The sequence below is a fragment of the Tamandua tetradactyla genome, chromosome 17 (assembly GCF_023851605.1).
Source record: "Tamandua tetradactyla isolate mTamTet1 chromosome 17, mTamTet1.pri, whole genome shotgun sequence".
Taxonomy (NCBI): Eukaryota; Metazoa; Chordata; class Mammalia; order Pilosa; family Myrmecophagidae; genus Tamandua; species Tamandua tetradactyla.
This window is the reverse complement of record NC_135343.1, coordinates 44,394,061-44,637,853: the sequence shown is the minus strand read 5'-3', so window position 1 is coordinate 44,637,853 and position 243,793 is coordinate 44,394,061. Positions and strand designations below refer to the sequence as shown.

The 243,793-nt window shown below is 44.5% G+C and overlaps 8 protein-coding genes, 1 long non-coding RNA gene and 4 pseudogenes across 19 annotated transcripts; 6 read left to right on the top strand and 7 right to left on the bottom strand.

Moving 5' to 3' along the window:
- Positions 1–2,983: 2,983 nt before the first annotated feature.
- LOC143660985 (uncharacterized) lies at positions 2,984–41,366 on the bottom strand. Of its 4 annotated transcripts, none has more exons than XM_077134513.1 (6): positions 41,214–41,366; positions 25,802–25,886; positions 17,008–17,110; positions 14,499–14,639; positions 4,155–4,250; positions 2,984–3,665 (listed from the first exon to the last, which is right to left on the bottom strand). In XM_077134513.1, the coding sequence occupies exons 3-6, from the start codon at positions 17,044–17,046 to the stop codon at positions 3,615–3,617; spliced, it is 327 nt and encodes a 108-aa protein (XP_076990628.1). In that variant the 5' UTR covers positions 17,047–17,110; positions 25,802–25,886; positions 41,214–41,366; the 3' UTR covers positions 2,984–3,614. The 4 variants fall into 4 exon arrangements, 3 of the variants coding, with proteins under 3 accessions (XP_076990628.1, XP_076990627.1, XP_076990629.1); XM_077134512.1 differs by having other exon boundaries at positions 14,499–14,590; XM_077134514.1 differs by lacking the exon at positions 17,008–17,110.
- Positions 41,367–41,758: 392 nt separating this feature from the next.
- Positions 41,759–102,827, top strand: PAIP2B (poly(A) binding protein interacting protein 2B). 2 transcript variants are annotated; one of them, XM_077134511.1, is made up of 4 exons: positions 41,759–41,994; positions 67,713–67,861; positions 96,050–96,226; positions 97,189–102,827. In XM_077134511.1, the coding sequence occupies exons 2-4, from the start codon at positions 67,724–67,726 to the stop codon at positions 97,243–97,245; spliced, it is 372 nt and encodes a 123-aa protein (XP_076990626.1). In that variant the 5' UTR covers positions 41,759–41,994; positions 67,713–67,723; the 3' UTR covers positions 97,246–102,827. The 2 variants fall into 2 exon arrangements, with proteins under 2 accessions (XP_076990626.1, XP_076990625.1); XM_077134510.1 differs by lacking the exon at positions 41,759–41,994 and adding an exon at positions 42,403–42,589.
- Positions 83,123–86,101, top strand: LOC143661598 (mitochondrial intermembrane space import and assembly protein 40 pseudogene; annotated as a pseudogene).
- A 3,149-nt stretch (positions 102,828–105,976) lies between the features above and the next one.
- Positions 105,977–115,606, bottom strand: NAGK (N-acetylglucosamine kinase). 5 transcript variants are annotated; one of them, XM_077134508.1, is made up of 10 exons: positions 115,586–115,606; positions 112,895–112,979; positions 112,642–112,740; positions 111,731–111,872; positions 110,924–111,034; positions 110,027–110,139; positions 108,510–108,597; positions 107,504–107,601; positions 106,930–107,008; positions 105,977–106,287 (listed from the first exon to the last, which is right to left on the bottom strand). In XM_077134508.1, exons 2-10 carry the CDS (start codon positions 112,931–112,933, stop codon positions 106,097–106,099), a joined length of 960 nt encoding a protein of 319 aa, XP_076990623.1. In that variant the 5' UTR covers positions 112,934–112,979; positions 115,586–115,606; the 3' UTR covers positions 105,977–106,096. The 5 variants fall into 5 exon arrangements, with proteins under 5 accessions (XP_076990623.1, XP_076990621.1, XP_076990620.1 ...); XM_077134506.1 differs by lacking the exon at positions 115,586–115,606 and adding an exon at positions 115,088–115,214; XM_077134505.1 differs by lacking the exon at positions 115,586–115,606 and adding an exon at positions 114,804–115,059.
- LOC143660983 (uncharacterized) lies at positions 114,952–116,664 on the top strand. The gene is made up of 2 exons (XM_077134509.1): positions 114,952–115,414; positions 115,622–116,664. Exons 1-2 carry the CDS (start codon positions 115,051–115,053, stop codon positions 115,777–115,779), a joined length of 522 nt encoding a protein of 173 aa, XP_076990624.1. The 5' UTR covers positions 114,952–115,050; the 3' UTR covers positions 115,780–116,664.
- Positions 116,665–135,626: 18,962 nt separating this feature from the next.
- LOC143661149 (protein FAM151B-like) lies at positions 135,627–136,280 on the bottom strand (annotated as a pseudogene).
- A 17,613-nt stretch (positions 136,281–153,893) lies between these two features.
- LOC143661148 (aldo-keto reductase family 1 member B1 pseudogene) lies at positions 153,894–156,151 on the bottom strand (annotated as a pseudogene).
- TEX261 (testis expressed 261) lies at positions 156,079–164,266 on the top strand. 2 transcript variants are annotated; one of them, XM_077134502.1, is made up of 6 exons: positions 156,079–156,219; positions 157,282–157,361; positions 158,498–158,651; positions 160,627–160,694; positions 161,291–161,393; positions 161,528–164,266. In XM_077134502.1, exons 1-6 carry the CDS (start codon positions 156,150–156,152, stop codon positions 161,641–161,643), a joined length of 591 nt encoding a protein of 196 aa, XP_076990617.1. In that variant the 5' UTR covers positions 156,079–156,149; the 3' UTR covers positions 161,644–164,266. The 2 variants fall into 2 exon arrangements, with proteins under 2 accessions (XP_076990617.1, XP_076990618.1); XM_077134503.1 differs by lacking the exon at positions 156,079–156,219 and adding an exon at positions 156,290–156,893.
- Positions 164,267–164,776: 510 nt separating this feature from the next.
- On the bottom strand, positions 164,777–170,531 carry ANKRD53 (ankyrin repeat domain 53). The gene is made up of 7 exons (XM_077134735.1): positions 170,520–170,531; positions 169,867–170,261; positions 169,534–169,660; positions 168,980–169,179; positions 167,775–167,939; positions 167,195–167,315; positions 164,777–165,486 (listed from the first exon to the last, which is right to left on the bottom strand). The coding sequence occupies exons 1-7, from the start codon at positions 170,529–170,531 to the stop codon at positions 164,818–164,820; spliced, it is 1,689 nt and encodes a 562-aa protein (XP_076990850.1). The 3' UTR covers positions 164,777–164,817.
- A 14-nt stretch (positions 170,532–170,545) lies between these two features.
- LOC143660979 (uncharacterized) lies at positions 170,546–172,611 on the top strand. Its single transcript, XR_013164361.1, has 2 exons — positions 170,546–170,764; positions 171,260–172,611. It is a non-coding gene; the product is annotated as an uncharacterized LOC143660979 (long non-coding RNA).
- A 3,703-nt stretch (positions 172,612–176,314) lies between these two features.
- On the bottom strand, positions 176,315–202,858 carry ATP6V1B1 (ATPase H+ transporting V1 subunit B1). 2 transcript variants are annotated; one of them, XM_077134499.1, is made up of 14 exons: positions 202,640–202,858; positions 198,044–198,099; positions 183,387–183,485; positions 183,101–183,194; positions 182,471–182,548; positions 181,273–181,412; positions 180,236–180,337; positions 179,574–179,671; positions 178,496–178,619; positions 178,099–178,249; positions 177,813–177,895; positions 176,921–177,025; positions 176,592–176,721; positions 176,315–176,494 (listed from the first exon to the last, which is right to left on the bottom strand). In XM_077134499.1, exons 1-14 carry the CDS (start codon positions 202,755–202,757, stop codon positions 176,331–176,333), a joined length of 1,542 nt encoding a protein of 513 aa, XP_076990614.1. In that variant the 5' UTR covers positions 202,758–202,858; the 3' UTR covers positions 176,315–176,330. The 2 variants fall into 2 exon arrangements, with proteins under 2 accessions (XP_076990614.1, XP_076990615.1); XM_077134500.1 differs by lacking the exon at positions 202,640–202,858 and adding an exon at positions 202,042–202,153.
- Positions 187,566–188,294, top strand: LOC143660978 (serine/threonine/tyrosine-interacting protein pseudogene; annotated as a pseudogene).
- A 2,245-nt stretch (positions 202,859–205,103) lies between the features above and the next one.
- VAX2 (ventral anterior homeobox 2) lies at positions 205,104–228,610 on the bottom strand. Its single transcript, XM_077135100.1, has 3 exons — positions 228,367–228,610; positions 214,354–214,541; positions 205,104–205,538 (listed from the first exon to the last, which is right to left on the bottom strand). Exons 1-3 carry the CDS (start codon positions 228,608–228,610, stop codon positions 205,104–205,106), a joined length of 867 nt encoding a protein of 288 aa, XP_076991215.1.
- Between the last annotated feature and the right edge of the window lie 15,183 nt (positions 228,611–243,793).

The window sequence follows — 243,793 nt, the reverse complement described above, 5'->3', positions numbered from 1 at the left end:
AATAAGTGCTAGGGGTAGGCTTTGAGGTCAGAAAAATTTCAATTTAAGTTCAGTTCTGCCATTTACTAGCTGAATGACCTTGGTTGAATTACCAAACCTCACTGAGCTTCAGTTTCACCATCTAGGAAAATGAGTGTGGCAAGCATCTCTCAAATATGGTCCTCAATACTCCTGCCATTCTGTCCTTATGTAAAGCTCTTGCCTAGAATGTGGGCTGGGCCTAGTGACTTCTTCCCAACAAAGAGAATACCGCAAAAGTGATGGGATGACGTTATTGTGAAAGGATACAAGTGACTCAGGCAGTGGGGACAGCCAAAGCAATAGGCCAAGCCTCCAATCTTGGGGTTTGTTTATATGAAATTTAACCCCACAACGGATAGGTCAAGCCTACTTAAAATGAGACCTAAGAGTCACCCCCAAGAGAACCTCTTCTGTTGCTCAGATGTGGCCTCTCTCTACAGCCAATACAACAAGCAAACTCACCACCCTCCCCCTGTCTATGTGGGACATGACTCCCAGGGGTGTGGACCTTCCTGGCAATGTGGGACAGAGATCCTAGAATGAGCTGAGACTCAGCATCAAGGGATTGAGAAAATCTTCTCAACCAAAAGGGGGAAGAGTGAAATGAGACAAAATAAAGTGTCAATGGCTGAGAGATTTCAAACAGAGTTGAGAGGTTATCCTGGAGGTTATTCTTATGCATTATATAGATATCACCTCTTTAGTTAAGGTATACTGGAGGGAACTCCCTGAAACTGTAGAGCTGTGTTCCAGTAGCCATGTTTCTTAAAGATGATTGTATAATGATATAGGTTTTGCAATGTGGCTGTGTGATTGTGAAAACCTTGTGTATGATGCTCCTTTGATCTATGATATGGACAGATGAGTAAAACATATGGATTAAAAATAAATAAATAATAGGGAGAACAAATGTTAAAATAAATTTAGAAGATTGAAATGCTGGTGATCAGTGAAGGGGAGGGGTAAGGGGTATGGTATGTATGGATTTTTTTTTCTGTTTCCTTTTTATTGCTTTTTCTGAATTGATGCAGATGTTCTAAGAAATGATCATGATGATGAATATACAACTATGTGATGATAGTGTGAGCTATTTATTATATAACAAGAACAGAATGATCATATGATAAAAATGTTTGTTTTTGCATGTCATTATGTATCAGAAATAAAAAATAAATAATTAAAAAAGATACAAGTGACTGTGGCTTCTATCTCACTGGATTTTCTCCATCGCCTTCCTGTCAACACACATTGATGAAGCAAATTGCCATGTTAGAGAGGACCACGTAGCAAGGAACTGAGCGTGGCCTCCACAGGAATCCTGCCAACACCCATGTGAGTGAATTTAGTTGGAATCAGATCCTTCCCCATTCGAGGCTGGAGATGACAACATCCCCAAATGCTACACCTTGTTTGCAGCCTATGAGAGACTCTGAAGCAGACGATCCACCTAAGCCAGCCCAGATTCCCAACCCACAGAAACTGTGAGAAAGTAAATGTTGCTTAAAGCCACTAAATTTGGGGGAAAATTTGTTACACAGCAATAAGTAACTAATACATTGGGATAACATGTTCCTTGGAGAATTATTGCAGGGATCAGAACGTATATGAGAATTAGAATAATGATGATGATGACAACAGGAGATCCTAGACAAGTTTAAAGTAAGATTCAGTGCAGAAGATATTTTTAGTGCTTGAGCACATGAGGAATAGAAAAGAGATGAAGGGCTAGGGAGCAAAATACTGCATTCCTCGCTCAAGCCCATACTATGCCTGACTCTGAAAGAAAGAGGGTTTGCAGGCAAAAACTAAAGTGGCAGCTTTGTGCAACTCATGGCACAAGAAATGTTGCTTGGGGAACCTAGTGACAAAGTTGACCAAACTAATGGGGAAAGGTTCAGTCTCTCTATTCTGCTTAGATCATAGCATAGCTACAATTACAAAATGAGAACTGAAGGAACAGTGTAGTTGTTCAACTCAAGGGTTTCCACCTTGGGAATATGGACAGCAGCACCCTCAGCGGGGAGGAAGAGTTCTCATGGGGTCACCCGCTGCTGTGGAGGCGACAAGGCCTGCCCACTTTTGCCCAGATTAGAGCTCAGCTGGAGCTTTGCATGTGGTTGTTGAACTATAAGAAAGAGTTCACGGGAAGGAGCATAAGCACACTTGATTCTGGGCAGTTTCTGGGTCATAGATATCTCAAAGCATGTGCAGAGTTTCAACAGGCAAAGAAGGGTAAATAGACATTCTAACTGAGGGAACAGCACAAGCAAAGATTCAGAGCTGTGAATGTACCTCATCTGCAAGTGGTCTTGTATGGCCTGAGAAAGGAGTACAAACCAGTTGGCACACTTCCTGTTCAGATTCTGATTTAGTCCCCAGAGCTAAAATTCTCAATTTTTTTGGTCTCAGTTGCCCTTTACACTCTTAAAAAATATTGACAACCTCAAAGAACTTTTGTTTAAGTGGATAATCTTTTGACTGTTTACTGTATTAGAAATTAAAAGTGATAAAATTTTAAATATTGTTATTTAAAATAACAATAATAAACCCATTGCATGTTAACATAAATAACATATTTTTAGGAAAAATAACTGTGTTTTCCAAAGCACAATGAAAAGAAGCGAAAGGAGTGGACTTCTTTTACAGTTTTTTTTTTTTTTAAATCTCTTTTATGTCTGGCTTAATAGGAGACAGCTGGATTTTCATATTTATTTCTGTATCAATCTTTTTTTTTAGAACAACTGGCACTCTCATTTATTGCTGGTAGAAATATAAAATGGCACAACCACTCTGGAAAACAGTTTGACAGTTTCTTTTTTTTTTTTAATTAAAAAAATTGTTTTAAACATAGCATAGAAACACGAATATTCTTACCATGTGATCATTCCATTCTTGGTATATAATCAATAACTCACAATATCATCACATAGTTGTATATTCATCACTATGATCATTCCTTAGAACATTTGCATCAATTCAGAAAAAGAAATAAAAAGAAAACAGAAAAAACTCATACATATCATACCCATTACCCCTCCTTCTCATTGATTGCTAGTATTTCCATCTACCCAATATATTTCAGTCTTTGTTTCCCCTATTTTTTTTCTATACCCCTTATCACTCCCTTTCATTGATCACCAGCATTTCAACCTACTAAATTTATTTTAACATTTGTTCTCCCTATTATTTATTTATAATCCATATGTTATACTCATCCATAGATGAGGTAGATAAAAGGAGCATCAGACACAAGGGTTTCACAATCACATAGTCACATTGTGAAAGCTCTATCATTATACACCTGCCTTCAAGAAACATGGCTGCTGGAACACACTCTACAGTTTCAGGCACTTCCCACCAGCCTCTCCATTATACCTTAACTAAAAAGGTGATATCTATGTAATGCGTAAGAATAACCTCCAGGATAACCTCTCGACTCTGTCTGGAATCTCTCAGCCATTGACTCTTTATTTTGTCTTCTTTCTTTCTTCCCTGTTTTGGTCAAGAAGGTTTTCTCAATCTCTTGGTGCTGAGTCCCAGCTCATTCTAGGATTTCTGTCCCACGTTGCCAGGAAGGTCCACACCCCTGGGAGTCATGTCCCACGTAGACAGGGGGAGGGCAGTGACTTTGCTTGTTGTGTTGCCTGAGAGAGAGAGGCCACATCTGAGCAACAAAAGAGGTTCTCTGGGGGTGACTCTTAGGACTAATTTTAAGTAGGCTTAGCCTATCCTTTATGCGGATAAGTTTCATATGAGCAAACCCCAAGATTGAGGGCTTGGCCTATTGCCTTGGTTGTCCCCACTGCTTGTGAGAATATCAGGAATTCTCCACATGGGGAAGGTGAATGTTCCCCCTTTCTCGCCATTCCCCCAAGGGGACTTATCTGCATCAATCTTTTGCCATCCAATTACAATTGGAAATTACAAGAGAAATCAGTAAATATCTTGAGGCAAATGAAAACGAAAACACAACATATCAAAACTTATGGGATGCAGCAAAGGGAGTGCAAAGAGGGAAATTTATTGCCCTAAATGCCTATATCAAAAAAGAAGAAAGGGCAAAAATCCAATTGCCTCTAGAAAGCTGAATTATATGCTAGTGAGAGAATTGGAGTGAAAAAGGCAAATCATACCTTAGTAATATTATGAAAATCTTGAAGCTCCAGACCCCTTGAAAGAGTTTTGGGGACTCCCACGTGTTGCTGAGCCACACTGTGAGAATCGCTGCCCTAGAGTAAGAGACAGTGAAGAGAAAAAGCCAGAAATTACAAATGTAGCAATGATCATGATACTAGTAGTGATAATATCAACAGCTTACATCTATTGGGTGCTTACTACGCACTATTCTAAGCCCTCACAAAAACCTAGAAGTGGTTGCAATTACACTTTACAGATGAGGAAACTGAGGACAAAGAATTTGTGATGGTTAATTTCATGTGTCAACTTGGCTAGGTAATGGTGTCTACGTATTTGTCCTAATGAGCAGTGGCCTGATTGTTGTGAGTGTATTTCATAGATGGATTTAAGTCATTAGTTGATTGCATCTATGGCTAATTCCAACTACAATCAACAAGGAAGGCTGCCTTCAGGAAGGAGAGGAGTCTCCTCAGTCAAACAGCTAGAGGCCTGAAGGTGAGAACTGAGGATTTCAGCAGTCAGAAAGAAGAATTTCTATCTCTACTTTGGCCAGCCAGCTTCTCTTACAGAATTCAACCTCGCCTTCATTGAGCTTCCAGTTTGTGGCTTGCCCAAAATCTGGACTCACCAATCCCCTCTAGTGTATGAGCCAATTCCCAAAATAGATAAAGCTTCTGTCAGTTCTGTTTCTTTAGAGAACCCCAACCCATACAGAAGTTAAATTACTTGCCCAAGTTTACACAGCTAATAAGTGGTGGTGAAGCTTGAATACAAACCCAGGCAGCTTGACTTAAAAGCTGGTACCCTAACCACTGTACTCTCCTGCCTCTCTAACAGACAAAGGCCTGCAGTATAACAGACAAAGGCCTGCAGTCATCCCACTCCCCCACCCCTGCTCCCTCCTCTTCCTGCCATTTTAGATTTCAATGCTCTTTTCTCTTTCTCTGCCTGGGTAGGGAACCTCATGTTTCTTTTTCACTCTGCAGTAAATCTTTGTCCATTGCCCTGTTGTTCATTATTTTCCCCACTCCACAGAAATTGCTCTCTGTAAAGGCACCAATGACCTTATAATTACCAGCTTCAATGGCCACTTTTCAGTCCTCATTCTCCTTGCTCTTCGAGATATGTGATATTATTAACCTTTTTTTAAAATTAAAATTCTCTCCTCTCTTTGTTATTTTGACACCAGATGCTTCTGATTCTTTTACCACCTTTTCCAGAAAATTCCTTACAGGGTCATCTTTCTTGGCCTGTTCCTTAAACATCATCCTTCCGAGCATTTGTCCTAGACCCTTTTTTCTTCTCACTCTTTATTTTTCTCCAACTGCCATACCACTCACTCCCACAGCTCTAATTGCTAAATATATACTGTAGACAGCAAAAATATTACTTACAGCCCAGCCCTCTGTCATGGATGTCCTCAGGCACCTCAAATTCCACACATCCAAATCCTAATCCATCATCTCTCCCTTCAACGGGCTCTTTCTTCTGACGGCCCTGATGTGGGGAGTCACACCACCATCCTCCTGGAGCCAGGGAGTCATTCCAGACTTCTCCCTCACCCCTAGGATCTGTCTCATGGTTCTACAGAGTCTACCTCCGAAACAGTTCTGAAACCCATCTCCTCTCCATCTGCACTGCTCCCACCCTAGCTCAGGCCCATCTCGTCTCCCGCTCGGATTATTACACTGGCCTCATGAATACTTCACTTTCTTCTCTTTTGGACCACTGACAGCTCATCTGCAGCAGCCAGAGCTGTCACTTCACACAACTCCAGGGACTATCATCGCATCGTATTTTTTTGCGTGTATGACAAATAACATATATACTAAAAAGCAAATAGACTGCAAAGCATAATGCAATTATTAGTTATGGAATAGATTTCAGAATTTGGTATGGGTTCCAGTTCCATGATTTTAGGGTTTTCCTTCTACCTCCTCCAGGGCACTGGAGAGTAAAAGAAATATCAATATAATGATTCGGTAGACATACTCATTTGTTAAATCCCATCTTCTCTGTCATAACTCCATCTTCTCATTTGATCTTTCTCCAATCTTTACGGGTATTTGGGTTATGTCCATTCTAAATTTTGTTGTTGGAAATTCTAACAATTTCTTGTTGGAAAGGGCTGTCAATAGTATGGAATAGTCGGATGGGACTAGTTGATGTTCTGGAGAGGCCTGCCTCTCTGGGTTTTAGGACTTATATGGCTTAGGAACACTTCTGGAGGTTGTAGGTTTCTGGAAAGTAATTATAGTGCATGGAATCTTTGTAGAATTTCAGATAAAGCCCCAGGTGTTCTTTAGGGTTGGCAGGAATGGTTTTGGTTGGGGTTTGGCAAACCATGATAAATAGCAATATCTAGCTGAAGCTTGTGTGAGAATAGCCTCCAGAGTAGCCTCTCAGATTCTGTTTGAACTCTTTCAGCCATGGATACATTATTTGTTACAATTCCTTTATATTTTATTTTATATTAATGCTTCCTCCCCAAATTGTGCAGTATGGAGGCATGGTACCACATTACTGGCAAAATATGCTTTCTAAATCCCATGTCTGCCTAAGATACCCCATAGCCGAAATCCACTTCAGTGACCACCCCCCGCCCCACCCCATTGCTCCAGGATAAAGCTTAAACTCCTACACAAAGTGTTCCTGTTATTACAGCGATGTAAAAAACTACTCTAAAGTTAGGGGCATTGGGCAGGCTATGGTGGCTCAGAAGGCAGAGTTCTCACCTACCATGCCAGAGACCTGCGTTCGATTCCTCGTGCCTGCCCATGCAAAGTAAACAAATAAATAAAATAAAAATGAAGTTAAGTGCATAAAAACACCATTTTTTTTAACTCATGGATTCTATGGGTCAGAAACTTGGAAAGGGCACAGGAGGGATGATTTGTCTCTGCTCCTTGATGTCTAGAGTCTTAACTGAGACGTCTCAAAAGATGGTGAGTAGAATCATCCAAAGTCTCTTTTGCTCACATATCTGATGCCTGGTCTAACAGGAGAACATCCAGATTGCTGACCAGAGCACCTACACATACCCTCTGTGCTTGGTGGCGTTAGGGTAGAAAGATTTCTTACATGGCATTTCAGAGTTTTGAGCATAGATGTTCCAGCTAACAAGGTGAAACTATACCATCTTTTCTGATAGTTTCTGAATTCATGCGGTGTTAGTTCCACCACAGTATATTGGTTATAAGTGGATTTGTCCGGATTCAAGGGAAGGAACAGATTTCACCTCTGAATTGAAGATATCAGTTCACTATAGATAAGCACGTGTGATGGGAGATATTGTTGTGGCCATATATAAAAATACAATCTGGCACGTGAACCATACCAAGCCCTGCCTACAAGGGCAGCCTCACCACCTTGCCACACCTTCCCTGGCCTGGGTGCTCAGTGGCACCAAGTTCTTACCGCTCCCGTCTGCACATGATATCTACCTGCACACCCATGCACCTCCGTTTAGAGTAAGCTCAGGGTCACTTACTGAAGGCAAACTTAGGCAATTACAAATTGATTAAAAAGAAAGAATCCTTTAAGATTAAAGTTTTCAAATACTGTATGGTCTCACTGATACGAATTAACATTAATGAATGAAGTTGGACAATTTCATATAAGAACAGAGACCATCAGGAGATAGAAAAAGGGTAGATGTTGCGTAATAGGAGCTGAAGGGATACAGATTGTGCAACAGGACTGATTGTAAAAATTCAGAAATGGATAGCACAACAGTACTTAACTGTAATACAATAATGTTAGAACACTGAATGAAGCTGAATGTGAGAATGATAGATGGAGGAAGGCTGGGGTCACACATGAAACCAGAAGGACAGCTAAACGATAAAGACTGAGATGGTATAATCTCGGAAAGCCTAGAGTGTACAATGATAGTGACTAAATGTACAAATTAAAAAATATTTTTGCATGAGGAAGAAAAAAGGAATGCCAACATTGCAGGGTGTTGAAAATAGATGGTCATTCATATTGTAAAACTTTAACTTACGTGTGAGACTAATGCAAAAGAAGCATTTTCTAGTATAACTTATATGGACAGTTTAATTGAATGCCACAAGTACATGGAACCTTGAGTAGGGCATGAGATTATGTAGCTTTGTCCAGAGTCATGCCCCGATAAATCCCAGAGTGATTTAAACAGTGAATTAAAAAGTATATGCACCCCCTAAGATCAGGAACAAGACAAGAATGTCCATTATCACCACTGTTATTCGACATTGTGTTGGAAGTTCTAGCCAGAGCAATTAGACAAGAAAAAGAAATACAAGGCATCAAAATTGGAAAGGAAGAAGTAAAACCCTCACTATTTGCAGATGATATGATACTATATGTCGAAAACCAAAAAAAATCCACAGCAAAACTACTAGAGCTAATAAATGAGTACAGCAAAGTGGCAGGTTACAAGATCAACACTCAAAAATCTGTAGTGTTTCTATACACTAGTAAGGAACAATCTGAAGGGGGAATTAAGAAACAAATTCCATTTACAATTGCAACCAAAAGAGTAAAATATTTAGGAATAAATTTAACTAAAGAGACAAAAGACCTGTACAAAGAAAACTACAAGAAATTGTTAAAAGAAATCACAGAAGACCTAAATAGATGGAAGGGCATACCGTGTTCATTGACTGGAAGACTAAATATAGTTAAGATGTCAATTATACCTAAACTGATTTACAGATTCAATGCAATACCAATCAAAATCCCAACAACTTACTTTTCAGAAATAGAAAATCCAATAACCAAATTTATCTGGAAGGGCAGAGTGCCCCGATAAAAGTATCCTGAGGGAAAAAAAAGAAGTTGGAGGTTTCACGCTACCTGATTTTAAGGCATTTTGTGAAGCTACAGTGGTCAAAACAGCATGGTACTGGCATAAAAATAGATATATTGACCAATGGAATCAAATAGAGTGTTCAGATATACACCCTCTATTCTATGGACAATAGATCTTTGATAAGGCAGTCAAGCCAACTCACTTGGGACAGAACAGTCTCTTCAGTAAATGGTGCCTAGAGACCTGGATATCCATATGTGAAAGAATGAAAGAGGACCCATATCTCACACCCTACACAAAAGTTAACTCAAAATGGATCAAAGACCTAAACATTAGGTCTAAGACCATAAAACTGTTAGAAGAAAATATAGGGAAATATCTTATAAATCTTATACTTGGAGGTGGTTTTATAGACCTTACACCCAAAGCAAGAGCACTGAAGAAAGAAAGAAAGAAATGGGAACTCCTCAAAATTAAACACTCTTGCGCATCAAAGAACTTCATCAAGAAAGTAAAAAGACAGTCTACACAATGGGAGACAATATTTGGAAACGACATATCAGATAAAGGTCTAGTATCCAGAATTTATAAAGAGATTGTTCAACTCAACAACAAAGGACAGCCAACCCAATTACAAAATGGGAAAAAGACTTGAACAGACACTTCTCAGAAGAGAAAATACAAATGGCCAAAAGGCACATGAAGAGATGCTCAACTTCCCTGGCCATTAGAGAAATGCAAATCAAAACCACAATGAGCTATCATCTCCCACCCACCAGAATGGCCATTATCAATAAAACAGAAAATGACAAGTGCTGGAGAGGATGTAGAGAAAGAGGCACACTTATCCACTGTTGGTAGAAATGTCCAATGGTGCAACCGCTGTGGAAAGCAGTTTGGCGGTTCCTCAAAAAGCTGAATATAGAATTGTCATATGACCCGGCAATACCATTGCTAGGTATCTACTCAAAGGACATAAAGACAAGGACATAAATGGACATTTGCACACTAATGTTTATAGCAGCATTATTTACAATTGCAAAGGGATGGAAACAGCCAAAATATCCATCAACAGATGAGTGGCTAAACAAACTATGGTATATGTATATACAATAGAATATTATGCAGCTTAAGAAGAATAAAGTTATGAAGTATGTAACAACATGGATGGACCTTGAGGACATTATGCTGAGTGAGATTAGCCAAAAACAAAAGGACAAATACTATATGGTCTCACTGATATGAACTGACATTAGTAAATAAACTTGGAATATTTCGTTGGTAACAGAGACCCTCAGGAGATAGAAATAGGGTAAGATACTGGGTAATTGGAGCTGAAGGGATACAGATTGTGCAACAGGACTGAATATAAAAACTCAGAAATGGACAGCACAGTACTACCTAACTGTAATCCAATTATGTTAAAACACTGAATGAAGCTGAACGTGAGAATGATAGAGGGAGGAAGGCTGGGGACATAAATGAAATCAGAAAGAAAGATAGACAATAAAGATTGAGATGGTGTAATCTAGGAATGCCTAGAGTGTATAATGATAATGACTAAATGTACAAATTTGTAAATGTTTTTGCATGAGGAAGAACAAAGGAATGTCATTACTGCAGGGTGCTGAAAATAGATGGTAATTAATATTTTAAAATCTCAACTTATGTGTGAGACTAAAGCAAAAAATGTTTATTTGGTACAAAATTTATATTTTGACTAGTGCATTTCCTAATATAACTTATGTAGAAAGCTTGACTGAACACCATAAGTACTTAGAACCTTGGTAGGACATGAGATTTTGTTGGTTTGTTCAGACTGATGCCCCAATGAATCCCAGAGTGATTTGATCAATGACTGGAAAAGTATTTGCAAAGTCCCCTTCAGGGAATGGTGAGAACAGGGAGAAATTCAACCTCCCCAAGTTGAATTCTTGATATTCTCACAAGCAGTGTGGACAACCAAAGGTATAGGCGAGCCCCCAGTCTTGGGGTTTGTTCATATGAAACTTAACCCCACAAAGGATAGGTCAAGCCTACTTAAAATTAGGCCTAAGAGTCACCTTTCATTGCTCAGATGTGGCCTCTCTCTCCAGCCAACACAACAAGCAAACTCACACCCTCCCCCTGTCTATGTGGGACATGACTCCCAGGGGTGTGGACCTTCCTGGCAACGTGGGACAGAAATCCTAGAATGAGCTGAGATTCAGCATCAAAGGATTGAGAAAAACCCTAGAATGAGCTGAGATTCAGCATCAAGGGATTGAGAAAACCTTCTCGACCAAAAGGAGGAAGAGTGAAATCAGACAAAGTGTCAATGGCTGAGAGATTCTAAACAGAGTCAAGAGGTTATCCTGGAGGTTATTCTTACCCATTAAGTAGATATTACCTTGTTATTCAAGATGTAATTGAGAGGCAGGAGGGAACTGCCTGAAAATGTAGAGCTGTGTTCAAGTAGCCATGTTTCTTCATGATGATTGAATAATGATATAGCATTCACAATGTGACTGTGTGATTGTGAAAACCTTGTGTCTGATGCTCCTTTTATCTATCTTGTCAACAGACAAGAAGAACATATGGAATAAAAATAAATAATAGGAGGAAAAATGTCAAAATAAATTTAGTTTGAAATGCTAGTGATCAATGAAAGGGAGGGGTAAGGGGTATGGTATGTATAAATTTTTTTTCTGTTTTCTTTTTCTGAATAGATGCAAATGTTCCAAGAAATTATTATGATGATGACTATGCAACTATGTGATGATATTGTGAATTTCTGATTATATATGTAGAATGGAATGATCAAAATAGGAATGTTTGCATTTGCTTTGTGTTTTTTTTTGAGTGTATTTAAAGAAATAAAATAAAATAAATTAAAAAAAACTGAGAGATAATTAAAAAACTGGCTTTAACCGTTCTTTAGCTACATTTCTGAAATGACAAAAGAATAAAATGAAAGATCATTCAAACAGTATAGAATCTGAAATAGGCACAAGTATAAACTGGAATTAATGTTTGATATTTAGGTGATTTTTTAAATCAGAGAGGGAAAAGAGATGTAACTCAAGTACCTGTAGAAGTCAGCTTCTTCTAGTCAATACTGGAAGAGCGGACGCTTTTCAAACATCCTTCTTGTTTTCCTGAGCTGTGCCTTCTGCATGTGTCCTTCCCACTCTACCCTTGCCTTCTCCCTCCCACGTTACTTTTGGTCTGGGGCTCCTGAACATGTCCCTTCCACAGATCCTGCTCCTTCAGTGTCCATGCACCTCCCAGACAAGGCTGCCCAAGTACATTAGGCTCTACTAAAAGACCAGGAAAATTAAAGGAAATTGCAATGGAGGAGGGGAGAACGTAAAAGCTGAGTGTAAAATATGTTTGTTTGTTTCTTACTGAAAGCACCTATGGTGTTCACTCAACCAGACAGTTAACATGCATTGATTGCATGTTACCCATCAAGCATAGTCCTAAGTGTTGGGGATAGAATGATGTAGCAGATAATGTTGTGGTCCCAATTGTACCCCCTTGGCCATACCAGTAACGTGCACATCATCCAACTTCAACTTACCAGTGCCTACATCTCTTTGCGTGTTGACTTTCTTCTACAGCCAAAACATGATCAAATGGGTCCACCAGACCAGAAGAACAGAATAATTAACATATTCTATAAACAGCCCTCATTCAGTGATGACAGGGGTTGGAGTATAGGTACCTTAGCAATCTTGCCTTCAGGATGTATTTTTTTGACACCCAGCATTCCCTTACAGGACTCAGCTCCAGTCACCCACAGTGGTAACTTGCATGCTCATGCCTCTTTTATTGGCTGCCTTCTCATCCCTATCTCACTTCTCCACACTCCTACCAGTGTTTCCTGGGATCATAGCCCATGTAAACAATTGCACTTAAATTCTTGTCTCATGAGTGAAGTTTGGTAATGAGGTTGAACTTAATTTTAAGGGAATAGATAGAAGTGAAGGCGGTTCACTAGTGGGTCTATAAGTAATGTTACCTGTATTAGTTAGGGTTCTCTAGAGAAACAGAATCAACAGGCAACACTCGCAAATATAAAATTTATAAAAATTTCTCAAGTGACTGTGGGAACGCAGAATCCAAAATCCGCAGGGCAGGTTGTGAAGTTGATGATTCTGATGGAGGATCTGGACGAACTCCACAGGAGAGGCTCACCAGCCAAAGCAGGAAGAGAGCCTGTCTCTTCTGAATCCTCCTTAAAAGGCTTCTGGTGATTAGATTAAACATCACTCATTGCAGAAGACACTCCCTTTTGCTGATTACAAATGGAATCAGCTGTGGATGCACCTGACATGATCATGATTTAATTCTATGAAATGTCCTCATTGCAACACATAGGCCAGCACTTGCCCAACCAGACAAACAGGTACGGCCAAGTTGACACATGAACCTGACCATGACGTTACCATATTGAAGGTTAACATGATTGAAAGGGACTCATGTGTAGACTCACGTGTCCCACTGTTTAACACAATAAATATAAATAAGTTCTTGCATAAACTACTGCAAACATATGAATCTTATAAAAAAATGCATAATTTGGGGGTTAGGAGGGAAATGCTATTGTAGGCCATGGGCTATGTATAACAAGAAAACATCAACGTGCAGCAGCAATACCAGGGGTACATAATGGAGGAAGGGACAAGAGTTAGGAGGAGTTTTGGATTTTCTATTTGGTGAGGGTGTGTTTATTGGCTATCTTTTTCTTGGGAACAATGAAATTATCTAAAATTGAGAGTCTTGATGGACTATTGACTTTGGACATTATACATGAGGCCCAGTAGATGGAGGTGGCTGAATGATGCACTGACTGAGAAATAGATTGGCGAACGATGCTGTAAACATAAGATCAAATATGGTGCTGCTACAAAAAGGAACGAAGTTGTGAGGCAAGCAACAATGCAAATGAACCTGTGGGACATTTGGTAAGGCAAAATAAGCCAGAAATAAAAGAGCAAATATTGTATGATCTCATTTAGAAAATACTTATAAGAAAACTGGGGCTTAGATTGTAAGCTCTTATAGCAGTCACATTTAGTCTGTAGAGGCAATTGTTATTTCTGGATTTGTAGGGGCTGTCTTATATATATATATAACCTGGTATTTAGAGATAAGAATGAAGCCAATCAGGTCAGGATTAAGGTAATTCAGAACACAGGGGTAAGGAAGACATTGCCTGTATTTTAGAACTTCACCTACTCTTTGAGACCAAAGGAAGAAAGTTTTATTATGTCCAAAACCTAAATTTTCTGTAGCACATAATCTAAAACAACCTGTCTGGACAGATCATTTAAACAACCCAAACACAGGGAGCCCAAAATAACAATGAGAGCCTTTAATTCTGTATAGCGAAATGTAATGTCTGGATACATCCCAGAGTTAAGCAGATAATCGAAAAGTATTGGCAAAGTCTCTTGAGGGATGGGAGAAACATTATGGAACTTGTATTAGTTAAGGTTCTCTAGAGAAACAGAATCAACAGGGAACACTCACAAATATAAAATTTATAAAAGTTTCTCACGGGAACACAGAGTCCAAAATCCTCAGGGCAGGCTATGAAGCTGACGATTCCAATGGAGGGTCTGTACGAACTCCACAGGAGAGGCTCTCTGGCTGAAGCAGAAAGAGAGCCTGTCTCTTCTGAATCCTCCTTAAAATGCTTCTGGTTAAAAAAATTAAAAAGAAAAAAAAAGTATTAAAAAAATAAAGTTAAAAAAAAAGTCTCCAATGATTAGATTAAGCATCACTCATTGCAGAACTCCCCTTGGCTGAGGAGTCAGCTGTGGATAGAGCTGACATGATAATTATTTAATTCTATGAAATGTCCTCATTGCAACAAAAAGGCCAGCACTTGCCCAACCAGACAAACAGGTACCACCACTTGGCCAAATTGACACATGAACCTGACCATGACAGAACTATTAAACTTTACCACCAGGGAACACATGATATTGTCTCAAACATTAGGGACACGCAAATCAATAGGCCAAGCCCTTGATCTTGAGGCTTGCTCTTGTGAAGCTTATGTATGTAGTGGAGAAGCTTAGCCTGCCTATAAGTATGCCTAAGAGTCATCTCTGGAGGTGACTCTTACAAGGTGACTCAACAAAAGCAACACTTTTATTGCTCAGATAATGACCTCTCTCTCTCTCTAAGCCCAACTCTGCAAGTGAAACCATTGCCCCCCTCCCCCCATGTGGGACATGACATCCAGGGATGAAAGTCTCCCTGGAGGCATGGGAGATGACTTCAGAGATGAGTCTGGCCCTGACACTGTGGGGTCAACAATGCCATCATGCCCGAAAGGGGGGAAAGAAGTGTAACAAATAAGGTATCAGTGGCTAAGAGAGTTCAAATAGAGTCGAGAGGCTGTACTGGAGGTCACTCTTACACATGCTTCAGTTAGACATTGCTACCTATTTTAACTCACCAAAACCCAACCAAAACCATTCTGCCAATCCTAAAGAATTCCTAGGGCAATATATAAGATTCTACAAAGGTTCCATGCACTAGGATAATTTTCCAGAAATCTACAACCTCCAGATGAGTCCCTGGACCAGATAAATCCTGAAATGCAGAGGGGCCAGCCTCCCCAGAACATCAGCTAGTTCCATCTGCCATCCCATATTATCAACAGCCCCTTCCAATATGAAAAAAGTTGAAGTGGGCATAGTCCAATCAAAGGTGGAGTTACACAGAGAAAGTTGGGTTTAATAAATGAGTATGAGTGCTGAATCATGCTGATATTTCTTTTAGCCTCCAGTGCCTTAGAGTATCTAGAAATAAAAACCTAAAGTTGTGGAATTGTAATCCATACCAAATTCTGAAATCTGTTCTACAACTAATTGTTGCGATGTACTCTGAAATTTATTGCTTTTATGCATATATGTTATTTAAAGAGAAGGAGGAGTATAACAGAAAAGATAGAACTTAACAAATGAGTATGACTGCAGAATCATTATATTGATATTTCTGTTGGTCTCCAGTATCTTGGAGCAGCTAGAAGAAAAAACAAAAAAATTGTGAAACAGTAACCCATACCAAACTTTAAAATCTGCTCTGTAGCTACTTGTTAAAATGGAAATTTATTTCTTTTTTCCATGTATTTTATATTTCACGATTTAAAAAACTTAAAAAAAAATCTTGTCTCAGGTCTGCTTCTGGGAAAATTAAACTAAGATATGGGGTTAGAATTTTTTTTTTAAGTTCTGACTTCTTGAAAAAATAGACAATAAATATATAAACAAATGATTATATGGCTTTAGGATATTAGAAATGCTATGAAGAAAAATAAAGCAGAGCAAGGGATAGAGAGGGTGATTGGTGCGCATAAGGGGAAGGGACACAATTAGATAGAGGGATCAAGAAAAGTGCTTCACAGGAGGTGATTTTGAGAGAGGCTTAAATGAAGTGAGGGACTAAGCCTATAAAATGTCTAGTGGAAGAATATTCTTGGCAAAATACTGAAGCAAGAATGAGCTCCACCTGTTAGAAGAATAGCATGAATCTGACTGGGAGATCCTTTTCTATTCTCCATCTATATTCCCTTGATTATATTATCTTCCATTTATATAACTTCAACTCCTATAGTTGTATCTCCAGCTGGACCTCTTTCCTGGAATCCATAGCCATAAAACTATCTATGTGATATCTTCATTTGAGTATCTGACAGACATCTCAAACTTAGATCCAAAACCAAAGTCCATCTTTCCTCAGGTTTTCTCCTCCCATTGAGATGTCTTCTCCTCCCCCAATAGTAAATGGGCAACTTCATTCTTCCAGTCTCCCAGGCCAAAATGATTGAATTTATCTTTGTCTTCTCTCATTCACTTCTCACATCCAATCTAGCATCAAATTCTGTCAGTTCTAGGCAGGCAACAGTGCCTCAGCAAGCAGAATTCTTGCCTGCCATGTTGGAGACCCGGGTTCGATTCCTGGTGCCTGCCCATGCATAAACAAAGAAATAAATAAAATTAAAAAATTCTGTTGTTCTGTCTTAAAAATATATTTAGACTCCAATGACCTCTTACCATTTCCACTGTCACCACCTCGGTCCCAGCCACCATCATCTCTTGCCTTACTGGTCTCCAGGCACCCCTCTTGCGTCAATTGCAGTTGATTCTTACCTAGAAGCTAAAGAAATCCTTTGAAGACGAAGTCAAATCATCTCACTCAAGATAAAAGCTAAAGGGGCGGGCCACGGTGGCTCAGCGGGCAAAGTGCTTGCCTGCTATGCCGGAGGACCTCGGTTCGATTCCCGGCCCCAGCCCATGTAACAAAAACGGAGAAACAGAATACAAGAAAATGTTTAAAAATGTTTCCCTTTCTTCCTTCTGTCCTTCCTTCCTTCTCTCTGTCTTTCCTTTAAAAAAAAAAAAAAAAAGATAAAAGCTAAAGTTCTTACAATGACCTACAAGACACTACCCTATATATTTTTCCACTTACCGTTCTGACCTCACTGCCTCTATGCTCCCTCTTGCTCATTTCATTTCAGCTATGTGGACCTTTTTTTTTTCACTTTTCTTCAAAAAATGTCAGCTACACTCCCAACTCAGGACCTCCCCCATTTAGCCATGGAGCTGGCTCTATCCCTCCTTTAGATCTTCCCTCAAATGTCACTTTCACAGTGATATTTTCCCTGTCCAGGGCCACTGCATATAGATGGGCACTTGACCAAGGGGACAAATGGGGACTGAAATCCAGCCTCACAACATGACACACAGTAGGCACTCAATAAATGTTTGTTGAATAAATGAATGAATGAACAAAAGAATGAACAGACACACATGACTCCTAATGCCATATAAACCTTTAAGGAGGGAAAAGCATTTCTTAATTGCCTTATCTGGAGAACTCCCATGCCAGTGTCACTGCCTCCCATTATTATGTACAGCCCTGTTAGTTCCTTTTTCCTTTCCTTGGTTTACTGATCCTGCCTATTCTAGCCTGCTGAGAAAAAGAAGCCAGGTGGCCTTTTATGGCCTTTCCTCAATTGCACAAAGACTTGGCTGAGGCCCTAGAGATTTCCATAATGCTCTTTATAACTGGATTACATTCTTAGCTCAACAATATCTTCCTCCGTTTCTATGAGGGAGCAGAAAAGGGGGATGTGTCATCCCTCCTAAGAAACAGAGATTATTCAAAATCATGCTAATGGGGCCATTGTTTAGCCATTTGGAAAAATAAAATTACTTGGGTCCCCCACCTCAATACCTAAATTAAATGGATATATTCCAGAAGGATTCTTTTCACAAAGAATGGTAAAAATTAAACTGACACTAAAATATAGTGAATATAGATTTAGCTGAAAGAGACATTTCTAAGCAAGAAGAAAAAGGCATAAATTATAAAGAAGAACAGATAACATTACCCTATTAAAAAGTTAAAACAACAACAACTTAAAAACTTCTAAACAGGTGTTTAGGAATAAATACAGATGGGGCGAACTTCAAAGAAAAACAATTATTAACACAAAATTCTATATAATTGTTACCTGTTGTGTGGGTGGAAGGGTGACCTACCAATATTTTATTATAAATTACCCTGTGGAATGAATAATACAAAAATTTTAAGCTGTATTTGCAAGAGTGTTAGCCCCAGTATTTTGATATAGGAAATGACCCAAAAAGTCATTAATAGGTTAAATAAATACATTCTAATGACTAAGTCCTACACATATATTTAAAGAATATGCCTATATCTGTTGATATGGTAGATAAAAGGAGCATCAGACACAAGGTTGAAAAGATTTTTTTCAAGTGAAAAAAGATTAGAGAACATCAAGGGCATAATGGTCCCGTGTGTGTGTGTGTGTGTGTGTGTGTGTGTGTGTGTGTGTGTGTGTGTGTGTTTAATCAAAAAGAGAGGTATGTGGAAAGAAGTATTAACATTGGTTATCTCTGGATGGTTAAATTTCTGGAGACGTGTGCAGTCCTTTGCATATTTTTCTGGGTCACTGGATGTTTATTAATATAAACTCATTTTTTTTAATTCAAAAAAGTTAAAATATTTTCATTAATTAAAAATAATTAAATATTTTCCCTTCCTGTATACCCAGGATTTCTGTACAGCCCTAGAATTGTGACACTCCCTTCCCTTTTCTCACTCTCTACCTCTAACTCATGCTGCTCCCCTCCCCCCCACATAGCCTTTGAACCCTCAAGTTCTTTCTTGTTTCTTCTAAATTGCTCTGCTTAGGATTCCATAGTTTTCTGCCTCATAAATGGAGCCATTCAGAAATCCTGGTCCAGTTGGCTGGACCCCTTGCGTACTGCCCAACCTTTGCATCAGTAAGAATAGTTGGGTAAAAGAAACAGACTATTCTAAAAAATAAAGAATAGCAGTGAAGGGAGTCTAACCTTACTAGATGTTAAAATATATAATAAAGCAATGATAATCAAGATAATATAATATCCTTTCATATACTGGACCATGAAGAAGGGAACAGATGAGAAAGGCCATACTTTATTGTATGTTGAAATTTAGTACATGACAAAAAGATACTGCTAAAATAACTGAATAAGGGCTACATAACAAGTATCATTGTTGTAAGTGGTTTGTAGCCCCAAATAACTTTCAGATGGATGAAAGAGTTACATTTAAGAATGTAATAAACTTAAAATAAAACAGAATTTAGTATCAGATTCTGGAAGAAAATTCTTCTAAGCATTGATGCAATAGAATAAATCACAAGTTAGTAAATCAACTCTATGAAAATTTAAACTTTTTACTCAATCTGAAAGATATTACTTAATTTCTATACTTGAGATATATGTGTGGCAATATGACTTATAAGGAGTTAATATATAGCCAACTCATACAATTGATATCACTCAATATCTCTGTAGATAAATATTTGAAGACCATAGAACAAAAGATAGATGAAAATATTTTTATGATCACAGAATAGGGAGGTTTCCCCAAGGTGTGGTAGTTAGGTTCAGGTGTCAACTTGGCCAGGTGAAGGTGCCTAGTTCTGTTGCTGTGGACATGAGCCAATGGCATATGAACCTCATCTGTTGCTGATTACATCTGCAGTCGGCTAGGAGATGTGCCTGCTGTAATGAATGATGTTTGATTTAATTGGCAGGTGCTTAAATGAAAAAGCTCAACCTAGCACAGTCCAAGCAGCTCAGCGTACCTCATCTCAGCATTTGCAGCTCAACCCAGGCCTTTGGAGATGCAGAAAGGAATCACCCTGGGGAAAGTTGTTGGAACCCAGAGGCCTGGAGAGAAGGCCAGCAGAGATCGTCCTGTGCCTTCCCATGTAAGAAAGAACCTCAGTTCAAAGTTAGCTGTCTTTCCTCTGAAGAACTATACATTTTTAACTAAATAAATCCCCTTTTATTAAAAGCAAATCTATCTCTCGTGTGTTGCATTCTGGCAGCAAGCAAACTAGAACACAAGGAGTACATGAAACCCAGAATACATAAAGGAAAATGCAAATAGATTTGACTACCTAAAAATTTTGAAATAGGGTGGGCCATGGTAGCTCAGTAGGCAGGGTACTCGCCTGCCATGCTGGAGACCCAGGTTCGATTCCCAGTGCCCGCCCATGAAAAAAAAAAAATTGAAATAGCAGAAGACGCCATGGATAGAGTTAAAAGACAAGGGGGAAGAAGTTATTATTATCATTTATTTATGTTTTTGCATAGGCAGTCACAAGGAATTGAACCCAGTCTCCGGCATGGCAGACAAGAACTCTGACACTGAGCCACCAGTGCCTGCCCAAGAAATTATTTTTAACTGACATCTCAAAGAATTAATATCCATGATACATAAAGAGCTCTTCAATAGGAAATCATAAAGGAGAAAATGAACAAGAATACAAAGACAATTCTCAGAAAAAAATGCAGATGGATTATAAACAAACATATATAACTCTTAACTTCACTAACAATTAAGTACCTGCAAATTTAAGTAAGATATTATTGTTTGACTATCAAATGAGCAAAAATTGTAAAGGTTAAAAATATCTAATATTATTGTATTCATTAGGGTAAAGCATAAGGCCCAACTGTTTACTATAGCTAGTCCCCAAAGATGGTTCCTAACAAAAAACTTCCTCCCTCCCTCTATGCACCTTCTGCTCCTCACTTCCAGAGGTGAAACTTATCTCCCTTCCTATTGAATTGGGCTGGCCCTGTGACTGCTTTTACCAATAGACTGGGGTGGGTATGATGTTCTGAAGCTTCTGAACTCAGGCCTAAGAAGACTAGTAACTTCTGTTGGTTGTTTTCTTGGAATACTTCTTAAAACCCAGCTTCTGTGCTGCAAGGAAGCTTGGAAAGAGAGCATGTAGGAAAGGCTAGGAAGTTTGGCTCCTTAGGGCAAAGGGGGAGGTGGAAACTGTGGAGACCCAGAGTTTACTCTGTGCTTATTTTTTATCCTCCCCATCCCCATAAAGTCTGAAACTCTTTTGTTCCTCTTGTATTTCCAGATTTTTCTACTCACTGCGTGTCCCTCGAGGCCACATGCCATATCCACCAGTGAGACCCCAGTGCCAAGCTCAACAGCTGGTATGGAAAAGATGGTCAGTGGCTGGATGTTGAATGGATGGATAAATGGATGAAGCAGCATCACTTAGGTCTGAGCCCTTGGAGATTCATTGATCGTGTCTGTTCTTATCTCCTTCCAACACTTCCTGTCTAACTTTCCTCCCCACCATACAGGTGAGATTAATACATATGTCATTTGTTATGGTACAAGATACAAATAGAAAAATGATGTGTGTGTGTGTGTGTGTGTGACAGTGTGCAGCTGTCCCGACTGCTTCCCCAGGCCCTGAAGTCCTGTCTCTCCCCAAGGCTTTCTAGCCGGGGAACAGAAGCTGTTCTCTCTCTTGCCAGCTTGCTGTGCTGACAGCTCTAATTGCTAAATGAACAGGCTATTTCCAGCAGGGGGAGAGGTTCTCAGAAAAGTGTTTGGGTTCCCGCAGCCCTGGGAAAGGAGCACAATATTGTGCAATCAGAAACTACCACCTCAGCAGGAGATCAGTATTGGATTTTCCATTACAAGAGAAGTAAATTTGGAACCTGAAGGTATTTTTGGAATTTTGGTTCCCAAAGTAGATTGGACCTTCTGATCATTGGGAATGTGGGTGAACTTTTCTTTCACTATTAAATCTCCAGTAGAAAAATAACGGCTTGCAAATGATAAATTGGGAGTGGGGCGGGGTGGGTTTTATGGGCTATGCAAATATTTTCACAATGTGGATCTTAAAAATCCATCAGCAAATATTTGATGGGTATTGTTTTAGCTTGTAAGCTGCTGGAATACAATATACCAGAAACAGAATGACTTTTAAAAGGGTGGAAGTTGTAGGTTTACAGTTCTAAGGCTGTGAAGATATCCCAACTAAGGCATCCAGGGAAAGATAGCTTGATTCAAGAAAGGTCAATGGGTCCGGAACACCTCTGTCAGCTGGAAAGGCACATGGCGACTTCTGCTAGCTTTCTCCCCTAGCTTCTTGTTTCATGAAGCCCCCCTAGGGGCATTTTCCTTGTTCATCTCCAAAGGTCTCTAACTGTGTGGGCTCTTAAGCTTTTTCCAAAATGGTTTCCTCTTAAAGGGCTCAAGTAAGCAGCCCCACCTTGACTGGATGGAGACACATCTCCATTGAAACCATACAATCAAAAGTTACCACCAACATGGGAATGTCAAATGGTGCAACCACTGTGGAAGGCAGTTTGGCGGTTCCTCAAAAAGCTGAATATAGAATTGCCATACGACCCAGAAATACCATTGCTGGGTATCTACTCAAAGGACTTAAGGGCAAAGACACAAACGGACATTTGCACACCAATGTTTATAGCAGCGTTATTTACAATTGCAAAGAGATGGAAACAGCCAAAATGTCCATCAACAGACGAGTGGCTAAACAAACTGTGGTATATACATACGATGGAATATTATGCAGCTTTAAGACAGGATAAACTTATGAAGCATGTAATAACATGGATGGACCTAGAGAACATTATGCTGAGTGAGTCTAGCCAAAAACTAAAGGACAAATACTGTATGGTCCCACTGATGTGAACCGACATTCAAGAATAAACTTGGAATATGTCATTGGTAACAGAGTCCAGCAGGAGTTAGAAACAGGGTAAGATAATGGGTAATTGGAGCTGAAGGGATATAGACTGTGCAACAGGATTAGATACAAAAACTTAAAAATGGACAGCACAATAATACCTAATTGTAAAGTAATCATGTTAAAACACTGAATGAAGCTGCATCTGAGCTATAGGTTTTTTTTTACTATTATTATTACTTTTATTTTTTTTCTCTATATTAACATTCTATATCTTTTTCTGTTGTGTTGCTAGTTTTTCTAAACCGATGCAAATGTACTAAGAAACGATGATCATGCATCTATGTGATGATGTTAAGAATTACTGATTGCATATGTAGAATGGTATGATTTCTAAATGTTGGGTTAATTTCTTTTTTTCCGTTAATTAATAAAAAAAAAAAAGTTACCACCAACAATTGGGTGGGTCACATCTCCATGGAAACAATCAGAAAGATCCCACCCAGCAATATTGAATGAGGATTAAAAGACATGGCTTTTCTGGTGCACATAATAACTTCAAACCGGCACAGTTATGGACATGTTAGTTGGAAAAATCAGGAATTCTAAAATACAACCCTTAAAGAAATGGCAACTGGTAATACATCAGGCAAGTCACAAAGACATAACTAACACTGCTAGACAAAATATGATGAGGATCACATGATGGGTACAAACATTCCGAAAAAGAAATCATTACCATCACACTTAAAATAGATGAATCTGCAAAAAAATTTTTATATTATTATAGTAAGGGGAGACCTACGAAACTGCTGGAGAAATTTGGAGACTATTGTCAGCCAACTCTAATCTCAGATTTGTTCTTTAAAATCTCATTATGTTCAAGACCTTTAGTCAATTTTTTCTGACTGTTCAAGACCTTTAGTCAATTTTTTCTGGCAAAAAAATAATATTTTTTTGCCCAGTCTTGATTTATCACTAGTCAAATCATTTATCACATAGTTATATTTTAGTTTCTGATTGATCTATTGATAAATTCTAATGGTTTTTGCTACAATAGACCTCCTTCTCAGAGTAGGTAGAGAAGGGCCAGATGAAAACACATGGGTGCCTGGCCACCTAATGACTGGATGCTCCAGTTAATTCAAATGCATAAAGCAGTATGTGGAGAAGGACTACAGATGGTCACATATGTGTGTACTCAACTCCGCAAAACAAAAGAAATATTTGGGGAAGAGAAAAGAAAACAGTATTGCTAAGGTTGAGGTGGGAAGGCAGAGACAGGGGGCTATAACCCAGAAGACCACTTCATCCCAGCTGTTTGTGGGGGCAGTGTGTCCAGAGCCAGCTGCTAACAGTCCTTTGCTGCCCACACCATCAGAGGTCTTTGGCCTCTCCAGGCGAATGACAATGATCTGAGCATCTCCTGCAGGACTCATGTCTGCCATCCACCAGCATGGCATGGACCGCTGGAGCTTCAGCTCATCTGCCACTCCAATGCCAGAGATTCCAGATAATACACCACTTACAAGGAGCCTGAGTGGCTGCCTGTCCGTGACCCCCCTCTCTATTACAGCCCAATAGCTGCACTTCCTCTTCTAGTCTGAAGCTGAAGCTTTTTTTTAATAAACCATAACACCAGATCCCCAGAGAGAATCCCGTGACCTTTTTAAAGTAAAAAGCTCCTACCAGGACTACCAAGGTCCCAACACAGCTTACCCATCAATCTTGGTGGGGAGTTGGGGGTATTGACTATCATTAGTGGTTCATTCACTTCTTTCCTGTCCTAACAGCATCACTAATTGACCCATCCAGGAGGTGAGGCAATTTATTAGATCCCTGGAACTTGTTCTCTAATCCAGAGGCTGTAGGCTTTGTTTATATCTACTCTGACCTTGTCTTTCTCAAAGCCGGGTTTGCTTGTTATAGTCTCTAGACTCTTAGCTTATAGCAAAGTTATGGTGGTAAGTGCATCCCAAAGGATGGCAGGTCTTGTCACCTCAACTCTGTGCCCATTTCTCATGGAAACTGACCCCAGTAGAGATAAAATGTCATCCCAGGGAATGAGAATTCCAGCTTTAGGGCACTGTTTCCTGAAGGCCTGGCATCTGAGGCTAGGGCACACATTCCCTCACAGCTTGTAGCAGCTATCACATACAGGGAAGTTCTGTTCCCACCAGGCAGTCTGCTTCTTTTCAATGTTCCTTAAAGCTAAGGAGGTATGAAAAAAGTTGATGCTCCATCACCATCTTCCTGACCAGTTATAGTCCTGAATATGGCTTATAAAGCACAAAATCAGAAATGATATCCTGTACATTACTACTGTTACATGAGACTTCTACACCAGTCAAGGAATTCCTAGGAAGCCTGAGGAATCAATGCATCCTCTCCAGTTCCCAGTGCTTCCTTGGATGTTTCTGTTCAGCCTCCTAACCTAACATGGACACTTTCCATATTAGCCCTATTTTCCTCCCTCCCCCATAGCCAATCTGTTTATCAGTGAGATCAGCTTCCTCCACAGATAACTCGGCCATCTAACTTCTGACCTACCCCCCGACCCCTGCAGTTCACCTCTCAGGTCCAAAGGGCACCTTCTTGTCCACTTGAAAACTGCCCACCACACGCAGTGATGACCAAATGGAGCATCTCATCCACAGGCTCAACGAGAGCTTATCATGAGATCAAGGTGCCTTTGCAGGGCTCCACATCAATGCAGGGTTTGTATTCAATAATTTGCCCCCTTTCTCTACTCAGAGCATCCCCACCACATTCCCTCATCTTGTACCACAGACCTGGAGTTCCACGCGTTCCATAGCAATGATGTTTGACCCCTCTCTTGTCCATTTGACCTTGATCCTTCGAACCCACCAGACCAGCCTGTGGATGGTGAGAGAACAATAGAGACACAGATTGCTCATTTCAATTCTGTTCCTTTCCTAGGAATTACACAGCATTCTCCGGATTTTACTCACAACATGATCTCATACCAATCCATCTCCTCCCAGTTCTTGACTCTTGATTTGCCAATATTTAAGACTCTGTTCTCAACCACTGGACTCATTACATGAACTTGGTTTACAGGGCTTAATTCACCCATGTCTAACTGCAAAGGGAACAGAATACAGCAATTTACTTGAGTCTACAAAAAATGGGAAAGACCCATTTGATTGTTATTCCCCTCTGCCACCAAGATTCATCCCAATGTCCTGGTTCCCTCTGTTACCTCTTGTCCTTGGGAAGAAATTCTATTCCTTCACCCCTACTCCCTTATCTCACATGGCCTCTATAAGCAGGTTTCTACTCTCTGCCTTGCCCCTAAGATTAATTCTCTGGCATATAACATGTACCTTTGCCTCTGATTCTGGCTGTGCCTTTTGGCTTCAGGCCACATAGATATAAGAAAGAGGTGCTGTGCCCACATGTCATGACTGGAACCCACCAAAGCCAGCTAAATCCTTGGCTGCTCCTCTCTTGACATGAGGAGTTTAGCCACCCAGAATCCCAGGGCTTGCAGCTACAGGACGAATACCAAAACTGTGTCCAAGAAAGGGTGCCAAGGCTGACATAACGTGACCAAACCTAGTCATCATGCAAGGAAGCAGAGGCAAGTAACAGGATCCTAAAGCAGAGTTAGGGAGCTGGGAAACGTGGAAGTGAGAATCAGCTGCAAACAGAGAGAACACTGCAAACAGACTTTCCATAAACAGGATCCCATGTTCATACCTTGGGGTTTTCTTATTAAACACATTTAATCAGAGTGATATGTACACATGGTTTCCAAAATTAATTTGTTTGCCTGCCATGCTGGAGACCCGGGTTCGATTCCTTGTCCATGCACTTCTCAAAAAACCAAACAAACAAAAATTCAACAAATGGTGCTGTAATAATGGAATACTCACATGGAAAAATAATGAAATGTGACCCCACAATACAGTGTACAAAAAAAAAAATCCATTGGTTTGACAAGGCTTACAACAAAAATCATCAGTCATCCTTGATTTCTCAAGCAACTTTTTCAACTTTTTAGCTATTGTTTTTAATATGTATCTTACTATATTAATATGCTTACATATTTAGTCCTTGATCTTTAATTTTTTATTTATTATTATTATTAGTTTCAGTTTTAGACCATCTAGTTAGTTTATCTACATCTTCTGCTGTGAAATATGGGGAATTTGCTCCTTATGCCACTCACCAAATACTTTCCCTCTCTCTATCCTCCTAATGTAGTTACATCTCATATATTTTTGAAATCAACATTCAGTGTTAACGTTATTACAACTATGTAAAAATATTGTCATAGAGGCAGCAGAGTACAGAGATTAAGAGTAAGGACTCTGGAGATAGGCAACCTGGATATGAATTCTACCTCCACCCCTAGCCCTAGGTGTTGGCCAGGTAATGACCCCCCAAAATGTCCATGTCCTGATCCCCAGAACCTGTGAATGTGTTACCATACATAGTAAAAGTGACTTCGCAGGTGTGGTTAAGGATTTTAAGATGGGAAGATTATCCTGGATTTATGGGTGAATGCAATGAAATCACAAAAATCTTTCTAAGAAGAAGGCAGAATGCTCATCATCAGAGAGAGGAGGTGTGAGGATAGAAGAGAGGATGGAGGGAGAGAGGATGGTACCCTGCTGACTTTGAACATGGAAAAAGTGCCCTGAGCCAGGGAATGTAGGAGGTTCTAGAAGATGGAAAAGGCAAGGAAATGGATTTGCTCTAGAGTCTCCAGAAGGAACACAGGTCTGCCAGCACCTTGTTTTTAGCCCAGTGAAACTTATTTCGGATTTCTAACCTCCAAAACTATATGATAATAAATTTGTGTTGTTTTAAGCAATTAAATGTGTGGTAGCTTGTTACAGCAGCAACAGGAAACCAATACATTGTGTAGCCTTCAACAAGGCACTTTAACTGTGTCAAAGATTAGTTATCTGTAAAATGTGGATAGTAACAGAACCTACATTATGAGTTGTTGTAAGGATTAAATGAGTTAATAAATGGATGATACAATGCCTAACACATAATAAGTGCTTTATATACCTTTGCTATCATTGTTCATAACTAAGCCATAAATAGAGTATGATTTTATACCTTTACTTTTGTCTTTTCCTGGAGCTAACCATTCCCTCTTAGTCTTCTGCATATAGTCACTAACTCATTCCCAGCTATAAAATTGCTTATTGATATGTCCATACATGTAAGATGACCTATCAGTTCCATTTTTTTTTTTTTCCAGGAAACATCACTCCTGGAGCCCTGAATTTTTCTGCTTCTCTGCAGGCAGTTTGCTTCCCAGTAGTGCTGCGCAACTATTGGCCCTTCACTGTCATTCTGGGAATCCCTTCATTCTTCTCTTCTGTTTGGTCTCCTGCTTTCCTTGGTTCTGAGAATTCCTCTTTCTCCATTTACTTCCTAATTTTGATGGTGCATATCCTCCAGTAGAGATAAAGTTATTGATACCTTGCATAAATGAAAATGTCTTTACTCCACCTCCATAACTAATTGATATTGTACTTAGGTACAGATTTCTAGGTTGGAAATAATTTTCCCTCTGAATTTTGAAGGCATTACTGCAAAGCCTTCTGTCTGGTTTTCTCTTTTGATTCCTGATTTTTTGTATGTGATCTATTTCTCTATAGAAAATATTAAGATCTTCTCTTAAACCCTACTGCTTGTAAAATGCTTTGACTTGAATTCCAGCTTGTAATAAGAGTTTGACTCCAGTTTTTATATGTGACTGCTTACAGCTTTCAATCCCACTCTTCCCTTTAGCCCTCTTGCTCCACCTCTGGGCAAGCCAATAAGAAATCCAGGTGCTCCCTCCTTTGAAGCTGATAGAAAGTTTAAACCGTGAACGTCCTGGCCCGCATTGCAAATCCCAGCCCCACCCACAGCATCAATAAAAGTCAAAGTCAATCACCCCTCCTACCTCTCTGAAGCCATTTTCAGACCTGTTTGGGTACGCGTGCCCTGCCGTCTCCAGAAAGTCTTATATATGCATATTAAATCTTTTCATTCCTTATGGTGCATGCATGGTATCTGCAGTGACATTTGAACCAATTTGGGTGGAGACCCATTTCCCTTCTGCAGTGTGACCACAACAGTTCTACCAATGAATGATCTGGGGTAAATTATGACATTTCTTCCTGCCTCCAGTTTCTTTATAAAATGGAGATAATAACAGTACCTCTTTCGTGCTATTGTTCTGAAGATTAAATGGGTTAACACCCCTCAAGTGTTAAGAGAAGTGCCTGGCACATAGAAAAATTTTAATGTGTTAGTTATTTGTGTGGGTCCTCTTCATTAAAAATTTGGAGCATTCAGATAATTTTAATTAAGGAACTCAGGTTATATGAGTCATGAGAGTTTGTTCTGGTATCATTTAATTCATATCAGCTCCTCTTTTGTGAACTACTCTCTTCTAAAACATTTCTCATCCTTTGTCTCCTGTTTTCCAACCAATATTCTTTATTAATTTGCTTTATGGGACATTTCCTAAGCTTTATCGTCCAGCTCTTTTGTGGCCTTTATATCCATTCTTCCCTGTATATTTAATGGTAGAATCTTGGTTTTATTGTTTTTGTTTCTTCCAAGTAAAAGTTCTCATATATTTATTAGTGAACCAACTAGTTTATGCAGAAGCATAAAAACAAAGGGGGGGGGGGAACAGCAGTTCTCTTCCCAATAAAATATGTCCAACTGTTCAGAAAGGGTGACTTTTTCAATTTGATATGGCACAATGCCAGTGACCTTGATATGGCACAAATATGTGTGCCATCACATGTGCAATTCCTTATTGACCCAGATAATTTCTTCTCTAATGTCTCCTCTTGGAGTTGCACCTCATTTTATTACCAGTTTTCATTCAAATCTATTGGGCAATGAGATGATTCTGTTGTCTTTGTTTCTTGGCTGGGAATCACTTGATTCTATAAGTCTCATGTGAAGACATGGTGAGGCTGGGAGTTAAATGCACATAACATGATGGCAAAAGAAGCTGGCATGAGAGGAATCCTTGTTTTTCAACTAGCCATATAGTCATCCAGAATAAATAATTTCCCAGTCTCCCCTGCAGCTAGATATGTCTATATGACTAAATCCTGGAGAGTTGCATATAAATAGAAATGGCAAATGAAACACTTCCTCTAAGTTTTTTATGGGGAATAGACACACCGTTTTTCATTTCTGTTCCTGTCTGCTAGCTAGAATAAATGTGGAAAGCCCTGCATTTCTTATTTCCAGGCTTCTTACATGTAAGAAAAAAAAATACAATTTTTAAATCTGGGGAGGTTTTCTATTTAACATTTTTTTATTGTTATAACATATATACAACATAACATTTCCCATTTTAACCAATTTTATTAATTAAAAAAATATTACAAGAAAGAAACACAAACATTCTTAATATATACTCATTCCATTCCACATATATAATCAGTAATCACAATATCATCACATAGTTGCACATTCATCATCATGGTCATTTCTTAGAATATTTGCATCAATTCGGAAAAAGAAATTAGAAGACAACAGAAAGATAAAATGAAAACAGAAAAATATATATATACATACCATACCCTTTACCCTCCCTTTCATTGATCACTAGCATTTCAAACTAAATTTATTTTGACATTTGTTCCCCCTATTATTTATTTTTATTCCATATGTTCTACTCATCTGTTAACAAGGTAGATAAAAGGAGCATCAGACAAAAGGTTTTCACAATCACACAGTCACATTGTGACAGCTATATTGTTATTCAATCATCATCAAGAAACATGGCTACTGGAGCACAGCTCTACATTTTCAGGCAGTTCCCTCCAGCCTCTCCATTACATCTTGAATAACAAGGTGATTTCTACTTAATGCATAAGAATAACCTCCAGGACAACCTCTTGACTCTGGAATCTCTCAGCCATTGACACTTTGTCTCATTTCGCTCTTCCAGAAGGTTTTCTCAATCTCTTGATGCTGGGTCTCAGCTCATTCTGGAGTTTTTCTCAATCCGTTGATGCTGAGTCTCAGTTCATTCTAGGATTTCTGTCCCATGTTACCAGGAAGGTCCACACCACTGGGAGCCATGTCCCACATAGACAGGGGGAGGGTGGTGAGTTTGCTTGTGTTGGCTGGAGAGAGAGGCCACATCTGAGCAATGAAAGAGGTTCTCTTGAGGGGTGGCTCTTAGGCCTAATTTTAAGTAGGCTTGACCTATCCTTTGTGGGGTTAAGTTTCATATGAACAAACCCCAAGACTGGGGGCTCAGCCTATACCTTTGGTTGTCCACACTGCTTGTGAGAATATCAAGAATTCAACTTGGGGAGGCTGAATTTTCCCCCGTTCTCACCATTCCCCGAAGGGAACTTGGCAAATACTTTTCCACTCACTGATTAAATCACTCTGGGATTCATTGGGGCATCAGTCTGGACAAACCAACAAAATCTCATGTCCTACCAAGGTTCTAAGTACTTATGGTGTTCAGTCAAGCTATCTACATAAGTTATATTAGGAAATGCACAAGTCAAAATATAAATTTTGTACCAAATAAACATTTTTTGCTTTAGTCTCACACATAAGTTGAGATTTTAAAATATTAATTACCATCTATTTTCAGCACCCTGCAGTAATGACATTCCTTTGATCTTCCTCATGCAGAAACATTTTTAAATTTGCACATTTAGTCACTATCATTATATACTCTAGGCATTCCTAGATTATACCATCTCAATCTTTAACATCTATGTTTCTTTCTGATTTCATTTATGCCCCTGGCCCTCCTCCCTCCATCATTCTCAGGTTCAGCTTCATTCAGTGTTTTAACATAATTGTATTACAATTAGGTAGTATTGTGCTGTCCATTTCTGAGTTTTTATATCCAGTCCTGTTGCACAATCTGTATCCCTTCAGCTCCAATTACCCAATATCTTACCCTATTTCTCTCTCCTGAGGGTCTCTGTTACCAACGAAATATTCCAAGTTTATTCACTAATGTCAGTTCATATCAGTGAGACCATATAGTATTTGTCCTTTTGTTTTTGGCTAATCTCACTCAGCATAATGTCCTCAAGATCCATCCATGTTGTTACATACTTCATAACTTTATTCTTCTTAAACTGCATAATATTCCATCATATGTATATACCACAGTTTGTTTAGCCATTCGTCTAGGTTTATGGATTTTTTGGCTGTTTCCATCTCTTTGCAATTGTAAATAATGCTGCTACAAACATTAGTCTGCAAATAGCCGTTTGGGTCCTTGCCCTTATGTCCTTTGAGTAGATACCTAGCAATGGTATTGCTGGGTCATATGGCAATTCTATATTCAGCTTTTTGAGGAACCGCCAAACTGCCTTCCACAGCGGTTGCACCATTTGACATTCCCACCAACAGTGGATAAGTGTGCCTCTTTCTCCACATCCTCTCCAGCACTTGTCATTTTCTGTTTTATTGGTAATGGCCATTCTGGTGGGTGTGAGATGATAGCTCATTGCGGTTTTGATTTGCATTTCTCTAATGGCCAGGGAAGTTGAGCATCTCTTCATGTGCCCTTTGGCCATTTGTATTTTCTCTTCAGAGAAGTGTCTGTTCAAGTCTTTTTCCCATTTTGTAATTGGATTGGCTGTCTTTTTGTTGTTGAGTTGAACAATCTCTTTATAAATTCTGGTACTAGACCTTTATCTGATATGTCGTTTCCAAATATTGTCTCCCATTGTGTAGTCTGCCTTTTTACTTTCTTGATGAAGCTCTTTGATGCACAAAAGTGTTTAATTTTGAGGAGTTCCCATTTCTTTCTTTCTTTCTTCAGTGCTCTTGCTTTGGGTGTAAGGTCTATAAAACCACCTCCAAGTATAAGATTTATAAGATATTTCCTTACATTTTCTTCTAACAGTTTTATGGTCTTAGACCTAATGTTTAGGTCTTTGATCCATTTTGAGTTAACTTTTGTGTAGGGTGTGAGATATGGGTCCTCATTCATTCTTTCACATATGGATATCCAGATCTCTAGGCACCATTTACTGAAGAGACTATTCTGTCCCAGGTGAGTTGGCTTGACTGCCTTGTCAAAGATCAATTGTCGGACTTCCAGAGAAGATGGCGGCTTAGTAAGACGCACGGGTCTTAGTTCCTCCTCCAGAACAGCAACTAAAGAAACAGAAACAATATGAAACAGCTCCCGGAGCCACGACAGAGACCAAAAAGACAGCGTACCCCATTCTGGAACGGCTGAACGGGCAGGGAGAATCCACTGCGGTGTGATACCCGAGGGGCGTGCGTTTTCCCGGCCGGGGCGGCTGGCGACTGGGGTCCCCTCCACGCACGTGGCTCCCCGGTCTGACTGGGAACGTTGGATAGCGGGGCCCTCCCGCCACACTTGGCGTCTCGGGCCTGCTGGGCAATTTGGACTGGCACTCCCCCAAGCCGCGGCTGCCGGCGACGCCCCCTCCACGCGCGGTTTCCCGGCCCGACTGCGAGATTCGGATTGGCAAGTTAAAGGAGCCACGGCATCTTTTACTGGTGGGACCCGCAGGCAGACGAGCGCCACGAGCGCCACCTACTGGGCAGGAAAAGGAAAACAGAGCCCAGAGATTTCACAGAAAAAGCTTTCAACCAGCTGGGTCCCATACCCAGGGAAATCTGATCAAATGCCCAGACACCAGCAGAAAATAATGGATGACGCTCGGAAAATTGAAGATATGGCTCAGTCAAAGGAACAAACCAATAGTTCAAATGAGATACAGGAGCTGAGACAACTAATGCTGAATATACGAACAGAAATGGAAAAACTCTTCAAAAACCAAATCAATAAATTGAGGGAGGACATGAAGAAGACATGGGCTGAACAAAAAGAAGGAATAGAAAATCTGAAAAAACAAATCACAGAACTTATGGGAGTGAAGGACAAAGAAGAAAAAATGGAAAAAACAATGGATACCTACAATGGTAGATCTAAAGAGACAGAAGCTACAATTAGTGAACTGGAGGATGGAACATCTGAATTCCAAAAAGAAACAGAAAGTATAGGGAAAAGAATGGAAAAACTTGAGCAGGGGATCAGGGAACTGAATGACAATATGAAGCGCACAAATATACGTGTTGTGGGTGTCCCAGAAGGAGAAGAGAAGGGAAAAGGAGGAGAAAAACTAATGGAAGAAATTATCACTGAAAATTTCCCAACTCTTATGAAAGACCTAAATTTGCTGATCCAAGAAGTGCAGCACACCCCAAAGAGAATAGACCCAAATAGGCGTTCTCCAAGACACTTACTAGTTAGAATGTCAGAGGTCAAAGAGAAAGAGAGGATCTTGAAAGCAGCAAGAGAAAAACAATCTGTCACATACAAGGGAAACCCAATAAGACTATGTGTAGATTTCTCAGCAGAAACCATGGAAGCTAGAAGACAGTGGGATGATATATTTAAATTACTAAAAGAGAAAAACTGCCAACCAAGACTCCTATATCCAGCAAAATTGTCCTTCAAAAATGAAGGAGAAATTAAAACATTTATAGACAAAAAGTCACTGAGAGAATTTGTGACCAAGAGACCAGCTCTGCAAGAAATACTAAAGGGAGCACTAGAGTCAGATACGAAAAGACAGAAGAGAGAGGTATGGAGTAAAGTGTAGAAAGAAGGAAAATCAGATATGATATATATAATACAAAAGCCAAAATGGTAGAGGAAAATATTATCCAAACAGTAATAATACTAAAAGTTAATGGACTGAATTTCCCAATCAAAAGACATAGAATGGCAGAATGGATTACGACCCAGCAATACCACTGCTAGGTATCTACTCAAGGGACTTAAGGGCAAAGACACAGATGGACATTTGCACACCAGTGTTTATAGCAGCATTATCTACAATTGCAAAGAGATGGAAACAGCCAAAATGTTCATCAACAGACGAGTGGCTAAACAAACTGTGGCGTATACCTACGATGGAATATTATGCAGCTTTAAGACAGACTAAACTTATGAAGCATGTAATAACATGGATGGACCTAGAGAACATTATGCTGAGTGAGTCTAGCCCAAAACTAAAGGACAAATACTGTAAGGTCCCACTGATGTGAACCGACATTTGAGAATCAGCTTGGAATATATCATTGGTAACAGAGACCAGCAGGAGTTAGAAACAGGGTAAGATAATGGGTAATTGGAGCTGAAGGGATACAGACTGTGCAACAGGACTAGATACAAAAACTCAAAAATGGACAGCATAATAATACCTAAGTGTAATGTAACTATGTTGGAACACTGAATGAAGCTGCACCTGAAATATAGTTTTTTGTTTGTTTGTTTGTTTGTTTGTATCTTTTGTTTTTGTTTTTTTCTTTTTCCTTTTTTTATATATATATATTTTTTATTAGTATTATTATTTTAATTCTCTTCTCTATATTAACATTCTATATCTTTTTCTGCTGTTTTGCTAGTTCTTTTCCTAAATCGATGCAAATGTACTAAGAAATGATGATCATACATCTATGTGATGATACTAAGAATTACTGAGTGCATGTGTAGAATGGAATGATTTCTAAATGTTGTGTTAATTTCTTTTCTTTTTTTTGATTAATAAAAAAAAAATTAAAAAAAAAAAGATCAATTGTCCACAGATGAGAGGATCTATATCTGAACACTCTATTTGATTCCATTGGTCAATATATCTATCTTTATACCAATACCATGCTGTTTTGATCACTGTAGCTTCATAAAATGCCTTAAAGTCAGATAGCGTGAGACCTCTGACTTCATTTTTTTTTTCCTGAGGATACTTTTAGCTATTCAGGGCACTCTGCCCTTCCAGATAAATTTGGTTATTGGCTTTTCTATTTCTGAAAAGTAAGTTCTTGGGATTTTAACTGGTATTGCATTGAATCTGTAAATCAATTTAGGTAGAATTGACATCTTAACTACAGTTAGTCTTCCAATCCATGAACATGGTATGCCCTTCCATCTATTTAGGTCTTCTGTGATTTCTTTTAACAATTTCTTGTAGTTTTCTTTGTATAGGTCTTTGGTCTGTTTAGTTAAATTTATTCCTAAATATTTTACTCTTTTGGTTGCAATTATAAATGGAAATTGTTTCTTGATTTCCTGCTCAGATTGTTCATTACTAGCGTATAGAAACACTACAGATTTCTGAGTGTTGATTTTGTAACCTGCCACTTTGCTGTACTCATTTATTAGCTGTAGTAGTTTTGCTGTGGATTTTTTTTGGTTTTCGACATATAGTATCATATCATCTGCAAACAGTGAGGGTTTTACTTCTTCCTTTCCAATTTTGATGCCTTGAATTTCTTTTTCTTGTCTAATTGCTCTGGCTAGAACTTCCAACAGAATGAATAACAGTGGTGATAGTGGACATCCTTATCTCATTCCTGATCTCAGGGGAAGTTTTCAGTTTTTCCCCATTGAGGATGATATTAGCTGTGGGTTTTTCATATATTCCCTTTATCATTTTAAGGAAGTGCCCTTCTACTCCTATCCTTTGAAGTGTTTTCAACAGGAAAGGGTGTTTAATTTTGTCAAATGCCTTCTCTGCATAAATTGAGATGATCATGTGGTTTTTCTGCTTTGATTTGTTGATATGGTGTATTACACAAGAAAATCAATTGTTTCTTATGTTGAACCATCCTCGCATACCTGGGATGAATCCTACTTGGTCATGATATATAATTCTTTTAATGTGTTGCTGGATTCAATTTGCTAGAATTTTGTTGAGGATTTTTGCATCTATATTCATTAGAGAGATTGGTCTGTAGTTTTCTTTTTTTGTAATATCTTTGTCTGGTTTTGGTATGAGGGTGATGTTGGCTTCATAGAATGAATTAGGTAGCTTTCCCTCCACTTCAATTTTTTTTGAAGAGTTTGAGCAGGATTGGTACTAATTCTTTCTGGAAAGTTTGGTAGAATTCACATGTGAAGCCATCTGGTCCTCGACTTTTCTTTTTTGGGAGCTTCTTAATGACTGATTCAATTTCTTTACTTGTGATTGGTTTGTTGAGGTCGTCTATTTCTTCTCGAGTCAAAGTTGGTTGTTCAAACCTTTCTAGGAAGTTGTCCATTTCATCTACATTGTTGTATTTATTAGCACAAAATTGTTCATAGTATCCTGTCATTACTTCCTTTATTTCTGTGGGGTCAGGGTTATGTATCCTCCTCCATTTCTGATCTTATTTACTTGCATCCTCTCTCTTCTTCTTTTTGTCAATCTTGCTAAGGGTCCATCAATCTTACTGATTTTCTCATAAAACCAGCTTCTGGTTTTATTGATTTTCTCAATTATCTTCATGCTCTCAATTTCATATATTTCTGCTCTAATCTTTGTTATTTCTTTCCTTTTGCTTGCTTTGGGGTTAGTTTGCTATTCTTTCTCTAGTTCTTCCAAGTGGACAGTTAGTTCCTCGATTTTTGCCCTTTCTTCTTTTTTGATATAGGCATTTAGGGCAATGAATTTCCCTCTTAGCACTGGCTTTGCTGTATCCCATAAGTTTTGATATGTTGTGTTTTCATTTTCATTTGCCTCAAGATATTTACTGAGTTCTCTTGTAATTTCTTCCTTGACCCACTGGTTGTTTAAGAGTGTATTGTTGAGCCTCCACATAATTGTGCATTTTCTGGCACTCTGCCTATTATTGATTTCCAACTTCATTTCTTTATGATCTGAGAAAGTATTTTATATGACTTCAATCTTTTTAAATTTATTGAGACTTGCTTTGTGATCCAGCATATGGTCTACCTTTGAGAATGATCCATGAGTGCTTGAGAAAAAGGAGTATCTATTGTGATTTTAATTTTATGTCAGTCATCAAATTATCAAATTATGATGATGGGCATTTTTTTCATGCAACCATTTGCATACATCTTTGAAGAAATGGCTATTCAGCTCCCTTCACTCACTCATAAATTGAATTGTTTGTCTTTTTGTTGTTGGGGTGTAAATATCTTTATAAATTCTGGATATTAAGCCCTTATCAAGTATATGATTTCCAAATGTTTTCCCATTCTGTAGATTGTCTTTTCACTTCTTGATAATGTGTTTTGATGCACAAAAGTTTTTAATTTTGGTAAGGCCCAATTTACCTATTTTTTTCTTTTGTTGCTCATGCTTTTGGTGTAAAGTCTAAGAATCCATTACCTAATACAAGATCCTGAAAATATTCCCCTTTGTTTTCTTCTAGGAGTTTTATAGGTTCTTATATTTAGGTCCTTGATCCATTTTAAGTTAATTTTTATATATGGTGTGAGGTAGGGGTCCACTTTCATTCATTTGCATGTGGATATCCAGTTTTCTCAGCATCATTTGCTGAAAAGACTACTCTATTCCCATAGTGGACTTGGCAGCCTTGTCAAAAATCAATTGGCCATAGAGGTGAAGGCTTTTTTCTGAACTCCCAGTTCAATTCCATCAGTCTATATATCTGTCCTTATGCCAGTACCACATTGTTTTGAACTTTGTAATAAGTTTTGAAATCAGGAAGTGTGACTATTCCAACTTCGTTCTTTTTCAAGATGGTTTTGGTTATTTGGGATCCCCTGCACTTCCATATGAAGTGATGATTGGTTTTCTATTTCAGTGAGAATTGTTTACTTTTAATTTCTAAGAACTTTTTATTTTTCTCTGAATATTTATTTTTTAAAAGTAGCATCTTGTTCTTATTTCATGATACACAGGGCATCAGGTACAACTCTCATAGAGCTGCTCTGTAACCAACCTAAAGATAATTCAAAGTAAGCCTGGAAATAATCAAACTTACTCCAAGAAACTTAATTAAGAAAAACAAAATTGAATACTACTTAAAGGAGTACAATAAAATCCATCAACCAAGAAGATAAAATAAAAAATTACCAGGCATACAAAGAAGGAAAATATGTCCCATAATCAGGAGAAAAATAAATCAAAAGAAACAAATCAAGAAATACTAGAGATGATGTAGTTAGCAACAAGGATATTAAACATATTATAAACATGTTTACATTTTTAAAAAAGTGGAAGAAAACATTACCAGGATGAGGAGAGAAAAGGAAGATTTGAAAAAGACCCAAATATGACTTCTAGAGATGAAATATACAATATCTGAAATGAGAAATACACTGGATGGGATTAACTGCAGAAAAAAAAATATCAGTGAACTTAAAGACAGTGCAAAAGAAACTATCCAAAAGTAAGCACCAAGAGACAAAATAATGAGAAAAAAGTGGCATCAGGGAGCCATGGAGCAATATCTAAAATACTTTAAATTGGAATGCCAGAAGGAGGAAGAGGAACAAAAACTCTTGAAGAATAATAGCTGAAATTTTTCCAAATATAATGACTCAGGAATTGCAATAAACCCTGAAGATAAACCTAAAGTATAAACTTAGAGATAATCACATCAAGGCACACCATCATCAAATAGCTAATATGAGGTGAAAAAAATTTAAGTAGGTATAGAAAGAAGATACATTACATAGACATTTAAAAAGATAAGAATTACTGCAGACTTCTTATCCTAAATTGTAGAATCCAGAAGACAATGAAGGAGGATTGTGGATGTCTGTTGGCAGAATGCAGACTGGACTGGAGTTCAGAGGGAGCCAGGAGACATGAGGCAGTGGTGAAGTTACAAGGGATGGTGTCAGTGGGAGGGAGGGAAACAAGAGGAGCCCACCAACCCTTTCCTACATCCCATTGCTAGTGTGTGATAAATCCTCAACCCAAAGAGGATTTCTGATTGTGCAAGGACACTACGTGAACCTGAAGACCTCACTTTTCAAAGCTATGAGATCACTTAAGCCCCTCTCTCACCATATACCTGAAGTCCACCTTGAAGAAAGAAGCAGTAGAAGGTGAGGAGAGGCTATCTTGAAGAAAGATTTTCCAAAAGAGGTAAACATTTATCTTAGATACCAGTTAAATTACCTAATAAGATGAAGCTTCAAACCTGAGTTGGCAATACTAAATGGTAAACATTTAATATTTAATAACACAGCTTCAAAATACATAAGTAATGTGAATAGTGAACCAGAGTTGCACAGTCTAGTGACCCTGCTTCCTAGCTTTCTTCCCACTCTTCCCTCTTCACATTATTCAGGTCTCTGCTCAAATGCTCCTGCCCCAGACAGATCTTAAACTAACCATTCTACCTAAATAGCCATTCTCTCACACCCATTTATTAACCTGTTTTATTTTTCTTTATAGCACTTAGCTACAACATACATTTTATTATCTATTGGTTACTTGTTTATCATCAGTCTCCCACTAGAGAGTCAACTCTACTTGCTTCCTCATTGTTTCAGTCACAACTATATTCCTAGGACCTAGATCAGAGCATGGAACATCATAGTAAATGCTCAATATTTCTTGAATGGTTGGATAAATAAATTTAATCTGCATTTAATTAATTCTCTTCCTCATTTTTATCATTCTGCAATCATTTACGAAGCTTTTATTTACATCATGCCATGTACATAGCGTGGGGAGCGGGGAAGACAAAGATCTATAAAGTATAGACTTCAATAAAGAAATTCCCACTTCCTAAAGGATAAAATTCACAGACTAACAGGTAAGGCCCACTACCTTCCTGTGCCATCTTTCCCCAGCCAGATCAATGTACTCATGATAATTATTATAATAATAGTAGTAAACGAATATTTATTAAGCATTTACTATGTTCTCGGAGCTGTCATGACAGATTTTATGTGCTACCTACCCAACCCATCTTGCTCGTTCCTTCTTTCACAACTTGGCGTATTGCCGTCTTGAAAGGCCCTCGGCTTTTGAGTCCCTATTCCGCTCAAGCTTCGTACCTTCACAGAAACTTTTTCTACAGCTTCAATGTTTTCATTGAAAGAGACAATATTTTCCTCAGATCTCGTCATACCTTGTGTTTCTCTACCACTGAAGACTTATTCCTATTTCTCCCTTTATATGAGTATTTATTTTCTCTCTTTGCCCGACTCTCACACCGTACGCATTCCTAATCCACCTTTACTGAGCACTTCTAGTTTTCCAAGCACCGCTCTGAGAGATTGGTATTATCGTTTCCCCCAATTTACAGCTGAAGAGAGGTTGAGACTCCGGAGCACACGCCTGGTAACACGATCCCTACTCAGACTGGCTGAAAGGCAGAAATGGAAAAGAGGGAGGGGACCGTGAGCACAGCCAGGGTAGGAACCAGGCGAAGACTGGAGGGAAATTCAAGGGGAAAATAAGATTTTACCTCCTAAAAGCACTCCATGTGGAAGCGTCCTTCTGCTTCCTTCCAGCCCCTCAAGAAGCCGGACTGGCAGATCTCCGACTACGGAGCCCAGCGTCAGGTGGCCCTAAGCTCCTCCCCGGGTAATGACAGCCAGGGAAATCCCACTGAGGCCCCCACCCCCCGGTCCTCGCTAGACTGAGTGGTGCAACCCGGTGGGAGTGGCTCCCGCCTCAGCCAATGGAAGGAAGCGGCAGTGAGAGCCTGTGTAAACAAACCCCCGAGTGCTGTGCCTTCGGGCTCCTCCCCCACGTGGGGGCCGCACGTATCCTTGGCCCAATGCCTATCCAGGACCAGTGTAGCGTCCTTTCAGCCAATCAGAGCCGATGTGTCCCGCGAGGAGGCGCGCCACCCGGAGAAAAAGATCGGAGGAGGAGAAAAGACACACGTGAAGACCAATCAGAAGCTGGAATTTCTGAGGGGGTGGGCGGGAACTACTGCACATTTAGACCAATGAACACCACATGTGCCCATGTAGGTGACTGAGCGGCACTCTCTTTGACCCAATAGACGAATGGGGCGGTGCCCGACAACCAATGGCTTGGGTTCGGGGGCGGGGTGAGGCACCAGTGTGCTTGAAGAGGTAACCTGGCGAGTGGTAGAGGCGCTTCTCCCGTGCGGTGGCTCGCGTTTTGGTGCTGCAGGCCGACGCTCTTCTGGCGACCGCCACCTCTGTTGCTTACAGTTGAGACTCTTGGAGGAGTGGCGGAGTACGGTCTGGAGGAAGGGTTTCTGGTTAGCCCAGGTGAGCTCGGGCGCCCTGCTGCCGGCGAAGGGACCCGCGGGGAGCGGGGCTCTGGGGGCGCCCTGCGCCTCCTTTTCCGAACCGCCTTGGGGAGGGTAGCCGGCGAGGCCCCCCGTCGCGGCTATCGGCGGGAAGGGCGTCCACTGAGGTCTCCCCACCCCGCTCCTGTGGGCTCTTTCCACACAGGATCGCCGTCCTCCAACTTCTCTGGCTTGTGAGTCCCTTCGCTACCCCAGTGCAGCGCTGTCCGGCACGGTGACCAGTGCTGCACCCTGCCCGTGTCCTCGGAGGGGGTGCGTGCGCGCTCTTGCCCCTCCCCCACCCCGGGAACACCCCCCCTTCGCGCTGTCTGCGTCCCCCATACCCACTACACCAGCACCGCCCCCTTTCCTTCTGCTCTCACTCTTGAATTCTTTTTTGAAATGGGGATCCTGACCACTTCTCTGCCTTCCTTTCCGCGCTTGAGTCCTTTCCCCTCCCAGCCCCTAAATTTCATTCTCACCTCTCTTGCAAACCAACATTTTCCACATGCCTCTTCCAGGCAGCTGGAAGGTGAATGCGAGAGGGGAATCCACGGGACACGGAGCTTTGCAAGGCTGGGAACGTTAATTGGTTTTGTTAATGGTAAACTTATTTTTTTCTTTCTTAAGATGGCATTTGATCACTGTGCCCCTTTCTAGGATCTCCCAATATAGTTCTTTGGGTGATAATTCTGGAAATAAAAGTAAGAAGTGTTACTTGGCAGCGAGGGTTTTAATATTTATTGGTTTGTTTTTTTTCTTCTTCTTAAGTATATGGAATTGGGTTATACTTTAAACGGCTTAACTGAGAAGGTGCAGTATAAATGAGGGCCCGCCACCCTAGTTTATCATAAAATATAGGACATACTTGGGCTGTATACATGTGATCACACCCAACCTGGGAAAAATACCATATTAAATGTGTTTATAAACATCGTCCCTATTCCCTTTTCACAGAGAATTTGTATTCACCTTCATAGTCTATCAATTTGGTTTTTAATGGTGGTATTTTCTAACCATATGTTTCTAGATGATAATGCAAACTTTGTTGAACCTAAATAAAATTATGCCAAGAATTTTGTGGGGAGAAACTAACTCACCGCTCTTAGTTTTGATTGAGATTTTAGATGTTTGGAAATATTAATTTAGGTAATGGACCAGGAGGGTTTGGATTTGGGGGAAGGAGGAAATTGATATATTGGAGTAAGTTTGACGGGCTTGTTGTGTATTTAGATAAAACTTTGTAAATGCTTACAGTACTTAGTTTCATGAACTGAAGTTGTTTTTCCTAATTCTCAGTGGCAAAATGTAAAGCAGAAATTTAACATCATATCCGCTCTTTTTTGACCAGGAATTGGCAAATTTTGTGAAAAATTCTTATTGTTTTCCTGACCTTATCTGTAACATATATAACCATCAGTATTCTTCCTTGTACTTTTTGTTTGTTTGTTTTGGCGAGAAAGTCTCCTGTTTATTCAGTATTGTATATTGAAGATTTAAAATCTGAATTCAGTAGGAGAGCATTAGTAATGCTTGTAAAAAATCTTTATTCTCTGGGCGGGCCAAGGCCTCACTGGCAGAGTTCTTGCCTGCCATGTTGGAGACCTGGGTTCAATTTCAGGTGCCTGCCCATGTTAAAAAAAAAAATCTTTATTCTTCTGTCAGATCTGGACTAATCCCAGGATATTTTCAATCTGATATAATGGAATAACAGGACTATAGCCTTTTAACTTAATTGAAGCACCCACTGGATAAAATAGAGAAATGTAGCTTCTGGCTCTGAACGTTGAGAGTCCGAACTTGAGATTTTTCTCTGCTGCTTTTAGTGAAGGATAGGTCAGGGTACAGGTAGAGCAGCTTCTTCCTTGTATTTTACCGTGTGAACACTGTATTGTAAATATAAAGAAGTAAGTCTGGTAGAATGGATTATAAGGAATCTTTACTCTGAGGTGGCAGCATTGGCTAATGAATCGTATGTTGGAGCTGTGTTAATAAATCACACTAAAAAGAGGAAGATTGATTTTAAACTGTTCCAACAAACACCCAGCTATCTAGAACAATGCAAAGAATTTATGACAGAATTATTAGCAGTCATCAAAGAAAAGTACCTGGACAAGTAAGAAATCTATGAGTTGCATAATATTGCAATTTAGTACAAGGGCTAAACAGAGTTTTTTCTTTTTCTTTTTTTAAAGTTTTTTAGACTTAAAAAAAGTTTATTGTGTGTTTGTGCTTGGTAATCATTCAGTTCCTTTGTAAAGGGTGTAGCTGGAGTTTCTTCCTAGAGACCTTGCCTTTGAGAGCTCACAGTTTAATGGGAAAGAGACTGGTAAAACAAAGAACTAAATGCAGAGGGGGAGTTTCTGTGGTGACGGGTCTGTGCAAAGCATAAGGAACTGGGTGGCCCTTGGTTTTCCGTCCTCAGTTGATGTGCCCACTCATTCTGGCTGCTCTAGACCTCCTGAATCTGCCTGTTTTTTTCACACATCTGGGTGTAGGTGCTGTTCTCTCTCCTTGAATGCCTTTTCCACCCCTAATATGCCTAGTGAACTCCTAATCCTTCAAAATCATACGGGTCCCACAGTGTTCAAGGTATTGAAAATGTCATGCCACTTATTCTCAGAGAGCTCACAAACTAGCGAGGGAGACAGATGCATGAACACTGATTTATGTTGAGATAAGTGAGGTCAGAGCTATGAATAAAATCTTATCTAAACCCGGAGAAAGGAGTAACTAGTAGTATCTGTGGCACCAGGAGATTTTTCAAATGAGGTGGTATTTGAGCTACACTTTGGTGGGTGAGGAGGAAGGAGTTCACTAGATTGAAAGTAGGGACTTTTTAAAGATTATTTTTGTGGTAGCAAAGACTTCAGAATTATCCATTTTTTGCTATGTCTGTTGTGTCTGTTGTGGGTGTTCTATTAAGTCTCAAACTGAAAAAAAATTATGTCCACCTGCCTTGAAAAGTACAGCTTATTTGAAATTCCATAAGGTGGTGATTGAAGATTACCCTAAGGTGTCGAAGAAGGAGAGTAGCGGTCAGTGCTGATGGCATAGGTAAAGGTCATCTTGAAAATGAGGATCTTCTACCATGAGAGGCTGCTGCTTCTATAATGCATGTATTTTAGGCCAAATTAGACATATATTTTGCCAGCTTCAGGTTTTATATTTAGGAGCAGACTTAAAATCTACATCCTCTTCTGACTGTAGTTTTACGGATTATGTGCCAGCGCTCTCCTTTCAGTAAGATCTGATTTGATGAACATTTAGGTGCTGAGCCTTCATATTGTATAATTGTAATTCATAAAGCTGTCAAATTCTGATTATGTGTTTGATTCCCGAAGTGGTATTACATAATTAAGGAAGCAGTGATCGAGTTTTTGATAGCATCCCATAGTTGAAGTCAGACGACCTAGGTTTGAAGTTTGTCACTGCCAGCTTTCTATTTATATGACTTGGACAAAACTACATAACTGTCTGTTGCCTCCTTTTCCATATTAATAAAATGAAAATACATAGGGTTATTGTTAAGAATTAAATGATGCACATAAAAATACTATGTGAATGCCAGAAGAATATCTCATTCAAGTTAATAAATGATTCTTTTTGATGCAGCAGTAACCAGAAAAACACACACACACACAAAATTTTGTTAACTCAGAAGCAATATGCAGATATAAAACAGACTGAAGGAATGTATCCAACTTTTAACTTTAGTTAACAATTTATTTTTAGTTTTTAATCTTATATTATGGAAATAGAAGGTTTACTGATATGCCAGTTTGCATATGACATTGATATGCCAAAAGGAAAAAAACACAAAGCACTCCATAGATCCTCCATACTGAAATAATAGTTAACATGTCAGTGAATTTTTTTATACTTTCTATGCATATTGATGCATGCATATATATAGATGCATTTTTTTTAAAGAAATGGGTTTATCTTGGATATTGTTTGGCCACTTTATTTTTATGAGATAAATCCCCTAGGAGTTCAGTTGCTTGGTCCAAGACATTTTTAAGTCTTTTGCTACACAATGCTGTACATAATTAGAGATGAGAACAGAGAAGGAGCCAACTTCTCAGCCTAGTGAGCATTGTAACCTTGTGGTAATACAATAACCTGAACCTATTCAGGGTCTCCATCAAAGGTACACTCAAAAACAGACTTGATGAATGTACGTGGTTATGCCTGGCATTATTGTTTGAAATAGCAAGATAGGTATGACTGCAGTGTCCCTCAACAGGGAACTGGTTAAGTGAACTGTGGTACATCCATGGAATAGTGTACAGTTATAACGAAAAAAAAAAAGATTGAGGAAGATCTATGTACTGATGTGGAAGAACTCTAAGGTTTATTGTGAATTTTAAAAAAGGAACAAGGCATGGAATAGTATGTATGGTATACTGTTTTTTGTATTGAGAAAGAATGGTGGAATAAGAGTATACATTTATATTTGCTTAAATTTACAAAAATAGATAACATGATATATAAGAAACCACTTAAAGTTTATTTGTGGAGGCATGATGGGAATGGAAAAGGAACATCACAATATACATAATATATATGTATATTAGTGTTTGTGATACCTTTTAAAAAATGAGTGGGTGAATGAATGAATGAATGAAATGGGGTTATGAGAAAGAGAAGAAAAATGCCTCTGTGAGGGGCTGAACTGTCTGTCTTTTTGGTACATGTGAATAAATAGCAATAACAGCAAAGATTGAAAAATGGCCCCAGGAAGAGATGGATTGCCTGTTTTCTTAATTTTGTAAATTTTAAAAATACTTTGAGAACAACAGCAACAAAAATTTTAAATAAAAATGATTCCAGCCTGCAATCCCCATTGCTTCAATAGCCATTCTTTTTTTCAAATTGACTTGTAACATTTTTATATGCATACATGCTATTTTCAGTTGTAATCACACTTTTATTCTTTAAGTTATCTAAATTGTAGTTTTTCTGTGTTGCTACAGAAGGACCTTTTAAAAAAAAATGAAGGTAGGGCAGTTTTGTTTAACATACATCCCCAAAATGCCTGATCTACTTCAAGAGGTAGAGATTCAAGTCCTCTTTACATATGACACACATACATGAGTAAAAATAATAAAAAGAAAACAGATTTAAATATATATAAATGAAAATAACATTTCTTCTTTATTTTCAAGGAGAAGACACTTTTTGTAGTAATTCAGAAAACAACATATAAAGAAAAATCTGTAATTCTATCCAAAACAATTTGGAATTTTGCTTTTTTAATCTTTTTTGAGGCTTACAAATGCTTTTTAGTATATGTGCTGCCGAAGCGAGCACTACAAATGCTTTTTAAAAATAGAAACATATAGTCTTTTTTTCATTTAATATATTTTGGTCGTATTTCCATGACAATGAATATATCCTGGCATCATCATTTTTAATAACTGAATGTATGTTAATATAGCTAACTATTGCCACCCCTTTGGTGAAATTCCTTGTACATACATCGTAGTGGAATTGAGCAACTGTGTGTTTAGACTAAATATAACTTTTCAAATTATCCTCCAGAAAAAATTGCTTTACTTTATACTCCCATCAACAGTGAATAAGAACTCCAGTCCTTTCAGAGTTATAGGCCTGACAGTTGGAGCCTCTCCTGCTTGCCCATTTTCTGTCTTTTGCTGGTCTTTAAGGAGAAAATGTCATTGTTTTAATTTACATTACTTTGATTTCTAGTGTCTTTGAGTCTTTTTATATGCTTTTTGACCATTTTTATTCGTGTGGAAATAGCTTTTCCTCTTTACCCATTTTTTCTGTTGGAGCATTTCCTTTTTCTTAGTAATTTTTAAGATTTCTTTATAGACTAAGGATAGAAAGCTTTTATCTCTCATTGATGTAGCAAATATTTTCCTCTAGTAATTTCTCTTTTAACTTTATTTTTGTTATTTTGCGGAATGAAAACTTTTTTCCTGTATTGTATTCAAATTTGTGCTCTTCCCCCCCGCCCCCCCCTTTGGTGTCTTAGGAAAGGCCTTACCTCTACCCAAACGTTAAATAACACTTATTTAAATATTCTACTCTGGGTTCATTTTAAAAAATATTTTAAGTTATATTCTGTATGTAATTTATCTTTGTGTGAAGGTAGGAAGCCTTTTTTATTTAACTTTTAAAATTGTGTAATATAATATATATACAAAGTAAAGGAAGAGAAAAACAGTGGTTGTCAAAGCAGTCTTCAAGAAATAGTTACAGGACAGATCCCAGAGTTCGTCATGGGCTTCCATACTGTCATCTCAGATTTTTCCTTCTAGCTGCTCCAGAACATTGGAGGCTAGAAGGAATATATATACTTTTTATCATCACTTTTTTCTTTTTTGTGAAAAATAACACATATACAAAAAAGCAAAAAATTTCAGAGCACAGCGCAACAATTAGTTGTAGAATAGATTTCAGAGTTTGGTATGGGTTATAATTCCACAATTTTAGATTTTTACTCCTAGCTGCTCTAACATTTTGGAGACTAAAAGAAATATGAATATAATGATTCAGCAATCAGACTTGTTTGTTAAGCCCTACCTTCTCTGTATAACTCCACCATCACCTTTGATCTTTCTCCCACTTTTTAGTATTTGGGCTATGCCCATTGTACCTTTTTCATGTTGGAAGGGCTGTCAATAAAGGGGTCCATTAGATGGAACTAGCTAATGTTCTGTAAAGGCTAACCCTCTAGGTTTCAGGACTTATTTGGTCCAGGCACCCATCTGGAGGTTGTAGGTTTCCTGGAAAGTTATCCTAGTACATGGAACCCGCGCCAGATCTTATATATTGCCCTAGATGTTCTTTAGGATTGGCTGGCATGGTTTTGGTTGGGATTTGGCAAGTTACGATAGGTAGCAATATCTAACTGAAGTTTGCGTAAGAGCAACCTCCAGAGTAGCCTCTTGACTCTATTTGAACTCTCTCAGCCACTGATACCTTATTTGTTACAGTTCTTTTCCCCCTTTTGGTCAGGATGGCATTGTTGCTCCCACAGTGCCAGAGGAAGCCTGTTTATCTTGCTCCCTCCCCCTTTTTGAATGGCTACCTAATTGTCCCAAAGTCATTATTAAATGATATGTTCTTTCTCCGCTGTATGAAATGCAACTCTTAACAAAACACAAATTCCTAGTTGTGGGCTTCTTGTTCCATTGAAATGTTTATTCCTATGCTTGTTCTGTACCATTTAAATTATTTTAATTTTATATTTCTTCTCATTCTTTTGAAAAAACATGGTATTGACTATGTTTATGCAATTACTAACCCAGGTGAAATTAGAATCAATTTATCAAGTTGTCAAACAGTTCTCTTTAGGAGTTTCGTTGGAATTTAATTGAATCATAGATTAATTTGGGAAGGGTTAACATTTTATGGTATGTCCTTTCATTTTTTCAAGCCATTTTAAATGTCCCTCAATAAATAGTTTCATGTTCTATGCATTTATTAGGTTTATTCCCTAGAATTTAAATGTTTTGTAGTATTATAAATTGTCCTTTTTTCTTTTATCTATTCTGTTACTGGTTTTATGCGAAAACTTGATTTTTTTATGTGTACTTTGTAACTAGTCTTGCTATTAAGCTCCCTTACCTGTTTTTTAATTCTCAGTTTATTCTTATTGTTACAGCAAAATCAAAATAAAAACGGTAAATAAGGATATTCTTACTTCTACTTCTCCAATATTTATGCCTCTCATCTGGCTTTCTTGGCTCCTTGCATTGGGTGGTAGTACTCAAAGTTAAATAAACAGTGGTCATGATAGTGCACGTTACTAATCTTTTTTCTGCCTTTAATGGAATGCACTAAAGGCTTGGGGCAGAGAAGTGCTTATGTGAGTATACTAATTATGTTAAAGAGGCTTGATTTTATTCCTTTATCAAAAATGAATATTGAATTAAACACATGAAATGAATATTTCATTAAACACATTTCTGGCAACTATTGCCATGATCATGTAGTTTTCCCCCCTTTGCTTATTAATATGATGAAATAGGTTTCTATTGTATTTCTTCATTTTAAACCACTCTTGGATTTGGGGGGATGAATCTTACTTGATCAAAGTGTTTTTTTTTTTCGCATGGGCAGGCACCAGGTATAGAACCTAGATCTCTGGTGTGGCAGGCGTGAACTCTGCCTGCTGAGCCATTGTAGCCCACCTGATCAAAGTGTTTTTGTTTGTATTGGCTTCAAATAGATTGCTTGATTTTATTAGCTCATGTTTTATTCAAAATATTTGTATCACAAAAATTGGTCTTTGGTTTTCTTTTTCTTTTTTTTTTTTTTTTTTACTTTTTCATTGTATAGTATAGCATATATACAAAGCAAAGAAATAAAGAAGCAGTAGCTTTCAAAGCACTCTTTAACAAGTTACAAGACCGATCCCAGAGTTTGTCATGGGCTACTATACAATTTTTCCTTCTAGCTGCTCCAGAACATAGGAAGCTAGAAGGCTTAAAAATTTTTTTATCACCACAATCGACTTTTTTCTTTCTTTTATTTTTGTGAAAAATAACATATATACAAAAAAGCAATAAATTTCAAAGCACAGCACCACAATTAGTTGTAGAACATATTTCAGAGTTTGACATGGGTTACAATTCCACAATTTTGGGCTTTTACTTCTAGCTCCTCTAAGACACTGGAGACTGAGTTATCAATTTAATGATTCAGTATTCGTATTCATTTGTTAATCCTGTGTTCTCTGTATAACTCCACCATCACTTTTGATCTTTCCATCCCTCTAGGGGTGTTTGGGCTATGGCCATTCCAAATTTTTCATGTTGGAAGGGTGGTTTTCTTACTGTGCTATTTTTGTTTGGTTTAACGTGTTGAACTGCCGACATAAAATAATTAGAAGGCTCTCTTCCTTTCTTTGTGCTCTGAAACAGGTGCAAGAGATTTATCTGCTTTTTGAAAGTAGATATTTTGAAGACTGTAGACTTAGCTTGCCCACCTCTTAAATGCAGTAATCTCAGGGGAAGTACTGTTTAACATAATGATTTAGTATAAGCACGAACAGAGCAGAATGTAATTATCTAGTGAGATCTTGTCACTGAGCCTACTGAGGCTTTGGTGCTGGTGCTGAGGTATTAAGCTCACCACCTGATGGTTTATAGGAACTTTATTCTAATATTAAACAAATATAACTGTTCAGTTCTGCAGCCTCACAGATATACAATATGTGCCTACTAGGGCTCTGCTTTATCCCTGCTGAAAGCAGGAAGTAAGGCAGTAAAATTTTGCCTGCCTAGACATCTTCGAGGAATGGAATAAATAGAATGGTTTAATTCTATTAACTTGGAAGTATAGAGGTGAAAAAACTTCTAAACTTAAACTCCCCACTGAATGCAGTTCTTAAATACAGCAAAAGAGTCCACTTCTCTAGGGTAAGTCTGGTATATTCAGACCCTATTGCTATTTTATTACTGAACTCCTAGGATGTCTGAGACTCATCATTGTGAAGATCCTTTTTGAGAACCTTAGATGTAAAAGAATGTAAAATACGTTGAAGGTCCTGCTGAATGGAAACTGCCTCCTTCCCCCACAAGTATGCTTTTCAGACTCAATCTCTGATTGTAGCTTGTTTTCTTGTTATTTAATTCATGCAAATAAAATACATTGGCTTGAGGGTGGGAATTGTGAGGAGATTGTCTTTTAAGTGGATGTCTTTATTTCACAGTATCCCTGGTTTGAGCCTAAAGAAGGAATCACACTTTCTACTAGCTGTGTGTCATTAGTTCTCAAATTCGAGCCTGCTTCAGAATTACCTGGAGGGCTTGTTACCACACATTGCTGAGCCCCACCCTGGAGCTTCTGATTTGGCTGGTCTGGCATGGGGCCCGAGTATTTGCATTTCTAGCAAGTTCCCAGGTGCTGCTGTTTGGGGGACTATATTTTGAGAATCACTGTTGCATACTAGCAGTAGATTCTAGAAATCTCATTCTAGAAGAAAGTTTGGTCTGGGAGTGTAAGAAGTGCAGAGTCTATGGAGCATCTCACGAGCGAATCAATCTTCTGCTCCCAGCATAGTGTGGCATTCATGTAAGAGCAGTACACAGTGCTGTAACACAATTCTTGTTTCATGATTGAAGTCCTAGCAAGGAGGGAATCTCCTACTGTGTAAAATTTTAAAACAAGTATCAAGTGAGAGAAATTCCATATCAAATTGCAGAATTTAGAGACCAGGAGATTCTAGTCAAATGGGATTTAGTGATTAAAGGTGAAATTCATAATAAATGTGGCGTTAAAGCTGGATACTGGAGGCAGCTGTAAAGAAATATTTGGAACTATACACCTATACATATATATTTAAATTATTGCTAATATTATTTGGTGAAAGATACCTGTTCTAAATTTAGGCATCATATATAGGTCTTTGGATTGAAGAGAAGGAAACTCATGGAGACCACACCTTTTCATAGAGAAGTTTTTCTTCTACAGGTTTTTCTTGTCTGTCAACTCTCTAATTTCCATTCTTTCTCTGTTAATAGCCTCAGCTTTTGAGTTGACCAGCTGGTCCAGCACAGACTGTTGGAGGAATAACTGGTAACACAAACAGTGGGTGGGGCAGATTCTCTGTTTGGAAACATTGCTGTTTTGTTCCCCCGAGCCCCCCAAGGAAGAAGGGACTAAGGTAAAAGGATGGTAGACTAGACCAGTGGTTTCCAACTGTGGCCATATCAAAAACAACCCAAGAGCTTTTAATTATATATATATATATAATTATATATATATATATATATGCATATATATATACACACACAACACACAGATATAGATACAGATACAGATAGATGGAGGCCCCACCTCCAGACCTTCTGGGTCATAATCTCCTAGGATGAAACCTTGGGCTGTGTATTTTTTAACACTCATGCAGCCTCTTGGGCTTTGTATCTCAGAATAAACCATCATTGGGCCCAGGTGAATTCTCAGCTGCCCTTGGTGATACAAGACAAATAAGGGCCATAAAATTAAACTTACTTAATTTAAAGAATTGTCCTTTGCATTGAAATTTGGGCCTTGCTGCATTTTTTGGTGTTAAGATGTCCTTCTATAAAATTACGTTGATAAGGATATTTTACCGTCCTTACTTGGTTTAAAAAAAAAATCCTATGTTGTTCTGAAGATAGTTTCAAAAATTCACTGATTCATGAAATCCTAAAGACTGAGTAACTATGACCTAATCATTGTTGGAAAAATTTTTTAAGTATCTTGGAATACATGCCCATAAGTCCTTCTCTGAAACCATTGGGGCTAGATGAATTTCAGAATTTTAAAAATATCAGAATTTAAAAAGTATTAAAAATTTAAAAAATTAAAAAATCAGTTTTTCGGATTTTAGATAGGTGCTTTTTCTGTATGTTATGTACTCTCAGTGCATCTGGAACTTTATCTCATATGCTAATATTTTTGAGCAAAAAAAATTTTTTTTGTTTAAGCCAAAAGTATTTACTCTTTTGTAAGTAAAGGCTATACATAGCTTAACATCAATTCAGGCCATGTTTTAATTATTCATTGAATTTTGACACCACATTTTTTAGAGCTTTTTGGATTTTAGAATTATGGATAAGGGATTGCAGATATCTATCTGGAAGTCTGCTTTCTCAGTCTAAGAGTGCCTACAAGCTTCAAAGTAATGGAGCTTTATATGTTTGTAGTAAGGAATCTAATTTATTTATTAATCACGCTAGCATGTGGTATGACCGTGTCTGTATTTTCCTTCCAGAGAACTTGGTCCTTTTGTTGAATACCATTTTTGTTCAGCATGGTTCTCCCCCCACTTTGCAGTATTTGAGAAAAATCAGAGTTTTATATTATAATAGTCTTTCTGGAACTAAAGTAGGAAGTATGAAACTGTAGGTTGACTAGGAGCAGATCTTTGGAGTCAAAAAGACATATGTTAAAGCCCCAGTTCTGACACTTGCTATGTTTTACTCTTGGCAAGGTATTTAATATCTGAACAGCTGGGAAGTCATATGAAAAACCAAGATAATAACAGAGCCTACCTCATGAGATTGTTGTGAAGATTAAAATAGAGCTATTAGTGAACTGGGTAGAAGAATGTTTATTTTATTTTAGTTTCTTCCCTTATATTTGGACAAATTGTTTCTTGTATGTAAACTCTCAGTCTGGATACATTTTTCTGAAATGCTTTCCCAATTCATAATCTATTTCAGTTCCATCCTGGCAGCTTAAACATAAAATCAACACTGTCCTTCAAAACTCGTATTCTACCCCAAATGAATTTTTAAAGAGTTTCTTCTACCCAAAATGGTACCCTTCTTGAAAAGACTTTAAGTGAATTAAGTTTTCTGTACCTCATTACATATTTTTAGGCTGCTTGGCTTTTCTCTTCCCTCTTTGCTATGTCAAACGATCCCTCTTGTTTTTCTAAAAACGTATGAAATAAAATGAACACGTGGTCTCTTGATTTTTATTGGGAACCATGGTACGAATTTCTTCCAGTTTCAATAGTTCTACTGTTTTGTAGAACACCATCTGGAAATTACTCATGTAGTATTAGTGTAATTAATATTTGGAGTCCTCCACGGATTCTTTGCCATTGGATTGGAGAAATTGGTCTTAGTTAGAATCACCTCCAGCACATAAGCAAAAATACAGATGTTGGGCCTTGGCTCAGACCTACCAGATCAGAATATCTGAAAGGTGTAGTTGTGAAAAAACTCCTCAGTGATTCTCATGTTCTCCAGAGATTGAAAACCACTAAATTAGAATATACCTTCTCACTGCTTTCTAAATGCATTCTTAATCCTATTTGAATGTGCGTCTGTTTTGCTTTCTTGGCTTTGTTCCAGGAACCAGGCTGTCTCCATAATTAAGTTCCATACTGTCATTATCCCCAGTGTGTCTGTATCCAAATTTTCAGATTTCATCAGTGGGCAGATTTGTAGGTTGGGATAGGACACATTTTAAGCAAAAAGAAATTTGTTCTATTTGTTTTGTCTTTCTAACCTAGTAGCCTTGGGTTTAATTTAGACTGTGCGTTTATTTGTAATTCAATGTTTTATTTGCAAGTAAGTTTCTTAAAATGGGAGATAACTAATGGAGCATTTGTGCTGACTTTGATAATAGGAAAACTTAGCAGAGTGACTGCTTCCTTATTTTCTGTTTGTCAGTGCAACCTCTCTGTGAACAAATGAAATGAAAATACAGGGAACAAGATGATTCTCAGAGATACATATCCTACATATCGTTTCTAACCCACCCCCCAGAAAAAACTAAGCTACTACTCCCTCTGCCTCTCCTCCTCTACACCCCACCAAATGATGGAGAAAATCTAATGGGCTTATTTACCTAGTAAAAGGAGATGATAAAACTGGAAGACAGAAACTATTTTAGTGCAATGTATAACATGGAATACTAAAATATGTCCCACATGCATTTAAAAGGCTTTATAGAATTGTTTCTTGCATTGCTTATGCGACTTTATATTAAATATGACCCAGTAAGAAACTAGAAAAGGAAACAAAAAGAAAGTCAGTAAGTCAGAATTTGTTAGGTTTATCCAGTGGCTATTACAGTAGAAACTTAATGAGGGGAATGGACAAATATTCCAGAAAGTGAGGTTTCCTTTCCTGGATTAAAGATGTTTCATGGGCTTTGTAATGAATAAAATCTCTCTCCCAATGCTCTTCCTCCCTCGGCTCTGATTTCATGCTCACTGTGAAACTATTATCAATTAAGAATCCCCACCATTTGTACTTTGAATCATAAGAATGTATTAACTACTAAATAAGATAAAATAAAGTAAATATTCCCTCTGCCTTCCATGGCTTTACGCTATCAATTATTCTCTCTTCTCCTGTATTTGTAGCTTCTCCCTTTCTCCTGGAGCTTTTCTAGGAACATTTAAACATACTTTAGACTTTCCAGTCCTTAAAGATAAATAGATTGCATGGTCTTCTCTTCAACCTCCAATTCCTATTCATTCCTGTCGTTTTCTTTAGCAATTGGACTCCTTGCAAGAGTTGTATAATACTTGCCATCACCTGCAATTCATCCTACTTCCATTTGACTTTCACCATTTCTTCTCATGGAAGCTGTTCTCACTGATGTCATCAAAGACCTCTGTGGTCCTAAATCCTGTGGACACTCCTTAGACTGCATCTTATTTGACCTTTCAGCAGTCTCCAACATTCCTGCCTTACTTGGGTGTATTAATTTTCTGTGGCTGCTATAGCGCTCCTTCTGGAGGCTCTATGGGAGCATCAGTTCCTTGCTTATTTAAGCATCTGGTGGCTGCTGGCATACTGGCATTCCTTGTGACCACATCACTCCATCCTCTGCCTCCATGGTCACATTGTTTCCTCTTCTGTCACAAATCTTATCTGCTTTTTCCTTATAAAAATAGTCATCTTTGGATTTAGTGTCCACCCAGATAATCCTGGTTGATCGCCTCGTCTCAAGATCCTTCAATTAATTACATCTTCAAAGACACTTTTTCCAAATTAGGTAACATTCACGGGTTCTGGGAATTAGGACGTGGACAATTCTTTTGGGAGGGCTATCATTCAGCATACTATACTGGGATTCTGTCTTCCTCGACTTCTGTGATACACCACTTTTCTGGTTTCCTTTTCAATTCTCTGGTGTCTCCTTCTCAGTCTTCTTTTCTAGATCATCCTCTTCCTCTGCCCAACTTTTAAACATGTTCACAAACGCCACGACTGGGCCTTGGACCATCTTCCCATCTCACTTGGCCTTTTCTCCCTTGGAAATATCATCTCGTCCCATGACTTCAGTTAAAGATTATATGAATGACTACCACATTTCTATATTTAGCCAGATCTCTCCTGTTCTTCATTCATATAGCCAAACTACTTAACATCACTATGTGAGTGTATGAGAGGCACTGAAATTTAACATTTCCGAAATAGAACTCATTTTCTTTCTTATCCCATCCCCATCACTATCCAAGAAAAGTCTGCCCTTCATAGAACTTTTCTCAGCTCAGTGAATGATGTTACCATCTACCCTGTTGCCTGTGCCAGAGTTGTCTTGGATATTTCTCTCACCCTCTCTCTCCATGTCCAGTTCTTCACAAAAACCCATTGATATTACCTCCTAAAACAGCTTGGAATCTGCCTACTTCTCTTCATCTTACTGCCATTATCTTTTCCAAGCACCCATCATTTTTTCATCTGGATCAGAGCATCAGTTGCCTTACTGATTTCTCATTAGCTCGTCTTCATTATCCGTTCTTGATCTTTTCAGTCCATTTTCCACATGGCAGCCTGAGTGATCTCAAACTATAAATGGAATCATGTCACGGTGCTTCTGCGAGTGTTTTTAATGACTTAAATTGATTTTAGGATGAATCCAAAATCCTTCATGTGAACTCCAGGTCCTGCATGATCTGTCCCCACCTACCTACCTCATCTCTCTTTCTTATCCCTCTCCTACTTGCTCTCCTTTTACTCTCCAGTTATATGTACTTCTATCCTTTTTTAAATTCCTGAGACCTCCTTCCTGCCTCTGAGTCTGCACATGCTTTCTTCCCTATTGCTAGCTAACTTGTAGTCATTCTTGACGTATTAATGAAAATGTTGCTTGCTCAGGGAAACCTTTCCTACCCATCTCCCACTCCTGGATTAGATTGGTTTCCCCTGTTGTTTCTGATAACACCTTTACTTCCCCCTCTTGTAACATGAGCCATAATTGTTTATTATTTGGTTGGCTCTATCCTGAAAAAATTTAAGTACTAAGGGAAAGTACTGTGTACCCTGTCAAAGCACCTGTCAGGCACAATATCCAGCATAAATAGACACTGATATATTAATGAATGAGTGGATCTGATGACCTGAGATACTAAGATGAAACTGAGAAAAGAGAAAACCGAGAAAAGAGAATCTAGTGGCAGCGTATTTGAAGTAAAATCAATTTTAAAACTGTTATCCATAATATTTAATTTAAAAGATGTTATTAACCACTTAAGGGAACTATAGAAAGCAATACTGAAGACTAGTTTTAATATCATCTGGTCAGTAGACTTTTTCCAGGGAATTCAGTTGAAAGCCCCGAGTGTTCTTCATACTTGAGCTGTTACTGTAGGCACAGTCCTACAATAGTTTGAAGTTTATACCTTCAAAAAACTTCATTTAAGGTCAAAGAACAGCTAGCTTTTTCTATGCGCATGTTGGGTCTAAAAGTCATAGGTGTGCAAAGTATTGAACTGATGAATCATGTGTTCTGGAAATATCTCAAATACTTCTAAAGTTCTGAGCTCTTTATGGCTGAAAACAGAAGTCCTTATTTCAAGTCAAATATTTTAGACACATGCCGTTGACTGTGCATGGTAAAGTACCTAAACAAATTCTTGGATGGTCTTAGCACCCCTGTTTTGGCTATAAACAGAGCTATGTGTTTTTCCGTCTTCAGCCAAAATGATAACTGTTATTTTCCATTTTCTAGAGAATTTTCAGTATGTTTGTCATGTATATAAGAGGGAAGGTGGGGATGGGGAAAAGTAAGTTTCAAATTGTTCTCAGATTTCATAATGTAGTGTATATATATATATATATATATATATATATATATATATATATATTTGTGCATGTGTGCGTGGTGGGGGTGGTGGTGGGGTGGTGATGCATAGTCTGGAAATTGAACCTGGGTGGCAGGTGAGCATTCTACCACTGACCCACCCATGCACCCCATAATGCAGTTTTGACACAGAAAAAACTAACTCCTCTATCTACTGTTGAGTTATAATTCTTGAAGGAATGCTTCTTAAGCAATGACCTACTTCAAATTCTACATATTTGTCTTCTTGATAGATAAAAGATATTGTGGCAACTGGTGGTTTATGTGAGTATAGGTAGTTGTTGGTATTTATTGAGTACCTATATTAGTTATCTACTACTGTGTAACAATATACCCTAAAACTACGCAGCTTCAAATAACAAATATATACTATCTCACAGTTTTTGTAGAATCCAGAATGGCCTAGCTGTGGGCCTCTGCCTCAAGGACTTGCAGTGAAGCTGCCACTTGGAGCTGCTGTCTCATCTGAAGGCTCGGTTAGGGGAGGATGTACTTTTAAGCTCCCTTGCATAGTTGTTAGCGGGATTCAGTTCTTTGTCACATGGGTCTTTCTATAGTATAACTGACAATATGGCAGCCATTCTGATTCTTGATCCTTTTTAGATAACCAAGCTTTCCTCCACCTCTGGATGCTCTAGGGGTATTTTCTTTATCCCCTTTACACTAGAGTTCCACAATGATATGCCTTGGCATGGTTGAGGATAAAGTGAAATGATGAATACTGAAGGGCAAGACAGGATGACTAGAGAACATGGTGTTCCACAGGGCAAGCATGGTGGAGTGTAAACTGAAGAAAAACTTGAGACACAAAGACATTGTTACATGAAACTCTGGAAGCAGAAAGGGCACTTAAGGGTGCCAATCTTTTCTTACCTGGGTGTCTTCCCTAAGTTGAAAGCATCCAAGTGCTTTACTTAGGTGTTACCAACACCAGAAAAATCTCCCCATTTCTACCCAGCTACTAAAGTCAAGGGCACTTTAAGTACCAGTTTACCCATAGCAGGTTGGCCCACAAACCGATGTTATTCTTGAACTAACCCAGGAACTCAGAAAGGTGGCTTAGCCTCACCATTGGTACCTTCTTTGGTCTTGCTATAGCACTATCTGCGGTTTTTTTTTTTTTTTTTTTTTTTTTTGAAGTAAGGTTGGATAGATTACGTGCCACAAATTAAGTCATATATGTGAAACTTTTTTATAAACTGGTAAACACTGTACAGATTAAGTTGTTGAGTTGCTACTGTTTGGAGAAACCAATTATTGCAATTGTGTGAGAACAGGTGGAAAGGTATAAAATAGAAACCAATACCTTATAACCTGCTATGAGAGAAAGACTTTCCTAGTATTTGTGATAATCCTAAATCTCGGTGTTTTCAACTTTTCTAAAGTGTTAGCATTAAGTGCAGTTACATCCTTGTGTTGAGTTTATAGTAATTTTCCGTTCCTTTTCTCACAAACAAGCACAACCTGCAGTTGACTTTTCCACCTGCAGTTGACTTTCTGCATCCTGCCTTGCTCCTGAATTAGAAGGGTTATTGTGTTCCTTCTTCCTCTGCCTTCCCTTTTTCTCACAACTGTGCACTCAGGATTTATTTTTCTGGTGAAGGTAGATATTTTTAAAAACTGAGCTCTGGCTCTCTGCAGGTGATTTCTCTATTGATGGGACAAAATCACTGTGCTGGTTGTAAACAACTGCCAAATAAGTCTTTGGAAATATGATACAGTATAACCTGCTACCCAGCTAGGACAAGGACCTTCAAGAGTCTCCGTGCTTAGCAGTGTCCCACTTACTCACATAGTTTCTCTGGTGTTTAAAGCAGACTGGTTATGCTGTAAATGCAAGTGATAAAAATAAAAAATTGATTTCCTCCCTTCTCTAGCTTTGTGAAATTTTTGTGGAGCAGTATTTTGAATAAAGATTGAATTCTTTTTTTTTTAAATATATTAAACAGATATATTTTATATTAGGTACCCCGTTTAGACCTACAGTGAATTAAATGGGTTCTTTTTTCAATGAAATTCTTTCTGGACTATAAGTGAGTTGTTTTATATCTCTTTTTTACTGTTCACAATTCTACTTTGCCTTTTTAGTAGATTAGATCTTCTAATGTCCATAACAAGTTAGATAATTGCAAAAACTTTTGAAGGTGTTAAGAAAAAAATGTCTTATTATACTTAAGAGCACCGAAGAATTTTTCTTGATTATTACCAAGATGGAAATGAATGGGGAAATGATTTGTTAAAGGAAGCTTAAAGAAACCCCAGAAGGGAGGCAAGATGGGTTAAAGACCAATGATGGCCTAAGCACAACTGAACTCAGTCATTTATAGGGTAGCTAATATTGTGGTGAGTAACAGAATCTGTAATATAAACCTTGAACTTATTGTTCTAGAATTGAGAACCTAGTTGGAAGGAGAAAAGCTATGCATATGAAGCAAAACAATTAACTACTATTAACTGTACTCACTAGATATAATATCTTAGAGAAGGGAAGAGGTCAGTAAATATTGAAACAGTTTTGATGAATGGTTAAGATTTAAATAAAGAAGAGGGAGAAGACCATCTAGATTATAGTAGAACACGATAAAATGAATTTGGAAGTCGAAGTAAATGTTTTTTTAGTATATATGTACTTTAAAAAGCCATACATGCACATACACATACACTGTGGACAAAAAAGCCATGGACAAAAATAAAGACCAGCAAAAATCAGCACAGAAAATAAGCATTATGACAAATATAATAAAATTCTTACAAAAGATAAGAAAAAATATATACCCTTATAGAAAAATGGATGAGATACTTGTTCTAGTTTGCTAGCTGTCGGAATGCAATATACCAGAAACAGAAGGGCTTTTAAAAAGGGGAATTTAATACATTGCTAGTTTACAATTCTAAGGCTGAGATAATGTCCCAGTTACAACAAGTCTATAGAAATGTCCAATCAAAGGTATCCAGGGAAAGATACCTTGGTTCAAGAAGGCTGATAAAGTTCAGGGTCTCTCTCACATCTGAGAAGGTACATGGTGAACACAGTCATGGTTTCTGTCTCGGCTAGAAGGGCACATGGCGAGCAAGGCATTATCTGCTAGCTTTCTCTCCTGGCTTCCTGTTTCATGAAGCTACCCGGAAGGCGTTTTCCTTCTTCATCTCCAAAGGTACTGGCTTGTGGATGCCCTGCTTCTCATGGCTATGTTGTTGTTCTCTGCTGTCTCTGAATCTCCTCCATTCTTCAAGATGTTTCCTCTTTTATAGGGCTCCAGAAATTTATCAAGACCCATGCAAGTGGGTGGAGACATGTTGTCACCTAATCCAGCTTAACAACCACTCTTGATTAAATCACATCTACAGGGAGATGATCTGATTATAGTTTCAAACATATAATATTGAATAGGGATTATTCTGCCTTTAAGAAATGGGATTTTGATTAAAACCTTGCTTTTCTAGGGGACATACATCCTTTCAAACCAGCACAGTACTCAAGCCAGAAAATTACAAATTAAGAATATAAATGACTGGTAAATGTATCTCAAATGTTCAGCCTTAGTAAAAATCAAAGAAATGTAAATGAAAACAATAAAATGCAAGTTTTCTCTTATGAGATTGACAATAGTTTAAAAAAAATAATACTCATAAAGAGGCACACTTATCCAGTGTTGGTGGGAATGTAAAATGGTACCACCGCTATGAAAGGCAGTTTGATGGTTCCTCAGGAAGCTAAGTATAGAATTGCCATATGATCTGGCAATACCATTACTAGGTATCTACTTAGAGGACATGAAGACAAAGACACAAACAGACATTTGCACACCAATATTTATAGCAGCATTACTTACAACTGCCAAGAGATGGAAATAGCCAAAATGTCCATCAACAAATGAGTGGCTAAACAAGCTATGGTTTATACATACGATGGAATATTATACAGCTGTAAGATAAAATAAGGTTATAAAGTGTGTAACAACATGGATGGACCTTGAGGACATTATGCAGAGTGAGATTAGCTAGAAACAAAACAACAAATACTGTATGGTCTCACTGATATGAACTAGCATTAGTGAATGAACTTCGAGAATTTCAGTTTAGAACAGCGACCATCAGGAGATAGAAATAGGGTAGATATTGGGTAATTTGAGCTGAAGGGATACAGATTGTACAACAGAACTGATTGTAAAATTTCAGAAATGGATAGCACAATTCTACCTAACTATAAAACAATAATGTTAGTACACTGAATGAAGTTGAATGTGAGAATGATAGAGGGAGGAGGGCTGGGGTCACAAATGAAATCAGAAGGAAAGATAGACAATAAAGACTGAGATGGTATAATCTAGGAATGCCTAGAATGTACGATGGTAGTGACTAAATGTACAAATTAAAAAATGTTCTTGCATGAGGAAGAACAAAGGAATGTCAGTATTGCAGGGTATTGAAAATAGATGGTAACTCATATTTTAAAACTTTAACTTATGTGTGAGACTAAAGCAAAAATGTTTATTTGGTACAAAATTTATATTTTGAGTAGTGCATTTCCTAATATAACTTATGTGGACAGTTTAATTGAACACCATAAGTACATGGAACCTTGAGTAGAGTGTGAGATTTTGTAGGTTTGTCCAGAGTGATGCCCTGATAAATCCCAGGGTGATTTGAATAGTGAATAAAAAAGTATTTGCAAAGTCCCCTTAGGGGAATGGCGAGTGTGGTAGTTAGATTCAGTTGTCAGCTTGGCCAGGTGAAGGCACTTAGTTCTGTTGCTGTGACATGAGCCAATAGTATGTGAACCTCATCTGTTGCTCATTACATCTGCAGTCAGCTAAGAGGTGTGCTTGCTGTAATGAATGATGTTTGATTTAATTAGCTGGTGCTTAAATGAGAGAGCTTAAGGTAGCACAGCCCAAACAGCTCTGCATACCTCATCTTAGCACTCACAGCTCAGCCCAGGCCTTTGGAGATGCAGAAAGAAATCACCCTGGGGAAAGTTGTTGGAACCCAGAGGCCTGGAGAGAAGGCCAGCAGAGATCACCCTGTGCCTTCCCACATAAGAAAGAACCTCAGTTGAAAGTTAGCTGCCTTTCCTCTGAAGAACTATAGGTTAACTAGATAAATCCCCTTTTATTAAAAGTCAATCCTCCTCTGGTGTGTTGCATTCTGGCAGCTCGCAAACTAGAACAGCAAGAAAGAGGGTGTTTTGGTTTGCTAGCTGCCAGAATGAAATACCAGAAATGGAATGGCTTTTAAAAAAAGGGGAATTTAACGAGTTGCTAGTTTACAGTTCTAAGGCTGAGAAAATGTCCCAATTAAAACACGTCTACAGAAATGTCCAATCAAAGGCATCCAGGGAAAGATACCTTGGTTCAAGAAGGACGATGAAGTTCAGGGTCTTTCTCTCAAGTGGAAGGGCACATGGCGAACACGGTGTCATCTGCTAGCTTTCTCTCCTGGCTTCTGGTTTCATGAAGCTCCCCAGGAGGTGTTTTCCTTCTTCATCTCCAAAGGTCACTGGCTTGTGGACTCTGCTTTGTGGTGCTGCAGCATTCTCTGCTTTCTCCGAATCTCTTTCTTTCTCCAAAATGTTTCCTCTTTTCAAGACCTACCCAAATAGGTAGAGACATGTCATCACCTAATCCAGCCTAAATTAAATTATAATTATAATCTAATCATGATTAACCTCATGATTAAATCACACCTCCAGGGAGATGATCTGATTACAGTTTCAAACATACAATATTGAATAGGGATTATTATGCCTTTATGAAATGGGATTTAGATTAAAACATGGCTTTTCTAGGGGACATACATCCTTTCAACCCAGCACAGGAGGGAAAATCCAACTTCCCCATGTGGAGAATTCCTGATATTCTTACAAGCAATGGGGACAACCAAAGCAATAGGGCGAGCCCTTAATCTTGGGGTTTGTTCATATGAAACTTATCCCTGCAAAGGATAGGCTAAGCCTACTTAAAATTAGGCTTAAGAGTCACCCCCAGAGGGCAGGCCACGGTGGCTCAGCAGGCAGAGTTCTCACCTGCCATGCCAGAGACCCAGGTTCGATTCCCGGTGCCTGCCCATGTTAAAAAAAAAAAAAAAAGAGTCACCCCCAGAGAACCTCTTTTATTGCTCAGATGTAGCCTCTCTCTCTCAGGCAACATGACAAGCAAACTCACTGCTCTCCCCTTCTCTTTGTGGGACATGACTCCCAGGCGATGTAAACCTTCCCTCCTGGCAGTGTAGAACAGAAATCCTAGGATGAACTGGGACTCAGCATCAAGGGACTGAGAAAACCTTCTCGACTGAAAGGGGGAAGAGAGAAATGAGACAAAATAAAGTGTCAATGGCTGAGAGATTTCAGAGTCAAGAGGTTATCCTGGAGGTTATTCTTATGTATTATATAGATATCACCTTTTTAGTTAAGGTATATTGGAGAGGCTGGAGGGAACTGCCTGAAAATGTAGAGCTGTGTTCCAGTAGCCATGTTTCTTGAAGATGATTGTATAATGATATAGGTTTTGCAGTGTGACTGCGTGATTGTGAAAACCTTGTGTCTGATGTTCCTTTGATCTACGATATGGGCAGATGAGTAAAACATGGATTAAAAATAAATCAATAATGGGGGAACAAATGTTAAAATAAATTTAGTAGATTGAAATGCTAGTGATCAATGAAAGGAAGTGGTAAAGGGTATAGAAAAAAATGGGGGAAACAAAGGCTAAAATATATTGGGTAGATGGAAATAGTAGTCAATGAGAAGGAGGGGTAAGGGGTATGATATATATGAGTTTTTTTCTTATTTATTTTTATTTCTTTTTCTGAATTGATGAAAATGTTCTAAGAAATGATCATGGTGATGAATATACAACCATGTGATGATATTGTGAGTTACTGATTATATACCAAGAATAGAATGATCATATAGTAAGAATTTTTGTGTTTGTATGTTGTTTTTTTTAAAAAAAAATAATACTACTCATGAATGTAGGGAAATAGGAACTTACATGGTACTGGTGGGGATTTAAATTCTTAGGACAGCATGGCAGTAAATCAATAGCCTTTTTTTGTAATTTTTTAGTTGTATAGTGATAAAATATATACAAAGCAAAGAAATAAAAAACAATAGCTTTCAAAGCCCTCTTCAACAAATAGTTACAGGGCAAATCCCTGAGTTTGACATGGGCTACCATATGCTCCTCTCAGATTTTTCCTTCTAGCTACTCCAGAATATAGGAGACTAGAAGTTTTAAATATTTTTTTATCACTACAATCGACTTTTTTCTTTCTTTTTTGTGAAAAATAGCACATATACAAAAAAGCGATAAATTTCAAAGCACAGCACCACAATTAGTTGTAGAACATATTTCAGAGTTTGACATGGATTGCAATTCCACAATTTTAGGTTTTTACTTCTAGCTGCTCTAAGATACTGGAGGCTAAAAGAATTATCAATTTAATGATTCAGCAGTCATTTTCATTTGTTAAATCCTATCTTCTCTGTATAACTCCACCGTTACCTTTGATCTTTCCATCCCTCTCTTTAGGGGTGTTTGGGCTATGGCAATTCTAAATTTTTCATATTGGAAGGGTCTGTCACTAATATGGGGTAGCGAGATGGAACTATCTGATGTTCTGGAGAGGCTGGGCTAGGTTTTAGGACTTATCTGGGCCAGGGACCCATCTGGAGGTTGTAGGTTTCTGGAAAGTTACTCTAGTACATGGAACCCTTGTGGAATCTTAGGGCAGTATTGCCCTAGGTGTTCTTTAGGATTGGCTGAAATGGTCCTGGTTGGGGGTTTGGCAGGTTATGATAGGTAGCAAGTCTACCTGAAGCTTGTGTAAGAGCAACCTCCACAGTAGCCTCTAGAATCTATTTGAACTCAGGATCTGCCACTAATACTTTATTAGTTACACTTCTTTTTCCTCTTTTGGTCCGGATGGAATTGTTGATCCCACAGTGCCAGGGCCGGATTCATCCCTGGGAGTCATCTCCCACGTCACCAGGGAGACTTTCATATCTGGAGGTCATGTCCCACGTAGTGGGGAAGGCAATGTAAATCACTAGCCTTTTAAAACAGATGAACTTACACTCTATTTTAGCAGTTCTATTTCTAGGAGTTTTCCTAAGGAAACCGTTGGTGAAAATGAACACAAGAAATTCATACAGCTTTTATGAAACAAACACTGGAAACACCCCAACAGACAGTATGGCATATTAGCAGAGAAAGAAAAAGCAAATGATGCGCATCACATATCGCATGATCCTGTTACTGTAAAAATGGATGCTAGGGGAATTGTGTGTATATGTATCTGCCTACACATAGGGGAAGTCAGGAAGATTATAAGCACCGTATGGTTAAATGTTCTTAATGCTGCGTGGTTGGACAACTGGTGACTTTTTTTTCCCTCCCTATTGCTTATCAATTCAATGAACATGTATTATATTAAAATATGTTTTAAAGAAAACCAGAGTTTGAGAATTAGAATAAGAAGTAATTGCTTACAGTGTTCTTTAAGAATGCATTTCCTATATTGGGTAGATGGAAATACTAGTGGTCAGTGAGAGGGTGGGGCAAGGGGTATGGTATGTATGAGTTTTTTCTTTTTATTTCTTTTTCTGGAGTGATGCAAATGTTCTAAAAAATGATCATGGTGATAAATATATTACTGTGTGATGATATTGGTGAGCCATTGATTGTACACCATGAATGGAATGTTTGTATATTAAGAATGTTCGTGTTTGTATGTTGCTTTGGTTTGTCAATAAAAAAAAGAAAAACAGAATGCATTTCCTCTTTACCTTTTAGTGTTAAGAAAGTCATAATGACCTTGATTAGGCTGTAGGACCTATAGGAATTTAGTATGGGAAGATTTCTCCTTGCCTAGGGAGACTAACTGAGCCCAGAAATTTTTTTTAATGTCTTTTTTTTTTTAAAGACTTGTGTATCTGTATCTGTATGTTGATAACTGTAGGATATGGTTGGTTTAATGATAGTTAACAGAACAGCCGTTTCTGTTCACCTGTAGTTAAAATTTCTGACTCAGAACATAAGAAGCTTCTAGAAAATCTGGATGTTGTAGGTTTGTGTTCCTTTTATCCTTGTTTTCATTTCATTTCTTTTTGCTCCTGTTTAGGTCCTGTCATAATGAATGGATCCAGTGTGGCAAGTACATCACCCAGTGTAAAATCCAAAGAGGACCAGGGGGTAAATGGGCACGATGAGAAGGAAAACCCATTTGCAGAATACATGTGGATGGAGAATGAAGAGGATTTTAACAGACAGGTAAAGAAAGAAGTGGAAGCTAATGATATTCATGTAATTCAACACCTGTAATATTTTACTGTCAGTCTCTTAAGAAAGAAGTGGGGAGGAAATTTCTAGGGAGATAGCAGAGTAGGGAGCTACAGGATTCAGTCCTCCCAGAAAGGGGCATAAAAATTCTCATCCCAAGAACAGCAATGGGCAGAGCCAATCACTAATCATGGCTTTTGCTTATTGAATTTGTATTGCTCGTTCCCGGTTCTAAGGGTAGCCATTGTTTCAGCTTTTCCCAGACAAGGGCAGAAGCAGCAGAGATTTAAAGATGCAAGGCTTCCGCCAGGCTGCAGGGACCAGCTGAAGAACTGCATTTGCTGGGCAGGCCAGGAAAGCTCAGCTTTAGGAAACTGTTGGAGAAGCTTTTGAAGCCCTTCCTGATCTTCTCCCCAGGGCTCTTTGGAGCCAGTCTGTGCCCTCTTTGTGTTTGTCTGGGAAAGACTGGCTGGGGACAGTCCTCTCCACAGTGACCCTTCTCCCAGAATTTGCCCTCCAGGCAAAAGCAGCATGAGGCATTGAATATGAAAAAACTACATAGAGGTGGATAGTCTGGGACAAAATTCTGCCAGTATCAAATACCTGGGAGCAAGAAGTCTGTCTCCTGGGAAACAGAAGGAACAACCAAACTCCTGTAAACGGGAGCAATTAACAAGCAAAAGCCCAGGAGAAGACAGAGGCCCAAAAAGAAAGGGAAACCCCTCCACACTGCATTTGCTTTGGGCAGACCTTCCTGATAGAAGGGCTGAAGCTCAAGAAAATCTCTGTCTAATCACCAGCTGGTTACAAAACCAAGAAACATACATCTCAAGGAGTAAATCCCAGAGTTAACATTTTTAAATATTAAACTCTACAGTGTGCAACAAAAGAGTAAAGACAAAGATACAGGAAATGATGGCCCAACCAAAGAAGGAGGTTAAAAATACAGAAAGCACCAGTGAAGAAAACAAGAAAGTGGACATACCAAACAAAGCCTTTTATTTTTTAAACATTTTCTATTATGAAATGTAACATATACAAAAAAAGCAATAAATTTGAAAGAACATTGTAACAAGTAGTTATAGAACAGATTTCAGAGTTTAGTATGGGTTACTGTTCCACAATTTTAAGTTTTTCCTTCTAGCTACTCCTGGATACTGGAGAACAAAAGAAATATCAATATAATGCTTCAGCAGTCATATTCATTTGTTAAATCCTATATTCGCTATTATAACTCCCCCTTCTCCTTTGATCCTTCTCTCAATCTTTAGGTATATTTGGGCTGTGCCTTTTCTAACTTTTTTGTGTTGAAAAGGGGTGGCGACAGTATGAGATGGGGGATAGAACTAGTTGGCATTCTTAGAGAGGCTGGCTCTCTGGGTTTCAGGATTTATCTGGCCTAGGAACCCATTTGGAGGTTGTAGGTTTCTGGAAAGTAATTTTAGTATGTGAAATTTTTGTAGAATCTCAGCTAGAGCTCTTGGTGTTCTTTAGAATGAACAGGAATGGTGTTTGGTTGGAGGTTGGCAAAACATGATAATTAGCAACATCTAGTTAAAGCTTGCATAAGAATAGCCTACAGAATAGTCTCTCAACTCTATTTGGATTCTCTTAGCCACTGACGCCTTATTTGGTTACATTTATTTTTCCCCTTTTGGTGAGGAAGGTGCCAGACAAAGCCTTTTAAAAAATCTTAAAAATGCTCAAGTTGATGAAGGAATGTACAGAGAAAGAACTAAAGAATATCAGGAAAACAGTAAATGAACAATTTGACAATTTAAGTAAAAAGATAGAAATTTTAGAAAGGAACCAAATAGAACTCCTGGAATTGAAAAACACAGTAATGGAAATGAAAAATGCCCAGGAGGGTTTCAAAAGCAGATTGGAGCTGAGAAGAAAGAATCAGTGAACATGAAGACATGACATTTGAAATGAGTCTGGCTAAGGAACAGAGAGAAAAAAGAAATATTAAAAGTGAAAACAGCCTAAGACAGCTATGGGATATCATCAAGCACACCATTATACATATTATCAGGGTCTAGAAGGAGAGAAAGGGACAGAAGGAATAGACGCAGAAATAATGACAGAAAATTTGCCAAACTCAGCAAAAGACATGGGTATGTACATCCAAGAAACTCAGAGAACCAAACGCCAAAAATACACCTTGTCATATATTGATTACACTATCAAGTACAAAAGACAAGGAGAAAATTCTGAAAGCTGAAAGAGAAAAGCAACATGTTACATATAAAGGAGTTCTAATTAGATTGAGTACTAATTTCTCATCCAAATCCATGGAGGCAAGAAGGCAATGAGTTGAAATACTTCAAGTGCTGAAGGAAAACAACTACCAGCCAAGAATTTTATATCCAACGAGACTTTCTTTTAAAAAATGAGGGAAAGATTGACATTCTCAGATTAACAAAGGCTGAGGGAGTACATCACCACTAGACCTGCCCTATTAGTAATGCCAAAGGGAATTCTTCAGACTGAAACAAAAGGACATCAGGCAGTTGTTTATAGTAGCGTATATAAAGACCTGAAGTACAGGTAACCATTTGGATAATTATATAAATGCTAGTATTACTGTATTGTATTGTTTGTTTTGTAACTCCACTTCTTACTTCCTATAGGTGCTAAAATACAAATGCATAAAAAGTAATAATAAATCTGTTTTTGAACAAACAATGTGCAGAGATATAAGTAACAACAAATACAAAAAGTGGTGGGGGACAGAGGGGAATAGGCAGAGTATATGTGCCTGCTATTGAAGTTAATTTGGTATTAAGCCAAATATGACTGTTATATATTTAGAATGTTAAATGTTAACCCTGTGGTAACGTGGATGAAAAATATATCCAGATAAAAATGAGAAGTCACTCAGTATGATACAACACAAGAGGGAAAAGCAAGGTGTAAGAATTATAAAGGCTAAATAGCAAAATGGTAGAAGAAAGACCTGTATTATCAGTAATGACTTCAAATGTAAGTGACTTAAACTCTTCAGTCAAAAGGCAGAGATTGGAAGAATGGATTAAAAAAGCATGACACAGCTATATGGTGTCTGTGAGAAACTCACCTTGAAGTAAAAAAATATAAGTAGGTTGATGTGAAAAGATGCAAAAATATATACCATGCAAGTATATACTTGTATTAAAATCTGTTCTAGTTTCTAGCTGCCAGAATGCAATATACCAGAAATGGGATGACTTTTAAAAAGAGGAATTTAGTGAGTTGCTAGTTTACAGTTCTAAGGCCGAGAAAATGTCCCAATTAAAATGAGTCTATAGAGATGTCCAATCAAAGGCATCCAGGGAAAGATATCTTGGCTCAAGAAGGCCATTGAAGTTCAGGGTTTCTCTCTTATCCAAGAAGGCACATGGTCAACACAGTCATGGTTTCTCCCTCGGCTGGAAGGGCAGATGGCGAGCATAGCATCATCTGCTATTTTTCTCTCCTGGCTTCCTGTTTCATGAAGCTCCCAGGGAGGGATTTTCCTTCTTCATCTCCAAAGCGCTGGCTGATGGACTCTCTGCTTCATGGTGCTGCAGAATTCTCTACTCTCTCTGAATCTCCTTTATTCTCCAAAATGTTTCCTCTTTTATAGGACTCCAGAAACTTATCAAGACCCATGCAAATGGGTGGAGACATGTCGTCACCTAATCCAGTTTAACAATCACTCTTGATTAAATCACTTCTCCAGGGAGGTGATCTGATTATAGTTTCAAACATACAGTATTGAATAGGGATTATTCCGCCTTTACGAAATGGGATTTTGATTAAACCATGGCTTTTCTAGGGTCCATACATCCTTTCAAACCAACACAATGTCGGATAAAATAGACTTTATATCAAAAACAGTAATGAGGGACAAAGGTGTTCATTACATAGTGAAAAGGAATAATTCAACAGAAGGATGCAATAGTTGTAAATAGGTATATACCTAACGCAGAGCCCCAAAATATATGAAGTGATACTGACAGATTTGAAGGGAGAAATTGACAGTTCTACATTAATGGTAGGAGACTTTAACATACCACTGTCAATAATAGATAGAACATCTAGTCAGAAGATCAACAAAGAAGTACAGGACTTCAATGATACACTAAACCAACTAGACTTAACCCTGTACCCAGCAGAAATACAATGCACATTTTTCCCAAGTGCACATGGTTTATTTTTCAGGATAGCCCATATGTTGGGTAACAAAACAAGTTTCAATAAACTAAAAAATACTAAAATCATGCAAGGTATATTCTCCAACCACAACGGGATTAAGCTAGAAATCAGTAACAGTGAGAAAGTGAAAATTCACAAATATGTAGAAAATAAATAACATACTCTTAAAATGACCAATGAGTTAAAGAAGAAATCAGAAATGAAATTAGGAAATATCTTGAGGTGAATGAAAATGAAAATATAACATTTTATATTATAAAATATAAACAAAATATAACAAAACTTAAGAATGCAGTGAAGGGAGGGCTGAAAATGAAATTTATAGCCCTAAACCCCTACATTAAAAAGGAAGAAAGGGCTAAAATCAAACCTAACTGAACACCTGGGGAAACTAGAGAAAGAACAGGAGACTGATTCCAAAGCAAGCAGAAGGAAAGAAATAACAAAGATTAGAATGGAGATAAATGAAATTGAAAACAAAAAACAATAGAAGGAGCTAATGAAACCAAAAACTGGTTCTTTGAGAAGATAGATAAAATTGACAAACCCTTAGCTAGACTGGCAAAGACAAAAAGAGAGAAGATACAAGTAAATAAAAGCAGAAATGGAAGGAGGGGTCATTAGCACTGACCCCAGAAATAAAAGAGACCATAAGAGGATCCTCTGAACTACTGTGTATCAACAAATTAGACAACATAGATGAAATGGACAATTTTCTAGAAACACACAAATAATCTACTCTGTTTCAAGAAGAAATTGAAGACTTCCGGAGAAGATGGCGGCTTAGTAAGACGCGCGGGTCTTAGTTCCTCCTCCAGAAAAGCAACTAAAGAAACAGAAACAATACGAAACAGCTCCCGGAGTCACGACAGAGACCAAAAAGACAGCATACCCCATTCTGGAACAGCTGAACAGGCAGGGAGAATCTGCTGCGGTGAGATACCCGAGGGGTGCGCATTTTCCCGGCCGGGGCGGCTGGTGACTGGGGTCCCCTCCACGCACATGGCTCCCCGGTCTGACTGGGAACATTGGATAGCGGGGCCCTCCCGTCACGCTTGGCGTTTCGGGCCAGCTGGGCAATTAGAACCGGCACTCTCCCAAGCCGCAGCGGCCAGCGACCCCCGCCTCCACGCGTGGTTTCCCGGGCCGACTGCCGTGCAGACAGACGAGCGCCACGAGCGCCACCTACTGGGCAGGAAAAGAAAAACAGAGCCCAGAGATTTCACAGAAAAACCTTTCAACCAGCTGGGTCCCACACCCAGGGAAATCTGATCAAATGCCCAGACACCAGCAGAAAATAATGGATGACGCTCGGAAAATTGAAGATATGGCCCAGTCAAAGGAACAAACCAATAGTTCAAATGAGATACAGGAGCTGAGACAACTAATGCTGAATATAAGAACAGAAATGGAAAAACTCTTCAAAAACCAAATCAATAAATTGAGGGAGGACATGAAGAAGACATGGGCTGAACAAAAAGAAGGAACAGAAAATCTGAAAAAACAAATCACAGAACTTATGGGAGTGAAGGACAAAGAAGAAAAAATGGAAAAAACAATGGATACCTACAATGGTAGGTATCTAAAGAGACAGAAGCTACAATTAGTGAACTGGAGGGTGGAACATCTGAATTCCAAAAAGAAACAGAAAGTATAGGGAAAAGAATGGAAAAACTTGAGCAGGGGATCAGGGAACTGAATGACAATATGAAGCGCACAAATATACGTGTTGTGGGTGTCCCAGAAGGAGAAGAGAAGGGAAAAGGAGGAGAAAAACTAATGGAAGAAATTATCACTGAAAATTTCCCAACTCTTATGAAAGACCTAAATTTGCAGATCCAAGAAGTGCAGCGCACCCCAAAGAGAATAGACCCAAATAGGCGTTCTCCAAGACACTTACTAGTTAGAATGTCAGAGGTCAAAGAGAAAGAGAGGATCTTGAAAGCAGCAAGAGAAAAACAATCTGTCACATACAAGGGAAACCCAATAAGACTATGTGTAGATTTCTCAGCAGAAACCATGGAAGCTAGAAGACAGTGGGATGATATATTTAAATTACTAAAAGAGAAAAACTGCCAACCAAGACTCCTATATCCAGCAAAATTGTCCTTCAAAAATGAAGGAGAAATTAAAACATTTATAGCCAAAAAGTCACTGAGAGAATTTGTGACCAAGAGACCAGCTCTGCAAGAAATACTAAAGGGAGCACTAGAGTCAGATACGAAAAGACAGGAGAGAGAGGTATGGAGTAAAGTGTAGAAAGAAGGAAAATCAGATATGATATATATAATACAAAAGCCAAAATGGTAGAGGAAAATATTATCCAAACAGTAATAATACTAAAAGTTAATGGACTGAATTTCCCAATCAAAAGACATAGAATGGCAGAATGGATTACGACCCAGCAATACCACTGCTAGGTATCTACTCAAAGGACTTAAGGGCAAAGACACAGACGGACATTTGCACACCAGTGTTTATAGCAGCATTATCTACAATTGCAAAGAGATGGAAACAGCCAAAATGTTCATCAACAGACGAGTGGCTAAACAAACTGTGGCGTATACCTACGATGGAATATTATGCAGCTTTAAGACAGACTAAACTTATGAAGCATGTAGTAACATGGATGGACCTAGAGAACATTATGCTGAGTGAGTCTAGCCCAAAACTAAAGGACAAATACTGTAAGTTCCCACTGATGTGAACCGACATTCAAGAATCAGCTTGGAATATATCATTGGTAACAGAGACCAGCAGGAGTTAGAAACAGGGTAAGATAGTGGGTAATTGGAGCTGAAGGGATACAGACTGTGCAACAGGACTAGATACAAAAACTCAAAAATGGACAGCACAATAATACCTAAGTGTAATGTAACTATGTTGGAACACTGAATGAAGCTGCACCTGAAATATGGTTTTTTGTTTGTTTGTTTGTTTGTGTGTTTGTATCTTTTGTTTTTGTTTTTTCTTTTTCCTTTTTATATATATATATATTTTATTAGTATTATTATTTTAATTCTCTTCTCTATATTAACATTCTATATCTTTTTCTGCTGTTTTGCTAGTTCTTTTCCTAAATCGATGCAAATGTACTAAGAAATGATGATCATACATCTATGTGAGGATACTAAGAATTACTGAGTGCATTTGTAGAATGGAATAATTCCTAAATGTTGTGTTAATTTCTTTTCTTTTTTTTTTGATTAATAAAAAAATTTTTAAAAAAATTAAAAAAAAAAGAAGAAATTGAAGGCCTCAACAAACTAATCGCAAGTGAAGAGATTGAGTTGGTCATCAAAAACTTCCCAATAAAGAAAAACCCATGACCTGGTGGCATCACAGGTGAATTCTGCATATTATTACAAGAAGAATTAATACCCATCCTGAAACTCTTCTAAAAAATTGAGGAGGAGGGAACACTACCTAGCTTATTCTGTGAAGCCAACATCACCCTAATAACGGAAGCCTGATAAAGATACTACAAGAAAAGAAAATTACAGACCAATCTCTTCAATGAATATAGATGCAAAATACTTGCAAATCGAATCCCACAGCATATTAAAAGAATTACGCCCATAACCAAGTGGGTTTTATTGCAGGAATGCAAGGGTGGTTAAACACAAGAAAATCAATAAATGTAATACATCATTAACAAATCGAAAGAAAAAACACATACAATCATCTCTATTGACGCAGAAAAGGCATTTGACAAAATCCAGCATCCTTTCTTGATAAAAACTCTTCAAGAGGTAGGACTTGATGGAAAATTCCTTAACATAATTAAAGGCATATATGAAAACTCACAGCTAACATCATACTCAATGATGAGAGATTGAAACCTTTCCTTCTAAGATCAGGAACAAGAGGATGCCCACTGTCGTCACTGTTATTCAGCATTGTGCTAGAAGTTCTAGCTAGAACAATTTGACAAGAAAAAGAAATAAAAGACATCCAAATCAGAAAGGAAGAAGTTAAACTTTATTTGCAGTTGACCATGAGCCTATATTTAGAATATCCTGAACAATATAAAACAAAGCTACTAGCACTAAAAAACAAGTTCAGCAAAGTGGCAGGAATCAAAATAAACATGCAAAAAACGATAATGTTTCTGTACCCTGTAATGAGTGATCCAAGGAGGAAATCAAGAAAAAAAATCCATTTACAAAATAACTAAAAGAATGAAATATCTAGGAATAAATTTAACCAAGGATATAAAGGACCTATATTAAAAATATATATATATAAAACATTGCTAAAACAAGTCAAAGAAGGCCCAAATAAATGGAAGGACTGGAAGGGTAAAAGTCATTAAGATGTCAATCTTTCCAACTTGATCTACCAAGAGACTTTCTTTTTTTTGCAGAAATGGAAAAGCTCATTATCAAATTTATTTAGAAGGATAAGGGGCTTTGAATAGATAAAAACATCTTGAAAAAAGTAGAATGAAATTAGAGGACTCATACCTCCTTACTTTACTCTTTTTTTTTTTTTTTTCCACATGGGCAGGCACCGGGAATCGAACCTGGGTCCTCGGGCATGGCAGGCAAACATTCTTACCTGCTGAACCACTGTGGCCCGCCCTGCCTCCTTACTTTAAAACGTGTTATAAGACTACAGTGGGGGACTTCCAGAGAAGATGGCAGCTTAGTAAGACGCGCGGATCTTAGTTTCTTCTCCAGGACAGCTACTAGGGGAGTAGAAACGATACAGAACAGCTCCCAAAGTCACAACAGAGATAAAAAAAGACAGCGTACCCCATCCTGGAACGGCTGGCTGGCTGAGAGAAGCCTCTCTGGTGAGATCGCCGAGGGGTGCAGGCTTCACCGGGCGGGGCGGCAAGCGGCCGGAGTCACTCCCTTCCCCCTTCCCGGGCCAGCTGGGAGAATTGGACAGGCAGTCCCCTCAAACCACGGCGGCTGGCTCCCACACCACGCGCGGCCCCCCGGACCAACTGAGAGAATTGGATCGGAAATCCCCAGGCCGCGGAGAAAGGTGATGGGTTGGGGAGGCCCCTTCCAAACCCGTGACTCCCCGGGAACGTGCACTCTCCCGGGCGGGCCGCTGCCGCTGGCGCCCTCCCGCCACGCTTGTCGCCCCGGGCCAACTAGGAAATTCGGACGGGCGCTTTCCCGGGCTGCGGCGGCCAGTGACCCTCCCCGCGTTCGGACCCTGGGCCGGTTCGCACTCTTCCAAGCCGCTTCGGCTAGAGAACCTCCTGGACGGCAAGAGTTTTCCAAAGTTAAAGGTCCCACAGCACCTTTTACTGGTGGGACCCGCAGACAAACGTGTGCCACGAGCGCGACCTACTGGGCAGGATAAGAAAAACAGAACCCAGAGATTTCACAGAAAAATCTTCCAAACTTTTGGATCCAGTACCCAGGGAAATCTGTCTAAATGCGCAGACACCAACAGAAGATAATGGATCACACTCAAATAATTGAAAATATGGCCCAGTCAAAGGAACAAACCAATAGTTCAAATGAGATACAGGAGCTGAAACAACTAATGCTGAATATACGAACAGAAATGGAAAACCTCTTCAAAAACGAAATCGATAAATTGAGGGAGGACATGAAGAAGACATGGGCTGAACATAAAGAAGAAATAGAAAAACTGAAAAAACAAATCACAGAACTTATGGAAGTGAAGGACAAAGTAGAAAAGATAGAAAAAACAATGGATACCTACAATGATAGATTCAAAGAGACAGAAGATAGAATTAGTGATTTGGAGGATGGAACATCTGAATTCCAAAAACAAACAGAAACTATCGGGAAAAGAATGGAAAAATTTGAACAGGGTACCAGGGAACTCAAGGACAATATGAAGCGCACAAATATACGTGTTGTGGGTGTCCCAGAAGGAGAAGAGAAGGGAAAAGGAGGAGAAAAACTAATGGAAGAAATTTTCACTGAAAATTTCCCAACTCTTATGAAAGACCTAAAATTACAGATCCAAGAAGTGCAGCGCACCCCAAAGAGATTAGACCCAAATAGGCGTTCTCCAAGACACTTACTAGTTAAAATGTCAGAGGTCAAAGAGAAAGAGAGGATCTTGAAAGCAGCAAGAGAAAAACAATCCATCACATACAAGGGAAACCCAAAAAGACTCTGTGTAGATTTCTCAGCAGAAACCATGGAGGCTAGAAGACAATGGGATGATATATTTAAATTACTAAAAGAGAAAAACTGCCAACCAAGACTCCTATATCCAGCAAAATTGTCCTTCAAAAATGAGGGAGAAATTAAAACATTCTCAGACAAAAAGTCACTGAGAGAATTTGTGACCAAGAGACCAGCTCTGCAAGAAATACTAAAGGGAGCACTAGAGTCAGAACCGAAAAGACAGAAGAGAGAGGTATGGAGAAGAGTGTAGAAAGAAGGAAAGTCAGATATGATATATATAATACAAAAGGCAAAATGGTAGAGGAAAATATTATCCAAACAGTAATAGCACTAAATGTTAATGGACTGAATTCCCCAATCAAAAGACATAGACTGGCAGAATGGATTAAAAAACAGGATCCTTCTATATGCTGTCTACAGGAAACACATCTTAGACCCAAAGATAAACATAGGTTGAAAGTGAAAGGTTGGGAAAAGATATTTCATGCAAATAACAACCAGAAAAGAGCAGGAGTGGCTATACTAATATCCAACAAATTAGACTTCAAATGTAAAACAGTTAAGAGAGACAAAGAAGGACACTATCTACTAATAAAAGGAACAATTAAACAAGAAGACATAACAATCATAAATATTTACGCACCGAACCAGAATGTCCCAAAATACGTGAGGAATATACTGCAAACACTGAAAAGGGAAATAGACACAAATACCATAATAGTTGGAGACTTCAATTCCCCACTCTCATCAAGGGACAGAACATCTAGACAGAGGATCAATAAAGAAATAGAGAATCTGAATATTACTATAAAGGAGCTAGACTTAACAGACATTTATAGGACATTAAATCCCACAACAGCAGGATACACCTTTTTCTCAAGTGCTCATGGATCATTCTCAAAGATAGACCATATGCTGGGTCACAAAGCAAGTCTTAACAAATTTAAAAAGATTGAAATCATACACAACACTTTCTCGGATCATAAAGGAATGAAGTTGGAAATCAATAATAGGCGGAATGCCAGAAAATTCACAAATACCTGGAGGCTCAACAACACACTCTTAAACAACGAGTGGGTCAAAGAAGAAATTGCAAGAGAAATTAGTAAATACCTCGAGGCGAATGAAAATGAAAACACAACATATCAAAACTTATGGGATGCAGCAAAGGCAGTGCTAAGAGGGAAATTTATTGCCCTAAATGCCTATATCAGAAAAGAAGAAAAGGCAAAAATGCAGGAATTAACTGCTCACTTGGAAGAACTGGAGAAAGAACAGCAAACTAATCCCAAAGCAAGCAAAAGGAAAGAAATAACAAAGATCAGAGCAGAAATAAATGAAATGGAAAACATGAAAACAATAGAGAAAATCAATAAGACCAGAAGTTGGTTCTATGAGAAAATCAATAAGATTGATGGGCCCTTATCAAGATTGACAAAAATAAGAAGAGAGAGGATGCAAATAAATAAGATCAGAAATGGAAGAGGAGACATAACTACTGATCTCACAGAAATAAAGGAGGTAATAACAGGATACTATGAACAACTTTACGCTAATAAATACAACAATTTAGAAGAAATGGACGGGTTCCTGGAAAGACATGAACAACCAACTTTGACTCAAGAAGACATAGATGACCTCAACAAACCAATCACAAGTAAAGAAATTGAATTAGTCATTCAAAATCTTCCTAAAAAGAAAAGTCCAGGACCAGATGGCTTCACATGTGAATTCTACCAAACGTTCCAGAAAGAATTAGTACCAATTCTCCTCAAAGTCTTCAAAAAAATCGAAGTGGAGGGAAAACTACCTAATTCATTCTATGAAGCCAACATCACCCTCATACCAAAACCAGGCAAAGATATTACAAAAAAAGAAAACTACAGACCAATCTCTCTAATGAATATAGATGCAAAAATCCTCAATAAAATTCTAGCAAATCGTATCCAACAACACATTAAAAGAATTATACATCATGACCAAGTAGGATTCATCCCAGGTATGCAAGGATGGTTCAACATAAGAAAATCAATTAATGTAATACACCATATCAACAAATCAAAGCAGAAAAATCACATGATCATCTCAATTGATGCAGAGAAGGCATTTGACAAGATTCAACATCCTTTCCTGTTGAAAACACTTCAAAAGATAGGAATACAAGGGAACTTCCTTAAAATGATAGAGGGAATATATGAAAAACCCACAGCTAATATCATCCTCAATGGGGAAAAATTGAAAACTTTCCCCCTAAGATCAGGAACAAGACAAGGATGTCCACTATCACCACTATTATTCAACATTGTGTTGGAGGTTCTAGCCAGAGCAATTAGACAAGAAAAAGAAATACAAGGCATCAAAATTGGAAAGGAAGAAGTAAAACTATCACTGTTTGCAGACAATATGATACTATACGTCGAAAACCCGGAAAAATCCACAACAAAACTACTAGAGCTAATAAATGAGTACAGCAGAGTAGCAGGTTACAAGATCAACATTCAAAAATCTGTAGCATTTCTATACACTAGTAATGAACAAGCTGAGGGGGAAATCAAGAAACGAATCCCATTTACAATTGCAACTAAAAGAATAAAATACCTAGGAATAAATTTAACTAAAGAGACAAAAAACCTATATAAAGAAAACTACAAAAAACTGTTAAAAGAAATCACAGAAGACCTAAGTAGATGGAAGGGCATGCCGTGTTCATGGATTGGAAGACTAAATATAGTTAAGATGTCAATCCTACCTAAACTGATTTACAGATTCAATGCAGTACCAATCAAAATCCCAACAACTTATTTTTCAGAAATAGAAAAACCAATAAGCAAATTTATCTGGAAGGGCAGGATGCCCCGAATTGCTAAAAACATCTTGAGGAAAAAAAATGAAGCTGGAGGTCTTGTGCTGCCTGACTTTAAGGCATATTATGAAGCCACAGTGGTCAAAACAGCATGGTATTGGCATAAAGATAGATATATCGACCAATGGAATTGAATAGAGTGCTCCGATATAGACCCTCTCATCTATGGACATTTGATCTTTGACAAGGCAGTCAAGCCAACTCACCTGGGACAGAGCAGTCTCTTCAATAAATGGTGCCTAGAGAACTGGATATCCATATGCAAAAGAATGAAAGAAGACCCATCTCTCACACCCTATACAAAAGTTAACTCAAAATGGATCAAAGATCTAAACATTAGGTCTAAGACCATAAAACAGTTAGAGGAAAATGTAGGGAGATATCTTATGGATCTTACAACTGGAGGGGGTTTTATGGACCTTAAACCTAAAGCAAGAACACTGAAGAAGGAAATAAATAAATGGGAGCTCCTCAAAATTAAACACTTTTGTGCATCAAAGAACTTCATCAAGAAAGTAGAAAGACAGCCTACACAATGGGAGACAATATTTGGAAATGATATATCAGATAAAGGTCTAGTATCCAGAATTTATAAAGAGATTGTTCATCTCAACAACAAAAAGACAGCCAACCCAATTACAAAATGGGAAAAAGACTTGAACAGACACCTATCAGAAGAGGAAATACAAATGGCCAAAAGGCACATGAAGAGATGCTCAATGTCCCTGGCCATTAGAGAAATGCAAATCAAAACCACAATGAGATCTCATCTCACACCCACCAGAATGGCCATTATCAACAAAACAGAAAATGACAAGTGCTGGAGAGGATGCGGAGAAAGAGGCACACTTATCCACTGTTGGTGGGAATGTCAAATGGTGCAACCACTGTGGAAGGCAGTTTGGCGGTTCCTCAAAAAGCTGAATATAGAATTGCCATACGACCCAGCAGTACCATTGCTGGGAATCTACTCAAAGGACTTAAGGGCAAAGACACAAACAGACATTTGCACACCAATGTTTATAGCAGCATTATTTACAATTGCAAAGAGATGGAAACAGCTGAAATCTCCATCAACAGAAGAGTGGCTAAACAAACTGTGGTATATACATACGATGGAATACTGTGCAGCTTTAAGACAGGATAAACTTATGGAGCATGTAATAACATGGATGGACCTAGAGAACATTATGCTGAGTGAGTCTAGCCAAAAACTAAAGGACAAATACTGTATGGTCCCACTTATGTGAACAGACATTCGAGAATAAATTTGGAATATGTCATTGGTAACAGAGTCCAGCAGGAGGTAGAAACAGGGTAAGATAATGGCCAATTGGAGTTGAAGGGATACAGACGGTGTAACAGGACTAGATACAAAAACTCAAAAATGGACAGCACAATAATACCTAATTGTAAAGTAATCATTTTAAAACACTGAATGAAGCTGCATCTGAGCTATAGGTTTTTGTTGTGTTGTGTTTTGTTTTGTTTTGATTTTACTATTATTACTTTTATTTTTTTCTCTATATTAACGTTCTATATCTTTTTCGATTATGTTGCTAGTTCTTCTAAACCGATGCAAATGTACTAAGAAATGATGATCATGCATCTATGTGATGATGTTAAGAATTACTGATTGCATATGTAGAATGGTATGATTTCTAAATGTTGGGTTAATTTCTTTTTTTCCGTTAATTAAAAAAAAAAAAAAGAGAAGGGGTAATTGGAGCTGAAGGGATACAGACTGTACAACGGGACTGGATATAAAAACTCAGAAATGGACAGCACAATACTACCTAATTGTAATGCAATTATGTTAAAACACTGAATGAAGCTGCATGTGAGGTATAGGTTTTTTTTTTTTCTTTCTATTATTGTTTTAATTCTTATTCTGTTGTCTTTTTCTTTTTCTAAATCGATGCAAATGTACTAAGAAATGATGAATATGCAACTATGTGATGATATTAAGAATTACTGATTGTACATATAGAATGGAATGATTTCTAATTGTTTTGTTAATTCTTTTTTTAATTAATAAAAAAAAAAGACTACAGTGGTCAAAACACTGTATGGTACTGGCATAGAGATAGACATACTGACTAATGGAATTTAATTGAGATTTCAGAAATTGAACCTCAGGTTTGTGGTCGGCTGATTTTTGACAAGGCTTCCAAGTCCACTCAAATGGGACAGAACAGTCTCTTCAATAAATGGAGCTGGGAGAACTACACCCTGTATCTCACACCCTATACAAATATTAACTCAACATAGATCAAAGATCTAAATATAAGAACCGGTACTATAAAAATCATAGAAGAGAATGTAGGGAAGCATCTTCAAGATCTAGTGATAGGCGGTGGTTTCTTAAACCTCATACCCAAAGTACAAGCAACAAAAGATAAAAGTAGATAAAAGGGACCTCCTCAAAATCAAATGCTTCTATGCTTTCAAAGGACTCTGTCAAAATGCAGCCGGCTCACTGAGAGAAAATATTTGGAAACCAGATACCTGATAAAGGTTTGATATCTAAAATATATAAAGAAAGCCTACAACTCAACAATAAAAAGACAATCCAATTAACAAATGGGCAAGAGGTATGAACAAGCATTTTTACAAAGAGGAGCTACAAATGGCTAAAAAGTACATGAAAACATGCCATCTTCACTAGCTACTAGAGAAATGCAAATCAAAACTACAATAAGGTACCGTTTCACACTTATCAGAATGGCCACTATTAAACAAACAGGGCAACTACCCTTATTGGAGAGGATGTGGAGAAATAAGAACACTTACTCAGGGGCTTCAGATCCATATGCTCAGCTTGAGGCAGCCACCACCATCGCTGTTGCTGCAGGGTCTGAGTGCTGGACTGCAATGATGGCCTACTCCCAGCAAGAAGGAAAGGATCGAATCATATTTGTGACCAAAGAAGACCTTGAAACTTCAAGCAGCGCAGAGCTGATGGCTGGTGACCCCAGTGATCCACGCGGATTGATACGTTAACTGGAAGTGCCTGTGCCTTGGAGGCGTGGCCAGTGGTCCCTGGCCCGTGTGGGGAACAGTTGAAGTCAGCCTTTCCCTGCTTCCACTACAGCACGAAGGATATCAAGGAGTCAGATTGTGTAGACCAGTTCCAGACCATGCAGGAATGCATGCAGCAATACCTGGACCTCTATCTCCAGAAGGAGGAAGAGGAGGAGAAGGAAGAGAAGAAGCCAGTGGGTGTAGAGGAACCAGCTCCCACTGGGGTCACCACAACCAAAGAAGAGGAGGGGTCAAGTTAATGAAGGCATGAGGCCCTGGGCTCCTGTCCTTCTGTTTAAGTTTGAGATGGACCTTTTGCAAATAGGTGAGAATGAAAAACTTTCTTTCTCAGTTGCTCACCAAGAAAATGTCTTTCCTTCTGTTGTTCCATGCACTGTGATATAGAAAGTAACTTATTTTGATGATCAAGGTTTTATGCATGTTTGTCCCATGTAAACCTATTAGCAAATGTAGGTGCCACTTTTGAATTCTCTTTTCTCAGATTATCCTGAAATTTGCAACTTTGAAATAATGTGCTAAATATCATCAGCAACTAAAAATCATTACACAGGAGTGTTACTTGTGCATGAGTTGATTTATTCTGACCAATTATATCCCTTTTAGTACATTTTTTCAGGAAACAATAACATCTTCCTTTAAAAGTTCTGGAGTGGCAGCCAACACAACAAGCAAACTCACTGCCCTCCCCCTCTATGTGGGACATGACTCCTAGGGGTGTGGACCTTCCTGGCAACGTGGGACAGAAATCCTAGAATGAGTTGGGGCTCAGCATCAAGGGATTGAGAAAACCTTCCTGACCAAAAGGGGGAAGAGAGAAATGAGACAAAATAAAGTGTCAGTGGCTGAGAGATTTCAAACAGAGTCAGAGGTTATCCTGAAGGTTATTCTTATGCATCATATAGAGATCACCTTTTTAGTTAAGGTGTATTGGAGAGGCTGGAGGGAACTGCCTGAAAATGTAGAGCTGTGTTCCAGTAGCCATGTTTCTTAAAGATGATTGTATAATGGTATAGCTTTCTCAGTGTGACTGTGTGATTGTGAAAACCTTGTGTCTGATGCTCCTTTTGTCTGCAGTATGGGCAGATGAGTAAAACATATGGATTAAAAATAAATTATAGGGGGAATAAATGTTAAAATAAATTTAGTAGATTGAAATGCTAGTGATCAATGAAAGGGAGTGGTAAGGGGTATAGGAAAAAAATGGGGGAAACAAAGGCTAAAATATATTGGGTAGATGGAAATACTAGTAGACAATGAGAGGGAGGGGTAAGAGGTATGGTATGTGAGTTTTTTTCCTTTTCTGAACTGATGCAAATGTTCTAAGAAATGATTGTGGTGATGAATATACAACTATGTGATGAGGTTGTGGGTTATTGATTATATATCAAGAATGAAATGGTCATATGGTAAGAATGCTCATGTTTGTATGTTGTTATGTTTTAAAAAAAATTTTTTTAATTAAAAAAATTAGTGCCTGAGTGGGGTCATTCCTAATAGAAAAGTCCAGCTTGTCAGATTTATTTCTCAAAAGCCATTTTGATTCCCAGTCTATGATGCACTTCCCAAAAAACAAGCAGAAACAAATAAGCAAAACAAACAAAAAACAAAAATGCAACAAATGGTTGCATAACAGGATACTCACATGGAAAAATAATGAAATATGACCCTTCCATACAGCATACAAAAAAAAAGAAAAGCTGTTTGACCTTTTGTATATAAGGAGGTACTATGAAGTTATTAAATACTTCATTCCTGATTATTTTGGTTTCCATTTTTGCATTGAACTCCAGGTTTTCTACATTTGGAAGTAGAGATTTCAACCCTCTGATTCACAGTCTAAGTGAAAGGAAAGGCTAGTTATCACTGTTCTTTGTAATTCTGAAACCCGTGATTGGGGACCTGGGTTGACACTGGTTCTGTCTTGGCTCGAACAGATGCAACATTCTTGAGAGGTGGGGACTTACTATTAACCAGAGTAACAGCCTAGAGAGAAAATGGTATGAATTGAGTACTCGATTAAAAGGAAAAAAAGATTTCTGATTAAAAAAAAAAAAAAAAAGTACACTTATTTACTGCTGGTGATTCCAGATACTTTTTAACCAACTTTTATGAGGTACTGTTCAAAAATCCATTGTTAAATATTTAATTAAGTGACAAAACATTGTATTTGTTTAACAGAACAGGAAATGTTGAGGGCTGTTTTTTATTTCTCATAATTATATAGTCAGTTTTAGCAGTGCTAAAGTGACTGTATCAAGCACAGTATCACTTTCTTGCTTTGGAAAACTGCTGAAAACCAAAATAATTGAGAAAAATTGCTTGATTATGAATGTTAACAAAACATTGACTTGTATTTTATTATAATGTTGCAGAAGAAAGTAGCAACATGAAATCAGACAGATATTAGTATATATTTGATGGTTTGTTAAAATTTAAAGGAATATAGAAACATTAAAAAATAAATATACAGGGTTGCTGTGGGAAGATGGAAACGTTTTGGTGATGTATGGTGGTGATAGTAGCACAACATTGTGAGTGCAGTTAACAGCAGTGAAATATTTATCTGAATATAACTTAAAAGGGGAAATATTAGATTATATATGTGTAACAGAATAAAAAATTTAAATAAAATCCATGGAACTACACTACACAATGAACTCTAAGTTGAACCATGTACCTTTAATAATGCAATTATAAAAATGCACTATCATAAATTCTCACAAGCGTTCTATACTAATGTAACGTATTGGTAGTGGAGTGGTATATGGGAATCCTGTATTTTATTCATGATTGTTCTATACACCCACAACTTCTCTTATAATAAAAGGAGAAAAAAAAGGAAGAAGAAAATGGAGTGAGTTGATTGCCTATAGAATGACAAAAATACACGGAGGCTCCCAGGCCCACACGTGCTCACGGGCCCCCAATCATGTCATCCAGCTCTGGGAACTGCACATTATAGCAGTCCTAGAACCATGCATGTGCACAGCCCTCAGCCTCACTTCCCAGCTCTGAGAAAGTGCCAACCTGCACAGCCAGGTCACGTCTTCCCCCAATCCACAAAGGCATAAACTCTGTCCTGCTGCCACAGTTCTACACGTGCGCACAAAGGGCCCTGTGCCTTAGGCCAGTGCACACCAGGGTTACGTGCCCCAAATCGGTGTACCTGCACAGTTACGTCCTCCCTGGCCACTGGGCACCCATGTTCACAAGCATCAACGTAATATCCCCAACCTGTGCCTACACCTGCCCTGAAACAATCACCGCACTGAGTGCCCCACCTTGTATCCTTCCGCCTGCTATACAACCATCCCACAGACACAAGGCCTTAGACTACCGAAAGAAACCAACTCCCAAAGTAAATCAATCAAGATACCTACATGCAATGAAGACAGCAGAAGATCACTAAGCATATCACAATGCAGACAGATATAGCCCTGCCTAATGACCAAATTAAAACAACTGAGGAGACACAGATGTTGGAACAATTAATCAAAGATGTTCATACAACTCTACTTAATAAAATAAGTGGGATAGCAAATGACATAAAGGAGATCAAGAAGACAGTAGAAGAGTACAAAGAGGAATTTGAAAGAATAAATAGCAAAATAGCAGAAATCACAGAGATTAAAGACTCTGTTGACCAAATAAAAAACATGCCAGAGGCACACAACACCAGATTAGAAGAGACAGAAGAAAGAATAAGTGATGTAGAGGACAGAATAGTTGACTTTGAAGACTCAAAACAGCAAATGGCAAAAAAGATGGAAAAAACTGAATGGGAACTCAGGGAAATGATAGACAAAACAAAGCACACAAATATAAGAATCAATGATGTCCCAGAAGGAGAAGAGAGAAGTAAAAGGCTAAGAAGAGTAGTTGAGGAGATAAGGGGGGGGGGATGGGGACTTCCCAACCCTCATAAAGGACATAAATATGTCCTGAAGAACAAATCCGAATAGGCCTTCCCCAAGGCACATACTAATAATCAGTCTGTCAAATGTTGAAGAGAAGCAGAAAATCGTGAAAGTGGCAAGAGAAAAACAATCTACCACATACAAGGGAAATCAGATAAGACTGAATTTAGGCTACTCAACTAGCACCCTGGAGGCGAGAAGGCAGTGATATGATATATTCAAGATCCTGAAAGAGAAAGACTTCCAGCTAAGAATTCTGTACCCAGCCAAATTGTCCTTTAAAACTGAGGTAGAGATGAAAGCTTTCACAGACAAAGAAGTCCTGAAAGAATTTGTCAACAAGAGACCGGTCCTATAAGAAATACTAAAAGAAGTTCTGCCAGCTGAAAAAAAAAGACAGAAGAGCTAGGTCTGGAAGAGGAAACAGAATTGAAGAGTACCACTAAGGATAATTTAAAGAACCAAAAGAGAAAGAGGGAAAAGAATATATAGATCTACAAATAAAATAAAAAAGATAAGATGGTGGAATCAAGAAATGCCTCTTCAGTAATAACTTTGAATGTTAATGGACTAAATTTACCAATTAAAATATGCAGATTGGATTAAGAAACATAATCCAGCTATATGCTGCTTACAAGAGACTCGTTTTAGACACAAGGATACAAATAGATTGAAAGTGAAAGGATGGAAAAAGATCTTCCATGCAAGTTGTAATCAAAAGAAAGCCGAAGTATAGAATGAGCTGAGACCCAGCATCAAGAAATTGAGAAAACCTTCTCCACCAAAAGGGGGAAGAGTGAAATGAGACAAAGTGTCAATGGCTGAGACATTCCAGAGTCAAGAGGTTATCCTGGAGGTTATTCTTACGAGTTAAGTAGATATCACCTTGTTATTCAAGATGTAATGGAGAGGCTGGAGGGAACTGCCTGAAAATGTAGAGCTGTGTTCCAGTAGCCATGTTTCTTGATGATGATTGAATAATGATACAGCATTCACAATGTGACTGTGTGATTGTGAAAACCTTTTGTCTGATGCTCCTTTTATCTACCTTGTTAACAGATGAGTAGAACATACGGAATAAAAATAAATAATAGGGGAACAAAAGTTAAAATAAATTTGGTTTGAAATGCTAGTGATCAATGAAAGTGAGGGGTAAGGAGTATGATATGCATCATCTTTTTTTTCCTGTTTTCGTTTTATTTTTTTTCTATTGTCTTTTTATTTCTTTTTCTGAATTGATGCAAATGTTCTAAGAAATGATGAATATGCAACTATGTGATAATGTGAATTATTGATTATATAGGTAGAACGGAATGATCATATGTTAATGTTTTGTTCATTTATTATTAAACTTTTTTTAATAAATAAATTAATTCATTAAAAAAAAGAAAGCAGGAGTAGCTATACTAGTATCGGACAAAATAGATTTTAAATGTAAAGACATCGTAAGAGACAAAGAAGGACACTATATACTAGTTTAAAGGATCAATTCACCAAGAAGATATAACATTCATAAATGTTTATGTTCCCAATCAAGGAGCTCCCAAGTACATGAGACAGACATTGGCAAAACTGAAGGGAGTGATAGATGTGTCAACAGTAATAGTAGGAATCTTTCCATTCTACATATACAATCAATAATTCTTAATATTATCACATAGATGCATATTCATCATTTCTTAGTACATTTGCATCGATTTAGAAAAAGAAATAGAAAGACAACAGAAAAAGAAATAAAACGATAATAGAGAGAAGAAATTAAAAAAAAATAAATAAAATAATAATAATAAAAAACAATAATAGTAGGACGCTTCAATGTACCATTCTCCTTGATAGATAGAACAACCAGAGAAAAGATCAACAAGGAAATAGAGAAGTTAAATAACCTGATAAATGAATTAGACCTAATAGACATATATGGGTCATTGCACCCCAAAGCACAAGGATATATGTTCTTCTCTACTGCTCATGGAACATTCTCCAGGATAGATCATATGCTGGGGCACAAACAGGTCTTTATAAATTTAAAAATAATGAAATTATTCAAAGTATTTTCTCTGATTGCAGTGGGATGAAGCTGGAGCTCAGTAACCACCAAAGAATGAGAACATTCACAAATATATGGAGATTAAATAACACACCCTTAAACAACCAGTGGGTCAAAGAAGAAATTGCTTTAGAAATCAGCAGCTATCTGGAGATGAATGAAAATGAGAATACAACTTATTAGAACTTACGGGATGCAGCAAGGCTGTGCTGAGAGAGAAACTTATTGGCTTAAATGCCTATATTAAAAAACAAGAAAGAGCAAAAGTCAAGTACTTAGCATACCTGGAGGAACATGAGAAAGAACAGCAAACTAACCCCCCAAAATAAGATGAACAAGATCGAAAGGGGTTGGTATAGACCTACCTGTCCCATTGACTCACACTAGAAATATGAATGAATTCTTATAAGAATTCCTTCAAAGATATTATTCTTGTATAAAGAGTGTTCAAGTCCAGGGTACAGGGGGAAAACTGCTATTGCATGCTATAAGCTATGTTCAAAAGGAAACCATCAGCACTACCACAGTAACAGCGGAGATAAATAATGGGGTGAGGGACAAGAGTTAAGAGGTTTAGATTTCCTGTTTGGTGAGGGTGTGTTTATTGGTTTTCTGTCTCTTGGGAACAATGAAATTATCTAAAATTGAGAATGTTGATGGACTGTGGACTTTGGGCCCTCTGCACGATGCCTGATGAAAGCAGGTGGCTGAAGGCAACAATGGTATGGTCACCTTTAGAAAATGCTTATAAGAAAACAGGGGCCTAGATTGTAAGCTTTTAGAACAGACACATTAAGTCCGGAGTGGTGATTATTATTTTTGGATTTTGAAAGGCTGTTTTATATAAATAATCTGATATTTAGAGATAAGAATGAACCCGAACAGGTTGGGGTTAAAGTAATTCAGAACATAAGGATAAGGAAGACAGTGTCTTTATTTTAGAACCACACATACTCTTTGAGGCCATTGGAAGAAAGGTTAATTTGTGCTGGAACTGAAATTTTCTGTAGTGCATAATCTAATTCAACCTATCTATATAGCTCATTTGAACAATTGAAACACAGGGAGCACAGAATAAGAAAGAGGTCCTTTAATCCTGTATAGATTATTGTAATGCCTGGATACCTCCAAGAGTATATTAAGAAGATAATCAAAAAGTATTGGCAAAATCCCCTGATGGATGGGAGAAAGAATATGAAACTATTAAACCTTACTATCAGGGAATCCCCTGATACTGTGTCAAACTTTAGGGACACCCAAATCAATAGACCATGCCCTCAATCCTAAACCTTACTCTTGTAAGCCTTACTCTTCCAGGCACTAGAGTAACTTTCCAGAAACCTACAACCTCCAGATGGGTCCCTGGTCCAGATTAGTCCTGAAACCTAGCCCAGCCTCTCCAGAACATCAGATAGCTCCATCTCCGTACCCCACATTGTGGCATACCCTTTCAATATCAAAAGTTTAGAATTGCCATAGCCCAAACAACCCCAGTGAGAGGTATGGAAAGATCAAAGATGATGGTGGAATTATACATAGAAGATAGGACTTAACAAATGAGTATGGATGCTGAATCATTAAATTGATAATCTCTTTTAGTCTCTAGGATTTTAGAGCAGCTAGAAGTAAAAACCTAAAATTGTGAGACTGTAACCCCTGTCATAGTCTGAAATATGTTCTATAACTAATTGTGGTACTGTGCTTGGAATTTATAGCTTTTTTGTATATAGGTTATTTTTCACAAAAAAAGGAAAAAAGTTATCGATGGTGATGATAAAAACGTATTTAAGTCCTCTACCTCCTATATTTTGAAACAGCTAGAGGGAGAAATCTGAGAGGATCATATGACAAACTCTGGAATCTGTCCTGTAACCACTTTTTGAAGAGTGTTTTGAAAACTATTGCTTTTTTATTTCTTTGCTTTGTATATATGTTATACTGTACAGTTTTAAAAAATCTTTGAAAAATAGATAAAGATAACCATAAAAAAACAAGCATAAGTGTGAATCTATCTCAATAAAACTGCTTAAAAAATTTCTCTGTGTGTGTAAGTATGGGGGGGTATAAACCATTCTCATTTATACCTAGCATGTTAAGCCTTACTTCCCTTCTTTCCTGTGTTATATGTTCTGAGATTTTGAACAGCTCGAACTGTCTTACTTGGAACTTAATCTTTCCCCCCTCAAAACTACATTTCAATCCAGTCCTGTAAGTCTTACAGTCAGTGAAAAGCCTTACAACAGACCAGTGAATGTCACTCCTAGTTTTTGTTGTTGTAAATTGTTTTCCTCTCGTTCTGTGTTGTTTTAATTTATTGGCAAGTCAGAAAATATTTCATCAGAGTTGTTAACTAGAATCCAATTTCTTCCTCCTTAAAATTCAACTCAGGGAGGGTGCGAGGGTGGCTCAAGTGGTAGAATTCTCACCTGCCATGGGGAAGACCCTGGTTTGATTCCCAGCATGCACTTTCCCAAAAAACAAAGAAACAAAAAACCCTGCCCCTTTGTAGCTGGGCAGTAATTAATATACTGACCATACTCTCTCCAGAGCTGAGAAAAAAGGAAGGAGAGATGCTGGCAGAATTTGATGTTCTGATTTTATTGTATTTTTTCTTTGTTTACTATATTTTTTAGATTCTCTAAACCAGCATATATTATAATAAAGGTTTTTTTTAGTCTGCAGTATAACTTTCTCTATACAGATGTCTGCAATTATGTGAATCAAAGTATGCCCCCAAGAAATGATGGAAAGAAATGTACTAGACGGTACAGCGCTTATCTCTGAGTGGCAAAATTGTATATGAAGGCTTTTCTCTCTCTTTCCAAACTTTTATTTTTTTTTTTTTAAAGGAAAGACAGAGAGAAGGAAGGAAGGATAGAAGGAAGGAAGGGAGGAAGAAAGGGAAACATCTTTTAAACATTTTCTTGTTTTATTGTATTTTGTTTCTCCGTTTTTGTTACATGGGCTGGGGCCGGGAATCGAACCGAGGTCCTCCGGCATAGCAGGCAAGCACTTTGCCCGCTGAGCCACCGCGGCCCGCCCCAAACTTTTATTTTTGGGGAGGGTGCATGATCTGAGAATCAAACCTGGGTCTCTGGCATGAAAGGCAAGCATTCTAACCACTGAACTACCCGTGCACCCCTTCTTTCCAAACTTTTATAATAGCAAAAATGTAAATTTAAAAACTCTTTAGAAAGGCAGTTTGACGTTTTTCATCTGAACTCTAAGTTTTCTTTATTCTTTTACTGTTTGATATGTACATTGGTAAAGTGAGAATTCATAGAAACAAACTAGGTTTTAGTCTAGTTCCTAAACATACCTAGTTTCTGCTTTCTTTTTGAAATGTTTTCATGGGAATTTGTGTTAAAGAGTAAGGTGGAGAATTTCAAAGCTGCTTTAATCTAATGCCTTAAGGACGTGGAGTTGGGGGAAACAGCAGCTCTGTGCTGAGAGAAGATGTTGGCTGGGGTAAGGCTAGACTGCTTCAACGAAGATTTAGCAATAATTCATTGTTTCATATTTCTCATGTTAACGGCCCAAGGTAAGCATTTCAATCACAGATGAATCTGCCACCATGTGGCTGCTCTGCCACCTGTACAACATCTATTAACTGAGTAGCTGAGGGATAACTGGGAAGCTCAGAAAGGGGGAGAGCCGAAGGCTAGGGCTTAAAAGGGATATCCTTTTAACTGATGCCATAGTGCCCATATCCCTTTTGGTGGCATTCCATTGATGAACAGGCGCATGGCCATGTCAGCTTGGAAGGCATGACATATAGTTTTAATTGAACAGCCTAGTAGTGCTCTGGAAAAAAGAGAGAAATAGATTGGTTTCTACCCCCAAGCAACTTACTGTGTTGGGTTCTGCGTGAATAGCACATGTGCCCCTTGTGCCCAGGTAATCATCTCCATTAGTTGTGCCCATGAACAAGGAGAGATTTGGTGAGGGGGAGTAGGCTGTTAGGCTCTTGGAGAGTCAGGGCAGATCACGAGCATTCCTGTTAAATCTTGTAGCTTGGAAATATTTTTTGTTGATATTAAGTATTCCATGATTGTGTAGTTTACTTGAGATTAAAGAAAGTGTGCTGATTGTAATGCTGGTGTACTATTCTTAAGTCTTGCTACCAGTGACTTTTCCTTTGAATTTTTTTTTCCCTTTGAATTTATGAGGTAACTGTGAGGACTAGTTTAGGTAATTACTGTTTGCTTGACCTCTGGTCTGGTGGTGGCGATAGCGAGCCGTGAATCGGTCACAGCCAGGCTGCAGGAGAGGGCGGGGTGGCAGGACAGGACGCAGGAGGCCAGCCCGTTGAAATCACACATCTGCAGAGTGAACCGTATTGAGAGTTAACAGTGTCTGCACAAGGCGGTGACCATCCCAGGTATAGATTGTTTTAATTTAGGGTAATATTTAAGAAATATGGAGATGTTTAAATATTCATATATTTCTTGGTTTGAAAGAATACAGCATTGATGATATTTTCCAGTAGTATGTCAGAAAGTGTCCTTCATATGTTACTAAGATTAATGCAGTGCTTTCCTGTCACGGAGGCCACGTTACCAGAAGAGTGGGCGGAAACTGAGAGTTGGTTTTGATCTCATCTCTACTCTCCAAGTAGTCATCTAGTTATATGCATAGTGCCTGTATCTTTTTCATACTTCTTGTAAAATGGGACATTTAAGAAGAGTTGCTTCTTAATAAGATTGAGAAAAAAATTCCAGCCCTAAAATTATTTTCCTCAAGTGCCAAGTGCCATTTGAGTGGAAAATATCTGTCACCACAGATTATTGATCTTGGAAAATCCTGGAATTTCTGCTGTTTTTAATAACTATTTCCTCAGTCTTACTGTTGATGAAATTTGGTTGAAATAATTTAAAAATGGTATTTTCTCCGTCCAGTTATTAGAAGCATCTTAATTCTTAGATCTTACACATAATCATTCTTTTTCTTTTTGAAATAATTCAGACTTACAGTACAGGTACAAAAATAACACAGAACTCACACAGAGAACCCACACACACACACAGACACTAACCCAGATCACCAACTTTTAGCATTTTACCACATTTGCTATCTAGCTAGCTATTTTTCTGTTTTCTAAACATTTGAGACTAGATTGTATACACTTAATACTTCATAGTACATTCCCTGAGAACAAAGCTATTCATTTGTGTAACCTCTGCTAAGTTCAAGCGATTGAACATTGAGATAGAGCTTACAGTCTACATTCCGATTTTTTCATATCTCCCAATAATGTCCTTTTAGGCCTTTTCTTCTTCATTATTCCAGTCCAGGATAATGGATTGCATTTAATTGTCATTATCTCTCTAGCTGCTCTATTTTAAAGAATTGCTGAAACATAAACTTTCCCATCTCAGCTACTCTCAAGCCTACAACTGAGTGGGTGTAATTACCTTCACGCTGTGAATTCACCATTCATCATCCATTCCCAAAGCTTTCCCATCACCCCAAGCAGAAACCTTACGCCAATTATGCATTAACTCCCGTTCTTCCTCCCCACCCTGTCCCTGGTATCTTGGAATCTATTTTCTGCCTCTCTCTGTTTGCCTTTTCTAGTTTTTTCATTTAAGTGAAAATATGTAATATTTGTCCTTTGGTGTTTAGCTTATTTAATATAACATGATGTCTTCCAAGGTTCATCCATGTTGTAGCATGTTCAGAACTTCATTCCTTTTTACAGCTAAATAATATTCCATTGTATGGGTATACCATATTTTGTTTATCCATTCATCTATTAATGGATACTTGGGTTGCTCCTACTTTTCAGCTATTATGAATAATGCTTCTATGAGCACTGGTATACAGATACCTGTCCAAATTACTCCTTTGATTTCTTTTGGGCATATACCTAGAAGTGGGATTACAAAGTCATTCTTAATTGAAGAGTAATAACCTCTGAAGGAAAGAGGTAGACTAAAAGCTCTAAGGGGTGAGTCTCATCGAGACATTTAAGTTTGAGCTCTCTGCTTTGCTTTCTAGGTGGAAGAGGAGCTACAGGAACAAGACTTCTTAGACCGCTGCTTCCAGGAGATGCTGGATGAAGAAGATCAAGACTGGTTTATTCCATCACGAGACCTGCCTCAGGCCATGGGACAGTTGCAACAGCAGTTAAATGGACTCTCAGTCAGTGACAGTCATGATTCTGAAGATATTTTGGTAAGTTCCATAGGTAATTCCACATGTGATATAGCGAAAAGAATATAGGATTTGGTGTCACAGGTCCTCTTTCTGACCTTACAACCTTGAGTAAATCTCTGGAGCTCTCTGAGCTACTGTTTCTTCACCCATTACATGGGCCTTAATAAGAAGGTGCATTAAAAATGCCTTGTACCTCATAAAGTACTGTGAAAGCATTTATTGTTGCCAGCATCACCTCCTTCCATTTTTTGCCTAGGGGCTATTCTAAGTAGAATTGTGATTAAACATTAAAAAGTTGAACACCAAAGAGGTTTGGGTTCAAGTTATCTTCTACTGCTTTCCTTCTCTATTATTAGCCCCCAAATCTGTATTTAATATAGTTTTGGATAATGCTGTTATAAAAATTGCCTGTTAATTTAAAAGAAACATAATCTCAAGAGGTCATTTTCCACTTATAATTAGAAAACAAGATAAATTCATTCCCTGCCTTCCATGCTTACTCAATATGTGTTCTGTAAATGATACAGTTCTCACACAACTCATATTCTGAAAGATTGTGCCCTGAATTTTGCCAAGGTTTTGGATGGTCAATGAGAATAGATAATAAGGTGAGTACAGAAAGATGAAAAAATTAGGGATTGTAGTAACCAAGCTGATAATGTAACACTCTGATTTTCATCAAGAAGGTCTCTGACTTGATAAATTATTTTTGGACTCAAACTTACAGGCTTGATGAGAATGTGAAAGCACCATGAAGGGAACAAGAGTAAAGCAGGCAGGAAAAAATGAGGGTGATCAGGACTTAGTATGTCAAGAGCTATGGGGAGTAGCCCAGCGAAAACAGTCTGAGTCACAGGGAATTTTATTTCTTTCTCTCCTTGAGGCTGCAGGAAAAGTACTGGTAATAATGAAAGTGGGAGAAAATCAGCTATAAAACACAGCTTGCCTTGGAATTTATTATCTTTTTGTTCTTATTTCAGAGCAAAAGTAACCTGAACCCAGATGCAAAGGAGTTTATTCCAGGAGTGAAGTACTGAGCTGACAGAAGCTTTGAGGACTTACATGTCCCCATGTCCGGGGCCAGTGCTGCACAGAAGGGCGGAGCTGGAGAGGAGGATGGGGCAGGGGAGGGAAGCCCGTTGGGGAAGGGGAAGTTAACACTGTGACTTGAGTAACCAATGTGCTCAGTCTTATTCTACAAGCCTCTGAGTATTTCTCTTTTGTTCTACTGACTTCCCTTTGGAGCAGTTTCCTTTTTTTTTATTTTTTATTTTTTTAGCTCTTTTGAGTTAAGGAAATTGCAGTCTTTTTTTTTTACTTTATCAGGAATGTTCTGCTGTGTGTCTTTAAACAAATTAAGCTGACCAAGAAAAACTGGGTATTTGAGAAATGCCCTTTTCACCCTGCTGTATACTTGCCAAGGGCAGTGAACACCTGGAGAACTACTTATCATGCCTGTTAAACTGAATGAGAGGAGGGAAAAGAGGAAGAAGCAAGGCGGTACAAGCCAGAGTGTACATCTCAGCTCCCCCACCTCGTGATTTCTTGCAATGAACTGCGATTGCCAGTGGCTGCCGAGCCCCTTCACCCTGTCCTGAACACCATTCAAGAAAACACAGATTTAAAGTCCTAGTTTATGGTAACTGTTCTGATAGTTGATGAAAGTTACAAGTCAGAAGGGAAGGGCTGTGTGGGAATTGTCACTTGAGTCATTCAGTTACTGTTGTCCTACTCCTAAGCCTCTGTTTACAGCTACCATCAGAATCCTCAGTTGCAAGGTAAGAGAGCAGTAATGCTGATTAGCCACTTTGTCCCTCAGGGTGTCTAGTCCCCTATTTCCTTTCTACTCCAACCCTGCTCTGTATTTTTAAGAAAAGATATTGTTATTTGTTGTGTGGCCACCAGCCTGAGCCTGGAACAGTCATTTTTTCATCTTAGTAGTTGCATTTTAAGTTTATCTATGCAATTTATTTTTTCCAGCCCCATGATTGCTTGGTCCCCCTGGTATCTTCATTCCCTCTGAACATTTTTATGCACTTTTTTTGTGTGTAGAGTAAAGTATATACAACATAAAGTTTCCCATTTTAACCACTTCCAAGTATTCAGTTCAGTAGTGTTAATCACATTTGCAGTGTTGTGCTACCATCAAGGATTTTTGCACTTTGACAAGGAAATTATTTTTCAGAACTATATCAAGAAGCTCAATTCCCACCTCTTAAGATTAGACAAAGGAACTCAAAAAAAGCCTAGGAAATGAGGGCTGCTTGATCAAGAATTATAACTTGGGGTATTTTCAGCTATTATAAAATCTTCAGTTCCCATCTCCTAGTGAGAGTTTTCAAAGGTTATCCTCTTTGGGAACATTCCTTCTGTCTTTGCTGTCTATAGCCGACTGGGCTTTTTTGTTGCTATTTGTAAATAACTGGACATCAGAAGGGACCTTTGTGTAGTAGAGATGTCGGTGGTAGAGTCATGTGTGAAAGAGATCATGCCCAATGCTGGCATTCTTCCAGGATAAGGGCTTGCAGAGGCCAAAGGATGAGAGTAGCTTCTGTGTGACTCTATAGTGATGTGTGGTAGGCCTGTAAGGAAAATATGGCACTTGGAATAAAGTCTGTGTTAATTCTGTATGTGGATGTGGTACAGAGGTTGGAAGGAAGGGACTAGAGTCTGGAAAACTTCGAAATTCTCATTTTTCTTATGGGTTCTCTTGTTAAGGTTTTGAATAGCCACAGGCTAATGTCAGATTTAAAATATGAACCCACATCTTTTTACTCCTTAGAGTCTATAAGATGGTATCAGTTGACGGAAGACTTTCACATGTCATAGGAGACTAGCTTAGAGATACCGTATTTCCAGACATACATGTTAATTCGTTAAAGACTCTACCTTGAGATCATGGAATCTTCTTTAGGGAGGGCTGTGAATAAAGAAACTTCTTTATTCCAGCATCAGCTTTCAGCTGGTGTTATTTTCTCTTATATGAAGAGGGCTTTGGAAGGGCACAGATGGAAGTCTGTCTCTCAGACTGCTTTCCTCCTTCAGTCTCCATCAGCCTGTCCAACCTTAGAATTTTTAAGGCTATTGGAAATGTGTTGGGTTACAGAAAGAATCTGTTTTCAAGATTGTGGATAGTGAATTCTTCTGGAAGGTCCTACAGGAATCCAGAGTTGAGCTGTTTCTTCACCCTTAAGGAGGTTTGCTCTTCTGGCACCAAGCTAGGCATGCTGCTAGGGGTGGAAGGAGAGGTTTGTTTTTCCATTTTGGGTATCAATCTTCAGCATGATTTCACAAAACATATGTGGTCAGGGCAGATAAAAACTTCCTGCCAGATGAGCAGTGGAACCTGAGGGCTGGAATTTTGAGTCCTTTTCAGACAGAGTCTGCTGACTTTAGTACCAAGAAGTAGCTGATAATGTGACCTCATTTTTCATGTGCAAGCCTTGTGTTTTACATGGTTCCTTCTTTTTGTCCAACTCTTTTCTCCATCTGTTTTATGTTGTCTGGTGAGACCACAGTTGTCACCTAGATCACAGACTCAGTTGTAGTTACAGTTTGCTAACTTCTTTGCAGAAAATATTTTGAGACCTGTTAGACCTTCACTGGGGAAAAAATTGGGAGCCTCTATCTCAGACTTTTCCTCATCAGAGAGGTTACCAGTGCAAACCAGGCTGAGCATTTTTACCCTTTAATGATGAGGCTCCTGTTTATAAGTGATAATCTTGTTTTTGAATTAAAGCCACTACTCTGTTCAATCTTTTTTTTTTTATTGGCAACTAGAAGTTTTAGAATTTATATAGAAATGGAACATGTCATAGTTGTCAATTCTGGTGTTAATTTATTAGTGGTTGATTTCTGATTATTGTAATTATTTATTTGACTCTAAAACTCCAAGGTGAAAATTATTTTATCTATTTGTCTTCAAGGAGAAAAGCAAAATAGAGGAATGCCTTTTCAAGGTCTTCAGAAAACTCCATGGTTATGGCCTAGGCCTGAGCACGTGCAGATCTGGGTCTGTGGGCCAGCCTCTCAATGCAGCAGTAGACTTTTGGGGATCACACGAGGTCAGGCCAGAACCATCATAAGGAACAGTCTGGTCCTTTGCAGCACATTTAGTTTTCAAAGTCAAAACAGCTAGGGGTCTCATTCTTAAGACTAGGTGTTACTATGGCTTAAAAATAAATATTTTTAGTGAAATAACAAGCAGCATTTTCCAAATTGTGTATTGCTATAATGTCAAAGTTTTGTCTTAATTTTAGAGAGCCTGGGAAATAGAGGCTGGTCGAATCCTGTGGCAAAACACTTCACAGAGGAAAGTTGTGTGAAGAGGTAGCCAAAGGAAATAGCTTGCTTGAATCTTCGTGCATTAGTGCTGCTTGAATACCCCCTGTAGGTAAATGATTGCCTGGGTCCTGGGACATCTGGAGCCCAGGAATTTACTCTCCTGTGATTCTTTGATTGGGGCAGGGATTCTTTGATAAGGGTCCCTGTCTCACAGGGTAACAAGTATTTCTTGGTTTAGGTTATATTGAGGTATAAGAACAGGCAGAGACCTGACAAATTTGACCAAGATTTGGACCCACTCTCTTCTGGGGCACTGTAAAACATCATTAGATTTGGTAGTGGGTGGAGAGAACGTGAGAACTGACCCCAGTTTGGTATACAGCAAGGGCCTTGATTTCCTGCCCCGACCACTGTCCACGGTTGCCCGTGTGAATCATTTCGGCCCCTATTGCCCATAAGGATGACTAGTTCTGCGTTCTTGCCACTCTGTATAACGCTCCAGGCACTTCTACAGCCTCAGCTCTGCTGCCTTATGGACGTCATACACAGACTTGGTCAGTAACGATTTTGGAAGTTGTTGTTGTTGTTGTTCTTTGCTTTTAATATTCTATGTATCTCCTATCATGAAGCTGCTGTTGGCGACAGGGGCAGGGAAACAGGAGGCTCACCCAAGGAAACCCTTAAATTTTCTACTTGTTACTTGGCCCTCTGCCCTTATTACCCAACCCCTTACTGCTGTCTCCATTCAGTCTGAGTTTTTTTGGGGATGTGGAAACTGGACAGCTGGTGTATAGGGCATCAGCCAACAGGTTCGACCCCCCAGGGGACATAAGGGAAATCTACAAAGGGCCAGATGCACCATGTTTATTTCAAAAGAGAAAACCCCCTTTGATTTTGTTGTTACTAGGAGTCTCCGTTGTGAGATCTGCTGAGCTTTCTTCCCCAATTCTGCCTTCTTACTGGACACCTTTTATTTAAAAATAATAAAGATAATAAAGAAAAATTCTAGGTCATTTAATACTACACACACCAAAAAAACCAAAATAATAATAAATTTTCATTGTGTTAGTCAACACTAAGTGGTAATCCTGTCCTGTTGATTGAGGCTTCAGAAATGTTTAATGCTTGATGAAGAGTCAGGGGCCCTTTTTTAAAAATAACTTTATTGAGGTCTATTTTACATATCATAGTAATCACCCATTTCAAATATAATGTTCACTGATTTTAATAATGTTCCCAAGTGGCCCAGCCGTCCCCAGAAATTGGCTTTAGAATTTTTTAATCCCTCCGATATAATTTCTTATGCCTATTTAACAGTTAATTCCCATTCCCATCCCCAGGCAACCACTAATCTACTTTCTATTTCTATAAATTTGACTTTTTCTAGGCATTTCATATAAATGGAATTATACATTTGTGGCTTCTTGAATCTGATTTCTTTCACTTAGCATGTTTTTGAAGTTCATCCATGATGATAGTTTTTCATTTTTATTACCAAGTAATAGTGCATTATATGGATACACCACATTTCATCAGCAGGGAGTCTTTTGGATTTCAACCTTCTGTGTTCAAAATGAAACTCTCAAAATGAAACTCATAGGGGAAGCTGCTTTTCATGTCAAATTGTTTATCCAAACCAGCTTTGTTATAAGATCCTCTTGAGGAACCTGAACTGCTGCAGACAGTTTTGATAATTTTGCAACTTCTTTTTATAAGGGACTTTTGTGCTGTCAACACATCAGGACTTTTGAAGTATCTGGTAACTCATTTAATAAGTGTGACCATATGTTGGAGTGGACAGAAAAGTAAAACCATCAGTGCTATGTTGGATATTTGTTCCTCCCCCAGACTGGGTGGGGGAAGTCTCTGGACCTTCTAAATATAGTTATCATGTCTCCTTTACAACAGCTTTACAAGGATTAAAGATTGAGTTGCCTTAGTTGGACAGATTTGGAGGGAAGGAGGGTGGGCAGCAGAGGAGATGGAGAGGAGAAAGGGAGTGGGAGCCTGTGGACTAGAGAAGTCCACATCGGAGAAGGGGTGCTGATGATGCCCTGGGTCAGCCTCGTGTCTCCAGCAAGCCAGAGGGTCGACTCTGGACCTTTATCCCTGTTTTGTAGGTGTTTGAGAGTTGTTTTTGTTCTTTTTTTCCCCCTAAATAAACATTACATTTTAGTTATTAATACTTCTTTGAGGGAGGGATAGGGCTTTAAAATTGAATAAAATAATTTTCATAAAAATATCAAAAATGGAAAAAAGTTACTTTTTAAAAAATTTGCTATACAAATCAAATGGCAGCTGTTGAAAAACTTCAATAAAATGAGAACACAATGCATTTGCCAGCAGTGGTACCCTTTTTCCTAAGATTGGCTCATTATATATCATCCCATAGGGGCATGTGTGTGCATGAGCACGAGAGGAAGATTTTGTTTCATGATGGATGACGATTTTTAGTTGCAGTTTTCCAGTCCAAATAGGAATACAGGATGTAAGATAACTTACATCTTGGAAGTGGGCTTGGAAGTCACAGACCTGAATAAATCTCATCCCCAACCACTTTGTGCCTCAGCCTGAAACTCAGTTTCCTTGTTTGAGGTGCTACACTTTCCTTCTGGGGCTACTGTGAGAATTAGAATTTAATTTTATGCCTGGCATAAATAGGCATTTCATACACGGTGGCAGTCAGGGGGTGGTAACAGGAAATCCTGGGGCTGGAAGGTGTTTTAGTTTGCTAATGCTGCCGGAATGCAGTACACTAGAAATGGACTGGCTTTTATAAGGGTATTTATTTAGTTACAGATTTACAGTTCTTGAGAGAAAAGGCAGCTGGCTTCCCTCTGTTTTCTCTGTCACATGTGAAGGCACATGGTGACTTCTGCTGGCCTTCCGTCCCGGCTTCTGGGGTCAAGTGACTTTCCCTGTAGTGATTCCTTTCTGTGTTTCCAAATGTCTGGGTCTGAGCTGCTGAGCTCTCTTCTGATCTCTTTTTTAAGCCTCCAGCTAATAAAATTAAACTTCACTCATTGCGGAAAGCACTCCTCTTAGCTGACCACAGATATAATCAGCCAGAGATGAATTTCACAGGCTGATAGTCCACAGCCACAGAACAATTGGGCATTATCACCTGGCCAAGTTACACCTGAACCTGACTACTACAGGAGGGGAGGTGAATAGTTCTCTTCCCACTTGTGGGCAAAACTACCTAAAAAAACAAGTAAAGGGATTGTGGAGCTTAGCTACTGGAGAAGTTTGAAAGCGTGCCCCATGCCAGGCACTGTTTTAGGCACTGAGTCGGGTGAAGTACCTGCTGTTGTGATTATGTAATGCATACTTATTTTCAGCTTAAATCTAGTCTGAATCTCCCAGTGACTGTCTGAGGGGCTTTATCATTTGAAGATTATGGGGCCAGCCCTATCATTTCTTTGCCTTCTTCCTAAAATCGGGGGAAAAAACCCTAAGCTGACTTGACTGTAGACCACCAAAGTGTTAGTTACATACATAAAAGGCCTGAAATTATTAGCGTTAACATCCTTAAAGATGTGGATGAAGGTGTATTCATTTTTTTAATTTAAGTAAACTTTTCATTGAAGTAGAATACATTACAGAACAGTGTAGCTATTGTAAATGTGCAGTTAAATGAACTTTCACCAACTCAAAAAAGATGTACTCATTTTTAATTCTCTTAGCGTGCCCGCCTAGAAGGCATTCGATAAATGTTTGCAGAATGAATAACACAGCTGGGGCTATGCTGTCCACAGCCAGATAAAGGCATTGCTGGCTTCATTTGGGTCCAGTGCTTGTTCCAAGCTCTGGCCTTGATCCAGGACTGTTGTGGGATTAGATGAGATGAACATAGGCATATCCAGTGCCTTTGGAGTGGAGATTCCCATGAGTTGCTCCTCAGATTGTGTAGAAGGAAGGAGAATATAAATTTAATATTAAAAGAGAAACATTTTTTAATAATCTTATTTTTTGCACTGCATCCTCTTAATAGAACCTTACTAAGTGGCAAATAAGCTACCCTTGGTTAAAGGAACTGGGAACACAGCTTGACTTTGTGCACTTCATAAGTTCATTTTCTTCAGCCAACATTCAGCACTTATGTGCCAAGACCACTAATTAAGATGTGCTTTTTGCTCTAACACCTCCGCTGTCTCAAATTGTAGATGCTAGACAATGGTAAGAGGGACAGCCGTGTCCTGGAGAACATAAGTCTCAGCATTCGTAAACCACTTTTCACCCAGGAAATTTTGGATTCTAAATCTGAGATCATGGAAAAATACTTCCCCAAGGCTTACCACTCATTAATAACCCAATAATGTTATTAGGATCATGGGTATAGCAAAGGTACCTCTAGTATGTCCTTGTTCCCTTTGCAAACTTTTTAACCAAGTGATGGAGACATGGGGCTGAGAGCTGGGCCACAGCAAGTTGTGCAGAGGGCTGGCTATCCCTTCAGAATGGACTTGCTCTGCATGTGTGGAGGTAACAGTGTTATCTGACTTCGGAAACAAGCCAGTAGCGAAGGCCCCTTCAGAGGGCCTAATCAGAACTCAAAACCCTCAAGTACATATCCTAGACCCCTGCAATTTCCCATCCCATCCTGACCCACTGTATCAGGAACCTTGGGATGGAGGGAGGTGAAAGGAAGGTGTGCATAGACAGAAATCCGAGTTTAAAGTAAGCCCTTAGAACAACTGGTACAGGTAAGTGTGAGAGCTGACATCCGGGAGATGACCTATGCCTTCTAATGGATTACATTCTAAATACCTGCAGAGGCAGCCACGGTGGATCTAGTCTCGTCTTCACCTGACAGCATGGACAGCAGAGCAGCTTTGTGCCTGCCTGTACTGATCAAACCACAGCCCGCAGAGGACAGGAACTTTGTTCACTGATATTCATCATTCCCAGTGCCACACAACAAATGCAAAATGCCATGCTTTAATCAGAGCCAGGCTAGCAGGACCCAGTAATAGGGAAGCCAACTTCATATGTCCAGCTGCCCTTCCTGGATCACAGCAGTTTTTCACAGGAATGAGTTCTCCAGGGGTTCTGAGTATTACCTATGATTACCAAACTTGAGGAGGTGAAAACTCCCAGACTAGAAATGAAACTTGTTCCCTGCATCCTGCTGGTGCTATCAGCAGATGATATAATCTGCCTAGGGTATCCCCTGTGATATTCTGCGTGGAGAACACGTTACTTCTGAACGGGATTAGGCAGGGATCATGCTCCCCCTGACAGGAGAAAACAGGACACAGGTTATATTGTCAGCAGCACAGTATGTATGGTAGCATGGCAGGGGAGGGAGTGGCACACAGATAATTATCTGCTCAAGTCCATGGCCAGTGTGCTGCAGACCAGGCCAGGCACCTGGGGCTGGGCTTTAAACTTTGAGCTCAAACTATTCCTGAGCCCTCTAGGATACTGCTTGTAGGTGCACTGAGGATGTGTACAGTGACTCTGTTTAAGAACACAAGCCAATTGGGGAGTGGGTAAAGTGCAATTTTATTTTATTCTCTGGGTTGTTCTGAAGAAAAAGCCACCTCCCTTCTGGCACTCAACGTCCATTAGGCTTGGAGGGGGTGAGCTGGAGCCTGTCCCCTAGGGGAAGGTATAGGAGTAGAAGGCAATGGCGTTGACACTGTAGTCCATGGGAAGGCGGTGTCCGACGTGCCTGGCCCCCAGGCTGGCCCCTCCCAGGGCCGAAGAGTGCTTCAGCTTCATCAGGGTGAATTTGGAGAAGGAGTTCAGAGCATGGATCTGTCTACCCTGGATCAGAGCAAAAAGGAATCCTGGAGGGGAAGAAGGCAGAGGTCAGAGATGAGGGAAGATGAGCAGCCTGTGATGGAGACCAGAAGGCAGGGACAAAGAAAACAGCCAGGGCCTTTAGCTATTCCTGCAGGGGTTCCCTAGGGGCCTGCCTGCCAGATCCCAGCATACAGGGTGCACCAGGGCACAGGTGAGGGATACAAGCCTGCAGCTTCCCAAGGGCCTGCCCTCTCCTCAGCTCAAGGCACCTGATGCCAGGAACTCCAAGACAGCAGTGGGGAGCGTTGAGCTACTTCAAAATGGAAATCATACAACTGCCTGAAATAAGGTTGCAAAGGCTAAGAAATCATGTTTCGTTGCTCCTGGCTAGGAGTATTTTGGGTAGGGATGTTAACACATGCTAGTCAGAAGCTCTGATTTTACATTAAAATCTTTTGGAAAAGGACATCTTTTCAAAAATTCAAGGACGTTCGAATGGAATATTGCATTGCAAACGGGCTCACTGGCACCAGTGGCTTGTCCTGACCTCAGGCCCCAGCCTCTTGCTGGGAGCAGGACTCCAGGACCCAAGTTCTCCCCAAGGACAGGCAGCTTTCCTGGGCCTCTACCTTCCCAGCCCCGTCCACTCCTCTTCCTCTTGCCTCCTGCCGCCATTCTGTACTCACCTTCCTTCAGCAGCTCCCAGCTCTTCCACACGGAGCCCACACACACAATGGGAAGGCCATTCTCCCTTTTGAACAAGACCTAGGAAGGGAGCAGAAAATCAATGTTTTTGGCAGCTGACCCCGCCTCTCCAATGTCAGAGGGGACAGGTTCTTAAGACCACTTCACTCTACTCTAGTACCTCACTCTAACCAGAAGATGGACTCAAGTAAAGACAAAAAAGGGGGGGAATAACGGGTAGACTCAAAAAGGCAAGGGAGGGAGGTCAGAGGAAAAATGGTTAAGCAACATTAAAGAGGAAGGAAAGGAAATGGACAGAAAGATGACCGAGAGAAGGGAAAATGCATGTACGTTAAACGAATGTACTACCTATAAACAGATTATGGACCAGAGGGGAGACACTTCACCAAAGTGTCTTTTTTACAATGTAGACTCTGCAGAAGATGTTCTCATACCCTAAGTTCATTTTTAAAAGTATCCTATTTACACAGGGTTGATTGGGTCAGTCCCATCCCCAGTGGAAAAGGGCCAAGTCTGGCCCAAAGCTCCCACCCTTCATTTCCCACCTCAACTCACCGGGTCAATCTCAGGCAGCACCGCTACGATGTGCTTGCCCAGGATCTCCCCAGCCTTCCTGAAGATGTACTGGCAGAGGGGGTCTCCCCCCTGAGCACCTGGGTGAGGGAGGAAGTGAGCTGGTGAATACCCAGGGAACTGCCAGTCCTCAGTTCCTCTCCCTACTGGAAGGCAGCAAAAACAGGGGAACACACAGCTAGTGGAGTCTAAATCAGGAATGGGTGCCCAACTTCTGGCATGTGGGTAAGCAAGCCTCCACTACTGCCTCGCTACCTGATCCCATCCCAGGTACTGCAACCCCGGGTGATGCCCTGTATGCAAGTGGCTCATTCTAGGCACAGGGATGGGCAGCCCCTGCTGGAGATGCACACTGGCTTCTGGTTTATACTCCAGCTTACCCTGAGTTATTGTGAGTCTGGCCCTGAGGACCCTGTCTGAGCATGTAGTTGGGATTCCCATCTGCCCTCCATCCCCACCCCTCCGACAGTCTGCATCTGGCCAGCCCCTTGTTGGCTCTGCTCTGGAAGGGCTTCAGTGTAGCATGATGTGAGAGGGTCCTAGCAGGCCCTGGGGCTGCAGGAATCCAAATTAAGGGAGTACGGAGTAAAAGCTGTGTGGAGACAAGCAGGCCCCACATTTAACTACTCCAGACACCTACTGAAATATGCCTAACCTTAGTTCTTGGGTATAATTGGTTTTTTTAAAAAAGGAAAAGTTTAGATTTGTGCAAAGGAACAAGTGCTTCATAAAGTTTCCCTAAACATAACAGCTTGCACAAGTCACTGACAGCTATCAAGAAGTGAAACACAGGTAATACAAAACAATTCTGAATGTAAAGCTCAGGCCCTTCTGCCTGCACCCTGGGGCCCTCCCACCTGAGGCTCCCTGATCAGAGGGGACTTGGCTGTCCAGTTCCCACCTGAACCTGGTCTACCAGATGTACCTATCCAATTAGGAAGGTGTCTAGGGAATAAAGCCAGATACAACCCTGCCCCACATCCTGTACCTTCTGCAATTTTCTGGCAAAACCCAGCAAACCTGCTTTTATCAAAATCCCTATACAGGTGGGTGAGAATTCCGAGCCGATCCTGCACCTGAGAGACAGAGGACACAGAAAGTTATTGAAAGCAAAAGAAAATCCCCACTCTGCCCACCCAAGGTGGCCTTCCTAATTTAATCTGTACTACCTGAAAAGCTAGAATAGTTTATCTTTTAGTAGATCTAGAAAGTGCAAAGATTCGAGATTTTTCACACAAGAGGAGCAGTTTTCCCCAGTATGGACTCCACTGCTCCTAACAGATTACCTTGGAGGAAGCACACAGTACAGAAATGTGTTCCCCAAGGTGTGTGCTCTGCAGTTCCTTGATTAAGTTCTTAAAAAGATTTCTTTGGTCCAAGCAGTCTGAGGAATACTGCACATTGAAATTTCTCTTTGGGGAGTTCAATGCATGTTAGTATATTAAAGGCTCTGAGCAGTCCTGCAATTAAGAAGTTTCTCCCAAACTTTTACTTGATTACAAAAGACTAACTTTTTCCACTCCAACAAACTTACACACCCTTACCCACCTAAGTCCTGAGTAGCAAGTGATTCCCCAGAATGCACTGTAGTAAATGGAGTAAGGGAGCTAAAATGTGAGCACCCACACCAATGTACTAAGCACTTTGTCAACACTCTCTTATTTCATGTTCGTAACAATTCTAGAAGTTGGAAAGTGGACTATAAGACGAAGAGGGAGTGGACCTATTAGTGAACTTTAGAACCCCCTCGCTGAGAGTCAGGAGGGCTTAATTCTACTTCCTCCAGTAACAGATACAGGAAGTGATTTTTCTTTCTGGTCTCCCTAGTCCTTCCTCACCCTGGTCTGGGCCAGAGTTCCTCTTTAATCACCAATGCCTAAGCCCTGAGAATACAGGCTATTCTTTTTCCTTCCGTGACCTTGGCTCGAGCTCGCCTATGTGGCTGAACAGCAGGCCTAACAGGCCGTCCCGCAGAGAAACATCTATTAAATAAACTCATCTTCTTTCTCCTGCCCCACCTTTTAACTTTGGTTCAGCTAAAGGCAGCTATATCCTAACCTGCTACAAACAAGTGAGGCTTGGCCAACGAAGAAAAGTAATCCCCAGTGCTCTGAGTAGAAGGGTGGCCTTCCCTACTTTCCCTCATCACCTCTCCTGGGTGCTCCTTCCTGGTGCATCCAAGCCAGCAGGGGATCACTGTGCAACATGCTTGTGCAGACTTCCCCGGCTGACTCTGTCTGTGGGCACCACCTCCTGGCTTCATCCCTGCACGTTCCACCCCTGCCTTCACCTCCCAGGAGGCTCTCAATGTCCAAGAATGAAGTCTGGCTGGTCACTTGTTCCCCAGCCCACCCCTTTCTCATGCCTGGCCTGCTCCTGGAACACTCTGCCCACAGCATTCGGAATCCCATCCTCACCCAGTCCCACTCCAGAATCCATTTCTGCTCAAAGTCTCCCACTGCCTTTGCTCACGTGGGCATGTTTGCAGGGGGGCAGGAGGAATACCTGGAAATAGCTGAACATGCCCTGCTTGACATAGCCAATGTCATGAGGAGCCGCCTCTAGGTTGTCCATGGAATCAAACACTATTTTCATAGCTTGGTGTGCGATCCAGTAGGCTGCAGAGGACAGAGGGATCAGAGGTGAGGGAAGCTCCCTGAGCTCACAGGGAAGCAAACTCAGACCCAGGCAGGGTTAGTCATCTGCTTGGGTTTTACAGCAAATCGGGCTTCCCATTTGGGATACCTATAGTCAAACTATATCCAACTGACCCAGAAAAGTGAAAGGTGGAGTAGGAAGACAAAATAGGTGGCTGTATCACACACGCTACTATCCTAAGATAAAGACAAAATCAGGCAGCTGTCATACAAACCACTGGAGTCACTGCCATGAGTTGGACCCCAGCGGCCCCTATGAAAATGTACACGTGCTACTAATAAACAGATGATATGGGAGGGGCTTCTGACCCTTTACCCACCAGCCGATATGGCATCTCCTGCCTTAACTCTCTCGGCTTCCACTCTTCCTTAAGGACTCCAAAAGTCCCACTCAGGTAGGCAATGGCCATTGTGCTGAGGCATGAATCCAAACTCTGTTTGCACGTCACTGCTGAACAGCAAGACTGGCTGTCAGTCCAGCATTTGTATATCTGCGGCCTCCCTTTTTTTTCTGGTGCATGGTCCGGGAATCAAACCCAGGTCTCGAGCATGGAAGACGAGCATTCTACCACTGAACCACGAGTGCACCCCCTAGTCCTTCTCTTATAGTCGGAAGAGCGGGGTTCAGGAGCTGTGCCCAAAAGCCCTAAGGGGTCAGAGGGGTGGGGATGCAACAGAGGGAGATGGAGCTGTAGAAAATTAAGGGTCCAGGACCCTGAGCCAAGCCCAGATGGCAGGAGCTTACCTGAGCCCTCGTCCCCCATCATGTGGCCCCAGCCTCCACAGCCGCTCTCAGAGCCATCAGGGTTGATGAGCCTGCAGTTGGAGCCTGTTCCAGCAATGAGCACAATCCCACCTGGGGAAAGGCACAGGAGACTCAGTGTGGCCAAAGCCCGGCACAGAGCATATGCCCTCTGAGTGAGGAAACAGGTCAGAAACCAGCCCTTCTTCCAAGGAGAAAACCGAGCCCAGCTAGTTTCCTGCCTGCAGGTGAAGGATCTGGAGGACCTGGGTCTCAGAGGAACACCCCTGAGGGACAAAGAACATGAGCCTGTGCCTTCAAACGACTCGACTTGCTCTACACAATACCTGCTGTGCACCGGGGATGGTGCTAGACCCTGTTCACATGGGGATACTCATTCAATGCCTTAAACCACCTGATTAATGCAATTACTCCCACCTTATAGATGAGCAAATTAAAACAGAAAGTTAAGTAACTTCTTCAAGGTGGTAAAGCTGGCAAAATAGAAGCAGAGACTCAGATGCCAACCTCATGCCACCTACGCCCACTATACCCCATCACAGGGCTCCTCACTCCTTTCTACTCCAGCCTGCCTCCACCCATCACAGCCACAGAGGCTCCCACTGCCTCTAGGCTCTGTAGGATGCCTGGACTCCTTCTTCTACCCAAACACCCTCTGTCCATCTGTCTGAGGATAAGGGGGAAAGATGACAGAGGCCACCTCCAGCTATTTGGAACACACCTTTTACCAGCTACATTAATGGGCTTTTCCAAGGAAACCAATTCTCAACACTCCCTCCACCTCCTCACCATCAGGCGTGGCTGTGGCGATGGAACCGGCAGCATCAGTGGTGATTAAGTAGCTTTCACTCAGATAGGGAAATCGGTTCTTCAGCTCCTCCATCAGGATCCTCACTCCTTCATCCTGCTCCCCACCACTCAGGGATAGGCCCTAGGCCACACAGGGAGTGAACGAGCAGGTCCCAGGCCCCAGCTCCTCTCTCAACCCCTCCTCTCCGCATACCTATCCCCTGCTCTCCACATGTGGGATTGCCCTGCTTATCCAGCCCATCATCCTGCCACCCCACACGATGACCCCTCTCAGAAGGCTGTGGCCGAGAAGGACCTGGGCTGGGGATAGACAGGATAAAGAGAGGCCTTAGCAAATGCCAGAGCTTGGAAGGGCAACAGCGCCATGAACAGAAAAATCAGCCAGTGGAGCAGGTTGAGGGGAGATGGAGAGAGCCTGGTTTGGAAAACAAGGGGATATGTCCAAGGAGTAGCCTGAGCTAAGGCAAACTGGAAGATCTGAGCTGAAGATAATAGCTAACACTTAATGCCTAAGGAACAGGCATTACACTAACCACTTTGAGACACATTTTACTTTCTGAACAACTCTGAGATACTGTTATCACCCTCATTTTCCAAATGAGAAAACCAAGGCTTAGATAAGCTAAGTAATCTGCTTAGGGACACATAATGAGTGGCAAAGTTGGAACTCAAAAGGTCTCAATGGCTCTCCAAAGCCCTATGCGCTTCCAACCCACCTGTGGCTCCTAGGTGGCGACTGAAGCCATGAGAATGAATGAGATCATGTGTGAGCTTCTAATCCAAGGAATAAGCTTGGAGGCCTCTCCTCTAGTCACACAACTCTAGTCCAAACTGGCTACCTGTCTTAGAATCGCTGATGACCCAATTCCCAGGTTATACCCCAGACTCACCAAGCTGCGTAGAGGTACCAGAGGATCCACCCCTGCTTTCTGTTTGGCCCTGTTCACCATCTCGTTGATCCTCTCCACACACTCCAGTGCTCCAATCAGCTGGCCACAACCAAGGGAAGGAGGGGTTGCACAGGCTCACAGAACCAGCGTGACCCCTAAAGGCTGTTCTATGAGCCCCAGCCACTACCTAAACCAGAGCTACAGAGAATAAAACCATGACCAAGCCCAGCGGTCCCCTCGGTGTGGCCTTTACCCAGTGGTTTGTGCCGAGTCCATCCGCTTCTGCCAGCATCTGTCCATCCTCAGAGAGTAAAAAGACCTTGGACTGCGTGCCTCCCCTACAGAACATAAGTGGGTACTTAGTTCTACTCAGGAAAGCCTGCTGAGACGTAACTAAGCTTGTGCAGCCCTTGTTACAGGCAGAGTCCAGCGTGATGGACGGTACAACTTCAACAAACCCAATCACTATCCCCACACTTACCTCTGTGGCTTGTTGTTTGCTGTGTTCTTGGACTGAAACATAGTTCTCACTCATCTTTCCCTGGAGACACCCTACTTATCCTTAAATATCCTACTTGTACATCATCTGGTCTAGAAATCTTTCCTGCTGTGTGGCCCACCCCACAACTTGATTAGTTGAACCTTCTTGGTGCCCACAGAGCTCTTGTGGATTCCTCTGTAGTAAGAGCATAAGGTGTTTCTGTTTTGCCTCTCGCTAGACTACTAGCTCCACGGGGTCAAGCTCTGGACCATCTTCCCATCCTCATGCCTAGCACAGGGCCTGGCACAGGCAAAAGCTCAGTGGCTAAAGAGAATGGTACTTCACTTTACTTCTCTCATACTAGTTTAAGGCTGCTTTTCAAGGATCGGCTCCAGCTGCTGACGTCTTCCAGACATGCTTGTGAGAAAAGCTGACCAGATGGCAGGGCCAGAGTCTATACCTATCTTAAGCAACTAAACCTCTCAATACTGATTACTGAGGCAAATGGCAATAGGAAGAAAGTCTGTGGTGGTGTCAAACATGAATCTTTATTGATCACTACTTTTAGGAATGTGTTACAAGATGGCACTGAAGACCTTCTGACCAAATTCAAAGATGACCTGAAACTCCAAGGTGTACTTAATGCACGAGGTGGCAGATTCAACATTCAAATGAATCTCTTGACAAGCTGGAAAAATAGGTCATGTTCTATAGATGAATATACTATGGATGAATGCAAATTCCTGTGTTTTAAAAAAAAAAAAAAAAAAAAAAAAAAGTAACTGCGTTACAGGACAGGGGAGAGGAACCTTAACAGCAAGTCACGTTAAGAGGAACCTTAACACCCCAACACTCTGGGGGTCCGTGCATCAGCAGGGAGATGTGGCTGTCACAAAAGTGAATTCAATCTCAGATTAAAGACGACATGCCCTAGCTGAGAAACACAGTCACCCTCTACTAGGCCCTGATTTGACACACCCAGATTCACAGAATGTTTATACTTGCAGGGAATTTGGCGATCATCTTGTCCATCCGTCCCCTCACCAGGAAATCAAAGGCCAGACAGGTCAAAGCCCTACCCATAGTTATACTAAAAGGCAGGGTTTTTACAAAAAGTCCAGCAGACAAGCTTCTGAGCAAGAAAAATGCAACAACTGAAGGTTCAATCTGCCGTGAGGAGCCTGGAGTGTCGAGGAGGGTGGGAGGGCTTTCAGCATGAGGACAGGTAATCACACTCCAGTTAGCATCAGCTTCATCTCCCAGATACCCTTCAGCAAACATCTTTGTCCGGGCTGCCGACTAAAATCTCCCACCTCCAACCCCTAGTCCGGTAACTTCACATCCGACACCTCTTCTGCAAAACTCTCTTCGGAGTCGGGAATGGGATAAACGAGCTTCTTCTCTGGCCAGACACCGCGGAGGGAGCCGTACACGCGAGAAAGGGGATGGTTCCGTTGTGAAACACAAAGGACACCCCCCCTCCCGCGGGGTGTGGCCGTAGTCCCAAAGAGCACCCCCGGACGTGCACACACGCGTCCGCCCCAAGTCTTCGCAGCCCAAAAGCCCAAAGCGGCCCGAGCCTTAGGCCCGAGGTCACCTGGCCACTGCATTCCTTTCTGCTCTCCGTCCCGGGGCGACCCAAGCCGCTCTTCCCGGGCTCCCTCCGCCGAGCCGCACTCACCCCTCTAAACCCCCGTAGAGCGCGGCCATGGAGCAGCTACCACCGCGGTTGATCCAGCAGTTTGCTTCCCTCCCAGCCGCCTGTTCCGGCCCGTTCCGCCCCGCCCCACCCCGCGTCACGTGACCGCATGGGCGCTGCGGCTGCCCCCGAGTGCGCGTGCGCGGGGCCTGGCTCCACGAGTCACGTCTCGTCAGAGGCCAAGCCTGGGGCTATTGCAGCCCCCCCTGTGAGGCAAGAAAGGTTCGCAATGGCTCCTCCGGACCCTGGACGGTCCCTCTCCCCACCTCCCGGTCTCTGCTTCCGGAAATGGGCGCGGGATTCCAGGCGGAGGAAGCAGAAAGGAGACTACGGACGCATCCGGTGGACACGACGCGGCCCGGCCCTACCCAGCTCGCAGCCCCCGGAAGTTGATGACCGCCCGGCCAGAACGAGCGCGCAGCTCGTGAGCCGCAGACCCACGGTGACGCACGCGCAGCCGGACCCCCGCAGTGGGGTGGGCCCTGGGCCGCCCACGCGAGCAAAGGAGAACCGTGGGCCTCTGGCAAAGATTGTAATGTCCAATCCGCGGTGTCTCACGTGGGCATTCACGCTGCACTCATGCGAATATCTAAGTACGTAGAAGTCGGTCGAAAAAAAAGAAAAGCCCTCGAATCTGTGCTGGCAACCCTGAGAGGGGAGCTGAAGTTCAGCTTTTACTATCTTCCCAGCTAGTTAGTATTTTGTGGAGGTTATTTGCGGGGACATAGATTATCCGGCAAGCTAGCAGATACGGTTTTACCAACCCTTTATTGCCTTCCTTCCACCGCCTCCTTCCTTAGGCCCAGTCGGGAAACCGAAAGGAAGGGCGAAGGGGAAAATATCGGCCAGGTCTGGGGAGACGGGCTTCTGCGCACTCCTCCTGGCTGCCCTGGGCCTCGCGGAGGACAGTCAACTGCCCTTGACGTTTTTGAGAACATCTGGCCTGTCATGTCTTTGATATTATAGAGAGATAGTGAACCACGAACCCATTCCCTGATAACCATCCGAGTCTGGTTATGCTTTGGTATGAACATTTGGCATTCATGTGTTTTTTAAACTAGATGAATCCCTATTTTTCCTACTTAATTGGAACGATGAAACGCTATTATAACTCGCATGATAGAGAATATCAGTAAGAAGAGTAGGAAGTCAGAGCTGGAATTTTTTAGAATAAATAACTAATAGATTCTGATGGGATTAAAGATTACATGACTGATTCTGTTTGTGCTTGTTACTGGACAGAGGTGGTGAACTTTCTGTCCAGTGCTCTTAATGACCAATTCCTGAGATTTCAGAGAAAGTGTTTATTGCTATACTTGAAGCATATCGGATGGTTTAGGGGCCCCCAAATCTGTCTCCCCTAACTGCAGTAATTCTGATAGTTTTATAGTATTGAAAGATGGACAGACTTTAGGATAATGAGCTCTATGGCCCAAGATGATGTAATTACAAGAGATCTAATTATTGAGCATGTACAGATTGATTACATGCATAATCACAGAACATATGTAAGAAAATAGAGTCCTTAGTATGATGATGGGTGTGATTTTTAGTGTAGATCACTTACAGGATGAAGTCTAAGCTACTGTGCATATCAGGCGGGCGCAGTTGGGTTAGATCCAGTTTTGGTTATTAAGATAACTTTGGAATCGGGGTGGTTTGAGACAAGGCTTTTCGTTAATAAACATTAGATGCTATGTTTAGTGATCACAAGATTCCTAAGTCAAAAAGTGTAAGTGAGGGGTCAGTCATGGGTTTTTACAATCATTATCAGAAATAAGGCCTTGGATTACAATTCAGAGATTTCGCTCTGTTTACTTCAATATATCAGAAAGCAAAAAGGAGTATCGGGTGGGCCGCGGTGGCTCAGCGGGCAAGAGTGCTTGCCTGCCGTGCCGGAGGACCCCGGTTCGATTCCCGGCCCCAGCCCATGTAAAAAACAAACAAACAAACAAAATATAATAAAACAAGAAAATGTTTAAAAATGTTTCCCTTTCTTCCTCCCTTCCTTCCTTCCATCCTTCCTTCCTTCTCTGTCTTTCCTTAAAAAAAAAAAAAAAAAAAAAAAAAAAAAGGAGTATCTATATGATGATTCAGCAGCTATAATCATTTCTTAAGTCCTGACTTCTCGGTTAAATACTGTCCAACACTTTCTCCTGAGCATGGGAAACATGCTAATCAAAATTGAGATGTGCTGTAAGTGTAAAATAGACACAGGATTTCAAAGACATATAACCCCCCCCCAAAGAAGTAACATATCCCATCAATAATTTTTATATGAATTACACATTGATATGATAACACTTTGGATATAGTGGGTTAAAAATATTCATATATCAAAATTAATTTCACCGATTTCTTTGTATCTTTTCAAATGTAACTCCTAGAAATGTAAAGTATACAGGTGGCTCATATCTGTGGCTCACAATATATTTCTATTATACAGCAGTGTTCCGTGTCTGTGTCTGGTCTCTTATCTATACGATCAGGATATTGGAAATTCACTGAGTGAAAGCACATGCTGTAAATAATGGCCATATCATTGATTTAAAGAAGAAAACAGCATTGAATAAAAGATTAATACTAATCTTACACATTTGTGTTGTAAATTATAGTTCTATAAAGATCTTTTCTGTATCTTTATCTTGTTTGAAAGGAAGCCATATCTAACCGTGTATTGCAAGTGAAGAAACTGAAGCTCTAAAATCAAAGTAATTGTACTAGGTTTACCCTAGATGTTGCTTATTATGGGAATGGGTAGTTACTCTAGCGGAATGGGAATAAAGATGTTGCAGTGCAAAAGGGATAGGTAATTAACCTATCTAAAGCTTTGTAAAACTGTAATCCACTTTTGCACTGGCCTTGCAAGATCCCAGCAGCTGCTTCCATGATATTCACAAGATGGTGAAGTCCTCTAACAATCTGCAAATCAGAGTCTTGTTCTCAGTTTTCTCAACTTTGTCCGGGTGTCCAGGGAGGCCATACTTGCTGGGGGTGAAGAGGGACAGTGGAAAAATATCTTCCCTCTCAAATCCACTTATTAGTTTGGAGCAGAGGACTTTGGACCCCAAGTTCTTCAGCATGATATGTTAACTTAGTTCGTGAAAGCATAGTCACATCTGTTTTTACTCACCACTATTTCCAGGGCTGAGCTCAATACCGGGTACATGATAGGGGTTCCATAAATAGTTTTGAGGGTGCTTATAAACTACAAAGCACTGCACCACAAACGTGAGGGGTAGTAAATGACCCTCTGTAAACTAAAGGAGGGAGCACGCAAAACCCATGGTAGACTTATTGATGGACAGGTAAAACATGGATTAAAAATAAATAATAATAGGGGGAACAAATGTTAAATTTAGTAGATTGAAATGCTGGTGATCGGTGAAGGGGACGGGTTAGGGGTATGGTATGTATGAGGTTTATTCTGTTTTCTTTTTATTACTTTTTCTGAATTGATCCAGATGTCCTAAGAAATGATCATGATGGTGAATGTACAACTATGTGATGATAGTTATTGATTATGTAACAAGAACAGAATGTTCATATGATAAGAATGTTTGTGTTTGTATGTGGTTATGTATCATAAATACAAAATAATTTTTTTTAAAAATCCATGGTAGAGGCAATTTTCAGAACAAATTGGAGAGAGAAGAAAGTCTGGAGAAAACAGGATGTGAAATTGTGACCTGGGGAAGCAGTTAGGAGCAATCAGGCAGGGGGCCTCAAAGGAATCTAGCCTATTCTGCCTAGCACTAGGAAGTGACCAATAAGTGTGTGAACTTCCCCACTGTGCTTTAGAATGCTTAATCTGGCAGTTTCCCCCGCAGGGGGATGAATGGGAGGGAAGTGCTGGAGCAGAGAGAATTATTTCAAAGGCTGGTGTGATGGTCCAGGCAAGAGATGAACAGGGAAGGAATAAGGGGACAGAGCAGAGCAGGAGTCACAGGCAGGGGTCCAGGTGGGGCTCAGGCTGACCTCTCCCTCTTATTCTGAGGTAAAGACAAAAAAGGAAGCTGGAGCTCACTTTTTCACCATGAAAGAGGAAGGGGTGAGGGGCTGTCTTACTAAGGGTGGAGGTAGAATTCAGGAACTTGTAGCTGTCAGGCAAAGAAAGGGCTCCTTCAGACTGCAGGACTGCCAGAACTGCCCAGAGGACAGAAGCCCTTCAAGTTATGTGAAGAAAGAGAAGGAAAAGAGAGATCTTATCTGCCTTGATCTGAAGTTGTTCTGAGAGATGTGGGGCCTGGGGCAGGACAACAACCCAAGCAAACCAGGTTGATTTACCCCTCTTCTTTCCCAAGCTTGCTTGTGTCTCTGTGTACATTTGTATACCTGTCTTGGCTTATGTCCATTTAAATGAAAATGTGTATATATTTACTTATATGTTTGAACTTTGCCTGCATTTCTAAGTGACTGAATCTGTCTATTAATGCATATATTTGAAATAATGTCTTTATGATTTTCTTGTATCAGTGTCTAGACATGAGAATTAGAATTCCAATTCTTGAAGGTATCTAAGCAATCCTGCCTATCTAGGCACTTTTGAGTGGACTCCTAAATGTGCAAATGTGACTTTGAAGTGTTGTGCTGGAGCCTGCTAGTACCAGCTCATGCAGAGTCATTGTAAATATCTCTTTACAACTTCCATTCAGGGGCATCATGTTGGTAACTCAAAATCGCCATGGTGGGAGAATTTATATCACAGAAATCAGCAAATGCTACAAATCAGATTGTTGTTACTGCTATTTTCCTAGAGAGCTGGTTGTCAAACATTTACCAGCACACTACTGGGTATATGTTTTGCGCATGTGAGAATATCCATGGTCTGTAAATGTCGGAATAAAAGTCAGTAAATGAAAGGGTTTACCTGTGTAGCAGGTCCAATTTTTTATGGGCCACCAGCTCAGGGGTACAAAATTATTTTCCTATAACTAAACTTAATTTCTGTCTCAATTCTCTACTGGCCCTAATAGGCAGAAAGCTTAATCTAATTACTCGCAAGTAAACTCAGTCATGCCAGTAATTTCTCAATTATTTCTGGTTTCAATTTAGATTCAACACTTGTCCTGCTCCGGGCTCCCCAGGGCTGCCTCCAACGCTAGTGAGGAGGGGCGTCCCCGGCTCAGCCTCATCTGTTTGCACTGGCGTCTGCCTAGGTGTACAGCTTTCCCGTCAGAGGCTTTGGGCATTGTGTCCAGTCTGCTGACATCTCCTGAGATTCCCCAGGCTCCAGGAGGCCTCCAGTTGCCTGGTCCATGCTAACCTCTTTGGAAACTGTCTCCTTGTCAGGTATCAGGGGTGTTTATGTTTTCCTCCTGCTGGGCTTCTGGGTTCTCCCTCTAGCCTGCCTCCTCCAGGAATCAGAAAAAAAGAGACGGGGTATCCCTTGGTCTAAGTATACGATACCGTAAAGATAAGTTGTATGTCTCTTTATAGAAGCCTAATAGGGGACCAGATAGAAACTGAACACAGTTCTTTCTGACTCTAAAGCTTTGCTTGTTCTACCCTGTCAGATAGTCATGATTCTGTGTGAATTATGGGCACTTGGTACATGCCTTTAATCATGATGATTAAGCCATTGATCCTCAGGTAACCATAGAATTCCCAATTGTGTCATCTGACCCTGTGCCATCTATTGCCTCTCCTGACCCTGGAGCATAGCAGAAAACCCAGAAACAAGTATGTGTGGAGGCAGAGCTGTGAGGTTGAACCACCTCTAGGAATTTTAGGCCATGTGAAGTCAGTGAGATTAATTTCCCAGGCTTCTCCTGTCCTGTCTGTCCTATTCCTCTATCAGGATTTAGTTTTGTGCTTCTTAACTGCAGCCCTAGACCCAGAGCTTTCGGAGCTACCAGTGTTGTGCGTCCCAAGGGGAAGGGGCAAGGGATTTGGGCAGGTGGGGTGGGATGGGATTGATTATGCAGACCAGAACAGGGGCCAGATTCCCCAGAATAGTTCTCCTCTGGAAGAGGTCCCTGAAAGTTCTGCAGCAAAGGGGGATCCCCATTTATCCTAGGCACCTGCCTTCTTTGCCCATTAGCAAATGTGGGCAGCCCTGAGTCCCCCTTTTATAAAAGTTTATTTTTTTATTTAGATGAGACTCATATAAAAATTAACCATTTAATTCCGTGGCAGTTAGTTCATTTGTGATTCATTTTTTCAATAATCATAATTTTTATTGAAGTAATTGTAGATTCACGTGCAGTTTAAGAAACAATCAAAGATATCCCATTTTCCCTCTGGTAACAATCTTGCAAAACTGTAGTACAATATCACAACCAGGATACTGGCATAGATATTATATGACAGATACAATCCACTAATCTTATTTGGATTTCCCCAGTTTCATTGTACTCATTTTTACAAGCATTTGTGTGGGTGTTTCATCCTACACAGTTTTATCACAGGTGAAGCTTCGAGTGTCTGTCACCACAGTCAACACAGGCTGCTTCCACCCCCTCAAGGTCTCCTCCAGTTGTCTTTTTATAGCCACACCCACTTCCCTTCTCCCTCCTCTTGCCTATCCCTGACCTCTGGCAGCCACTATTTTGTTCTCTGTTTCTAAATTTTCATCATTTCAAAAATGTTATCTGAATGGGATCACGCAGTAGAGTTCTATGGTATGGATATAGTGCATTTCTTTTTAGTAAACTGTTTCATACCTACAAAAATATATATACTATACATGAAGTTTATGATGCTGTGGCTCCCTGTTCTGTGAGTACCTGGGTCTCCCAGAAGAACCTGGGAAATGAAGAACACTCTGTTTTGGTGCCAACCCTTGAGCCCTTATGGTTGAGTGGGGAAAGGAAGCTGAGGAGGTGGGGGCCTCAGGATAGAGAGATGAGGGTGGATTGAACCTAGACTGCGGCCTGTCTAGGGTCCCTTTTTATGCATACATCTCTAGTGGGGAGACACTCGAATGGGTGGCTACTGCTAGGGGCTGGGCAAGTAGACCCCTTTCAGAGGAGGAGTTTCCATCACTGCCAGTTACTCAGGGAGTAGGGACAGTGATAAATCGGGGGGCACTTCTGGGATCAGGCAGGCCTCTGCCAGGAGGGCTCCCTGGTGGAGGTGGGATTGCAAGACAGACACACCTCTGAGCTTTGTTCTTAGCTCCTGGACTTGAGCCTGGTTGGGACCCCTTTAGCAGAAACTTAATTGGCTACCTTTGGGCATCTGGAAAGCAGCCCAAGCTTGGACTAAGTCAGGACCTCTGGAGAGCCCTTGCAGATAGAAGGGATAGTCCCTGGAGTCTGGGGTGGGGGTTGGTGGAGTGAGGGAAGCGAGGCTGTGTAGCTCCCTCTAGACAGGCAACTGTTCCTACTGGCTCTGACACTCCTTACCAGGTGCCCGATAGACCACCTTTCTAGCCTGAGCTCCCTGCTTCCAGGAGCCTGAGGGGTCTCACCTCTTCCCCAAATCATCAATAGGATTTGCCAACTTGCCTATATTGGGGGGTGAGAGCCTACTCCCCTTTTAACCTGGGACCCTTCTAAGTGTTAATTTCACGTGTTAACTAGGCTAAGTTATGGTGTCCAGTTGTTTGGTCAAGCACTGGCCTGCTTGTCACTGTTTAGGGTACTTGGAGATGGGATTTGTGTCTGTGATAAGTTGATTGCGTCTATAATCTACCAAGGAGATTGTCCTGTGCAACTTGGGGCATCTCCTCATCTAATCAGATGGGGTAATTGAGAATCTCAGAAGTCAGAAGAGGAATTCAAACTCAACTTCAGCATTTTTCTTCCTTTCTTTTTTTTTTTAGAACCACCAAAAATGGACATCTTAGTTAGCTTAACCATAGACATATTTAAGTAAAGTATCCATGTAATCATTGCAATGCTTGATCAGCACTGGTTCTTGCCAGAATTTTCAGCCAGCCAGATCCCCCTGGGGAATTCAAACTAAGGACTTCAGAATCACCTTTACCTGGGCTGCTGCTTGTGGCTTGCCCTACACAGTTTGGAATTGTCAGCCCCAGTGGTCATGCGAACCAATTACATTTAATGAATCTCACTATATAGATAAATCCCCTGTTGGTTCTGTTTCTTTGGAGAACTCGAACGAATACAGCCCCCCTCATTGAAAAGCTTTGTCAGAGAATGGGGGTGAGAAATGGGGCTGGGGAGTGTCCACCAATGTAGGAACTTCTGAGCATCTCCCACATACCTGGCCCTGTGTTTGGTCAGGTTGTAGGTCAGCAGACATGGCTCTCGCAGACTGGCTGGTGAGGTAGGGTAGAAGAAGCTCCTGAAAAGTTAAGTAAGAGATAAGAGAAGTCCCGAGGAGGCAGGAAATGAATCAGATAAGGATGGTGGCCTCTGGATGCAAATAGGAAGCTAGAGAAGAAAGAGGTGAGAATGGATGCAAGTGATCAGAAAGACTTCTTGGAGACAGGGGTGTTAGCTGAATCTTGAAAGGCCAGTGAGAATGAATAGGCAGGGAGAAGAAGGAGGACGAGTTCTATGAGCAGAGAGAGGGACGAGGTGGAGGAATGGGTCTGTGCAGGAGGCAGGGGGCAGGGTGGGCATGGTTCCTTTAGGGTTTTGGAGCCAGGACTCAGGGTTTCTTCCTTGGGATAGCAGGGAGGGCTAGGCAACTTTCCTTCCCTTCTCTACCTGCCCAGAAAACCTGCAGGGTGGCAGATGGACAGAAGGAGGAGGAAGGGCTGGCTGGGAGCTTAGTGGTGAAAACAATCCCCCTGAAATGGGGGGTGTGGGGGTGTGGGGGGTGGGGTGGGGACTAATTCCAGCTGTTCCAAATACCATTTCAGGAACAGCACGACTGACCATATGGTTTGCCTGGTACTGAGGGATTCCCTGATCAAGGGACTTTCCATTTTTTTTAATTTATTTTTATTTTTTTGGACTTTCAGTTTGAAAACCCAGATGATCCCACCTGGAAAGGGATCCTAGGGTGACCCTGAGCAGGCCACTGTATTGGTCTATGCCATAGATTATATGACTCAGGGTTTTCAGGAGAAATGTTTGTTTTTCAGTACTGTCAAATTTAGTCCCCCAGCAATTTAGGAGGGCAAGATTTATATGTTTCTGCAAATAACAGAAGGAGGCATTACTCTACAGATGGATTCAGCAGTGTTTCCCAAATGGTGTTCCCTGGATACATGTTAATTGGCACTTCCAGAACAAAGGGTTCCTGTGATGCTCCTGAATGCTGGGTCCTCTAAAGTCCACCCACTCATCCCACCCTGCTTGGAAATTTACGATGCCCATTGTACACTAAGGCTCAGAAAAGTGCCAAAGGAGAGAACCTGCTTCATGCTGTTTAATGGCTGTGCTGTTTTGAAAGGATGTATGGCCCCTAGAAAAGCCATGTTTTAATCAAAATCCCATTTCATAAAGGCAGAATAATCCCTATTCAATACTGTATGTTTGAATCTGTAATTAGATCCTCTCCCTGGAAATGTAACCTAATCGAGAGTGGTTGTTAAACTGGATTAGGTGACAACATATCTCTACCCATTGGGTGGGTCTTGATTGGTTTATTGGAGTTCTATAAAAGACGGAACATTTTGGAGAAAGCTAGAGATTCTGAGAGAGCAGAGAATGACATAGCCACGAGAAGCAGAGAGTCTACCAGCCAGTGACCTTTGAAGAGGAAGAAGGAAAACGCCCTCCGGGGAGTTTCATGAAACAGGAAGCCGGGAGAGAAAGCCATGATGATGCCATGTTCGCCATGTGCCTTTCCAGGTGAGAGAGAAACTCTGACTGTGTTTGCCATGTGCCTTCTCACTTGAGAGAGAAACCCTGAACTTCATCGGCCTTCTTGAACCAAGGTATCTTTCCCCTGGATGGATGCCTTCAACTGGACAGTTCTACAGACTTGTTTTAATTGGGACATTTTCTCGGCCTTAGAACTGTAAACTAGCAACCTATTAAATTCCCCTTTTTAAAAGCCATTCTGTTTCTGGTATGTTCCATTCCGGCAGCTAGCAAACTAGAACAATGGCTAACTAAACAAGCTTATTTGTTTGCATAGAGGGAGACTTGCCTCCAAAGTGGTATTAAGTTTTCAATACATTCCTACCCACCCACCTCTACTCTCCCCAAATTTTCTCTTAATTCTATTTAGACAGCTCTGGAAAAGAACATCAATCTATAGAGCAACCCATTTTAAGGTTCTGGAGGCCCTAGACCAAATCCATAAATCCCTGGGTCTATTTTAAGGCAAATCTATCTGGAAGTGTAATTTCTGTTCTTGTTCAATTTTTGTTGTTGTTTGTTTATTTAATAATGCACTGGCTTTATAAAAAAGTTTTTATTTTGAAATACTTTGTCTTACTGGACAGTCCCCAAAATAATTCCAAACCCATACAGAGAACTCCAACTTACCCCCAACCCCCCCCCACCCAGATACTCAGATCCACTAACTTTTAATGTTTTGGCACAATTGTCGTATCATTCTTTCTTTCTATCTGTCATCTAACTCTGTCATCTAGCTAGCTAGTTATCTCATCATCTGTCATCATCTGTCCTCTAAGTATTTGAGAGTAGATTGTATACATCCTGCTCCTTGAACACTTAATACTTCTGTGTACATTTCCTAAGAACAAGGATATTCACTTATGTATACTTAAGTACCATTATCAAATTCAAGAAATTTAACATTGATTTTAAGCCTACAGTCTATATTTCAATTTTTTCATATGTTTCAATAGTGTACTTTTGGGACTTTTTTCCTCCATTATTAGCTCCAGCCCAAGATCTTGTATTGCATTTAATTGTCGCTGTCTTTCTCTTTAGCCTCTCTCCCTTTTTTTCAGTTGTGGAAACATATATATAACATGAACTTTCCCATATCACCCACTCCCGAGCACAGTACTCAGTGGGATAAGTCACATTTGCAGTGTTGGTGCACTGGGTTTTTGTTTTGCTTTTTAACATTGTCTTTATTGTGAAATGTAACATATATACAAAAAAGCAATAAATTGTGGAGTGCGTTGTAGTTATAGAACAGATTTCTGAATTTGGTATGGATTACAGTTCTACACTTTTATGTTTCTTTTTTCTGGCTGCTCCAAGACACTGGAGACTAAAAGAAATATCAATGTAATGATTCAGCAGTCATACTCATTTGTTAAATCTTGTCTTCTCTATGATAACTCCTCTGATTCTTTCATCCTTCTCCCAATCTTTAGGGGTATTTGGGCTATGCCCATTCTGACTTTTTCATGTTGGAAAGGGGCTGTCAATGATACGGGACAGGGGAATGGAACTAGTTGATGTTCTTAGAGAGGCTGGCCCCTCTGCATTTCAGGACTTATCTTGCCTAGGAACCATCTGGAGTTTGTAGGTTTTTGGAAAGTAATCGTAGTGCATGGAATCCTTGTATAATCTCAGTTGGAGACCTAGAGGTTCTTTAGGGTTGGCAGGAATGGTTTTGGTTGGGATTTGGTTGCACTGGTTTTTAAATGTGAGATCCAGCATAGAACTCCTCAACTTTCCCAGGTGCCTGACACTGAGACCCCCCACTGGACTTTGTTTCTCTCTGGCTTGGAACCACCAGTTGCCCAGGGACCATTCCCTAGAGCCCACCCATCTCCACGGGGGAAGCTGGACAGAGCTTGCCCAAGCGAAGCTCCCCCTGTCTCTGCATTCCTCTGCTGGGGCAGTTTAGAATCCTCTCCAGCTCAGATCATTAAGACCCTGGCCTGCTCTATCCTCTGCTGGCCCCTGAGGGGAAAGAGTGAGGCTATTTTCAGCTCTCTGGAACCAGAACAGGAGCCAGACCTGGCTTCTGGAGGTGTCACCCAGAGCCTTTCAGGGCCCCGCCCAGCATCCTGCCCTCCATCTGCATGGTGGAATATATCAAGGGAGGCCACTGAAGTTGTCAACTTCAGGGTGTTTTTCTGCAGTCCTGAGCCCCTGTAAGGCAGGAAAGGCATGCCACAGCCCAAATCTGCCCCTAGTTCTGCAATCCCCTAATTGTGGTAGCTAGGGCAAGGACAGAGCCATAGGTTGTAAGTCCAGGCAAGAGCTGTGATAGGGGAGACTTCCTGGAGGAGGCAGGATTCCTGGATGGCTCAGAGTATGGAAGGTAGTCTAGTGCTGAACTGGAGGAAGACACAGACCTTTAAAAAGCCTGGGCCCTGGCGAAATTGTGAAGAGGTACAACTGGGCATGAAGGGGGGGGGGAGCGGCACCGTCTTCCCCCCCGGCCCAAAGCCAGGTTTTGAGCTCTCTTGCCACCTAGGCACTGATCCCCCACCCCCACCCTCAGTACCCCCTGGGAGGAAAGTTAGATAAAGCCACACTCATTTAAGGGTCCCAGCTTTAGCTGAGGAAAAGCCACTTCACCTTTTCCGGATCCAGAATATCTTAGAGATGCCTGTGATTTGGCAGATAAACTGGGGGAACTGCTGCTTTGCTGAAAGCAGCCCACTGAAAAGGTGGCTTTAAGGAAATAAGGTGTTGAAAGCGTAACCACATAAAGTTTAGAGACCTGACAGATAGATATAAGTGAAGATGGATTCTAATATTCCAGTTAGTGTTTCCTCTTCCTACTCTTCAGACCTCCCTCTCCGAGGGAGATACTCATGGCCCTTGTGCCGGGTTATGTATAGACATTAGGCTTGGCCCTCCTTATCATACCACCCCTTGGATATCTGGTCACCCCAAGGCCAGCCCCTATCTCGGCTCTTTCCCAAGAGTGGGGAGAGGGGGCCACCATTGGAGGGATTTGCTGGCCCAGCCGGTCCCACGTGGCCAGGCATGTGCGGTTCAGTGGCCGGCTGAGGTCTAAGCAGAGGGGACAGCAGCGCCTTTCCGGAGACAAGTGGGAAGAAGGTATCAGCCATGGCTGACCGAGCGGTGACCCGCGGCCCAACACAGAGCCAATTAGCAGCCACCACAACGGCGGTGGGCTCGCTGCGGCTGCCACAGGGGGCCCCACGTGCAACTGGCGTGTCAGGCCGAGTTAGCACCAAGAGGGCTGAGTGGAGTCCCGCTGGAGGCTGTCTGGACAGTAATGGGGATGATAACCATTCCCCCCCAACCTAGGCCATGGGGAGCCGAGCTGAGTGAGACCAGCAAGCCTGGGTGCCTCTGCTGGAAGCGTGGGTGCTGTGTGCCTGTGCGCATCCTGTGTCACTGAGGACACTGGGTGTGTGTCAGTGTGCGTGCATGCCTGGGGATTACGGGACTAAACAGGCCAAAGTTCCTGTCCTCATGGAACTTACACTGCAGTGGAAGTCACAGAAAATAAATAGGTATAAATCTACCATATTGTCAGGTAGGGGTAAGTCCTACAAGGAAAGGTGAAGCAGGAAATGAGAAGTGAAGCTGGAAATGTTGATGTGATGTGGGAAGGTCCCGCTGAGAACCTGATCTTGACCTGACTGATGATGAGCCAGTGGTTAAATGTCTGGAGGAAGAGGTCTGGACACAGAGGAACAGAGAGCTGGGGCAGAGTGAAAAGAGCTAAGAGTCTGCTATCCTGCTGGAATGCTTGGAATGGACTTGAAGAAATGGGGGATGCGGTAGCTGAGGTGATATCTGACATGCCGGACAGGGGTCAGCCCTGGTGAGAACCTCTTTGCCCAGGTCAGTTCTGAGGGACAACTTTGAGCGCCCCCCCTTAAATCTAGTCCCAGACACAAGTCTGCTCGTGCACCCAGGGCCCGAGCCTGTCCCCATGTGCACACCCCCAGCTAGGCTGATCTAACTGTGTCCTCATAGCTGCCTGCTCCAGGGAAGGAGAAAGGGGCTCTTACAGCCAGTCTGGGCCCTGGGACAGAGCAGGAAACTGTTCTTGAAGCTGTGGTCCAGAGGCCAGTGGCAGGACTGCTTTGTGGATGTTCTGATGCACAGAACTCGCGGGCAAATGGTGTAACGGGACTGTGGAGAGGCCCATGGAGGGCCTTGGAGACCCCAAACCAGCCACTCTCAGCCGACTTTCCCTTGGGAGCCAGGGGCCTGACAAAGTGCTCTGTCCTGGGAAAGAGCAGCCCAAGGGCTGGGCCTTGGAAAGCCAGGAGGCCCGGCCTGCTCTCACTGCCTGCCCACCTCCTCTGCCCGAAATGGGCCAGCTCCAGTCCCCGGCAAAGGTGCAGAAAGCTGGCTTAAGGCTTTGATTTCTACCTTCCAAATCCCGCAACCCTGTGAGGGAGAGCCTCTTTGAAAACTGAGCTGGCCCTGTCTGAGGTGGCCTCAAGGAAAGGCTGAGTGAATGGAATGGAAATGGAGGTGGAGTAGGAAGGAAAACTAGTGTCACCACTCCAAACCAAAGGCTTCCCATGACTGTCTAGGGCTGACATCAGGGATGAGGCCTGTGTCTAAGTGTGTTCTTGTGCATGCTGATGTCTAGATGAGACTGGCACCTTCCTGATTGTTTACACATCAGGGAATGAGTCCCCACGTGCCTCTGCACCCACCGTGGCCCCTCTCTGGCCTCTGCACGTGCTGGCTATGGGGCCCCTCTGTGTACGTGTCTTCCTGGATGTGAGTGCATGAGGCATCTCTGAGGTCTGTCCTCCAGCGGCCCTGACATCTATGACATGCTGTCCCTGAGTCTCAGCTCTCCCAGGGAGAAGCTGCCTACTTGACTCTCATCAGGGTTGCAGACCGGGGGTCAGGGAGGCTCCGGCGACTCTTGGGAGATGCAATTAAGCTGCTGTTTGTCGGCAGAGGCTCACACTTAGCTTTGCCTCCCCCTCACTGTACCCTCCCCCACCCCCAGCTGCCATACAGCTGGCCAGGCCAGCGGCCCTGAAAACAGCCCTGTGCTGCTTCCAGCCTCTCACTGGCCTCTGGCTGTGGTCTGGCTCTCACATCACTGCCACTGCCCGCTGTGAAGGGGCAGGGAAGGTAGTGGCAAGGAAAGGCAGACAGCTTGGCTGGAGCAGGATGGGCAATATACCTGATGTGTTGAGATCAGAGATTTCAGATGTGGGAGAAAATTAAGGGCCACCTAGCCCCCACCCCAGTTTAGCGATACCATCTGCCACAGTTCCCTTTGTGTATGCAAGCTTGCTCCCATCTCATTTGGATTTCCTCAGGACCCTTTTAAGCACAGGTCCCCTTACTGAAAAATCTCAGAAGAAGGGAGGTAAGAAAGTGGGGCTGGGGAGTATCCACCAGTGCAGGGACTTCTGAGCATCTCCTACGTATCTGGCCCTGTGTCTGGCCAGGCTGCAGGTCAGCAGACACAGCTTTCACAGACTGGTGAGGTATTGTAGAAGCTCGTGGAAAGCAAAGTAAGAAGTGAGAGAAGTCACGAGGAGGCAGGAAATGAGTCAGATGAGGATCATGGACTCTGGGTGCAAATAGGCCAGAGAAAAAATGGGTGAGAATGGATGGGAGCAATCAGGAAGGCTTCCTGGAGCCAGGAGTGTTAGCCGGGTCTTGACTGACTGGTGAGAGTGGATAGGCAGCGAGAAGGGGGAGGAACAAAGGGGGGGGGACACGATGGGGAGGGCTCTGTGTAGGAGGCAGGGGAAGGGTTCTTTAGGGTTTCAGAGCCAGACTCTGTGTCTTGTATTGGGCTAAGGGCTAGGGCTGGGAAGGCTCCAGAGGGTTGTGGGTGCTTTTTGCTGGGCAGGGACTGGAAGGAAGGAAAAGAAGGGCAGGCTGGGTAGGGCTGGCTTTAGCACCACCAACAGTTCAGCAGTTCCACCTAAGAGGAGGAGGTGGGTGTAGGTACTCAGACCTCTGTGGCTCTCCTGTGCTCCTCTTTCCCCTGAAACAGTGATTCCCATCCCAGCCACCCTGTGGAATCATCATGGCAGGAGGGGAGGTGGTTAAAAAACTGTTGATGCCTGGGTCCCACCCCAGAGCCTGACTCACTTGGTCTGCGGTAATTGTATTGGCAGCCAGTGCTGGGAGCCACTGGAACGGGTGAGGGACAGGAGGGAGGAGTCTGCCGTCAGTGGGGAAGGTGGGGCCTCAACTTCCGGTCAGCATCTGTGGAGCCCCAAGGCGATTAGGACTCAAGAGTTTCAAGAAACAGAAATTCAGTGGTATCTCACAGAACCAAAGGATAGGGAAACAGCTGGGATGGAACTAAGATCTGGCAAGCCTAGGCTATGCCCCACCAACCCTTCTCTCATCATTTCGGCCTTTTCACTACAGACCAGCTTCCCTTGTTGTCATCCACTTGGCCCCTAAGCTGACATCTTAGAGGCCTGGCACCAGGCACAGACTGATCCAGCTTTTTCTCAAGTTCCTTTCCAGTTCTAGAAAGGAGAATCTGTTGGACTACCTTGGGTCAAGCTTCCAATCCTCTCAGGGGGTATAGAATGGCCTGGCAGAAATACGGCTGCAGGGGCTGGCTCTGTAGGTGGGATGGCTCCGACATGCTCCTCTTCTGTGCCAGCGCCTGTGCTGGGCTTGGAGACATGGGAATGAGCACACTCCCTGGGCCTGTCCAGGACATATTTGAACTGGGTCTTGAAGAATGAGTAAGAATTTGCCACATGGACAGGTGGGGCAGAGTTTAATGGGGAGGCAGGGAGGCCATATCTGAAGCAAAACACCATGAAAGAGAAGGAGCCTCCCGATTCTCTGACCTTTCTGAATGGGAGGGAAGAATGCCAAGTCAAGGAGATGCCCCCAATTGGGGCCCACACTAATGTTATTTGGATGTGCTATGCATCATACTTCCTTCTCCTACTCTGCCACCACTGCCCCTAAATCAGAATTTTTTCCTTCAACGACTGGACTGAGGCTAACAACAAGAGAGTCTTGTTTTGTTTTAGGAAGTTTAAATATTAATTTTTTATTTAGGAATAAAGAACCCTTTTTAGAATGGTACATGGGAATTCAAAAGTCATATTTCTTACATAGAACTCAGAAGGAACTCATTATGTTAGAAAATGAATTTAAATATAGTTTTGAAAAGTTATTATTACCCTGACTTGATCATGGAAAACTCTTCTCCATCTATTAATTTTAAGATGTCATTTTCCCCTTTTCCCTAATGCTGTAAAAGAAGTATCTTCCTTGTATGCCCCTGCTAGCTCACGTTTATCTGCTTACTTTCAATGAGCTGCTTTACAGACTGAAGCATAGGTTTTGCTTTTTTGTCTCTAATTTACTGTATGTCTTTATATCCTCCACTGTGAGCATGTTTTATAACACATAGCAAATTATTAAAAGTTCTATTGAACTGTAGGAGCCAAGGGTTAAAACAAGACCTGCAGAATTCGTTGGAAGCAGCTGGCCTCAGGATGGCGGCAGTAAACTGGAGATTGTTATGTAGAGCAGCTGGGAGGAAGAAAATGTTTACCCCAAATGGTTATGTTAAATATGAAGAACACTGTAAGATAAGAACTTTGCTCCCTCAGGAAATGCCTGCATATCTATTGACAGCCTGTGGTATATAACCAGGATCTGGTTAAGAATAAAGTTGTCTGATGTCTGATGTAGAGTTAAGCTTCAGACCCCCTGAACCCATTTGTGTCTGTCTTTCTTTTCTTCCTTTCTTTCTCTCTTTCTCATCGTTCCTTAATAACCTTCGAGCTCTGTTTCAACAGGAAGCAACACTGAACTATTCACACAAAGGTAAAAAAAGAGCCTATAGCACATTTGCTTCATGAGTAACTATTATCTAGTCCCACATGCCACAAGTGGAAAGCAACTCCATCAAGACTGGATGTTGATCCAGTCCTATTCACTGCTGTATTTGTTTTTGTTTTTTTTTCACATGGGCAGGCACCGGAAATCAAACCCGGGTCCTCTGGCATGGCAGGCAAGCATTCTTGCCGCTGAGCCACCATGGCCCACCCTCACTGCTTTATTTGTAGCACGTAAACACCAATTAGTGGATGCACCATAAATATTTGTAACATAAAGTCAATCATGGTAGGGCACCTAAGAAGAAATACTTTATAGGCCATTTTTGAGCATGTCAACACAGGTTTCCCTCCACCGAAGATAACAAAAATACATCAAAATAATAGTTCAATATGAGATTGTCTCAATATTCGCATTACTAATTAATAGGTGCTATGAAATTTTCTCTGATTATATTAGGTTTCTATTCAATTAAATGTTATAAGAACAACAAAAGCTTGAGGGACCATATAAAGCATGCCACATTTTCTTTGGAATGCTAGCATTCCAAATAAGTATGATATTATGAACAGTGCATCATTCAAAAACATTTCTTATTAAATAATCTCAAGCTGAAAAGGAAAAGAATATCTCTTAACTGTTTGTGACAATGAGCTAACATTGTTTCCTATTTTTATCTGGTTTTTTTTTTTTTAAATATAGTTAGTTTTCATAACTTTGATACTTGACCAAGAGAGTTAAATATAAATGACCTGGTGAATATGTGTTGAAGTTTACCTAACTCTTCATATTTGTAGTATGGAAGGACCTATATTCTAAGCTGAATCTAAAAGTATGAAAAGTATTAAAAGAAATTAGTTGTTTTAAAAGATGTTAGTGGGCGGGCCATGGTGGCTCAGTGGCAGAGTTCTTGCCTGCCATGCCGGAGCCCCAGGTTCAATTCCTGGTGCCTGCCCATACAATATATATACATATATATATATATATATATATAATGTTATGTATTAGTAATATTTAGAATTTTAAATTTTTGGGAAAAGAAATTACATCAAATCTTAACTTAATGTAGCCACGACATATGACTTCTATGTTGAATTATTGTGTATTTCCCCTTAATAAGGTTTTCTCTTAAGCAGGGTACATTGCTACTGTAGCAAGTTTCTACTAGGAAGGAAAAAGGTAAAGAAGGCTCATCCCACTGAATTGAAATTCCCGGCAGCTGGGCTTTTTTTAAAAAAAAAAAAAAAAAAAAAAAAAGCAATCCCTCCCACGGAGTACAGGGCCCTGCAGAGGGGAAGCAAAGGCTTTGCTGACTGGATGAAAACTGGGCAGAAAAGGAGGGAGGATGGCAGAGGGATGTGAACGAGTTTCAAGGCTGCCAGGAAATGTGGGGTCTGGAAGGAGAAGACAAGTGTCGGTGTGTGTGTGTGTGAGGCGTCTGGAGTGTAGACGTCCTGAGCCCCTGGTTAAGCAGGGCCGGGGAGACACACTGGCTTCTTGGCTTTCCTGGTTTTCGCCCTGAGACGCTGAGTCCTGGGCAGGCCTGGGCGGTGGGCCCCTCCCCGGGACTTCCGGGCTGGGTGGACTTGCTCACGCTTCTGCGCCTCAGGGACCTTCTCTGCAACACGTTTCAAAATAACACCCACCAAAACACAAAACAGACAACAACAGAAAAGACCTTACACCCTAGAATCGGTGCGAGGGTTTAACAAGAGAGTTTTATAAAGGACGTAGCCTGTGCCTGACACAAAGACGTGTTCCACACGTGTTAGTTATTAATAATATTAGACTGCACGTAGAGACTTTTTCTTGGGTGTTCCCAGAGGGGAAAGTGGGCCACTCTCCTCAGTCTGAGGAAAGTTTCTCGGGCAGATCATCGGGTAGGGAGTTATGAAGGTATTCAAATGTCGGCTGGTGTCCGGCCTGGTTTGTGAGGTGAAGGGTAGAACTGGCTTCAAGGGAAGGTCCCCCCATCCCCATCTGGAAATTCTTTGGTCCTTTATATTTGCATCTGACTTCCATGTATTCGTGGAGAGATGCTAGATTGTGCAGAGAGCCGTCCCTTTCCTTCTGATCAGGAATTCCTTTTGGGGGGAGCCCCGGAGCCACGGAATCTCCCCAGATGGGATTCGGGGCCCCACGCCCTGCTAAGTGGAGGTGAGCCCCAATGCTGGTCTCTGCTGGGCTGGCTAATGGGGCGCCTGGAGGAGCTCCAGCCCGGGCCTCTTCTCCATCAGCCAGCTGCTCTCGTACCACCCCACCCCCCACCCCCCCAGGCTTCAGGGCTGCAGCAACCCTGCTAGGAGCTCTGCTGCGGGTGAGGCGGAGGGACAGAGACAGAAGGACAGCGACTGGCAAGGGTGTCCTGGGTGACGTGCAGGGGTTCCAGGCCCCAGCCCAGACCGGTTCCGCATCCTTCCCGAGTCAGCCGTCGCGCCACCCCCCACCCCCATGGGCCTCTCAGGCTCAGCAGCTTAACCCAAAACAATGCTGCAGCAGTTAATAGAACCTCTTGAGGACTTGTCACTGGAAAGCGTTTTAATTCAGCCACCTGAGTTGGGGCCTAGGCATGTGATGGGGAAGGGGAGAGGTGCTGGGGTCATCAGGGGCAGCTGCCGGGTTGGGGGCCCGAAGCCTACTGGAGAAACTGGTGGCTGAGACTGCGCCGAGGTGGACCCAGGCTTGGTGGGCCTCGCAGTGGTCACTGTTTTCCATTGTTACCAGCGGGTTGTCTGTTACTAGCATTTGCCTTTGGCGAAACTGCTGCAGAAGCAGGACCTGTTCAACCGTGGACCTGCTGACCATGCGGAACCCCAGGGGAACCCTGCACACCCCGCGCCCCCCGCCCCCACCTTAGGATGTGGGGCCTCAAGGAGAGGACATCCCATGGGGCATTGCAGGTGTTGGGGCTGGAGTGTGGGGTGCCCATGTTGTAACTGAGAAGTTCGGATTTAAGGGATGATTATAATTACTGAATCATCATACAAATACTCCTTTTTGCTTTCTGGCATATTGGAATAGACAAAGGGAAATACCTGAAATCTCTGAACTATAATCCAGCTGCTTTGACCTCTGATGATGATTGTGTAGCCTTATCTTCTACCTCTGTGATTGTAACACCTCGTGACTGACCCTCACTTGTACCCGTTTTATCTGTTCTTTTTTACTTTGGAGCCTTGTGCTGAAGACAGCCCCTAATGTTTATTAATGAAGGGCCTTGGGTCAGCCCAGAAGTAAGCCACCCCAATTCCAAAGTTACCTTTTTTTTTTCTTAAAGTTTAACTTTAATTCCAATGGTTTGTTTAAATTCATGTTTTCATGGTTCGAAGATATCATAGAAAACTTGTTTGGTTTTGTTTTTCAAAATGGTTTCTAATGCAAAGTAAATCTTCAGTGGACTAGTTATCATGCTGGTCCGACAGGAAATGTCACACACTGATTTAGTTTACTGCATATATATTCCATCACTTTCACCCTTGTCCATCTGTAACCTTCATTGACTTTCTGAGGATACCAGCCTGTTGTCCATCCCAGGGAAAATGTCACAGCTGGAAAGAAGGCTGTCACAGTGTCTGTAAATGGTTTTACTTCCACTACTCTATTTCTATTTGCACCAGGAAGAATATCAGCATTAATTCACACTGGGCGCTGCAGATACCTCTTCATATTTTCCAAGAGCATCATGGATGGTTCTACAGCTGCCAGACTAAAAACGTATTTTGTTGTCAGATAAATTCCCCTTGAAATCTAGCTTGATGACTTTATTGCTTTCTGTAACTTCAGCCAGCCACTCCTGTAGAGTGTTAGCACTGTTGGTTTCAGGAGGATGGTCCATGACTGGCTGGCCATGTTCTGACCCACCACTGGGAAGGACACCGGCCCCTATCATGTGAGCAGTACCGGGGACCCCAGTGGTCACTGTCATGGTGGCAGATGTCCCCAGATGCCAAAGTTATCTTCATAAACGAAACTGGATCTAACCAATATGGGCCATGTGATATGTGCAGTAGCTTGGACTATAACCTATACGTCACCTATGCCTCATTATGATACTAAAATTCACGCCCATCATCATATTAAGGCTGCCGTTTTCTTACATACGTGTAAGTGTAAGAAAGTTCTGTGACTAAGCACGTAATCAATCTGTGCATGCTCAATAATTAGATCACCTCTGATTGCATCATCTAGAGCCATCGTGCTCATTATCCTAAAACCTGCTCATCTTTGATATTGTAAAACTATCAGAACTACTGCAGTTCAGGGAAACAGATTTGGGGGCCAATAGGCCATCTGATCTGCTTCGTGCCTTGTGATAAACTCTTAAACCCCCATGCCACAGGAATTGGTCATTGAGCACATTGGGCAAAGAATCCACTGTCTGCCAACAACATCTCTTTATATCTTCCCACTCCAATGCTGGGCTTCTGGGCAAAGGGGTCACATGGAGGCCGGAGCTTCGCGGCAAGAGGATGCGGAGGGAAGTGGGGCCTGGCTCCAGCCCTGTCTGCCTGTCTCCCACTGGGCAGTGTCTCTAACAGAACTTTCTGTGTGTGCACGTGCGTGTAGGGGGGTGGGAGGTAGGTGTACAGTCCGTGTGTGTGCCTGTATGTTCTCCGAGCTCGCCCCCCAAGCTGTAACTCAGACTGGCTGTGGGTCCCCAGCGGTCTCTCAAAACTCCCCACCCCCACCCACCCCACTTTCATCCTTGCCAGTCCCTCTGGTCGCCACTAGGGAGCAGCAGCCACCACGGCCGGGCAACCCTAACTTCTCCCACCCTTGCTTGCTTTTGGGTTGAGGTAGTGTGGGCACTGGCACCACGTCCAAACGCCTGGCCCTGGCCCTGGGCACAGTGACTGTGTAAGTCCGTGAGTGTGAAAAGGTGGGTTAGTGAAGGCACTGGGGAGAACCAGAAGGGACTGTGCCAAAGCCAGAACACTGAGGTGTCTTCACTGGTTCCTGCAGGACGAAAGGTGGAGGGGGAAGAGCCCAGGGGACCTGGCAGCTCTCAGGGAGAGAAGGCAGGACAGGACCCAGCCCACTAGCCATGAGCCGGCCGGCAGAACCACCCTGACAGCAAAAGCCGATGACTTTAGCAAGCAGAGAAAACTATGTGGGGTCTGGAGCCAGACTGCCCAGATTCAAACCGCCTCCACTAAGTCCTGGTTGCATGACCTAAGATGAGGAGCTGAACTTCTCTGTGCCTCAGTTTCTTTTTTTTATTATTATTAATTTTAAAAAATTAACAATTAACACAAAAACTTTAACATATCATTCTATTCTACATATATAATCAATAATTCTTAATATCATTACATGGTTGCATATTCATCATCTCTTGCATAGATTTAGAAAAAATAAAAAGACAACAGAAAAAGAAATAAAACGATAACAGAAAAAAATATATTATACATACCATACCCCTTATCCCTCGCTTTCATTTATTACTAGCATTTCAAACTAAGTTTATTTTAATATTTGTTCCCCCATTATTTATTTTTATTCCATATGTTCTACTCGTCTGTTGATATGGTAGATAAAAGGAGCATCAGACACAAGGTTTTCACAATCACAGAGTCACATTGTGAAAGTTATATCATTGTTCAATCATCATCAAGAAACATGGCTACTGGAACACAGCTCTACATTTTCAGGCAGTTTGCTCCAGCCTCTCCACTACATCTTGAACCACAAGGTGATATCTACTTAATGCGTAAGAATAACCTCCAGGATAACCTCTCCACTCTGTTTGGAATGTCTCAGCCATTGACAGTCTCATTTCACTCTTCCCGCTTTTGGTCGAGAAGGTTCTCTCAATCCCTTGATGTTAAGTCTCATGTGCTTCAGTTTCTTATCTTACTCTGGATATGAGGGTTAACTAGGTTAATATGTGCACAGCACTTAGAATAGGGTAAGAACACAAATAAATGTTAGCAGTTATTGTTTTCTGAGGAAGAGAACATGTGGTGTTGAAATGGTTTCCCCAAGAACCTCCTTAACGTTGCTGCTCAAAAGTGAGTCTTCATGACTTTTAAAGCGGGAAGAGTGAAATGAGACTGTCAATGGCTGAGACATTCCAAACAGAGTGGAGAGGTTATTCTTACGCATTAAGTAGTGAAACCCTCCCTGGCAGTGTGGGACGTGACTCCCAGGAGTGTAAGCCTCCCCGGGAGCGTGGGACGTGACTCCCAGGAATAAGCCTGGTCCTGGCACTGTAGGATTGATGCCGTCTTGACCAAAAGGGGGAAAAGAAATGTAACAAAATAAGGTTTCAGTGGCTAAGATATTTCAAACAGAGTTGAGAGGTCTATTCTTATGGAAGCTTCAGCTAGATAGTACAAATTGCCACAAAATGCCAACCCCCAACCACCAATATTCCTGAAAACCCTAAAGAAAACCCAGGGTTCTATCTAAAACTCTATAAAAGTTTTGCTTATTAAGTTTATTTTTCAGAAATTTAAAACTCCAGATTGTTCCTATGCCAGTCTTTCCCAGAATATCAAACAGTTGCACTTCCCTATCCCATAAAGGCAACACCCCTTTTCTTTTTTTTAATTTTTTAAAATTAATTTTTAATTTTCTTTTAAAAAGATGACAACAAAGAAACACAAACATTCTTAACATATGATCATTCCGTTCTACATATATAGTCAGTAATTCACAATTTCATCACATAGTTGCACATTCATCACCATGATCATTTCTCGGAACATTTGCATCAATTCAGAAAAAGAAATAAAAAGACAACAGAAAAAAATTCATACAGACCATATGCCTTACCCCCCCTTACTTTTTTTAATTAATTAATTTTTTATTTACGATACATACCCACATGCGAACACAAACACGCTCATCATACGATCATTCTGTCCCTGCCACACAACCAACAACTCACACCGTCATCACACAGCTGCGCATTCACCGCCACGAGCACCTTCCAGAACATGCGCATCGGTCCAGAAAAAGCAACAAAAAGAAGACAGAAAAAGTCCACACACACCCCCCCCACCCCCCGCCGACCACCACACCTCAGTCCATCACATCTACCTCAACACCTGTCCCCCCACTATTCATCCACCCTTAATCCACACGTTTCGCCCGCCCACCGACAAGGCAGACGAAAGGAGCGCCAGACACGAGGCTCCCACAGCCACACAGTCACTGCGACAGCCACATCATCACACATTTATCTTCAAGAAACGCGGCCGCCGGAGCACAGCAGCACACCATCAGGCCGTTCCCTCCAGCCTCCCCACCACGCCCGACTGACAAGGTGATGTCCATCCAGTGCGCAAGAATAGCCTCCAGGACAATCCCTCGGCTCCACCCGGAATCCCCCAGCCACCGACACCCGCCCTGTCCCATCTCGCTCCGCACCCCCGCCGAGAAGACCCTCCGCATCCCTTGTTGCCCAGCTCCGGCTCACCCCAGGATCCCTGTCCCACCCCGCCAGGAAGGCCGACACCCCCGGCAGCCACGCCCCACGCAGAGAGGGGGGGCAGTCAACACCCCTTTCCAACACAGAGAAGTGAGAACGGTCATTGCCCAAGTATTGGGAAAATGATCAAATGAGAGGGAGGGATTATAATAGAGAAATTAGGATTTGACAAAAGAGTATGACTACTGAATCATTATATAGATATTTCTTTTTAGCTTCTAGTGTATTAGAACAGCCAGAAGGAAATACCTGAAATTCTGGAACTATAACCCATAATATTTTTGAAATTTGCTCTCTAAATACTTGTTAAACTGTACTTTGAAATTTATCACTTTTCTGTATGTATATTTCATGATTTAAAAAATGTTTTTTAAAAAGCGAGTCCTCCACTCTCTTTAAGCCCAACTGTGCAAGTGAAATCATTGCCCTCCCCCCTACATGGGACACGATATCCAGAGGTGAAAGTCTCCCTGGTGGCGTGGGAGACGACTCCCAGGGATGAGTCCCTCTCTGTCACTGTGGGATCAACAACTGCATCCTGACCAAAAGTGGGAAAAGAAATGGAATAAAGTAGCAGTGACGGAGAGAATTCAATGGAGTCGAGAGGCTACTCTGGAGGTCACTCTTACGCAAGGTTCAGTGAGACATTGCTACCTGTCATAACTTGCCAAATTCCAACCAGGACCATTCCAGCCAATCCTAAAAGCAATATATACGATTCTACAAAGACTCCAGGCACTAGGGTAACTGTCTCTAAACCTACAACCTCCAGATGGGTCCCTGGACCAGATAAATCCTGAACCCTAGAGGGCCCAACCTCTCTAGAACATCAACCAGCTCCATCTCCCTACCCAAATTATTGACAGCCCCTTCCAACATGAAGATGTTGGAATGGCCATAGCCCAAATGCCTAAAGAATGGGATAGAAAGATCAGAAGTGGTGGTGGAGTTATACAGAGAAGGTAGGGTTTAACAAATGAATATGATTGCTGAATCATTAAATTGATATTTCTTTTAGTCTCCAGTTCTTAGAGCAGCTAGGAGTAAAAACCTAAAATTGTGGAATTGTAATCCATATGAAACTCTGAAATCTGTTCTACAAGTAATTGTTGTGCTGTGCTTTGAAATTTATTGCTTTTTTGTATATATGTTATTTTTCACAAAAACGAAAAAAAGTCGATTGTGATAAAAAAAATATTTATTCCTTCTAGCTGCCTATATGCTGGAGCTAGAAAGAAAAATCTAAGATGATGGTATAGTAGCCCATGACAAACTCTGGGATCTGTCCTGTAACTACTTGTTGAAGAGTGCTTGAAAACTATTGCTTTTTCCCCCTTTCTTTGCTTCGCATATATGTTATGTTATACACAATAAAAAATATAAACAAAAAAAAAGGTGATCAGACATCAAGTAGAGACACGAATGAAGCTTATCTGTATAGGACTAAGGTATATCAGTAGACTGAATAAAGGATGATATCGTCCATGTTTTAAAACTTCAACTTCTGTGTGAGACTAAAGGGAGAGATGCTTATTTGGTGCAAAATTTATATTTTGGGTAGTATATTTCCTAATTTAACTTGTATGGTCGGTTTAGTTAACACCATAAGTACGTGGAATCTTGAATAGGGCACGGGATTTTGTTGGTTTGCCAGGTTAGTGTTTTGCCCTGATAAATCCCAGAGAGATTTGGACAGTGAATGAAGAAGTATTTGCAACGTCCCTTTGGGGGAATGGGGAGAAAGGGGGCAAAATTCAACTTCCCCATTAGGAGAATTCCTGATATTCTCTAAGGCAGTGAAGACAGCCAAATCAATAGGCTGAGCCCTCAATCTTGGGGTTTGTTCAAATGAAACTTATCTGCACAAAGGATAGGCTAAGCCTACTTAAAAGTAGGCCTAAGAGTCACCTGCAGAGAACCTCTTTTGTTGCTTAGATGTGGCCTCTCTCTCTAAGCCAACTCAGCAAGTGAATTCATTGCCCTCCCCCTCTACGTGGGACATGACTCCCAGAGGTGTAAACATCCCTGGCAACATGGGACAGAAATCCTGGGGTGAGACGGGAGTCAGCATCAAGGGATTGAGAAAACCTTCTTGACCAAAAGGGGGAAGAGAGAAATGAGACCAAGTGTCAGAGGCTGAGAGATTTCAAACAGAGTCGAGAGATTATCCTGGAGGTTATTCTTATGTATTATACAGATATCCCCCTTTTTAGTTTATGGTGTATTGGAGTGGCTAGAGGGAAGTATCTGAAACTGTAGAGGTTTGTTCCAGTAGCCTTGTATCTTGAAGATGAGTGTATAATGATATAGCTTTTTAAAAAAATATATTTTTATTGACAAATCTTCACACATACACGATATAACTTTTACAGTGTGACTGTGTGATTGTGAAAACTTTGTGTCTGATGCTCTTTTTAGCCAGGGAATGGATAAATGAATAAAAAATATGGATAAAACATAAACAAATAATGGGGGAACAAAGGTTAAAATAAATTGGGTAGATGGAACTATTAGTGGTCAATGAAACGGAGGGGAAAGGGGTATGGTATGTATGCATTTTTCTTTTTTCTGTTTCTGGAGTGATGCAAATGTTCAAAAAAATTCTCATGGTGATGAATACACAACTATGTGATGATATTGTGAGCCATTGATTGTATGTCATGTATGTAATATTTGTATGTTAAGAATGTCTGTATGTAATGCATAAGAATGACCTCCGGGATAACCTCTCAACTCTGATATTGTGAGCCATTGATCTAACCATGTCAAGAATGTTTGTATGTTTGTTTGTTGTTTACAATAAAAATATTTTTAAAAGAATGCTTGTAGGTTTGTATATGGTTTTATCAATAATTTTTTTAAAAGAATGCGCAATTTAAAAAATTGGGTTGTTAAAACAGTTCTATAGGAAACCCTTTATTTTCACTCTTGATGTGAAATGTTATTTGAGAATTAATATTGCGTTTTGTTTTTTAGAAAATATTTTTACTATAAACAAAAAACATACAAAACATTCCTTTTTCATATTTTTATTGTAAAAACAATGTACAAACATACATTCTTGACATAAAAACATTCCATACATGGCGTACAATCAATGGCTCACAATATCATCACATAGTTGTATATTCATCACCGCAATCATTTTTTGAACATTTGCATCACTCCAGAAAAAGAAATAAAAAGAACAAAGTAAAAACTCTTATGTACCATATCCCTCACCACTCCCTCTCATTGACTGCTAGTGTCTCCATCTACTCATTTTATTTTACCATTTGTCCCACCTATTATTTATTTACTTATTTTTATCCATATTTTTTACTCATCTGTCCATACCTAGATATAAGGAGCATCAGACACAAGGTTCTCACAATCACACAATCACATTGCAAACATTATATCTTTATACAATTGTCTTCAAGAATCTAGGCTACTGGAACGCAGCTCAAAAGTTTCAGGTACTTCCCTCCAGCCCCTCCAATGCACTATAAACTAAAAAGGGATATTTATATAGTACATAAGAATAACCTCCAGGATAACCTCTCGATAACCTCTGTTTGAAATCTCTCAGTCACTGAAACTTTATTTTGTGTCATTTCTCTCTTCCCTCTTTTGGTCAAGAAGATTTTCTCTACCTCTTGATGCCAGGTCCTGGCTTATCCCAGGCTTTCTGTCTCACATTGCCAGGGACATTTACACCCCTGGGAGTTATGTCCCACAACGGGGAAGGGGAAGGCAATGAGTTCACATGCTGAGTTGGCTTAGAGAGCGAGGCCACATCTGAGCAACAAAAGAGGTTCTCTGGGGGTAACTCTTAAGCCTAATTTTAAATAGGCTTAGCCTGTCCTTTGTTGGGATAAGTTTCACAGGGACAACCCCTAAGATTGAGGGCTTGGCCTATTGATTTGGTTGTCCCCACGATGTGAGAATATCAGGAATTCTCCAAATGAGGAGGTTGAATTTTGCCCCTTTTCTCCCCATTCCTCCAAGGGGACTTTGCAAATACTTCTTTATTCACTGTTCAAATCACTCTGGGATTTATTGGGGCCTCAAACTAACCTGACAAACCTACACAAACCTACAAAGTCTTATGCCCTATTCAAGGATCCATGTACTTATGGTGTTCAATCAAACTGTTCATATAAGTTAAATTAGGAAATTAACTAGTCAAAATATAAATGTTGCACCAAATAAACATTTCTTGCTTTAGTCTCACATAGAAGCTGAAGTTTTAAAATATGAATGAACATCTATTTTCAAGACACTGTGTGGTAGTTAGATGTCAACTTGGCTAGGTGAAGGTGCCTAGTTCTGTTGCTGTGGACATGAGCCAATGGTACGTGAACCTCATCCAGTTGCTGATTACATCTGCAGTCGGTTAGGAGGCATGCCTGCTGCAATGAATGATGTTTGACTTAATTGGCTGGTGCTTAAATGAGAGAGCTCAACATAGCACGGCCAAAGCAGCTCAGCATACCTCATCTCAGCACTCACAACTCAGCCCAGGCCTTTGGAGATGCAGAAAGAAATCACCCTGGGAAAAGTTTTTGGAACCCAGAGGCCTGGAGAGAAGGCCAGCAGAGATCACCCTGTACCTTCACACATAAGAAAGAACGTCAGTTGAAAGTTTCCTCTGAAGAACTAATGAAATAAATCCCCTTTTATTAAAAGCCAATCTGTCTCTGGTGTGTTACGTTCCAGCAGCTAGCAAACTAGAACACCCTGCAATATTGACATTCCTTTGCAAAAACATTTTTTAATTTGTACAGTTAGTCACTATCATTGTTGTCATGGTTAGGGACAGGTGTCAACTTGGCCATGTTGTGGTACCTGTTCGTCTGATTGGGTAAGCACTGGCCTGTCTGTTGCAATGAGGACATTTCATAGGATTAGGTTATGATCACGTTAGCTACATCCACAGCTGATTCCATTTGTGATCAGCCAAAGGGGAGTGTCTTCTGCAATTAGTGATGCTAAATGCAATCATGGGAAGCCTTTTAAGGAGGACTCAGAGGAGATAAGTTGCATTCCTGCTTTGGCTGGCGAGCCTCTCCTGTGGAGTTCATCCAGGCCATCCATTGGAGTCATCAGCTTCGCAGCCTGCCCTGTGGATTTTGGACTCTGCGTTCCTACGGTCACGTGAGACACTTTTATAAATTTTATATTTGCAAGTGTTCCCTGTTGATTCTGTTTCTCTAGAGAACCCTAACTAATACATCTTGGTACCAGGAGTGGTTCTTAAGGAACAGAATCTTAAAAATGGGTTTTTATGAATGGTTTTCTACTCTGACTGGGCTCAGAGACACTAAGGACTCTGATTCCCATAATCAGAATGACACTCCCAATCCATGGACTGAGTTGGCAAAGGAGATAGTCAAAATATCATCATTCGATTCTCCTAATGCTTCGCTTGTACGAAGCCAGACTCTGGGGGATAATGTTCTTGACACCTTTACAGAGTTTTGTAGAAATAAGAGTTATAGAGATGTTGGTTGGTTGTTGTTAGATACACTGTCTGCATTAAAGGGTGAAAGGGATGGGCTTAAGGCTTCAAACAAGAAGCTTAAGTGCCGTCTGAAAGATGTAGAGGTTTCTATGAGTATCCTCAAGGAAAATTTTATTTCCTGTAGCCGTAGACTTGAGATCTCTGAAAATCAGACTCAGAATCTTATTGTTAGAGTAGCAACTTTACAACGTAAACTGAAATCTCAGTCTTGCATGGTGTCTGCCGTTAAAGTGAGGGCATTGATTGGAAAGGAGTGGGACCCTGAAAAATGGGATGGTGACATATGGATTGATAATGATGTTGGGGGTGAGGTTGAAACCCTAGACCATGCTGAGCCTTCTTTAGATAACCCTGTAATAGTCTGCCCTGAGGACATAGCCGCCCCACCTTCAGCCTGCCTTGAGGAATTGGCCACCCAACCTCCTCCTGAAGGGATTAGCCCTAGAGTTATTAATCCTGTTTCACCAGATGAAACTGCAAATGAAAGCCCTGAAGCAAATGGCTTGGAAGATATTTCTAATTCTTTTCATGACCCACCCCCACCACCCCTCATTTCTTCTAGACCTATAACTAGACTAAAGTCCCAACAGGCCCCTAAAGGTGAGGTACAAAGTATCACACATGAGGAGGTACGTTATACTCCAAAAGAACTGTGTGAGTTTTCCAATTTATATAGACAGAAATCAGGGGAATATGTGTGGCAATGGATTTTAAGAGTGTGGGATAATGGTGGGAGGAATATAAGGCTGGATCAGGCTGAATTTATTGATATGGGCCCACTAAGCAGAGATTCTGCATTCAATGTTATAGCTAGAGCAGTTAGAAAAGGTGTTAACAGCTTGTTTGGGTGGTTGGTTGAAACATGGATCAAAAGGTGGCCAACATTACCTGAGGTTGAAATGCCAGAACTGCCCTGGTATAATGTAGATGAGGGGATCCAGAGGCTTAGAGAGATTGGGATGTTAGAGTGGATTTATCATGCAAAGCCTGCTCTTACACCCCAGGAATGTCCAGAAGATGCACCTTTTACCAGAACAGTGAGAAATAAGTTTGTGAGACTAGCACCATCATCCCTCAAGAGCTCTGTGGTTGCAATTCTCTGTAGGTCAGATATTACTGTAGGAACTGCTGTCACTGAGCTGGAATCCTTAAACACAATGGGGATGACAGGATCCCGAGTTGGCAGAAGCCAGGTGGCAGCACTTAATCACCAAAGACAGGGTAGACGTGGGTATTATAATAGACAACAAACTCAAAGGAGGCATCAAAATTATATGACACGCAGAGATTTGTGGCATTGGCTAGTAAATCATGGGGTGCCTAGAAATACAATAGAAGGGCAGTCTACTAAATTCTTGTTGGAGCTGTATAAACAAAAGAGTTCTAGGTCAAGGGAACAGAAGTCTAACCTGAATTACAAAAACACAGAATCACGGCCCCTTAATCAATTTCCAGACTTGAAACAGTTTACAGACCCTGAGCCCCTTGAATGAAGGGGAGGCCAGGTCCCTATGGGGAAGAAACCTGTTACACTGCCACAAATTTATACTGTTGACCTTCCTCTAAGTCTTCCTCAAGGAGACCGACGGCCTTTTACCAGGGTAACTGTGCATTGGGGAAAAGGAAATGATCAGATATTTCGGGGATTATTAGACACTGGTTCAGAAGTGACATTAATTCCAGGGGACCCAAAACGTCACTCTGGACCACCAGTCAGAGTGGGGGCTTATGGAGGCCAGGTGATCAATGGAGTTTTAGCTCAGGTCCGTCTCACAGTGGGTCCAGTGGGCCCCCGGACCCATCCTGTAGTTATTTCCCCAGTTCCGGAATGTATAATTGGCATAGACATACTGAGCAACTGGCAGAATCCCCACGTTGGTTCTCTAACTCGTGCAGTGAGGGCTATTATGGTGGGAAAGGCCAAGTGGAAGCCACTAGAACTGCCCCTACCAAGCAAAATAGTAAATCAAAAGCAATACCGTATTCCTGGAGGGATTGCAGAGATTACTGCCACTCTTAAGGACTTGAAAGATGCAGGGGTGGTGATTCCCACCACATCCCCGTTCAACTCTCCTATTTGGCCTGTGCAGAAAACAGATGGGTCTTGGAGAATGACAGTGGATTATCGTAAACTCAACCAGGTGGTAACTCCAATTGCAGCTGCTGTTCCAGATGTAGTATCATTGCTTGAGCAAATCAATACATCCCCTGGTACCTGGTATGCAGCTATTGATCTGGCAAATGCTTTTTTCTCAATAGCTATTAGTAAGGACCACCAGAAACAGTTTGCTTTCAGCTGGCAAGGTCAGCAATATACTTTCACTGTCCTACCTCAGGGGTATATCAACTCTCCAGCCCTATGTCATAATCTTGTTCGCAGAGACCTTGATCGTTTCTGCCTCCCACAAGACATCACACTGGTCCATTATATTGATGATATCATGTTGATTGGACCTAGTGAACAAGAAGTAGCAACTACTCTAGATTTACTGGTAAGGCATTTGCGTGTCAGAGGATGGGAGATAAATCCAACAAAAATACAGGGGCCTTCCACCTCAGTAAAATTTCTAGGTGTCCAGTGGTGTGGGGCTTGTCGAGATATCCCTTCTAAGGTGAAGGATAAATTGCTGCATCTGGCCCCTCCCACAACCAAAAAAGAGGCACAACGCCTAGTTGGTCTTTTTGGATTTTGGCGACAACATATTCCTCATTTGGGTGTGCTACTCTGGCCCATTTATCGAGTGACCAGAAAAGCTGCCAATTTTGAGTGGGGACCTGAACAAGAGGAGGCTCTGCGACAGGTCCAGGCTGCTGTGCAAGCTGCTCTGCCACTTGGGCCATATGATCCAGCAGATCCAATGGTGCTGGAAGTGTCAGTGGCAAATAGAGATGCTGTCTGGAGCCTTTGGCAGGCCCCAGTAGGAGAATCACAACGCAGACCCTTAGGATTTTGGAGCAAAGCCTTACCATCTGCTGCAGATAACTACTCTCCTTTTGAGAAACAGCTTTTGGCCTGCTACTGGGCCTTAGTAGAGACTGAACGCTTAACCATGGGCCACCAAGTTACCATGAGACCTGAGTTGCCTATCATGAGTTGGGTGTTGTCTGACCCACCAAGCCATAAAGTTGGGCGTGCACAGCAGCACTCTATTGTAAAGTGGAAATGGTATATACGAGATAGAGCCAGAGCAGGTCCTGAAGGCACAAGTAAGTTACATGAAGAAGTGGCACAGATGCCCATGGTTTCCACTCCTGCTGCCACATTACCTTCTCTTTCCCAGACCAGAGCTATGGCCTCTTGGGGAGTTCCTTACAGTGAATTGACTGAGGAAGAGAAAACTCGGGCCTGGTTTACAGATGGTTCAGCACGATATGCAGGTACCACCCGAAAGTGGACAGCTGCAGCATTACAACCCCTTTCTGGGGTGTCTTTAAAGGACAGTGGTGAGGGGAAATCCTCCCAGTGGGCAGAACTTCGAGCAGTGCACCTGGTTGTTCATTTTGCTTGGAAGGAAAACTGGCCAGAGGTACGTTTGTATACTGACTCATGGGCTGTTGCTAATGGTTTGGCTGGATGGTCAGGGACTTGGAAAGACCATAATTGGAAAATTGGTGACAAAGAGGTCTGGGGAAGAAGTATGTGGATAGACCTTTCTGAGTGGGCTAAAAACATGAAGATATTTGTGTCCCATGTGAATGCACACCAGAGGGTGACTTCAGCAGAGGAAGATTTTAATAATCAAGTGGATAAGATGACCCGTTCTATGGATACCAGTCAGCCTGTTTCCCCAGCAACTCCTGTTATTGCCCAATGGGCTCATGAACAAAGTGGTCATGGTGGTAGGGATGGAGGTTATGCATGGGCTCAGCAGCATGGACTTCCACTCACCAAGGCTGACCTGGCTACAGCCACTGCTGAGTGCCCAGTCTGCCAGCAGCAGAGACCCACACTCAGCCCCCGATATGGCACCATTCCCCGAGGTGACCAGCCAGCTACATGGTGGCAGGTTGATTACATTGGACCACTCCCTTCATGGAAGGGGCAGCGATTTGTTCTAACTGGAATAGACACATACTCTGGATATGGGTTTGCTTTCCCTGCACGCAATGCTTCTGCCAAAACTACTATCCGTGGGCTTACAGAATGCCTTATCCATCGCCATGGTATTCCACATAGCATTGCTTCGGATCAAGGAACACACTTCACAGCAAATGAAGTGCGGGAATGGGCACATGCTCATGGAATTCTCTGGTCTTACCATGTTCCCCATCATCCAGAAGCAGCTGGATTGATAGAACGGTGGAATGGCCTTTTGAAAACTCAATTACGGTGCCAACTAGGTGGCAAAAACTTGAAAGGCTGGGGTAATGTTCTCCAGGAAGCTGTGTATGCTCTGAATCAGCGTCCACTGTATGGTGCTGTTTCTCCCATAGCCAGGATCCATGGGTCCAGGAACCAAGGGGTGGAAATGGGTGTGGTGCCACTCACTATTACTCCTAGTGATCCACTGGGAAAATTTTTGCTTCCTGTCCCTGCTACCCTGAGTTCTGCTGGTCTACAGGTTTTATTTCCAAAACGGGGTGTGCTTTCTCCAGGAGAAACAACAGTGATACCACTGAACTGGAAGTTAAGATTGCCACCTGGCCACTTTGGGCTATTTATGCCTCTGGATCAACACACCAAGAAGGGAATTACATTATTGTCTGGGGTAATTGACCCTGACTATCAGAAGGAAGTAGGACTGCAACTACATAATGGAGGTAAAGAAGAGTTTTCTTGGAATATAGGAGATCCCCTGGGGCGTCTATTAGTACTACCATGCCCTGTGATTAAAATCAATGGAAAACTGCAACAACACAATCCAGGCAGGACCACTAATGGCTCTGAGACTTCAGGAATGAAGGTTTGGGTCACCCCACCAGGCAAAGAACCACGGCCAGCTGAAGTGCTTGCTGAGGGGAAAGGGAACATGGAATGGGTAGTGGAAGAAGGTAGTGATAAATATGAACTTCGACCACGTGATCAGTTACAGAAACGAGGACTGTAATGCTGTTTTGTTTGTGTTATACTATTTAAGTTGTAAGATATCAAGTTTAAGAATGAATGTTGTCCAAGGATTTGCACCCTATTCTGGAGAGATTTAATGTGTTTCCAGTTATATGCAGGACAGTTGAGTATTGTCAGGTAAAAGAAAAAATGTGTGCTTATTTTTGTTTTCATTTGGAAATCTAAGGTATAGGTGCCAAGTTGACAAGGGGTGGACTGTCATGGTTAGGGACAGGTGTCAACTTGGCCATGTTGTGGTACCTGTTCGTCTGATTGGGTAAGCACTGGCCTGTCTGTTGCAATGAGGACATTTCATAGGATTAGGTTATGATCACGTTAGCTACATCCACAGCTGATTCCATTTGTGATCAGCCAAAGGGGAGTGTCTTCTGCAATTAGTGATGCTAAATGCAATCATGGGAAGCCTTTTAAGGAGGACTCAGAGGAGATAAGTTGCATTCCTGCTTTGGCTGGCGAGCCTCTCCTGTGGAGTTCATCCAGGCCATCCATTGGAGTCATCAGCTTCGCAGCCTGCCCTGTGGATTTTGGACTCTGCGTTCCTACGGTCACGTGAGACACTTTTATAAATTTTATATTTGCAAGTGTTCCCTGTTGATTCTGTTTCTCTAGAGAACCCTAACTAATACAATTGTATACTCTAGACATTCCTAGATTGGTGTATAGTTATTTTGATTGCTCTTTACAGGTTTAGAATCAGGTTTTTTTTTAGTAATATAAAATATATAATCTTATTATAAAATTAAATTACATTAAACTTATTTTTTCATTAAACTTACATTTCATTAAACAAAGTTTATTGTAAATACTTGTACATTTTCTCATTGAATTTACTCTAAAATATTTTAAACATTACAAATAAAACACAATCTGTTGAACTACTAAAAAAGAGAAAAGTAAGTCCTTACCCGATGCACACACAGTCAATCAGTAGACATCAGGATTTTAAGAACAGAGAAAGGCAGTGTAAGAGTAATTCAGTGTTTGAATTCTCGCCTGTCAAGTCAGAGACCCAGGTTTGAATCCCGGACCCTGCACATGCAAAAAAAAAAAAAAACAGAAAAACTTTATTTAGCAAAGACTAGTTTTGTGAAGACAGGAGGGCAGTCCTCAAATCTGTCTTTCCAAACTGGAGAAACTTTCAATGCTTTTTAGAATTCAAACAAAAGCAGGCAGACTCTGGATCAAACGCAAGGTGGTTTTAGACGAGGAAGTCAGAAACAGTCTAATTGCTGAGTATGCGTAGCGTGATTACAGACTTAGGGTACGTGCATGTCAGGTGTGCTAACCTTAATTAGAACTGGCTTGGTTCAGCAAGATAGTTTAGGAATTCGGGGTGTTTAGTTCTGGGCTGACTCATTGATCAGTTAGGTGCTATGTACAAGGGCACCCGATTTCAGGGCTGCAAAACAAGATAAGGGGATACAAATGGGGCCAGTCACAAGTTGTCTTATTATTGTCCGGTTAAACAGGGTGAAATTTTAAAACATAATATCCACACAACAAGGCATCTGGGTCACAGTTCAGCGAGTGTGATTTTGCTTTTGTAATTAGGCAAAGTTTTTTCCTATGTTAACTTTTTTTTCAGTTGCACATATCTTGGTGGTTAAAGGCAATTAAGGCTGGTTTAGCTGGAGCTGTTAAAAACAAGAATTTAATGTATGAGGTGCATAGGTGGGGATTCTGGAGCTCAGAGAAAAGAGAAATGGAAACTGCTGAAACCTTGTTAGGGAGCTGTTTTGGAAAGTGGTCAGTGGCAGCAGTGGGTGGGGTGGGGGTAGGTGGTGAGGGGTGGAGTATGAAAACGGGTCAGGGGCCACTACATCCTGAGTCAGTATTTGATTCAGCAAACTGATCAGTCACCTTTGAATCAACCATCCCTTCTTACTCTTGAAATGAGTCCCTTGAATAGAATTTGTGGTCCTCCTGCTTCCTTCCACCCCTCCTTAAAGGGGCAGCCTGTGCCATCAGTGTCCCAACCCCAGCCCTAAGAATGGGTTCGAAGGAGCCTCCCGGAGCTCTGCACTGCAGAGCCCAGGTGAGCCAGCACCTCTGGCTTGCTTCTTTACTGGTCCAGGAACTCCTGGCTTCTCCCTTCCAGCTGCCTAGGGAATTGCCACTCCCAGCTCTGGTTTCCCAGAGCCATTTGGCTTCAAGCCTACGGAGGTGTGCCCAGCCCCGGCTCAGTCATAGATGAAGGCACTTCACCTCTTTGGGCCTCAAGTTTCTTTCATCTACAATTCTTGGGAGAGTTGGGAGAGACTTTTATATTTTTCTTCTTCCTGGGAGGCTAATATTGAGGAAAAAGTAAGGCCAATGGAGGGTTTACTGTGCTTCTACTCACTGATGCGTTGCATTGCAAATCCAAACTCTTTAAGAGAGAGCATGGAGCACCCCTATTGGGCCACCTCACAGGATAACATTAGCCAATTCGCCTGCAAGGCAACATCAGCAGTGGCTTTTCTCACCAGGATTGGGCAACTAACAGGGAATGTGAGGCATCCTAGCAGGTCCAGCGTACTATGAACATTTTAATTTTAAACTTTATTTTTGAATAGATAATACATTTACATATATTAATATAGTTAAATGTTTTAGGATACAAAAAGACACACAGTTCTTGATTCCTCCTTCATGGCCCCCAGTTCTCTTCCTAGAAGGCAGGCAATGTCACCATTTTCTAGTGCACCCTTCTAGAGACAGTTTATACAAAAAAAATATATATATATATGTGCATATAGGTTCTTTCTCCCCATCCTTTTGCTTTTTTTTTTCAAAAGGAGATCCTCCTATATGACTACATAAAGGACGTTCTCATTTTTTTTTTTCTTGTTCTTTTTTATGGCTGTGTTTGGTGATGCACCAAAATGTACCTAACCAGTCTCCTATTAATGAACATTTAGGCTGTTTTTTCAGTCTTTTACAGTGGCTGCAATCAAGAGACTTTTTTTTTTTCTCACAAAAACATTTTTTATTCGAGGCAAGAAGTTTGTCTGAAAGGAACTTAATTCCAAGCAATCCAAACCCAACAATTAGTGGCACATTTTGACATTATACATTTTTTTTCTCCTTAGTCAGAAAGGGGTATTCAACTTGGATTTCCTAGTTGGGCAAAACAAAAAAAAAAAGGGGGCAAAGAAAACCGGAAAAGACTTCGAATCCACACACAGACACTGCTCGTTATACCCCAGCCTTCAGCTGGGTTAGTCTCGAGGCTGCTAAGGCCCTGCTGAGGAGCTCGGGTTGGGTCGCACAAGGCTTGCAAGAAGAAGGAGGCAGGAAAAACAGGAGAGCAGGTCACATGGGGAAGAGCCAGCATCCGCAGCTTCAAAACTCAGAAGTGAAGGTGTAATACTTGTGCAAAGAAGTGCTCACCAAGACACAGACCCTCCCATTTCTGTTGTAACTGAGTAATGGTCATATCCACACTACTTAGTTCAAAGTCAGAGACCTGAAAGTTCTCAGCGATGCATACAGGTGTCACAGACTTGGGGGTCACCACCATATTTCTCTGTATGGGGGACTGGATCAGCACCTGGGCTGTGGTTTTACTATGCTTGGTTGCAATTGCTTTGATCCTGGGATCCTCCAGCAGGGAAGGGTCCTCAGGCTTGGCCAGGGCTGTCAGGAGAGCCAAGGGGACTATACGCAGTCACCAATATGCCTTTTGGACGGACAGGACTGGAATAACTTCTGAGTTAGGTATGGGTGGCACTCAGTCTGGTTAATCGCAGGCTTATATTTTAAGTCAGGTTTAATGTTACAGGTAGTTAAGTTTTTTTGTTGTCATTTTTTCTGTTTTGCACGGGCAGGCACCAGGAATCGAACCCGGGTCTCCGGCATGGCAGGTAAGAACTCTGCCACTGAGCCACTGTGGCCTGCCCAAAAAGTCAGGTTTATTTAAGATCCTCCTGATTTGGAGACGAAGTTAGATACTCCAATAGCTTCAACCAGTCCTTCATCCACCAGCTCTTCCATGGCCACCCACGTGGCCATAGAATCGGTGTCACCAGGAATTACATTGCCTGTCTCATCCAAAGGGAAAATTTCCTTTCCAGTCTGAAAGCCTGTAGGCCATTGAATAAGGTAGATCCAGGTCATCCCGCCTGTGTCACTAACTGTCTTCTGGCAGGCTCCTTCCACCAGGCTTTTCTCATGGCGTGGGCACCAAAGCTTGCTGACGATGAAGAGGTCCTCGCGCTTCACCGCCTGCTCCGTGAGCTTCTCCTGGAAGGCCACCCCAACTCACTCCCATTCTGGTACACATGGGCGCAGTCATTGTGGTGGCACCCAACATCAAGGGCTACCTCCACAGCCTCTGTCACTTTGCCTGGACGGGCCTTCCAGGTGCCCAGCCCCAGGATGGGCTTCTTGGCGCTGATGCAGAACACAGCGTGGTTAGTCACGCCTGCAGACTTCACTGACCCTGACCCAGGACGACGCCCAATGAAGAGTCTTGCAAATGTGGTATCAGCTGCTCCTTATACATATCTCTCAAGAGTTCTTAACTAGGATCTAGGGAGGTCAGCAGATATAATTCAGGGAGACAAATTCAAGGAGTATGGAAACTCAAAAGGGAAAAAAATTTTCTTCTTTATTGTCACTGACCTCTGAAATGTAATATTTCCTTCCACTACCAATGCAGGCAATGAACTCACATCTTACCTTATGTGATTGGAAATATCTTGAAATATCATTAATGTTCACCTCTACTTTGACATTATGGTAGGTAATTATTAAATTTTCCATTAAATCTGTTATGTTTTGCATTAATAAAGAAGTGCACTTTTGGGTAAAATATTTTGGTTACCTGTATTTCAATATAATTGCATTGTTTTGTAATTTTATGTACTTATTTTTATGCATAAAAGTTTAAGAGAATACCAAACATCCAACAGGAAAGATTAGGAGCCCCGGCTATACATACACTATTTTGCATGCCAGTCTCGGCCACTAGATGGGGACTTCTTGACAAGAACTGCCCGGTTCTTCGTGCCCCCGCAGTAACTCCCCCACAGGTGTGCAGGAAATGCATTTAGCGCCCCGTGGGCACTTGCCCGGCACTGGGCGAGGTGCTGGTGATACAAGGGTGAGGAACGCATCCCAAACCCAGCCTACAAAGAGAGTCAGGGCTGAGGATGACCGATTCCAGGCACCGTAACTCCTGACATCACCGCTTCTTTTATGTATGACCTGGGGTAAAGTAACCTTTCTCGGCACCAGCTTCCTCATCCATAAAATGATCTACATTATCGGATCAATTTCTGTCATGAACATACGGCATTCAGCGCGGTGCCTGGCACATGCTAGGAACCCATGTAATTTTGTTCTTGTTACGCGGGAGCAAGAAAAAGCCATGGGGACAATCCGCTAGGAGGCTTCCGGCCAAAGGTTGCTGGAGAATGCTCAGACAGCGCTCCCCCGCCCTGAAGCCTCCATCCAGGCTGGCGAGGGAGTGCACAGGGGGCACCGGAGTTTGCATTCCGAGCGCTTTCCCCAGCCCCTAGGAGCCGTCTCGCCAGCCCCGGGCTGCAGTCGCCGAGCCGGGTGATTGGCGAGCGTGGCGCCCACACGGGCAGCGGCGGTTGGCCCTCCCTGCCGGCAGGCGGCGCTAGGCCGGACATGGCCGGCGGCGGCGCTCGGGCCGGGCTCCTCTCGGCGGCGGCGCACGGTCCGCCGGCCGTCCGCTGGGCGGGGACGCGGCGGCGGTGGCGGCGGCTCCCTGTCGCCGGAGCCGAAGCGCGCAGGCCCGTCCCGGCGGTCCGGGGGCGGGCGGGGCTGGGGCGCCATGTGGTTCATGTACGTGCTGAGCTGGCTGTCGCTCTTCATCCAGGTGGCTTTCATCACGCTGGCCGTCGGTGAGAGTGCGCGACCCCGGCCCGCGCCGGTCCCACCCGACATCTGCGCTCGCAGGGGGGTCTCATCGTGGTGTTGCTGGGCGGCCCGGGGTGACCCCTGCCCGGCGCTCCCGGCCTTGGCCGCTCCTGCCCGCAACCCCACCCCCACGTCCCGCCAGGTCTTGCCGGTCCTGCTGACCCCAGCACCCCGGCTTGACCGCGGATCTTTCCAAGTGTCACAGAGGTCCTCCCCATCAGTGCCGGGAGTGGCTTCCTTAGTTACGCCTGCCAGCGAACCGCCAACCGCTGCCTCTCTCTCCCTTGCGGGCAGACCGCACCGAACTTTCCCCAGCACCTACCGCTGCCCTTTAGCCTCTGGTCCTTACTACTTGTGCGCTCTGCTTTTGACACTTCCTTCGGGCCAGTTTCTACTCCTGATCTCCATTGAATTTTCTCCTTCTTCGGGAAGCTTTGTGAGATTTGATGTTCCAGCGATGCCCCATACTTTCCCTAAAGTAGCAAAATGGTATTTGTCTCGCTGGGATCGTCTGACTCCCCTCTCTACTCACTGCCCTCCAACCCACTTCCCCTAAACTGGATCAGCGAATGGGCCTTGTCTGTTTTGTTCTACTGTATCGTCAGCACTCAGCCCAGTGCCTGCCCATACTCAGTCCCAACGAATAGTTATTGAATGAGTGAGTGAAATTCCGTTTATCTAGGCCAAAGGTTAGTATTGTGCAGAGGCAGCAAACGTGGGCTTCTATTTAGTTGACTGAAATCTTTTCTTAGTTGCCCTGACGAAGTTTTAACTTCTTCAGTCTTGGAAGGGCAACACATCAGTGTTAGATTCTTTCTCTTTCTCTCTTGCACCTGTCTCTCTTTTTTTCAATAGACTTTTTTTCTAATAGTAGTTGAGGTTTACAGAAGCATTGTGTCCAAAGTACAGAGTTCACATATGTTGACCTTTTCCAGGTCATAAAGGATTGATGGGGACCCAGCTGCAAGGAAGGGATGGCCAGGATGGTAGGCGTGGCCCTCCCTGGCTAATGTTCTCTTTGCGTGTACTTCTCCCTTTTCCTGCAGCCGCTGGACTCTATTACCTGGCAGAACTGATAGAAGAATACACCGTAGCCACCAGCAGGATCATAAAATACATGATTTGGGTAAGTGGCATCTTTCTCTGGTACTCCCCTTCCCCACTGGCATGGATAATGAGACCTCTGGCCCTTCTGTTTCCTGAGGGTACCACCCCTGTCTCCCTGCCCTGTACCCTGACTTCTGGCCCCAGGTCTTCCCTAGCCTCCTTCCCTAAGTGGCACTGCTTCATTATACCCCTCGTTCTTGGTCTTCATTATAGACATAGTTCCTTAAGGTGCCAGCTGAGTGCACATTCTCTGACAACAGTATATGGCTTTGTCTTTGCTTGCCTGTCTTTCACTTTCTCTAGCCCCTTGATCTGCTCACACATTTAAATGGAGAGTAACTTTACAGCCAGTTTGGAGCACTTGTTCACCACCCTCTTTCTAAACGGATCAGATGATTTGTCCTAAGAGGGGACCACCTTCACTGGGGCTGGTCCTTCTCTCCCAGGTCTCATGGGACGCTTCTCTTCCTGAAGACAGTCTTTGCCTTTGCTGGCTAAGCCATGTGACTGCTCGTGAATAGATTTTGGCCAGCTGCAGGGAAGGCTAGGAGTCAGGGGACACATTGGAACAGGAGTCCAATGCTCCTCAAGTCACATGGTGTCAGCAGCCTCTTCTACTCTGGGCATGGTCTTGAGTTGGGAATTAGTGGTGGAGACAAGGCACTAGCTCTCCACTCTGGGTTCAGAGGTCTAGCGGTGGGTATTGGTTCAGGAATTAGACCTTCATGCAACCAACTGTCATTTGTTAAGCACTGACAACTAAGTCCTTCAGAACAGTGTTTTCCAGACCAGGCATGATGCATTACTTGGAGTGTATAATCAGTTCAGTCATGATCAGCATTTTTTTTTTAAAGGCACAGAACTGAAATTCAAACTTTGATCATATGTATCTATATATATATGTCAGATCATGATGTAAAATGTTTTTCTCACTGTGGATTCCTATCAGAAAAAAACTTGGAGAAATGACATTAAGAAAGGCTGCTGTTTGGAAGCTGAGTGTTTAGTTGAGGCTGGACCTATGACCGTAAAACAAGGAGAGATTGAAGCATGAAAAAGACAATCTAGTGCAGCCCAAAGTGGACTGGGGATTAGCAAGTCCAGGAAGGCTGCCTGGAGGAGGCTTCCTGCACTGTGTGCCTCTGGTTGTTTCAGTTTTCCACGGCTGTGCTGATCTGCCTGTACGTCTTTGAGCGCTTCCCCACCTTAATGATTGGCGTGGGCCTCTTCACCAACCTCGTCTATTTTGGCCTCCTCCAGACCTTCCCCTTCATCCTGCTGACCTCGCCCAACTTCATCCTGTCATGCGGTAAGAGGGGATAGAAGAGGGGAGGCAGCTGAGATGGTAGGATAGACTCAACTCAGTCCTGGGCACCGAGGGCAGATTATAGAGAAAGGAGGCCAACCACTGAGGCCTCCAGGAGGCCAGGCTGGTTGGGTGGATTAGGGTTCTCACACTTGAGAAGCCTCGGCCACACTCTGGCTCTAGTGACTAGAAAATTGAGGCTGGGGTGGGGGTTGAAATGTGATGAGGCAGGAAGGGAAATGTAAGTTTGAAGAAGGGCTTGGGAAGGAAGAGGTTGTGGGTTGGCTCCGTAAGGCCTCAGGCAGAGTAGACACAGCTTCAACAAAAAAGCCCCATGACCAGGGAAAGCCAGAAGTGGCCCAAAGTCATGATCAAGTCTAGAGCCTCCTGGGGCTGTGAGCCCCCCAGTGGACACTGGCCCGGGAGGCAGCTTTATTTTCTGGTTGTTCCTGAGCCTGGTGCTGTGAGTGCCTCAGGTGCGTGTCGGAAGGGCAGCCCCTTCTAGTCTCATTCTCATTGGTCGTGCGGGCAGCTTCCTTGGGGCTGAGACAAAAGGACTGTGTTTGGAGGATCTCAGCCTTTTTGCCTTGCCCCTGCTCCACTTCTCCCCCTAGGGAGTCACTTCCTTTCTCTGGGTCTTAGCTTCTCTGTCTGTTCCAAGATGATGCTGTGTTCCCGACAAAACTGCTGGGAGACGCAGTTGGCACATAGTAGGTGCTTATAGCTATCTGTGGAAAAGGTTTTGGAACGTATTTGATGACCAAGACTGACATTTCTCCTGTTAGTCATTGCTGGTCGCCATGGCCTTTGGTCAGGGTATCAGATGGAGTTGAAGTTTTGTAGAGTTACTTTTCTGTTTCTCTGGGAGAAACTGGAAAAAGAAGCTTATCTACATGGAGGGCATAGAGTTAAAGCTATGACTGCTCTCTTCTCTGAATGTGTGATTTTGCCAAATAATTTGTTTTGTAGGGGTTTGCATGGGCTGCCCTTCCCTGGAGACCAGGCCCACCTGTATCTTCCCAGGGAGGAGTTGCCTGCCTGCCCCTGCCCCCCTCCCCGCCAGCAGCAGGCTTTCCTGGTTTGCTTTTGTCACTTCCCTGCCTGGCTCTTTAGACACCGGAGTTTTCCCAAAAGATTTTGTGGGCACCAGATACCATCCCATCTTGTGATATCACTTAGCTCTACAGTGTGGTTAGGCATGGCAGAGCTGTGATCCTTGCCTTAGAAGGGGAGAGGCAAGAGAGGAGAAAAGAGACATGGCAGTTGCTGTGAGATGTGTGTAAGGGGTTCAGTTTGGTGGTCCGTGTCTTTCCCAGGACCTGCTCTTCAACTCACCTGTCTCTAAGAGACCTCTGTCCCCAGAAGCTCAGAGCTGCACTCTCTCTTTCATAGATCTGGCTGCACACTAAGGAACTGTGGGTCCAGAACATACCAGTTCAGACCAGAGTGCCTGGGGTATGATGGGGAAGGACCCCCTACCCCCAGAATTTTGAGGAACCCTGAGGCTGAATCCCAAAGCATCTAGCAGACTGCCCTTTTATTTCTGTGGAATGAGATCTGTGTTTGAGGAGGCCTTTTCCCTGTGCCCCATTTGGAGTAGACTCTCTTGGGGGTATCTAATCTGCACAGCCATCACTTCCCTCCACCCACTGCCCTCGGGAGAGCTTTCAGGACTCGGGTCCACTACAAACTAGGTTAATCACCATGACGCTTTGGATTATGTAACACTGGAGTCTCGTTTTTATAACATCCAGAGAGCTCTCTTTTCTTCTAATTTTATTCTTCAACGCCCTCTGTTGTCAGGAAGTTGGGGCTGATTCTCCCCATTTTACAGATGGGAGATTGAGTCTTGGAGAATAGTGTGCTTGGACAGAGCCCTCCTCTGAGCCAGGGGTAAAGTCAGGACTAAGATCCCCAACTCCCAGGGGTCTTTTGAAGGTTATGCCCCTAACTAACTAACTCCCCATTTCCTCAACAGGGCTAGTGGTGGTGAATCATTACCTAGCGTTTCAGTTTTTTGCAGAGGAGTATTATCCATTCTCAGAGGTGAGAAGTGTTCAGTTCATCAAACTATTAACAGGGACGGGGGAGTGAAGGGGATGTGCATGATGTGCTTTGTGAACTTAAGTAAACTATGGATCTCTGAGTCTATTGAAGAATTATATGTTTAAAAAATATAATACAGATGATTTTAGATTTTAGAAAGCAGTGTGTATGAGGAACAGGAGGGAGCCCTTGGCTGTGGCAGGGAGAGCACTGCTGTCCCCCAGTGAGACCATTGGGTCCCTCAGCCTAGGATTCCAGCCTAACACCTAAGAGTCAGGAAGGGGCCCTGGGTGGCCTTGTCTGCCCCAGACCTCACATTCCCCTATCCCATATTGTTGACAGCCCTTTTCCAACATGAAGAAGTTAGGGGAGTATGGCCACACTCAGTCATCTTAAGCCTCCACCTTTCCCCTACTGAATTGTCTCTGTTTGAGGATTGCCACGTCCCTGATTCCCCACGTCCTGGCCCCCTTCAGAGGTCAGGTGTGCAGCCCTCCATGCTCTCTTGACCTCCCCTCTAAGACACAGAATAACCATACCCAACCCAGCCTTGGCACCTCTGTGGGCATCCTCTACTCAGTCTCTCTTGTTGCCAGGTCCTGGCCTATTTCACTTTCTGCCTGTGGATAATCCCATTTGCGTTCTTTGTGTCACTGTCGGCTGGGGAGAACGTCCTGCCTTCCACAATGCAGCCAGGAGGTGAGAAGGGGTTTGTAAGGGACCAAGGTGGGGATGCCAGCAAGGCCTGAGCCCTTTGATGGAGACACATGGGTTGTGGGTGGGGGAAACGCATACATGCACTCACACCCATTTTCCTGCTTGTGTCTCCACAGATGATGTGGTCTCCAATTACTTCACCAAAGGCAAGCGGGGCAGTCGCTTAGGGATCCTGGTTGTCTTCTCCTTCATCAAAGAGGCTATTCTACCCAGCCGTCAGAAGATATACTGACCCCCCTTGGCTGGGAGTGGATGCGGGGGCCAGATCAGGAGGAATTGGGTCCCTGGGCCTCTGCACTAAATGAGGGCACCTTCTCCAGCCCTGGCCCCCCTCCCCTTGATTCTCCCTGAAGCATCCATCCCCACCTTCCTCGAGGGGCCTGGCTCAGCTCAGACGCGGCACTGCTGGAGTCTGTAACCTCAGAGGGCACCAGGGAGGGTGGCAGAGCTTGCTTAGCTGGGAGGCCGTGGTCCAGCTGATTGCTCAGGAGCCGAGCCCCCCACGGCCCTCCCCTTACGCTTCCGTGGTGAGTCAGGAGGCATCTGGCTCTGCCAGGGCAGGCAGGGTGAAGTTCATGAAGCTGGAGAGCAGACAGCAACAAGTTCTCTGGGCAGATGCCCTGAGGAGGGGCCATGGCCTGGCTCTTCCAAGAGAAGATAAATAGTTTTTGCTGTTGAACTGGTATTTTTGTCCAAGTGCTGATTCCCATTTGAATAAAGATTCTAGGTGGCACTGTTTGCCTTAATACCCTGCAAGTTCATCTTCCTTTCTTCCTGCTGACCTTCTGCCCTGGACCCGATGACTTTTCTGCTCCAGTGACTCCTTCTCTGGGTTTCAGCCTTGTCTTCTGAAGGGACTGTTCTTGTGGCCCTTACTGGGAAGGGGGCACGGGTGAGGACAGAGCCTGGTCAGGGTGGAAGGTGGGGGTGGAGGCAGCCTTTCTTAGGCCCCTCCCTTTTCTTCCATATTTTCTTTCCCCAAGGCTCCTTGACTGTTCAAGAAGGGGTGGGCAATGGGACAGTTTAAGACTGGGTTAGGGTTTCAGAAGAACGTCTGCATATCCTATTTATAAATCTTCCCCTGGAGAAAAGGGGTGGTTTCTGGCTGAATCCTATCTCCGGCTCCAAGGGAAACTGAAAATAAAAATTGGCTTTCAGGCAGCCTGGGATGCAGTCTAATTTTGAAGAACTGGGGCTGGTGGGAAATGCCGTTTGTCTCTGTAGGAGCACACAAGGGTTGGCCCTCTCTGTGTGCTCTTGGCTCCTTGGGAGATGTACTCAGCCTTCCAAGAAGGCAAGCCAGTTTCCGGCACAGACCAGCATTTGTTGACCTTGCACTCCCAACTATAGTGCCTTGCAAGTACTCAACAGTACCTAATAGGTGAAGTTCCCACGAGAGCCATTATTGGCCACATCCTATACCTCAGAGTGAGGCTGGCAGGTGTGGAATGATCTGTACACATCTGGTACCTTTAAGCCATTGGGAAAACCCTCTGTGCTTTTAAATCATTCTTCTACATCTTGCCAGAAGGCCCACCATAGCCCCGTATTTCCTGGACTTTAGGATGTCCCATTCTCAGAAAATTGCCAGCCTTCTCCTTTCCTTGGGAGGAGCAGAACATTCTTGTCTTCTCTTAGTAGGAATAAGATGCTTTTCTTCTGTGTTGACAAGGGCAAGCTAGAGAACACCGGAGGCAAAAGTCATCCTCACCAGTGGTTGAATATCTAGCCCTGCTCTTCCTTGGTCTCTTTGTTCCTGATGAGATGGCTTTGCCCACCTCACTCACTCCATTGCCAGTGCTCAAGGGGGTTGCCAGTGGCCTTGTACTAAGTCCAGTGGGCCCTTTTCATATCTCACTGGATCTCTGCAGCATCTGACCTTGGCTGATCACCCGCTGTTTCTTGCATCACACTACCCTGGCTTCTGTGGCACCACATTCCTACTTTTCTGGCTGCCCTTTCCAGTCTCCTGTGTAGGCTGCTTCTCCTCCACTCACCCCATGCACAATGGGGTATATCATCAGTTTTGTCTCTGCCTCCCTCTGGGACTCTTTGCTGAGGAATTGATATCTTCTGAATCACAGTTCTGCTGCCTTCTGGGTACCAAGACAACTCAAGTTCATGGCCCATGTGGTACTTGTGGCTCCTCTGCAAAACTGGCCCCTCTGGATACTTACTCTGGTCCCAAGATCACTCAGAAGTTGACTGGAAACCTGCTTTCTCTTCCAGCTTTCTCTTTCTGTCCCCTACATCCAATCTGTATAAATGCTTGAGTTTACCCCCTTAACATCTCTTGATTTGAGCCATTCTCACTATCAACTTTTACCTGGATTATTATGAAAGCCTCCTCCTTCTCTATACCATGGCCAGAGTTATCCAAAATGGCAGAGTTGGTCAAGTCACTTCCCTGCTTAAAACCTTCCATCACTGCCCACTGCCCTCAGGATAAAGTCCAGACCCCATAGCGTGGCTTGTGAGACTCGTGCTGTCCTGCCCCAGCTTGCCTCTCTGGCCTCATCACTTGTCTTGCACTCTGAGTTCCAGCCCCCTGTATGTAGAGGTGCCATGGCTCTCTCTTGCCCTTTGATTTTCCTTTCGTCTGCTCCCCTGGTTACTTCTCTTCAAGTCTCAACCTAGAGATTTCACGTCCTGTGAGAAGCTTTGACGCACCCTGGCAGTCCCATTCCCTGCATACCACACAGACCACTTTAGGATTACTTCCTGCTTAATGGTCTGTTTTCCTACTAGACTGTAAGCTCCTTGAGGGCAGAGACTGTCCCTTAATTTTTGTGTCAACAGTGCCTGGCTTGGTGCCTGGCATATAGAAAGCACTCAATAAATGTTTGTTTAATGAATGAATTGTAGCAATATATACAGGGGATAGCAAGGGATCCAGGACAGCTTCCTGGAGGTGCTTTCATAGTCTCAAACTGAAGCCACAGAGCCTCCCTTCCCTAAATATGCCAGCTGTTCCTTGTGGAACTTTAGAACCCTCAGTGGCAGCTGGGATGAGGGATGGCAGCCCATAGTGACAGGGAAACCATGCCAGGAGCACAGATTGGCTGTCCCCCACCCTATTCTGGATCTCAGTCTGAACAAGAGGCAGAAGTTACCAGTGGTCCCTCCATCCTGGGAGCCTTTTCCTTGGTGGACAGGGAGAAGGGGCAATGGGGAGGTCAAAATATCATTTCTGTAATACCCACTCAGCCCTGGGTCCCTGTCCTAATGTGGATTCCCTGGAGGGTCCCATATATTTCTTTGTGGAGATAAAGGGTCTGGCCTTTTTGGAGGGGGCAGAGGGCGCCTATCCTTGAGCTTGAGAGTGAGAAGCCGGGTCCACAGCATGGAATCGCCACACGTCAGCCTTCACTGGGCAGCCTCAGGGTGAGAGGTTACCAAAATAACTTTATGGGCAGATCTTGGGGGAGGGCAGAGCAGGGAGCCCTTGGTGAGCTCGCAGGGCTGCCAGGAAGGCTTCGTCAAACGTCTCCCGCAGGCTCATGGCTAGGGTGTCAGTCCAGAAGGTGTCGTCGCCCAGGTGCCGCTTCCGGGGCACATGCCTCATGCTGACGGGGCAAAAGCCCTGAGCCGCCTGCATCCTGGACCACCGCAGCGACGGGTGCAGCTCGTGGACCATCACCTCCAAGGGCAACCGGAGCGCGGGCGCCACCTGGTGGCCGTCCGCGGTGCACAGCAGTGCGCCGCCGCGCCCGTCGGGCTTCACCTGCACAAAGCCGAGGAAGTCCTGCTCGTGGCTGGGGTCCGGCTGCACGCCAAGGCGGATGCCCAGCGGGCAGCCTATCTGGGTGATGGGGAATCTGGCAGGGTTGTTGCTGAAGTTCCACCGACTGGGCCGCAGGAGCGTAGGCGGCCTGGAGATGGGTGGGAGCCCCTCCATGGGCTGCAGTGTGGGCCGCCCCTGGCGTCGCTGGCGTCCCTGCAGGAAGGACTGGAAGGCCCTAGGGAGGGCACTGGGCTTCTGCTCTGTGTTAAGGGGCAGAAGCTGGCCTGGGGGCAGCTGCTTGGAATGGAGCCACTTCTTGAAATTGGCTTCAGCCAGGCCTCTGTACTCCTTCTACAAGAACAGAGGGCATAAGAGTGGAGAGCTGCTCCCCTTTGCCTGGGGAAGGCTGCTTTGTGATTATAGCTCTTGGAAACCTCCCGTCTGATTGGTGAAATACAGTCCTCGCCCCAGTCCTTAGTCTGCTGGGAAATACACCTGCCTACTGGAAGCCCTGGTTCTGATAGGGGAAGAAACAATGTTTGTCCTAAGAGAGTCCCTGGGCAGATGGAGGAAACAAAGCCTCTCCCACAGGGGAGACCTTCAGCCTGATAGGGGAAACAAGCCTCCCACCCCAAGGAGTGTCCAGTCTGATAGTGGAGACATGTCCTGCCCCAAGAGTGTCTCTAATCTGTTTAGGGGAAAGGCAATGAAAAGTACAAACTGCATCCTTGAGCCGTGGTAGGGGAATGCGGAAAGGTGTGGAATGCCTGAAACTGGATGGAGCAAATCTAGACTGGCTTCTACATGAGAAGTCATGTAGAAAAGGATACAACTGGCTGGCTCTCCAGGCTGGGCTCTCTCTGTCCTTGCCTCCACTGGAGTTGAAATTCAACCTTTCATCACAGAACCACCTTCCCCATCCCCTGTCCCCTAACCTGTTGTCTCTGTGTCTCACTCCCCAAACTCGATTGCTGAGCAGTCAGGTGGTTTGGAAATTGACCCAGCTCTTAGAGGTAGCCTCTGATTAGGCTAAGCCAAGCAAACTAATTCCACCAGCCTTGTGTCAGACCTAAATCTGTCAGCATATGGCTTTCCCTTCGCTTTGGCGATTGGAACAAGAATGGACACACAATCCAATTGAGGCCAGTGAGCAATGAGGGGGGTCTGCAAGGGCTTGTGGGGAAGTCTAGAGTCACAGGAGCTCACTTAAGGACTGTGAGGACTGGATGACACTGATAACAGAGATGTATAGGGCTGAGAAAAATGGAGAGAAATAGAGGTGGATCAGAGCTGGAGTGGTAGATCTAGCCCACCCTGAAGCCTTCCCTACCTCTGGACTTCACTAATGATGCCCGACACCTTCCTCTTGGCTTTTCCATTTCTGGCATCCTATGTAATTACATCTGCTTAAATCCTTCAGTTACTCTTCTTTTCCTAGCCAGGGTCCTGCATGATCTGGGCCCCTGCCAAATCTCTCACCTGCCAATTTCCAACTCAAAACCGATCCCCCAGCCTTACTGAATTTGCACTTCTCTGCACACCCCATGCTCCCACATGCCTCTACACCTTTCTACAGGGTTGTTCCTCCTTCTGCCGGGTCAGCCCTTCTGTTCTTCACATGACCCACGGCTGCCCATCTTTAAAAACTCCTCTCAAGCATTGTCCCTTTGGGGCACCCTCCTCCTCTATGGGAATGAAACCTGCCTCCCCGACTAGTCTGCAAGCCCCTTGCGGGTCTGGAGCGTCCAGGTCTAGCCGGTGCCTTGAACAGAGTGAGTGCTCAGTGTCTGTAGACCCTAATAAAGGTAAGGCCTGGGTCTCAGAGAGTCTTCTCATCCAGCAGGAGACAGGGCTCCATGTATACTTGCTCATTTATGCTGTATTTGCATTCTATTATAGGACAAGGCTTTCAGTCAAACTATGAGGAAGAAAAAAGGCTTTTTCTGGGTGGGAGGGCTTCTAATCTCTCTTCTAGCCAGTCATATGGGTCACAGCCTCCTCTGCTGACACCACTGGGTAACATCTGACACCCGGTGCCCCTGCCTGCCCTACTTCTTACTTGCTGTTGAATCAGGTAGCTCCGTTCCATGAGGGCCAGCTGGTGCTTGAGCTTCTTCAGTTTCTCCATTTCATGGGCAAAGTCTTTCTTGTCCCGTTTCCACATGGCATCCTTCAAGAACCTGGTGCCAAGGTGAGGGCTGTCATCATACAGTGACTGAGCATCAAATGAGGCTACAGTCTTGTAGTGTCAAGACTGCCAGCTGCTGAGGGCCTGATTGGAGGTGGAAGGGAGCTGCCAGACACAAGTGAGCAAGGTGACCCACCCCAACTTCCCAGGGGCCCTCTGGCTAGAGAGGAAAGTGTCCGATGGCCTCATCACCACCCTTCTGCTGAGGAGCCAGGGGCCCCAGGGCAATAGAGGAGGGCAGTACTCAACCCAAAGGGGTGAGGCCCTGTGGAAAGCTATATCTCTGGGCAGGGGGTCTCCTTGGCAGACTTATTCCCAAGCTTACAAAAGACAGTCAACCTGGCTTCCCAGACCCTCCTCTTAAAGGCTCAGCCTTGGGTGAGGGCCTTTGAGGAAGTGCTGGGAGGGATAGAGGAGGACAGCAGGCTGAGGGTGGCTCTCACACACTCACCGGGCGCAGGCACGGTGGTTCCATATTTTGCAGATGTCGATAGGCTTGCGGCCCATGGCATCTTGGGCATGGACATTGGCACCACTCTGTACCAGGAATTTCACACAGGCCAGCAGGCCCTCATGGGCTGCCAGGTGCAGGGGGGTGTAGCCATTGCATGTCTGACTGTGGAGGGCCCCACCAGGGGAGAAAAGGATTTAAAAAAAAAGGATAAAGGGCATCTGTTTATTAGCTAGGTAGGCAAACCAGCTTTGCATCTAGGACCCAGTGCCTTGAATCTCAAATCTAGCAGCACATTGTAAAAATACCAGTGTCCTACCCTCAGATATTGCGATTTCACTACTGTGGGGTGGAGCTCCTTCAACCCTCCACTCTTGCCATGGCCAAGCCTGCATGATCGCAACCCCGTCTCCTCCTCGACTTCCTCCTCTGCCCTCACCCCATTCTTCCCACTCATGACCTTTGCTCATGATGTTACCTCTGCCTGGTGCAACTGCCCTTGGCTCTGTGCAAACCTGGATCACTCTCGAGCCTTTCAGTCCTTGGAGGTGTTCAGCACCTGCATGATCACTTAACACACTGTCCTTACTTTGGTCATGGATAAGTTGGTTAATTTACTGTCTACTTCTGCAGTAGGGCCATATGGGTGTTGTCACTGCTGTATTCCCCAACTCTGGCACAGTGTTTGGCGCACAGTACATGCTTAATAAATATTTTGAACACTGATGCTACGTACTTTCCAGACTTCTCACAATCTCCCACAAGATAAGTTACCACCATCCTCCCCACATCAGTTGCAAACTCTGGGGCACTGGTTCCCCAACTGGCCACAAAGTAGAAACACCTGGGGATCTTTTAAGCATTCCAAAGTCCAGGCCACACCCCAAGCAATTAAGTCATGACCTCTGGACTGGAACACAGGCTTTGGTATTTTTAAAGTTCTGAGGTGATTTCAAGGTGATTTGATGACCACAGCACTGAGGCTTAGAGGTTAAGTGATTTGCCCAAGGTCCCACTGTTGGCAAACAAGTAAAGCTGGGACATGACTAGGTCTCTTCTCCCTCCAATCCCAATCTCCCAACCCATACACCGTGTGGGACCCAGTCTCTGACACCCCCAAACCACCTTTCCGCTTGTCCTCCATGGAATACGAGTTCCTATCCGGCCCGTCTCTAGGCAACCCCACGGCTGCCGTCTGGACTCACGGGTTGAGGACTGCCTTTTTCTCGGTCAGGTAGCGAAGGCAGGGGAGGGCCATGGTCTTGTTGGCTCTATGGATGATGAGATGCAAGGGGGTCTGGCCACTGTGGGTGGGCAGGTCCACAGGGAACTTGTACTCCTCCACCAGGACCTGCAGGCATGCTAGCTTGCCCTGCTGGGCTGCGAAGTGGATGGCAGTGAAGCCCTGTGGGCACCAGGGGAGGGGTGCGGGAGGTTGAGCAGGAACTGGAGCCCCAGGATCTACAACCTAAACTATAATAGCCACTTCTTGAGGTTGCCTTTTACCTCCTCCCTGTGTGTGTGGGGGGGGGGGGAGGGGAGGGGGCAGGGAGTTGCTCACCTGCCCCTGGTGTGTGCCCATCAGCTCATCCTACCTCGCTGCCCCCAGATGACCCTCCCAGTGTCAAAAGGTGAATTGGGATGCTTTACATGGGAAGGGACAGACCTTCGCCAGATGACCACGTATGAGGAGGTCTTTGTGGGGTTGGGGAGTTGGGGGTTGTACTTGGGTCCTTGCCCGCACCCTCCAAGGCCTCACCTTGCCATCAGCCACTATTTCCCGACGGCCGGGTTTCAGACAGAAGCGCAGCCATTCCACGTTGCCCACTGCAGCTGCGAACAACTCATAGCCGCTCCCAATCGCCGCCCGGTCACACTCCTTGGGACTACAGTGGACGCAGAAGACACGGGTGAGGAAGGAAGGGGGGCCCTAGGGGAGACCCCTTGGGGAGAGAGGCGCCCGCGTGGCTGAGAGGGGGTCACTTGCAACGGAGGGCAATTACGGAGGGGGGCCAGGGCCTCTGCCCCCGCCCTCTCCAGGCCCTGCGCCTCCCGGAGCGCGGGGAGGTGCCCAGGGCGCACCCCGGGCTACCTGGACACCGAGCCGTTCCCGCAGGCCTTCGAGGGGTCTTTCTCCGCCGCCTGCATCCGCCCGGAGGGCCTGCAAGACCCGGCTCCCCGCCCCTCTCCCCGCGCGCGCCCGCACAGGCCGTGGCGGGGGCTGGAACTCGGCTCCGGAGAGACCTGCGAGGCCCGCCGCGACCCCCGAGCCGCTCCTCCGCTGCTGGCCGCCGCCTCCCCGGCGTTCGGCGTTCGTATCGGGCTCAGCCGTCTGCCAGGCCCGCGAGGGGCTGGTCGCCTCCCTAGTTCCAGGGGCAGAGCCCGGGCGCCTTCGCGGGCGCTCCCGCCCCTGGGCTCCGGGGGACCCACCCCACCAGCTTCTCCGGAGCCAATAGCCCCCCACCCGCCTCCGCCCAGGCCCACCGTCTGGGAAACGCAGCATCGGACACACAAACAACAAACAAAAGGGGTCTTTCCCTTTCGTTTCTCATTATAAGCGTGCCAGTTATAGAAAACAGAAAAGTACAACGAGGAAATTAATCACAATCCCACCGTCGACAGTAATCAGTCTCCAGCGATAGATAAACACCGATCCATTTTTATTTCACTTTGCATTAGTGTCTATAATGAGCTAGCTCCCGCTGTCATTGCACACATTAAACGTGCATTATGACGCAAACATACCTCAGGCATCATAATGGATGCGCTGTCATTTTACCACCACCGCCGCCGCCCCACCCAAACAAGGCTGGTTAATCTTATTTTCATCAGATGGATTCCTGAAAGTAGACTTACTAGGTGAAAGGAAATGAACACTTTTTAGCTGTTGATATGTGTATCCAAACCACCCCAGGAAGGTTTTATATTCACTGCACATTCCCCTGTAGTGAAGGATGGAAACTGCCCACCCAACCACCCATCCAACTTGGGTAAGTTCCGGGACTTAGTTTCTGTGTCAGGTAAATGGAGTGAGGGGTGTAAGCAAGGAGTACACTGCTAGCAGAGTCAGCACTATGCAGCCTTTGCTATTAAATAAGGAACTATCCGTAGCATTGGATATCATGATTTTAATTAACATTTGCTAATTTGGTAGGGCAAATGGTGTTTTGTTGTAATTTGGCTCTTTGACTAACGGCTAGGGTTAAACATTTAAAACTACATTTACTAATCATCAAAAAAGTACATTTACTAATTATCAGTGTTTTTCTCTTCAGACAATTGTTTAATTCATGTTGTTCTTTGAGGGTCTTAATGTATTTCTTATTGATTTATAAAACGTATCAGCATAGTAACCTTATATATATATATTTGTTATCAATGTTTTTTCCCTTTTGACTTTTTATAATATATAGTAGCCAGGCAATAAATGTTTGTTGAATTAATGTTGAACCTTATTGAGCCATCCACATTCTCACCCCTTTTAGGAGGGATGACTCCATGTTTATAAAAGGGCTACTGAGATCTCTGCGTATGCCTGACCACACATCCTACTTCTCACCACCTCTACACCCCAGGCATTTCCCTGGGGACAATATAAGAAGGAAAGGGGAAGATCTCTACATTAGTCTCCTAGGGCTGCTGTAACAAAGTACCACAAGGTGGGGAGACTTAAAACAACAGAAATTTATTCTCTCGCAATTCTGGAAGTGAGAAATCGTAAATCAAGGTGTTGGCAGCCCCATGTCTCTCCAGAGGCTCTAGGGGAGGGTCCTTCTTGACCTCTCCCAGCTTCCAGTGCCCCCAGACAATCCTCAGCTTGTGGTAGCACAACTCCAATCTCTGCCTTGTCTTCACATGGCCGTCTTCCTTCTGTGACCTTTGCTTCTCTTCTTATAAAGAAACCAGTCACACTGGATTAGGACCCACCCTAATTCAGTATGACCTCGTCTTAGTTTGATTACATCGGCAGAGACCCTGTTTCCAAGTAAGGTCACATTCACACTCACTGGTACAGGGTAAGGGGGTTTTAAAGACATCAACATATCCTTAACAGTCTCTTTGAGACCACAGTGACCTGCAGAGAGGGACAAAAATGCAGATTCTCCACCCAGAAACACAACTCCCCTGTTTCCCCTAAGCAGTGGTCAGGAGTCAAAGCCCCTCCTAAGCACCTTAAAAACCACCAACTCCATACTGGTTAACTGCTCCAGGTGGGGCCTCAGTAACAGGCTTCAAATTAATAGAAGCATGAGAATGAGGATGGGCAGTGCTGAGGTTTTTGAGGTTCTCTGGGGGGTGGGGGAGGGGAGGATTTCTGCAAGCTACTGCTGTGGCTAGGTTGTTAGGGTTCTAACGGCGACCACAGGACCCTGGGTGTGTGTTGGAGTTGGAGGGTATATCTCAGGAGCAGTTCAGGAGGCTCACCTCTGGGGTAGACTGAAATATGTATCCCACTTTAGACATGCCCTTAATCCACATTTGTGTGGGTGTGAACCCATCATGGGTAGGATCTTCTGAAAATGTTATTTTAGTTGAGGTGTGGCCCAACTGAATGAGGGGACACCTTAATCTGTAATATTGGAGACCTTAATAAGTAGAAGAAATTCAGACATAGAGAAAGCTACAAGGTTTTACAGTAGCTGTAAATCAGCGCAACCCAGAAGAGAAAGGAGAGGCCGTCGCTGTGTAACAGGCAGGGAAACAACCCAAGGGTTGTAGGCAGCCAGCCCTAGAAGATTGCAGACTTTGCAAAGAAAGCATCATCTTCTGACACCTCAGTTTTGGACTCTACCTAGCCTCAAAACTGTGAGTCAATAAATTCCTGTTGTTGAAGCCAGCCCACTTTGTTTTATTTGTTGTAGCCCAGCAAGCAAAAACACCTTCTATCGTGTCTTGGAGCACGGACCCCAGAAAAAAACATGTTCTTAAACTTCAGAACCTGTGGGTGTAGACCATTGTAAATAAGATCTCTTCAAGATGTTACTTCAGTTAAGGTGTGGCCCGGCTGAGTCAGACTGGGTTTTAATCCAGGTGACTGGAGGCCTTTATAAACAGAGTGAAAGTCAGACAGAGAAAAACAGTCAGAGGCAGCAGCCAGAAGGTGAAAGTCAGTGAAGACTTCAACAGAAGGCGGAAGCCAGGAGAGGCTGCCATGTGCATTGTTTTTAAAGCCTAAAAGTGCACTAAAAACAATGAAGATTTGGGATGGTAAACAATTGAAGGCAACTACCTAAACTGCAGGCCGTCTAATTTACCAGAGAGAACTAGGGATAGAGACAGCTTAAGAAGAGCCCTTCTTTGTTAATTTTTTAATTTTTTTTAATTAATAAAAAAAAGCTTTTTTTTTTTTTTAAAAAAGAAGAGCCCTTCTGGGGTCAGAACAAACTTCAACGACTGGCTTCAAAAACTATCTCAGTTTAGTGACCAAAGAGTTTACTGAGATCAGGCCACAGAGCAATTTATGCTTTAGGGCACTGTTGAAAACAATGGAGCAATAAACTGGCAATCAATGAAGCCTTAAAGCTGGGTGTGACACAAGTTGAGGCTGACAGTTTTACAGAGAAATCAAGCAAAGAAAACAGAAAAGAGTCCTGTTAAAACCATCACCATCTCAGAGGGCCCATGCCCTTGCACAAAGCTACACCCCCTGAAAGCCCTATCAGAGGTCTCTCATTAAGGGGAAAATGGACTTCACTAAAATAGTCTAGCCAAGACACTAAACAAACAACAAAAAAACAAACCACAGGGGAGGGACAGCAGGAGAAATCAATATCCAGAATTGCTATAATACATGAACTAAAACATCCAGTTTTCAACAACAAAAAAGTGATGAGACATGCAAAAGAAAAAGTGTAGCCCATAAGTAGGAAAAAAAAAGAGAAAGAGAGAGAGAAAAGACAATGGACCAGGACTTCAAAACAGCCATTATGAAAGAACTAAGGGAAACCATGCTTAAAGAGGTAAAGGAAAGTCTAATAACAACATCTAATCAAATAGAAAATATAAATCAAAATTATAAAAGAGAACCAAATGGAAAATCTGGAGTTGAAAAGTATAATAACTGAAATGAAAAATTAATTAGAAAGGCTCAAGAGTAGATTTGATCTGGCAGAAGAATCAGCACACATGGAGATAGATCAATAGAGACTATGCAAAGAGAGAAAAAAAGAATGGAGAAATGAATGGAATTTCAGAGAAATATGCAATACCATTAAGCACACTAACATATATGTAATGCATACCAGAAGGAGAATCAAGAGAAAGGAGCAAAAGAAATATTTGAAGAAATAATGACTGAAAACGTATCAAATTTGATTAAAAGTGTGCGCACTCACACACACACACACACAATCTGTGCTTCCAAGGGGCTCAATAAACTCCAAGGTGATAAATGCTAAGAGATCCATACCCAGGCATATTATAGCAAAAATGCTAAAGAGAAAGACAAAGAAAATTTTGAAGGCAGCAAGAGAAAAACAGCTCACCACATGCAAGAGAATCCCGATAAGATTAACAGATGACTTAAAACAAAGGAGGCCAGAAGTCAATAGGATAGATATAAATCTTCATGATTTTGGATTAGGCAAATGTGTCTTATATATGATACCAAAACCAACCAACCAACCAAAACACCCAAAAGAAAACATAAATAAATTGACATTTAAATGAAAAACTTTTGTGCTTCAAAAGATACCATGAAGAAAAAGACAACCCACAGAATGGGAGAAGATAATTACAAATTGCCGATAAAGGACTTGTATCTAGAATATATAAAGAACTAGTAACTCAGCAATAAAAAAGACAGCCCAATTAAAAAATGGGCAAAGGATCTGAATAGACATTTCTCCAAAGAAGATATACAAATATCCAATAACCCCATAAAGAGATGCTCAACATCATTAGTCATCAGGGAAATGCAAATCAAAACCACTGTACTCCTGCTTAGGTTGGTTAAAATACAAAAGAAAGAAAATAACCAATATTTTCAAGGATGTGGAGAAATTGAAACCCTCATACAATACAAGTAGGAATGCAAAATGGTTGGAAAACAACTGCATTGCAAAACAGTCTGGTAGCTCCTCCAAAGATTAAACATCGAGTTACCATGTGACCCAGTAATTTCCCTCCTAAGTACTTGCCCAAGAAAAATGAAAACATATGTCCTCATAAAAACTTGCACGCAAATATTCATAGCAGCATTGTTCATGTTAGCCAAAAAAGCGGGAAGAACGCAAATGCCCATCAACTGATAAATTAAGTAAAATGTGGTATATCTATACAGTGGAATATTATTTCACAATATAAATAAATGAAGTGCTTATACATGCTACAACTTGGATGAACCTTGAAAACATTACGCTAAATGAAAGAAGCCAGGCACAATAGACCACATGTATGATTCCATTTATGTGAAATGTCCAGAACAGGCAAATCTATAGTCAGAAAGTTGATTAGTGGTTGCCCAGGGATGGGAAGTTCGGGGTGAGAGCTAGGGCTGCAGGATTTCTTTTTTGGTAGAATGAAAATGTTCTAAAATCGGTTGTGGTGATGATTGCACAACTCTGTGAATACACTATAAACTACTGAATTGTATATTTTAAATAGGTGAATTTTATGGTATCTGAATAATATCTCAATAAAGCTGTTACTAAAAACAACAGCAGCAACACAGACCTATGGACATCCAAAGCTTTCCTCAAGATTATGAACTGAGGAATTGTCCTCGGGATGGGAATTATATACTCAGGGCTTCCTTTGGTGCCAGCTTTTGAGCTAAGAATTCTGACCCAGTTCTATAACACAACTGATCCAGAAATGAAACTTTTGCTGAACTTCCTCCTTCGCTAACCTCACCAGTCGGAAGCATTCACGACTCCACTGAAGAAGGGCAGGGCCTACAGAGAAGAGCACGCAGCTTTCAAAGAAATGTCAAGCATCCTGGTTTTTAGGAAGCTCTTCGCTAATTTTATAACTGGCCCCCCTTCCTCAGCCTTCTGCACAACCCCGGCCCCACCCCACCCCCCACTTCCCGCCCCTGCCTCAAGCCGTCTCCCCAGCACGGCTCCCTTCCGCCCTGCAGCAAACAGCATCCCTCAGGCAGCGCAGTTTAGGGTCGGAAGCATCTTCTGTGGCCTTGGCTGTCCTTCCTCTGGACCCCGAACTCATTCATGGTCCACTCAAGAAATTTATCAAGGTATTTCTTAACAAAGATAATTATCTTCCTAAGAGGCAGTCTACTGTCAGCTAAGAGTTTTTTATAGGCTCATTTAATGAACCTCATATACCCATCACTCAGCTTCACCAATTATCAGTGTCTTTCCAGCCTTGTTCATCTAAGATAAATACTTTCCCTCAGTTACTTATTGGGGGGGGGCTTTTAAAATACCAATGCAGGCACCACTGTCAGAGCAAGACGTGGAACACAGCCTCAACAACCATCAGTTCTTTCCAAGCGGCGGGGCGCAGGGACAGGATGGAGAGTGGGTGCCTCTCCGGCCCGCGGGGCGCGTGGGGGGTGGGCGGGGCCCGGAGGGGCGGGGCCCGGAGGGGCGGGGGCTAGAGCGCAGTGTCGGGCTCGGCGCCCTGCGGCGCCCCCTCGCGGGGGTAGAACTCGTCCACCACGCTCTGCGGGATGCGCCTCAGCAGCTCCTTGGGGAAGATGCGCAGCAGCTGCCAGCCCAGGTCCAGCGACTCGAACACCGAGCGGTTCTCGTAGGGACCTAGGGACAGAGCGGGGGCGAGGTTAGGGGTGCGCGTGTGTTGGGGGTGGGCGGGGGGATGAGGGGAGTACCGTCTAGACGCCCCAAAGTGGCGCACCCTGGTTGATGAAATTCTTCTCGAACTTCTGCAGGAATTCCAGGTAGAGCAGGTCCTCGGAGGTGAGCGCCTCCTCGCCGACCACCGCCTTCATGGCCTGCACGTCCTTCGCGATGGCGTAGCAGGCGTACTGCGGGGGGCGGGGGGCGCGGCGGTGAGCCCGGGCTGCGCGCGGGAGCGGGGTCCTCCGCCCGGCGGGGTGGGGACGGGGTGGGGGGCGTTTGGCGGACAGGAGTGTTGCTGGGAGCGAAGCTGGCGGTCCAGACAGCGCCGCCCACTTCCAGTTCCTGAGACTAGACTGCCCGCCAGCCCCGGGCCCCTCGCCTCACCAGCTGGTTGGAGACGTCGCCGTGGTCCTTTCTGGTCATTCCGTCGCCGATGGCGGACTTCATCAGCCGCGACAGCGAAGGCAGCACGTTGATAGGGGGGTAGATCTGGGAAGCAGAGGAAGGGAGTGGCACCCAGCAGGGCCCCAGCTCTTCCTTCCTTCCCACTCCTTCTTGTCCCCCCCCCTCGCCCCTCTTCACCGGAGGCGCATCTTCTGACATCCGTCTAGGGCAGGTGTCTACCCGCCCGCAGAGAACGGGAGAGGCGACGGGACATCACGATAAAGCGCTCACTGCCTCAACGTTGTTGCTAATTTGTACAGAACCGTTTTGAAGCTTAATGTTTAATAGCTTCAAAGAAAGAACCTACCCAGAAAAGAGGGCAGAGTCATAGGGGCCGCCTTTCACCTACAGAGAGGTCAGGCACGTTTTTAAACTTTGGCGCAGTATCGTATTCACAGTCTTTTTGGGTGGGTTACCCATCGCTATCTGCCCACCGAAACAAATGACTGGTAAGGGGAGCGAAATGGCGTTTATAGAGTGTCCGCTCTGTGCCAGGTACTTTCCTCACGCCGGCTTGTTTTGTTCTTGCCACACACCTGTGTGATTGGTATTATTACTCCCATTTTATTGAAAGAGAAACAGGGTCAGAGGGGTTAAGCTATTTTTTTCAAGGTCACACAGCCATGTAGGGTTTCTAGTCAGAACTGACTCTGGGGAAGGCGGTTTTCTTTCTGTGAGCCACGCAGTCTTCCCAGGTGTTTATCTCGTTTGGAGTCGTGTGGTGGGCCCTCCTAATTCGTGGAGAGACACAGCACAGGGGCTGGGGGACACCCCTTCGTCAATGACTGTGGGGGAATGGCGAGAGCAGGAAATGGACGGGGAGGGCTGGTACCTGTCTGTTATGAAGCTGTCTGTCCACATAGATCTGTCCTTCTGTGATGAAGCCCGTCAGGTCAGGGATGGGGTGGGTGATATCTACAAGAAGAACAAGCTGTCCTCGGTGGGGACCAGGTCTCCATCCACTCAGAGGCATCGGGGCTCCTTCCCGTTCGTGGCAGTGACAGGGGCGGGGGCGAAGTAAAGGGCAGTGACGACCCCGAGGGAGAAGCAGAGGAGGAGGCGTATGCCCCCCGGGTCTCCGGGTGGCACAGGGGTGCAGCGGGCCCTGGGGGCCTCACCGTCGTTGGGCATGGTGAGGATGGGGATCTGCGTGACCGAGCCGCCCCGGCCCTCCACACGGCCTGCCCGCTCGTAGATGGTGGCCAGGTCTGTGTACATGTATCCGGGGAAGCCTCGTCGCCCGGGCACCTCCTCCCTGGCGGCTGAGACCTGCGGACACCCATGGACATCGGGAGAAGTACGGGGAGAGTGGCCGATTCCAGGAAGGGCAGGGGGGAGGTTTGGCGACCCTGACAGAGGGTGGCCAGGCGGCGCCCCGGCTCTGAGCTCACAAGGGTGGGGCAGGCTGCAGGGGCGAGACCCCCTCACCCAGGGGCCAGGTGGTGTGCCACCCCGGGGGTGTAGGGCCGAGGGACAGGCTGGGATGAGGCTGCCACAGCTCCGCCGCCGCCGCACCTCCCGCAAGGCCTCGGCATAGGAGCTCATGTCGGTCAGGATGGCCAGCACGTGCTTCTCACACTGGTAGGCCAGGAATTCCGCAGTGGTCAGCGCCAGGCGCGGGGTGATGATCCGCTCGATCCTGGAGGGCGGCCCAGTACCGAGTGGAAGGTGAATTGGGACACGGGCTGTTGTGCATGTAGGCCAAGAGGAGGCCCCACTCCCAGCCCCCAGGTCAGGCCCATGGCTGGGTGGGGGGTCGGGGGGGTGGGGGTGCTTCTTCTGCCCGCCCTGCTGGTCAAGGCGGGAAAGGGGACAGAGGCTGGGGCCGGGGGTGGGGGGTGGGGGTGGGGGCCGGGGAGTGTCTGAGTCGGGCATCTGGGCTCCTGCTGTAGCTCGGCCTCACCCCAGGGCGCCCACACTCACGTCAGGGGAGCACCTTCCCCTGTGTCCTCAGAGTCCTCAGTCCTCACTGCTGCTCGCCAGCTCACTGAGAAGAGCCGTACACTCGCTGCCCTGGTGGCCTCTGTCACCCTGAGGACCCTGAGAGCCGTCCCCTGCTCCTGACACACTCAGTCTCCCTGTCCCAGGATCTGGGCCTGCGGCTCTTCCTTTTGGTCGCATCACCATGGCCTCCAGAATCCCGCTGCTTAGCCTTTGGAATTCCCTCAAGACCCAGGATGGTTTACCAGACTTGTATTTTTTTTTTCACCTACTCCCAAATTGAACTTTTCTAAACTTTTCAAGTGGCAGTTTTTCTAGACAAATGGTTGAAGGACACGATCTCCTTAGTAGTGGCTTTATGGAAGTGACAGAAGGATGAGGAGCCTGCCTGGGGGCGGGGACCAGAAGCAGGGTGTGGAGAGGGCAGAGGGGCTGGGGCGGCGGGCAGGGTTGTGGCCTGCCCGCTCGGTCTCTCCGTGGGCTCTCACGTCCTCTTCCCTGGCCTCAGTGTTCCCATCTGCAGTCCGAGGGGTTGGTCTCCCAGCTCTTGACCACACTGGTGGTTCCAAGGCACCCCTGAGCCTGGGGCTCTTTATATGGAGGGAGCAGGGGCCTGAGGCCTGAGGCATACGGGCATCAGGGGAAGGCTCACGTGGGGTCGTTGGCCAAGTTCAGGAAGAGGCAGACGTTCCCCATGGCGCCGTTCTGCTCGAAGTCGGACTTGAAGAATCTGGCCGTCTCCATGTTCACCTGGACACAGTGGGGAGGCCTGGAGGGAGGCGCTGAGGGTGGGGGCCCTGTCTCTACCCATCTCTTCTCAGTTCAGCTAGTGGACTGGCAGCCACTGGGGACAAGGACACCAAGGTCAAGGTGTGACCTTGGAGCTTGAAGTGGGGGGGTCTAGGTGGGCTGACCCCATCCTGGGAGGGTCAGAGTTCCTTGAGCTCTGTCGAAGGCCATCCCTATCCCTCCCCTGGGAAGCCCTCTGAGAAGCCCAATTCCCAGAGCTGTCTCCTCTCCCCAAATTCCCTGAATCTCCGCTTCTCCAGGCCACCCTGGCATCATTATAGCTGCTAAGGCCTTTGGATTGTCGTGAGGGACTTGCTGTCCCCTTCTGGTCACTGAGCCCACTCCCACCCCCTCAGTGGTGCCCTGGGCTCTCTGTCCTGAGGCCAGACAGGCCGGGGCACTCATGGCTTCTCCAGGAGAAGGATTGTGCCTCCCCCATCAGACCAGGCCATGCCAGGGGCCAAGGGAGACAGGGCTGCCCATCTACGGCTTCTACAAGTTGCCACTAGACCCAGTTCCCTTTACCCCCATGGCTGCAAAGACGATGGCAAAGTTGTCGTCGTGATAATCCAGCACAGCCTTGGACTTCTTCACCAGCCCGGCCTGGCGGCAGATCTGGGCAGCTATCTGGGGGGGAAGCAGGATGGAAGGGAAGACACAGTCTTCATCAGAACACAGTCCAGCGCCCTCCCCCTCGGGCACCCAGTGCTCCGAGCAATTTCCGGCCCATTTTCCTGCCACGGCCTGTAGTGGGAGGGATCCAAGCCCAAAGAAGTGAAAAGGCTGTCCCAGGTCTTTCAGCCTTTCTCAGGGGAGAGGTCTCTTGGTTTGTGGCTGCTACAAGGCCGTGGGGCCGTGCCACGAGGAGCAGGGGGCAGTGACAGTGCCAAAGCGCAGCTGCCTCGGCATGGGTTTGGGGTCACTTGACTTAGGGCAGTCAGGCCTTTCAGAGACCCCCTAGCGCTGAAGGTTTGTCCAAGCACAGACGTGCCACAGCCTGTTCGATGGGGGCTGCCCGCCACCATGTTGAGACCTAGCACTGGCGGTGGGGGCACGTTTGTGCCTCTAACCACAAGGACCGCTTTGAGGCATGTCCTGGAGTGGTCAGGGTGGGAGGCGGGCAGGGGAAGGGCGCCTGGAAGCCAGCTGGTCCCAGCAGGTGCTCTGAGGAGCTGGGCTCTTTGCTCTTGGGGGGTGGGAGCAGGTGGGGTGGGGAGGCCTCAGGTGGCCAGGGGCCGCGAGCGTTCGAGGAAAGACCATTACAGGGACCAGCGGGTGGAGGCTGTCAGTTCAGTTAAGCTGGACTTTTAATGCAGGGACCTCCCCACGGGCTCTGTCGTGAGCCAGTGAGTGCCCACTCGCGGAGGGGCAGAGGCCTCCTGGGCTCCCGGGGGGCACGTCGAGGAGCCCTAGTGCAGCCCTGAGCTCACGAACTGGCCGAGGACGACGGCCCGTCTGGGTGCTGGTGCCCCCGGCTGGCCTGCCCCGCCTCCCTGCTGACCACCCAGCCCCCTGCCCAGGCCCTGCTCCTTGGGCAGGCCCATGGGCCCTGCGGACCTCACCTCGTTGTGGGGGAGCCCAGCCGCGGAGAAGATGGGAATCTTCTGCCCGCGGGCAATGCTGTTCATGACATCGATGGGGGAGATCCCTGTCTGGATCATCTCCTCAGGGTAGACGCGGTCATGGGGGTTGATGGGCTGGCCTGGGGGGAGGGTGCCAGGCGGCTGAGCTCTGCCCTGTCCCCCCACCCCCACCCGAGTTTGCTCCAGACTCCAGAGCATGGCAAGTCATGGCAGGGGGGCTTCCCACTGTGCCAGCCCATCGAGCACCAGGTGGGTGGTTAGGGTAAATGAGGAACTGAGGTTTTCACTTTATGTCATTGTAATTCATTGAAATGCAAAGAGCCATGGGTTGGCCACCTTGGGCAGCGCTGCTGCAGCGCCCTGGAGGGGGTCAGGCAGGGGACTTGGGCTGAGGGGCCACCTTGGGCCAAGGCGGTATCCTCCCCATCACCTCCCGGTGCTTGTGTGGGGTCTAAAGGACCAGAAGGTGAGCTGGAGACCTCCTGCCTGAGGTACTTTGTCATGTGGTCTCGGGCATGCATGGGGCTCCCTGGGCCCCATCGCACCCCATCGCACCCCATTACATCTCCCTGGGCCTCCATCGCACCCCATTACATCTCCCTGGGCCTCCATCGCACCCCATTGCATCTCCCTGGGCCCCCATCGCACCCTATTACATCTCCCTGGGCCTCCATTGCACCCCATTGCATCTCCCTGGGCCCCCATCGCACCCCATTGCATCTGACGTGGCGGGGCTGGAGGAATTAGGAACCCCCCCACAGCTGAATGGGAGAGGCTGTATGGACTTCTGTAAACCACCCACCCCTCAGCTCTCGGGGTTGGGAGCAGTGGGTCAGAAGGCAAATGAGGATGGTCTTGGGGCACTCAGATAACCTCGCACAAGGATCATGCATTTTTACAGGATCTGGAATGAAATTCCAATGGTAGCATTTCTGGCTCTGGAGCAGGTGGCGGTGGCAGACTGGGGGACCAGAAGCCCCAGCCCATCACATCACACCTTATCTGCTTACTGGTCCGACCGGCCCTGGGGGTGAACCTTGAGCAATTCAGCGTCTTGGCCTGAGTCTGGGGCAGACTTACAAGGGTGAGGCTTCCCCTGACTTAGGCACGGATGGACGAAGGGGGAGGGAGCTGGGAGCTGGGTCCCCAGGGCCCGCCAGAGCCTCCAGTCACTCACCATTGATGTCCAGAAAGTCCTCGGCCATGACCGCTGGCCCCTTGTCAATAGGTTTTCCGGAACCATTGAAAACGCGACCTGAGGGTGGGTGCGGCGTGGTGGAGGATGTTCGGGGCCAGCCCTGTGACGACGCCATGGTGCTGCCCTCCACACTGCCACTGGCTCCCCATCCCCACGTCCCCATCTCTCAGCCTTGCCCCATGTCCCTTCTCTGACTATAGTGACTGTCCCCGTGGAGCAGGCCCTCTCTCCCCCCCCAGAAATCTTCGACAGGCAAGGGCCTGACTAATGGGGAGATTCCAGGACTGGAAAGAGGGGCGGGCCAGGTATAGCAGGTCTTGGGAGAGAATGAGGGGATGTGCAGGACTTGTCAGTCCCCTTCAGCCGGACTCCAAATATATAGCTCTAGCTTATTGAACCTGCCTTCCTGGTTTATTGAACACTTACTGTATGTCAGGCCCTGGGCTGGGGTTGGAGGGTCACAGAGAGGAGAAGACACAACCTCTGACCTCAGGGCAGACAGACAGGTAAACAAGCAATGACAGCGCAGTGAGCCACGGGCTTGGCCAGGAAAGCTGGACCGGGAGATGGAGGAGGGCCCCCCGCCCTGTCCTCACTCCTGTCCCTCACCCAACATGTCCTCTGACACTGGAGTGCGTAGGATGTCCCCAGTGAATTCGCAGGTGGTCTTCTGGGCATCGATTCCAGAGGTCCCTTCAAACACCTATGGGGCCAAGAGATTAGTAGCCCTAAGAGGCTTGCCATGATGAGGCCTCCCATCCTGTGCACCTGTGTTTGCCCAGCTCTGGAAAAGCTCTCAGGAAAATGGGACTTTCAGGAGCTTCTACGATGGCGTGGAAACTTTGTGGGTTCGTTCCTTCACCCAGCCAGCTCACATCTCATTGTCACCACTTACCTGGACAACGGCCTTGGTCCCAGCCACCTCAAGCACTTGCCCGCTCCTTTGAGTCCCGTTGGGGAGGGTGAAGTTGACAATCTCAGCATACTGGGCAAACTGGCAGGAGGGGGAGAGCCCAGAGAGACCGTGAGGCTAGGAGCAGTTTCCATGTCCTCTCCCATCCCTCCTTGATCCAGTCTCAAGCTGCCATCTCCCCTCTTGTGACCAGACACTGTTGGGGATGACCTCGAGGGACTGGGAAATGGAAAGTTTGCATTGTTTGGGAGGCAGCATGCTGGGTGGTGAGGAACACGGACTTGGAAGCTGGAAGTCCATCAGCTATCTTGCTATTGAAGTTCTTATTAGCTGTGTGACCTTGTGGAAGTTACTTAATGTCTCTGAGCCTTAGATTTCTCATCTTCAAAATGCGGATAATAATAATACCTACTTTTGAGGGCTGCTGTAGGGAGGCAATAAGACAATATATGTAAAGTCATTAGTGTGGTGCTTGGCACTTCCTAAAAGCTTGATAAAATGTAGCTATTAAGGCTGCTTAGGTCCCCTGGGAGGCCAGGAGAAAGAGACATTCTGTTCAGGTGGACTATTTGCAAACCACAGGCCAAGTGCCAGGTCTCCCCATGTACCCTGGGCAGTCCTTTCTTAGCCATGGGGCTGAAACTGATCCATGTGCAATCCTCCTGGACCTCAGGAATACAATGTATCAAGCTAGAGTCCAGAATAAGAAACTTAGAACTCAACATTAAAAAGCCATGTGGGAAAGAAACATAGACCATAAAGACTGAGATGATATAATCTAGGAATGCCTAGAGGGTATAATGGTAGTGACTAAATGCACAAATTTAAGAAATGGTTTTGCATGAGGAAGAACAAAGGAATGTCATTAATGCAGGGTGGTGAAAATAGATAGTAATTAATGTTTTAAATTTTTAACTTACGTGTGAGACTAAAGCAAAAAAAATGTTTATTTGGTACAAAATTTATATTTTGACTAGTGCATTTCCTAATATAACCTATGTAGACAGCTTAATTGAATACCATAAGTACATGGACTTGAGTAGGGCATGAGATTTTGTTAGTTTGTCCAGAGTGATGCCCGGATAAATCCCAGAGTGATTTGAATAGTGAATGAAACAGTATTTGCAAAATCCCCTTTGGGGAATGGTGACAAAGGGGGAAAATTCAACTTCCCCAAATTGAATTCTTGATAGTCTCACAAGCAGTGGGGACAATCAAAGCTATAGACCCCAGTCTTGGGGTTTGTTCATATGAAACTTAACCCCACAAAGGATAGGTCAAGCCTACTTAAAATTAGGCCTAAGAGTCACCCCCAAGAGAACCTCTTTCGTTGCTCAGATGTGGCCTCTCTCTCCAGCCAACACAACAAGCAGACTCACTGCCCTCCCCCTGTCTACGTGGGACATGACTCCCAGGGGTGTGGACCTTCTTGGCAACATGGGACAGAAATCCTAGAATGAACTGAGACTCAGCATCAAGGGATTGAGAAAACCAAAAGAGGGAAGAGTGAAATGAGACAAAATAAAATGTCAATGGCTGAGAGATTCCAGAGTCGAGAGGTTATCCTGGAGGTTATTCTTACGCATTAAATAGATATCACCTGTTAATCAAGATGTAATGGAGAGGCTGGAGGGAACTGCCTGAAAATGTAGAGCTGTGTTCCGGTAGCCATGTTTCTTGAAGATGATTGTATAATGATATAGCTTTCACAATGTGACTGTGTGATTGTGAAAACCTTGTGTCTGATGCTCCTTTTATCTACCTTGTTAACAGACGAGTAGAACATATGGAATAAAAATAAATAATAGGGGAAACAAATGTTAAAATAAATTTAGACTGAAATACTAGTGATCAATGAAAGGGAGGGGTAAGGGGTATGGTATGTATGAATTTTTTTTCTGTTGTCTTTTTATTTCTTTTTCTGAATTGATGCAAATGTTCTAAGAAATGATCATGATGAATATGCAACTATGTGATGATGTGAATTACTGATTATATATGTAGAACGGAATGATCATAAGAATGTTTGTGTTTGTTTGTTGTTATATTTTAAAATAAATAAATAAAAACTAAAAAAATAAAAAGCCATGTGGGAGACCTGGGTTTGATTCTGGCCTATGCAACACTCCCTTCCAACCAAAAAAAAGTGAGCAAGGATTTGAATAGACATTTCTCCAAAGAAGATATACACATGGCCAATAACACATGCAAAGAGGCTCAGCTTCATTATTCATTGCTAATGATGAATAATCAACTGGGGCAGATTGCCGTCTGCCCACCCGCTGCCTGTGGTCCTGGGCCAGCCAATGAGATAGCACTTTACACCCACTAGAATAGTTATTAAGAAAAAAGGAAAATGATGTGTCAGTGAGGCTCATACACTGTCGATAGGAAAGTAAAATCGTGCAGCCGCTTTGGGAAACAAACTGGCAGTTCTTCAAAGTGTTAAACGTAAAGTTGCCGTATGATCCAGCAGTTTCACTCCTAGGAATGATGTGTACACAAGAAAAATGAAAACGCATGTCCACACAAAAAATTGTATATGAATGTTCATAGTAGTATTATTCATGATAGTCAAAAGTGGAAACAATCCAAATATCCATAAACTGATGGATAGATCAGCTTAATTTAAATGCAGTATATCCATACAATGGAGTAATATGCAGGCACAAAAAAGGAATGAAGGGCCAATACATGCTGCAACATGGATGAACCTTGAACATTATGCTAAGTGAAGGAAGCCAGACACAAAAGGCCATGTACCATGTGATGCCATTTATCTGAATTGTGCAGAATGTATTGAAATAGAAACTAGACTAGTGCCAGGCGCTGGGGGGAGACTCCTAATGAGTACGGGCTTTCTTTCCAAGGTGATAAAAATGTTCTGGAATCAACAATAGTGGTGGTTGCAAAACTGTGAGCAAACTAAAGAGCACTGAACTGTACACTTTAAAAGTGTGAATTTCATATTATGTGAATGATAACTCAATAAAAAAAAGAAAAGAATCAGGCTGAGCCCCCAGGACCACAGGCAGTGGGTGGCAGCAGGCACTCTGCCCCTAGGGAATTCTCAAGCCTCACAGTCCCTCCATGACCTGCTTTCCTGTCTTTACCACGTCTAGAGGAGACTAAGAGCTTGGCCAGGGAGGCTGGGCGGGGAGAAGAAACCTTTCGCACCGACACGGATTCTTGGCTCTCATCAGCCCCAAGAGAGCCAAGCCCCGGTACCTGCTCCTTCTCTCCAGAGGAGCTGCTGGAAAGAACCCAAAGCAAGGATGCCTCGCCTTGCTCCCCAGGGAGTATGCCATAATCTTAATCCAATAAACCAGATAGTAAAAAAGATGACACTCCCACCCAAAGTTCTTGATACTCTAGGAAATTAAGTACTCCCCTCAATTACTCCCTAGACCACAGAAGACTTAAAAGCTGGAACGAACCCATTGAACACATAAAGCTGTATCATGTTCTCTGACCATAATGAAAGCAAGTTAGAAATCCATAGGGAAAAGATAGTTTTAAAAGCCTCGTACATTTGGACATTTTTAACATTCTAAATGCGGAATGTTATTCTGTATTAGAAAATGTTCAGGACCAAATAATGAAAAACTATATAGCAACATTTATGTGACGCATTTAAAGTTTTAACTACTTAGAAAAGGGGGGGGGGGGATTGAAGAAGCTTAAAAGTATGCAACTTGAGAAGTTGCAAAGGAGAACAGCCTTACTAAGAAAGTAGAAGAAATATTAAGAGGGCATAAATGATTAAAATAGAAAACAAACATATAATAGAGGATCAACAAAGCCAACACTGGTTCTTTGAAAAGTCTAATAAAATAGACAAATGTGTCAATACTTACTAAGAAAAGAGAGAAGGCGTGAATAAATAATAGTTGGAATAGAAAATTCACAGTTGGAGGGTGCCGAGGCAGTGGGGTGGGGGTGGCGGCGGCGTGGCTGCGGAGTCCCCGCCTTCCAATCCTCCTGTTCTCTCTGGCGCTGCCCCCGGGATCCTTTAGACTGCGTGTGTTAGTTGTAAGCCCACTAGCTCTCCCGTCCTCAGGTTCTCCCCTGTGCAGCCACTGCCAGATCTGAGGTCGGCTGGCCGGATAAATCGCCCTCCCAACCCACCCACCGACCCACGGACTGGGACCCTGGAAGACAATGAAACTGGAGTTCCCCACCCTTCCACATTGCAAAGAAGTTGCCCAGGAATGGACCTATCCTATGAGGCAAGAGATGCAGGAAATTTTACCTGGATTGTTTTTACGCCCATTTTCTTTCGCTATGCAAAGCTAGCTAGCTATACTACAGAAACATGGAATAACTCATATAATATGCATAAGACAAAATATTGAAGCAAACTTTATTAAACCAAACTTTCAGCAATCATTTAGATATTTGGTCTTGGATGTTGCAGATAATCCCATCAAAAATATAATACACTTTTTTCCCCCATGACTAAACAATTTATTGATGGGAGTTTACAAACTGGAGGAAAAGTTCTTGTCCATGGAAATGCAGGGATCTTCAGAAGTGCTGCCTTTGTATGCATATGTCATGGAGACATAGTGAATGAAGTGTAGAGATGCATTCACTTATATTCTAGAAAGGAGATAGTGTGTTAATCCTAATGCTGGATTTGTCCATCAACTTCAGGAGTATAAAGCCATCTACCTAGCACAATTAACAATACAGATGATGTCACCCCTACAGACAGAAAGGTCATCATGTGTCCATTCTGGTACCACAGGCAGTTGGAAGAGAACCCACGAAGGAGATGATTTTGGAAACACGCAAGTGGCAACTGCACAGAATGACTGACTCAAGAACAACAGCAGAGAAGATGTAGATTTCTATTTGGGAAAGAGAAAATACTAGAGCCAATACTAATGTAAAATGGTAAAAAAAAAAAAAAAAAAAAGTAGTTTCTTTTCAATTATATGTTGCTTCCAGACATGTTTCTCTGCACTTGTTGAGCAACATTTTAAGAAGATATTGAACTTCTGCAATAGATGGCACTGATGCTTTCACTCCTTTTATTTTTTTTCACTTTACAGTTTTATTATAAACGAAGAATTTTGGACTCGCAAAGAGGTATTATTGCAATGATGCACTTTTCATTCTTGAAATTTATTTGTATGATATAAAGTTATTACTTTAAACAAAATGCAAGTAGGAGGGATTTGTTTATAAAATTTGGGTAATTTATAATGAAAGAATTTACCAAAGTTTGCTAAAAAAAATTCATTTTGTGTTACATACACTACATTTTTAAAGTAATTTTACAGTTCAGTTTTATGATGGAACCTCTTACAGAAACATTAACAAAATCCAGGAATCTGCTACATTTCTCTCTTTTAGTGTAACTCAGTACATTATCCTTTTATTTTTCTAAGCTCCTCTTGATCCTTCATTAATAGTCTTTAAATCATGTCATTAGCCAATTTTCCTAACTTTGATGTGATCCAATTATTGCTTCCTTTCCTATTACCTTCCTAATCTGTTTATTCCATTAAAAAAAGTTTAATAAATAGAGGAAGGTGTTTTACTTTACAGTATCAGATTCTCCTCAAAAAAGGATGTTAGAAATTTCAAGGGACTTCCCTTTTTGCATTATTTTATCTGTTCTTTCGAGAGCCTGTTTTTTGTGTGTGTCTGAAATAATTCTAAATAAAATGTAATATACCAGTGTAGCTCTATTGACTTTTCCCCCTAAATCAAACCCCAAAAAAGGAAAATGCCTTGTATAATTTAAAAAATAAAAAGATACATCCTCACGACCTCCAAAATTAATATACTGAACAGTGAAAAGTAAGATTAATGTTTTTCTGTAATTTCTTTGTTTTTAAACTAAATTAGTTCAAATAAAAAATATTAAGGTTTGAAAAGACCTCAGTAAATTATTTGGAACAAGTTCATTTTATGTTGTCTTAATGATTGTGTGAGATTGTTCCAGCCCTCTAGAAGATTTTCTCTGAAAATGCATTTACTGGAGAAAGTGATTGTGAGAAACCTTATTATTTTAATTAGCTTTATAATAAGTTCTTTAAATTGAGTAGATCCAAATTTCCCCCATAATTTGCATTAGCAAAGTCACTTTATGAATCCTTGGTTATCTGTGTTTTTATCTGTATGTATAAAAATTGTTCTGAGAAAAACATTTGCTATTTTAAGTATGCGATTGGAGGGAAGAGAGAATTGTTTTTAACTTTTTATAATTGATGACTCTAGGGTAGCACAAACAAAACTCCTTTGTATTTTATTTTTCTCAGTTCTCTCTTGAGGTGCTCTACTGATGGGAATGATTTCTATGCATCCCTTTTGTACCAGAAGGTACTATGCAAGGTAACCTATTACACCAAGTACTTGCTTTGCTTTCCTGTGGTGTAATAATTCCGTAAAAGCTATTTTATCCAGCACAGTGAGGAGTGGGAATGGATTAAAATGCTTTGTTAGGGCGGACCACAGTGGCTCAGCAGGCAGAGTTCTTACCTGCTATGCTAGAGACCTGGGTTCGATTCCCAGGTAAATAAATAAATAAAATAAAAAATAATACTTTGTTAATTAAGAGTCAATTCCTAAATTAAGTAGATTGAAATACTAGTGGTCATTGAGAGGGAGAGGTAAGGGGCATGGTATGTGTGAGTTTTTTCTTTTTTATTTCTTTTGCTGGAGTGATGCAAATGTTCAAATAAATGATCATGGTGATGAATACACAACTATGTGAGGATATTGTGTCACTGATTGTACACCATGTATGAGTGCTTGTATGTCAAGAATGTTTGTATGTTAAGTTGTTACAATAAAAATATTTTTTTAAAAAAAGAGTCAATTCCTGTTGACCCAGGTGATACTCTTCTGATTTCCTCTCCCTTCCCCCGTTTTACCATCCTGAAAACAGTGTAGTGTTGATCCCCTTGTGGTCAAGTGTTCTGCTGTGTGATGAGGCCATTTGGCGTGGTTGTCTGGTGCAGTCAAGGCTTGCACTGGGTCTGCAGAAATTCCACTTAGCCAAGCGCCAGATCACACCCTTTCCGGTATCTACATCACTTCTTGGACGGGAAAGCAAAGATCTCTCTGGCAGTTTAATCATTTCTGATGCTTCATTCTGCAAAGAATCTTCATAATTGCAAATTTAGGTTTTTAACAATGAAGCACTAAGATCTTTTTATGAGTTTCTTAAATTCACATAGTCTTTTTACTAATCTGGCTAAGAATGCAGGTTCAGTTGTTGATATTATAACGGGTAATTTTCCACTTTTTATAACCACCGTAAATGTTATGCTGTCACTAAAGTGCCTGCCCAGCACTGTATATTAAAAACAACCTCTTACAAACACTAGAAAAAAGAATGCCATCATCTTGGGTACGATATTAATGTGGACAAAATATGGAGTTTATTTTTTCTCCAGAGAACATTTCAACTTTGTGTTTTCTTGAATCCACTTTCACCTAATACTCAACTAATTCTTTTGATAGCTCTCTTCACTTTGGTTCCATTTCTGTGATTCCTTTATTTCCACTGATATTTTGTGATAAATTTAACCGATCATGATTTATTTCCTAGAGTATTTGAATAATATATGTATGACATAATACCCAATCTTAAAATTAAATATGTAATCTGGGCACAGAACTTAAAGTGAAATTGTGTCAAGACATAGGAAAACTGCACTATTAATGTCTATTTTTGAAAGTAGGAAGTAATTTGTTGAAAATATTCAAATTGGAGTGACAGCTTATTTACTTCTAAATTTCAATTGGTTCATGTCAATTTCTTATCTGTTAGATGTTTAAAAACAGTTGCTTTTGTTTATTGGTATTTACTCAGGTGGAAATGTTAAACAGTTATAGTTTTTGCTATACTCTCAACTACTTAACTTTTTGAAAGGAATATTAGTTTTGAGGGGGATGTTTGTGCTTCATCTGAAGTTAGAAGTAATGTAAAAAAATGTTTAGCTTGTCCTTTTTAAGAAAATATGAGGTTTCTAATAGTCTTATTACCATGGTAATTCAAGTGAATTAGAAGTATTTAACTGCAGTCATGAATTATAAAGTTGGGATGTATATATCAGGATCTCAACTTGATGTAAAGTAAATGAATAATTAATTACCTGGTGATTTTTTTCTTTAATAACTGGTTTAACCCATAACAAACTTAGCTTTGTTATGGATTAATTCAATATTCAATATTGAATTAATTAAACTTCAATATTTATTTTATATTTGTGCATTCAACAGTGCTCTGATTAGGAAATATCTGATAGTTAATGTTGTAGTTTTTTTTTTTTAGTGATTAGAAAAAAATAAGTTTCTAGGGTCTCTGAATGCTGGATTTTTTTTTTTGTCTTACCCATCCATGGCTGCTAAAAAAAAAAAGAAGAAAAAAATCACTCAAAATATTCAGGTTTACATATTAGCTTGCGCTCAAAGGGAGCTGTCATACCTCGCAGTTCAAAGTGTTTTCTATAGGTCAGTAACATTACATTGTCATGTAACTGCAATTTACTATGCAGCAAAAATGATTCAAGAAGAAAAATAACCTACAATGTATATTTATCTTTGTATAGTCAATTGCTTAATTTACTCTTTTAACAAACATTTGTAGTTGGATAAAATGCTTGTGTGTATATAGGAATGTCACACTGCAAAATGCTGCTAGCCCAGGCACAAAGTATTAAAATTGTTTTGTGAAGATTGCTGATTGTATTAAACTATTGTGCCATTATACCTCAAAAAGATTGAAAAGCTCATTTATACTGCTTATGATTCAGAATTTCTTTACTTAGATTGTTAACTTCTGGGTAAAAGTAATCCAGTTTTATTCCCACTGATTGTGGCGGATGAATGAACATTGACTATTAGAACCACGAGAGTATACTTCAAAAAATTGTGGTCACACAAAAATTATAGTCAGTAGTCCATGCGAATGCAATATTCCAAAAATATAACAACAAACAAATGCAACATTCCAGTTAAAGTATATTTTTAAGGATTAGCTCTGCAAGTTTGGGGTTGGAAGAAAGAGAATCATGTTCAAAGAAAAGGGTAGGTCATCCAGAGAACAGCTTCTGGCCCATTAAAAAAATACTCACTGCTTTTACAATACTCTCGTCCTGTTATGTTTGCTACCTGTATACTGCTCTTCATCAAATCAAAGATGCCATCACGACTACACTATTATTTTCGATAAGACTAAAAGGCAAAATGTTGCAGACTAAACTATGACAAACCATTGATCATAAAATGCATTCACATTTCACAGATGTTAATGTGTTAAAAAAATGTGCATCTTAGAGTCAATGAAATACAAATATACTAAATGTATGGGATATAGTAAAAAAAAGTCATAGTTATATATACTGAAGATATTAAAAACATAAAAGGAATTATGAGCAACTTTATGCATTATATTTAGATATAATGAATAAAGTGTTAGAAGGATACTCAAACCAAAATCAATTAAAAATGAAATAGATAGGGTAACATTCCAGAAACCTACAATCTCCAGATGGGTCCCTGGACCAGATAAGTCCTGAAATGCAGAGGGCCCAGCCTCTCCAGAACATCAACTAGTTCCATCTGCCTACCCCATATTATTGACAGCCCCTTCCAACATGAAAAAGTTAAAATGGGCATAGCCCAAATACCTCTAAAGAGTGGGAGAAAGACCAAAGGTGATGGTGGACTTATACAGAGAAGGTTGGGTTTAACAAATGAGTATGAGTGCTGAATATTGATATTTCTTTTAGTCTCCAGTATCTTAGAGCAGCTAGAAGAAAGAACCTAAAATGGTGGAATTATAACCCATGCCAAACTTTGAAATCTGTTCCATAGCTAATTGTTGCAGTGTGCTTTGAAATTTATGGCTTTTTTATATATATGTTATTTTTCACAAAAAATTAAATATATATTTATTTATTTATTTATAGCCTCCAGTGTTTTGGAACAGCTAGAAGGAAAAATCTGAAATAGTGGACTGGTAACCCATAACCAACTCTGAAATGTGTTCTGTATCTACTTGAAGTGTACTTTGAAAATCATTGCTTTTTCTTTCTTTTCTTGGTATATACATATTATATTTAACAATAAAAAATTTTTTAAATGAAATAGAAAGCTAGAAAAGCCTTGTAGTCCTTAAGGTATTGAATAAGTAGGGTAAAATCTTTCCACAAAGAAAACAGTAGTCTCAGATAGTTTTACCAGTGATTTCAAACAAACAAGGAAGAAATAATTTGAGACTTAAGTCTTAAAGGCAGGAAGTAAAGGGATGGTCTTTTATTCATTTTATGAGGCAAGCATAACCCGGATGCCAAAGTAAGATTATAATGGGAAAATCGCAGTCAATCTTACTCATGAACATAGATGCAAAAATCCTCACCAAAATCTCAGTAACCCACGATTGCTAATCACTGCTGACATCCCCCGGCTTTACGTTCTCATCCACAAGAGGGAGCCCAAGAGCAAGGAGAGCGAGGGCCTCAGGCGTCTGGGTCCTGGCTCCTTTCCCTCTTCCACTCTACGTGTACACATATGTGTGTCTGTTCCAGAAACTGCTACTAGTCTCATTTGCTTTTCTGTGGAAGTGATGGTGGGTGCTAACATCAGGAGGAAAATTGCAGTGGCTAGACAGAGTACAGGCTAGAGTGCACCCAAAAGAAATCAGGCAACAGGCCCAACAAAAATAAGGCAGCAGGGAGGTAAAAAAAAAAAAAGTGACCATTTTTAAATGGGTTGATGTGGGTACAAAAAGATAGGCAGTGCACTGCATGTTCCTGAAATATAAACTCGGGGAAAATGAAATCTAAAAGGTAGAGAGATTACAGTCAGACATGAGAAAGAACTGTCGGGACCATCACACTTGGGTATGAGAAAGCAACGGATGGTGCAGAGCCTGGAATCTTTTAAAAAGACAACACCGGGGTCTTTTTGTGAGTGTGTTGACTGGATGTCTGGGGGGGTGGGTTGGGGGTCAGAGCCAGTTAGAGCAGTGGTACATGGGGAGAATGCCAGTGTGTAACAATAAGTGTGTATTCCAGAGGAACCCCATTTCCCAGTCACACGCCGAGCAAGCCTGATTCTATCAACTCTCACCAGTGAATACTAAGAATTGAGGGAGTGGAGATAGTTCGGCGCAATCCATCCCCTCTGCTGGAGATTCAGCTGAGTTCTCAACCCGTAAGAGATTGGGTGCCGGGGAGCTGCTGTACCCACTTAAGAGGACTGGGGCGTTTTTAGCAAGCCCGGCAGCACTTGTATGAGGGAGGACTGGCCTTCAAGTCCTCTCCTTCAAATGACGCCCACGGCAGTGTGGGGACTCCTCTTTGGAAACTGTCTTCAGAGCTGATGCACAGTCTTTCAGAAGCTCCTTTTCCTCCAAGAGTTTAGGAGCAGCCAGCCTTTTTGAACCCAAGCTGGTTCTCAACTAAGAACCCTGCTTTGAAACACAGAATGCAGGAGTTGAAAGATCCCATCGGGCGGGGGTTCTAAAAATGTGACCCCAGAGCAGCAGCAGCAGCACCCCCTGGGAACTTGTTAGAAATGCAGATTCACAGGCCCACCCCCCACCTGCTGAATCAAATACTCTGGGCATGGGGCACAGCAATCTGTGCATTAAACCCTCCGAGTGCTTCTGATGCACGTTCACATTTGAGAACAATTACTCTAGTGAATTCACTTCCCAATATCTCAGGCTGTCGGATATCCAGACTTCTCTGTAATGCTTGCCGGGACCTGTGTGTGTGTGTGTGTGTGTGTGTGTGTGTGTGTGTGTGTGTGTGTGTGTGTGTGTGTGGTCACGGAGGAGGCATTACTGCAGCTTCTGTCCTCACACAGCTCACTTATTGGAAACTCCTTGGCATTGACTGGAGCTACCCTTATGGGAACTTTTGCCCACTGGTCCTGTTGCTGGCACAGGTCAGCTCTGTCCCCTCCATCAGCTGAAGGGGGCCCTTCAGATGTGAAGCTCTTCCTGAATCTTCCCTTCCTTGGGAAAAACCCTGCCAGATCCACTTGCCTGCCTTTTAGGTCATGCTTGGGGGGCAGGCAACAGAGCCCCCACCCCTTTCCTGGTCAGTGAACTACTTCTGGATCCATTCTCCCCAAAACTGAAAAACAAGCCCTTTCCCCTTTTTCCCCCTCCCCCCAGAGAGGTCTGACCCCACATGCACATGCGGTGGAATTGTGAGATCAGAGCTGCGGGTGTGAATGTGTAACAATCCAGGGGAATCAGTTCACTACTCTGCAAATCGGAGGGGGGCCGGTTAGCCTTTTCTGGACCACAGAGCCTGGAAGATTAGAGAAAACTGTGAAGAGTCCCCCTCCCCCCCCCCCCCCGAAAAATGCACAGGCATGTGCATGCATAACTTCAAAAATTTGCATACAATTTCCAGGACTTTATTCCCTGTGTTAAAAACCTCTAATCTATAAAAAAAAAATCCCTTCTCCCCCAAATATAAAGGATGGGAGCAGAAAACATCATTGCCTGTGTGATTCAAGGCAGGCAGAAGGCGGCGTTGTAGAGACAGAAATGTGGCCTTTTGCCCAAGAAAAAACTAAGGAAAGGGATTGTGAGACAGTGGAGACAGATGCAGAGGCCATCCCCTGAATTTATGAGACTATACACTTCCCCCAGCAAGCGCTGAGCTCTCCAGGTGTCTCCAGTGCCCAGTAGGGCTCAGCAAGAGTTACAGGTGCGTCCAATAATCATAAATCCTGGTTTCCTAGACCAGCCCCATTGCACAGCTGAGAAAACGGAGGCCTTTATAGGTGCATCCAGAGTAACAGAGTGGGGTAGGCCTGCCGGGACACCCCACCTGCTCAACACAGACTGAAGGGGGCGGGCCGTTGAATCAGGCAGTGCTAGCATTTCTGCATTCCAGGCAGGGCAAAGGTTTGCTGTTCTCCAGGGGGAATCACAGTAACACACTCATCTGACTTTACCCTGACAGCGACCCTGCTGCCGTTTAGGAGGTGATGGAAAAGCTATGGGGACGGAAGGAGGTGACAGCAGCGCGACACTGTGAACAGGACTTATCCTGCTGACTTTACATTTCAAAGTGCTTAATGTGGGAAATTGTAAGATATAAATCTACCACAATTGAAAAAACAAAACGAAACAAACAAACAAAAAAACCAGATGAGGAAATGGGGATTTACCATCCTCTTTAGATGGCTCTCAGATTTTATGAGCATCAGATCTCTCGGAGGGTTTGTGCAGACAGGTGTCTGGGCCCCACCCCCAGAGTTCCTGATTCCATCAGAGTGGGTGGTTTGGGGCCCAGGAATTCAAATTTCTTATGCAGTTCCCAGATGGTCCTGCTGCTGCATGCACTGCTGATCAAGCTTGACCAGCTTACTCCCTTTCATTTTTTACCCTTGGAGAAGGGAGGGCGGGAGGGAGCTGAGTTCAGCCCTGGAGGGGTATGAGCCCCGGGCTGGCAGGTGAGACTGCTCAACCACACCCACTCCCAAGGCATCCCGGAAACTAGGGGTTCTCTCAGTAACAGGAACTTGGAATCCATTTTCTGATTTCTTTAATATAGTTGGCTCGTCTTGACAAGTCCATATCCAGCCATGATAACACATTCATTAGTTCATCTCATTCATTCATTCACCCTTCCTTTGACCCCCCATGTACTGAGCACCTCTTAAGGGTTGGGTGTTGAGGGCTGTGTGCAGGGAGCTAAGGGTTAATAACTCTCCCCCCATGCCGAGTTTGGGAGTGTGTCGCATGGCCTGCAGGGATGCTGTAGACAGAGTTGCCCAGAAGTGTGGGGGAGCTTCCAGAAGAACAGGGAGGGAAAGCGTAGGCCAGAAGGCAGAGGGAAAATGACAGACGAAGGCACCATGACACTCAACAGCAGCTCCACTCAGAGGCGGGCTGGATTTCTAAATGGCAGTGGGAGCCCTGAGTTGGCATGCCAGTGGACAGGAGTGCAGGGATCCTTCCCGGAAGGCCTCATGTGGGGAAGCCTCCCGGGAGTCCATATAAGTTTGCAGCAGGACAGTGAAGGGGTCAGGTATGCATGGCCCTGGGGCCACTGCCGTGATAAAGCCCTGGGGTACGAGGGGACCTGCCAATGAAGACCAGGAAGAGGGGAGTCCGGGCCAAGGATGGTGCAGGCTTCCAGTGCTCACTTGGGGTGGGGTGGGGGGCTGGGGGGGGCTGGTGGAGAGGGGACACCTCAGGGTGACCTTGTACCTTTGCAGAACTCTTTATGCCAAAGGCCAACCCCAGGCGGGCCACGCTCCTGCAGCTCCCCAGAGGACACAGAATAGCCCACGTGCCTTCCCAGAGGCCCGCAGCTCCTTATGGGAGCACCCATAAGGGCCCTTCACCCCCCAGCCAAGCTGCTACTCCAGGACTGAGGTGCCACCAAGGCCTTTGAAAACCACCAAGCTCTGGAGAAATGGCGGCTGGTGCTGATGGCCGCCTCCCCTTCTCCTTCTGCCTTCTTTAAGGGAGCCCCCGTGAGCATCGTGGGCCGGAGCTTCAGGAAGTCGGCCCCCCCCATTCCACTGATGGAGAAACGGGGGCAGCAGGCCCAGGATCCTCCAGCCCGGGGTGGGGCGGTTGGGCGGCTGGGGGAGGGGGAGGGGCCTGGTCTTAGCACCCGGGGGAGGCGGGAGCGTCTTACCTTGACCTGGTCCAGCACCACCAGGGGCCCGTTGACACTGCACACGGTCCTGTAGGCTGCGGAGGAGGGAGGCGGTGAGGGGCTCCGTCAGGACCTGTCTCACACCCAGGCACACGGGGCCCAGTCCCCCGACACGCGCGCGTGCACACGCACACACACACACACACCCACACACCCACACACACACAGCATCTGGCCTTTCCCCCCTCCGTCTCTGCCTCGGCCCCCCTCCTCCCCAGCCGGGGCTGTCAGGGTCATTAGCTGTGACAGGGCCAGCCACCATTGCTGTAAGGGTCATGCCCCTGCCCGCAGGCCCCCGCCGCCCGGGACACCTGCAGGAGGCTGGGGAGGGCCAGGGCGGGGGTGCGGGGGCTGCAGAGGCCTCCGCGCAAAGCCCCAAGCAGCTCAGGAGCTTTTCTCCTCCCTAATGCTGATTCCCCTCTGGCCTCAACCTCCGCCTTACCCTCTGACTGGCAGCTTTTGGAAAAGCTTCTGGCCCCCAGCTGTGGCCATGAACTGCCCTCCTTGGCTGTCACCAGGACCTGGTGACCGCATCTCCCTTTGCCTCCCCGCGCTGACTGTGCGCAGGGGGAGGGGGCTCTGCACTCACCACTCTGGGATTTAAGGCCCTGCCAGGGAGCCTCCCGGCCCCCAGACTTGCTGGGTGCCCAGTGGGGGAGGGGAAGACGCCAAAAGGAAGGAGGAAGAAACAGACGGCGCTAGCAGCTAGAGAAACAGATGCTCAGGTTACAGGGGACGGATTAGGTTGGATAGCAAGAAAAACTTCCTAACTCCAGTTTCGGGGGGCCCGATGGAAGAAGCCTTGGACGGGCAGGCAGGAAGCCTAGTTGGTCTGCTAGAGGCTAGCTGGGGACCCCGGGATACCATAGCCTTCCCCTCTCAACTCTGCCCTGGCAATCAGGGGAGAAGAGAAATGCCTCCCCACAGCCAAGGCCACACCAGAGGCCATCTCATCACCCCAGCCTCATTTGTAGGCCGCCTTCCCGAGCTTCCAGAAGGCTGGAGCCTGGCATGGGTGGGCTTCATTAGCAGCTGCTGGATAAGTGGCTCCAGAGCCTTCGCTGCAGGCAGCGTGCACATCCGCTCGCATGGCTCCCTCTGCTTTGGGATCGGCCTTTTTGGACCTTTCAAGGCCCTGCCCTTGACTGACAGCTGCCAGCCCCCGGGCTCTCTCCCCCCAAAATCCCACAGCTGGTCTGTTCCTTAATCACCGGGACTGTGTCCCTCCTCTCAACCTAGCAAGCTACACCTCTGCCATCAGACTAGACTATACCTCTTCCTGGAGGCCATTCATTTTGGACTCGGCCAGGGTGGTGGCAACCAAGGTGCTCTTGTCTGGAAGCCAGGTCTTTTATTTGCACCCACCGCCAACCCTGCTTGGGGCCATTGTGCGAAGCGGTAAACCGAGGCCCGGAAAGTTGGTTGGTTTCTCCCAGGGTACACCACAAATTAGACAGCATCCTGGGGCACTCAGGGATGAAAGCCACCGCCCCAGCTCCTCCACCTTGAACCAGAGGACCCCTGAGGGGCCACTCCCCCGATGGGTCCTCCTGAGACTTTGCAGACACTCCCTCCGGCGGTGTCTGCCCACCCCCTCCCCATTGTCCTAGCTGACATTTTGGGGGAACTGCCGGCCTGGTGGAGCCCCCACCTCCCACCGCCTTCCCTGTCAAAGGCTCAGCGGGAGCCGGGGAGCAGCCCACTAATTAGGGCCGGCCCAGCCACACCTGCAGTGTCCGGGAGAGGGCTGCGACAGGCGCGCCCATGCGTGAGGCTGGGCGAGGGCAAGCCGGGGGCACAGGTCCGCCACCTCCTTCCTGATCCCTGCTGGAGGGATTAGGGGAGGGAGTATAGAGGCTGGAAGCAGAGGTTTCTTAGAAGCAGCCCAGGGCCCTACAGACTGGAGCTCTCAGTGTGACCTCTCTCCTAGTTTTCATTTAAGTAACGAGAAGGATGGGAGCAAAGGCTCACACTGTGCCTGCCCCAGCCTGGCCTCTTCCGCCCCACACATCACATAGAGCTCCATGCCACCTCCTCCCAAACCAGGAGCCAAAGCCCTGGGGGCAACAAGTCTAGCTGCATGGGAGGCAAAGGGATTCCTTCCTTACAGAGGTAGATACCACCTGCATTCGCCTCCTGCCCCCCAGTCTGACTCCACCCTGCCCCTTCTTTCCTGGCTGAGTCACTTCTTAGCCACTGCAGTGAAGCCACCTTTAAGGCCCAAGGTCTACTAAGCCCACCTCCTTCAAGAAGCCTTCTCAGATTGCCCTGAACCTGCTGCGGCTAAGTGTGCCCTAGGGGCGTGGAGCCCACTGCCTCCTATTCTGGCCCTCCAGCCCCCCAGCTCTCCTCCCAGGCTCTCTCTGTCCCTACACAAAGGGGGGAGAGTAGGAGCACCCTACCTGGGGGTGCTTGGGGTTGCAGAGTAGGAGACCAGGCTGGGCAAGAGGAGCGGAAAGGGACATGAGTCCAACCTCCAGCCTACTGAGGAAATCTTAAACCCTCCCTGGTGCCTGTCTGTGTCCCCAAGACAACCCCTCAGTCACCCGAGGTGGCAGGAGGGCAGTGGGAGAAGGCTGCAAGGGCACAAGCTCATGGAGGAATCCAGAGCCTGCCCCTTGGGGTGGGGGTATTGGGGCTGGGCGCAGTCCTCTCCTAGGTGTGCCCCGAGAGGACACACAGCATGCAGCTCAAGCAAAGGTGGTGGCCTTTGTCATTGCAGTCACACCTTTAACACAGGCAGTGGGTAAAGGCCAGAAGGGGCTCCCCATGCACATTGCATCCATTTGCTTAGGTGGGGCCACACAGGGCCAGCACAACTGGAGGTAAACACACAGCACTGTCACCCCTGGTTTCCAGCCTGGGTCAAAACCTCTGCGGTGCTCTCTCCTGGGCAGAAGGCTGGTTGCCTGCTCAGGGCCGGGTCTTCTGGAGGAGGAGGCTTGGGGAAGACCTGCAGTGTCCCTGAAGGCGCATTTCAGGGAGGGGAGCAGAACTCACAGGTCCAGACCACACACCCCACTCAGCACCCCAGCAGCTCTCCTCTCCTCCCGGAAAGGGGGTGGTGGGGAGGAGCTGCAGCGGTGGGGACTGGATGGGGATCTGACACCTCAGATCAGCTTTCCAGGCCTGGGCTGTGGACCCAGGTATTTCTGGGCCTTGGCGACCCCAGCTTTGGCCTGGGGGTGGGGTATGGGATCTGTACCTCCTGCCTCCACGAGGCAGGGCCTGCCCCACTGACAAGTTCTCCTTAGCTGGAATGTTTCCCCCCCAACCCTTTCAGCACCTGCCTCAGGTCTCAGGTAGGTGCTGAGGCCTGACCCCCCGGGTGGGGGCTCTGGTCCCTGTTGGGTGCTGGCCCACCGCAGGCCTGGCTCTCAGCTGCCCTCTCAGTTCACTATGTCTTGTCCTATCGGTTTAGGAAGCCGCAGAGGGAAGGTGGCCCGTGCTCGTCCTCCTCCCCCCTTCCCCCCCCCCTTCCCCCCGTTGGGAGTCTCTGGCTCTGCTTAGCTGGGACTGGCCAGGCCGGTTTACTCCAGAGAGCTGGGCTGTCCCGGAATTCGAGAATGCTCCTGGCCCAGGAGAGTGACCTTGAACAAGGAGAGGTGGGGGAGGGGCAGGATGCCCTTTAGTCCACTGGACTGACTGTTGTCTGCCCCCAACATCTGAACTTTGCCCCCCGCCCCCAGAACAAGCACTTGAGTCTCATCCAGGACTGCCCCCCCCCAAACCTACCAGGGTGCACTCTACACCACGGGCATGCACACACCCACATGCGGATTCCAGACACTCGCCCTAGACCCAGTTTACACACACATGTGCAACATCACCCAACCACACACCCACATGTGTTCTCTCCATGAGCAGATGCACAGATTCACTTCAGATTCATGGCCCATAGCCCAAGCACACAGACTCGTCACCCTGAGCACGTACTTGTTACACACACACTCAAGCTGTCACACACGTATTCATACCTCCCCTCACCGCCAGTGCAGGGGGGAGCACAGCCCCCAGGAGCATGCCTTCACCTCAGTTATGCAAAGACGCCTTCCTTCAGGTCACACACACAACACACGCCCAGAGACACACGGTGGCACATAACTACTTCCTCATCCGACAAACACACACCTACCCTACTTGCCACACACATCACCCCCAGGGACACATCGTCACACATTTCCTCCTCTGTGTGTTCCAGGAGCACACAGGCAGATAGCCCAAGCACACAGTTGTACACACACACACACACACACACACACACACACTCAGGGGCGTTTGCGGGCCCTCTCCCCCAAGCTTTGTCAGAAAGCAGGACTGGACTTGGAGTCCTAGTGCAGGGGCTGGGCGACAACGGGGAGGTCCCTGAGCCCTGCTCTGGGGTCACCTGGGCTGCAGGAAAAGCCCCCGACTCTCTCCCTCCATCTGCATAGGTGGCCAGTGCCCAGGCGGCCTCGCTGAAACACTTGCACTGGACTGGGGGACCTACCGAGAGCCCCCAGCCTTGGGTCCTCTTTCCCCAAGGCAAAGGAGCAGGGTGTGCCCCCCCCCCCACCGCTGAGGAATTATACTCACTGACACGAGGGTGCGTGATATAGTGGCGGGTGACCGCCTGCACGTGCTCACGGGCTGCACCCATGTCGCCGCCGCTGCGGGGGAGCCCCCCAGGCCTGCTGTCTACCTTTGTGGCCATGGCACGGTGGCGACAGGCTAAGAGCTGAGAGCCAGAGCCTGCCGATGGCAGCTCCTCCAGAAGCTTCAGGCCCAGCTGGAGCCGGAACCAGCTGCCCGGCCTCCCCGCGGTCCCCCCGCCCCTCTCCTCCCTTTCCTCTCGCCTCTCCTCCCCCTTGTTGACGGTAAACAGAGAGCTGTGCTCGGGCTCCCCAGCTCTTCCCCACCTGCTCGGCGGAGCTGAGAGGATGCGGACGGGAGTAAGGCCAATTTCCTCTAACCTCTGTTTTTGGCTGTTCCTGGACCTGGCACCTGCAGCAGGGGCCCCTACTCTGCGATTTCAGGTCCTCCCAATATCACCCCTCGCCACATCTCTTCCTGGTCTCCTCCCAGCACCCAGTTTCCGAAAGGCTGCCTTCTCTCTGTCTCCCCAGCCCGCCCACCCTGCGCCCCTTGCCCAGACTGCACTCAAGTCTTCACTAGGTCAAGTTCCCACTCTCCTCTGTTTTTGAGCATTTACAGAAGATGATTTCCTGGGCCAGCTCCAACGCCACCTCCTCCAGGAAGCATCCCTAGATCCTCCAGCCCCCATGACTGTTTGCTTGTCGTGTGTGCTGCAGACCCCTCGCCCTGGATTCACCGCACCTCTGGCTCTTTCCTGTGCCGTGCCCTTTTGGAGAGGACTCTCCTGTCACCACCACTTGGCCGCTGCCCTCAGAACTCAGCCTGCATCTCTCCCATCAGATTTGGGCTTCCTTATGCCTTTCTGACCCCAAAATATTGCCAGTTCCCTGAGAACTGGAGCAGCTTTCTCTCCATCTGGTCTGGGGAAACTGTTTCAAACATTTCCCTATCTGACTCCCATCCTGCAGCCTGCCCCTGACGTGTGCAGACCTGTGCAGAGAGCATAGGACGTAGACCCACAAATTGCACGTATAAGTATTTGGAGTTAGAAATGAAGCTGTGTCCACAGCCTGGCTTGTGTTCCACCCAGGATGCTGCCACTGTTTCCCAGGAGTCTTCCTGGTGACTGAAGGAGCTGTGCCCTCCCTGGGGGGTGGCACGGGTCTGCCCACCCCAGGGGCGGCTCCACCCACCCTGCTACCTCCTTTCAACCCAGGGTTTCCTCTGGAATTTCTAAGCATCTTCTCAAACTATCTATCACCTGAGTGGAGGGGAGGATGGGAGCACAGGTGTCTGGGGATTCCTGTCTCCCAGAACCCCACTTTGGGTGACTCGGAGCCAACTTGAAACCAAAGCTGCTACTTTGTTTCCCAGAGAGACTGTGTTTGTCTTTTCTCCCCAAAGTTGAAATCTCACTCACATCCTCTGGATGGAAAGCCAGCTTCAGGCCTCTTGTAATTCTCACATTTCCGAGGACTGGCTTGTCCAGGGCAAGGGGATGTGTGGTTACAAGGGGGCCACGCGAGGGAGAGCTCTGTGGTGGGGGAACGAGTCTGCGTCTTGATGGTGGTGGTGATTACAGGAACCTCCATGTGTGATAAAATGTCAGCGAACTCTGCACACACGTGCTCCCAAAGTCAGCTTCTCGGCTCTGATATTCTCCTATCGTTACAGTAGGTCTAACCACTGGGGAAAACTGGGTTAAGGTACTATCTAAGGTAATATCCTGTGAATCTATAATTATTTCCAAATGAAAAGTTTTTAAAAACTGTCTGACTTGAGGAAACCTTTTTTTATCTTAAGTGCTTTCTGTTTCGGCGTTTGGGACCGGCAGGCCATCTAAAGCTTGCGGGGCTTGCCCCGCTTTCCCTTTGTTTTGTTTGTTTACCAGGTTTAGCTCCGAGCCCCCTCCCTTTCTCTGGAGCCTGGCCTCGGCTTCTGCGGTTGCTCTTTTGAAGAACTTAATGCTTCCCCCTCCCGAGAAGCTTGGTGTGTGAAGGGGGAGCTTGCAAAGGGTAGTGCATCGGCTTGGCGGGCCTGAGACCGCCTGGGTGGGGGCTGTCACTGCGAGCTCAGGTACCCCCCGACTCTCACATGTGGGAGTCGGGGGGTACCCTGAGCCCCCACAACTGTGAACACAGCCCCCCTGTGTTCCTGACCCCTCCCATCCATGTCTGTGCTCTTCTCAGTGAGGGGGGTGGGATGAGGGGTCGTGGGGTGTGGTGGGGGCTGTTTCCCATTTGTCACTGTTTTCCTTTTATTTCGGTGAGACACGCGCACTCACTCACACTCACAGGCCACGGGCAGGCCCAAGGCCATTCGCTGGTCAACAGTCTCTGAGCTGGGGGGTGGAGGGACACGGGGACAGGGTTGGTGGCCGCCAGGGCTGCAGCACCCGAGGCTGGGGGCGGGACGGGGGGACGATGCTGTGCTCGGGGACTCAGTGTCACACGGGGACGAAGGCTTAGGTGTCCGCTTTCTTGCTGCCGGGACTGCCGACCCTCCACTCCAGCCGGCTGTAGGGCTCAAAGGCTGAGAAGCCCAGTTCGTACCTGGCCGGCAGGCCCAGGAGCCGGGCGGTGGGAAAGCAGAGGGGAGCCGGGGGCGGCGGCTGTCGGGGACACGTGGAGGCCGCGGTCAGCGGGTGGAGGCGCGAGGAGGAGGTCCTGGGGTCGCCCACGGGGGCAGCCCTGGGGCCAGCGGGCAGGCCCAGCGGGCCGGGGCTCGGTGCCAGGAGGCCGGGGGCTCTGGGCACGGACAGCAGCCGGCCCTGCTCCAGCAGCCGCAGGACGCTGGAGGTGGCCAAGGCCTCGGAGGTCGTGGAGTGCGCCCGCTTCTGCAGGTCCTGGCTCTGGTCTTTCTTCTGCTTGGTGCGGCGGTTCTGGAACCAGACCTTCACCTTGGGTGGAGGGTGGGGAGCAAGGAGAGGGCACACGCAGGAGAGGGGGCGGAAGGCAGGGAAAGGGAAGCAAAGGGAGGGAGGCCAGGGCAGAGGGAAGGAGGGGCCAAAGCAAAGGGGGACAGGCAGGGGCAGTGCAGCGGGCAGGGCAGGGGGGTGGGGGCAAGGGAGGAGTCCGAGGGGGAAGAAGAGCGATCAGATGGTCAGCCTGCTCCGGGTGACCAAGGGCCCTGGGGCCCACTCATGAGCACACACACACATGCACACACACACACTCGCACACACACTCGCACCCCACTTAGCCAACTCTGGCCTAGGGGTGGAGGAGTAGATTGGCAAATGGATGGCGGAGTTTGGGGGGCATGACTGAAGCTCTACCTGGGCCCATAGCTCCTCTGATACGTGCACTCCCGACACTCTTAGCCAAGTCCCCAGTCTCAGGCTCCATTTAGGGTGCCTGGATTCCCATCTGCACCTTCAGTCCGGGCCTCTGAGCTGAGTTCTGGGCCATGCACCCAACAGCCTGTTAGAAATCTCCCCATGGATATCTCAAAAGCCCTGCAAACCACACATGGCTCAGACCTGCTTCCCCTAATGGGGGCCCCTCCCGGGTTCCCTCCTTCATGACGGGCACCTCCGTCCACCCAAGCAGAAGCCCAAGGGTCCCCAGAAGCCTCCCTCCCCCTCAGGCCTCCTTCACTCCCACCCCCAGAGCACACCTTCCTCTCTCCCCTCCCTCCGGGCTCCCACCTGCACAGGTGGCATCTCGACAGCAGTGGCCATCAATCCTGGCTGCCCAAGAGAGCCATGTGAGGTGCTTCAAACCACTAACTCACTCCTAACCCCAGAACAGTCAACTCAGAAATGGGGTGGGTGGGACCCAGACACTAGTTTTGAAGCAAGTAAGTTTTTTTAAAGTAATTTTTTAAAAATTTGCAGGTGATTATAAGGTGAGCGACCTGCCACTATAAGGGTCCAAGCCTTAACATCTGCAGGGTGAGGGGCAAGGGGGGAACTGGAAGCATCTCTCTCACTGCCTGTCCTGCTCCAGCTTACCTGAGTGTGGGCACCCCAGCCTGCATGGCCCAGCTCTGTTTACACCCTGCAAACATCCCACTTCTGGGGTCCAGGGCTCCAAATAATGGTGGTGGGGTTGCCCTTGGGAGCACTGACCACAGGGCAAGAGGTGGGCTCTGGGCAATATGGTGGGGGTTCTGGAGTCCTGGGTATGTGGGGCATGGTCTAGAAGGTGGGTTCCAGTAGGCACGGTGCCTGGGCCCTACAGAGGCCTCACCCCATAAGGCGGGCATGGCCGGGAAGACGAGAATGGGGCCCTCTAAAGTGAGGGGCCTGTCCCAAATGCAGGACTCTCTGCCTATGGCATTGCCCACACTGCCTTCAGAACCCGACACCACCCTCCCTGACCTCCAGCCCTGGAGGAGGTGGCTGACAGGGCTGCGACAGGTCACACTCCCCTTCAGGGGTTGGTGGGGGGCGGTAAGGAGTGGGCAGAGCCTTCCCCACCCCCATCCCAGCAGGTCCCTCCAGCTGTGGGTCAAGCCTGTACTGAGTGAAGATGGGAGAGAAGATGAGATTTGACACGGGTGTGTTTGGTGTTTTAAATGGGATTGGATTGAGTTTCAATAACAGAAAGCTACCAGAAAGTTATGGGGTCTACTGTAGATTGCTTGCATCATGCATCCATCCATCCATCCATCCATCCATCCGTCCATCCACCCATCCATCTGTCCGTCTGTCCTTCTGTCCGTCCATCCATCTATCCATTCATCCATCCATCCATCCATCCATCCATCCATCCATCCTCCATCTATCCATTCATCCATCCATCCATCCATCCGTCCATCTGTCCATCCGTCCATCATCCATCCATCCATCTGTCCATCCAATATGTACTGAGTGCCTACTCTGTTCTAGAGGATGGAGTAGTCAGTGTAGTGGAGACAATAAACAAACAAAATCAAATAAGCCGTTGCGAACAGCGGAGATGCTGAGGAGCTCTGGGCTGTGGGAGGAGGACGTGTGGGAACTTTTGCTCGCCCTTGGTGGCGGCAGGCAGGGCCATAGCTGTGTCTCCCTCCTGGCCCAGAGGCCCCTACAAAACCTGGCCCATGGGACACGAGCGGTGCTCGGCCTGCTGCGCTTCCAGAAGCTCCTCTTCCAGGCCCCACCCTCCAGCCAAGAGCTGCTTGGACCCCCGTGCCGCACCCAGGGGGCCCTCGCGCCATCCCCTCTCCACCTGCTGCTCGAGCCCCCAGAGGGAGACCCGAACCCCACAAGGCCGCCCGCCTGGCTGCCCATGTTAAGCGTCGGGCTCGGCCTGGCCGGGCCTCCAGACCGAGGAGGAGGCAGGCAGTGGGGACGCCCTGCACCTCGCGCTGCCCAGGCCGGGAGGTCCGGGACCCCACAGCCTCCAAGCCAGCCCACAGCCAGGCGTGCAGGGCCTCAGGACAGAGACGTGTGGCCTTCCCACCAGATGTGGAGATGACGCTCACCCCAAGGCCCACGCCTGCCGGTGGCCCCAGCCCAGACAGGGGTTCAAGCTCTAAGCTTCAATGTGTGACAACCTTTCTCGGCCTCAGTTTTCCATTAATAAGATGGAGGTTGGAATACTATCCTCAGGGGCATGTCGTGCAGACTCAAAGACCTAAAGAAAGCCAAGTGCTTTGTCTCTACTTAAAATAAGCATCATCACGTACTTACTATGCCCAGTCAACGTGTTGTTTAGTTTTGCTTGCTCTGACCTTTATAAGCGCTTTCATACCAAGTACAACCAAAACAAAACCCCACAAAAAGCCCAACGGGTAGCCCTGTCCGGTGGCAAAGTGCTCTGAGAGCCTTTCTCATGCCATTTGAGATGAGGGGCCACTTTTTAAGAAGTTTCCCTTCTGGTGGTGATGGTAATACAATGTTGGGAACGTAATTAATACCTCTGAATTATAAATTTGAAAGTAGTAAAATGGGAACTATTATGCTGTATTTATGGTTCCACAATAAAAATTAAAAACAATGACAACAACCAGGACAACCATAGAACTGTACAACATGAAGAGTGAGCCCTGATGTGAACTGTAGTTAGTAATATAATCCTAATCGTATCTAACAAGGGTGCTTCCCTAATGCAAAATGTTAATAATAGGGAAACTGTGTTGGGAGGAAGGTGATATGGAACTTCTGTACCTGCTGTGCAATTGTTCTTAGACCTACAGTCTATTAAAAAACAGTTTTCAACTTGTCATGGACCAATGCTTTTGTAAAATACAATTAAAATGAATTAATGACAATTTGCTGGATGCATTTCTAAACACTCTCTATTTCTGTGCTGATCGTGGATGGATAACAGCGTGTGGGCTGACACCAAACCAAGAACCACACTTTAGAGAAAGGTGGCAGAATAAGGAGTTGAGGCAGGAGGCAGTGAGATGTTAGTGATGGGATGGCCCGGACAGCCTCCAGGAAGAGCTGATGCTTGAGGGAGATCTCAGTAAAGGATGGGAAAGGGAGTTCAGCCAAGTCTGGCCGGAGGCAGTGATTAGAAAGAAAACGCTTTTAGGTTTGCCACCCCTGGAATTGGATTGTTCGGTGAAGCCCTCCCTCCCTGCCCTCGGGGACCTCGGTTCTTCCAGGAGCTGCTTTCCTTCTCACACTTCTGATCCTTTGCTGGCACTGTTCCCCTGCTGGGAGCCTCCTGCCAGGCCAGCACCTGCCCCTTGCAGGACCTCACACCAGGCACCATCTCCAGGAAGTTTTCTATGCCCCCTGAGCCTCAGTTGCCTCATCTCTAAAATGGGGACAATAATACCAGGGCCGGGTGAGGTTAAATAAGCAAATCCAGTGTAAAGGGCATCGTGGATTAACTCCCACAGCAAATGGGAGTTATTTATAACTCACAGTTTCTGTTCCTAGCTCTAAGCTAGGAGGAGAGGAGAGACACAAAAACCACAGAAGGGTGGTTCCTCCCCATGGGAAGCTGAGGGCCTGGTGGAGGTGGCGGCACTAGCCCACTCCCAGCATACAGAGAGTGACGAGGTACAGAGGGAGTGGCAGCAACAAGGGGTGTGACCCCATGGGGAAGGAGGAAGCTTCCGTGATGTCCCTCTTTCGTCCTGCACCCTGTGTGGCTCTGGGTGGCACCCAAGGAGAGGTGGGTGTGGGCTGGTGCTCAGTTTGGGAGTTTCTGGGAAGGTGGGCTTGGAGAGGAGGGAAGAAGGCAGAACAGGAGCCAAGACCTGGCATGCTTATTTGTTGGGCACTCCGGGGCGAGGTGAGCGATTCTCAGCCCTGCCTGCACTTCGGGATTCCCTGGGGACGTTTTTCTAAATCCTGATGCCCAGGTCCCATCCATTCCCATTGAAATCAGAATCCCTAGTGGGTGGGGCTAGGCATCTGTCTGGTATTTTTTTTAAGCTCTTCAGGTGTTTCTAATGTGCTACCAACATTGCAAGCTCCGGAGGGAGGTGCTGGGGCTGCGAGGGTGGGAACGAGATGACCCGCCTGCCTACCTGCCATGACCCCACGATGCCCGAGGGGTGCCCTCCCTCAGCTTGGCGCCTGGCCTCCCCATCCTGAAAAAGCCCTCCAGGCCAGCAGAGTGAGGAGAATCCTGGAGCCAGGTGCTCCCTTTCCTTCCTCCACAGCCACACCTTCTTTTCTTGTTTCCTGCCCTGATCCTAGCACTCTGGTCACTTGTTCTTGTATCAAGCATCCAGTACACGCCAGGCATTGACAGGTGCTGGTAACACAGGGATAACGAAGACTTGGTCTCTATCCACTTGGCTCTCAGAGCCAGAAGTGGAGGGATGGGCAGGCGAGCAGCACCGTGATGTATTTTGGTGGAAATAGAAAACAGTGCAGTGAAGAAGGTGCTGAGGTCAGACAGCCCTGGAATCAGTCCTGGTTCTTGTACTTACTAGCTGGATGGCATTGAGCGAGTTACTTAACCCTCTCTGTGTCTCAGTTTCCTCATCTGTAAAATGGGGATCATAAATAATGGCTCCTCGTGGGTTTGTTGGGCTGATTCAATGAGCTGACGATCCTCATCATGGGTGTGAAGTGTCTGGTAAATCCCAAATGAAGCCTTTTAAGCAGCACAGCGACCACATCAGCAGTCAGACATGGTCATTTTGCTATAACCCAGGGATTCCCAGATACCACTGGGCATTGCCATCAACTGGAAGTGAAATATATAGGGCGTGGCTTCTGCTCCAGAGATTCTAGATTTGGAGCCTCTGGGCTGAAGATGGCCCAGGAATCTGCGTCTTAACAAGCTCCTCAGAGGAGCCTACACACAGGTGGTCTGCAGACCACAACTTAGGAAACATCGCTTGCATCAAACACCTAAAATTATTTTGGAAACCATGTGCGGTGATGAAGTATATCAGGGGCTTCTAAAAACAAGGACAACTGGACTAAGTAAACAGTTCCTGTCCTCTGACATCAAGGGGAGCAATTGGTGCCGGCCTCCCCAGAGGTGTGGGGACGGGTGGAGCGTCCTTCTGATGGTCCCAAGAGATCCTGTTTTTCCTCCCCTGTGCAGCCAGGGGGATCCTGGCAAGGCCAGGACAGAGGTCAACTGTGCCCTGTCTTGTTTGCTGTTCCGACATCTGAGGGACCCTTCATCCTGCAGAGCCCCGTCGGTTGGGGCCGTGCGGGGCGGGAGGAAAGGGCTTCACTTTCTGCCCACCCACTCCTGGAAACGGGCCCCTGATTTAAATGTATACATACAGGCTGAGGAGGTGTTAAGGAGATGTGTTTCCACCCATTCAAAGGCGGGGGGGTGTTGCTTTTTGAACAAAAATACACGTGCATATGCTGGAAATCCCTGGAGTTCTAGTTATGCAACCTGGGCAAGTTAGTTAGCCTCCCTGCGGTCCTGTTTTCTGAAACGGGGGTGACAGCACCCGTAAAGCTGACTGGTTGAAGGTTAGGTGAGCTAGCAGATGTGCTGGCACACGCACGTGCTCCATCTAGTGCCTGGAGCGTGGCAGGTGCTGAGTCAACCGTGGCCGTGGCTGCCGCACTGGTTATTAGGGGCCCGGGATTAGAGGCAAAGGATGAATTGAAAAACAGCCCCAGCCTCACACCCGCAGGAAATGGCTGTCAGACCCCGCAGGGGGGTGGGGCACGAACTCGTAAAATGCCCTGTTTCCAGTTTAGCCACCATCCGCCCAGGAGGGACCTGAGGAACTCGTGTGGGTAGCTTTGAACTGTGGGATTTGAAGTGCCTGGGGGACAGGTGAGTGGAGACAAGATTCCCGACGGAATCCTGGCTGGAGGCAGAAGCACAGGAGAGGGGACACTTGAGCCAGAGTGACGCTGAGAAGAAAGAGGAGATGAAGGGATGTCAGCCGGCGAAGCGGGGGAGGAGGGCTGGTCTCAGGGGCCTGAGGAAAGGCCAGGAGGCTCCAAGAAACGTCAGATTCCAGAGATTTTATTGCTGACGGAGGACCTAAATCCTCAGCCGTTCCCTGGCAGGCAGATGTAGAAGTGTTCAAATGTCACTTGTCAGAAGGCTGTGTCCAGAGCGTGGCTGTAAGACCCTAGGCCCCCGTTTTAGTCTCTGGAATGGGGAAGCCTGAGAGGCAGGCCAAGCGCAAGACTTTCCCCAGCAAAAGAGCAAAAGGGAAAAAGGGGGGGAGGCTCAGATGAAGCTGTTTTATATGTTTGAGCAAGTTATATGATTTCTCTGTGCCTCAGTTTCCTTCTGTTTAAAACAAATGATAATGAGCTTTCCCACAAGCTTGTGGTGGGGATGAAAGTTAGAAGATTTTGAGCCCATAGAACAGTGTCTGTGCTTAAGATGCCTAAGGTGCTCTCAGAAAATGCTGGCCATGTGCTAGCTAAATTCTCTGCAAAAGAGATAATATAATAGGGGAAAGAGAAAGAGGACTGTAAGCATTCGTGAGTAGGCTGAGGCTTCCCTGAGGGCTTGCTGGGGCCAGGCTCCCTGAGGAGGCCTGGGGCGGAGATGAGGCCTTGGAAACATTCCTGTCCTTGGGAAGCCCACACTGGCTGGTGCCCACCACGGCACACACACACTCACCCACCCACCCACTTTACAGATTGAGCCATGTAGGCAAGGTCTTCCGGGAGGAGGTCAAGGAGCCTCAGGGAAGGCTTCCTGGAAGAGGAGGGCTTAGGGCTTGACTTCCAAGGCAGGTAAATGCAGGGTGTATGGAAGGGAAGGCCTGGACCTGCGCATCTGAGGTGCTCTTGGAGAGCAAAGTTACAGGGAAGAGTTTGGGAGCAAAACCAGGTGAGACAGAGGGTGATTAGGACAAAGGGAAGGGGCCCCTATGGTAACTGAGGAGCCCTGGGTTCAGAGGCTGGGTTTGGGGGATGTTCCTTTGATTTCTCCCCAGGAAATCAAGCTTCCCCAGGTCCAGAAGCTTGGACCTGGTCCAGTCATTGCAGCTCCCGTCTCCCCAGGGCCCAGCCCCCTAAGCACAAGCCTCACTTTCTAGCCACCCCAGCCAAGCCCAGCTGGAGGGAGGGCAGGGCTGCCCTGGGCCATCTACTGGATTGTTTGGGCTCTACAAGGGCAGCTGGAGGAAAACAGGTCGAGCTGGAGCAGCCACTCCAGCAAACTCACCCTCCCTGCCTCCTGGTACCCTCAGCTTCCTCCCTGTCATCACTTCTCTGCCCTGCTCTGAGCTGAGGGCTTCCCCAGGTGGGAGGGACCAACTCACCACCACAGGGCAAAGGACATCAGGTACATCTGACCGCCCCTCTGAGGGGTGGACTGGACAGCTTCCGCTAGAGTGATTTGAGCAGCTGGAGGAATTCTGGGGAGGGAAGCGACATGACCCTGACCTTAGCTGAAGTGGGGATGCCAGTGGAAGATGGCAGTAGGCACTGCCCCGGAGACCTGCACGCACCCGCCGGCAGCTTTCCACGTAAGTCCTGTTTGGGTCATTGTTTGAAACAAATCTGTTGATTAGAACTGTAGCTAAGCCAAGGGTCTCTGAGCGATTCTGTGACAAGCTCCAGGAAGGTCTCCCAGATTACAGGCAGCATAAATATGCCCAACTCCTTGTCCAAATCCCAGCTCTGGAACAGTTTAGTTGTATGAGTCACCCAACCCCTCCTCATCTGTAAATCGGGAACAATAATGGCAGCGACACCTGAGGTTGTTGGGAGGGATTAAGTGAATTAACACATGCAAAGCACTTAGACGTACCTGCACATGGTGAGCACTATGTATTAATATTATTAATCATCATGTAGCTTGATTAGCAGCTTGAAATGAGTAGGTGCTCAGAGTAGGCACTCAGCTTAGAACAGTGTTTTCTCTTGGGCTAAGAATAGTATTGTCAACATGCCAAACCTTTCCCATGTGCAGGGGCTGATCGGACACCTTCTCCCTGACCAGAGGGAACTGAGGCACCCAGGGATGAAGGGAATGCGAAGGAAGGAGGGAAGGGGCCCAGAAAGGGAAAGGGAGAGGTCCCCCAAACAGTTCTGTAATGTCTCATCTCCTCCCAGATGCTCTGTTCTCATCAGGCATTACACAAAGAGACCCTCACCATCCCTTTCTGCAGACCCCTCTCACACACCAACATCCCCCCTAAGTACCCCACTCATCTTAAAAGCCCCTCCTTTGTTTCTCTAGCCACTTTCCATGTTCCCCTGAAAGCACCTGATGCATCTGGAAGGTCCCCGTTGGTATTTTGCTAAACTTTCTTGTTGGCACTCGATTGCACGGGATTCTCTGTAGCTTTAAGTCTTTTCTCCCTGCATATCTGGACACCCGGGCTGCCAGGGCAGGGGCGGGGTAGCCAGGCCCTGGCCCTCTTACCTGGGTCTCGGAGAGGTTCAGCTGCCGGGCCAGCTCCGTGCGCTCGCGGCCCACCACGTACTGGCAGCGCTGGAACTCCATCTCTAGGCGGTACAGCTGCTCAGCCGTGAAGGACGTGCGCGTCCGCTTGGGCCGGTCCAGGTCCAGGCCTTTGGGCAGGACGATTTCCCGGATGGTCCCCTTGGCGTCTGCAGGGGCCACGAAGGGAGCCAGGTCAGCTCACTAGCTAAGGAGTTAGTCCACCCCCAAGTGTCATCTTAATAGAAGCTGGTGACCTAATAAGCAGTGTCTGGGCCTGGCTGTGTGACCTCTGATAAATTGCTCACTCTCTGAGCCCAGCTCCCACAAATACCCAGTGGAGGATGGTGTATCTAATAGATGCATGGATGTGAATGGACCTCAGACCAAATCTCAGGTCTACCATCATGGCCTTGGCAGAGAAAACCGGGACAACTAGAATTCTGTTATCTCAGAAGAGGAGGAACCAAATGGGAAGAGATGTGCTGAGTACCCAAGTGCATATGAAAGTTAGGTTAGGATTGGGTGTGATAAATCAGGGAAAGCTTCCTGGAGACGTCCAGATCTGGGTCCTAAGTCCTGAATACATGCGTGTGCATGTGTGTGTGTGCCTGTGTCATGTATGCATGGAGGGTCCATGAAGAGGCCAGCTGGAGTGGGGTGTCCAGGAGGAGCCCTAGGACAGCGGCTTCCACATCGGATTGGTGGGGGACTCGTGCCACTCCCATGCACCGGGTCGCAAATGATAAGGCCACCCTCCTGGACCCTGGATGCGTGGGGTCCCCAGTATTTAGGAGTCTGCTTAGGAGAGGCAGAAAACCCTATGGCTGTGTTCACCAGATATCCCACCTAAAGAGCTCAGGACAAGCAATAGCAAAGCATCCGGCAAAAGTAAACTATAAAAGAGCTTATAGAAACATACACATTGGCTTTGAACTACAGGGGTGTTGATGATCCTTGTTTGAACCACAATTTGGGTTTGAAATCTAGTTATTAGAGAATTTAGGTTAAAAAGTAGATGATGGAACTATGCAGCAGCATATCCCCGCAAAGGATACCAATAAAGATGAAATTAAGCTAACAGAAATTTACCATTAAATAGGGAGAATAGTGGCAATGAAAAACTGTGCCGACTCCAGGCAGCCCTGATCAAGCACAGTTAACAAAGAAACACTTGGTGGTTGCCAGAATTCCCACCTCTCCAGACGGTGACCGCAGCTGGAACTTGCAATGTGACCAGCAGCCTTCCCGGCCACGGCGGCTCATGCTTTAGTCAACCATAGCCGACCCTTCCCTGGTGCTTGTGCAGGGTCAGTGCTGTTTAAGCACTTTGGCAGTCCTGATGGCTCAATGAAGCTGGAACTACCACTGTCCCCATTTTGCAGATGAGGAAATGGAGGAACAAAAGTTTAAGTAATTTACCCAAGGATACTCTGACAATCTTTCCTAAGCTTTAGAAACATCCTCATTTTACTTTGTGAGTAACCCTTAATTCAGTCGATAGTTTCTGATGAAGAGGGCTTTGGCCATGGGTAAAAATGAAATCTTCTAGACTGGAAGCTGCATTTGGGATGTGCTGTGCCTGCCAGGAGGCTCCGTTTGGTCCTCAGGGCTGTGGATCCTGTGGCTTAAATTCCTACTCTAGAAGGAGAGTCTGAGACCCCTCCCTCCAATGCCCCCACCGTATGATTGATGGAGACGGATTTTCCTGGTCTCCAGCCTGCTGGCCCTGCCTCTGGCCTCAGAGACGGCCGCCGCTCCATGTTCACACTCGACCCTGGCGGTTACTCTTCAGGGGTAGCCTTCTCTCCCCTCCCCAGGGTGGGCCCTATGAGGTGGCTGAGCAGAGAGCATCAAATGGATGGGGGCACTGATGTTGGGAGAGGTGGTAGGAAGCACAGGCCTTTGGGGAGGATTCAAGTCCCCCCGCCCCCATTCTTCCTACATTGGAGAAGGCAGCACACTATCTGTAGACCTGTTGTGACTGGGTCCCCTTTGCTTGGGTTTTCACTGCTTCCACCTGTGAGGCCAGACTCAGAACTTGTTCACAATACTCCAAATGACTCCATCTCTGAAGGTATTGGAGAAGAATGTGGATTTTATTAATTTTGGGGGGAGCTGGGGGTGGAGGGGTGGCAGAAGGAAGGGTGGTATCACACCTGGTGCTGGGAACTTCACATCCTCTCCCCAGTAAACCTCTCTGAGTCCATGGACCCCGCTCTTGCCTCATCACAAGAGCTGAGGCATGTCCCCATCTCACAGAGCGGCCAAGGCCAGCTCTCTCCCTCAGGTCAGGGGGCAGGGACTATACACTTGATATCAAAACAAGCCAAACAAATCAGCATGTAAAAAAGATGCTCAATGTCACCAGCCTTAGGAAAGTGCAAATTAAAACCACAAAGAGATACAGCTACACAGCTACTAGAATGGCTGAAATAAAAATACTGGCAGTAAAACAAAAAATACTGGCTGTTCCAACTGGTGGTGAGGATGCAGAGAAATGGCCCCTCCTACGGTCCTGATGGGAAGATAGAAAGTACAATCACTCTGGAAATCAGCCTAGCAGCTTCTTAGTATATTAAACAAATCCTTATCAAGTAACTCAGTGATTGTACCCCTGGGCATCCGTCCTAGAGAGATGAAATCTTATGCAAGGCCTGTACATGTATGTTCATAGCAGCTATACTTTTAGTGGTCAGAAAATGAAAGCAACCAAAATGTCCTCCAAGCGGTGAATGATTCAACAAATTCTGATACAACTGTTTGGTTCTGAGCAGTGAAAAGGAATGACTATTAATACAAACAAAAATTTGGATGACTCCCCAGGGAATTATGCTGCATGAAAAAAGCCAATCCTCTAATGCTATATACTGCACAATTCCATTAAGATATAACATTATCAAAATGAAAATGATAAGAGATGTAGAACAAACCAGTGGTTTCCGGTTATGACTCTAAAGGGATGGCTCGAGGAAGTTCCTTTGTGGTGATGGAACAGTTCTGTATTTTGATTGTGGTAGCAGTCATATGGATCCATACATCTGTATTAGGTAATAGAATTTATAATAAAGGAGATATTCTAAATGAGGAAAGTTTGATCTAGTCAACAAAGGGAGTTGAGGATTGGTGCCCATAAATAATCTGTTTGAAATCAAATTAAAAGTTCCTGTCTCAAATCATAACAGAAATAAGTTTCAGATGGTTTGGAAAACAGAATTATAAAATGAGAAAGGTATTAAAAGAACATATTGGAGGCTATTTTTATAATCCTGGGTTTGAAAAGAGCATTTTAAGTAAGATAGAAAACTTGAGGTCACAAAAGAAAAAACAATGGTTGTAAAGTACTATAGAAGCACCAAAACCAAAATAAAATACAAATAAAAATGTGAAGAAAATACTTTAAAGAGGCAAAGAACAATATCCAGAATATACATATAATGCAACTATAAATGATTTTTTAAATGGAAAGTAATTTGACTGGGTCATTTATAGAAAAAGACATTCAAATGGCCAATAAACATTTGAAAAGATAGCGCAGTTTCAGTAATCAGGATAATGTAAATTCAAGCCACAGTGGAAAATCACATTTCTCCAATGAGCCTGGAAAGACATTAATAGAGGACTAGTAAAGTAGTGACGCATCCTAGAGGAGTCCACATTTCCACACCTGGTGGGGAGGGCTACACAATGCCACAAGCCTTTTTGGTTGTATCTGTCAAGGTTAACGATACAGGTAACTTTTGCTGCAGCAATTTTATTTCAGTAGGTGTTTATCCTAGAGAGACACCAGCTCACGTGCTCCAAGGTCTATAAAACAAGGCTGTTTATTGCAGCATTGTTCAAAATATTGAAAAATAGAAAGCTTCCTCAGTGTTCTCCCCCAAGAGAAACGGTTGAACACGTTATGGTACATTCATAGTATAAAATACCATGTAGCAATGAAAACGAATGATATAATAATATTTATATGACCTGACCTTAAGTAAAAGAAAGTTATAAATATGTGTAGTACTGTACTGTTTATGTAAACACAAACAATTTGATATGAATTCAGCCATTCAACAAATATTTATTAAGTACCCACTATCCTAGAGTCTGAGGATACAGGAATGGCAAAACAGACAAGGTCCCTACAGACCATGTATTGAAGAGGGGGACAGATAATAAACATATTTTTAAATGTTAATATGCTGGGCAGACAATAAAATAAGATAGGGGGATATTGTAGCCCCCCTCCCCCATAACCCCAAACCACCAACTATAACGTGTGTGTGTGTGTGATGTTATTTTAGCTAGGGAGGCCAGGGAAGGCCACTCATCAAAGTCCAGTTAATGTGTTTGTCCAGTTGATACTGTTCCCAGAATATGTCCAGCTCTTCTTCCAGGCACCTGGTAAGGGTGCCCTTTCCTTCCTCTTTTGAAATTACCTATGACCACATGATTTGTTCTAGCCAAGAGGAAGGGAAGTGGGTCACTTTTGGGGGCACCCTTTAAAAGCCAGTTCATAACTTGCCATACTCTTGCCCGGGACCATGATGGTCTTAGAAGCAGAGTCAAAACGGAACTCCCTCAGCCTGGGCTTCTGAGTACCAGGACGGACCTCATGTGAGTGAGAAATACTCTTGTGTCCTGTTAAACCTCTGAGGTTTGGGGCTGTTTGTCCCTGAAGCAAAACCTAGCCCATTCTTGCTGACTCAGCCCCTTTCTCCGAATTGCTCCTTTTCTGGGTGGACTTCGGGGGAAGCACGAGAAAGAAGGGATCAACTTTCTTGCAGGGGCATCTTTGGAGATAGGGTGAAAATGTAGACGTCTGAATGGAAAGAGCCCTCAATTTTGCTATCCCTCTGGGTCTCTTCAAAGACGGATGAGAACTGAGGTACCGGGAGGGGTGTGAGAATTCTGCCCCAGGAGCCCTTGCGTTGGGGGAGGTGGTAATCCCTGTCCTGATAGCAACTGGTTTATGCTCCAACCTCCAGGGTCAGATATTACCCCCTCCTGGTACTTCTCCCAATGGACCCCCTCAAAGCCCTGCTTGACTTCATTTCTTAGCACACAGTGTTAAGAACTTTGCATGACAAGCTGACTTCTAAGTGTAACCAGATTCTTCCTGCCCTACTCTCTCTATATAATACAATTATTCAGATTTATCCAGAAAATTGAAAATGGAAGAATAGCTAGAAAGGACGTTAAAGGCTAAGAAGAGAATTCTTGCATTACCACGTTGCAAAACAGACTACAAACCTAGAACAACTGAAATGATATGATGCTAGTACAAGATTTACAAAGCGAATCCATGTATACATGGGGATTTGGTATGTCATAATAATGACATTTCAACTCAGATACGGGAAAGATTAGACATGAGAGAAACAGTTTTTGGACAATTACTTCAACTAGTCTGTACTAGAGTAACTTTTTCTCATACTGCATTCAAAACTAAACATGAAATAGATGAAAAATTTAAATGTAAATTATAAAGCTGTAAAATTTGAAACAAAAAACAGAATTTTTATAATTCCCATCTTGTAATATAAAACTTGCTTTTTTAAATGTTTTTCAATTACTAGGGAATATCCTAGGTATGGAAGTATATTATGTAGGGAAAATGAGAAACTTTCACTTTTTACATTTACATGACATAGCAAAACAGCATGCATCTGTATTTATAATAGAAAAGATATTTTTATACTTCAGAAAATGAAAGATATCATTAATGAAATATAAACTAAAAAAAATTTGCAACACATATTGAAAGTAATGGATTACTATTCAAAATACACTTTCTACAAACTACATGACATAGCAAAACAGCATGCATCTGTATTTATAATAGAAAAGATATTTTTATACTTCAGAAAATGAAAGATATCATTAATGAAATATAAACTAAAAAAAAATTTGCAACACATATTGAAAGTAATGGATTACTATTCAAAATACAGTTTCTACAAATCAGTAAGAAAAGGATATTTGAAAAATAAAATTGGCCAAAGGAAATGAATTGATAATAAATCTACTACAACTAAAATGGTGTGATGCTAGTATAAGATTCATGAAGCAAATCCAAGAAGAAATACACCTGGCCATAAACAGGAAAAGATGCTCAACTCCACTAACAAAGAAGTACAAATACAAATGCCACTGGGTGGGGGGGGGGGGGAGAAAGGGCAGTTCAATGGCATAATTCTCAGCTGCCATGTGGGAGACCAGAGTCTCTCCATGTGGGAGATGCGGGCCCATGCACTTTCCAAAAAAAAACAAACAAGCAAACAAAAGAAAGAAACAAAAGACAGAAAAAACAAACAAACAAAAATTCAACAAATGGTGCTGCAATAACAGGATACTCACATGGAGGAAGAATGAAATGTGACCCATGCCATATAGTGCACACACACAAAAAAGTGCCACTGGGGTGTTACTTATCACTTGTAAGATTGGCAACGGTAAAAATGATATATACTCTCCAATGTGCAGAGAAGACAAAGTTGGGGTATAAGTTATGAAATTTTTTTCACAGAGCAATTTGACAATGTTTGTTCCAAGTCAATGTATGAACTGTAATTGCAAGATCTGGAGAAACAAGCACTCTCACGTATTGCTAGTGGGTATGTACTTTGGAACCATTTCATGGAGGGCAATTTAGCTTTATCTTCAAACACACATATCCTTGGGCCCGGTGACTCCATTTTTAGGAATTTCTCTGACAAATATACCTACACATGTAGAAATGACCCGGAAACAAGGATTTTCTTTACAGTATTATACGTAATGGCAACAGATAAGAAACAAACAATAGGGTACTGGTTACATACACTAAAGTCCATCTGGGCTCAATAAACAAATTCTATGCATCTGTAAAAATGAACAAGTTCTTTCCATCTCCAGATAGATTGGTAAGTGAAAACAGCGAGGTGTAGAAAATATAAGAGATGGTACCACTGAGTAAAAGAAAAGAAAAAGTAATATAGCTGCACTGATTTGCATACACATAAAAATGTGGAAGTTCCACTCCCAGTCCATGCACTTCCCCCAAAACAAACAAACAAACAAACAAACAAACAAACAAAATTCAACAGATTCAACAAATGACAATAATGGGATATTCACAGGGAAAAACAATGAAATGTAACTCTACTATACAGCATACCAGAAAAAAAAATCTGGAAGGACATTTCAGAAAGCACTAAGAATAGCTGCCTTTGCAAGAGTGGGAACTGGGCGAGCCGAACAGGGATGCAAGGGAGATTTTTCACTGTGTACTTTAAACCGTTTTGACATTTGAATCAGGAGAATGAATTGTCTGCTTTTAAATTATATGAAAAAAATGTTTAAAAAATTTAAGTTGCGTAAAGCTTTTGAAGCAGCAGTCCACTGTTAGGAATTTATCCCATGGAAACAGAGAAGTGTGCAGACCTCTGTGTTGGGAGCCATTTCATAGCGTTAATCCCAAGGAAAACAACTGGAGCGCCCTTCAAGAGGCTGGTGGAATTGGGCTTTCCCCAACCATATATTATACAGTATGTTACAGCCTGAAATGGTGAGTTGAAAAGACGACCCCTGCAGATTAATTTTTTCAAAATGTAAACTGCAAAACAGTCTAGTGATAAGATTCTGCGTTTGTGAACGTGTTTGTATCCAAGCGTTGCGAAATCGCCTGGAGACACCCGGGAACTGAACGAGACTATTCCAGTACGCTTTTGTAGCGTTTTCTTTTGCTATTTTTAATTTAAACCATCTATCTATCTGTCTGCGTTGTAAAGCTCTGCGGACGACGGGGTCCTTCTTGCAGTTACTTGGATGCTAGCGGTGGGCGAGGGAGCGAGCCGGAGCGAAGGAGCGGCCAATGTTTGGAGCAAAATAGAACAAACTACGGCTTCAATTACCCGGTTATTTTACTCTCCAGCCGTGGGCAGGTGCGTGAGTGTGGTAGGACGGGGCGGGTGTGTGTGTGTGTGTATGAGAGAGAGAGAGAGAGAGAGAGAGAGAGAGAGAGAGAGAGAGAGAGAGAGAGAGAGAGAGAGAGAGAGACAGAGAGACAGAGAGAGAGAGACAGAGAGAGAGAGACAGAGAGAGAGAGAGACAGAGAGAGACAGAGAGAGGAGAGGTGCAGATTTATCCAGTTATTTCTCTCAATGCTTCGGCTGGCTTTGTGGGTGGAACCCCACACCCTGCAGCCGCAGACAGCCGGGAGACGCATTACCCGTGCGGCGGCCCCCAGCGCTTCCCAGCACCTCTGTCTGCAGGTGCTGGGCCCCTCGGCACTTCTCTGGTCCTGGAGGTGGCAATCTGGGACTCCAGCTACTGGTAGCGCCCATCTAGGGAGATGGCGTGAATTCGGCGGACACGGTGACCGCTTCCCACGCGGTGACCTCTTCCCACGCAGTGCCCGCGCTGCACGGAGAGAACCCGACTCCGGCACCCGCCTCCCGCGACCCGGCTCCGGGTCTCTTGTGTGAGATCTCTTGTGTGAGATCTGCTGTGTGCGGGCAGCCCAGGCCCAGGGTCGGTCTGGCACGGGGTAGGCGTGCATTAATGCTTACTGAATGAATCTATGAGCAGGTGAACTGGCAAAGCAGTGGGAGCGCGTGGGAGACCGGGTTGGAGCGGTGGTCCCCGGGTTGACGCAGGCCTGAAGCAGGCCTGGCGCATCGCCTCCCTGGACAATGCTCAAGGCCACCAGAGCTCCGCGGGCGTCCACGGCGGTGGCAGGGTCCGGGTGGTCGAGAGCCCCAACGTGGGTGGGAATAGTCAGGCGCCTAGGTTCCAGGAAGGCTCACTCCTCTTCGGGGTCCTGTGTGGGAAGGTCTCAGATCGCGGCGTGCAGCCCGGCGGACACAGCGGAGGAACCCGCTAGGGATCTCCGCAAGGGTCTGGTCAATCGTTATTTTATATTAAACAAAAGGGAATTTTTAAAAATCGTATGCTGTTATTCCCCAGTTAAAATAGAAATCAAGGAAATTTGGAGGAGAGATTGGCCTACAGCCCCAGGTCCGAGATAGGACGCCAACTTGAGGAAATGGCGTGGGGGCCACCGAGAGGCGTAGACGCCCTCCCTCCCCATAGGTGGCGCCCGCGTAGACGGGTCCCGGGCGCGCGCCGCGGCGGCCCCCGCCCTTCCTCTCAGCCGCGGGTGCAACTGACTGCCCTGGCCTCCGAAGGACTCGGCCTCCGTGCCCGACGGGGTCACCCGGGGCCCCCTGGGGGTCTGTCCCTTCGGGTGTGTGTGTGTGCGCGGGAGAAGCGGTGGCAGGTCCACTGTCACCCGGGTCCACGCGACCACGCAGGGGGCAGAAATAGCTAGAGAACCCAAGGAGCCGCAAAACGCCATGCACGATTCCTGATAATGAAAACAGTGCATGCAAGACACACCAACACACGAAACACATTTGCTTGCTGGTCTGTTCTGTGAGGGGGTAGCAGGGGTGGCGGGTATATAAAGGGAAAAATAACAATAAGAGGGCCCGGCATAGTCCCCGCGAAGAGAATGCGGGTCCTTCGACTAAAAGCAAATCAAAAGGAAATACATAACAAACCTAAAACAACACAAACCCAAGAAAATTTAAATGAAACCGAATACCCTTACAAACTCTAAAAGTAAAGTCAATTCTCAAAGGGCTGTCCTCCGCATGCACGGTTTAAACTCCAACCGAGGTCTGGAGGACTGATCCTGGATTATCGCGTCCTATTAACAGACTCAGATTTTGCCGCTGAAGTCACGCGGTCCCGGAGAACCTCGGCTGCGGGACTCGCAATCTAGTTCATTCCAGTACAACCCTCTGCCCCGCCGCCTCCGTTTGCCCGAACGCCCTGCCGTACAGGGTGCCTGTGGCGCAGCCTGACCCCCGCTGGCTGCAGGAAATCTACGCAGAAAGCAAGCAAACGCCCAGAGGAGCTGAGCCTCGACCCGCTGCAGGCGGCTCCTAATTCGAGTTCCCAAAGCTGCCCTTGGTCTGGCGTCTTCAGCCGCCGGATGCATCCACCGTGCTGTGCGGCCCTGTCCGGACGTGTGTGTCTGGAGCGCTGGTTTAGCGCTGCCGGCGGATTCCCAAGAGATCAGGACCCCTCTCAACGCAACCCCACCTCCACCTCGCACCACCACCCAAACCGCGGGAATGGCCCAGCCCGAGCCGAAGGGCCCAGTTTTCGCGCGTCCCCCTACGCCCCCAGTCCCCCGGCGTGTGTCCCTCAAGCTCCTGGGCGAACGCGTTTCCGCTGGGGGCGGGGGCAGCGGATCCTTAGGTCGAGGGATCCCGCCGTCATCCCGCCCTCCGGCTCCCAGCCCGAGAGGTGTGGAGCCCGGCGAGGAGCTCGGCGGATCTCACCACGCGAGAGCGCTCCGGGGGCAGTCTTTGGGTCCTGCCCCGGGCAGGCCAAGGCCACCGCGCAGAGATGGCGGAGAATGCGGCCGGAACGGACGGCCAGACCCGCAGGAGCGGCGCCCAGGCCCTAGGGGCCGCTTGGGGCGAGCAGAGACTGGCGCCAAGCATTGCAGAGAAAACTCGTTTGGTCGGGTGGCCGGGACGCGCCGGCATTCCCGGCTCTATCAAAACGGTTGTTGATTTCGCATCCTGGTTAATCTGGGAATGGGGGGCGGGGAATGCGTCTGAGTGCATGGGTGCAAGTGTGGGTTTGGGGGTTACGGGGTGCTTGGAGTGAGAAGTTGTCCCACCTCTTCTGTAGATCCCGGCTCCACCGAAAAGGCCGCTGAGCCGATGCCTTGGCGGGCGACTGGCTGTACAGGCGACTGCGCCGTGGAGTTGGGGTCAGGGCTGGGGGGCGGCCTACTCCTTCCGGTGCCGTCTGCCGGGGTGGGCGCGCCCTTTCCAATAGAGATGAAAGGATCCTCCCCACCGCTCTCGGGTCTGTAGGCCCTGCGCACGGAGGTGTGGGCCATTCTACGGCCTGGATGGTGCCGGTGGAGGGCTCGTTGGGTCTGCGGTGGGCTGTGTGGGGCTGTTTGTGCCCCACGCCCTGCCATTTCGGTAGCGGTGAAGCAGATTCCATTTTGAGACCAGGATGCAGCAAGGTCAGCCTGGCTGGCTCCCTGCCGGGTATTCCGCAGAGGCACTGGGAAGCTTGAGTCAATGGCAGAGCAAACATCCCTTTTAGGGGCCTTGGGAGGACCACACGGTGTGGTGTCCCCTCCACCATCAGCGGGTTCTTGACCTCTATGCGGCTCTTCTCCCAACACAGGTCCAGTCACTGGACCCAGAGGAGGAAGGACACTGAGTCCTCACACCAGGGGTGGAGGGGACGTCTCTGGGGACCAAAGTCCACTTCTCCACCGGCCAGAAGTGGTTCACAGTTCACCTGAGATTCCTTGTCCATCATTTGTCATTCAAGGAATATTTATGGAACTCCTGCTCTGACATGTTTGTAGTTTTTATAAACATCCTTAGCTCAGCCCGTCAAGATAAGGGCTATGGGTCTCTTTACAGGTGAGGAAACTGAGTTTCCTACAAAGACTCAAAGAAACTGGTTCAAGTTCAAAGCACTGTGAGGCCAGGATTTGACCCCAGCTGGGCAGTGCTCAAGCTCGTCTCTCATTCTCCGATTCCATGGGCCCAACAGGCAGGGCCCTCAGGGGATCGGGTGCAAAGGGTGAAGGAGGGAGAAGACCCAGAGGGAGTAGGACCCTTTCTGGGGTCCCCAGCTGGCCAATGACTCTCCCCTCCACCCTTTAATGGCTTCCTCCAAAGGTACTTGAGGAAAACATGTCCTGGGAGGTCAAGGTCAAAATAAATGCCCACCTCAGGGCCTACAGGAAGGACAACTGTTCTGGGGCCGAGGAACTGCAGGCCTCCCTTGGCCAGTGCTGGGCCTTTCATTGTTGGAGCCTGTGAGTGACGCAAGCAACCCTGACTAGGACGGATTAGAGGTAAATGACGTCCCCTGCCTGTAATAACCTCCCGGTCATTATATAGGGGAGGCAGTGTGATTTATGAAGGCCCATTTGCTTTTAATTTCTGTGAGGTACATTAATACAGCCTGTATGTTTTATATTACTGTTTTCATTGCATTGTATAAATATAGCTGTCATCACAATCGTTTATAAAATACACCACCTGATGATGCATACAGACCATCCCACACACACAGTAGGTCCTTCTTTGCCTATCTGTAGATTGCTTCCATTTTTGACTCCCATGTTCTATGATTCTACACCTGGGGGCTATTTAAATGACATCTTTACACTAGTTATATAATCTACACACAGAGTTGGGGGAGGGGAGTTGATAGGTGGGCACAGAACTCACATTTGTGCAGGAAGAAGGAAATACCCACCCATAGCCAGGGTGTGTGTGAGGTGGTGTCACAACTCGGGGCGTGGGCTGATTTCTCCATCTCTGGAATCCTGTGGATTTCCCTAATGGCACTGCAAGCACTCATGCCTTCCACACAGGACTCCGCAGAATCTATGGAATGGAATCTAGTTTAATTCTAGGTGCTGATTAGTTCACACACCTGTTGGAATCCCTATTAGGTGGGGACCATTGTCTTGCTGGATGACCTGTCCTGTAACTGCCTTGACTCAAGCCACTTGGCACCAGGAATATTTTCCCATGGACCAGCATCTATGTTTAGGTCAGTCATCAGTCACCCCCTGTTGGGCTGCCCTGTACCCTACCCTCACCCTGTCCCGGATCACCCGATGCACGCACACCCAGCAGCTGCGGGGAGGCTGCATGGCCTGAACCAAGATATCCCGTAGGCATGGGGTAGTTCTGGATCCAACAAACCCAGGATCTCGGCGCCTGAGTGACCCCTAGCCGGCTCAAGACAGGTTCTAAGGAAATCAAGAGGCCAAGGAAAATCTGGAGTCCGAGGAAATCAGCTCTGGCCGAGTCGCCCCCAAGGACCCGCGGCTCTTAGGAATAAACCTCGCGAAGGAGACGAGGCGGGAAGAGAGGGCAGCGGGAGGAAGGCGAGCGGCCGAGCTGGGGGTCCGGCAAGCTGTTACTCGAATGTGGTCTCTCCTGGGTTCTGGGTCTCTCTGTCCCGGGTTCCGGAAATAAGGGAGAAACAGAACTTAGGTTCTAGCCACGGCCTGGGGACGGGTTGCGGGCAAGACCCAGGAATCCCTTCCTTTCTTCCTTCCATCTCTCTGGGCGAGATCTGGATGCCTCGAAAACCGAGCTCCGAGCTCCATGCGCAGCTGGGTTGGGGGCCGGGGGTAGCCTCGGCCTCGCTGCCAGGAAGCCGGGCAGAGCTTGGGTACTGGGGCGCAGACTACAAACACGGGCTTGTAGGGAGGGGGTGCTGGGAAGGCGAGTTCGGCGGGGAGAAAAGGCCAGGAGAGAAGAGAGGAGGGCAGGGGCGAAAGGGTGAGGGAGAAGTGGAGGAACGCGAAACACCAGGCCAGGAGAAGGCCGAGCCGAGAGAGGGCTGGGCCCAGGCACCGCGAGGAGCGGGGAACTGAGAGAACGAACCCCCGGCGGCCGAGGGCCGCGCACACTAGCCCCGGGAGCCCCACGCCCTCCGCCGCGAGGAATCCGCGCCGGTCTCCTCCTCCTCTGGGGATGGGAACAGGGCTAGGCAGGAGGCGGGGGAAGCGCCGCGACCGCCGCGTGGAGGTCAGGCCTTTTACTCCGGCGGCTCCGGACGCTGGTCCCTCCACATCCCGACCCCGCGGAGCGCGCGTGAGGCTTTGCTCGGCCCATGCGGTGAGGGGCGCAGGGCAAGGACCCGGTTCTCATAATCCGGCAACCCCCACCTCCGCCCCAGCCACGATTACCCGCCCCCGTGGGCCTTGAGCCAAGGGCGGACCAGAGAAGCGAAAATTGGAAGGCGGGGAAAGAGGACCTCTTTTGGTTCTATTCGCCGCTTTGTCCCTGCACTCAGCTCAGTGTCCAGCACATAATAGCCTCTCAAAATCATATTCTGCTGAATGAATGAATAGATGAATGGGGAAGCGGAAGGTGCAGGAAAATAAGAGGCCACGTTATGGGTAGGGTGGGGTCCCGTGAACCAGGGCCGCGCGGGCTGTCCCCTTACCTCGCACAAGGATGCGGCGACAGTGATCCGCCTCGCCGGGCCCGGGCTGCCCATCGCTGTCGGCGCCGCTTTCCCTGGAGCCGGCGGGGCTGGAGGCCGAGGTCCCGGCCTCCCTCCGGCTGCGGCCGCCTGCATCAGCTCGGGAGTACTCGGCTCCGCCGCGGTTTCCGCTGCGCCCGCCACCACCTCCCGACTCCGCCCTGCGCGCGGGGCCACGGTCGCGCTCGGAGCCTCCATCGCCCATGCCGGCCGCCACCACCGCCCTGGCCACAGCCGCGCCAGCTTGGGCTGGCGGAGCCGGCAGCTCCCCGCCGCGCACTCCTCCCGCCGGGCTCCTCCTCCCCGGGGCCCCGCCCCCGCCTGGCTGCTCCTCCTCCCGCTGCTGATTGGGCGGAAGTCCGAGTTCTCCAACTCTTGGGGGCGCTGCGCCTTAGGTGGCGGGGAGCGCTGGTCCCGCTCCTCCACCCCTAGTCTAGCTCTGTTGCGAACCCGGCGGACAGAGCTGGGGCGGCCCTGAGATGCCGAGGAATACCCTACTCCCTTGCTTAAAGTTTATCAGCTCCTCTCAGTCTGCTCCTCTCCTATTCCCTGGGTCCCCAGGGAAGCGCAGCCTCAGCGCCCGGCTGGCTCAGCGGGATCAGTTACCAGAGCGCGCGAGGAAGGCGACCTCGGCGAGGCAGACGAGAGAACAGGAGGTTGGCTTTGCTTGCGCACAGGGTGGAGTGGGAGGCTAGAGGCGGGGGCGCAGGCCTGGGGTTCAGTGTGCCACCTTCTCCCAGATTCACACTCCTCCCCCGGGCGTGCAAGGCCCTGAATGGGGTACATAAGCCGAAGAGAGTGAGGTGGGGAGAGCGATCGACTGGCCAGCCCCCGCCGGGAGAGAGAAATCAGACGTGCAGACAGACAGACGGCTGGGTGTAGGAGCCGGGAGTGTTGAGAGCGAGGCGGCGGCAGCAAACACCCACCTCCCCTGCGGGACTCTGTGGCCTTCACACAGGGGACCGAACCCCCAAACGGGCAGAAGGCGGGCATTCCCTGCGCCCCACCCATGAGGCTCCCCCCTCACATTCCCGCCCTCTCCGGGTGAGGGAACAGGAGGAGCTTGGGAAGCGGATCGGGCTGAGGATCTGAGCTGCCGGGGTTCCTGAGCAAAGCCCGGGGCTCTCCGAGGCATTCGGGTCCCCAACCCTTTCTGGAGAGCCGAGCAAAGAGAGCTACCAGAAAAGATGTGTGTGCAAACATGGGTGAGAACCAGAAGGCCGGTGACCCTTCCCCGAAGGGCTATTCACCCAGACTTTTTTCCCTTTTGGCCCCGAGCTACTATGAGCGCAGGTGTTTTTGCCTATTCCAGGGTCTGGTTGAGGGCGTCTGTGAGGAGGGTGGGCCCTGGGTGTACCGGGTGTGAGAGGCATGGCTGAGTGTGTCACTGAGGTAGGATCCATGAAGCCTGTGTGATGGTATAGGCATGTGTGTCAGGGCCTTTGTGTGTGCCCAGTATGCGTGTCAGTAGTTGGGGACTTGATATACATGCCCGATCTCAGATGTCCCCAACCTCAGGCGAGTTGGGTGGGGGCACACCAATTACCTACTTGTGTGACTGACAAGAGCCGCCCCTGCTGGAAATGGGACCCAGAAAAAAGGGAGAGTAAAGGCAGGGTGGGGGTGGAGGGGCCTGCTGGCCGAGGGAAGGAAGGAAGGGAGGAAGAAAGGAAGGATGGAGGGAGAGAGGAAGGAAGGAGGTAAAGAAAGAAACCGTGTTACACGGAGCTGCGGGATTGCACGCGAGGGGGGAGGGCGGGGCGGGGCGGCGAGGTAGTGTTGAAGGTGCTGGGCACCCGGCGTCTGCTGGCCGCTGGGCGCAGGGCTGTCGGAGTGTGGGGAATGAGAAAGGAGATCTCCAGAGTCACAGAAGCGGCCTGGGGCCAGTGTGGCAGCGGGGAGCGGGCTGGGAAGAGGGACCCTACTGAGGGTGCGGGCTCAGCCCTGCGCTGCTGCCCTGGATCCTGAAGCGGCCGCTGAACTCCTCCCGCGGGCAGGGCGCGCCCCAGCCCAGCAGGGCGCCGGTCGCCTGACCAGCCCACCACCTCCGCACTCCCCTTCTCTTTGCCTGTCTCAAACTGATCTTTAGTATTCAAGTAAGACGGGTCTAATGTAGAAAAATCCTAAGCAGACAGCATGCACTCAGCCCTGGGCCCACAACCCTCGCTGTTCAGCGCGGGCCACACTCGTGAGGCCCCGACGTCTTTCTGTTCAAACAAAAATGGAACAGCAGCTCCTGACCCTGCCGGACTTTGTTTTCATCGTTTTAAATTTTCTTTTCGCAAATGACATCTTTCTGTGCCAGGACCACAGGTGTCAGCTATGTCGGTCCTCGCTTTGTCTTCTCGGCTGGCCTGGGAAGGGAGGACCCGGCTAGGACGCCTCTGCACGCGGGGATCGAGTTACGAAGTCAGGGTCTTCCGCGCCCCAGAGGCCGGGATGCGCATGGGAGGCAGACCCGGGCTCCGGCTGAGCGTTTCCCGCAGACACATCCAGCCCAGGCGGAGCCGGAAGACTGGAAGCCGCTTGATCCCCGCGCTCTTGAACCCCAGGCACCCGGAGGCCCTTAGTCCCTCCCCGGCACGCTGCCCTGGCCGCCCAGCTTCCTGCCCCAGGAGACCAGGTCCTGCGGGGATGCTGGGGTCCCTCCTTCCCGGCCCGCGCCCCCTCCCGCCCCGGCTGAGGAAGGCTGGGCGCTCCTGTTCCGGGGTAGGGGTGCACGGGCCGGCCCTTGTTGAGAGAAAGAGAAAGAAGGAAAGTGTGTGTGTGTGTGTGTGGGGGGGGTGCGGGCACGTGCCCACGCGCACGTCGAGGCCCTGTCTGACTCTGGGAACCTTCCCGCCCTGCCGAAGCAGGACCTGTGGATCCGCCTGGCGCGAATTCGCGGTGAGCTGCGATTATAGCATAGGGGACCAGAAGGCCAGCGCCCTATATCTGCTTCCCCCCGCCCTCACCGCTGCTGTCCACCCGCGACCTCACTGACCTCCCAGCCTGGCCAAGTCCCGAGGGACCTCGAGAATTCTCTCCGCCTGTCTACTCCCTGCTTCTTTTTTATAAAGCAATCGAGGAACCTGGACTAGTGGGATGCGGCGGGATCCTGGCCCGCAGGGGTCAGGACAGAAGGCCAAATTGCTTTCCCAGGGGCTCCAGTGTGGACTACCCCAAGGGCCGGCAGGGCCGTTTCTGGACCCCGCGGGAACACCACAGACCCAAGGTTCAGTTCGAGCCCCCAAATGAGTCTCCCTCCAGGCCTCTGTCCCGGTCGGGTCGTGGGGTATTAGGTAGCTTTGGCTTTATCCGGTGAGCGGATGCTGGGCGCAGCGGATGCCTCTTTGCCACAGGGAGTTACCCGGCCCACGGTGGTCCAGGTCCTCCATTCACAGAGGCTGGAGTAGGGAGAGAACCCTACTCCAGAGACCCCTTAAGACGAGGTCTCCCCGGTTCTTCTCCGGGCTGGTCCCGGCTCTGCCAGCTCTGCCGGCTTGGAGGTTCTGATTGGGGTGGGGGGTGGGGGGTGGAGTCCTCTTTTTGGCCATGCCTTACTCATGCTTCCTTTCTGCCCTGCTCCTCAGCATTGCTCACCTCCATTCCTTCCCTCCCTCCTCTCCTTCTGCTGGTGCTTCTCCCTAGGCCACCAGAGGCCAGGAGACTCAGGAGGTCCCAGTGCCTCTGTCTTACTCTGCTCCACTACCTTTCTGTCCCAGTCTCCTGTCTGCACCCTCCTCGCTGATTCTGGGGGTGTATCCATTCCTGGGCATCACTGGTCCAGCTCTTCAAGAGTGAGGTTTCCCCAACAGCCGAAGGGCTACGGAACTTGGGGACTCTCTTAGCCAACTTCACAGCTCCAAAGCAGACACGGTCTGCAGAGCACAAGAAGGTCAACGACAGAAAGGATTCTGTGCCAGCTCCTTCCCTACCTCTCCAGTCTGTGCCCCACACCTTACTGCCTGGGATTCCACCCTGGGAGAGGGGATTGCTATTTCACAAGGCAATGAGGATGCACGGTAGTTCAGTGGTCAGAAGCACACTTTTTATGTGGGAGACCCAGGTTCGATTCCCGGACCATGTACTCCCCCCCCCCCAAAGGCAATGGAATACCATTGGATTTCTTTTACAATGACCATTATTTTTTTTGTAAAAACATCAGTTAAAAGTATTTCTAAGAAGAGTAGCAGTGCTGGAAGCAAAGGAAAGAAGCTCCAAGAGCAAGATCACAGGCAGTCCCCTGAGAGGATGGGAGAGGTGCTAGGGACAGGGCTGGGCTCCCCAGATCCCAGTGCTTAGGCCACTCCTGGATGGCTGGCTGCCAGCAGGCTGTCACAGGCTCATTTCAGGCAACACAGTTGTGCCTGGAGCTTCTCGAAGGAGCAGGACCCTGGACTGTTAGGATGAGGGCACCCCACATCCCCCATCTCTCCTCATCCCTGCCCCAGTGCCTGTAGTTTATCCTAGTCAGCTTTGACCAGCAGGCATCAGGCCACCTCAAGCTTGCCTTGTGCACCATGGGCAGGGGGACACAGCCTCAGCACTACTTTGAATCCATCACTCCAGCACCTTGTCCAGTTTGGGTTCTGGGGTTGTGGGTTGAGGTTCTCTTCAGCCACCTCTAGGTGCAGCCTGGGGTCCCCAAAGCCAGTGCTCTCTGCTCTACTCTATTCCTTCCTTAGCTCCCGTCAGGAACTCAGCAGGACTGTCAGAGTACTAGATTTGAATGAGATCTGCAATACAACCAGGGTGCCTTTCCCTAGCCACTGAATCCTGGAGCCTATCTGGGAGGCCAGTCCAATGGAAGCTATGGATTTAAGTTGGGCTGCAAAATCCTGGTGGGGAACCACTGAATTGGGCCAGGCATGACACAAGCAGACACTGCTGGATGAGAGAATGGCCAGGACAAAGGCCTGGCAGTGGTCAGTGCAGAGTGGTTCAGGAATGAGTCATGGTCACATTTGCCAAGACTTTGGGTGGCGTAGAGGAGAGGCTGGTGGTGGTGTGATGGCCTGGGTGGGGTCTAGAAAGTTTTGGGGAGGGGCTTGTTGGAGAATGACCAGGCCAGACAGGACACAGCCAGACCCAACCCACGGCTCTCTAACCTGATCTGAAAAGCTACCCCCTTCCCCGTAGAACTCAACGCTGGGGGAAAGACCCTTCCAAGGGTCGGGGACGAGGCAACTGGCCAGTACCAGGTGGATGGCGGAGTGAGGCTCCAGCAAAGAATCTCCCATGGCTTGAGGACATGAGCCTCTGGATGCCTCTACATGGTCAGCCTCCCTCCATTGGGGCTTTTCTGCCCTATTTTACAGAGGAAGCAACTAAGGCCCAAGTCACACAGCTGGTGTGTATGGATTCAAATCCAGGTGCTTGGCCCCAGCGCCCTGCAGGGAGAAACTCTCTTCCCATCCCAATCTCTTTATTCTGAGAATTGGGGCAGGTTCTCGGGTTGCCATCGGACAGAGCCCGAATGGGACAAAGTGCCCAGGTGACAGGCACCCTACTTGGTGGTTTTGCACCAGCTGGGGCCTTTTTGTGCTGTCTGGGCGAGAGAGTCTCCGGGAACTTTCAGACTAAGCAGTGCCACGCCACGCTGTGCCTGCGAGGCTTCAATGCCTGCAGGCAAGGAGCGGCTGCCTCTGCCCAGACCTAAGGAAACCTGGACTGCGTGACTTGGGTTTGCAGTGGCTGATGCGTGGCCTGTGCCCTAGAATTGCCGGTGTTATTGCTTTGTGTTATGCTGTGTTTTTTCAAAAACAGCTTTGAGATATAACGTGCATACAATACAATTCATCCAATTAAAGTGTACAATTCAGTGTTTTATCTTTGTCGCTACAATTTTCAAGCACTGGAGGAAAAAACACCTTACCTCTTAGCTATCACCCCCAACCCTCTATTCCTCCCCAATCTCTTAAGCAACCACAAATCCACTTTTTGTTTCTATAGGTTTGCCTATTCTGGACATTTCATACAAATGGAATTATATAATATGTGGTCTTTTTGTTTCTGGCTTTTTCCACTTAGCACAATGTTTTCATCCATGTTGTAGTATGCTTCAATATTTCATTACTTTTATGACCAGATAATATTTCACTGTATGTGTGTACCACGATTTGTTTATCCATTCATTGTTTGATGGACATTTGTTTTTTTCCTCCTTATGAGCGTGAGGGTGTGTTCATACCCTAGCTAGGAGCCCACCCTATCGTGCAGCCTGGCCAGAAGAGAGGGGACGTTTTCTGGGAGTGGCTGTGTGTCCCCAGCGAACAGGCCACCTTCCGGATGGCTTTCCGCTTCTCTTCAATGAGGAGGCGCCTGCCACAGGGCGGGCTTGTACGAGGCACAGGCTCTCGGGTAATGATTCAGAGCTGCAGGGTTCAGTCAGATTGGGTTGAAACCCTGGCTCTACCATTAACTAGCCGTGTGACCTCAGACTAGCTGCTTAACCCTTCTGTGCCTCAGTGTCCTTATCCATAAAATGGGGATAACATTAGTACCAATCTCCTGAAGCTTTTATGAGGGTAAGTTAACTAGCGCAGGGCACTTTATTTACAGCACCTGACACTCAGCGCTTGAGGAAAGAAAATTTAAGCTTCTTTTAACAGTATGGGGCCAAATTCTCCACATCCCCAAAGCTGGCCCGGTGGCCTTTCCTGAGGTCCAGGGAAGGACCATTTGATGATGCAGCCAGGAGGAAACAGAGGCCTGATCAGAAGGATTCCTGGTTCCTCTTATACATGGGCACTTCCTAAGAGGCGGGTCTGGGAGAGAGGAAGGCAAATCTGTGCTCCTGGAATACGCTGGTACAGCAATGGCCCTGCCTTTGGGGAGGGGGCTGGAGGCCAATGCGGGCGGGGCAGACTGGCTTTCCCTTTATATCCTTTGATATCTTTTCACGGTTATCTTGGCTCTGAGGTGGCCCCACACTCCCTGGGCTCTAGACCTCCTTGTGCCATCCCTGTGGGTTTGGGCGAAGTGATAGGCCCACCCAGGACCTCCCACTGCTTGACGTGTACCCTGGAGAGGTGTGTGGGGGAAGAGGGGTTACCCAGAGATGGGGTTGGAAGAGCTGCTGCCCCAGTAGGGTGGAATTCTCCATCTCTGGACCCTGGAAGAGCACTTCCAAAAGAAAAGGGCAAGGAGCTGTGGGACAGCTTGTGTTAGGTGAACGTTGGGCTTCTTTCAGAATTCTGGGATGTCCAAGCCCCTAGCTAAGGCCCCCCTCAAAGTTGCCATCTAGGGAGCCTGTCCCCTTACCAGGCTAGTAGGCAGTACATCTACTGGGAAGGCTTCTCCTGGTGCGGCTGCACACTCTTTGGAATATTCTTCATCTAACAACTATTTGAAGCCCCTACTGATAGGGTGCCAGGTATCACTAATTGTGAACCAAACAAATTCAAATCCCTACAGTTATGGAGCTGATGTGGTCATTGAAAATGGCCAACCTTTCCTTGGACAGTCAAACCCCAAGTGGGGTCAAGGCTAGGGACCTTGGGGGTTGATCTTGCCAAGCTGCTCCATCTGTGGTTCACACGCACACGTGTGGTTCACACGCACACGCCAGCGAATGATTCTAAGCCAGGATTTGATATCCTGGCTAGAAAAGTGCCTTGAAAATAAGTCTCCTCAAAGAGGCCTATTTTTGCAGTATCAATGGTCCTGTAATTGAGTGAAAGGCCGGTAAGCGGATCACATTGCCACCTTCCGTTTTGTTAGCTTACAGAATAAAACAAAACAAAAAAGAACAAAACAAACAAACAAGCGGATCCACGTTTTGAGTGTGCGTGTGGCTTGTGTATGTAAGTGTGTGTGATATGTAGAAAAAGGAAAACATGCAGCTGAAGGCATAAACTCCAAACAGTATGAACTATTATACAATGATAAGTAGGTGTCTCTCCAGATGCTCGGTCCCACACTCTCCGCTGTCTTGGTCCGGTCCCTTTCGCCTCCGCTAGCATCTCGACACTGGCTCCTGCAGTACGCCCGGGCGGCTTCGCCTGTCGGCGCCCTCCCGGCTTGCAGCCCGGTGTGAAAGTGCCGGCTTCCCCACAGCGTCGCCAGCTTAGTTTGTTACTGAACATTTTGATTTTTGTAGGTCTGATAGCTTTCTAAAATAAACTCATAAATTAAACGAAGGGGAAAAAAGAGAAAGAAAGAGTTTTTGAGCCCCAAGACCTTTCGATTCATTCCGAGGGCATGTGCGCGTGGGTTGGGGGGACACCGGGCAGTCCCCGCCTGAGCATTTGATCTCACCCGCACCCGGAAACCCGAAGCCCTGGTTGCGGCGGGGCGGCGGGCTCAGCGGGAATTAGCGCGCGGGGCCGGGCCCCGGCCAGGGCCGGGAAGAGGGATCTCGGCGGGGCGAGAGTTCGGGCCGGGATTAGCGAGTTCAAAAGCAGGTCAGGGAGATCTAAGCAAGGCTACAAGGTCCGCACGAGGTCAAGGTCTTCCGCAAAGGCGGACTCCGCGCCCGAGACCCCGGGAGCCCGAGGACAGCCGCGGGGGCTTGCGGACGCGCCGAGGCCGCAGCGCGAAGCCGGGAGTTCCCAGCGCACCGCGGGTCTCGGCTGGGCCCTAGCGAGGGACGCCGCATCCTTTCGCGGCCGCGGGGCAGGGACGCCGCCAACCCAGGGGCTGGCCACGGAGAACCCAGGGGCGTCGAGGAGACGCAAACACAGTCCCACAAACCGCGACGAACATCGCAACGAAATTTCTGGCCCAGAATGGGTCTTCTCTTTTCTCCCAGCCCACCTCTGCGGCCTCCGCTGCGGAACATAACGTGGACTGGGATACGATCCGTGCAAAAGTGAAGCACCGCCGACACTCCAGATTCCGTGAGTCCTGAATGGGTCTCGGGGGACAGCCAGGAGGGCAGCAGCGACCCGAAAGAGCGATGTGGGGGGAAGCGTGTCCCTGTGTGAGTCCCTGGCTCGAAGCGTTTTGTTTAGGATGATGTTTTCATATTTCACCTGAGTGTTCTCTTTCAATTTAAAAAGAGCTCCGAGATACTCGTTGCGAACAAACTCTGGGATTCTTTGGGAAGCGCAGTGAAGACAAAACAAGCAACCCAAACTCCAGACGGGCTGCCAGACGCGCGCTCAGCGTCGCTGGGTGGAGGTGGCTCGCCTGGGTCGCCATCTCCTGTGTCCCCACGCCTGGCCATTTCTCCCCCAGGGACCCTCCTCGCCGGTCCCCATAGACGAGGCCGGCGCCGCCAGGAGACGTGGAGCCCAGATGTTCCGTGGTGCGGCTGCGGTCTCCCCGAAACCCAAGCCCCTCTGGATTGGGTCCGGCTGATTTTCCACGGAGAACCCCTCTGAAGAGTCCCCTCCGCGGGGACGAAGTCGGCAGATCCCTGGGGGAGCTGGTGGTGGGGGTAGCGGTAATGGGGTGGGGGCAGCGCGGGAGAAGACGTCAGGAAGGGAAGGAGCGGTGGGGAGAAGGCGGCCCGGCTGCACCGCGGGGGAAGCGCGAAGAGCCCAGCCCCGGGGAGAGGGGGAGCGGGGGCCGGGGCGGGGCGAAGGGGCGGGGCCGGAAATGGGGAGGCCGCGCGGCCCTGAACAAAGCGCGCCCCTCCTCCGCCCGGGCGGCCCGCTTTTTCTCTCCTTTCTCCGGAATCTTTCCCTAAAGTCGGCAGCCCGGCAGGTCTTGGCGGGGACGCGTGGATTGTGAATGAACGGGATAAAGGGACCCGATCGCGGGAGAGACCCCTATCACCCAGTCCCCGGGTGTTGAGCCTCGCGCAGCCGGATGCCCGCAGCGGGGGCTAAGGCGGTGGGTCCCGGGTGAGGAGCCCCTTTCCTGCCCTTTCGTCCAAGTAGACTCGGTGCCTGTGGTTTTCTTTTGAGAGACCCTGGAAATACCATTCCCGGTCCTCAGTCCCCGCTGTCCGGTCAAGGTGTCAGAAATTCTCCATTAGATATGCATTCCTGTGGCTGAAAATATTTTCTGTCTTTCAATCGTACAAACAATAGTGAGACCCCTCTTAACGCCACTTCCAACATTTGCACACTGTTCATAAGGTCAACACGACAGTAATAGAATTGAAAGAAGGAAAAAAAATCCTAGTGCGCGAACCTAAATTCATCGCCTTTCCTCTGCGCTCTGCCTCTTTTCCACGCATATTTGTTTGTAGCATTTCAGACACGAGGAGCATGCAGTTTTGTATGCAGCCTTTTCCACCTGATATCACCTAAACATTTGCCATGTTATGCATGCATTTTTCAGTGGTCGAGTAATTGCCTACGATATTACGTGTACTTAACCTTTCAATTGATAGACATTCCCGCGTGTTCATTAAAATAATGCTCAAACCAAAATCTTCACACAAGTGGTTTTCTCTCTTGCGAATGATTATTTCTTTCGGATCTTTACTGAGTCAATAGGATAGGGACGTTTCCATTGCTTTTACTATATTGACAAACTGCTTTTCAAAAGCGGTTTGCACAGACCTTTATTTTCGGATCACTTCTGGGCCAGGTGTCGTGCTGGCGGTCAGGGTTTCCAGAGGTAAAGGATCAGTAACGGCCTTAAAACTCTTTCCCCACCACCCCGAACCTCCGCGGAGGCAAGCTCCGGGGAGCAGCAACCACAAGCGGAGAGGGGAACTTGGGGGGAAGGCGGAACAAGGGGTGGCGATTCCTTCTCCTGCATGGAGAAAGTCACGGAAGACTTCACCGTGGAGATGACACCGAAGACGTCCTCAGGCAGGGGCTCGTCAGGTCGAACACGGAGGAGGGGACACTGCGAGGTGTGAGGACTTTGTGGGGTTTGGAGAGGCAGAGGAGTGACTTACACTTTGTGTGGGTGGGCAAGTGGGGGGCAGGTGAAACTCTCACCATCCTGCCCAAGAGGGTCGGAAACCAGTAAAGGCCCCGATGGGATCAGCATTATTTGAAGTGGTTGCTATGTTAACAGGGGCATAAGTATACCTCATTGTTTTCCCTGGTGTTTTGTTGAAAGCTAGCTTACATTTCCTTATTCAAAATACTAATTGTCCTTTAAGAAACAGTTACCGTGGTCTCTTGACCACAGTAATATATATAATATTTATATTTAATATAATTATAGACTTTTAAGATGATAAAAGCAATACAAACATTATTTGGCTTTTTTTCCATGAGAATGTATTTATGCATCATATATGATTAATTAAAAATGTAAGTTAACACAAACATTGTAAAATAATCACACTGCAGTGTAAGTTTAAATTCATCTCCTTAAACCTTCTTCCAGGAGTAGCATGGCTGAATGTTATAAGATAGCATGAGAAAACTATTTATATATTCATAGATCATTATTCATAGATTCATACTAGACCCGCTACAGAGCAACTGGCTATTTTTTTTTTAACAAAACAAACTTAATATGGTCTTCTTTCATATTAGTGGATGTACCTCTATCTCCTTTTTAATACCTGCCTTGACAACATCATATGAATGCTTCACCATTTTTCCCTGAAATGTTCAGTTACATAAATAATACATCAATGCATTTATATCATAAAACAATTAAGATGCCAAAATATGAGATGAAATATGCAGCCCCTCTTCACACTTGCCCCTACACCTACCCCACTCCATACTTCAGAGGTATGAGGTGAGAAATTTGGGATTTGTTTCTCCTGCCACCCCTACACAGCCTTAAAAAAAAACATTTATTGTGAGAATAATTAACATTGCTGAATGGTGTGTGCCTGTGGTGGAAAGGGGAAGTTTAGAGTTATGTATGTTACCAGAAAGAAAATTGGAGATTGAATCATTGGAATGTATAACATAGTGTATCTTGTGTGGATAATGTTGTGATTAACTGTACAAATATTAAAAAGTTTTTTTCATGAACTAGAACAAATGTATGACACTATTACAAGGAGTTAATAATAGAGAAGTATATGGAAAAACTGCACCTATTGCAAATTCTTGACTATAGGTAACAATTATATTTTAATACTCTTTAATCAACAGTAACAAATGTACTACAACAATACTATGGATCACTAATGGGGGGATAAGTGGTATGGGAGGATTTTTGTTTCCTTTTTAATTTTTATTTCTTTACTGGAGTAATGAAAATGTTCTAAAATTGATCTTGGGATTGTATGCAAAACTATGTGATGATACTGTAAGCCAGTGATTGTACACTTCAGATGGTTTGTATGATATGTGAATATATCTCAATAAAACTGCATTAAACAAAGTTTAAAATGCATTTATCAATTTTATTCTCTTCAACTTACACACTCTCATTCATCTCCCCCTTCCTATAAGCAATCGTTTGGTTGTGTGTGCTGCGTTTCTCTTTGTTGTTGTTACATATTCTCACGAAATGGGCATCGTTTAGCATCCATGTTTATGGTCCGTGTCCATGAGGCTGAGTTGAATCTCTCTCTCTCAACATTATTTAAAAAACTTTATAAACAATTTCAAATTCATGCAAGGTTGTTAAGAATAGTGGAAAGAACTCCAGTATATTCATCTTTTGGTTGCATTTGTTTTATTATTCTCTGTCTCCTTGCATTATAAAATTATTGTTATTGAAGCTCTTGAGAATAAGTTGTAGATACCATGCTCCTTTGCCCCTAAATTTCAGTGTGCATTTCCTAAGGAGGAAGAGCTCTTCTTACATGACCCCAGTGCAGTGGCCCAAATCAGGAAATTTAACACTGATACAATGTAATTATATAATCGTCAGAGCTGATTCAAAATTTCCCAATTGTCCCATTTTTTTTTTTTCTGGTCCAGGATCTAATCCAACATCATTTATTGCATTTAGTTTTTAAATTCTTATTAATCTCCTTTAAGCTGGAGTGTTTTCTCAATTTTCTTTTCTTTTTGTCTTTTGTAACAGATGTTTTTGAAGAGTACATGATATTTTGTATGCATTGTAGTTTCTTTTTAAATTTTAAACAATCTTAAACTTACAGAAAACTTGTCAAGAACAGTACAAAGAATTCCCCCCCCCCACCCACTTGGGTATACATTGCTGACACAATTTTTTATTTCCAACAAATAAGCACATTTCCCCTCATAACCAGAACACAACAATCAAAATCAGAAAGTTAACGCTGATGCATTGTCACCATCTGCACCCCAGACTGCATTAAGTTTCGCCAAGTGTTCCAGCAATGTTCCTTGTAGCAAAAGGATCCAGTCAAGGATTACGTGTTACATTTAGCCGTCATGTTTCTCCTGTCTTTCATCTGTAAGTCTTCAGTCTTTTCTTGACTTTCACGGCCTTGACACTTGAAAATTGCAGGCCAGTTATTATGCAGAATGCCTGTTTGTCTATTTCTTCTCGACAATTTCGTTTACGCATGCTTGGCAGGAATATTACAGAAGTGCTGCTGAGCTCTTTTTGTATCCTACAGGGTGGGGCATGATTTTGATTTATCCCATCACTTGTGATGTTAACTTTGATCCCTTGAGTAAGAATTTTCCTGTAAAATTCTTCTTTTTTTCTGTTGTTGTAAATATCTTGCAAGGAGGAACTTTGAGACTATGTATTTTTCCTTCTCGTCATCAAACTGTTTATACATTGTTTGTATCAATATGGACTCATGGATTCATATTGTATTCAATGGGTTATAATTTGTTATATTTTGATTTGCATTTTTTTCCAAATGTAGCCAGTGAGAACTTCTTCAAGCCTGCATCTGCATTTTTTTTTGGGGGGGTAACAGTTTTATTGAGATATAATTCATATATGATACAATTCATGTGTTTGAACTGTAGGATCCAGTGATGTTCAGTGTATTCATAGAGTTGTGCAACCATTACCACAATGAATTTAAGAACAATTTCACCACCTGATAAGGAAACCTGCAACTTTTAGCTATCACTCCTCCCTCAATTCCCCCGTACCTCTCAGCCCAAGGCAGCTATTAATCTACTTTTTGTCTCTGTAGATTTGTTTATTCTGGATATTTCATATAAATGGAATTATATAATATGTGGTCCATTTTGTCTGGCTTTTTGCACTTAGATTAATGCTTTCAAGGTGCATCTATGTTGTTGCATGTATCATTAATTCATTCCTTTTATGGCTGCGTACTATTTCATTGTATGTTTACTTTTTGCTTATGTAGTCATCACTTGATGGACAGTTGGGTTGTTTCCACTCTTCGTCTATTATAATGCTGTTATAAACATTCTGTGCAAGGTTTTGTGAGGGACTATGTTTTCATTTCTCTTGGAGTGAAATTAATTGCTGGCTCATATGGTAACTCTAGATTTGACATTTTGAGGAACAGTCAGACTGTTTTCAAAAGCATTGCACCATTTTATATAACAACCAGCAGTATATGAGGGTCTCAGTTTCTCCACATCCTCACCAAGAAGATACTTGCTAATATATGCTCTTTGACTAAAGCCATGCCAGTGGATGTAAAGGGGTATCTCACAGTGCTTTTGATATTCATTTCTCTAACGACTAATGATGCTGAGCATCTCTTCATGCACTTATTGGCCATTTGTTTATCTCCTTTGGAGAAATGTCTATTCAGAACCTTTGTACACTTTTAAAAATTGGGTAGTTTGTCTTTAAATTATTCACTTGTAAAAGTTCTTTATATATTCTAAATATGTGTCTCTTATCTGACAGATGATTTGTAAATATTTTCTCCCATTTTACAGTTATCTTTTTATTTTTTTGGAAGTGTCCTTTGAAGTACAAATGGATTTATTTTTGATGAAGTCCGATTTATCAATTTTTTGTTGTTTTTGCTTGTGCTTATGGTGCTATAGCGAAGAAACCATTGATAGATTCAAGGTGACAAAAATTTATGCCTATGTTTTCCTCTCGTAATTTAACTCTTACTTTTAAGTATTTGATCCATTTTTAATTAATTTTTGGAAATGGCATGAGGAAAGGGCCCACTTTTATTATTTTGCATGTGGATATCCATATTCCTAGCACCATTTTTTAAAAGACTATTATTTACCCATCGAATTATTTTGGCACCTTTCTCTAAATTCCTGTATCCTTTTTACATGTCCACATCATTCTTTGAGCATTTCCTTACCTTCTGGCATGCTTCAGTTTCACTGTTTACTTTCTATGCACTGGCCCTTGAATCAGCCATTTTTCAAAGGAATCCTGGTTTCTTATAGTGTATACTATTATTTAGAAGATAAGACCTGGGTCCTAGCTATGGTCCCTGCTATTAAGGGTCACTACTACAAGACCCTCTGCCATAAGCCAGAGCTAGGGAATACATGTAAATACCTGTTCACATGTTTACATTTATTTTTATTAAAATCCCCAAGTTTCACAAACAATAGCTCCAATTGCAATCCAACACTCCTGAGCGCTTTCTATATTAGTTTTCTTCATATGTTTTTCTTCTTTTCTATATTTGTAACTTCTTTCTCTGACAGTGAGAAACCTGACTCCCATTATCATC

Coding starts and splice junctions, on each gene's coding strand:
- LOC143660985 (XM_077134512.1), bottom strand. CDS start 25,822: ATGGAACGCGTGGAACTCCAG. Junction 17,111..25,801: donor TGGAACGCGTGGAACTCCAG/GTCTGTGGTACA, acceptor GGATTTCTTTAG/CTTCTAGGTAAGAATCAACT. Junction 14,591..17,007: donor AGGTGGTGACAGTGGAAATG/GTAAGAGGTCAT, acceptor TTTCTGCTTCAG/CCAGAGAGCCTCTCCTGTGG.
- PAIP2B (XM_077134510.1), top strand. CDS start 42,523: ATGCCTCTTCCAGGCAGCTGGAAGGTGAATGCGAGAGGGGAATCCACG. Junction 42,590..67,712: donor GGGACACGGAGCTTTGCAAG/GCTGGGAACGTT, acceptor GCTCCTGTTTAG/GTCCTGTCATAATGAATGGA. Junction 96,227..97,188: donor ATGATTCTGAAGATATTTTG/GTAAGTTCCATA, acceptor TTCTTATTTCAG/AGCAAAAGTAACCTGAACCC.
- NAGK (XM_077134504.1), bottom strand. CDS start 113,163: ATGTTTCAGTCCAAGAACACAGCAAACAACAAGCCACAGAG. Junction 111,873..112,641: donor TGGTACCTCTACGCAGCTTG/GTGAGTCTGGGG, acceptor TGTGTGGCCTAG/GGCCTATCCCTGAGTGGTGG. Junction 111,035..111,730: donor CGCCACAGCCACGCCTGATG/GTGAGGAGGTGG, acceptor GCCTTTCCCCAG/GTGGGATTGTGCTCATTGCT.
- LOC143660983 (XM_077134509.1), top strand. CDS start 115,051: ATGGCTCCTCCGGACCCTGGACGGTCCCTCTCCCCACCTCCCGGTCTC. Junction 115,415..115,621: donor GCACTCATGCGAATATCTAA/GTACGTAGAAGT, acceptor CTCCTTCCTTAG/GCCCAGTCGGGAAACCGAAA.
- TEX261 (XM_077134502.1), top strand. CDS start 156,150: ATGTGGTTCATGTACGTGCTGAGCTGGCTGTCGCTCTTCATCCAGGTG. Junction 157,362..158,497: donor TCATAAAATACATGATTTGG/GTAAGTGGCATC, acceptor TGGTTGTTTCAG/TTTTCCACGGCTGTGCTGAT. Junction 161,394..161,527: donor TTCCACAATGCAGCCAGGAG/GTGAGAAGGGGT, acceptor GTGTCTCCACAG/ATGATGTGGTCTCCAATTAC.
- ANKRD53 (XM_077134735.1), bottom strand. Junction 167,940..168,979: donor AAAAAGGCAGTCCTCAACCC/GTGAGTCCAGAC, acceptor GGCCCTCCACAG/TCAGACATGCAATGGCTACA. Junction 165,487..167,194: donor GCTACCTGATTCAACAGCAA/GTAAGAAGTAGG, acceptor CTGTTCTTGTAG/AAGGAGTACAGAGGCCTGGC.
- ATP6V1B1 (XM_077134499.1), bottom strand. CDS start 202,757: ATGGCCACAAAGGTAGACAGCAGGCCTGGGGGGCTCCCCCGCAGCGGC. Junction 198,100..202,639: donor TATCACGCACCCTCGTGTCA/GTGAGTATAATT, acceptor CCTCCTCCGCAG/CCTACAGGACCGTGTGCAGT. Junction 183,195..183,386: donor GGACCAAGGCCGTTGTCCAG/GTAAGTGGTGAC, acceptor TTGGCCCCATAG/GTGTTTGAAGGGACCTCTGG.
- VAX2 (XM_077135100.1), bottom strand. CDS start 228,610: ATGGGCGATGGAGGCTCCGAGCGCGACCGTGGCCCCGCGCGCAGGGCG. Junction 214,542..228,366: donor TCGCCGCATCCTTGTGCGAG/GTAAGGGGACAG, acceptor TGGCCCCTGCAG/ACGCCAAGGGGACCATCCGG. Junction 205,539..214,353: donor TGAACCTCTCCGAGACCCAG/GTAAGAGGGCCA, acceptor CCTCCACCCAAG/GTGAAGGTCTGGTTCCAGAA.